Source organism: Melozone crissalis, unplaced genomic scaffold (genome assembly GCF_028551555.1).
Source record: "Melozone crissalis strain CALT ecotype California unplaced genomic scaffold, PUWL_Pcris_2 ptg000017l_1, whole genome shotgun sequence".
Lineage (NCBI taxonomy): Eukaryota > Metazoa > Chordata > Aves > Passeriformes > Passerellidae > Melozone > Melozone crissalis.
The window spans coordinates 4693660-4975395 of record NW_026535795.1 but is presented as its reverse complement, the minus strand read 5'-3'; the positions used below and the strand labels follow the sequence as shown (position 1 = coordinate 4975395).

At 47.9% G+C, this 281736-nt stretch overlaps 9 protein-coding genes across 11 annotated transcripts in view; 5 read left to right on the top strand and 4 right to left on the bottom strand.

The window, feature by feature from the left end:
• The first annotated feature begins 21561 nt into the window (after positions 1-21561).
• RBBP8NL (RBBP8 N-terminal like) lies at positions 21562-35548 on the top strand. Its single transcript, XM_054274836.1, has 14 exons — positions 21562-21628; positions 22923-22965; positions 23360-23455; positions 23787-23899; positions 25420-25492; positions 26696-26853; positions 27321-27409; positions 28290-28453; positions 29691-30206; positions 31028-31292; positions 31683-31791; positions 33798-33859; positions 34197-34317; positions 35430-35548. The coding sequence occupies exons 1-14, from the start codon at positions 21562-21564 to the stop codon at positions 35546-35548; spliced, it is 1995 nt and encodes a 664-aa protein (XP_054130811.1).
• Positions 35549-44059: 8511 nt separating this feature from the next.
• CABLES2 (Cdk5 and Abl enzyme substrate 2) lies at positions 44060-65388 on the top strand. Of its 2 annotated transcripts, XM_054274495.1 has the most exons (10): positions 44060-44565; positions 56029-56100; positions 56296-56388; positions 57151-57228; positions 58675-58783; positions 59335-59500; positions 60214-60317; positions 60711-60817; positions 62150-62354; positions 62774-65388. In XM_054274495.1, the coding sequence occupies exons 1-10, from the start codon at positions 44060-44062 to the stop codon at positions 62912-62914; spliced, it is 1581 nt and encodes a 526-aa protein (XP_054130470.1). In that variant the 3' UTR covers positions 62915-65388. The 2 variants fall into 2 exon arrangements, with proteins under 2 accessions (XP_054130470.1, XP_054130471.1); XM_054274496.1 differs by lacking the exon at positions 56029-56100.
• A 1037-nt stretch (positions 65389-66425) lies between these two features.
• RPS21 (ribosomal protein S21) lies at positions 66426-69920 on the top strand. Its single transcript, XM_054274690.1, has 6 exons — positions 66426-66471; positions 67041-67127; positions 67763-67826; positions 68838-68909; positions 69625-69680; positions 69861-69920. Exons 2-6 carry the CDS (start codon positions 67078-67080, stop codon positions 69868-69870), a joined length of 252 nt encoding a protein of 83 aa, XP_054130665.1. The 5' UTR covers positions 66426-66471; positions 67041-67077; the 3' UTR covers positions 69871-69920.
• A 33806-nt stretch (positions 69921-103726) lies between these two features.
• On the top strand, positions 103727-191122 carry LAMA5 (laminin subunit alpha 5). Its single transcript, XM_054274367.1, has 80 exons — positions 103727-104005; positions 109659-109811; positions 139380-139497; positions 142829-142947; positions 143664-143834; positions 144246-144343; positions 149114-149229; positions 150513-150631; positions 151402-151492; positions 151603-151737; positions 152131-152193; positions 153352-153492; positions 153842-153979; positions 154208-154342; positions 154810-154944; positions 156322-156459; positions 156600-156652; positions 156811-156910; positions 157411-157463; positions 157870-157975; positions 158813-158912; positions 159058-159214; positions 160822-160960; positions 163677-163819; positions 163913-164019; positions 164715-164868; positions 165338-165498; positions 165998-166106; positions 166646-166743; positions 167245-167446; positions 167849-167975; positions 168555-168694; positions 169445-169560; positions 170041-170252; positions 170365-170569; positions 170701-170845; positions 171330-171470; positions 171823-171984; positions 172148-172249; positions 172336-172419; positions 173068-173298; positions 173741-173854; positions 174124-174251; positions 174454-174534; positions 174909-175123; positions 175828-175928; positions 176786-176966; positions 177638-177781; positions 177860-178011; positions 178110-178220; positions 179079-179190; positions 179678-179848; positions 180648-180844; positions 180933-181049; positions 181125-181279; positions 181477-181618; positions 181828-181930; positions 182008-182121; positions 182238-182417; positions 182780-182922; positions 183099-183275; positions 183509-183645; positions 183724-183877; positions 183959-184092; positions 184431-184593; positions 185012-185140; positions 185334-185485; positions 185871-186003; positions 186274-186414; positions 186597-186727; positions 186808-186975; positions 187067-187199; positions 187308-187465; positions 187583-187769; positions 188009-188161; positions 188277-188436; positions 188524-188654; positions 188753-188843; positions 189541-189660; positions 189784-191122. Exons 1-80 carry the CDS (start codon positions 103727-103729, stop codon positions 189936-189938), a joined length of 11064 nt encoding a protein of 3687 aa, XP_054130342.1. The 3' UTR covers positions 189939-191122.
• A 92-nt stretch (positions 191123-191214) lies between these two features.
• ADRM1 (ADRM1 26S proteasome ubiquitin receptor) lies at positions 191215-197892 on the bottom strand. 2 transcript variants are annotated; one of them, XM_054274365.1, is made up of 10 exons: positions 197831-197892; positions 196902-197112; positions 196537-196653; positions 196334-196457; positions 195823-195909; positions 193723-193804; positions 193282-193511; positions 192814-192971; positions 192047-192149; positions 191215-191440 (listed from the first exon to the last, which is right to left on the bottom strand). In XM_054274365.1, exons 2-10 carry the CDS (start codon positions 197109-197111, stop codon positions 191334-191336), a joined length of 1218 nt encoding a protein of 405 aa, XP_054130340.1. In that variant the 5' UTR covers position 197112; positions 197831-197892; the 3' UTR covers positions 191215-191333. The 2 variants fall into 2 exon arrangements, with proteins under 2 accessions (XP_054130340.1, XP_054130341.1); XM_054274366.1 differs by lacking the exon at positions 195823-195909.
• Positions 197893-198821: 929 nt separating this feature from the next.
• Positions 198822-232118, bottom strand: OSBPL2 (oxysterol binding protein like 2). The gene is made up of 15 exons (XM_054274686.1): positions 232044-232118; positions 230951-231039; positions 219916-220073; positions 214148-214295; positions 213826-213901; positions 212506-212640; positions 211393-211490; positions 210541-210723; positions 207924-208031; positions 206934-207023; positions 206237-206357; positions 204284-204412; positions 203436-203559; positions 202700-202790; positions 198822-201526 (listed from the first exon to the last, which is right to left on the bottom strand). The coding sequence occupies exons 3-15, from the start codon at positions 219950-219952 to the stop codon at positions 201424-201426; spliced, it is 1443 nt and encodes a 480-aa protein (XP_054130661.1). The 5' UTR covers positions 219953-220073; positions 230951-231039; positions 232044-232118; the 3' UTR covers positions 198822-201423.
• A 20393-nt stretch (positions 232119-252511) lies between these two features.
• On the top strand, positions 252512-256431 carry HRH3 (histamine receptor H3). The gene is made up of 3 exons (XM_054274604.1): positions 252512-252725; positions 253008-253174; positions 254010-256431. The coding sequence occupies exons 1-3, from the start codon at positions 252512-252514 to the stop codon at positions 254886-254888; spliced, it is 1260 nt and encodes a 419-aa protein (XP_054130579.1). The 3' UTR covers positions 254889-256431.
• Positions 256432-267579: 11148 nt separating this feature from the next.
• MTG2 (mitochondrial ribosome associated GTPase 2) lies at positions 267580-272196 on the bottom strand. The gene is made up of 6 exons (XM_054274614.1): positions 271994-272196; positions 270747-270894; positions 270031-270146; positions 269547-269765; positions 268773-268911; positions 267580-268389 (listed from the first exon to the last, which is right to left on the bottom strand). Exons 1-6 carry the CDS (start codon positions 272177-272179, stop codon positions 267995-267997), a joined length of 1203 nt encoding a protein of 400 aa, XP_054130589.1. The 5' UTR covers positions 272180-272196; the 3' UTR covers positions 267580-267994.
• A 2371-nt stretch (positions 272197-274567) lies between these two features.
• Positions 274568-281736, bottom strand: part of SS18L1 (SS18L1 subunit of BAF chromatin remodeling complex) — a 12321-nt gene continuing 5152 nt past the window's right edge. Inside the window, exons 5-11 of the mRNA XM_054274497.1 lie at positions 279597-279794; positions 278446-278610; positions 277479-277580; positions 276978-277070; positions 276233-276352; positions 275368-275495; positions 274568-275163 (exon numbers count right to left, since the gene is read on the bottom strand). Coding sequence (XP_054130472.1) covers positions 275137-275163; positions 275368-275495; positions 276233-276352; positions 276978-277070; positions 277479-277580; positions 278446-278610; positions 279597-279794 — 833 coding nt within the window. The 3' untranslated portion in view covers positions 274568-275136. The remainder of the gene's footprint in view (positions 275164-275367; positions 275496-276232; positions 276353-276977; positions 277071-277478; positions 277581-278445; positions 278611-279596; positions 279795-281736) is intronic.

Below are 281736 nucleotides of genomic sequence, written 5' to 3'. Positions count from 1 at the left end.
TCAGGTGGGAGTTTCACCCTCCCACCCCAACAGCCTCTCCTTCCCAGAACTTGCTGCTATCCCCAGCTATTTGCTGACTCACTGGGTTTTCATCCTCCTCATCACTCCCCAAAATGTTTGCTTTGACTTTTTGTAGAGTTGACCCAGCCCTCCTGCAATATTTGGAGAAAAAAATATTTTTCTGCTACATTTTTTCCCCAGAAATTATCAGCAGGGCTGAAATTCTCTTAATATGAAATACTTGGATTGAGGGATTCTGGGAGGTGAATGTGTCAGACTGTGAAGGATTTGCAAAGTTTCACCATCGCAGCAGCACAGCCATGAGTCCTTTCTGGGACACTGCTGAGGGACAGCAAGCCTGGAGATATTTGAAGATTTTTGTCCAAACTCTTTGCACTGGTTTCCACTAAATCTGTTAGAACATGCATTGATTTTTCTTTTCCCTAAAAACTCTGGAAATTAAAATAGAGAAGAGGCTACATGGGAGCATTGGGTTGTATTGAATGATACCACTGAAGTGTCACAGCAGAGTGACATCTGAGCATCTTCTTTTCCTTTCTTTCTTCTTATTTTATTATTTTGCCCATTGGAGTGACCAACACAACATCACAATATCATTGTGCACGTGGAGATTTGCACTTTCCAGCAGATAATCCCCAGATGAAGTCCATGAATGTTTTCACACACAGGATCCTTCCAGCAGCCCCTTCCCCCAGCAATATCCTGCACCCCCATCCCAAACTGCAGCTCCTGAGACAACCAAAACCCCTGCCAGAGGAAATTGGCCATTTCCTTATTTTTTCCATTTTGTTTTTTCAGGTTGGACTCTTGGTGTCCTTGGAGAGGTGCAGTGGGAGGGGCTCAGGTGGGCAGCCAGGCAGGGAGGGAATTCTGGAGAGCAGGGAGGAGCAGGACACATCTCACCCCAGACACTGGAAGGGAAAAGCAGCAAAGCCCTGGACAACAAATGAATCCAGCTTTTCACTTTTGTGATTTTGCAGTAAACCCAAGATCAGTAAATTGATTTTTGTAGTAATAAAAGCTGAACACTCATAACCCCCAAAGCGATAAACATTTTACTGCTGTTTAGAATTTATATTTTTATTTCCAGTCTTTTCCTTGGAAATGCCCTGAGGGGAAGGATTTTATGTGCAGCTCTATAAATGAACTGAGTGCAAATATTTTTATTTTCTGCTAAACATCAAAATTTTGATGCATCCTCATGAGGCCAAATGCATTTCTTAAAAGTACAGTGAGCCAGCAGAGTAACTTGGCTGGGCTTTTTATCTGAAGGAAAAGCATTATCAGTAAAAAACCTGGGCAATAGGCCCTGGGCAAAACAGAATGGCCACAATAATCACCAATTTCTGATTTTGAGCCTTTTGTTTCTTGAATTTGAGTTAGAATTAATCAGGTTACTTTCTGTGTTTATGAGTCGAGGAGATATGGAAGTCTCGGGGAGAATTATTCCTTTTCCTCTGGTTCTTGGATCAGTGTTTCCTTGTCTGGATCTCAGATCTAATCTTCTGCTGCTGTACAATGGCAAGGCTTGATGGCTTGGAGTATTCTGGGCTTATTTACACCCATGAGGAGCTGGTCCTCCTTCTTCATTGTGGTTAATAATTTTTAGGAAGCTGTGACAAGAGTACATGCAATGCTCACTTGGAGCCTTGGCATGTCCCAGGGTTTTGAAGCTTAAAATAACAGTGCAGTGATGGAGGAGATGGTCTCTGAGGAGACCATTACAGGTGCATTTTAGAGATTTCTGAAATGTTTGGGCTTTAACTCTTCTCTCTTCACAGTCCCGTGTGCCCAAAATTCATGGCAAAAAAAAAAGTACACCTGGCTTTTTATGCAAAGGGATAAAAGGAGCAGTACATATCAAGGATATCAATGCTCTCTAAAACACCCTGTAAATATTCCTTCTGTAAAAAAAAAAATATATATATGTATATGTGTATATATATGTATATGTATATATATGTATGTGTGTATATATATATATATATATATATATATATATATATATAAAAATTATATATCTATATATATAAAATACATATCAATGGCATCTCATAAGGTGGCCCAGGTGATTCAGCACTTGGCTGCACATGAGTGATGTGGTCATGGCTCTGCCCATGCCAGTGACCTCTTTGTGCCAGGGAATGACATCCAGGAGAAGATGTGCAGTGCTTTGTACGGGCATAAATGAAGGCTGGGAACCCAAAAGCCAGATTTTGGTGAGCTCTCTTACCCATGGCCATGTCTCAGAAAACTTGGTGTGGGCAGGAGCTTTGTTTGTGCATTTCTGTGGCCATTCTCAAGTGCTTCAACTCTTGCCTTGTGCCCCCAAACTTTCCCATTTACAGTCTCTTTTTATTTCCACTTAAGCTTAAGATCCACTTCTATCCTTCACCAGCACTAGAAGGGGAGAATGGGAGATGAGGAAACTTCTCCTGCTTGGCACCAGCCCCTAAATTGCCTTCTCATCCATGAATCCCCACCACGAGCCAAGCTTAATGAATCAAAATGTTAATTAACACACACATAAATTCAGCAGCCCTGCATGGATGATGCCTGGCCCCCTCTGCTACTCTGAATTCCTCCCCCTCATCATCATCACATCTTCAAGCTGTCTCCTTCATTAGTTTTTATTTGATGATTTAACACCACTGTTACTCAAAAATTATCGGCTCTGGCGTGCATGCACAGCAAATCAAGGCTGTAAAACATGAGGCAATTCATGCTGCAAAGATGTCACACAACTAAAGAAATCTGTCCTTCATTTCCACTGAGCACTGATGGACACAGAGATCCAAAATCCTGGATAACACTTGGCTCTCAGAGGAAGGAAAGCATATAAAGAAAATGGAATAAAAAGTAGCTTCTTTGCAATGAAACTGGGTGAAACTTTCTTTCTGGCCTGAAAGAAAAGCAAAAATAAGAGGAGTGGCATTTTAATGGCCTTTCTTCTCATGAGTGGACAGATCCAGAAGGAATGGTGGACTGCCCTGGTGGAACCCACTCCCAGCCATGGGCTGAGGAGCTCTGGGCTGAAAATGAAGCCCAGGGTTGATTTGTCCCCTCCAGGTGCCTCCTCCTGCCCATCAGCATCCCCTCAACAGGCTCCTATCAGTCTGAGTTTTGGGGACCCAGCATCAATCACATCAATCACCACGGGGAGAAGTGTTTGACACTGCAGCCTCTGGGTGGGCTCAGAGCAGTTGCTTTTCTTTGGTAATTAAGGGAGATTACACAAATGATTAAGCCTTTATTTACCATTAATGGCTGAGTTTACTGTGCTGTGGCACTGACCTGTCAACCCCACAGGCTGGGGACTCATCCTGAGCACCAGGAGCCAGAGGAGCCCTTGAGCAAGCACAGAATTAGGATTCCAAAAGGGACTTTTGGAGAAGGATGGGTGCTCACAGCCCTGGCCAAAGCTCTTGAGCTGCCAATGGTGCTGCCAAAAGGCAGCCAGTGCCTTTTCTGGGACTGCCCTGGGATGCTGAGCAGCAGGGAATATGTGAAGTGTCCCAGGCACTGAGAGCTAACACACACACACAGCCTGGATGGCTTGTGCAGCAGATAAAGGAGAGAAAACACCTCCTGGAGAGAAAACGCAGGATTTCTCCTCTGCCATCCCTCATCTCTGCTGGCTCCTGATGGCAATCTCCCTGCGCCAGGGAGGGGATGGCTCCCAGCTGCCATCCCTTGGTGTCTGGGATGACAGAGACACTTTCTGCAGGGAGGAGCAGCCTTCCCTGCAAACCACGTCCTCAGCAGGGTTCCCTACAGACTGGGGGGGTTTTAGGGGGGAAAACTGCTGGTTTTTTGGGGTCCTAGTTGTAGATGCAAGGTCCCAGGGATGTGGCACACCCTGGGCCACCCCTCATCCCTGCTCTCTCTTTTCTGCACTGTGCAGTGCGAAAAAACAATTGCAAATGCCTTTCCTTTGGCTTTGAGTGAGTGAAGTGTTTCTGGATCAAACCCAAGCATTCAAAGTCTTGCTTTCTGACATCCAAAGAAATCCAGAGGGTTTCCTTTTGGGAGAAAGGAGAGAACTGAAAAGTGGTTTGACAGGTTAAAGAAAGGTGAATGTGGGGGGTTAAAGAAGAAAACACCTCCAGAAATTAATTAAGTATTTAAGACTAAATTCACTGAATGATACACTGGAAAATTTTTGTCCATGAGAGGAGGGTTTGGATCAGTTTGTTCTGCCTTTGCACCACCATTGATTTCCACTCCTGGGCCATTAGTGCTGCCAGGGATGTGCCTGTGTGTGGGGGCTAGAAGCTCTGCTGGAAAACTTCTCATCTCCCCTCTTCACACAGGAAAAGCCCTCAGAGCTGTGCAGCCATTCAGAAGCAAATCCCTCTGCCTGGTTCCTATGTGCCCCTGGTCACTGATGGGTGTGGGACCCCTGGCAGATCCCCCATCCTGAGCTGCAGGAAAACTGCTGAGCCTGAGTCAAGGATGGCTTGGGTGAATAGGCACAAAATCTTCCATTAATGGCCAAATCCTGCTGCCAGCCCGGACAGCTGGAGGGCTGCACATGTGCCAGCGTGCGTGGACTCACTTCCTAAAATAGCTCTGGGATTGATGCTCCCAGGGCTCAACATTTTCTGAGGTGTCAGGGCAATGCTTTGTTCTGATGTGCTGCCTTCCCTGATAACCAGTGCAGGCACCAAACAAGGGAAATTAATTAATTAATTGGAAAACTCTCTCAGTCCCCCCCAGACTCTCAGCCCAATGTGAACACATACCCACAGTAAAAGAAAAGCGAGATTTCATGGATTTCCCACACTCCTGCCCCAGGCAGGGCCAAGGCTCTCTGGAATTGTGTTAGTGGGAGTCGTTTTCATTTGATCAATGTGTTGGGAAGGATTTAAATTCAGGCTGCTTCTGTGCTGTCTTTCTGATTTTATTTCTTTAATACACCTGAAATGGAATATTTGTACCCCACAGTCCTTGGGTGTCAGGAATCTCTACTAGAATTTTTATAATGCTGAAATATCATAGAATGACAGAAGGGTTTGAGTTGGAAGACACCTTAAAGGCCATCTCATTCCAACTCCCTGCCATGACCATGGACACCTTCCACTATTCCAGGTTGCTCCAAGCCCCATCCAACCTGGCCTTGGACACTTCCAGGGATGGGGCAGTTGTGGTTTCTATGAGCAGCCTGAGACTCACCACCCTCAGAGGAGGGAATTTCTTGTTAATCCCTAATCTAAACCTACATAAATATGGCCCTAATCTAAATCCCTAATCTAAACCTATGTAAATATGACCCCTGCAGTCCATCCTTTGGGGCAGGGAGACATCACAGTCCTGATCCACCAACAGCAGAGAAAAAGGGATCAACCACTTCCAAACCACTGGGACCAGCATCACCAATTAAGTGACAATTGCTTTTTGTTATTTCCCCACAGCCTTGGGGTTTTTGTTAATCTTCAGGAGTGGGGTGAAGCTGCAGGGACAGGGTTTCTATATCAACCCAGAGACAAAATCCTGCTGGGATTCACACCCAGAGCAAGCTCCTGCCAGAGCAGCAAAGTGGCCAGCACACAGAGATGGGGGAGAAAGATTATGGAGAAAGGAAAGGGCTCCACTGCACCCAGATACAGATTAATAAGTGAACCATTCATCTGATAGGGACACGAGGGAAGTTTGCAGGTATTGAGCCCCACTACAATTCAGTAATACCACTTGGCTTTATCTCTTGCCCCAGTAACACAAACATTTATGGAATTACATTTTAAGGCTCTTAAAGGTGTGTTTAGAACGTGTTTCCTTTGAAGTGTTATCTTTGCAAGCTCTCATACGCTGATAAAAGCCGTGTTCAGCCGCCTCACGAGGAGCGCTCGAAAACCGGCGCTCGGGAGATTTTTCTCTCTCCTTGGGCAGGACAGGGCAGCCTTCCCAGGGGCTGTGCTCTGCCTCATGCTGCTGGCATCTGCCACAGCCCTTTCCCAGCAGAGCCACGGTGTTTGCAGGAAAGAAGCAGGGGGAGGTCCCCTGTGGTGGGACCGAGGGTGTGGGGCAATATTTGGAGCTGGGTGACGTCCTTGGAGGCGGTGAAGCTTTAACACAACGAAACAACAGCCCTGGGGTTTGCAGCCATCACTGCCTGCGAGCTCCACTTCCCTCCCTGGGAAACTTGAGGAGAAGGGAAACAGCGTGGCGAAACAAATGACTTCATTGCAGGCTGGTTCCAGTTAGCATCCCCATCCCTCCTCCCAGCCCTGCCCAGGGATGAAGACATTGTTCAACAGCTCATCACTCACCGGCAGGCTCCGCGCAGGCAGCCAGCACACAGACCCCAAGCCTCATCCCACAGGCAGAAGACTTGACCCAAAGCTCCTTGAGACCCATGGAAAGGCTCCAGTGGATTTCTGTGGGTCTTGGATCTCAGCAGATGTTGGCAAACTCCACCAAAGCTAATGGGAGCGTTGCTGGCAACACAGACTGACGGGTCAAGCAAAGGGAGAAAATTAATTTATCAACCAAGAGGATTTGTCTTCGCTTGAAGTTTCCAAGGAGTTTCTTAACAGGATGCTCATTAACATACCTCTGAGGGAGGAGGCACGCCTCTCTACGTGCCATTTTAAATACCAACAGCTCCAGGTTGGCAGTGGCCACATGGCAAGCAGCTCGAGGGGGTGGAAACAGCTCTCCCCATTCCCTCTGACCCTTTTCTGCTCCTCCCCAGCTCCATGCAGACTGTCTTGCTCCTGACCTCCACCCTCAACTGGAGTAGAAATCTTGGTGCTGGAGCTGGGCCACCATCACTCCAGCCCTGCTCAACTGCCTTTTTGGAGTTGCTTTCATTCATTTTCTTCACCCCAAGCACCCCCCAGCTCCAAAATCACCATGCTCAACTTGTCTGAACGTGCGCCGAACCCGATAAGCTTTTGGCAACCGCCAGAATAAATTGCTTTAATAAAAATGAAAGCCATTTTGAGGGGGGAGCAGGGAGGCAAGGGAAGTAAAAGCAAACACAAAAATAACGTGCAGGCAAGGGCCCATGTGATCACCTGGCAGGAAGAGGCATTCCCAAATCAAAGCATAAATCATGGGAGCAGCCAGGCCAGCGTGGGGGCAGGCAGCAGAGCCCTTCACTCCTAGGTTCACTTTCAGTGCTGCAAAGAGCATGGAGTGGGTGTTGCTTTCACCAGGTGATGGAGAGGAATGTGCTGAACTAATTCCCCAAAGGAGCTGTGCAATGAGGAGTTGCATGCTCCTGGGGGGCACCCAGGAGCGTGTGGCTGCAGTGGTTTCATGGGGTGGGTGTGCTCTGAGCCCTCCAGGCAGGATGGGCAGATGCAGGGCAGAGGGAAGGTTTGCAGGATCCATTCTCCAGCCACCCCCGTGTGCCAAGCTCCATCCCACCCACAGCAAGGCAATAGGAGCCTGCAATAACCCATCCTGGAAGGCTCTGAATTGGACACAGCCCTTGTGGAGGAGAAGTTGGCCCAAATCTAGCACATTCCACCAAAGGGTTTTCACACTTGGAGAAGGATTTTGCAGAGGTTCTTTAAAATACTTGTGATGGTGTTGTCTTTGTCTGTGCTCAGGAGGAAGGGACATAAATCCCAGGCATGGCACAGCCGTGTGCACCTCGCTGACAGTGCCACACTTGGTGGAGAGCTGCTGTAGATTGCCTAAAAGTTGATCATCCACTGCAAACCAAAGAATTAGGTTTTCTAGGGATTTTTTATTTAAAAAAATTATTAATAATTAGAGATTGGTGAGAAACCAGTGATGGATCAGTGGATTAGATGCTCCACAGCTGGTTTGACATTTGCTCTTTCCACTTCAACTGGACTCAGGCAGATCATCTCATTCCTGCTTTATATTGTGGCATGAGCACTTTGCTGCTGGTTTTCCATCATGGGAAAGAGGAGATGGAAACAGAAAAATGACCCAACTTTGGCACATTCAGGGTTGCTATGTTGGGTATCCAGGTGCTGCCACACTGGAGATAACACATCAGGGGGAGCCAAGGAGAGCTAGGGAGCTTCTTTCTTTCCAAGGATCTCTGCCAGAAATGAAGTTCAAAATAAGTTTTCTTGTCTTTAATGCTGATATATATTGATTAATTAATTACAGAGGGATAAATGACACAGTTGTGTGTTATGGGTAAACCATTTAATGCCTGAGAGCTGTCATCCTTCCCCAGCTCTTGAGAGCAGGAGCCTTTCCAGTGAAAAGCTTTGCTAACGAAGCAGTTGAGAAAAATATTTACTGCCAGAGTTTCTTCAATTGACATTTGCATCTTCTGTAATTTGCAAACTCCGTGCAATTTGAGCCATTTTCACAGGACTGTAATTTATGGGAAGGGTTTTGCCTTCACTTCTCAGTGTCTCTGCAAAAAAAAAAAAAACAAAAACAAAAACTAAAGCATCTTTTGCTCTGAAATTCACACTTAATTTTTTACTTCTTTTTGGCCAGGGGAGGAGGGAGGGGCAAGGGAAAATGGATATTGCAGGAGACAGAGCAGAGATGGAGGAGTAAGAGACAGGAAGGACTGTTAAGTGCAGAGTTTCTCAAACTATGGGTCATGACTGCTTAAAAGAGAGCCAGGATGTGTCAGAGGACAGCAGGGTCCTCCTTGGTTTAGTCAAGTGGGAGCCAGCTGGAAAAAGACCTGGCTCCCTTCTACCCATAGAAAAAAAAGAAAAAAAAGAGAGGAATTTTGGGCAAGATTTGCCAAGATTGGCATCCTGGTGCAGCCTGGATGGGAATGCAAGTTGGAAGAGGGGCTGCCTGGCTGTCCTCCATCCCTGGGCAGTGGGAGCCAGCTGTGAACTCCCCCTACGTGTTTTCATGGGAGAGGAAATGGTTACAAAACCCCAATTGCATTAATCTCCTCCTTGCAGAGGGAGGGGAAGGCAGAGGTGAAGAGAGGAACCCCAACAGTTCAGCTCATTTGTGAGCCCCCAGCTTGGGCTGAGCCTCTGCTGGCTGAGAGCTGGCATCAAGATGGATGAGTCGAAAAAAAGAACATTTTTGTAAAGTTTAAAAGTGTTTGTTTCAAGTTTTGGCACAGCCCACCCAGCCCTCAGCATCCTCAGCAGGGAGCCAGGCACCCTGAGCTCTGCAAGCCACACCATCCACACAAACAGACAATTTTTTTCAGGGTATAAAATATTTTAACTTTTGTTTATTGGCAAAATGTGACCAAGAGGAACAGGAACAGGTGAATTTAGGTGGGATCACAAAAATCTACAAGGTGTTTCCTGACCAGACAGGTTGTGCCAAAGGCTGGCATGGACAGCTACCTTCCCAGCACCCCTTTGCAGCTCGTTGGGAACAGCTGCCACCCAGGCTGATGGTGCTTTGTACTCTGCTGCACATTGCCAGCACCTTGGAAGGCAAGAGCTGCACACCCAGGGATGTGCAGCCCAGATGGTGGAGGCTGGAGAAGGTGAAGGAAAGCCCAGACAGAGTCGAAAGGGCTCATCTGCTGCTCCTTCCAGCTGAGAGCAAACCCTCACATCCGGCTGCCCTTTTCCCAGCTGATCTGGGTTTGTGTCTTTTAGGAATGGAAATTCAAGGTGGCTTTCTCTGTGCATGTTTCTGAGATGTGTGGTCACCTCCAGGGTTAAGCATCTCTTGTTCACCTGCACCCTGTGTCAGCCAATGTCACTCCATGCAAATCCAGGGAGAAGTGGCACAACCAGAGCCCACAAAGGCTGCCTTTGTTATTTAGTGTAATTTAAATGCTCAGAACACCAGAAAACTACCGGCTTATCTAAGCCTCTCCTTGTCTCACTCTTACAGAGCCTCTCTACCTTTTCAAGGTGAGAACAGCAGCCAGCACCTCCTTGCCCTGATGCTGCAGGTAAGGATGCTCCATCCCTCGGGTGCTGCCCGGGGTGATGGGAGCCCTCCGGGCTTGTGGCTCCCGAATCCCGTCCCGGGCCGTGTCCCGGGGCTGTGTGCTGGGCAGGCAGCTGCAGGCAGAGATGTTTCGAAGCCATCGAGCAGCCTCTGGTGGAAGCTGCTGCTATGTGCGTGCTGTGTCTGCCGGAGCCGCTCGGGATTCCTGCCCATGGAAATCCAGGGGATTTTTCCTTCCCTCCCTGCAGCACCCGGCTGGTGACCTTGATCTATCTCCTCTTTACATGTTTGCCTTTGTTCCTGTGTCTGCCGTGTGCAGTGTCTGCCCAGCGATGCTGTTCCCATGCGCTTGCTCTTGCGGCAGGAACTCTTTTGGGTTTGCTCCTATGGGATTTGATGAAAAGCCCCAGAGGATCAGGCTGTGAAGTGCCCTCAGGCTGACGAGTGAAGGACCAGAGGGAAGGCTCCAAACTGGCAGACGGTGGGTTAGGTTAAATATCAGGGAGAAATCCTCCGGGTGCTGGCACATGCTGCCCAGAGGAGCTCTTTGCCTGATCTCTCATGCCAATGATGAGGGGATGGTTTTGTCAGCACCCTGAAGGGCTTTAACAGATCCTCACCTGGGGCCTCCATGCACATCCATGGCCCAGGAGCCCATTCCAGCCCAGCACAAGGCTGTCAGCTCCTGTCCCAGGGATGCTGCAGGATGCTGGTCCCCAGCTCTGGCCATGTCACCATGAAATCACCTGGTGCTTGGGCTCCTGGGTGTGCCAGTATCTGATCAGAGCTCTGCTCTGTGCTCAGGTAGCCCAGCCCATAGGGAACACCTCCCCTGGGTGTCTTTAGTGCCCTGTGGTGTCCCCTTCAATGGGAACAAACCATGTTTTCTTTCCAGAAACAGGTTTTATCCATCCTATTGATCCTGTGCAGTGAAGGATAAGCTGCATCCATAACAGATGTTAAATTTGTTGACCAGCTTTTCCTGAAAGCCCAACTTGCTCTAATTCTTTGCCTTTGGGTGGGGGTCAGTATGACTCAGCTCTGGGGATGAGTTCTGTCACTATCAGAGCAGTTTCCCCACTACATATCCAGAAAGCAGGTTGGAACCTACTGAATATAAAGCAGGTTGGAACCTACTGAATATCCTTCTCATCTTGCCCAGTAAAGGTGCTCTGTCATCTCCCTGGCTTTCCAGTTGCACCCACCTGTCTGAGTCTCAATCAAATACCTTCACATTGCATCAGTGGATTTGTGTCCCTTATTTTTTTTATTGTTTTCCTTCTAGAAAAAGGGCTTGATTTTTTTTCCCCAACTCCCTAGATGTAAAGAAATCTCTTCCTGCCCAGACCTGCCAGGAAACACAGACCTTGGTTTCTGTGAGCAATCTGTGTGATCATCAGTAGACACCTGCGAGACAAGAGGAGGTAACATGGAGATGATTCCCAGAAATGTCCATTCTGCTTTCTTGTGCACCAGCGCAACACTTCCAGACAGCTGCTCTGCCCAAGCCTGCCCAGACCCACGAGCAGCTGCTCCCTTAAACCTTTCTTTCGGTGTTTCTCTCCTTGATGCTCCAGGCAGAGGCAGGTGTGGGATGGTGTCAGTGCCCCCATGGCTCGGTGCCCCGGGTCCCCGTGTCACTGCTCAGAGCTCTGGCTGCTGCAGGGGATCTCCCCAAGCCCCACAGTTCCCCCACTGCCCCTCCCACGGTGTCACCAGGCTGGTCTGAGCAGGGATCTCTCTTCCATGTGGTTGCCATTAATTCCACCACCGCAAGCACCAGCCTGAGGTGCCAGCCCACATCAAGCAGTCGATCCCTAATTGTCATTTCCGACAATAAAACAAAGGCATCAAAAGGAAAGAGGGAATATTAAAGCCAAGAGCTTCCCTCTGCCCATTGCAGGTGGCTCATAAAAAGGCTTGGGTGGAAAACACCCCCTTAACCTTGTGCTGGGTCCCTCTTGCAGAGGAATGAGTCAGGAATTTCATGCACGTAGAGCAATCACCAAACAGCCCCTACCGGTCTGCCCAGGACCACGGCTGGCCGAGCAGCTGCTTGTTTACTGGCACCCATTTCCATGGGATGGGTGTGCAGCCACATTCCTGGGAGCCCCAGCTGCTCCCGCCTGCCCAACCTGTCCATGAGCAGGAGCAAAGCCCCAAGCCACCCTTTGAGATGTGATTGCCACAGGGAAACACTGCCAAGGATGCTCAGAGCTCTGCTGGGCTGGCTGAGTGTCAGCACCCAGGACATCCCCATGGCTGTCCTGAGCAGCCAAGACCCCTGCCAGGGGGGCACAGAGGGGCACAGAGCCCAAAATGCCCCTGTGGTTTTGATTATGACCCCTGGAGCAAGTTACCAACCTTATATGAAGATCTGCAAGCCACGACAAATTCAGTAAAATGATAGCGAATTTATCACAAGATGAAAAAGTAGATTTTGGGGTTTTTTAGAATGGGGATTCAGGGGGGCAAGATGGAGGGATGAGGGCATGTCCAGCCTTTCACCTTCCTCTTGGCCTCCATCTTCTGGGTGATGTTGGCACTTTTAGATTGGTTTAGAGTAGAAGCTCACTGTCTAACATAGGTGATAGGTATTGGGAAGTAATTGTAAACATTGTATACGTCATTTTTAGTATAAAGACAATTTTAGTATAAAGACACCACCCTGGGGGCAGGCAGAGTGCCTCTGACTGTCCTGCTGAGCAGACCTCGGCAGGACAGGAGAAAGAATTTTATAGATAAGATACAATGAACAACCTTGACACCGAGAAATGAAGAGCTCTGACTCCTTTGACCGCCAGGCTGGGAAAAGAAACTTTCTAACTTTTCTTGGGGTCACTCTGACCAGTCAGAGACCGCAAGGGCTGAGGAGGGAGCTCAGCACTGGGGTGTGAGGCAGCGTGGTGGCACCACTGCTGGGGGATGGAGGGGATTTGGAGCAGCAGAGGCTCTGAGATGTTGGTGGGCACCGAGCTCTGGGGATGCCATGGGATGGATGGATCTGAGCTCTGGGGATGCCATGGGATGGATGGCACTGAGCTCTGGGGATGCCATGGGATGGATGGATCTGAGCTCTGGGGATGCCATGGGATGGATGGCACCGAGATCTGGGGTGCCATGGGATGGATGGCACTGAGCTCTGGGGATGCCATGGGATGGATGGCTCCGAGGAGGAGCAGCTCAGCCTCCCTGCTCCAAATGCCCTTCCCCAGGAGCTCTCCCTCTCTGCTGGAAATGTCACAGGGAAGCCACCCTGCTCGGGTTACGTGTCCTATTAGGCAAGAGGGACGCTCAGAGTGGCTGTGCCAGCTCAGCAGGGCCCTGCTCCTCGCAGGGCAGCTTTGGGCAGAGCAGGATGTGCTGCCTGGGCCCCACAGACGTGGGCAACAACTTTCCATTCCTTTTTATCGCTGCCAGGCTGATGGGGAACGAGAGCATCTCCTGCTGTGTGCAGCACTGCGGGGGAAGGCTGTCCCTGCCCATCCTGGCCAGGGGAATCCGTGCCAGCGTTTTCCCCAGGGGATGCTGAAGTGGCTGCACTTCAAAGGCTCAGGAAGTGTCCATTTAGCCTTGGGCTCCACCAGCCCACGGTTTAGGGTGAAAGCTGCTTGTGTCAGCAGCTGGAGCTGGGAGGAAACCCGGGCTAAGCCAGGGCTGGCCAGGATCGGAGCCCAAGTCACCCAACCCTTCCTCACTGGTCCCTAAAGCATCCTCAGCCACTGCAAAGTGCCCCCAGAAGAAAATCCAGGATGATCATGGGCTTTCATGCTGCACTTGAAGCACAATTTGTGACAATTTGGGCACATCCATTTCCATCTCCTGAGTTTTGGGGCTGGAGGTTGCTGTGTGCCCTGGGCTGAGCCACTCTAGTTTAGTCAGATGCTGCTGCTGTCACATTTCTTTTTTCTTTTTTCTTTTTTCTTTTTTCTTTTTTCTTTTTTCTTTTTTCTTTTTTTCTTTTTTTCTTTTTTTTCTCTTCTCAAAAAGCACCAAGTTGTATAAAACTCGTACAAAAAGAGCTTCCCATCTTAATGCTGGATGAATTATTTAAAAGGGTCTGTTTGCTAATGTGATTGACTTCAACCAACAGCACAGGCTGAGCTGTAATTATGGGAAAACAATCAAATCTCTATCTGGGTTCACACCATACTGGTCTTGCCGCTTTTAGTGTTGCAGCAGAACCTGTTGGGCAGCTTTAGCCAAGCTGAGCCTCCTTTCTGCTGCTGGGGCAAAGAAACGCAAACCAGCAGAACCAGTCAGGCTGCAAGGAAAAAATTAGGGCTTATTGTCTGTGCAAGTTCACCCACACTGCTCACTCCTGCCTCCCGTGTCCCAGATGACCGACTCCTGATCGGGACCCAAACCTCTCCGGCAGCCGAGGGAGAGACACAGGCACAGGGCTCACAGTGAGTATCGTGCTTGCACTGGTTTTATCTGTCCCCCAGCATCCTGGCAGTGCTGTGTAGCTGGGAAGGGAGCTGGCATGAAGGGAGCTGGCATGAAGGGAGCCAGGCATGGGGAGCTGCCCAAAATGGGCTCAGCAGAGCTGCGGCAGAGCTGTCACTCGGTGCCGGCACACGGAGCCTGCTCCAGTTCCCATCTGATGGGCACAGGTTGGTGTGCCACAGGTTTGCTTGCTTGTCTGTCCCCTCTGAGAGCTCAAGGAGGACATTTGGGTTTGTGTAGCCGGTGTTTTTGGGCAGTGGCAGCTCTGGGGGTCGGTGGGGAGCAGACCTGAGCCTACCTGGGCTGTGCAGCACTGCCCAGCCACGACCCCAGGCTCTCCTCTTAAAAACTTCTCCTCTGGCGTCTTCCACCTCAGCATGAAAGGTAATGGGATATCCCTGCGACCCTAAATGCTGAGAAACAGCATCCAGCTCCACTGAGATGGAGTGAAACAGCTGTGGAGGGTCAGAGCAGTTTGTGGGTGTCAGGGTTTGTGTGGGTACCAGGGAGCCCCAGCTGTGTTTGCATCTGGCGAGGGGGGAGCAGAGGCAGGAACAGAAAAATTCTGAGCAAACATCCAGCAGTGTGGGGAGCAGAGCTGGGGCCATATGGGATGGACTGTGGGGCTGTGTGGGATCCAGGACGTGCCATCCTGGGCAGGCAGCACTGGGTGTGAGTGCTGGGGGCATCACCCCCTTCACACCTGATCCACCTCCAGGCAGCACCTCAGGCAGCCCTGGCCTGCACCAAGCCATGCACATGCTGGGCAGTAAATACTTTAAATGGAGTGGGGGGTCTCCCTACCCACCCCATTTCACACCTTGAGCTCATCTCTGTTGCCAAAGCTGAGGAAAAATTTGCTGCTTTTTCTCTCAGTGTCAGCTGTTAGCTGGGTTGTGGTGACCCCTGCTAGCTGGGCCAGGTCCCTTGTGGGACATCCTGACAGGGCCCTCCTGGGCTGTCCAGGTCTGCTCCTTCAGGCAGCGCAAACACTCAGAGGCTGCAGCTCCCTGGGCTTGCAGCAGCCCCAGGCAGGAGCTGCAGCGCTACCAGGGCTGGCATCCTCCTTCCCTCTTTCCAGCCCAGCAGGAAGGAAGTGGTGGTGGGATTGCTGCAGGGCAGAGATGTGCCCACACACTGCATGGGGGTGTGCTGCTGTGGGTTGAGCTGTCCCCACAGCCCCCTCCTTGTCCCTTCTGCTGGGACAGTGCCACGATGGGCCATGTGCTGAGAGGGCCACAGATCCTCTTCTGGAGGATGCAGGACACTGATGCATTGATTCCAAGCCCAGCCTAGGTAGCCATGTGTGTCACCAGGCATTTGGGACATGCAGAGATGCCTCCGTCTGTGAAAATGCCCAGCTCTGTCTGCCCCAGCTGCTGGACAGCACAACATGGAGCTGAGCTGCCAAGATTCATCCTTGGTGCTGCAGCAGGGCTGATCACCAGGAGGGGTTTGCAGGGCCAGCTCTCCCTAACATATTTCTCCTTTTTTAAATGGTGCTGAAGAGAAAAATGGTGCTGATCTTCCCTAAGACTCCATCCTCTGGGGATATCCAGGGCTATCTCCATACCCAGGGCAGAGAGCTCTGGTTTTTCCATTTCCATGCCATTATCTTGGCTCAGGGTGCCCATGCACCCTCACACAGCAGCAGCTGAGGTGCCAATTTATGGAAGCGTGGTTGGGAGGAATCTTTGTGCCCACACAGGATCTGCTTTCCCCTGCAGGACCAGGAATGGTGAATTCCCCATGTCAGGAGCAGCGTGGGCTCTGAGCCATGCTGCTGGGGAGGAGAGGGCAGAGGGACCAAGATGCTCTCCAGGCACCACGAGCAGTGTGAGAGGATTACAAGCAGAGGCTGGGGTGATTTCCACCATCCCTCAGAGATTCCCTGGGTATTTCCCTGCCCCTTTGCCCAGCCAGGGCTCTGGGGGTGGCAGTGGAAGGGTTTGGGATGGGCAGTGCCCACATGCCTCCAATCCCAACAGGGCCCTGAGCTACTCCTGAGCCTCACCACTCCTCAATTAAAGCGCCCAAAAAACGCGATAATGCCCCACTAGCCACTTCCCAGAGCGTTTTGAGGTGTCAATTGAGGAATGTTTATAGAAGCTGTGGTTACCCCAGATGCACAGGCAGATAAGTGAATACTTTTAATCATCTTCTGGATCCTCCTGTGGGCACACAGGGCTGCCCACAGATCTGCCCAAAGCCCACCAGGCTCTGGGGAGCATCATGGCAGGGTTGGTGGCTCCAAATGTCATTGGTCCTCAAGTGGGGAGGAGAACAAATATTTACTGTCAAACCTCAGCAAAGCAGCAAGAGTGGGAGGACAAAACCTCCCTTCCAGATGAGGCCACTGCAAGGAGAGAGCCCGCAGACTGCCCACCCTGCTGTGTGAAAGCCAGTCAGACCCATGGGTGTGTACAGGCATTGCAGAGGACCAACAGCTCTGGTTTTAGTGACCCTGCAAGGCCAGGGCAGCCAAGGCTCTGCTGGGAGGAGGGATGAGCCTATGGCAAGGGATAACAAGGGGAGGGATGAACCTATGGCAAGGAGTAACAAGGACTCTTGAGAGGAATAAGGGCTCTTAGCAGAAATGAGGAAATGGAAGAAAACTCAAACTGGGGGGTTGGTGATTGCCACAGAAGCTGGAAAAGCACAGGGCCAGGGTGGTGGGGAGAAATGGAGCTCCTGAGTTTGTGATTTTTCTCTGTATTATGGCAACAGAGACTTTCTGGGCTAGAAGCAAATCAGAGCCCCAGAGGGTGCAGGTTGGCACTTGAGGCTGGAGCTGCATCGTTTGCTGCTGCTCAGCTCTCCCTGCATGGGACCGGTCTGTGAGCAGCGCCAGCATCTCCTGTGCTGCTGATCCTGCTGGGCCGGCTCAGGGGGCTGTGCCACAAACCCAAAGGGCCATTGGGGCAGGTCAGAGCAGTGCTCAGCCCCACATCAGCCCAGTGGGACCCCCCTGCAGCAGCCAGCAAACGGGTCCTGGGCTGGTGGAACATCATGGAGCAGCTGCTCTGCCCTGCTCTGCCCTGCTCTGCCCTGCTCTGCTCTGCTCTGCTCTGCCCTGCTCTGCTCTGGGGAGGATTTTCAGGTTGTGCCAGGTAGAGGAAGGCAGCAAATCCTCCCCCCTGGAGAGGCAAGAGCCAAGGCTGCTCCTCCTGTCTCACCTGTTGGGAGGTAATTTTGCAATCTGGCACCCACAGCAAACCCAGCACAGTGGAGAGAAGGCACTGGGCTCCATTTCAGGGCAGTCTGTGCCATGTTAAGTCATGCAAATAAATAAATGCCCAGCAAAAAAAAAAAAAAAGAATCCCCCAATGTACCAAAAAAGCCTTCTCTAAGCTGCCAAGTGAAGTACATCAGCAAAGAGCATCAACTCCACACTGGCCTGTGAAATACTCCTGGACTGCAGATTTTCCATGAGTGACCAGGCAGTTTTTCTGAGTACAAACTTGTTTTGTAACTCTAAAATTAGACCAGGAACATGGCAGGGTAGCCAAGGAGAGAAAGTTTGGCTGGTCAGAGCAGCTCTGCCCAGCATTGCCCAGAGAAAGGTGTGTGCCATCAATCCAGCCTGGAGCTGAGCAGCTCCAGCACTGCTGATGGAAATACCTGGTGGCAAATCCATTAAGCTTCACTGATCCCACAGTATCAGAATGTCACTGTCATGCCTTTTTCTTTTCTGCCTTTTTCTTTTTAATGACTTAAGCTCGTTTAGCTAATGAGCTGCTTCATCCTGCTGAAAGGAGACAGGGCTCAGGGTGGGATGTCACACTGTGAGTGTGACAGGCAGTGCTGGGGATGCCATTGAAGGACCAGGAACTCCCTGGGGACCAAGGAATGAGGGTTGGCTGTGCTGTCAGGGCCAGCTGCCCAAGCCCATCCCTTCCCCAGCCCCCTCAATGGGACAGAAATAACCTCCCTGCTGCTTTCCCTTCACAACAGGAGCACCCTGTCACTGGTACCCAGGAGATGCTGGGGGCTGCTCCAGCCCTGTGCATGAGAGGAGACACCCAGGGACCCAAACTGGAGCCCTGTCCCACCCTGAGTGAGCATCGAGGGATGCAGAGAGCAGCAAAGCCACAGCAGGTAACAGCAGCTCCCCCCATCTTGGGCTTCCCAAACCCTCCAGGTTTAGGGTTGGATGAGGAGTTTGCCTTTGGTCCCTGGCACTGGGGCTCTGTTTGCAGGGGGCACTGTCACTGTGAAATACTGCCAGCCCTGCTGGGGTGCCCAAGGGCTGCTCCAGCCCTGCCACGGGGCTGCATGCAGCACCAGCAGCTCTACATCACAGTGACAGCTCTGCAAAGGGCTCCAAATGAAACCCCTGTCTCAGGGAGCCAGCTCCACACTCAGCAGCTCTGTGCTCTGGGCTGCAGCAGTAAATCTCCCTCAATAAATCCTCCGGAGCAGGGCAGAGGAGCAGGAGCTGCAGCTTCACAGCTTCACCCATCCACAGCGTGAGAGGGAGCAAAGCTGAGCCCTCAGGGAGCCTGGGCTGTCCCTGGGGCTGTTCTGCTGCAGGAAAAGGCTGAATCCTGGCAAAAGACACATGGGGAGCCATGCTCATGAAGGATCTCTCAGCACAGAGACAGCTGAGGTCCTCACCAGGTTTGCCGCAGAGTGGCTGTTCCATCTGCAGGCAGAGATGGGCTCTGGCATCTCAAAATGCACCAAAACTGGCAGGATTTCCCTGCTGATTGAATCTGCAGCAGGTCCCCACTGTGGCATCTCAAAAAGCACCAAAACTGGCAGGATTTCCCTGCTGATTGGATCTGCAGCAGGCCCCCACTCACCTGAGGGCTCCAAGGAACAGAAAATCAGGGTAAACCCCAACCCTGGTGGCACCACAGCCTCAGCTGTGCATGGCAGTGAAGCAGCTGCCACAGCCCAGCCCCAAACCCTGATCTGCGGGCTCTGCACTGAGTCACAGCTGCAGGGATCCAGCTCCAGCAGCGACACCTGGGCTGCCCCCACACCTCCCTGCACACACCAGCCCAGCCCCACTCCCTGAGCAGAGGCTGGCACAGTCCCAGCCAGGGTGTCACCTTCCCGGGATGGCTGAGCTGGACTCCTGTGCCTCAGAATGATGGGTTCAGCCCAAGGAGATGCCAGCCCTGGGGAAGGGGCTGAACCCTTGGTACAAGGTGGGCAGGAGCTGGTCCAGCAGCAGCAAGGGCAACAGGAGCACATTCAGCCACCAGCTCCTCTGCTCCCAGTTGTAATCCCTTCCCAGCTTACAGCACTGGGGAATGCAGTGGGAATCAGTGCCTGCAGAGCCTTCCCAGCTGGCACCTGGGGTGTCAGCCCTGTGATGGTTTGATCTCACAAGCTCCCCTCAGCCCTGGGGAGGTGCTTTGCCCAGGGCAGAGCCTCATTTAGCACTCAGTGATCCTGGGAAGTGCATCCCTGTGACGGTGTTCAGAGGGGTTCTTGGATGAGGGAAGAGATGAGGATCTGACTCCATGTTTCAGAAGGCTGATTTATTATTTTATGATATATATTACATTAAAACTGTACTAAAAGAATAGAAGAAAAGGTTTCATCAGAAGGCTAGGTAAGCTAAGAATAGAATAGAAAAGAATGATAACAAAGAGTTATGATCAAAGTTATGCCAAAGAATGATCTTCTGTCTCGGACAGAGAGTCCAAGCCAGCTGACTGTGATTGGCCATTAATTACAAACAAACTAACATGAGCTAATCACAGATCTACTTGTTGCATTCCACAGCAGCAGATAACCATTGTTTACATTTTGTTTTTGAGGCTTCTCAGCTTCTCAGGAGGAAAAATCTTAAGGAAAGGATTTTTCATGAAAAGATGTCTGCGACACATCCCATTAACACCAGGAGGGGGTTTGCTGTTAGAGCTGCACGTTATTTCCCCTGGCTGCTTCTTCACTGTGGCTCTTGGGGCTGAGATCAGCTCCCAGTCCCATTTCACAGATCCCAAGCTGGACAAGCCACACTGTGCTTTTATTTGCTGGCTTCGATCACCCAGCCCTGGCAATGGCTGAGTTATGCCCAGGGAGGCAGGAGTGATGAATATTTTCAGTTGTTTCCCCAGAGAATGAGATCTGCACTCAGTTTGCAGCAGATTTGCTCCAAGCCAGGCAGGGTGGCTCGGGAGGGTTCGTGTTCAGGCGCCGCTCCCGACCCGAGCGTGCCGAGCTCGCTGCTGCTGCTTGCTGCCACGTGCCTCATTTCTTTTGAAAATCAGATGCTTTAGGGGAAACTTTCTTCTTCCAGCTCTGCATGCCCACATGTTGCATATGCAGGCGATCTGGCACGTCCCTGCTGCACATGCAGATAAAGGCACGGGCGGGAGCCGGGCTGGGAGAGCTCTGGAACCCAGCACAACCTTTCTGTGGGGATACAGAGCCTGGGTGCCAGCCCACCCTTCACTGCCCAGCTCCAGGGGGATCTCTTTGGGGTTGAAGGCACCTAACAGGTGCTCTGTTATGATCAGAATTACTCACCATGACTCATTAACCCAGAATGATCTGGGGAGAGAAGTTCCCATGAGGAGATGCTAAACATCTTCCTGTGGAAGTTCCCCTTTCCCAGTGTGGTGTTGGTGGTTCCAGAGGACTCCATGGATGTGCCCACGACAGCTTCCTGAAGCTCTCGGCTCTGGGCACCGCCTCTCCTGGTTTCTCTGTAAAATTGGGTGGAAAAGCTCTGTTTGGTGTCTCCCAAGGGATGGAAGAGGCTGCAGCCAGTGAGGCCATGCAGGAAGCCTGGGTGATGGTGCTGGGATGGCTGAGTGCTGTGTGCTGCCTCTGTAAAAGCTGTGCCTGGTGCCACAGGGATGAGGGATGCAAGGGAACATCCAGCAGGAGATGAGCCCATCAGGCTCAAGCACCAAATCTGCTGTGAATTTCCCCATCATCAGTCCCCATGTGATCCCAGCACGAGTTCTGCAGTCCCCTTTATGCTCAAGAAGATGCCCTGCCCCACCTCATCCCAGAGAAATGCAATTTAAACAGCTCAACAAGTAGAGGAAAAGCCTGATTTTCCAGCTGGGCTTCTCCCAGTATCTAAGAAATGCTCTTTGCTATGCTCAGCACTGAGGCTGCATCCCATAGTTTAGCAAACAATTTCCCTTCCCAGCTTTGGGCTTTGTCTTTTCCAGAACACCACATGCACCAGGCACATCTCTTTTTTTGGACTTTCTTTTCTATTTTAGGCTGAAATTTGAAGCAGAAGGACACCCTCACACTGGCCACAGCCTGGTGTGTGGCTCAGCCCTGACCATGACCACAGAGAGTTTTGCAGAGTTCCTGAACAAGCTCAAGGAAATCCACGAGAAGGAGGTCCAAGGTAAGGAGACAAAATTTTCATACCAAAACCTGGCCAAGATCCATTTCTTTGTAAAACCACCTTGATCCCTTTGGTGTCAAATAACCTGAAGGGAGGAGGAGCAGGTGTGGATTAGGGAGATTTGGGGATTAGTGCTGAGCAAGCAGCACCCTTGGGGATGGCTTGGGACATGAGGTCACAGCCTGCCCCTCAGGGGACAACACCCACTGGTGGCACATTTGCACCTCTCGTTGGCATACTGAGGAAAAAGTGACTTTTTGAATGAAGAAGTAACTTGTTCTCTCAGAAGAGAGAGGACATTCCTGCTCTCCATGAGGTGGAAAGGAGGCCATGGAGGTGCTCAGCCCCTGCAGGAATCCCAGGTGCTCCCAGCATTAACCAGGGGGGATTTGGCTCCTCCTGCCCCTGCTGTCCTGGTCTGTGGTTTGGGAGTTTGCAGGGGAGACACTCACACCTGCTGGCCTTCTGCTCCATCAGTGAGGATTGCAGTGTGTTTGGATACTGAAGCATCAAAGGGACAGCACAGAGATGCAATAATCTATAAGACAGAAGCAGCAGGAGATGAAGCTCCGTTAAAGAAAACGTTTGAGTCAGGTTGGATAGCTTATTCCTCTGGGGAATAAATTATTTCTCAGGCCATACATTATTAAAATAAAACCCATTAGGTTAAGCAACCAAGTGCCAAGCCCAATTGTTTTCCTATTAGAATAATTCCCAGTATCAATATTATGAACAAAACTTCAGCACTTTTGGATGATTCTGGCTTATGAATTCATTCTTCTCTTGTGTAATTTCAAGCTGTGTGAGAGTTAGAGGAAACTGTTGAGCAATTTAAACCACATGTTTACATCTACTTTGCATAAAATGGATTTGACAGGATACAATGTCTGCAGATCCATCAAGGAAAGCCGTTCAGCTGTAAATATTCTCCAAGATGCTTTCCAACCATGAAAGCTATAAAATACTGCCCACCTGGGACATGCAGGCTGTAGAGAGAAATAAGTAGAAACAAAACTAAACCAGACTTTTTGGGTCTGCAAAGGAGATGCAGACTCATTAAATAGCGGGGATACAAAAGGAGCTCACATTTTGTACAACTTTTCCCAGTTACATTAAACTGTGGCTGTGTCTGACTCGTGCAATGTGTTATTCCTTATCGGAGCTCAGGCTTGTGGATGGGTGAGATTTCTGCAAAGCCTCGCACCTTCCTGAAATTCCTTCAGTGCTGTTTGCTTCTGAGTGCTGGGGCATTGTCCACAAACACCCATGTCTGTGTGTCTGTCCATTATTCCAGGTCTGCACAGCAAGGTGACGGAGCTGACCACAGAGAAGTGCCGGTGAGCGATGCTGGGGCACAGGGGTGGTTACACCACTGCAATTTCAGACTTCTGACTTATTCTCCAACACTGCTGCATTACAGACCACTATTTGCCTTCCTGGCACTGCCAAATTCAAGGTTTTTGGCTCCAGGCAGGGTTGGGGTGATCCAGCTCCAGTTTGCCTTCCCACTGGCAGGTGATGCTTGTGCCACTCAGTGCTTTCCCCTTTGGAAAACAATTAGTAGGAGGAATTAAACTGCTAACTCCATGGAGGGTGTCATAGGCAGCATCCAGGCTCCAATACATTCATTCCCCCCCTGCCACACAAGAAAAAGGGCACTGTGGATGAAGGCACGGGTTTTGGGAAGTAATCTAACAACCCTGCTTTTTTTTGTTGTATTTCTTCAACTAGCGATGCTCAGAGAATTGAAGAGCTGTTTGCTAAAAATCACCAATTAAGGGAACAACAGAAGGTCCTGAAAGAAAATGTAAAGGTGTTAGAAAACAGGTAGGATTTGTTTTTAAGTAGGGTGCTGCTGAGTGGCAGTGACTGCACAGTCCTGGGGGGAGAATTTGGGGTTTGCTGTCTCCCCAGGACTGGGATATAGCACATGAACCTCTATTTTTCCTATGCTCAGCTGCTGGGAGAGCTGGAGGAGTCTGGGCAGGTGCATAGCAACTTTCCTAGGCTGGTGTGGTGGGGCTGGGGCTGGCAAAGGCCAGTGCTGGGCTGTGGGGGTGATTCTCAGTGATGGTCTGGGTGTTCACACTTCCCCATGGGCAGGGCAGGAACTTATTTCTCTCATGTGGTAACAAGCTGTGGGGTTTCCTTCCCCCAGGCTGCGAGCTGGCCTTTGTGACAGATGCATGGTCACCCAGGAGCTGGCCAAAAAGAAGCAGAATGAGTATGAGACCTCTCATTTCCAGAGCCTGCAGCACATCTTCATCCTCTGTACGTACTGACACCCGCTGTGAGCTTGGCTTTGGCAGGCTGAGTCTTTGCCAGTTAATCCCTCTCCCAGATATTTGCACCTGGTGAGCAGGAATCTGGGAAGGGTTTGGGGATGGGGAGAAGGGAGGGAGCAAGGAGACATAACCCTTCACGCAAATCATCAGAGCTGGGGGGTCACAGCCCCCCACACCTCCAGAAAAATGAGAGATTCCAGGCTGTGTCAGCTGCCTGGGGAAAGGATGCATTTGGCACGGCAGAAGCAACACTCTGGCAAAGACAGGAAAGTCACAGCAGCAGCTCAGCACGGGTAAATGAAATCAAGCAACACGTGTGATGGATCTTCTCCTGAGCCCCTGGCACAGCTCCCAGCACTGGGTGTTTTTCCCTGGGGATCTGACCAGCCCGGGGAGGGTCATGGGGTGAAGGAGATAAGGCATTTAGGAGGGATGGAGAGGTGCCAAGAGCCCGTGGTTTATCTCCCCTGCTATGGCACTGCTCCCTGAGTGCTGCTTTCGAGCAGGAGCAAGGCAGGGCACCATGCCTGGGAGCCCAGCCATGCTCTCTGTGGCCAGGGCTGGGTGCTCACATCTCCCTCTGGCCTCTGTGTGACCCCCCTGAGACCCCCAGGTCTGCCCCTAACACAGCACCCACTCACCACCCTGCCCTGGTGTTCACAGGGGTTCTGGGATGAGGGAAGAGATGAGAATTTTGACTCTATGTTTCAGAAGGTTGATATTTTATTTTATTTTATTTTATTTTATTTTATTTTATTTTTATATGATTATATATATTATATATATATATTATATATACATTATACATTATACATTATATATTATACATTATACATTATATATGTTATATATTATATTATATTATATTATATTATATTATATTATATATATATTATATATTATATATATTATATATTATATTAAGAGAAAATTATATATTAGAACTATGCTAAAAGAATAGAAGAAAGAATTTAATCAGAAGCTTTGCAAAAAAAGGAATGATAAAATTTTGTGACTGCTTGCAGCTTCAACATAGGTGGCTGTCATTGGTCATCAAGTAAAAACAATTTCACATGCTGGATAAACAATTCTCTAAATCCCATTCTAAAGCAGCAAAACATGGAGGAGCTGAATCTTCCCAGCTTCCCAGGAGAAAAGATCTTAGCAAAAAGGTTTTTCATGAAATATGTCTGTTAGAGATGTTCACTGGGCCCAACCCACCACTGCCTCCTCTGGCTCTGGGTATGGGTCTGGCTCTGGGTCTGGATTTGGGTCTGGCTCTTCTCTGGAGCTGGGGATCTGCAAGCAGACCCAATCCTGATGAAACCTGAGTCAGAAAGTTGCTCCCCTTTGTCCCTTAACCCCAGCACTTTTACAAAGAGGGAAGGAAATTCAGCATCCCTCCCAAAGCCGGTGCCATTCCCTCATCCCCCTCCATCACCCCAGCGAGCTGTGAGCAGCATCCTTGCAGCACCTGAACTCACAGCCCCTCCTCTGTGCCTGCAGCAAACGAGACCAATCGCCTGAGGGAGGAGAACAAAACTCTCAAGGAGGAACTGAAGAGGCTCCAGAGCCTGGAGTAAGCACTTTCCTGGTTTCATTCTCTACAAGGGACATTGGCAAGGGCATCCCCAGAGCTGGGCAAGGCAAGGTCCACACTGGGGCACCCTCAGGGGTATTTTAGCACCTAATTCCCATGGGTTCCTGTGTATGTAAGACATGGAAAAACCCCTAATAGTCTCAAAATCCTTGTTAATATTTGCTCACTGCCCTGTTCACCAGCATCCAGTGATTAATTTTTGGGGAACAAGGATATTTAACCCCCTGGGAACAAAGCCCTGGGCGGCTTGCATGGAGCTCAGCCTGGGATTCCATGGCTTTTCCATGGCAGCAGCTTCCCTCCTGCAGCAGCCAGAGAGGGTCTGCAGGAAGCAGGTGGCTCTGGGGGAAGGACAGTGACACCCAAGGGACAGGGATGGGGTTAAAGAGGGAGAAGGGATCTGCACAAACAGGTCACAGCCCCGCAGAGAGCTGTGCTGGAAGCCAAGTAACCTGCCAGGCTGGCCAATATATACAAATCAGCTCATTCCTCAAGGGTTTAAAGTCCAGAGGAATTAGCACTGAGGGATTAGTTTAGAAATGTGTTTTCTTTGGAGCACAGGAGCACCATCTGCTTAAAGAGAAACTCTGGCTTTTCCTCCCCAGTGCTTCCAGAGCTGTGGGCTGGGCTGGGCCTGCTGAGCACTGAGTGATTCTGCTCTGCTCTTCTCTCCCCTGAGATGCTGGAGAGGAGGATTTCCAGCCAAACATCCACATCTCAGCACCAGAATCCACCCAGGGCTCTGTGTGTGTCCCCAAGGCTCAGGCACTCCTTTGTGGCACTGAGCATCACCCTCTCCATCCTGGTTTGGTGACAGGGGCAGACGCCACATCCCTGTGCTGAACCCACCCCTCCATCAGGCTGAAAGCCCAGGCAGGGCCAGGTTCCCACAGAGCTTTTGCAACAGCCACAGCTGGGTCCTGCCTTACCCAACCCGACGTTACCCACAACCAAGTGGGGCAATCACACCTCCAAGTGGGGCTGGCATGCTGTCCATGCTCCAGACTGCAGCTGGGCTGCTGATAAGCTGCAGTGGAAGGAGGTGAGGCTGAGGATCTGGAATATTCACATACACACATAGATAAATACGTGTATTGTGTATCAGACTCGGAGCTCTCAGTACAGTGGCTCCAAACTCTTCCTTCTCCTCCATTCATGTTCTTTTCCTTCCAACAGGGACAGGACAAAGACCCCAGGAGTGTCCTCCAGAGAAAGCTGCTCCACACCCGGCTCCCCTTTGACTCTGCTGTCCCCAGTGAGCAGGAATGCCAGCACAGAGAAGGCAGAGCCCAGGGAAGCAGCAGCCCAGCAGGACGTGCCAGAGCTGGAGCTCAGTGAAGGTGGGTGCTGCTGCTCCTGCCACCCTTGAGGGACCTGGGGATGTGAAAAATAACTGAGCCATGCTGTAAACTGCCCTGGGAAAGGGTCTGGAGAGCAAGGACCAAGCTGTTGGCAGCTCAGATGGGCATTGCCACGGGCAGGAAAGATGATGGGAGGAAATGCAGGTCAGAGGAGAAACACCCTGCTCTGCATTAGAGCTAAAGAGTGCTGGGTGCCCCCACTGAAAGAAAATTCATGCAGAGACCATGGCATTGCCTTCCTGCCACCCACACATGCAACAAAAGCACGTTCAGCCAGGTGCAGGCTTGAGCCAAAAGGTAATTTTGACTCAAAACCTTCACTGAGAGTGGTTGGTAGCAGCCAGTGGCATCCCTGGGAGGCTGCATGGCTCCAGCCCACTCAGGGCAGGGCTGCAGCAGCTCTGGGGGACTATTACAGCAGCTGGTTCTGTCTTCTTTTTTTGCAGAAAAGCCTCCAGAGAAGCTCCAGAGAAGCTCTCCAAGCAGCAGGACTTCTCCAGGCACTCTCCTCCAAGAAGTCAGCCTTGCAGAAATAGTGAGTTGTCAGAGGTAGCCTGATGGCCTCAGGCCCTCTCCCCACTGCTATGGCCATCTGAACTGGATCAGACTGGGATAGGGACAGAGCAGGAGGCACTTGGAGGGTGGAACAATCAGCCAGACTTGGGCAGTTTGTCATTTCCAGAGCCTGGCACTCAGTGGTTGCAAGGACAAACACAGAGAGGGTGTCAGCCCAGGGCTGCTGAGTGACACGGTGACACTGGGCACTGGAGATGAGACTGCAGGACCTGGACCTGCTCCTGGGAACACAGGCCCACACACACACACCCACACAGATACCTCTGTTTTGGCACAGGTTTTGCTTACTCGACCTCCACAAAAAAACTTGAAAGAGCAGGTGAAAAAGGGTTTTGGTAAGGCTGCAGGCAGGCTGTGGGGATAATTAATAGGGATCACAGGAAGGCTTGGTGACATCTCCAGGTGGGCAGGGGAAAGTCAAGTCAGAACATGTGGGGAGCCTTTCATGACAGCTGATGGAGACAGCGATGTCCTGGCCCAGCAGAAATACACCCACCAGAGCAGTGTGTGCCAGGAGCTTGCAGGAATAAAGCCTTGCATGAGTAAAAAGGCCTGACTATGGGACAAGGAATTTGCAGGGTCTTATCTTGGTTAAGCCTCTGAATCATGACTTGAGATGCAAAACTTCCTGTGCTACAAATCAGTGCAGCCAGAAAATGGAGAGTACATGAAGGGAAAATTTCCTGGAAAAATGAATAAAAAACTTGATAGAGCTGTTGACCAGAACCATATCAAGCAGAGCACTCAGGAGCTGTCTGTTTCGTTGTCACTGGTGAGGAGATGTGTCCCAGTTCAGGCAGGCTCCCTGCAGAATGGCTCACCTGGACTCTCTGCCACAGGCATCCCAGAGGATTTCCAACCAGCTGCACGGAACCATTGCCCTGGTGAGAGCTGGCTCCAGGCCCTGCCTGCTGGAAAGGAGTCCCTCAGAGGCAGCAGTGTCTCCCCCAGCCAGGAAAGCTCCTCTCCCTCCAGAACGAGAGCACAGCCCCAGCCTGGAGGCGTGAGTACCTGGGAGCCATGGGCTGACCCACTGCAGCTGCCCCATTCACTGTGCCTGCCCTCCTCCCTCCCCAAACTTCCCCCACAGCCTCGGGAAGGGGGGGATACCCCAGTTTACAGCAGTGAGAAATGACTGGAATCCAGCCCAACGAGGTCAGGCTCTCGTTATTCCAGCTCCTCAGACAGACCCACAAAGTGAACCAGGTGTCCCCACATCCAGGCAGGACCGTCCCAGGCAGGCAGCAATTCCTGCTCCTCCTCCTTATCTATTCTAATGGGCTTTCCTGCAGGGCTCAGCACTTCCCAGGCTTATCCTCCCCATGGTTTCAGGAGCACAGAGGGCTGAGCAAGGCCAGGGAGTTCACCTGCAGACAGAGAGTTTCCCAGAGTGTGAGTAGCTCTGCAGAGCATGCCTGGGAACAGCTTGCACTCATGGAGAGCAGCAGCAGGGACTGGGTTTGCAGGGCAGGTTCTTGCACTGCACCAACCTTCCTAGGATGGCTGTAAGAGTTTCCCATTGAGTGGGATTAGGGGAGGGTGGGCTGTCCCTCTGCCCTGGGGGTCTTCAGGCACTAAGAAAGCCCAGGGGGGCAGTAAGGATGTTGCTGGCTGTAAGACTTTATTCAAAAAGTGACTTCTGAGCAGCAGTGCTGATGAGAGATGTCACTTACCTTACCCTCACTCAACCCCCTGCCTTGACCTGCCACGGCCTGGGGATGGGGGATTGCTGCTGGATGGTGAGATGGGGATGGCTTCCTACACTGTGTGGGATGGGAATGGCTTCCTACACTGTGCGGGATGGGGATGGCTTCCCATGCTGTGCGGGATGGGGATGGCTTCCTACACTGTGTGGGGTGGGAATGGCTTCCCATGCTGTGTGGGATGGGAATGGCTTCCTACACTATGCGGGATGGGAATGGCTTCCCATGCTGTGCGGGATGGGGATGGCTTCCCATGCTGTGTGGGATGGGAATGGCTTCCTACACTGTGTGGGGTGGGAATGGCTTCCTACTGCTGACTGCCTGATGCCCCTGGCCACCAGGACCCTTCTCCCCAGCACAGACCCCAAACACAAACACGGTGTACTGACCAAGAGCTGCAGCAGGGCATGGAAAGAGCAGGAGAGACCACACACATCCCTGCACAGCTGGGAAACCACGGGAAAGCTCTGTTGCTAATGTGTGGGGGTTTTTCCTGACGTGATCTGTAATGTAAATCTTTTTCCACACTTTTTTTAGTTACTTAACAGCGAGCAACCCGGACTCGCCCAAGGTCTCTCCATCCTACGAAAACCTGAAACTGAGTGCCCGGAGAGAGCAGCTGTGCCTGCTGCACAAGCACCTGTCCCTGCACCAGCTGGGGCTGGCGGCTCCCTGCACCCCGGGCGAGCGGGACAGCGGCACCTTCCCCGTGCACCCGCTCAGGAGCAAGGCTGCCGAGGGCAGGACGCGCTGCCGGGACCCCTGGGACGAGCAGGCTGCCCTGCTGAAGCTCCCTGCCACCATGGTGTACGTCAGGGACCAGCAGCTGGAGGAGAAGCTGCAGCTGCTGAAGCAGCGGGAGCGGCTGCAGCATCTCCTGCTGCGGCAGTGCCAGCCGGGCCAGCGGGCACACGGTGACACCGAGACACGGCCGGGCCAGCGGGCACACGGTGACACCGAGACACGGCCGCTGTCCCCGTGGCTGGGCATGGCCACGGGCTGCAAGGAGGAGAGGGTGTTCCTGGAGGATGCTGCGGATGGGAAGGAAGAGGGGTGAGGATTGTTGTTTGATGCTGGCAGGGGGGTTATTTACAGACATGAACGAGACGGGGCTACTATAGAAAGTGTCTCGAGTTGTTTATTTTTCAGCATCAGTCTCATTACATGATTATGATAATGCTTGCAGCTCACAATCCAGGCAGCAGGCCAGAAAACTTAATGTTACAACATACTTTATAAGCTTCTTGACCAATCACACAAAGCAAAAGCATATTGACAGTAGTTCTATCCAATCACCATAAGCACAGGTACCTTTGGTTAAAACAATGCTTGCTTATTTCAAATACAATACCCACTCGCAAGCCTCAACGCACAGAGCTCCATTCTTAAGCTTTAACCTTCCTAATATCTTGCTAGATAAATTTTCTGCAGCTTAGAGAGCTATTCAGACAAGCATTAATACACAGGCTATTGTTCTATTTGCCCTTGCTTTTCCTACAGTTTAAATAATTTTTCTGCTGGCCTACCTCATGACTGTTGCTTTAGCTCTGCTCACAATTCTTGCTGTATCTGAGGCCTGCCTTCTGCAGCTTTCCCAAAACCCTCTGATTTTATGGATTCCCACATTGTTGACTCTGTTTGTGGTGTTGGAGCTCGTGCAGGGGTTGTCTCGGGGGCGATTGGGGCTGTTTAATAGTGGAAGTGGTTTAGTTAAAACTGCCAGCTTTGGGAGCTGGAGATGAGGGTTTGAATCCTTTCTTCCTGAGCTAGGATGGTGGGGTAACTCTACAAGGGGGTTTAGTCTTCAATCTTTGGCTTACAATGTTTTTATCAATTATCAGAGTTAATCAGAGTTTGAGCAGTTTGTTCTCCAGGCAGCTGTGGCGGGGCAGGGAGCGCCCCGAGCCGCGAGCCAGGGTGAAGGAGGCGAGGGACGAGGATGGGGACGCGCCGCTGGACCTGTCCGACCCCAGGCACAGACAGACGGACGGCAGCCCGAGGGACAGCCCCGGGGACAGCCCGGCCGTGCCCGCAGGGGGACACGGGGCACAGCGGGACCGCCTGCGCTGCCCCTACCGCTGGGCACTGCCCGCGGCTGCCAAGGAGGAGGAGGAGGAGGAGGAAGAGGATGATGCAGCTGTGGTGAGTACAGCTCTTGCTGGCATCCCCTGCACCGCTGCTGGGAGCACTGTGAGCAGCACTGCGGGAGGATGGGTTTGGTGTGTGAAGCCAGTTTGTGTGTGTGAAGCCAGTTTGCACATGGCAGAGCCGTGGTTGCTCAGCCCTGGCTTCACTCCACACCTTCCTCCAGCGCCCATCCAGGGTTCCATCCATGCCCAAGGGCAGGCAGAGCCTGTGCCCCCTCCCACAGGCTGCTGCAGGGGGTGCTGGGCCCCCTGCAAACACACTACAGGAACAGGAGCATCTCTGCGATGCTCGTCCCTGTGGGTGTCACTGTCACCAAGTAAGGGCTGGGGACAGTCCTCTCCTGCCTGGCGACAGCAGTGTTTGTGTCCCTCTGTCCCACAGCTCAGGCTTTCACGGGCGTATCTGACAAACAGCTCCACCCCGAGTGACCCAGAGGCCCCTCCTGAGGCCGGGCTGAGGCGGGATGTCGGCGCGAAGAAGGGAGATGCAGGTAAGAAGCCCCAGGCAAATGTGACATTTGAGAAGGCAGGAGTGAAAGGTGAAGGCATTTCCCAGCCCAGAGCTCTCTGCTGGGCTCTGCACGCACCTGCAATCCCACCCTCCAGGCACCAAGGGCTCCCAGCTCTTCTGGGCCTTTGGGGAAATTCAGGTTTCACATTTCTGTCCTTGAGAGCTCAGTTTTCTACCCTAGGTATGTCCAAAATTCATTCTCAGTGTAAATGGGGAGAAAGTAATCCTGGTTTTTCTGGAGAAAGGCCCAGTGTCTGTGTCCAACACCCCTGGGGTGTCCTTGGACACTCAGCAGAGCATCTGCATGGAAATCTCCAGGAGCTGAGGAGTCAGCATTGGAAAAACGCTCTTAGAAAAACCCACTCCAGAATGAGCAGGAATAGGACAATGTTGCTCCAGCAAAAAACCCATTTTACAATGAGCAGCAACAGGATAATGCTGCTTCACCATTTCCCACTCCTCTCAGGGAAGAAGCAGCTCAGAATGCCCCAGCAGAGATGGGGAAAATGCAAGAAGTTTGCAGGACTAGCACTGGAAAACCAGCCCTGTCTGTCCCCTTGCTCCAAAGCGTGTCCTGTGATGACACAGCACAGAGGGCTGAGCACAGAGCCAGGGATGCTGTACCTGCAGCAGGCAGATCAGGATGGTTTCCTTCCTTCCTTCCTTCCTTCCTTCCTTCCTTCCTTCCTTCCTTCCTTCCTCCCTCCCTTCCTCCACCCTCCACAAGAGCCCTCCCAAGGCTCTCTCCCTGCCTGACCCCCAGGGCCACAGGTGCCAGGTCTGTCCAGGCAGGTGGGAGGCAGCAGCCATGGGGATCAAGGTGGGAAGCACGTCTGCTGCTCAGTACCAGCCTTACTGGCTCGGCCAGAAAGTTGAGCTCGCCTGGATTAGTTGGTCTGGGCGTGTCGGAGTGGTTTGGGAACACTCTCCAGAGCAGGATTTTTCACAGTGGAGAGAAAAAAAAAAAAAAAAAAAAAAGAGTCCTGTGTGATTTACATGCTAAGGAGATATCATCATGGCAGAAGAATTTCAGCTGATTACATTCTGGGTGTGGGAATACAGGACTTTCTTCAGTTCTCACCTTAAGGTTGACACAAAGCCCGGGAAACAATACACAAATACTTCTGCACTTTCTAGTGAACCTTAACCTGCAGGAGGATGAGGTGAGGATGGGATCAGGCTACAGGGAATCCAGGAGTGCCTGGAAGCAGCATCGCCTGCTCTCCCACCTCTGCAGGGCCAGCAGGAGGGGGCTGCCCTGCTGAGCTCCATCCTGGCTAGAGCTGGGTGTGATGAGCAACAAGAATTGAGCTTTGGGGGTGCCCCTGCCCCTCAGAACGGGGCACAGTCCTTTGTGCCCACCATGGGCAGCTGAGGTGTGTGTGTGTTACACCACCAGCAAGGCTTGGCCCCAGCCCCTGGGATCAGTGTGAGCAGAGTGGGGTGTGTGCAGGCACATGTCTGGGGCTGTGCAGCCCCAGGGGCTGTGCACACTGAAATGCTTTTCCTGGGCAGCATCTCCCCTGCCTTTCCTTCCTCTGCTCCTCAGCACACATTCCCTGCCAAGGCTGCTGACTGAACCAGCAGCAGAGATGGGATTGTCCCTTTTGGCTTCTTCACCCCAAGATGCTTCTCCCCACCTGGGGCTCAAACAGGAAAGTGCAATCTGGGGCTTAAATACCCTCCAGTTTCCCTCCTGTGTGTAGCCACAGGTGTTGGGACAGCTCTTAGTGACCTTGGTGTAGCAAAGTCCAGTGGACACAGCTTTCCTGGGAGCTGCTTTCCCAACAGAATCGTGTTGGATCACTCTTAAACATTCATTCCAGGCCACGTAGCTTGCAGTGCCTCTGCTCCACACCACAGTGTATTGCTGAAGCTGCTTTCTGCCTCAGTGGCTCTGTGAGCCTGGGCCAGTGGCTCTGCATCTGCTCATGAGCTTGTCAAGCCTGCCACCAGCCAAAAAAACTTCCTTTTGTGTTTCTTTAGATGACAATGATGCCGAGTCTGGGAAGCAAGAATCCGATGAGCCAGACACAACGGACAGTGAGGTTGGTTGGTTGGTTGGTTGGTTGGTTGGTTGATTTGTTTGTTTGGTTTGTTCTCAGCCATCAGCTCAGGCTGGTGGCTCCCAGAGATATCAGACAGGCTGTCCCAGAAGGTGATGGCTCTTCCTGCACCAGGTGCCAAACCTCATTCCCACCCTGTTGCACAACTTGCACTTCTGCTGAGGGGCAGAAGTGCCACTCTTTCCAGCCAGTCAAGTCTTTATGAGCACTGCATTTGTCATCACTCATAGCAATGGTCACAAAGGTCCCTGGCAAAGCCACCAGCTCCCTGGGAAAGCCAGGCTGGTTTGTAGACTGACTGTTCTTCTCCTTGGTGTAGGAGAAGAATGAAGATGAGATCCTACAAGAAGCTGAGGCTGACGGGAAATACTTTTGCACCAAAGACAAAGTTCATGCACAGCAGAGGAAGAGAAAAAGAGGGCAGGATCCCTGGATAAAAGGTAGGGAGAAGAAGCTCCTTGGGGCATCAGCTCAAGGCTACAACTTCTGCTGCTTCCAGAGGGACTCCTGTGAGAAATGCCCAAGGACAGGGCAGAGGAGGGTTCTTGTCTGAGTCGTGTTTTTGCAGCACTCATAGCTGCAGGCAGAGGAGCCCCAGCTAATGGTTAGCCAGGACAGCCTGGGCAGGGTGGCCAGGAGAGCACCCCAAGCACCTAAACTAACAGAGCTTAGTCCCTTGTGTTTGCTGATCTGGTCAGGGAGGTGGTGACTGGGGAAGGCCAAATTCCCAGGGGCGAGTTATTGACAGTCAGAGAAAGGTTCCTGCCAGCTCTGTTGATCCTCCAGTGTGGTGTGGAGGTTTCCCTGCTGACAGAGGAATGTGTTGTACCCATGTTCCCTCCAGGTGAGCAAGCAGAAAACTGCTCCTGATAAGGGCAGGGATAAGACAGTTTGTCTGTCAGAAAACCCTGCAGCTCACCACTCTGTCCGGTGGTAAAAACAGCCAAGTGTTGGCCCAACCATAAATGTACAGAGGGCTGTTTCTTGAGCTTGAAGGGAGCTTTTTACCAGCCTGGCCTTGAGAGGGCCCTGCTGGCTCAGGGGACAGCAGCACAGCTGGTGACAAGAGGGTTTGCTGTACAAAACCAAACACTTGGAGCAATGGGGAGGAGCACAGCAGTGCTGTGCAGCCCAGGGCAGGCACATATAACCCTCCAGGACGGGATGGGGATGTCCCAAGTGAGGGGTGGGTGCAGCTGGGGCAGGAATGGGGTGATGGAGGGGCATAGCATCTCTCTCAGCATGTAGTGTGGGCCATGAGCCACACTGGAACAGAGAGAACTCCACAGAATGCATCTTGCTGCTCTGGGATGCTTCTGCACCAGGTCAGTTCTCTGCCTGTTTCTGCTTCACATTGTTTTGTGTCCAGGAGCACAACAGCCTCCCCTGGATACCCACACATCTCACATGTGGGGGGTTTCTCTCCATCTTTCCTGCGCTGAGCTTTGCTTCCTCCTGTGCTGTCCCTGTTTTGGGATGAGGCCATGCTGACTCCAGAAGTGTAAATCCATTTCTCTGGGGCTAACTCCTGCTGTCATCTGGCTGTTTACAGGATCTAAGAAGTCAATGAGAGGAAAAAAGAAAATCAAAGTGGAGCAATGCCCAGTGGGGATCACAAAGGAGCTGGAGAATTGCTCTGCTTCCCACAATGATCCCTCCAAGGACAGTTAACAGCAGGGCAGGATGGAGCAGCTGCAGACCAAAGGACAGAGCTCAGAGCCCTCAGAATCCCACCCATGCTGGGGGAGTGAATCCTGTCATGCTGAGCCAGGCAGTGGGGAATTCATAAGGATTCATTTGTGAGCAGAGCACCCTGAAAGTCCTCACAATGCCACAGGAGAGGCTGGGCAAGGAGGTGACACCTGGAGCAGCCAGGTGCTGCTGGTGGAGCCCACAGTCAGTGATGCCAGCCCTGTGCCAGAGCAGACCCTCAGGCTGGAGCTGGGAAGAGGAGATGTCTCTTTGGAACTCTCACCCTGCACCAGAACCGTGTTATCCCTGGGATTTCACACTTGGAGAATGGACCTCCAGAGCTCTCTCCTCATGAAGGATGTCCCAGTGGCTGAGGGGTGGTGACCAAACCAAGCACTGCACAGCCCCATGCACAACCTGCTTCAATTAAATCCCTACCAGGTTTCATACTCACGTGGGTATTGTCTGACCTGGGGAAAGTCCACGGTTTTCTCTTCTAGTTAAATGAGGAGCAAGGGCAGACAGGGGGATGTGTCCTGCAGAGGGCAGGGAGGAGGGCGTGGGAAGGGAGGCTTTGGGTGCTCCCTCTCCCCAGTGTGTCCTGGAAAAGGTCAGTGAGTGACACCCAGCTGCAGCTCACAGCAGAGCACCAGCTCAGCAGCTCACACTGACCTTGGAGCATTGCTGGGAGCTATTGTTCACGTGGATAAATTGCTTTTTGTAATCTTTCTCTGATGGGATGAGATGGGAAGGACTGCAGCGAGCATCCCTGCTCACAACATCGATGCAGGAGCCAGGCTGGGCTGTTCCTGGCACACAGGTGGAGGGAACAGGGACAAAACAGAAACCAGCAGAGAAGTGCCAGAGCCAATTCCTGTTATGGCACACTCCCACTCCCTTTACCTGCAGTTATTTCTATTTAATCGTGGTTGTTTTGCCCGTTCAAAAGAACGAAGGCAAAGCACAGCCAGCCACGAGCAGCACCTTTTCCTCATAGCATCTTCCCATCTCCACAGCCCTAAAATCCCCCTCAGAGAGCGCCGGCTGCTGGGGAGGGTCCAGCTCTGCCCGGGGCAGCCTCGCATCACCCAGCGGGCGGGAGCGGGACCGGGACCGGCAGTGGTGTGGGCTGTGTGGGCTGTGCGGGACCGGGAATGGTGTGGAACTGGGACCGAGGGCGGTGCGGGCGATGCGGAACCGGGACCTGGGGCGGTGCGGGACCGGGAGCGGAGCCGGTGCGAACGGTCCGGGAGCGGGACCGGGAGCAGTACGGGACCGGGAACAGGGGCGGTGCGGGACCGGGACGAGGAGCGGGGGCGGTACGGATGGTCCGGGAGCGGTGCGGGACCGGGAGCGGGACCGGGAGCGGTGGAGGACCAGGACCAGGACTGGGAGCGGGAGCGATGCGGGCGGTGCGGGAGCGGAGGGGTGCGGGCGGTGCGGGACCAGGACCAGGACCGAGACCAGGACCAGGACCAGGACCGGGACCGGGACCGGGAGCGGGAGCGGGAGCGGAGCGGTGCGGGGCCGTGCGGCGGGCGGGCAGTGCCGCCTGCTGGGCAGTGCCGGGCCGGGCCGGGGCCGCTCTCCGAACGCGGGGGATGCGGTTCAGCCTCGCCAGACACAGCAGCTCTGCCTCCGGTGGCTGTGGAGCCGAGGGAAGGCAGCGGGGACGGCCGGCAGCGCCAGCAGCGGGGATGGAGCGCGGGGGTCCCGCGGGGCTGACGGAACTTCGCAGGAGCGAAACTGAAAAATAACTGAGCCAGCTGTCATCTTCCTCCTGTCCTCACGGCTTGGAAGAGCTCCTCGGAGGATGAGGAAGGGTCTGGAGCGCGGATCTCCTGAGGGAAATGGGGGAGCTCATCCTGGAGAAAAGGAGGCTCGGGGGACCTTTTCCCTCTCGGGAGCTCCCTGGAAGGAGGATGCAGCCTGGCGGGGCTTGGTGTCTTCTCCCAGGTGACAAGACAAGAGGAAAACGGCCTCAAGTTGCACCAGGGGAGGTTTGGATTGGATGTTATGTAAAAAAATGTTCACTGAAAGGGTTATCAGGCACTGGAACAAGCTGCCCAGGGCAGTGGGGGGGTCACCAGGGTGGCAGGGCTGATTTATCCCAGCTCGAAGCGTTCATTGGATCATGGCCATGGGAAATGGATCAGGGCCATCACTGATGCTTTCCCCTCAGCACAACCTCCGTCCCTTCTCGGAGCAGCTTGGAGGGGAGAGCAATAACCCACTGATCACGGTGGTGAATTGGATAAATCTGACTTTTAAAAATACCACAGCAAGGAAAAGGGAAAAAAGAAGAGAAGTAGAAATGCAATCCCATAAAGAGGCCCCTCAAACTGTAGGGAGGTTGCTTGGGATGGGGAGAAATGAAGGAGAGAGGGAACTTTCATGGACTATAAAATAATCACCTCCCTATGACAATCCTTTGATAAGCAAAATGTGCAGAAGTCCTGCCAAAAATAATGAAGTCCTCAGTTCCTTTTCTTCCCACAAAGATTTTTTTTCCCCTCACATTGCATGACACCACCACAGAATCCTTGGTTAATTACCTTTAATTAGTGGGCTTTTAATACTTTTAACATTAGAAGTTTTCATCCATATCTTGTGCTGGGTGTGTTTGAGGGGCTGGCAAGGACACATTTCACACTTAGGGCAATCCCATATCAAAAAATCCAAAAAATAGTTTTGTCAGCTCTGAGCAAGTTGTTGTAGTAAATTAAACTTTATATGCTGATCCACTTGATCCAGCCCTGGAATTCCTCTGCTCCTACCATCCCCTGGCTTGCTGTTACCTCCCCACCATGCTACAGAAAGATGGAAAATTGCTCAGGTCCATTAACTCTCAAAATTATGCTTGTCAGTCTTTTGTTCAAGTCATTCTTGACAGGTAAATGCATGTATTGATCTGGTGATATGCAGGCAGCCTCTGACTTGAATTATTCTGCTGTAAGGAAGAAATCTGAGCCCTGCAAGCAGCTCTGGAGCTCTGCAGAGGTTTCCATGTGACGGTTCAGCCCAGCCTGAGGTGCTGTTTGCAGGAACACACGTGGCAGCGTTCAGCACAGCAGCCTTTTCATAACTCCACAGGAGTTTGGTTTATGGCTCCAAATGGCATTTGTGTACCAGACCCAGCAGTCTCTGCTTTTTGCAGAGTTAATCTCTTTTGTTGCCACACTTCTGTTCAGTGTGAGAAGGAGGTTTCACACAATAACCTTCAAAAATGCACTGAAATTGCCCTCAGAGTGCATGAGTTACATCCCACAGAGCCGAAGGGAAGCTGTCCCAAGAGCAGATCAGTTCTCCTGGGAGGCTGGCAGCTCACACTTGTTTTGTTCAGACAGATTTCAGCTCTGATGTCCATGATGCAGGCAGGGCACGTGGGCCAGTGCAGAGGTTGCCCAGAGGAAGGGGTTGGGTTCACCCAGGTCAGGGGCTGGATTTGAAATTGCACAGAAATCCGGGGGAGAGATGATGTCACCATTTCTGCTCACTTTTAGTCCATCAGAAACAGCAATGAATGGTTCCCTTATTGCCTGTCAAACCAAACAATTCTGGTAAGAGACCACTGCAACTCCTTTGCTTCCCGATGCTGAAGGATCTGCACATGCTGAATCATCCTCACAGCACAGAACATCCCAGCTCTCAGACCCTCCAGGCCTCCCTGTGCATCAGCCTCCCACCAAACTCACCAGCAAAATGACATTTCTGTTTCTCCCTAAGCTTATTTTGTAAAATGTTGTGAGAAGTAAATTTGTGCAAGCCGAGCTGTGAGTATAAATCTCCATCTCAGGGGGGAAAATCTCTCACACACAAATTTCCTTACACATTCCTTTCCTTACAACAGTTCCTCTGTTGCATGTGTGAGGAAAGGTAGGAAGTTCCACAAGCTCAAAGCAAGAGGGAACTGAGCTGGGAACTCAGCTGGCTGCAATGCAGGCTCCAAAAGCTCCAGAAATAGAGATATGCACATCACATTCTTCCTCCTCCCAACCTTCTGCTGTGGCATTGCCTTCTTGGCAGTAGAAAATCTGAAGGTGATTTAACCCATGCCCTTTTCGTAAGCCTGACACCACCTTCTGTGCAGTGAAATGCTTTTAGCTGCAATCTGCTCTGTGAGCAGTGCCCATTTACAGTGGAAACAGCTTCACTCCTCAGTCCACCACAGCAAAACTCACTCCAAGCATTGCTCAAGTCTTGCTTCAATCCTGTTTTGGGGATTTAAGTGGGATGGGCATTTTGTGTAGGGTCAGATGTGCCCTGAATGTGTGAAAAAAGGCAGAAGAAGGATCCTGGCAGTCTCCTGCAGCTCTGCAGTTCACAGCCAGGAGCTCAGAGGGAACAGGGACAGCTTGGGTGTTCAGAACACAGCAGAGGGACAAGCCTTCACACTTTTGCAAGGAGGCTGTGAAGTTGTGGATAGATTTAGCAAATCCAGCAAGCAGCAGCAGTTCTTGGAAGAGATTTGGGGAGTTCCTTGACTCCTTTATCTCAAGCAAAGTTTACTGTAGGAATTTTGGAGCCAAAATGCAAGTTCCTCTTGCATCCCTTGGGTATCAATCACAGCTTTCTGCTCTGCCTTGAATATCATCTCCAACACTTCAGGAGTTCCCTAGGCTGTGCTGCACACCCTGCTCATACCAAACTTGCTGCTGGATGTGCTGAACTCCAGTGGGACCTCTCCAGAAAGCACATTTTCCAAGATTCTCCCATGAAAATGATTGATTTATTAATAACAGCATTTTAGTGCAGCACCATGTGCTTCAGGGAAGAGAGTTTGATCCATTCATTCACAAATCCTCCTGTAAACAGCACACAACATTTTCCTGAATCACAGGGCCCTTCAGAGTGCAGAGAAATAGGATTAAATCAATCAGCTCTGTGTGTTTTAGATGCTCTGTGTCATGCAGGAGACCCTGAGTGATTCCCCAAGGCACACAGGGCTGCTGGCAATGTTCTCCTGAGGAGCAGCAGCTGATTTTGCAGTGACTGTGACACACAGCAACAGCAGAGGGTTGTGGCACCCACCAGGGTGAGCCCATGGCAACCCAGGGAATGAATTCTGCTACTCTGCTCCAGCAGCAGCAGCCAGGGGACACCAGGACCCCCAGCTGGAACCCACTGGAGGCAGATTAAAGAGGCAGATTAAAACCATCCCAGGCTGCAGAGCTGGTGGCACTGAGAGCTTGAGTCAAACCTGCCTCACAGGTTTGGGATGCAGGAGGAGAGCAGTGGGGATGGATGTGCCAGCAGGGAGCAGGAGTGGTCCAGCATGTGAATGTGGCTGGGAAGGGTTTCACCATTCCCTGCACATGGAACAGAAACAGGGAATGGCACCTGCCATTCCTGAGACAGATCAAAGAGGAGGGAGAAGGTGAGTTTAGGGGAATGTGTACTCCTAAAAACTTCTTTATATGGATGTGGTGAGTGTGAGGCTGAGCTCCAAAGAGTGCTGGGGTCCCCAGGTGTGCTGATTTCAGGAGAGAATTTTAACCGGGTAAACTATGAAATGGGAAAACGGGGAAACAGAGTAAACTATGATAGGAAATTTGGGACAAGGATTAGAGCTTGTTCAGCAGAGAAGGGACAGTAAGTTCTGGATGCACATTGCACTTCTGTGTCATCCTCCCAGACTTCCAGAGATTATTCTGGTCCCTGTGAGGTCTCTTGGACCCCCATTCCCATCCTGCTTAGGCTGGAAAAATGTCTACAGCAATTTTTGGTGCCTTATCTTAATACCAGCCGTTCCTCCAACTGGAAGCTGCACTTCTGGTTCCCAGCCTAAATATACTTATGACCTGTTTATCTTTGCTTGATTCAGGGCCATGATTTTGCAAAAAATATAACAGCCAGCCCACATAAGTACTTTAAAATGCTGTCTCATATCAGATGCTTAGACCAGATCCTGCAGTTCTTGCATGGAGAAAAGTCCTTGTGACCTTGGTGACTCTGCTCCAAAAAGAGTATTTGAATAAGTATTTGCAGGCTTGTCCTGTTTCACACCAACTCCTGATTCCAGCAGCCCCTGACTGTCCAGACATGTATCCAAACAACCCAGAGAATCCTTTAAGGTAGAGCAGAAACTCCAGGAGCAAAATGAGTGTGAGTATTGGTGATTCAGAGTAACATTTCACATCTGTGCAATGATGTTGTTGTAGATGCAGAACTGCCTGACTTTGTCCAGGATTTTGTGGTGGTTCAGGTTGGAAAAGGCTTCAACCAGGACTTGAAGCTGCTGTGCAGCAGCAGGGAGCAGAGTCCAGCCCTTCTCCAAACAGCATCCCTGTGCGTGAAGGAGAGAACATCCCTGAGCTTGGGCTTCCTTCATTCCCCACTCAGGGATTCCCTCATTGCAGAAGACAGCGAGAGGAGGTTGCTCAGGGTTGTACCCAGCCTCTGCCTTTTGTGGGAGGGATGCTGATGTGCCACTCGTCTGTTTTAGCATCAGAATCTCTGAAACACAGCGCTGTGCTCGCTGCACTCAAACACTGCGAGTTGTCAGACACAGATAAAAGCTCCCCAACATTAACAGCAGCAACACTGCAACCGCTAAATTCAGCTTTGAAGTTTGCAACCCACTAAGCCAGGGAGGCTGCTCCTCTCTGCGCTGACTCAGTGGGACCATTTACATCCCACAGCTATTTTTACAGGCAAAGAATGAGAAAAAAGCCACACATTTATTTTTCAAAATCCAGTCTTGGGTTCTAAAGAATTGTTTGCAGCAAGCCTAGATAGGTTTCCATGCCTATTCATCCCCTGGCTTATTTGATGAGCTTGCCAGCAGGAAGGATTTTAATTCCTTTTTATCCCAAACTATTTTTTCCACAGCTGTGATATGAAGTGGTTCTGCCAAATAATTTAGGCTCAAAATCTGACCTATATTGAATAGTATAAGATGCTGAGCATGTTCTTGGGATTTTAGGGGCAGAGTCTGTATTTCACTGTAGAGTTTTTAATGGAAGCCTACAAGTAAGCATTGTCTTACATCTCCTATCTTAATCCTATTATTATAATTATTATTATTATTATTATTATTATTATTATTATTTACTAATACTGTCAGACGTGTTCATGGCCCACTTGCAGCAGCATACAAAAAAGGATCTTGTGAAACAGCCATATGAAAAGACACAGAACCTGTTTGTGTTTTATAGGACAGTTTCAAAACCTATCGTCTTTTACTCAGTGCCCATATTTCAGGCCATATCATCAGACATCAGTTTGATTGTTGGTGTAGACTGCCAGTGATATTAAGAGTTGCCACGTGGCTTCTTTAAATCTATTTGGCAAAAGCATTCACCACTCCAAGGATCCAGTGTTGCAAATACAGAAATTGTAATTTTCAATGGTAAACATCTCAAATGGCAGATTTGGTCTGTACTTTAAAATATGTTCTGTGTGGGCAAAATCCTGCCTGGGAGCACAAGCTGCTTCGGGGCATGAGAGGTGGGAAGCTTGGGAAGGCTTCATTTCGGTTTCAGAGGAACACAGAGGCCACCAGCACCCACACACTGCTGTTCTCAGCTCCGAAGGCTCCATCACTCCCAGCACAGCTCCCAAACCTCCCCTTCCAATGGCATGGACATTGTCAATGCATATCAACGTCCTCCGAGGAAAGGAAAGGGCAGAGCATCTTCCCGGGATGTGACAGACTGGGGTTGAAGTGCCTGAGGGGAATGTTTATCCCGTGCAGTACAAACACACCAGTCCGGGAAACAACGTATTGCGCAGAGATGCCTCGAGTCACTTTGTGGAGATAAATACTGAGTTTGTGTGCTCCCAGCCCCGGGTCTGCCTAGCCCATATACGGCCCCGGATCAGCCCAGCCTCGGCTTTGCTTCAGGAGCCGGCAGCGTGCGGATCCATCCCTGGGCGCAGCTCCGGGTGAGTCTCGGGGCTGTGCGCGGGGTCTGAGCCCGGGGCCGACGGGTCGGGGTCTGTTCCAGCCCCACCAGCCACAACTCGGCTCCGAGCCCGCCGGGATGGAGCAAGAGCATCTCCATCCTCTTTGCAGCAGCGCTTGGACGTGCTCAGCGCCCGCGATGGGTTTAGCAGATGTGACCCCTGCCTCCAGGAAAGCCGGGACCTCTTGGGAACAAGGGGCCACCAGCGCTACTGATGGTTTGGGTGGGGACACCAGGGAGGAGAAGTTTTTTGAAAGTAGCACAAAGGGACACGGTGGGTGGTCGTGCGGGGACGCGGGGGCACGGTGGGCCCGTGTCTGCGGCAGGGAGGGAGCGGAGGGAGAGGCCGGGCAGGGTCAGGGGTGCCGGGGCCGCTCCGTCCCCGCGGGGCTCCGGGCGCTGACCCCGCCGGCGGCGCCAGCACCGGCGGGCTGGGGGCGGGGCGTGCAGCGGGCAGCCAATGGCCGCGGGGAAACCGCCGGGCTCATTTGCATTCGGGCGCGACGCAGCCAATGGGCGCGCGAGGCGCCGGCCGCGCTGCGTTCCAGGCGCCCCGCCCGGGCGGCCGCGGCTCATTCGGAGAATGGCTGCGGCCACGGCGTGCGGCTCCCCGCCTCCCCGCCCGCCCCGCGAGCAGCCGCCGCCGCGCAAGCGGGGCGACTCGCGGCGGCGGCAGGCCGCCCTCTTCTTCCTCAACAACATCTCCCTGGACGGGCGGCCGCCCTGCCCGCCCGCCGAGAAGCCGCCGCTGCCCGCCGGCCCGGGCGACGGGGAAGAGGCGGCGGCGGAGCCGGCCGGAGCCCCCCCGCGCCTGCTGCCCCCGCCGCCCGTATGCCAGCCGCCGCCCGCCCTGCTCCTGCCCGGCGTGCCCGCGCTCGCCGCCGCCGGAGCCAAGGGGGATGCGGACCCCGCCCGCGGGGGCATCTTCCTGCCGCAGCTGCTGCTGGGCGGCCCGCTGTGCCCGCCGCCCCCGGCGCCGCCCGCCCTGCCGGGGATGCTGGCGGCGCCCAAGCCGGGCGCCCCGGGGCTGCTGAGCCCCACGCAGAGCGCGGCGGGCGGCGGCTTCGCTCTGGAGGCGCAGCGGCAGAGGTGAGTGAGGGGCCGGGGCTCGCCGGGCCAGCCCACACGCCCGCCCCCGGCGCGCTGACCCCGCGGGCCGTGGGAAGCGCCGGGACCCCCCGCGGGCCTGGGAAGAGCCGGACTTTCCCAGGGCCCTGGGCCGGCCGGGGCTCCGGGAGGGGGAGCAGGGCATGGGAAACGGGCGCCCCCGGGGACAGCGGTCGCGGGAGGCGGCGCCGGCCCCGCGGTGGCCCCGGCAGGCAGCACCTGCCCCGGCGGCCCGGCCCGAGGTGCGCGGGATCCGGCCGGGGAGCGCTGCCCGGCCCGCGCTGCCGCCGCCGCCTCGGCAACGCCGCTCGGGCCCGGGGACGCCGAGGATGCCCCGGCCGGGGACGCGGCGGATGGTGAGGGGGATCTGCGCAGGGGATCCCTCGCTGAGGCTCTGTCTGCAGGTTTGCGGTACCCTGAACCCTCCTTCTGCTTTTCCCCAGCCCGGTTTCTGCGTTTCTCTGTTTCCAGATGAAGCTGGCAGGGTCACTGTTAGGCAGAGCGCTTCCTGCACTGCTGGTGTGCCTTCTCCTGCTCTTGTGCTGCTTGTCTCTGCAACTGTGTATTAATGAATGCTTGTGCACAGGGAACTTGTCAGTCTCGGGGGAGGATGCTCTGGCCTTCAGAGCAGGATTACCATTGCAATTCCAAGGGACTTCTGTCAGGCTGAAAGTGTTGCTTTTCTAATCGACTGGAAGGCAGGCTCTTGCTCAGATCTTGGGGATTTGAGCTCTGAAAGAACTCTTTTCAGGCCGTTTCTTGCATAAACAGCTCTGTAAAGTGAGCTGGCCCTCTGAGCCTGCAGATAGGCAGCAGTATCAAAGGCTTTAAGTCTCTGTGGTCTTTACAGTGGCTTCGAGAGCTTTGTCAGTGAGCTGAAATAGAGATGTTGTCAGTGCTTTAAAGCCAGAGAGTTTGCTAATGCAGTTAATGGGTATCCCCTTTCAGTGTGCATCTCACAGTGGAGATGTCCTGTGTATCCCCAACTTGGGGGTTCAGGTGAATTTGAGAAGTAGCTGTTTGTCAGTAATGTGGGGTGTCCTCATGTGTTATCCCTCCTGGGGTGTTTTCCTCTTGAAACGTTATTTACCACTCATTGCTTTTTTTTTCTTGTGGTGGAATAGACCTTTCCCTCCTTGTTTGTTGGAGAAATTGAAGCTGTGGCTCCAGCTGGGTGCCCTGTATTCTGTAGCTGTGTGCCGCTTGTTGAGCAGGAAAGCCTGGAGTGAGGGTGTTGCTGTGGAACAGTTCCTACCCAGCGCTCCTGGTCCATAAAAGCCAGCACAGGAGGTGCTGTGTGGTTTAATTTCATTGCTTTTGCATTGTAGACAAAGCTCTTGAGGGCAAGTTTTGCATCAAGAGTTCCAAAGCACAGTTCCCTTTGTGGATGTGGCTTTCGCTGTGCCTGTGCGTGCAGAGTTCTGGAGAGATGATCCTTCCCCTTCCCATGCCAAGTCAATAGGACACTAAGAAAATATTCCTAGGATCTTCTCACTTGATGTCCTTCCTGCCTCTTTCTTTGGCATCAGGTTTGAGCTGTTCCACTATGGTAATTCTAATCAATCTGGCTGGAAAGAATGATGAGTCAGAAATAAAAGGTAGAGAGAAGTGCAAGAGGCAACCAAGGGAATCAAAAGGCTTCTGTCTGAGTAATGACAAAATAAACCATGGAAGATCTGCTGGAAGGGAATATTGTATTGATCACTTTGCATACTACTTTTGAGGGTTTAGAGTGAGAATTCATCTGGTTTTCATCTTGAAAGAAACAGGGCATCTGCTGAAACCATCAGACAGGAGATTCACATCTTCACATGGACACAAGCATCTCCTGACAAAAGGACAGTTTTGTGCTGCCTGTGGAGATGTGTTAGAGCCAATGTACCTCACCCCAGTCACACTGGGCACAGCAGTGGGTGAAATGGACCGTCCCTCTGTAATGACAATTTCACTGTCAACTTACAGAGTGACTGACTTACCTCTTTATTTTTCACTGGACAGTTTCATGCTTTGATCTGTGACAGAATATCTCCCATCCCCCCTGAGCAGAGGCATCTCTTCATATTGGAAATACACGAGGAATAATTCAGGGAATCACAGGAGGAATGTCCTTCAGGACAGTGGTGCTTTTACTCCGTCCCCTTCTGTGTTGGGTGAGCTGTTTGCAAACTAAGATTCCAAAGTCAGCAATTACAAAATGGATCATCTTATCAGGACTTGGGAATCTGAGAATTGTTTTGCCATACAGTGATGTTGCCATTCCAGATCATTAACTGCATCATGCAGAGGTACAGGCCAGTGAAGTTGTTGGAGGGAAGGGGAAGTTGAATCTGCTCTGCCATCCTGGACTTTTCATCCTTGGTGCCCACTTCAGGCAGCTGTTCTCTTCAGAGTGCTTTTTGAGTCACTGTCAAGAGCTGCTTTGAACTTTCCTCAGGTGCAGGAGGATCACTGGCTGCAGGGTCCCCAGGCTCACTCTGCCTGTGTTCAGTGACCAGTCTTGTGCCATGTCTGGGAATTTCATCCTGCTGGGGCTTGCCCTGATCCATGGAGATCTGTATCTACTATCAGCATCTCTATCTACTGACAGTATCATTGGGCAGAGTTTTATTACAAAACTTGACCTTGTTTGACTTGACTGAGAGGTTGCAAGAAGCTGATGAGAGCGGCCAGCGTGGCTCAGGGCAGGGTGTGACAGCTCTGCTCCAGCTGGGGCCTGGTTATTGGTAACAGGCAGGATCTGCACCACAGATCTGCTCACCTGATGTAACCTGGAGCTCCTCCATAGCTCTCAGGCCCTTTAGGATGGAAACTTAGAGGAGGCACCATTCAAAGCTGGATGCTCGGTTTCGTTGTGCTGCTGGCTGAGCGTTACAAACTGAATGACTTTAACCTTCCACTTTGATTTTCCTAAGGAATCTTCTGTTTACAGGATCTTAAATTACAATGCTGTGTTATACCAGCTTGCCTGATCTGCTTGCCTCACTCTTCCCTTCTCCTTTTCCATCTTGCTCTGTTCTTTTGTTCTTTCAGAGAACGAGCCTCACAGAAAGCAGTGCAAGGAGCAGCAAACAGGGAACAAATCTGCATTCACAGATTTCTAATGAATTTCTGCAGCTGGGTCTGAAACTGGCAGAGCTTTCTGGGGAAACACAGATAGCAGAGAGCCCTGGAAATAGCCAGGTTATGAAAGCATGAAAAATGGAAACAACAGCCCTGGATGTCAATGCTTGTTGTGCTTCTGATGTTTCATTATAGCATAATGTAAAAGCAGCTGGTTTTGCCATAATTTGCTGCGTTTTGCTGGGCCTGAGAATAAACACAGAGACTAAATTATTTGTGACTGATGCTTTAATGTCCTTGGAGTTCAGTGGTCAGGGAGCTGAACTGAGTGTTTGTGATAGCTCAGTCATTTCTGATTTATCAGCAAATTTAGGTCATTTTGAAAGTGGGAGTTTAAACAGTAGTTGATAACAGCAACACTCTGGACCTACTCTGCTTTTGAGTGTTAATTGGATGCCAGATTGCTGACATAGGTGTGATCAGATTAGTTCTGTGGGTGGAACACCAAAAATGCTTCATCAGGATTTTATACTTATGGTGGCTAATGTGTTGTTTTGTCCTACTGTCAGCTTAGCTGCTGTTGTCACTTCAAGGAATATAAATATTTTTATAAAAACCCCTCTGCTAATAAACAGAAATTGTTGAGATGGATGAAATAAAAAGTCTCAGCTTAAATTTTGAACCTAATTTGGAACAAGCTGGGCACATGGTGCCTTTCAGGAAGCAGTGAGCTCTGTCAAAGATGACAAGCTTTGACCTTTCAGAGGTGAACAGCAGACTGGGATGTGCTGCTGGAGGCTCAAAATGAGCATATTCTAAGCCTGAACTTCATTTAAAAGTCAGCTGGAATGTTAAGGCTGCAGTCTCCTCCCTGGGTTGCTTCAGCAGATTTCTCTCAAATTCTTGACTGCAGGTGAATTACATGTGTCCACTATTAAGTGTTTTATAGCTGCCTGTGGACATTCCTAGGCAGATAAATTAAGCAGAAGAAGTAAGCTGTATGCCTGGCAGGAAACTTGGAGATCAGAACATCCAAGTCCTTGTATCCTGTGCATTCCTGTGAGCGGGTCTGGGTCAGGCAATCCGAGACACTTCCAACACCAAGGTCATTTGACCTCTTCAATTTAGACAGTCCAGAGGCTTTAAAGAGATCTTTGCTCTCCAGGCAGGAGTAATCTGTGCACAATTATCTGCACTTGCAGCTGATTTTACCCGTGGATGGATTCTGCAGCTTTTCAGTGTGATGCAGGAGGCCTGGCAGTGGGTTTTGGGATGCTGCAGGTTTGGGGATTCCAGCTCAGAGCTCCTTTCTGCAGGGTGTAATGAGGGTGGTCAGAATGATGTTGTCTTGCTTCAAGTGAAGGACTCATCAGCCAAGAATGAAAACACTACCAAATTAAATATAAAAACCAGAATAACTTAATTTTGGGAATCCCATTCAGACCTCCAGTGAGCAAGTCCTGTAGGAGTGTTACAGTATAGTATATTAAAAGTAATTATTTAGTTATATACAGTACATTAGATACATAATATATTAAATAATGTGTTCTCCTGTTTTCCATCTGTCAGCCAGTTAAAGCTGTGAGGCTGTCAGGCTGAGTGAGCTTGAAGATATTTTTGAGCTTTCTTTTGAAGGTTATTCTGAAGGTGTCTGGCTCTGTAGTTGGAGTTTTAAAAATGCACAATGAAATTTAGGCTCTTTAATGAGCACAAGGTATTGCTGATAAAGCAGGTGACTGCAGGTGGAGGGTGCTCAGCTAAAGCCACTCTGTCAGCCCAGTTCTTCAGACAGAGCTCCAAACTCCTGACCTTTGGTTTACAGCTGTGTATTTAACCTACTGTAACTGGAATTCACCTGGAATTACTGTAACCTACTCTAAGAGGAATTTACCTATTTCCTGAAAAGGTGTTAAAGGAAGAACTTTCAGCTGGCCCTCTGTTTCACAGCACATTCCAAGCCCTTAAAACTCAAAGCTGAGGCTGTGATCCTGGAGCTCTTCTCCAGGGAATGCTCCTCGTGTGCCAGCTCCTGCTCAGGTGGAGGTCCCCAGGTGCAGACGTGCCTCAGAGCTGGGCACCTGGCTCATTTTGGAGTCCCCACAGCATGGGCTGAACTGCTGCTGCTCAGGGCTGCTTGCTCAACAGCAAGGACAGATTTGCCCTTGCTCTGTTCTGGTTGCTGCAGTTTAAGCATAAAATTTTGCCCTAGTAAAGCTACAACCTCTTGACTGTGCATTGAAAGGGATGGCTGATGAAATGGGAAAAACCAGGTGCCCATAAAAACACTGTGGGACCTCTGTAAACTTTCTTTGATTTGGTTTCCTCCAGTCACCAGTTTTCATTTTCTCCTTCCCACTTAAGAGCTTTTCTCTTTCTCTTTTTTTTTCTTCTTCCTTTTTTTTTTTCAGCTTGGGAGTTTATTGTGCTGAAGGCTTTTATTTAGCAAGGCACGTGATGAAATGACAGCATCATCTCTCAGTGAAGTGCATGAATATTTCTAGCATAATGCCCAGAGTGTCATCAAGGACACTCTCTGCATTTCAGTGCCTGTTGTTTTGGTCAGCAGTTCAGTGCTGAGTAAGCAGAGCACAAAGCACAGGGGGCAGCCAGCTTGGTGAGCTATGAACACCTCCAGAAACTGGGAGAAATTTGGAGAAATTTCTCCAAATTTCTGGTGGTGAATGCTTTGTGAGAGCAGCAGGGATTTTAGGAGTGAGCTTTAGGAGAGGGCTGTGGGCACAGCAAACTTCACATCTGGTTTGGTGGTTCTGTTGCAACAGCTGGGCTTTCACAATCCTTACTGGAAGGCATTATTTTCTCCTTGCATTGTCTAAACACTCTGAGCACCAAAACAATGTGATTTATGAAACTCAATGAGTATAAAGCTCATTCTCTATTAGGTCTTAATCATATGTGGTTGTGAATCAGCAATGAAGTAGCAGCTGCTGTGAAGATTATCTAATTTCTTTCCTTGTTAGTATTTAAAACTCTCCAGGCTTAGTGAGCTTCCCACTTACTCGGCCTCCACCTTCATTCAAATTATCCTTCATTTCTGTTCATTCTCATCTGTTCCACAGGCTGTGTGACACATTCTTCCCTTTACTGGTGGAGGAGTGCAGGATTTTCTCCTGGCTGTTTGGGACCAGCAGGAAAGCCCCCGGTGCCCTTTCAATTTTGCAAACAAACCTTGAGTAGGAGCACAAAGCTGAAGCAATTAGGCCTCCTCCTCCTTCATCCTGGGCTCTCACGCAGGGACCTGCTCTGTAGCCTAAAAGTATTTTTCATACTCATGTGGCTGATTTCAGTTTACCCTTTAAAATGAAGATTAAAATGAATAAGTTAAACTAGCCCTGCTGTGAGATTTGTATTAATTCTCTGGCAAGCTGGTACTTAAATATCAGAAAGCTCCTGGGACAGGCCTGCAATCCAAAAGCATGTTTGTGGTGCCATAAAACAGCAAGAGCTGGCTTTGTGAGGAAGGAGCACTGAGCTGTACACTTACTCTTGGTCATGCAAAGTCTCTTTCTTCTCTGCCTCTCAAGGAGCATCTGAGCTGCAACCATCCAGCCATGAAAATGGCCTGCTCAGTGCTGGGCTCTTCATGACACACATCCTTTGTGAAGTCATTTGTTTTACCAAAGACATGGTTTTGATGTGATTCAGTGTAAATGCAGCCTGGGCTTCTTTTGGCTTTAATTACTGAGAACTTGTTGCTCCCAGTGAGCTGTGCTCAATCTGCTTTTGAGCAGGAAACTCATTAGTGTGAGCGCCGAGGGTGGTGAGGCACAGGGCACTGATAGCAGAACAGGGATGCTCCCACTCACACACTCTGAGATCTCTGGATGTCTCCTGGGCTGCAGGAGAAATGGAAGCTGCTAAAAAGTAAGCTTAAATACAAGGAGTAGTTTTCTTAATCCCTCAGTGCTTGCATTTAACCTAGTGAAGCCCAAGCACAGTTCATATCTGTTTGTTGTCTTGCCTTAAGGAATGAAAACAATACAGCTTTAAAATATGTCTTGGAAAAACAAAGCTGACAGGTATGGCTTCCTGTTGTAAACAGGATTTGGGATCTGGATTTCTTGTGCAAATTACCTTTGACAGTTGTTTTTAAGCCAGTGCTTCCAAAAACCAATAAATGATTTTTTTGTCCTTGTTATATTAATAACTCAACCTCTTGACAAATGTGGTCATACTGAGGCCTGCAAAGGACATTAGAAAGGGACATCATATTAAAATAAAATTTGAGTGAGCAATAGGGAAACCGAATTCTATTAGGCACTAATTTTACACCGTAATTAAAAATCCTTGACCTCCCCCATCCCACTCATCTGCTGGCAGTGTGGATGGCTAAAGAGCAGCAGAGGGCATCAGCCCTGCTGCTAATTTTAGCCCAGTGCCTGGGGTGTGTGCCTGTGCGTGCATGCAGCATCTGCAGGGCCATGGATGCAGCAATAGGAACAAATCCACACTGCTGGGCCCCTTGGAGGAGGAGGAGCTTTGGCAGCACCTTTGAACAGTGCTGAAGCAGGGCTTGGTGATCCTGGAGGTGATGAGAACAAGAGATCACAGTGTAAGATGAACTCAGGGTGCTGTGTTGGAAACATCTGGATGTTGGTTGAACTCTGGCTGTGTGGGGGGCTCAGAGTGCAGCCCTGTCCCTGAGAGGGATGGGGGAGAAACACTCTGAGATTTTAGAAGCTTTCAGTTTCACCCTTCAGGAGGCCAGCTGGTCAGTTCACCTGCTGTGAGCAGGAACCAGAATGGAAAAATAGAGAGGAGCTTCCAAGTGACCAAATGGCAGCTGCCCCACTGGCCACTGGCAGGCCCTGTATGGGGGGTTAAAGCCCAACTTTAAGGGATTAAAAGAAGATTTGTGAGGGCTGTTTGTTGCAGAATCTATGAGTGCAGAGTGGGGCCATGGGTGCCCAAGGGAGTGCCTTAGAGGGCTGTTAGTGGCCCAGCAGCAGGAGTGGATGAGGCTGATCTGTGCCTGAAGCCACATCTGACAGCACAAGGCCAGCATCCCTTGCATTCAGTACCTGCTAAAGAACTTGCACCCTTCCAGCTGCAGGAACGTCTTTGTCCTCCTGGGTGTCTGCAGGTAGCCCAGTGCAGGTGGGAGGAGGGGGAAAACTCTTGGCAAGCCAGCAGAAAGGTCAGTGTTCTCTAATCTGGAGCTGTGACTTAACAAGCTTTCTTCTTTCCATTCATAAGACAGGACGTGTAGGGATTACCATTGCTATACATAGATTGCTCTTAGCTGTGCCCTGTCCTGTTGGGAGCACTGCAGAGCTGTGTCACCCTCAGGGCTGTGGATCCCACTGCTGCTTATCCAGTGCCCAGCCTCTGCAGAATTTCAGCAGGCAGGACCAGAAGAGGACAGCTCTGAAGCTGGAAGCACTCAAACATTGGGTTTCCTCAGTGGGAGGAAGAATAAATGTGTGGGCTGGCTACTGCTTCCCAGGGCAGGAGTCAAAATGTAGCTCTGAAGATAATTTCTTGGGTATTTTCCTGAACACAAGGGGTTTTTGTGGGCTTTTTCAAGTGCATGTTCAGCTGGTCAGGGATTTGGCAGCAGTGTTGGATTGTGTGAGCCCATGTGTGCACACGGAGATAAGGAGCCAAGGCGTAATCCAGAATTCCTCTGCTTGATAGCCCCTTATCTCTGGGCATGAGCCCTGTGTGTTTTTGCTCTTGATGGGTCCCCTCGAGGTTCTGGCTCTGTAAACACAGTTGCTGTTTTTAATGATCTGGGAGTGTTCTGCTTTGGCTTTATTGGTTCCTGAAATAAAAAACTGGGAAGCACCCAAAAATGAGCTCCTGGTCAGGCACCCAAATCTTCTATAGCTTGTCACAGCAGTGGCTGGTGCTGGCAAACAGGCATGTTTGGACTTTCTGTTGGAATTACAGCCAGCTCCATGGAACCCATGAACATTTTAATCGTGGGTATTTCAATTGCAAATTGCCAGGTCACATATGGGTAAAGCTGCATAGCATAACTCAGCCTCTGTAGAGATGTTGGTATTCTTAGTATTTAGGTTGCTTTCAGCAAGAAACACACTGTGTAAACCACTTAAAATCCTTTGAATTCCATGGAGCAAAGCAAGAAGTGTATCCTGGGTGAAGCTGCTTAGCACAGCAGAGGTGACTTGACATTTTTTGCCATCAAAGTTAGCAGTCACTGGAGTGACCCAGTGCAGCCTGTTGTGCAAGTGTGAGTTGGCTGCATGAGAAGAGCCCTCAAACTAAAGCAAATACATGTTTGTGCATATTTATAAGTGCAGACTGCTCGAAGTGTCAAATTTTGCTGCATTCTCCAAGTATTGCACTAGTGACTCTCAGAACATGCTGAGGGTGCTGTGTTGCTGTGAAATGTTAGGTTGGGCCTCCAAACTGTTTCAGGTACTGTGGGTTAGTGAGAATTCTTTCCATACACCCCGTTTTGGGATTTGAGGGAGAGTGTCTGGCTCAGCGTCAGGGATTCCTCCAAGGTGACAGCTCCGCTGAGGGCAGAAATTATTTACAAGTGTAGCTAAAAATGAAGTTTCCTGTTGGCAGAGTGGGGATGAGTCATTGTGGTTCTGAGTCAAGGGGAGGGATCTTCCCCTCGCTGCAGCAGGGTTTTACTTCCAGATCTGCTCTCTGTTCAGGTGTTTGGCACTCCTGTTCTGTTCCTGAGAAAACAAGGGGATATTGAGAAGGTGTGACAACCTCACTGAGTCTCCACCATGGAGTTGGGAGTTAGGATCTAGCCATGGCTGTCCCAATCCATCCTGTTACTCACACCAAGCATCCTTTAACACAACTATGTGCTTTTTTTGTACCAGTGCCCACTGGCATGAGCTGTGTTTTCCCTCTGTGTGCCATACACGGCGTCTCTCTGTCTCCATCCAGCCAGGTCTCCCCTGGGAGGGGAGGAGGGTTGTGGATGTTACCAACTGCTTTAGAGCCAGGAGGTTTGCAGTTACTTCCTCATTTCATGAAGGGTTTTTTATTGAATTTTAGATGCTAGATTAGACTGGAGAGCTGTGTAAATGTGAAAGTGTTAAACGTTCCTGTGCTATTCTTGCTGAAAAGCAACAAACCAGTAATAATTTTAAAACTGAAGTGCTGGTGGAGGGTGTTGAAGCTGTGCCAGGAAAGTTCTCCAGTTGCACCTTAATGGCTGTGGATTTGTAGGAGGCAGTCTCTAGCAATGCTGAAGGTGTTAGTCCTGTGGGAGTGCTTGCCTCCCTTGTGTTTGCAGAAAGGGACACTAATTTTCCATCCTCCTACCTGTTTGAGTTCTGAGCTTTTCTTCCTTTTAAGAGTGCCTGAACAGTGCAGCAGAGAGTCTGCTTTGCTGCAGCTTGAGGTTTGATTTTTGTTTTTTTTTTTTTATTTTTGCCAGAAACTGGTCTTGTCAAACCAGAGTCCTGTAACTTTGGTCTTGTTGTGCTGTTTCTACATTGACTTCCATGGCAGCACTGCCCATTAGTTGAGTTCCTGTCTCACTTGGGAAGAAAGCCTTGGGCTTGAGCACACATGGCTTGTGCTAAAAGTGTAGCATAATGCATGCTCAAACAAAGGCAGAAAATACAGACTCTAATAGTTGTAGTGTCAGCTTTTTGCTGGTGGAGTGCATTGTTCCTATAGAAATTGCAGTCAGAGTTGCACAATTCATTTGTAAATCTCTATCAACAAAGACTTGACTTGGACAATAGCAATGCATCTTACTTTGGCAAAGTCTGGTTTTTTTTGCCTGAATGTAGTATCCTATTACTGTTACACTAACTCACATGAGCCCTACTGTTATTCTTGCATCTTCCATTCTGGGACTTCACATGGGTGCCAAATACTTTTTGCTTCCTCTAATAACCCTCTCTATTGTTTCTCAGAGAGATCTGTCAGTTTTATTGAGCTGCAGCCACAGACTCTCAGTCTGCTGACTCCTGGAGCTGGAGACAGCTGTTCTGAATGGAGAATGCACACAGATGTTTGGTCATCATACAGATGTACCTGTATCCAAGCTTAAATTGAGATAAAATGATTTATTCCCCTGCCTTGATGGGAGGATCTTTTTGTGACATTCTTGTCAGATTTTAAATGAGTATTTGGAAGCTTTTTAGGTGTTTAACTTATAGGTAGGTGTTCTTCTGTGTGGCAGATAATGAATGGTCTTGTTGATGAAGTTGGTAAAAATAAGTATGTCAAGGGTCCTAGAGGGGGAGACAAGTTCTTGGCCTTTTAAGAAACTTTAAACTCTTAATTAAGCACTCTTGCAACAAAACAGAAATCCAGAAAGCCTGCCATGCATCCTAAGAGCTCATAGATCTGTTGCAGTTCATAAACTCGGAGGCCATGAACTAATGCTGTTCACTCTTCATGGTGTTGTGCATTTTGCAGAAGGCGTTTTATCTCCCAGCGCTGCTCTCTAGACTTTTTAGAAGACATAGTGGAGTATGCCAGTGTCCGAAGGTACTTGTTTTCAAAAGCAGCATTAACCTCAGCTCGTTGCATGCCCTCCTCTCCTCCCTCCACCCTCTTCCACGCCAATATCTGAGGTCCTGCATGCTGGTGCTGCCATCTGATCATACAACTGGCATGAGTTTTTCTCAGAACACTTAACAGATTTGGCTTTTTTTTGTTTGTTTTTCTTTTTTATCGTTGCAGAACCAAGCATATTTCTGGGTCTCCAAGACACAAAAGTTTGAAGAAGATGCACTTCATCAAGAACATGAGGCAGTATGACACCAAGAACAGCAGGTAACGTGTGGAGATCGAGGTTCCCCCCGTACTTGTGTGCAGTAGGAAGCAGCCTCCAGTGCCATGCAGTGAGACATTTAACATTGGTGAGAATTAGGGGATGCCCCTGGGGCCTTGTTAGCTTTATCCAGACTTCTGTCAAAGGTGGTAGGTGCTCATATCTGCTACATTTGCAGCAATACACTGACAATTCTTCCGTCCTGCTCTGAGGAGGTTAAATCATTCTCTCCTTTCTTCTCTCACTTTTCTTATTTCTCTCACTTTCCTTATCTCTGGATGTCTGGCACAGAGAGGTCAGAGCTGAGAATGGAGAAACAATGGAGAAGCCATTAAGGAGAATGGCTTGATTTAGGCAAATTCTTGGCTCTTGGATGCTGAGCAGAAGAGAAAGGGAGGCTGCATTTATGTTTATTATTAATAGAAGTGTGAGGTTTCATCTGAATGTAAAATATTATCTACTTTTTTCACAAGGTTTATGTAAAAATTACATAGATATATATTTAAGGACTGGGATCTCCTTTGAGTTGCTCCCAAGGTGATGGCAGGTCCTAAACACTGAGATTTGATAGAGAGCCCCAAGGACCTGCAGGGTCAATGTTAAACCCCTGCTCTTCTGCTGCTTTCTGAAAATGTTAAATCCGTAGCAGTATCTATGACTTGCAGAGCAAGATAAGAAGAGCCTTGTGTTAATACCCCATAAAAAGCTGCTTTGTAACTTCTGGATCTGAATGGATATCCTGATCTTTCCCCATCTGCTTACAGGATAGTGCTGATCTGTGCCAAACGAACCCTGTGTGTGGCATTTTCCATCCTGCCTTACGGGGAGGGGCTGCGGATCAGGTGAGTCTCCCCAGCTGCTCTGGGAAATGTCTGCTCTGCTGTTTCAAGGGATCTCCTGCAATGAGTCTGTGTGGTGTCTCCTGTTCTGGGGCAAGTGAGCCTATTCAACCTGCCATTCATGTGTAAGGACATGACCTGCTGTCAGAGCAGGAAAACCAGAGGCTGCCACAGTGTCAAAGTGTTTGTTCCAACTCCAAGAGAAAAATATTGGAAAAGGCAGACTTTTCTTCCAGTGTTTATTCACATTTTAAAGCACTCCAGTCCTTTAAAATCTCTGAAATCAGCTTTGAACAGATAATGTGATTGGCTGCTGTGTAGGCTTTCTATACTCCTGAAGTGGTCAGAAATCAATTGTCTTTAGAGCCACAAACAGTGATGTCAGCAAAAAAAGCACAGGGAGTTTCAGGGAAGGGTGGTGTTGCCTTCAGTGGAAATTCTCAAGGTTTTATAGTGAATTTACACCTAAATAAGTTAAAGATGATCTTCTGTTTCTCAGTTTTAAGCCATGAATGTCACTATTCATCCTAAAAAAAGCAGAAACAGTTTGGACTGATTCACACTGCTTTTAGTGTTTGGACTACATTTCTGTTTACAACTGTCAGTATGATCATTTATGGGAAACAAAACCCACAAACTGGATTTCCCTGCATCTTTCTTCAGTCCCTTGTGAAGTTTAAGTCCATTCTGTGAAGGTCTGTTATCTACAAATATACCATACAAAACACTAATTCTGTTCTGGCAAAACAATTGTGTTGTCACTTCTGTCCTGTCGGTAACTTATGGACAAAGGAAACGGATGCTTAGTCGTGGGAATTGTATTGTATGCAAATACCTGCCATAAAAATAGTTGACGGGAAAATATTCTCCCACATAATAGAAAGGCAGCAAGGTCACTGGAGCTATTTCAGAGCGGTTCTGAGCACTGTGCTGTTCTGCTTGCAAGCTGGCAAGGCAGTTCTTCACCTGAAAACTGGATTTCATGGAATATTGGTGACAAAGCCACATGCTGCCATTGCTGGCACAGGGATCTGCAGCTTCATTCTGAACTTGAGCTTGTGTGCACAGGGGTTGCAAATTTCCTCTTGAAAGGCAGGTTTCTAATCCTGGAAAACAAGTAATGTAAATCAAGTTTGCTGTTACATGTTTGAGCATTTGAGTGTTGGGAATGGTGTGGTCTTGTGCAGAAAGATCATATTAAAAACAGTTTACCTTCAACAGGTAGATTGGTAGATTTGTGTTAAACTGAAGTGAAATCTGATTCTTTGGTTAATGAACATCTCCACATTTTGAAAAGAGTAGTTAAAAACTAATGCTGTCCTGGAGGTGGCATTGAGGGGTTGGCTTGTTTCCACACAGGAGAACTGTGACCTGGTGCTGTTGGTTGGTGTTTACCATGGGAAGCTGGGCTTGCATTCTGTAATTGTGCTCATTCTTACCTGCATTTAGTGATCTGAAAATGGAAGGACAGAAACAGCGACATCCTTCTGGAGGAGTTTCAGTATCTACTGAGATGGTGCTTGGACTGGAAGGAGTAGAGCTGGGTGCCGATGGCAAGGTAAGGACATTTATTTTTTCACCCCAGGACCATTTCATGCTGGGACAAATCAATTTGTGCAGTGCTTTGCTGTCCATTATGTGAGAGCTGTGGCTTTTCAGAGCCCTGGAAGTTTTAGACCTCTAGTTTGAAATTGTGGCTTGTGATAATGCTACCTCTGAAAAAGCTGCTGAAGTTTGTTATCACTTCTGCTTCCGTTTCTGGAGAATTGAGTTGGCTTTGCTATCTGAGGCAACATGTGAGTGAAGTTCTGATAGAAATATGGATGAAACTCATACTGCTTGAGTTAAATTTATAATGCCAGAATTTTACTTGTGATTCTCTCCTTTTCTTTGCCATCCCACCAAATCTTCTACAACTCTTCATTTTAAAGTTGTGAAAACAAGGCAAACCTCATCCAACTTTTCCCTTCCTCCTGTCTCACAGTTCCAAGCTCCCCACTCCCAAATCCAGACTCTAGGGGACTCTGATTTGGAAAATCCTAGGTGTCTGGGAATAAGCTTTTCAATAAATTTCCCCTCCATAACCACTACAACTTCCTCTTCTTTCAGGTTGTGTCCTATGCAAAATTCCTGTACCCAACCAACGCTCTGGTTGTGCGCAAAGCCGACGCCTACGGTGCTGTTCCCCCCTGTCGAGCCAGTGCTCCCCGCAGTCTTCCTGGGTCCAGATACAAACCTGTGACAGCAAAAACAATACCAGCAGGGACAGACATTGGTAAGGACAGAGCCAGCTCTGCCATCACTGGTGCACGCAGCAGAAAAGGCAGAGATTTGTCTGAGATAACTGCAGGTGGTCAGTGTTGTAGGGATGGAGATGCTGCAGCTCGTTAGTGCAGTGCAAATGATGAGCCTTAGGACTGAGGCTTCCACAAACTCCTTACAGCCTCCATATATCTGGCCTAGTTCTGTTTATGCCATTCAGGAGGCACAAAGCTTTTCCTTGGGAATGTAAAGTTTTATATTTCTCACCAAGAAACATCTGGTGTACGTGAATCCAGGTGGTTCTCCTTGCCTTCTAGCACAGTAACAATGCATAAGCCAGAGTTTGTGCCAAGAATCCATTCTCTTGTGTAAAAGAGCAAACCTGACAACAGCTCTGCTGTCTCTTAGACTACAGGCAAAAAAATTCAGTCTTGGGTAATTGTTTTCTGGGTATATTTGTAGATGCAAACTCAGTTTGCACTAAATCTAAAATGGTGTGTCAGGCATGATGTGTGTGTGGTGGAGAAAGAGTTTGTGTGGTTTATTTAATTGTTCTAATTTGTGACTGGTGCATTTATGAAATGCATGCATGTGCCTGTAGCTGCAGTTTGTACTGTGAGATCTGCCAACACTTAACATTTGCTATTTGAAAACTTTCTTAAGGAGGAAACAGGGAATTTAAAGCTCTTTTTCTGGTGACCCAATGTGCTTTCCTCATTCCCTCAGGAAGTGAAGCTGGAGAAGCTGCAGAGTATGATCCAAATCTTCTGGATGATCCTCAGTGGCCCTGTGGAAAACATAAACGTGTTCTCATCTTTGCCTCCTACATGGTGAGTGACTGGTATACTGAAAGAGGAGAGACTCCCTGACAGATCCTCTTATAAAGCGTTTTTTTTGAGGAAGAAAAATTCTTGTAGGAAGAAAAAGTGTTTTTTCTGATAATTGATTAGGAAAAATACAAACAGTTGAGTTTGTACAGTGAACTTGTCAAAGGCCAACCTGACACTTGTCTTCATATTGTAATTTACTTCTTGTAACCATTTGCTTACTATTTTTTTAAAGACTTTGTCTATAGTTGGGATTCATCTTTGGGACATTTCAGAAATGTTAAATTGTGATGAATACAAGTCAAGTTTGCCTTTGCATTAGAGTTTTTGGAAGAGTTGTTTGGCTGTCAGTCCCGTTCACAAGACAAATGATAAATTTTGCTTCTTGCATTTCAGACTACAGTCATAGAGTATGTGAAACCCTCAGACCTTAAAAAGGATATGAATGAAACCTTTAGAGAGAAGTTTCCTCATATCAAGTTGACACTGAGCAAAATTAGGAGGTAAGAAATAAGCCTTGAGTAACAAGGACATCATCCACACTGTCTGAGGCTGCACTTGTATGCAGCAAATACTGAACCTATTAATAGCATATATGATTAAACACTAATCTCCTGTTGTCAGTTGAGCTGACTTGTAGGATGACAGCCCTGTACTGGAATCTTTAGGATGCTGAGAAAGGGTAACAGTTGGTTTTCAAAGTTCCACCCCAAGGGTTTTGTTTCACCAACTGTGGTGTACTAACACCAGGAGCCAATTAACAGTGGAGTAGCATTAGCTTTGAAACAAACCCTTGTAACCTGATTGCTTGGCTGCAGTGCAGTCCCACTCCAACTGGATTGGCTTTCTGGGCCCTCTGGCTATTTTTGCCTTTCAATTACCAGACTTACTGATGACTACAGACTCTAACAAGGTTGTGGATAAAGAGTGTTAGATCTGTGGAGACTTTGTAAAGAAAAGCTTTTTGTGGAGGCTACACAGAATTTCTCATCCTTGAGTAAATGCATCTGGTTGCTCCTCACCAATATGTACTGTTGCACCTTCAGAGAGCTGTAATCTTGCTGGTGTTACAGGGAGATTGATGCAATCAGAGCCTGTTGAAATAGCCAGCTTAAACGTGATTCTGCTGAGTCACCAGGGCCAGGTGTAGCTCAGCTCCAGGGGAAGGTTTGCTTGGGCAGTGTGTCCTGCCTGAGTCCTGCATGCTCCTCTTTGCAGCAGTTCAGAGCAGTGTGTTCCTGCAGGGATCATGCAGCTGCAGTGTGGATGGCAGCCCTGGGAGGAGCCATCCACCTCCAAGCCTGCTGAATGCTGAGGTGAAGGGCTGGCTGTGTGGGGAGTGTGGAAAGCAGGCTGCCATCCCCTCACACCTGGCTGTGTGGGGAGTGTGGAAAGCAGGCTGCCATCCCCTCACACCTGGCTCTTACACAAGGTGTCCACCAGACAGGTCTCTGTGCAGCACTGCTGTCATCTGCAGGGCTCTGCTGTGGTTTTCTGTAGGTCAGAGTGGTTCAGTCTTATCATCTGAATCACAAACCAGTTTGGGAACCCAGAAGAAATCCTACAGCAGTAGCCTGTGTGTCAGTGAGGCCGCTAAGCTCTGGTGTTTATGGGCAGCTGAGGAATTGTTCTACCACAGTGGATGTTGTCAGCCAGGTGAAATCAGTTTGTGCATCAGCACCAGCTGGGCTTTTCCACTCTAGGATAATACTTGTCATGGTTTTCCAAAGAAGAGTCTTGCCCATATGCTCCTCTGAGCTGCTGTGCTGCAGTATTTCTATAGCATTTAATAAAATCTGTCGTGTTTGGGGGGGTGTCTTTTCTCCTATTCCCAGTTTAAAGAGAGAGATGAGAAACCTGAGTGAGGAGTGCAGTCTGGAGCCAGTGACTGTCTCCATGGCTTACGTTTACTTTGAGAAGCTTGTGCTCCAAGGCAAGCTCAACAAACAGAACCGCAAACTGTGCGCTGGTGCTTGTGTTCTGCTCGCAGCCAAGATCAGCAGTGACCTCAGGAAACACGAAGTGAAACACCTAATAGATGTAAGTGCTGTGAGCCTTGTTCCAGCTGCTCTCAGAACCCCTCCCTAGCTCATAGGCAAAGATTAAATGCAAAGTTTTCAGTGCCACGTGCTTGCATGGAAGACCAGCTCTTTCAGTCAGTTTTATGTCTCATTAGGGCTCCTCCTTGCTTTGTTTTTTTTAATTCATTAAAACTATCTGCCTGGTGCAGGCTAGTGTCTTACTGATCCTCCAGTAAAGTTATTTTTGCACTAGTATATGTTTGCCAGAGAAGCAGTAACAGTTGTGTGGGTGTCACAGCTGAGCTGATAAGCTGGTTTGATGCTGAAAATACAGCTCAGGCTGTGCATCACAGACTTAATCTAACAATGCCTTGAAATCACCTGGATTAACTGATTCTTTCTCCCCTCCTTTGTTTTGTTTTGTTACCACCGTGATAGAAACTAGAAGAGAGATTCAGATTCAACAGAAGGGATCTCATTGGTTTCGAATTCACCGTCCTCGTGGCTTTGGAACTGGCTCTGTATCTCCCTGAGAACCAAGTTTTACCTCATTACAGACGGCTCACACAACAATCTTAACCAAAGCTCCATCCCAGCCAGCATCCAGCTGTGCTGGGATCCCACCCCAGGATGCTGCCTGTGGAGCTGCCACTGGCTCAGCTCGTTGGGAAGGCTGCAGGGTGATGGGAACTGCCGAGGTCTGTGGACACAGATGCCAAATCTGGGGCATGGTACGAGAAGAGTTACTGAACTTTTGTTTTCTTTCGGACATTTAAAGCACAAATATTCACCAGTCAGCTGTCATGGCTGCTTATTATTCCTTATTTATCTTCCTGGTTTTACTAAAACTGTTCTTCCCTGTGAAGAATACTATGGTATTGGTTCTTTTTATTTTGTTTTGTTTTAAGCCTTTATTTTATTCCTTGAAACTGAAGGAACATCACTTCCATTCCAGTGCACCATAAACTTCAGATGTTTCTAAGAACCTTCTCACATTTTTACATTAATGAAATGCATACTTTATTTTTTTAAAGATGTGCCTAAAACTGGCTGGTCTGGTACCAGTGCTTTTTAAGTTAGTTCTGTTATTTAGTGGGGAATCCTGAATTTGTATAGCCATTTATTCTTTACCTGCATTGGCCTTGCATACAAGGAAAACAATTCCAGTTATATCTGCACTAATAATATACAGGGTATCTATTCTATGATCTATAAGTAGCAAGACTGAAATTACTCCATTTCAATTTATTTACTATAAATAACTTTAAAATATACATTTTGCTTTAGAAGGAAAATTGGTTTGAAAACCTGTCATGAAGTACCACACATTGAGTGAGGTAGCTGGGAAGTGATTGCTGTCCTAATTCACTCTTGAGTGGAAGATGAGCACTTGACTAAGAGCAATTTGCTGTCAAATGTATAATTTAGGGGTTTTATTTGTTTCTCTGTTCTGTAGCCTGAAATAAGCACCTTTTTTTAGGATTGACTGTATTATAGATGGTCTTGTCTGAGCAAATATGAAGCCAGTAGAGTTACTGCTGCCATCTGAGGCCAGTGAAACAAAGCATGCTCGGTATTTAAAATGCTACATTTTTTACTCTCTGTTCTTCCAAGCGTTGCATCACTGTGATGGTCCTCATAAAACTGGCATTTCTTGCACATCTGAGCAGCCACTACTGGCTGGTGCCCAGCAGCTCTCTAGAGTTCAAATAACTTCCCATTGGCTTATTCCTTCCTTTGTTTTTACAGTATCCAGGTTGGGAATGAATTCTTGATTACACGTGGAACCTTCTGTGGTGTTGGCTCTTGGGTTTATTTTCTGAAGCAATATTATTGATACAAGTTACTGGGTCCCTTTGCAAGGAACAAAACTGATACTTGGTTATTCCAATGAGAAAGTTGTAATTTAAGTTTGACTCATAAACTGGCAGACCTCGTGCTGAGGTCAGGGACTTGCTATCCAATATGTAAGTAATGTAAATTCCTGTTCCTTGTATTAAATATTGGTTGTAGCCAAAACCAAAGCTGAATCCTTGCTCTTCAGCTGTGTTTTGTCTGAAGCTAATTTGGCTTCATTAGAATTGCAGCAAACTTTACTGGAGCCCCTTCCTGTCTGAGTGGGGCCCAAAGTGTATTTTTCATATATAATAATTACAGTGACTATCAAACCTTTTGTAACTGTGTTCAGCTGTATGTAGCTTCAAATTATTTGTGTAAAATTTAATATGCTTGTGATTTCTCTAACACAGAAGGACTTTCCAGTCTCCAGAAGTAAGATGTAGCTAATAGCTTAGACAATAAGCTTGCCAGATATCTTCCAAAAGGTTTTAAAAATTGCCTACTAGTTAAACTTTCTACTGAATATAACTGTCCTTGCATGCAGAAATAGTGATGTACTAAACATCTAGTGTGTAATGAGCCTCCAAATTAGCAAACAAGTGGTGCAGACAGCTGAGGTGCTCCACCACTTCCCAAGGCATTGTGGAGGGGCCAGAGGTACAACAGAGCAAAGAAATTTCTCACAGAACAGCTTGATTGGTATGAATGAAATCTGAACGTCTCTTTCTCTGGGAACTTCTTTATTTAGTGTATAAAGAGTTTTCTGTAACAAAATTAACCTTCTGAGGGAACAAAATGCACTTTGGTTTGCAACACTTTGCAGTCTGTATTCAGTGGAAGTTTGTCTAGTTCAAGTGGCCATTTGGGCTGAAATTACACTCCCAGAACCCGTGGGTTTACGTCATAAAACCGGCAAGCTTTTGTTTTCTTCCAGGAGAACAAATTGGGATAAAGGAGCATTAAATTACAGAAAGCTGAATGTTGTCTGACAGTTATTCTAGCCCTTGGCTCGGGCACGCACTCGAGTTGGGAAGCCAAGGATGACGCAGGGCAGCGAGGGCTGTGCCAGCTGTGTCTGGCAGAGCTGGGGCTTGGGGCGATGCTGCCCAGAGCCTGGGGCTTGTGCAGGAACCTGTGTGTGTGTGCAGGAACGTGTGTGTGTGCAGGGACAGCAGGGACAGCCAGCCCTTCCACAGGGATCCTCCCGCAGCTCCGCCCGCTCTGCCCGCCGGGCTCGCCCTTCCCAGAGCGCAGCTCGCAGCCCTGGGCTGGAATCTCTCTTTTTTCACCTAAAAGCTGCCACCATGTGGCAAAGGACTCTCAGTAACGTTGTGTTCACAAATCCAGCGCGGAACCCAGAGCCAGACCTGCCGGTTCACGTTTACACAGCCAAGCTCCTCCTGCTCTGAAAAGGAACAGCTTCACACCGAGAGAGGCTCGGTGCTTTGTGAAGGTGCTGCTGGGATGGCTCAGCACGGAGAACTCTCTTGAGAAGAGCGTGTACATTTCCTGTAAACAAAAACCCTTCTAGTTTTGTCATATTCCATTATTTAAAAGTCTCAGTTGTAGCCTGTTTGTTTTATTTTGGGGTTTTTTTGTTTGTTTTTTCCTTCTGTGAAATTAAGATGCTGTGAAATAAAACCTGTTTTTGGTACATGGTTTGTAACCAAATGTCTCATTTTGGAGTAACAGAATGGGTGGTGTTGGAAGGATGGGATCCCACCTGCCCCAGGTGACCCTGCTGCTGAGGCAGGTCACCTGGGGCAGGTGACACAGGAATGTGGCCAGGTGGGTCTGAAATGTCTCCAGAGACAGAGACTGCCCGATCTCCCTGGGCAGCTGTTCAGTGATCTGCCACCCTTAATGGAATTCATCAAGTTCAGGTGCGATTTTTTGTGGTTTTGTTTATGGCCATTTCTCCTTGTCCAGTTGCTGGGCACCGCTACAGAGTCTGACATTTTCTGCCAGCCCTTGGGGACATCTGTAAGGAATGAGGAACCTCTCAGGCCCAGTTCCTTCAGAGTCCCTTCTGAGATATCTGTACGGACTGAGGAGCCTCTCTCAGGCCCAGCTCCTCCAGAGTTCTCCTGAGAGAGAAGCCCCAGAGCCCTCATCCTCGCTGGGTCCCCACGGACCCTCCGCAGTAGCTCCGAGCGCTCCCTTGGTTTCCGCTCCCCGACCCCGGCGGGGCTGGGCAGAGCCGTGACGTCACGCGGCCGTGCAGGAAGAGCTCGCGGCGCTGTGACGTAATTCCGCGTCCGGCCCCGCCCCTTCCTTTCCGCCCGGCCGCGCGCGAGGTGGGAGCGATGGCGGCGGGGCCGGGGAAGGCGGCGGGGCTGGAGGGAGCCATGGGGGTCAGGGCACAGGGAGCCATGGGAGCGGGAGCGATGGGGCCGGGGCACCGGGAGGGATGGGAACGGGGCAGCGGGAGCGATGGCAGCGGGAGGGATGGAGGCCGGGGCACCGGGAGCGATGGGAGCGGGAGCGACAGGGGCCAGGGCAGCGGGGCCGGAGCCCCCGGAGCGATGCTGAGGGCGGGGACGGTTCTGCCCGAGAGGTTCGGCTGCAGCCCGTGGGTCCGACCAGGGTCCGGCATCACCTCACGGCTCTGGTCGCTGTGGTCACCGAGGAGACTCAAGGGAAAGGCTGGAGCTGAGTCAGGGAGGGTGAGGGTGGATTTTGGGAAAAGGTTTTCCCCCAGAACCAGGCACTGCCCCGGGGAATGGGCGCGGCCCCAGAGCTCCAGGGGCGTTTGGGCAGGGGTGCCCAGGGTGGGATTGGTGGGGGGTCTGTGCAGGGCCAGCACTTGGGACTCGATGATCCTTGTGGGTCCCTTCCAAATCATTATATTCCGTGATTCTGGCAGGTGTCTCTGCTCAGTGCCTCAGCAGGAACAGGCCGAGATGCAGAACGACGCCGGGGAGTTCGTGGATCTTTATGTCCCTCGGAAATGGTGAGCAGGGAGCCAGGGCTGGAGGGGCCCCCAAAATCCATCCCTAAAACATCCCTGGAGCCCTAACCTGTGCAGCGTGTGCAAAAGGGCTTTTTATAGCAGTGAATATCTGTTGGGAGAGAAAAAAAATCAGTTTGGTGTCAGTTTAAAAAGTCACTAAAAATAAGCTACTTGTATGAATTTTATTCAATTGAATCAAATATGTTTTACAGCCTGTGATTCCTGAGTATCCCAGCTTGAGTGTCTTTGGCAGCTGTAGTGCCTCTCAGCAAAAAAGGCATAGGAACTAAACTTAATAATTACCTCGACTGCATTTTTGCAATTTAGAAAAGAAAATAACATTTTGTGTGTTTTGAAGGCCTGCACTGCCCTGTACACTGCATGAAGGTGAACTGGGCACATAGAAACCAAAGTGAAGGGAAAATAGGCTAATAAGTGTGGTGCTACAAGTAAAAATATAATTTAAATGTACTTAAAACTGCATTTTAATCTTCTAAGTAATGAAAGCTTGAACTGTTACTGTCTAAATTTCTTGTGCAGTTTTGATTTGCCTGCAGAGTTGGCTCTAGTAGCTTTCTTTGTCATTGTCACTGCCTGTTTCCTTTTGTTTAAATCTGTCCTGCTTTATCCCTCAGCTCTGCCAGCAACCGAATCATTGGTGCTAAGGATCATGCTTCCATTCAGATTAACATTTCTGAGGTAAGTTTATCCACAGAGTATGTGATGAAAGAGCTAAACCTTTACACTTTGGATAAAAGTTACAGAATTAAACAGCTTGTGATGTATTTTCAGTAATTCAGTAAAGTCACAATAGACCTTGACTCCTGCAGGTTCCCAGTTAATACGTGTGGGTTCCAATTAATTTAAGCTCCTTGTAGCATGGTTTGGGGTTTTTCCCCAATTGTTTATTAACTTCAGCTTTCAGTAATTTTTTGGACACAATGTTCCTGTAGCTTATGAGGTAGAGAGCTTGGTTTGGTTCTTGAATGGGAGACCACATCCCCACATCTTTTAAAAATCTGAGTCTCCTGAATTATCTCACCAAAAAAAAAAAAAGAAACCTTTAAAAAACCACCCTGATTCTGATTTTCTGTAGTTGTTAAGGCAAGTACTCTTCTTGTTCACCATGTTTCATTCCTTCAGTGATCCCTTTTCCTTGTTTTCAAGGATCAGAGATTAGCAGAACATGGAAATGAGCCCACCTGGTATTACAGGGTTCACTACACTGTTCTAATCAATGATTTATATATTGTAGTCTTTTTCCTGCTAAATGTCTCAGCAGTTTGAGAAGGTGAGACAATTTCTGTCTCTCAGCTTGGACATTTTCCTACCCATGTAACAACTCTGTCCCTTTCCCCTTCAGTTCAATTTTCCATTATATGACCTCAGTTAAGAGAAACAAAAAAAAAAAGAGTAAAGGTAGGAAAATCTACTTTACACAGAGCTTCTCCATTTGTTCAGAACTCAAATATTTTTTTTCTTTTGGCTACCAATTCTTGTCAATCTGTGTGACCCACTAAATTTAATGGCTGCACTGTGTAGCTACACATTTGCCGTGCAAAGATCATTGTAGTTGACTTTCTAACTCACTGTTTGCCTTGAGGTTTTCTGGTTAATTTTCTCAACACTTCAAGTATTTTTCTGCAGTTTTTAACTTTGGGGTGCTTGTCCTGTGTGCTGTGAGAGTGTAAAACCTTGCTGTGGTTGCAGGTGGACAAGGTGACAGGCAGGGTGAATGGCCAGTTCAAGACTTACGCCATCTGCGGCCCCATCCGGAGAATGGTGAGTGCCTTGCTGACCTGCAGAATGCTGTGCTGCTGCTGATGATGATTAGTTATTAATTAGCTGTGTGTCTGCCCTGAAAACACTGTGGGCAGTGTGTTTCCACAGGGGTTTTTGGGGCAGAATGAAGATGTGAACAAATTCACAGAATCACAAAAGGTTTGGTTTGGAAGGACATTAAACAACATCTCGTTCCACCCCTCCCATGGGCAGGGACACCTTCCACCATCCCAGGCTGCTCCAAGCCCTGTCCAGCCTGGCCTGGGACACTGCCAGGGATCCAGGGGCAGCCACAGCTGCTCTGGGCACCCTGTGCCAGGGCCTTGGATTGCTTGGAATAATCAACTTCTTCTGGAGTTGTTTGTTGGTTTTTTTTACTTTTTTTAAAGTAAAATATGTAAGTGATTTTCTTTTAAGAATGTGTATCAAGGTACTAATTCTAGCTTTTATCTGTTGTTTATAATTACTGGAGATGATATCACTTAACTTTAAAATGAGGAATTCATCACAAGTCCACTTACCCATAAATACATGTTGCTCATGCAGATGCATATTTTTATGCATCTGTACCCTTAAGGATGACAAAAAAGCAACAGTTTATTTTGAAACTGTTATCTGCACTAACTGCTGCAGCTGCCTCTCTTCCACATGTGTCAGCAATTATCTGGACATTTGAGAATATTTCCTTTGAGAATATTTCCTTTTCTCTTTACAGGGTGAATCAGATGACTCCATTTTGCGTCTGGCAAAAAATGATGGAATTGTGTCCAAGTACGTATGTTTATCTTACCCTCTCACTCCTGCAGGGGGAACTTCCATTCCCAAGTCCAGCTTTTAGGAGGACAATCTGTACATTGTATTTATGGGATGATTACACAGTTGGTCAAAGATATTTACTTGAGCTGTTGGAGCAAACTCATTTGTAACAATGTTTATTTCATTTTCTTGTAGGAATTTTTAACTGAAGAAACTCCAGGATGGAACATGTGAAATAAACAGTTCAAAATTAAATTGTGCTATGTCTTTTGTTCAAGTCATAAACACAAGTGGGTTTATTGTAGTTAGTGTTGAAAGACTTGGAAATGTGTCTTTAAAATATACAGATTCTCACTGTGAATTTTTAAAACAAACCAGCTTATGAAGCAGTGCCAGAGTCAAGGATTTCCACTTTGTTCTTGGCTTCACTGTTCTTTTCCAGATTTAATAAGTTTTGCATCTGTAATGGAACACTTGCAGTGTAGCAATCTAACTGAGCTTGCTGCTTTTTCACTGGAAAAACTGAGGGAATTCTTGTTAGGATTCAAGAAAGGGTCTGTCCTATTTCCAGGTGCTGCTTTTGTGTTGGTAGATTTTGTTTGCACACAGCAGGTTTGTGATTATCACTAACATAAATGTCATATATGGGTTTGTGTTATAAAGTAAGGTAAGAGGGTATGAGTTGTATGGAAAATTTCCCATGTCAGCTGCATTTTAGCAGTTCCACAATACCCACAACCACACAGGGCCTGTCCTGGTGGTGTATCCTGATCTGCACATTGCTCAGAGGTTAATCCAGATTACACTTCGCTGCCTGTGGTCATCTCTGGGTTAACATCTGCAGTTTCCACCCTCACATCTCTGCCCAGGCCCTCCCAGAGCTGTTCCAAGTGACAGAGGCTGTTTGGTGATGCTTTCCTGTTTATGCTGCAGGCTGTCACCGTTTTTAGGGGTTTCCATGTGCTTTATTTCTGATTTGTTTGCCAGTTACTGTGGCTGCACGTGGGAAATGAGGCTCAGGACAGCCTGGAGCAGGGATGCTGCTCCCTCTGCACTGAGGAGAATGGCTGAGCTACCCACGTGTGGTATCTTTCTCCTTATCTGTGTTTTTTTCCCCAGACATGACAATTGCAGCGTATTTGTTTGGAAGGTTCTGTTTTGGCACCATGGATACCTGCTGAATATTGGCAGTGAAAATCAGGCCATGTCAATGTGGAGTTACAGATTTTTTTTTAGTAATTTGAATAAGTTGGGGTTTTATTGCAAATCATGAATTAGGATTGAGAGTGTAAGCTACTGTACATATGAAGTATATAACTAATGAAGTCCATAACTAAACCTTTATTTTTTCTGCAAATCATGAATTAGGATTTAGAATGTAAGCTATTGTATAGATACAATGAAGTCCATAGCTAAACCTTTATTCCAGGAGCAGTTGCAGCAGAGAATCAGAACTCAACAGGCTGAGAACCCTTTTTATCAGAGCCATAACCTGAAACTTTTTGGCTGCACAGTCTCCCTTCCCACTGATAACACTTGGATTTACTACTACTCTGAGCTGACAGAACTTTTAAAGCATGAACTCCTGGGTGTTGCAAGTAGGGAGGAACTCAAGCCAAAAAAAAGGCAAAAAAAAATTGGTTAATGTTGAATTAGTATTGATCTTAATACACAAAGCACATGAGAGAAACCTTTTAAATACTAAAACAAGGGGGAAATTAATTCATACTTTATTTTTGAGCTATTTTCTTCTGACATCTAAGTCAACCATGAAAGATGCATTAAAAAAAAGGGGAGGAGGGATGACAATGTTGTGATTCTCCTAGAAATAATTCATTTTTCCAGGAGATAAATCTGTGAAAACATTTTTCTGGAAAGACTGATACAGTTTTCAAACTGGAAAGATTTCAGCTTGGCTTATGTCCAATCCTTATTACTTTCCTTTGTACACAGTAAGAGGAGATAACTTTTAATTGGACTTGATATTTTTTTCTGACATATCTTAAATTAGCTGCTTCTGCCTTGGCATTAGGGTAGAACTTTAAATAAAACCCTTAACTGTTTGCTGCTGATAAATGCCTGGTTTACCAAAGAGTTTAAATATTGTTGACTTGTTCCTAATCCCCTGAGACTCTGTTCATCCGTGTGGATTTCAGTGGAATTCCTCCATAAGGCAGAGTGAACTGACAGCTTAAAAGTTCAAGATGAACTTGAGGTCTCTCAGATGTCTTTTTAAGCAGTACAACCCCATTAGTATACAGCTGACCCAAAATTACACTTCTGGTTTGAGTATTTAGGGATTATGTTGTAATTTAAAATGTTCTGTGCTTTGTAACACTGATTGTTGCCATTTGGGTTTTGGAGTTTTAGAAAAAATTGAAGCAAATTATTCTCTCATTAATTTTTTTTGTTGTCAAAATACGAAATGTTAATGGTGCCATATGCTGAAGCAGTTCAGTTGGGAATGGATTAGTGCTGTGCCAGAGGCTTCCTGAAGTTCACACCATCATCCCCAGCACCACTGCATGTGAGTCCTACCAAAAATCCCTGCAGAATCCTGTCAGGGGAGGACATGTGTCCCTTTAAAAATCCACTTTCAGTTGCATTTTCTAGTATTGTGATGTAAAACGTTCTTTGTTTTCCTGGAACAGGAATAGTTCAGATGCTTGAGGGCCATGAAAGGGAATGAACTGTACTCTACTGTACAAGATGGACAGAGTTGCCCTTACATGGTTACACTGCACCAAGTCGTGAAATTCTTTGCTGTTACTTACGAGGACTTGGCAGTGGCATCCTAAAGACATCTGGTTTAACTGGGGCTATTTTAGTGTCTTCAGCCAAAATTCTGCTGCTCAGACAAGAGCCTGAAACTCCGGAAAACACCTGGGGGCTTGGTAGGAGCTGTCAATGTCTCATAATACTGATTTTTCTTTTTCAGCCTTGACATTCTTCCAATGAACTCCACAGTGCTAAAAGCTGTTTCAGTGGTCTCAGCTGTGAGCCTGCTGTGATCAGAGCCTGGGTTAGGAGGTCACTGCTGCTGCTGTCACCCTGGCACAGAGGTCACAGCTCTGACAGCATCAGCCCTGCCAGAAATGCTGCCCTGGCACTGCTCGTGGGTCTCTGCACAGAGGACACTGAGACTCAGGGGAGGAGCAAAAAAAGGCCAAAAAAAGGCTGTGCCTTTGCTCCATGTGTGTCCAAACACCCAAAGAGCTTTTGGAGCAGAGGGAACCTGGGACAGCTCTGTGGGATGGTGTTTATTTCCCCAAAGCACGTGCTGGTGCTGGAGGCTGCTGGAAGCCCACCTAGAGCTCTGAGATAATCTGGTTCCACTGGGTTTGGCAGCAGTTCTGTTTTCCAGTTGGATGTTATGGAGAGCTGTCTATTCCCAGCTCCTGTTTTGTTCAATTGCTGTCACTCTGAGTAAAACACAGAGATAAATACACCTCTGCTGCAAATGTTGCTTTGAGCAGGTATGGGGAGGCTTTGATTTTAGTTAATTCATTTATGGCTGTTTGTGTTGAGGCATCCCTAGGGAGGCAGCTTCCCTCCATGTATGTTGGACTAATCAACCATAGAAAAAAACAAAAGAAAATTAATTAGGCATTTTTTTCCTGCTAGGAAACACACTTTAGTTTAACATCAGACAGGAGTTCTGCTTGGCTAAATCCTCAGCAGGAACTGCAGGTACTGAGATTTTAAGAATTAAGAGCAATTGATAAGGTCCATGTGGGATTTATTTTTTTTTAATAAATGATGATGAAAAAGGTATTATTTTAACATCTATTTTCAGATAGCTGATAATGAATGAAACTACTGTGACCAGACTGATCCAAGTGTATTTTGCAATGTACACACCTGAGCATGTTAACAAATGAACAAACTTAACAAATTTGTTAACAAACCCTGTTCATGGCTTGTTTCTACAGGACTGGGACCATGGATAAAAGCAGGTTGTGCCTGTTCTGCTGTTCTGGGGTCCCTTTGGCTGCTGTTTGCACTCCTGGGCTGACCATGGCCAGCTGCCAGTGCCCACCCAGCTGCTCCCCTCTCCCCCTCCACAGCAGGGCAGAAAACAGGGTGGGAAAACACATGGGCGACAGCAGGGGGGTCACTTACCCATTACCATCATGAGCAAAACAGGAAAATCCATTTATTGCTTATTAAAACAGGGCTGGATTGATAGCACCAGGATTAGGCTGCAGATGGTGGGAGCTCCAGAGCTGTACATATATTTTCTGTTCATTCAGGTGCCTTTACCAGAGGATGGAGGGCAATCCTTGTGCAGGGAGCCAGAGCTTATGGGGCATTGACTGGGAGTTCCTGCAGGGGTGGAAGTGAGAGTCACACTGTATTTTGGTGAGCTGTAAGCTGTGTGCTGGGACACAAAACATCCATCAAAATTAAGGTGCTGCTTATCTGGCTCTAAGCTCAATAATTTTTTTGCTGTTCTCAGGGCACCAGAGCCCAGACAAGCACCTTGATCCATCCATCCATCCATCCATCCATCCACCCATCCATCCATCCATCCATCCATCCATCCATCCATCCATCCATCCATCCATCCACCAAAACCAAAGCACAATGCACTGCTGCCCTGATGTGAAGTCACTCAGGCTGTCTCCCTCTCATGACCTGCAGTGCCTGGCAGGTAAGTCAGTTTATTTTTTAGGAAAAATGCTAAAATACCATTTTATCTCACAGAACAGCGTTTTCATAAAGTGTTTAGCACAACTCTAAGGTTGCTTACCGAGCTGGGAAACGTGATATTTCCTGCTCCAGGCAAAATGTTTCAAATGTCTGAGGCTGAACAAAATTATCACTTCAAAATAAATTGGGAAGTGCACAGGGGAGGTGGCAGCGATCATTACTTGCTGCTTGTCCCTGCTTCATTCAGCTTCTTTCCCCTATAAGGGCTAGAAAGGCTGGGGATTTAATTGTCCCTTTGACCACTTTGAGGCTAAAAGAAAGAGATTTACACGCCTGATTTCTCCTGTGGCCAGTGGAGCCATGCTCGCAGCAAACTCCCCCTGCATTCCTGGGAAAATGGGGTCATTTGTGCTGGATCACTCAGCCAAGCATGGATGTGTGACAGAGCAGCCCCCAAGCCAGCTGTGCTGAGAAAATAACCTTAAAAAGTGGATGCTGCAGCTGAGTTCAGTGTGTGCTGATGGGTCACTCGTGTTCCTGTCTTGTGTCTGCTCTCAAGTGCCTGGAACCCCATCCCAGTCCCCAGTCATGAGCTGGTAATCCCAAACTTTGAAGAGTTTCCAGGCAGGCTGACCAAAATCTGAGGATCTAAGACAGCCTGTACCCAAAAATAAGTAAATAAAAGGAAGCTAATCCCAGATGGTGCTGATTAAAACACGGACTACAAAGGGAGGTGGAGGAAGCAGCTTTCAGGCTGGGATGTATATTACCTGAGAGGGAGCTTGATCACTGTGCACAGAGCTCATCTGACTGGGAGCCCAGCACGTGGTGACACAGCTCTGCCTTTGGAGAGCATCCTGCAGGACACAACAGAGCCAAACTTTGGGGATTTTTTGCATTAAATAGGGAATTAACATCCCAGCAGCCTTCTTGGAGAGTGTGACCGCAGTAGGGATAAACCCCTTTCAGGTTAAAGAGAGACAATTGTACAGGTTTTTTCTGACCTTCTCCCAAATGCTGTAGTTATCTAGGAAACAGGAGGCTTTGCAGGTGTGGGACAGGCGGAAGGGACCTGCCTGCCACTGCTCACTTCTGATCTTGGCTGAATGCTTGATAAGGATCTGCTTTGGTCTAAAGGCCCCAGGTGCTGATCTTTTGTTTGTCACCTATCTCTGTGGTTTTGCTTTTTCAAGCTTGTTTAAGACTGTCCTGACAGGAAGGTTAATGCTTGCCTCATTGAAACAGTGCTGACTCACTGCTGCAAGTCATAATTCCCTGAAAACTGAATATCCAGGGAAGTTTCATGCACACATCACAGCTTTCCATGTGGTTACATAAAAATCTCGAACTATGCCATTTCATCAGACACCTCGAGGCTCATGCCTGCTCTGTTACTCAGCCTTCACTGCTTTCAGTGCCTTTAAAAAGAAAGGAAAAGAAGTTCTGTTTGTTTCTGCAGAGCAGGGAACTGTTCCTGGTGTGCTTCCCACTGAGTGTGCATCCCAGGCATTCCACAAAACTGCAGCACCGGGACCAAGGCTCAGGAGACTCATTTCTGCTTCCAGCAGTGGTGTTGGTTTTGAGCAAAACCTGTCAACCGCTACATCCTATACCAGAATTTACCCACCTCTCAAATGAATGTGATTTTAAAAAGTAGGAAGCTTTAAATCAATATAAAGAGTGCTCAAAAAATGTTCTCTAAATAACTTATACAAGGAGGATAAACTTTAAAGATCTGCAATGAACTCAGTAGAGTTGAGCCAGAGGAAAGTGTGTCAATTTGCTTTTTAAGCCCTGGTTTTATCCTCTATCCTGCAGGGGAATTTTACACCACCAATTTTCCGGGCATGCAAATAAAATCATGTCATTTTTGGCTTTTTGAATCCAGGAACTTTTATGGGGGTAGGACCCTTAGAGTGTTCTTTCTTCCTTTGGGGAGTGGGTAATGAGAGGGAGGGCCATATCAAAGCTGACTGCTGGAAAGAATTAACTCTGATTTACAATGCTCTGCAGCCTGAGATAATGCCTCTGGTATTTGGAGACTCTGAAATGCAAAATGCAGTGCAGTGGGGAGCCTGCTCCCAGTCAGCCCTGGCTGGTATCAGCTGCTGGCACCCAGGAGTGCAAATCCCACCAGGGGCTGGTCCCTGTCAGCCCAGCCCAGGGCACAAAGCTGGAGCTGCCAGGCTGCTCCTGCTGCTCCTGCCCGGCCTGAAGAGCTCCTGCATCCCTAAGGTCACAGCAGCCTTAATGCAAACCCACAGGACACCATCAGCCTTAGATTGCCATCTTTGTGAATTTGCAACAGACGAGGTGGACACTCTCCAGAAGCGCTCGGAGTTGGGAACAGAACAAACCAAGAGAAATTCCAGCAAAGGGGGCAGGGTCTGATTCCAGCCCCAGATAACAGCTCTTATCAGAAAAGCTCATAAATCCACCCAATTCAAATAGAGTGTCAGCAGCATCCCGCGCTGCTCTGTGTGTCCCCCTCAAGGGAGCTCCAGCTCCTTGTTCCGATCAGCAATTTCCATTCTATCCTTCAGCTTCCCAGCAGCAACCCCTTCCTGGAAAACCGTGTGGGAATGCTAATTCTGAATATCTGTGTGGCCTCACAAGGAGCAGAACATGGGGCTGCTCTAATGAACAGCCCAAATTGCTGCTTGGCTGTCACTTGTGATTAAAGCAGCAAATATTGGCAAGCATAACATGCCAGAAGCAGGGAGCTTGTTTGAGTGTTGGCTTTTGGGTCTGAGCTTTAAGTCTGTGGTGGAATATGAAGTCTTTGTGAAGACACAAGGTCAGTGTCTCTCCTGGGAGCTGTAAATAGACACCTGAGAGCCCTGCCCTTTCTGAAGCACAAACACATGGATGATACCACCTCCTCTGGTCACTGTCACCCTCTGGTGCCATCCCTGTCCCTGCAGAGGGAGATTATTTGAGGAGAAGGACACAAGACCACACCATGGTGTGACAGTGTTCACAGGGGTTCTTGGATGAGGGAAGAGATGAGGATCTGACTCCATGTTTCAGAAGGTTTGATTTATTATTTTATAATATATATTATATTAATTATATTGTATTATTATATTATGATATATATTACATTAAAACGATACTAAAAGAATAGAAGAAAGGATTTCATCAGAAGGCTAGCTAAGAATAGAATAGCAAAGAATGATAACAAAGGTTTGTGGCTCGGATAAGAGAGTCTGAGCCAGCTGGGCTGTGATTGGCCATTAATTAGAAACAATTAACATGGACTAATTAAAGATCTACCTGCTGCATTTTACAGCAGCAGATAACCATTGTTTACATTTTGTTCCTGAGGCCTCTCAGCTTCTCAGGAGGAAAAATCCTTAAAAAAAGATTTTTCATAAAAGATGTCTGCGACACCATGGTCTGGACTCTTAATTCTAGTTTTACCTCAAGCATTAGTTTGGGGTTTTTAGGTGCTACTTCCTAATACAAACAAGGCAGAAAATACACATTTACTGTTTGGAAAAAACCCCACAGCTCCTTCAGGGAAAGGTGTGGATTTGGTGTTAAATGATGTAGATATGAGAAAATAAGTATCCTGTTAAAGAGCTAGTCCCAAGTAAAATATCAGGCTGACATTCACATGCTCAAAGAGATTTCTCAACAACTCCTTCCTGCTACATGAAAAAAATATCTGTACTGTGGTCAGCCACCCCTTTAGGGCTGTGCTGCAGTAATTATGAGGAGTGAGGGGGAGTCATGATCTTGATATTATTCTAGCAACTCTGTTAGGGGAAAATCTGTGGATTTATTTCAGCCACATTTGGTCTCTTCCAGCAAACATTCTGGTAGTTTCCAATACACCCAAATGAGCATGAGGGGATTTTGACTCCAGTGCTGTGACTTTTGAATGACCTCGTGGAACAGAGACCAGAGGATGAAGTGACCTTACAAAATGGTCTTTTAAGGAAACACCATGTCATGTCACACACTGCTGGGACGAATTGTCCAGAACAGGACACTGGGAACAGCTCTGATGCTTTAGAGGAACCTATAAAACAAAACTCTGGATTTACCCCATTGGAGAGATAGAGCATGGAATGGGGAAGGTTGTTTCTTTTGCCATGGGAAAAAATTCAGCATCTTGGCCAGCTTCACAAGAGTGTAACAGCCCTTTCTGACTGCTGTGGTGAGGAAACTTGGGTCACAAAAGCTGTGTCCTTCTATTTATCAGGTAACTTCTGAACATGCTGTTTGTGCCCAAGCAGAAGGGCTGTTGTGTGCTAACACCCAGTGCTGCAACAGCTCTGAATCCCCAGTGCAAGGTGGGATTCCCAAAGAACAGCCCTGGGAAGCAGCATTTAGGGGAAGAAAATTGATAAAATGAGCAAAAAGCGCCACAATTTTTTTTTTTCTTTACTCTTGTAAAAAGCCACTGGAATATAAGTACAGATGCAAACGTTTGGTGGTTAGTGAAGGGTGAATAGAGCAGCAAGCTCTTGTTGCTGTCCTGAAAGGAGCTGCTCACGTGAATGCTGACACCACGAGCCTGTGTGTGATCCTGCTGCAGGTCTGGGAGGTGCAGGAGATGCACAGGGACCCCACAGAGCACCAGAGCTGAGCTGTGAGGACAGGCAGAGTGGCTGGGCAGTCAGATAAAGAGCAGAGAAATGTGGGACTGGAGTTAATGCCACCAGCATCACCATGACATTTTCTGAAAAATCCCTTCACCAGGATTTGTCTCCTGAGAAGCCTCAGAAGAGAAATGTAAATGATAATTATCTGATTGCCTGCAATGTGGTCTGGAGGTTGCTCACCAACAGGGTATCTTTGATTGGTTCCATGTGAATTGTTTTAACTTAATGACCAATCCCAGTCCAGCTGTGCTGGGACTCTGGTCAGTCATGGGTTTTTATTATTCATTCTTGTTTGGCCTTCTGATGTCTCCTTTCTCTTTCTTTAGTACAGTTTTAATATATCATTTATAATTAATGTAATGTAATGTAATATAGTATGATTTAATGTAATGTGATATAATGTGATATGATATAATATCATATCATATCATATGATATATGATATGATATGATATTATATGATATGATATAATGTAATGTAATGTGATGTGATATGATGCAATATAATATAATATAATATAATATAATATAATATAATATAATATAATAATATAATATAATGATATAATATATAGTAATATATAATATAATAATATATAATGGAATATAATAATATATAATATAATAATATGTAATGAAATATAATAATATATAATAATATATCAGCCTTCTGAGAATTTGGAGTCAAATCCTCACCTCTCACCTCATCCTGGGGACCCTCCCAACACCACACACCAGAGCAGGACATTCCTGAGCACTGGGGGTGAGTCTGTTTGTGAGGAGGGATAAAGCATGTCCCAAGACATGGGACAGCTTCCTACAAACTGCCGCAGGGGCAGACCTGCTGCCTGACTCCATTGTAGGGACATCCCAGAACAATTTTATTTGTTCCTGTCAGCTTTAATTGAACATCTGGGTTAATAACAGGGAGATTCCCAGGGCTGGCATCAGAGCTGGGAAGGAAAAGGAGTAATTTTGGAGCCCTTCCTTAACCCCAGCTCCTTTGTTAGAAGTGTTGGTGTAATTTAATTGACTGTTAAATCCCAGTCACATGAGCACCCTCGAGTGTAATCTCCTGTGATGAATTGCCCAGCACTCCTGTCAGAGGCACATTCTGCACCCCAGCCCGTGCAAGACTCAGTGTCCTGTGATTACAGCTGCCTTTTGCATAGGGAACAAGGGAGGAATGGATCTTATTTCAGTTTAAATTGATTTAAGGAGACAGTGGACTCCAGATCTGGATAAAGACACTGTTCTCTACCCTGCTTGAGGTTGTTGTAGATGCAGTTATTTTTTCCAGGCTTTTCAGCAAATGTTTACAGGGTCCAGGTCTTATCTGACAAAGGCAGACAGCCCTTGGGGGGCAAAACCCAGACAATTGCACAAGGTCTCATCTCAGGGTGGGACAGAAGGGAGGGAAAGGGCTCAGTGTTAGGGGGGAGCTGGTTATCTGTTGGAAACAGCCTGCACACAGTCAGATCTGTATGATCAGGAAAGAGAATTTGAAGGTGGAAATGGAAACTAAATATGAACAAGGAACTGAGATAACAGGAGGATGGCAAGGAAAATCTGTAAGATGTTAAAAAAATCTTTTTTTGTCCTACAATGCTCTAATATTTCCCCATTTTATTCTGTTCATTCTCCCCCATTAGAGATTTCAGCCTGCATTTTGTGGTCTGAGACCCAGCAGAGGCAGAGAGGGCAGAGGCAGAGCAAGTGCTGGCACCCCTGAGGGGCACAGAGCATGCAGGGGACACTCAGTGACTTCTGAGATGCTCCTGACCCCAAGCCTTGTGAATTGGGAAGGTGGCAGCACCTGTGAGCTGCTGAAAGCTCTCTGCTCTCCATGCCTGGATTCACTGTCAGAACTCACTGTCTCTCGGATGCAGATTTTCACCCCTTCCTGAAGCCACTTTTGCCCAGCTGAGAGAGGGCAGCTGTAGCTTTGCTCAGCCAATCTCCACTGAGAGACTCCTCACCCGATGCTCCCTTCTTCCTCAGGGCGTCAGCAAAACCTCCCAGGGCTCCTGCCTGCCCTGGGGAACTGCTGGTGTGCAGAGCAGCACCTGGGAACAAAGCCCAGAGCCAGGGATGGGCAACAGGAGAGAGAGGAGCAGCCTTGGGAAGCAGCCTGGGAGCAGAACCAAAATCCAGGGATGTGCAGCAGGAGAGACAGGAGCAGCCCTGGGAGCAGGGATGTGCAGAAGGGAGAGGAGCAGCCCTGGGCAGCACAGCCTGCACCACAGACACCTGCAATAGGACAGGAGCAGCCTGGGAGCTCGCTGGGAGCTCTCTGGGAACAAGGATGTGCAGGAGGGAGAGAAGCAGCTCTGGGAAGCAGCCCGGAAGCTCTTTAGGAGTAGGGATGTGCAGGAGGAGAGAAAGGAGCAGCCCTAGGAACTCTCTGGGAACAGGGATGTGCAGAAGAGAGAGGAGCAGCCCTGGGCAGCACAGCCTGCAGCACAGACACCTGCAGTAGCACAGCAGCTCTGCCCTGGCTGCAGGCGCAGTGTCACACCTGGCAGAGCTCTGGGGAACTGTGTGTCCATCCCTGAATGCAAGCTTTGCACTCAGAGCAGCCCCTGGGAGCTGCTTTCCTGCAGTTTTTGAGGTGTGGCACTGAGGGCAGGGGTGCTGTGGTGGGCTCAGGGACAGGAGCCTGTCCCACCCCACACAGCACATCCTGCTGATAACAGCCTGTCCCTCAGCCCTCCTCAGGCACATCACAGCCCATCTCATTCCACCCAAATTTCCCTCCTCCCCAGCCCTGAATTATATCAGCGGGCTGATATCAGAGCCCCTGTGTCAGTACCAAAGGAATGCCTGATAATATCCTGGTTTTCTCCTCAGCTTTTCCCAGCTCACTTCCAATCCAAAATAATTTGTGCTTCCTGATGACCCCAAAGGCACCACACAACAAATGTATCAGCATGAATGTAAGCTCTTCAATCAGTAAAATGCAAGATTTAAAATAATAATAATAATAATAATAATAATAATAATAATAATAATAATAATAGCAGTACCCTGCAGGGAGAGAGACTGAGAAAAGAGGAGCAAATAAAAAGAAATGCTCTGCTCTGCTCTGTATGTTCTGGCTGGGAGCCAAAGGCCCTCTGGGCCAGGTTTGGATAAAATAGGGCTTAATTTCTGGTGTGAGAAACCGCTAGAGTGAACCTGCAGCAAACAAAGGGCAATTCACAAAGGGACACAGGCCAGGCTGGAGGAGGAGAGGGCAGCCTGCCAGCTCTGCCAGCTCCCCTGATTTTATCATGTCTTGCAGTATCAGATGTTTCACTGCTAGCTTCTTTTTCCTCTTGCATTTGTTTAAAAAGCAGCACTTCTTCTCATGAAATCTGTAGGGAAAAACTTAGATACACTCCACAGGCAGTCCAGAAAGTGAAGATAACAAACACTACAAACACTAAAGTTTATTATCTTAATGGAAATTAAATTGAGGTCCTTAAACAAGACTCGGGGAGAGGAGGGTTTTTATTAAACTGTTTGGGCTGGGCAGTGTGAAATGCTTTTTTGGGCCATGAAGCAGCGTTTACATTTGAAAGGAAATGCTGTGTCAGCAGTGCCAGCGGGCTCATCACCCAGTGTCAGCATCATCTCCCTGCAGGGCTCCCAGAGCGTGACCTCCCCAGAGCTCCCAGGGCTCTGCCCCCTCCACACCACCAAACCCTCTGCCCTGCCCACCCCAGGCTCAGGGAACGACAGAAAGCCAGCTGTGGTCACAGGGCAGCACAAACCTACCCAGGGAATTCTCTCCACCATGGGAATCTTGCCCAGTTCTTCAAAGTCCACCCTTTCCCCTGGGAGCAGAGCACAGAGCTTGTACCCAGAGCAGTGGCATTTCCATCCCAGCCCACAGCAGGGCTGGTGCTGCTGGGAATGAGTGGTGATCCTGTTATTTCTCAGATTCTTTCCAACAAGCAGAGCAGGGAGAAAGGCTTGTCCTGAAAACCCAAAGCTTTGCTGTTAGCTGCATGCTGTGCTTAATGCCCTCGGTAATTAAGCAGTTGGCTGGTGGAATATACTTCTTTTCCTCTCTAATTGCTCAGATCCAGGCAGTTTGTTTGGGATTCAGCTCTCCAACAATTCAGCATCTGCTGCGGCCACAGAAGCCCAGGGGCATTACGTGCAGGGGTGACAGCTCCAGAGCCACTCTCAGGAGGCTGTTGGGGACACAGGATTGCTTCCCAGGGGTCGTCCCTGCATTTTCCCATGGTGTTATCTGATTTTTGAGGCCAGTTGTGGATGCAGGAATTCTGCCCACGCACATTTCTCCGGGCTGCTGTAGCTCCTGGGATCACAGTGGGTCGGCCCATGCAGGGCAGCCTGTGGTCAGTCCCCGGCCCACCCCAACACAACCTCAGTCCCCATCTCTGGGTTTGAAATCACCATTCTGGGAGTGTACACAGCTCTGGTGTCACCATGCCCGCTGTGGCTTCACCTCAGGCCACCATGGCTTGGGCTTTCCTTAGGATTTGTGATTGAACACAAGAAATGTGGGGAGCGTTTGAGGAGTGGTTTGGGCTGTTCTGAGGTTCAGCCCCAAAGGAGGCACTTCTAGAAGCTGTTGCTTGAGATACTGCACTTTAGCAGGCAAAATAATTCAGTTTTCAATAAGATATTGAGCTAAGGAGCTGTCATGGTGCAGTTGGTTGAGAAGAGGCTGATGGGGCTCACATCAAACCCCACTCTGTTAATGAAGGATTTGTGCCTCACCCCAAAACAAGGGAGGCCACGTCTGCAGTGGGGAGGCAAGGGATGAAAGAACACTGCAGTTTTCAATACAGCAATCCAAAAATTTGGAAAATCCAAATTGCTCCATCCCCTCTGAGCCTGAGGGATGCTGCCAGGCACATGTGGATGCAGATTTTTATACACCCAGTGACAAGCAGAGGTTCAGTGACAGCCAGGCTTGTGGTGTGATGGTGTTCACAGGGGTCTGAGGATGAGGAAAGAGACGAGAATGCTGACTCGATGTTTCAGAAGGCTTGATTTATTATTTTATGATATATATTATATTAAAACTATGCTAAAAGAATAGAAGAAAGGATTCCATCAGAAGGCTAGGTAAGAATAGAATAGCAAAGAATGATAACAAAGGTTTGTGGCTCGGACAGAGCTGTGCTGTGATTGACCATTAATTAGAAATATCCAACATGAGGCCAGTCACAGATGCACCTGTTGCATTCCACAGCAGCAGATAACCATTGTTTACATTTTGTTCCTGAGGCCTTTCAGCTTCTCAGGAGGAAAAATCCTAAGGAAAGGATTATTCATAAAAGATGTCTGTGACATTGTGACAGTGTAGCATTGCTGACATGCATTTCCCTCCACCTCCAGAGCTCTGGGAGCCTCTGCCAGTGCTCTGTGCCATGCCCAGGTGTCGCTGGCTGGGGCAGGCAGCCAGAGGCACAGAGTCCTTGGCCTCATGCCGCCCATTCCAGCCTGTCCACGGTGGGCAGGGTCCCCTCTGTGGGCACCCTGCTCCAGATGCAGCTTTTCCACAGCGCTGCACAGGCTCAATGGGACTAATGGAAGGGAAACAAGCAGTGTTTGACCCTCGTTAGTGTCATAATTCCAAGTGATGCCCACCCCTTCCCTGGGGAGCTGGGGAGCCCTTCACACCCGCGGGCTCTGACAAAGAGGGCTGTGTTCCTGCTGTGGATGATTAACCAGACCCTGCGCTGGGTGTCCCGGGCTGGATGGGGACTGGGACCCTGTCTGCACACATACAGGACGTGCAGCAGCCCTGGCACAGGCAGGGCCCTGCAGGAGTGGGTCTGGACAGCACACAGAGCCTGGGGCCTCCTTTCATCTTGTTTGCGGCCGTGGCACTTCCAGTACATGAAATGTGAAAAATCCCTTTGTTTGGCCGCCCTCAGGCTTCCCACGTGGAAAAAGGGTGTGTGGGGATGGGAGTGCTCAGGCTGAGAACACTGTGTGCTCTGGAGGGGAGGAGAAGCCATTCCCCCGTGTAATGGGAATTGTTTGGTTTACCATCACACAGGAGAGGCTCTGCAGGTCGCCCATCAGTGACTCTCCCAGGGCTCTGAACCCATTCTCCTCCCTGTTTCACACTGTTCAGACACCACATTTTTCCTGCTGCTCCCACTTGCCTCTGTTCTTCCAAACCACGACCACACAAAATATTTTGAGATATATATAAAAATATTCCAAGGGACAGCTGCTTGGAATATATATATATATTTTAAATATATATAATATATATTTTTATATTTTATATAAATACATATATATTTATAGGATAATATATAATATATAATATATAATATATATTATTATATTATATATTATACAATATATATTACATATTATATATTATACAATATATATTATATATTATATATTATATATTATATGTTATATGTTATATATTATATGTTATATGTTATATATTTCAAATATTTTTATATATATATCAAAATTTGTATATTTTGATATATATAGAGAGGAGGTACAGAGAAGTCACCAAGACTTCCTATGCCAATCCATTTCAGCATCACCTGTCCCCTCTGCTCCTCACTTAACACTTATGAGTTTTTTATTACTCATAAATTTCCAAATGGAGCAGAGAAGTTTGGGCAGCTCAATGTGACTGCAAATGCTTTTGGAGATTGACAGGAACAGCACTTAAATTGTCACATTCCAGCATAAGCATACTTTTCACTTCAGATATTGGGATAAAAGTGATATATTATGATGGTTTTCCAGGTTTAGTTTCACCTAGAGCCTCTTGCATGGCAGCAGCTATGAGAAATGAATGATGCCAGAACCAGACAGAGCCTGTGCTTTTAATTGCAGGGGCCATTTGCGCTGTGCTGATGACAGACAGGGTCTGCCTGTGTGCTCTGACCTCACCTGCTCATGTGTTTCATGTTTTGCTGCACTGTTGGGAATGGAGGCAGCTGAAAATATCCTTTCTGTACCATCTGTGGTGTGGTTTTTTCCCCCAAGTGTTCTGAAAGATCAGCCTGTACTCAGACAAGTGTGATGTCCTTGAGTGAATGGAAAGATGTTCCCTTCAGGAACTGGTCCAGGAGACAGAATCAGAAATTAATATTAGAGTCAGAAATTAATATGAGAGTCCTGTTGTGGCTGTGTCCTGGCTGGGACTGCACAATTCCCGGCAAATTCACCCAAGGAGGAGCAGGTGTGGAGGCGAATGTGAGACAACAGCCTGAGCACTTCACTGCCCCAGCAGGAGCCCTGGGCATGTGGAAGCAGCTCAGCCACGGTGTGGTGTTCATCAGCACACTGGGCACCATTTTATGGCTTCATATTGAGGTAAATATTCATGGATTCGGGTAACCAGTGGGACTGGGACAAGTGGGAGATCTGTACTAGGTCCTTTTCTAAAGTGACATCAGGACAGTCTATTCTGTCTTGTTTATTTCTGTTTGCAAATATTTTCACGTCTGTGTCTGCACAGGGTGAGTTTCCTATGTAATGACTCCTGACCTGTTTGCTAATTGCTGCAAGGCAAAGCCCTGCTGCATTTGGCACCTGGCTCCCTATGAACACCTTCACTTCTGGATATCACTTTGATAATCCAGACAAAACCTGCCTGACAGCTCTGGCTGATTGTCCCCATTCATAAAACTGCATCTTAATACCTAATCCTCCCCACCACTGCCAGGCAGGCAGCTCCATTGTTGAAAAGATTAAACTATTATCCCATGCAAACACCAATCTCGAATTTTTAAATGTTAGGCTGGAGTCCTCCAATGATGGAAAATGCCAGGATGGATGGAACACTGTATTCCCTGGAGTTTCATGGCCAATATGTTTAAAACTCATTAAATATTAGTCACTGCCTCATTCATTCCTGCTGTAGGTGAATTAATGTTCCCTCCCCCAGTCCAGTCTCAGCTGCTCTGTAACTCAGAAATGAAAGTGAAGCATCTTTTGTTTTGCTTTTAAAATATTTTTGTGGTGGTTTTGTTTTGCTTTATTTTTTTTTAATTCTGCTTAAGTCACAGGCTAAAATTATAGTTGATTTTGGACTATTTACAGCACAAGGATTTTAATAGTAGGCACTCACTGAATACTCAAAGAACCGTCCCCAGACTTGGACAAGTTCAACTCTTTGCTGCTGGGCCTTGCTAATACCAACTGTTTCCCATGGACTGGTATCAGACATGATCTCAGTGAGCAGCATTTTGAGTCAGATTCCCTCTCTCCCAGAAGAGCACACTGCTTGGCTGACTCAGGCACCTTCCTGAAAACTCATTTTTACCACATTGGGTCTTGGAGCACTGTGGGCTTTATCAAATCTGCAGTGAAAGCTGTGATAACACCCCAGCACAAGTTTTAAATTAACCCTCTGTGGCTTAGGGGAATCTAATGTGGAACAGATTTAAGCAGCTTGAGCTACAATCAGAGAGCCCCACGAGGTTGTGTTTGGCCAGCTAAACCCTTGCTAAAGAATGACCCATTTAATCTTTGTCATCATGGGAGATGGGGCATGGTGAGCCACACAGAGCCTGTGTGGAACAGTGGGGCTTTGTGCAGGCAGTGGGGCACTGCTGTGAGCCCTGAGCAGGAGCACGGGGTGGGTGCAGATGTTCTGCTGTGTGAGCAGGGGCAGCAGCAGCCCGAGCTTGGGGTGGGACATGGGGCCATGGGGTGGATCATGGAGTGGTACATGGAGCCCTGGACTGGGACATGGGGTCATGGGATGGGTGACAGGGTGATATGTGGGGCCCTGGGGTGGATCATGGGGTCCTGGAGTGGTACATGGGGTGATTAACAGGGTGGTACATGAGGTCCTGGGGTGGTTCATGGGGTGATATGTGGGAACATGGGGTGGATCATGGGATCCTGGGGTGGATTATGGAGTGGTACATGGAGCCCTGGACTGGGACATGGGGCCATGGGGTGGTTCTTGGGGTGGTTCATGGGGTCCTGGGGTGGATCTTGGGGTGGTACATGGGGTCCTGAACTGGGATGTGGAGCCATGGGGATGGTTCATAGGGTGATATGTGGGGCCATGAGGTGGTTCATGGATTGGGACATGGGGCCCTGGACTGGTTCATGGGGCCCTGGGATGGTTCATGGGGTCATCATTCATTCCTGTCCCTTGCTGGAACTGCTGAGCTATCGCATGCAAGACCTGGGAAGTCAGCCTGGCCTAGAGACAGAGATTAAACAAAGATACAGGGCCTAAGGAAATGCCCTGCTTAGCTGAGATTTATAGCCATGGTCAGATGTCACTTGAAGCTGCCAGAACAGAGGGGGGTGGGCACTGGGCCTCCTGGATGTGCTGGAGAGTTGCAGGCTGTCCTCTCCCATGCATGTGTGTCCCTGCTGCAGGCTGTCCTTGCCCATGCATGTGTGCCCCTGCTGCAGACTGTCCTCTCCTCTCCCATGCATGTGTGTCCCTGCTGCAGGCTGTGTATCCCATGCATGTGTGTCCCTGCTGCAGCACAGCTGCCTGAGTGATGCCTGCAGCCTCAGGTGCCAGGCTTTCCCTTGGTGCTCCTTGTTTTGGCTTTTTTCCACTGGTAAAAAGAATTCTGTAATTTTGCTTATTTCACATCTTCAATTTCAAAGAGGAAATAGTGGTTTTCTGTGTGCACTTGGCTTTTTCTGTACATTTGTTACTGAGCTGAGGAACTGAGGCTGCATGGTGGGGCTGTGCAGAGCCCTGGTTTGATCCAAAGCTGCCTGGGGGGGCTCTTGCTGACAGAATGCCTCTCCTCTATAGCAGGGAAGGACTCTGAGTGAAACTCTCAGGTTTGCATAAGGCAGGATCTCTCTGCTCTGCCTGGAGTATGAATGGGACTGGAGTTAATGGCTTGTCCAGCTGTGATTCCTGCTCCCACCTGTTCTGGAAGTGAAGGGTAATGTCCTTCACTTCTCCTCACTAGGTCCTCTACAGAGCTGAAAAGAGCCAAACTCTTCCCAGTATCCAAACTGGGATGAAGATAAAGCAGATATGCACAGATTACAGTGCTTTGATTAACCAGGAGTGACCTGTGGGACGAGGGTCTGTCCTCTCTCTCCTATTTCTCCCAAAGAAAGGTGCAGGAAGTGCCAGGTCACCAGGGCCAGGAGGTGACTGGGAAAACAGCCAGCCATGGAGTATGGAAATCCCTGGAATGCTGACTGTCTTCATCTCAAGGAGGGGATCTTCTCCTGGTACATTTTATCCTGAAAACATTTCATTAAGGGGAAAAAACCCGAGCTGCAGGGGCTAGAAATGGCAGGCAGGCAGGCAGGGAGATGATTTCAGAGGAGAAAAATGCTCCTGCACCTCCCTGCTCCTCCCAGGCAAGGGAGCTGCCAGCCTTCCTGTGGCATGCCATCCATCAAGCTGTCACCCCGGGCTCACACCTGTAACCTTTGCTCAGAGCTGTCTGAGGCTGTCCCGGGGCTGTTTCTGCCTGAAAATGCCCCCGTGAGCTGAGGGGGAGGTGGGGAGGGGCTGGGGCTGCTCAGACCTGCAGGGCTGGCAGTGGGGAGCGTGGGGAGGGTGCCCTGGGAGGGCTCAGCTCTGCCTGGCAGGGTGTGACACAGCCTGGGGACACCTGTGCCCTTCCAGCACAGCTCCTCTCTGCAATGGGAGTGCTGACACTGCCCCCAGACACACTGAAAATCTGGTTTTCGGAGGGGATTCCTAGGGCTGGATTTACTCAGGGCTGTTTCAGAAGATTTCTGCTCACCTTTGTGGGATGCAGAGACCTCCCAGAGCTGCAAGCATCTCCTTCCTGAATGCTGGGGCTCAAGTTCTGCTTTGAAATAATATATTATATAAGTATATATATATAAAATAAAGATATTTATATTTATAATATATATTATTATATAATATAATAATATTTTATATATCATTATTATTTTATAAATAATTATATATTTATATTACGTATAAATATTATATTATATTATATATTACATTATGTATAGTATAATATATTATTATATTTATAATATATATTTTTATATAATTATAATTAATATAATTAATAATTATATTTATTATAGTATTAATATAATATCTTTATTATATATAAATGTTATATTAATATATAATTATAATTATATAATAAATAATATTATATATATTATATATTATATATTATATAAATGTATTATATAAATATATTGTATTATATTATATTATATTATATTATATTATATATATTATAAAAATATATTCCTCTCCCCATCAACTCAAGATGTTCAGATCTTCTATTTAATGCTGCACAGCAGCTTATTCTCGTGGTTTATCCTAGAGCAGAGCACATCAGAAGGGCCTCGTGCCCATTCCAAGGCTGCAATCCCACCCTGCTGCAGTGGCTGGTGCCTGCTGAGGCTCTGAGATAAAAAACACACCTGGAGGAGAAAGGAGTGGGTGCCAGCTGCCTTTGAAGTGAGTGTGAGTATTCCTGTGAGTATCTGCATACAGGGAGTGCTCTTTAAATTAGGGGAAAGTGCTCACTGCAAGGACTCACTATCAGGCCAGCAAGTCCCACTCTTCGTCGTTATTGGATCATTTATATAACACTTCAGAGGTATCAGGGCTCTTTGCAAGAAAATGCTGGGGGAAATCACTCCTCAGAAAGTCTGCACTATGACCTGACAAGCATTAAATCCCCACCTCTCCCTTCTTGCTGTAACCTGGACCCCCCTTCTCTTCCAAAAAGTCTCCTGAGGTCCCTTTTCCTTCCCTCATCAGCTGCTTTATTCTCATTACGTGTAAATTTATGGATTAAAGCTCTCCCTGATATTTAAGAGGATGCTGCTGTGCATCAGGGAATAAATTGCATTTCTTAGCCACCAAATATTTACAGATATTTTATTTTTAAAAAACATTCTTGCTCCTCTTCTTGTTGTTGTTTTGTTTAGCTTGTTGGCGTTTGTTTTCTTTTAATTTTTCCTTTTTCCTTTTAACCTCTCAGCTTCACGGGAAGTGGGATCTGGGTGGCTCAAGCATTTCTGCTATCAGGGGCTGTAGCGTTTGCTGAAGATCAAAGGAACCTTTTCAAACATCATTGTTACCTTTAAGAGGTGGCAGCCGCATTTTAAGTAAGCAACCTTTTCATCCGAGGCACGGGCGATCGAGACACACCAAATCCAGCGGAGGGGGCTGGATTTCTGTTCCTTTCTGGTCGGTTTGGGCAGCCGGAGCCCCCAAGGGATGATCTGACCTTTAGTACGAATTTAGATCTGCGCTGTGACTTCTCTAAATTGTGGCTGCCAGAGGTCCTGGGGTCACAGCTCTCCATCATCAGAGCATACCCAGCTCCCAGCACACTCCCAGTGTGGGAGAAGGGATGCAATTATTGATGTTGATTTAAAAAAAAAAAAAAAGGAAAAAAGAAAGAAAGAAAAGCTGGATGTGAACTGAATGTAAAAACGACAATCTGCTGGGGCTTGTCCTTGTTTCAACTGCTTCTGACAAAATAGAAATGGCACCACCTAAATTTCTGGTGTAGGACAAAAAATTAGCTCTGAACATGTCCCACATGGTGTTTCTGCCACGTTATAAATGGTTAAAGTAGAAGAGCTGCTCTCTTTGCTTGGATAAACAGGGTCTCTGTGTGAATAGCTTGCAACCCCCAGCCATAATCCCTCTCTGATCTCTGGTTATAAAAATGATAGATGGAATGTAAACTCCATAAAGATTAGTAATCACCAAAAGAGTAGAAAAAATATTGGGATGAGTTGTACGGTTTTTCTGCATTCCTGAGGAATTCTGCAGGGATTCCTTTTCCTTGGTGGGGCCTGTGCTGTTCCCCAGCTCATCTCCTTTCAAACTTGCTGTCTGGAGATGCTCATGGAGGATTTTCAAGTATTTCTAAAGAAGTCTGGCATGGATTCAGTGTAACCTCGTGTAAATGACTGCTGCTCACCCCTTGTGAAGCAGGGCAACAGGATGTGTGTGCTTGTCAAAGAATTTGGGGCTTTTCTGCTGGCTCAGGTCGTGTTTGGTGTTCTCAGGGAAGGAGCTCTGACTCCAAAGCATCTCTGTTCTCTGGCAGAACAGCAACTCTCTGTCATGCTATACATTTCAGAGTGTTCATGTGGAATCCTTTTTTTTCCCCAGTCTTTTGCACAGCAGGCAGAACTGCCAAACACAACCATTGATCTTGTGTCTCGTGCTGCACTTCTGATTTTCAGGAGTTCAAAACAATAGTTTCCCTTAAAATGTGACCATTTTACAGTGTCACATCTCTTTCAAAAAAAGCCCCCCAAGCTCAGTCCTTCAGTACAGTTTGTGAAATATTCTGGGGTTAAAAAGTGTGAAGGTGGATCTCCCCAAAAATGGGATAGTTAGGAACTGGGTTATGACAGCTGCAGCTTTTGAAAAACCCAGGCCGCTGCATAAGTGGAATATTTGCTGGTTTTGAAATTAAGTTTCTGCTGGTTGGTAACAGTAAGGCAGTTTGGGCAAGGGGAAAATGCACCCAACAAGAGATGCCCCCATCCTTTGGGGTCTGGGGGTGAAGGTCCCAATTCCAGCCGGTGCAGGTGCTTTGGTGGACAGGGAATATCTGCAGGGAACAAAGCATCAGGGACTGGTGGGGAGGCTGAGCAGCAGTGCAGGAGCCATGCCTGGGCTGTGAGTGAGGGATTTGGGGGAAATGAGGAGGTTGTTCCACCTACACCTGTGCAGGGTTTTCCCAGGTACCTCCCAGCTCTGCAGGGCCCTTGGACCGTGTTCAGAGCAGCTGTGTCAGGTTGAACAGCTCCAGGGACAGAGTCAGGCTTTCATTTAGGAGGAAGATGTTTGAGGTATGCTGCCAAGATGGTGTTTTATTGCAAATTATCAATGTAAGCTGCAGCAGAGACCACCCAGACTCTTCCCTGAGAACATGGCTGTGCTTTGAAACTCCAGTGGGATTCTGCTGCCATCCTGCCCCTGCAGTGGGTACAAGCTGCTGCCATGTGCTGTTGGTGAGTCTTTTTCCTGCTCTCCTACAAGAATGTTTTACTTCAATATTTTAGTTTACAGTCTGATTGTGTCTGCTTTCCAGCTGGGAAACTGGGGTGCAGGCAAGCAATCCTTCCAGGACGACGTAGGGAACTCATGAAAATCAAGGACTTAATCCAGACTCCAGATAAACACTTAAAATATTTTGGTTTTTTTTTCTTTTTTGCTGCTGATTACTGCAGCTCATTTATCTTTCCTGACAAACTCAGCCATCCCCATTGAAAATCTGGATTTGGCTGGAGACTACTCCAGCAAAACATTTGGGATTTTGCCCTGACAAGATCTGTAAGGCTGGCTGAAACAGCACAGCTTATGCATGCTCTAAGAATTAAAAACTCTGCTTTAAGTGCATTGACCTGTCTTTCTCTCCTACAAAACAGATGGATCACTTTCAGTTCTGGCCTAATGACACTCCACTTGGCTATACATCATTACTCCTCATATTAGGAGCTCCTGCCTTGAATCAGCAAGAGCTGGATGTGCCTTTCAGCAGCCTGCAGTGCTTACCTGCGTTCACAGCCTCACACAGAAATAGCTGTGCTTCCACATGGAGGGCTATTCCTTAAATGGGTTAGGAGAGCTTAGAAAAACAAACTGCAAAAGAATTGTTTACACCCCTTTTTATAGCTGGGTCAGTTCACAACCTGGTTCCACAAAGGGCTCGGCAGAGGGTGAGCACTGATGGTGCCAGTGCTGCTGCCAAGCACAACACGTTGTGAAGGCACAGCCTCAGCCCCTCCTGTGTGGGGAGCAGGTCCCCTGCACTCCCTGCAGCCCCAAACACATCCACAAACACCAGAGGGGCTCTGACACTTCCTCTCCCAAAGCCAGCCTGAAATAATAAGGGTTTGATAAACACCCCAAAGCACTTTGCTTTTTCAGGGAGCTGCAGCCAGAGAGACATGAAAGAGCAGAAGCAGAATGGAGTGTAATTAACTTTAAACCCTCTGAAACTCCTGCTGCTGTGTGTGGCGGGCTCACTTTGGAACACAGTTGGGTTTGGGGCAACTTCTGATCTTGGTGTCAAGTCAAGGCTCGTCCAGAGAAAGTGTGCATGCCTTTATTAGCATGCAAATCACATATCCTCCCTATTGCACTGTCTCTGCATCCCTCCCTCTAGAGCTGTTTAAAGCAGGCAAGGACTAATTAAATTGCTTTATTCAGCCTCGGAGTGCAGAGCCCAAGGCAGGAATGCCAACGGGCACAGCCCATGCCCTCTGTGCTGCCACAAGGAGCGTGGCAGGCCTGGCCTTCACCTCATCAGGCAAGGAATAAATCCCCTGCCATGAGGATGAGGATGTCAGGCACCATATGCATAAATCACATGAGGCACTATATGCATAAATCACATGAGGAGTTTCCAAGTGGCTTTCATCTTGGGAGTCCTTACGGGTTCAGAGCTATGGATCAATCCACAGTGGATACCTTTCAGCAGTGATTCCACATCTGAAGTTCTTTAATGATGTGGCTCCTTTAAATGAGATTCTAAAAGCCCAAGCCAGCTGAAATGGTAGCACACAATCAAGTTAATTACTTTAATTACTATGAAATTATCAGGCAGTGTATTTGTAATTTTAATCTCCTAATCCGCAAAGTACCTTTTTCCCTTTAGTGCTCCCAAAGAAAGTAAAATAGCTTTTGGTTTCCTTGCCAGCTTTTCAAGGATCTTTGAAAACTGAGAAGAAACCTCCCACAAATAGCCTGGCTGTGATTATGAGGTTTCTTTTTTCGTTATTTAAAATATCATCCTCTATATGAATGCAAAGCATTTAAAAGCAGTAATAGGATCTATCCCAGCAACCAGGCATTTGAGTTTGAGATTTCTTGGGTTACTTGAGCTGTACAAAGGTAATGCACAGCATAAACCTTCCCTAAAGTGCTGAGGAAATTGGAGCTTATGGCAAGGGAAAACCAGTAGCCAGAGAAGGAGCCCAGGGCTGTTTCCAGCTGCCTTTTTTGAAGTGTTATGGCTGCAAAACTGCACTCAAAGTTCTGCACTGAAGGACCTCAAAGTGCTTCCCCCTGGTATGAAAAAGGGTCCCTGACCTCCAGGCCTGCAGCCACTCTGCACTTCAGCTCATCCTCTGGGACTATCCCAGATTCTCCAGTGTATCAAGGCTGTTTGTAGGGAAACATCCCTCCTGATGTCTGCAAGCTCCTGAACTGCCAGCCTGGAGAGCCCCTCAGCTGCCCTGAGCTGAGAGCTGGCCATGGCCCTTCCATTCACCAGCCCCTGGAGCTGAGTTTAGAGTTCATTGTGTTTTTCTGAGTGTAAACCCTGACACACCAGCAGTTCTTGTGCTTGCTGTTTGACCTCCTGGAAGGGGAAGAGGCAGGGCAGAATATGTGGGATTTTCACTATTGGACCTGTATTGGGATCTATTGGGGTCTAAGCAGGGTTTAGCTGTTTAATCCATTTTTTACAAACTTCAAAATGCCCCTACATTGAATGGTTGAGCATCTTACAGCTTTTATTCTTATCATTCCCCTATGACTGCTACTCCTCCTCATTTTGAGTTGATGTAAAGAGGGAAAGAAAAAGTTCAGTGATGTGTCCATGTCATGCAGGAAACAGTAGTGAAGGGACTTGAGCCTCAGAAATAATTTAAGTTCTTGGCTGTGGCACCATCTCTCTCTGTGATATCTGAAACAGGCTCATTGCTCTTTTATTGTGGAGAAAGCACCTATTTTCCTATTTGCTACCTCTTCCTACAGCAGGGAATTATTTTTAAGCACAAAACATCTGGCTGTTCCTATTAAGCTACTGTAGGAATAATCTGCATGGAAAAAAAAAACGTCAGATGCTTTCCCAAATAGGAAGTCATTTAGATTTCAGATTAATGGCTGTGACAATGGAAATAAATAAAATCTTTTCCTGATGTGGAGCCCAAACCATGGGTTGTTCTTATCGATGGTGGACACAGGTGTGAAATGTGTCTTGTGCTGCACATGGGGAGCACACACGAAAGAAAGGCACAAATATCCATTTTATGCAGACCTCCCAGCCTGTGGTATGCTTTTAGTGCGGGAGTCAGCTGGTGAATGATGACAACTCCTGCTCTTGCAAGCCTTCCTCTCTTGCAGGCACCCTGCCCTGATCCCACTCGGGGAAATGAATCCTTTTCCCAGAAACGAGAGCAAGAGTGAGAGGCAGGGAGGATCAGGGCACTCACTGAGCTGTTCTCTCTGGGACCTGTAAATCCTCAATCCTGGCTGTGAAAGGAGCTGCACAAAATGGAAATTAAGGTTTGGGCTGGACAGGGGGGATGGAGGGAGCCAGCACAGGGAGCAAGCCCAGGTCTGGGGCAGGGATGGCACTCCAGGCTCTCAGGTGCAGGGAACTGAAGCTGAAGTTTCTCCTGCTGTCAATGCCCTGTGGGTGAGATGGGGACAGCCTTTGTGGGGACAGCAGGGCTGGAATCCAGGGCTTTCTTCACAGGCATCTGCTCAAACAGAGAATTTCTGCTTTGTGCAAGCCTTGAGCTGCACAGGGTCAGCAGCACGACCTGAACACCTCAGATTGCACTCAGCAGATGGGGAGCAGTGTGCCTGCAGTGCCAGGCAGGGACAGGAGGGGAGAGGCTTGCTCAGATCTGGATTTTGTGGCAGAAGGGCAGCTGGGATGTGTGCATGGAGCGTTTCTCACTTTGCATTGCATGAAGGCCCTCAGCATTCCCCACGTGTTCTGCTCTCTGATAAGGTTAACAGGATAAAGAAAATGTTACCAAATGCACTCTAACAGATGACTGCAATTTGCACTCAGCTGTTAAGCTGCTGGCTTTTCTCTCTTAGGAACTGGAGAATGGGAAAGCCTGGCCTGTGTTATCAAGAGGGGTGAGATGAAAGTGCAGAGGGAAGCTCCACAAATTTCTCTTGCACTTGGTCAAACTACAAATAATCAGATTAAGCCATAACTGTATAAATGGGGCTTGAGTGTGTTTGCTCTGCTGACTTGGTCATGCATTCAGGACGTTCAGGCTGGTGTAACTGCAGCCCAGGAGGTATTAGTCACGCTGGGAGGACTTCAGTGAATATAAGAGGGCTTCATCTGGGCAGTTTCCAAGGCAACTCTTGCTAATATTTCATTACAATGCTCCTGCCCTCTGCAAGTCCCATGGATTAGGACTGGGAATCTCAGAAAGAAGAGCTGATTGTCAATATTGTGCTTGGATTGAATGTACCCCAGAGGGGGGAAAAATAAAAGGTAAAGCATTTCCCTTAGGCAGAGCCACAACGCACAGCTGGAGCTAAACTCTGTCTGTCATCCAGCACTGCCTTGTGCCCTGAGGAGAGGCTTGGGGAGCAAATAACCTTCCCCTAACTGTGTTCCTTGTCACTGACTGAGGAGCTGTTGCTGATTCCCTTGGGGAGCTACAGCCTCTGTGTGCTGCACTGGGCATCCTCTTCCTCTGGGAAAACGTGAAAATAACAGGGCATCTTCTGGTGTGGGATATTGCTCGAGATGTTCTCCCTCTGGGCCAGCAGCAGGGATCTGTTGCTTGTTCCTAGTTACACTTTTCATTAGCTGTGTATTATTTATTATTATTTATATTATGTATTATTTCTTGTTAATAAAACAGGATTTAATAGGAAAATGGCAATACAACTATCCTGTATGAAGGAGATATAAAATGCTACTGGGTTTTTATCTGCTACCAGTAATTTCCAACTGGATATGATGTTGGTGGAAGCCAACCAGGGTATGTCAAGACCCCATGCCTGAAGAGTATTTATATGCACATAGCCACAGGGCACAGAATCAACCCCGGGTGAAGTAATCTGTGGGAGGATGAACTTCCAGGCATTCAAAGAAGTTACAATGACATAGCAGGAGAAGTCCTATTCTCTGAGTCAGGCTTGAGTCAGTTTCCCATTTGCAGTGCTGGATGTGTCCCACCTTTCAGACAAGGAGCAAAAGGATGTTCTGTCTGTCTGTGTGTCTGTGTGTCTGCAGTTTGCCCCCAGTGCTCTGTCACACTCAGGGGAGTGTGTAACCGCACTGTCGCAGACATCTTTTTGTGAGAATCCTTTCCTTAGGATTTTTCCTCCTGAGAAGCTGAGAAGCCTCAGGAGCGAAATGTAAACATTGATTATCTGCTGCTGTGGAATGCAACAGGTGCATCTGTGATTGGTCTCATGTGGTTGTTTGTAATTAATGGCCAATCACAGTCAGCTGGCTCGGACAGACAGTCTGGGACAGTTGCCTTTGTTATCACTCTTTTCTTTCTATTCTTAGCTTAGCCAGCCTTCTGAGATGAAACCTTTTCTTCTATTCTTTAGTCATAATGTAATATATATAATAAAATAATAAATCAAGCCTTCTGAAACATGGAGTCAGATCCTCATCTCTTCCCTCATCCTCAGACCCCTATGACCACTGTCACACCCCAGCGTTGCTCTGGTTTTCACCCTGAGCACACTCACTCACCCCCTGCCTCCTCCATGGATTCAGCTTGACACAGAGCTCTTGGTCCTCCTGCAGTGCTGAGCAAGAACCAAAGCTCACCCCAGGAGTAGCTGCACTTTTCTGCTGGGTGAACTGATCTCTGTTGACATGTCAGCTCGTTAAATCTGCAGGGCCCTTCTGGCTGGAGGCAGGGCTGTGTGGCACATTTAGAGCATGATTTAGTTATTAACAGAAAAGCAGCTGTGCTCCTGTTTGAGCTGTGCAAGGAAAAACACACAGCCAGTGATGCCCCAGCCCCGAGCGTGCCTGGGAGACAGCACTTAGGTGTGTTTTCCATGTGCCCCAGAATAATACAGAGTTCAGGCTTTAAAAGAAAGTATTTGGGACCTCGCCAGGTAGACAGACAGCATGAATGAAACACCTGTTCTGGCTTTGGGAGGGTTTTGGAACCATTTGATTACCGGGAAGGTACGGGCTGACCTTAAAGGGAACTGAATTCTCTGGTGTAGAGTAACATGTCCTGCTGCATTTTGAATCTTCTTGATCTCTTGGTGAAAATGTCCACAGCAGACAAAACACAGATGTCTGCTGCTTTTGGTTTTAACTAAAAGGTGATGCTTGGGCATGGCAAATTGACCAGCTCTGTCTCAAAACAGTCTTTTTCAATTTTGAATAAATGTTAAAGGAGGGACACTATAAAGGAAACAAAGATAAAGCACATTAAAGTAATTCTACTGAGAGAGGAAAAACAACTGCTCGTTCCAGATCCCAATCTGGTTCTTGCCAATCCTCCTTGGTACTTGGCAGTTTTAGGGGGCTGCATTTTCACATGGTGTAATTCAATTCCAAAAAAGATATAAAGAATTATGTCTTTCCTAGAGTTGCTTCCCATTGAATCTCCTTATCACTCTGGTCTGGTTTGTCCAGGCTTAACTATTTCTGTCAATGTGGCAAAACCAGCACCGGGAATTCTTTCATGAAAACAGACTACAGCAGATGGTAGTGTGATGAGTTTGGTCATCCCCTCTGGCTTTTGGCTTTATGTGTTCCTAAGAACCAGTCTGAGAAACCGAGGCAGATCCTGGTAAATTCCTCATGCCTTCAACAAAACCCTCCAGCCCTTTCCCACTGCAGATTCAAGCTGTGCCCCAGCTCCCCCGATGCAGAAGGGTTTAAAAAGCTGTAATTGAGCTGTCAGTTTGAAGAACAAACAGGGGAAATGTACTTTAGGTCTCTGTTTGGGGCTGTTTGCCGAGCTGTCTGTATGTGCATGCGTGGGGGGCTGTGTGAACAGGAGGAGAGCTCCTTTGAGACTCTGTGAGCTCAGCAAACCCCTGCAAACCTCACATGAGACCTGCTGATGCCTTTTGTGGGTTTGTTTTACAACCTTTTCAGGTAGAGCCTGTGGAGACAGTAAAATTATAAAGCTGGAGATGTGCTTGAAGGATATTGATTGCACTTCTGGATTGTGTTAGTCAACTCCAGCTCATGCAGAATTAGTTCTCAGCTCCTGGTAGCTGCTCCTGACACACCTGAGCCAAGGCACAACACCCTTATAAATGGTGTGGAGTTCTGGGGTCAGCCCAGAGCTCAGCTCAGGAAACACCTTCCTCCACACAGCCTGCTGCAGGGCAGCAGGAAAGTGATTAAATCTTCCCTGAGATAACGTGTTCCTGACCCTACACCATACAAAAACCATGTGCTCACTCATTTCTCTTGGCTCAGGCCCTGCTCTCAGTGATGGCTCTGGCTGTGGTGGTGCCTTGGTAGGAAATATCGCAAGGAAATGGGTATTTCTCCATTGGCCATATGTTGCTTTTCCTGGAGTGAAAGAACTCCTTACATTTCTCAGTGTAATAGACAAGATAAAACCAGAGAATTTATTCACAGGAAGCAGAGTGTGTCTGTGTCACTGCTGAATTACTCTCTCCTGGCTGTGGGATGCTTCCCTGTGCTCCTGCTGTAGGTTAAAGGCTCTGTATAGACAGGAAAACTCCCACTTGTAACTTGCAGAATCTTTGTTCAGATTCAGGAACTGAGTTCCCTCATTGAGATAAGTTGTTTGGAGCCCATACATTGAATTTGTTCTCATATTTCTTTTAAGCTCTTCCTGTCCCTCCACGCCCCCAAACCCCTTCTGCCACTCTACAGCTTGCTTGAAGAAAGAGCTTGTGGTTTCTGGTGGCAGCTTTGGGCAAGCTCCTCATAGCCCTGCAGTTTTTAGGGAGGCAAAAGCAAAACCCTCAGTGGAACTGGGATGCCTGTAGCGGGTGCAGATGGATAACAGCATGGCTGAGGTCGTGTTACTACATGCAGGCTCACAGAAGATTGGAGCAGGAATGCTACAGGCTGGATTATTTTTTTTCCCAGTTTTCTCTGCATTCACTGGTCGTGGTTTAGATTTAAAATAAAAAGTGTCTCTTCTGCTTCAACACCTCTTATTTGAGAGCATGTCACTGTGACCAGCTTTGTGAGGCCGAGCCAAGAAGCACCAGTGCGAGGCTCAAAAACCAGTAAAATTCAAAGAGGGATCAGAGCAGTAAAGGAATGGCAAATGTCCAGGGATGTTGAAATTTATGCTCAGAAAAAGCTCTTAAATGGAAGAAAGGCTTCACTACTCAAGCTCAGTTCTAGCTGTTATAAATCTTTTCTGGGAGCAGAGTATTCCTCAGCCACCCGTGGGGGTTTTCACTGGAAATGTTTGCTCTGGTGACTCTCAGGTGAGGTGTTAGGCCAGATGGGACTCGTGTCCAGTTCAAATTAGTAAATATGATTTTTTTTGTCCTAAGTGTGGCTGAAAAGAGATGGTATCAGGGAAGGAGTTTAAGCTGTTTACCTCAACTTTTTGGTTAACCTCTAAATTGAACATTTAGCAATGTTAGAAACCCTCTGTCTTTTTCTTCCTGTGCTGGATAAAAACTTCAAAATGCTCTGTCTTTAAACTATTTCCATTGCTTCTTGGAAAACTTCAGATCCCCTCAGTTACAGGTAGCCTAAGTATGATTTCAGTCTTCAAACTCTCTTTGACTGCACAATCAACAGGAGGCCAGTTCAGACTGCAGAAGGGTCATTTTTTCTGCGTGGTGCTCTTGAGTCTGTGCCACAAAACCCACGTGCTAACTGTGATTTCACTTTCCTTAATTGCATTTTGGAAGGGAGATTAATTATATTGCCACTAGAGGGATTACAGATATTAGACTGGCCCAAGTGTTTTGCCCTGAAACTCTTGTGGGGGTGGGAGAAAGTTATTTTCCTAATCTGTGCCCTGCTTTCCTTGTTAACTCTTTTTACGTATTTACAGGTGCCATGGGGTGTAAGTAGCTAATTAAATATGGCATTTGATAAAGTTGAAGGAAGTTTTAATTCCTGTCCTGTGGAGTATTGGTCTCCCCCACATAAACATGTTAGTTAACGATTACTGCAGAGCAGAAATATTTTCAAAGGTGGCTGTTCCCAGCGGAACCTACTCATTTTCAAGCACGGTTTAAAGGGCAAAGACTGTCTGTTCTCTTGATAAGAATTTGTTTTTAAAGGTTCTATTTAGCTTTTAAAGGCTACATTCATCCGCTCGGAGATAAGATCTTGCATTAAGTGGGGAAACCGGGGGGAAAGGTCTCCAAAGAGACGGGCGAGCAGGAAGGGGTTAAAAGATGTCTGAAAGCGCTTTAGGAAATCTTTCTGACTGAATGGGTTTGGCGGCCGTGCTTCAGTGCTGCCTCACCATGTGGAACCGGGCACCTCTCACCGCCCTGGCTCTCAAACCCTGATGTCATGACAATGTGATCCCCGGGAAACAGCTGGCACTGGGTGCTCCCGATGGCGTGGGGCAGGAAAGGAATGGCAGAAATGGCAAATCCTCCCCTTCCCGATGCTCGGAGCCAGCAGAATTCCCGAGCAGCACCTGGCTGGAGGGCTGCCAGTGCCCCACTGCCTGCAGAACCCTGTGGAAACCTGACAATAAATCCATATATACACTTATATCCATTTATACACTTAAATCCATATGTGCACTTATATCTATGGTGGATATAAGTGGATATATATAAATAAATAAAAAATATATAAACATAAATATATGAATATATAAATATATATAAAATTATATAAATCCATATATACACTTATATCCATGGTTCTCCACATACAGCAAGAGGGATCATTCAAAAGGCCCCAGAAGTGCTGAAATCAGTGTAATTGCAGAGCCTGGCTGGTACATACCATGTGGAAATTCACTTTGTGGAGCTATATATTTGAGCCACACTCATCACATTTTTTTTTTTGATTGTTTGTTTGTTTTCTTTTTAAAGCTTTTCATACTTAAGACAGCAGCTTTTCCGAGAGGACTGGTACCTCCTAGGCTGTCCACAGAAAATAGGAAACCAAGAGGATGATATGATGCAAGGAGCAAATGCCCAGCAGCATCCTGTGAAGATCTGGACATGCTTTAGAGCTTGTTTTGCTTCCTGTGGGGTTCAAATACCGCAGCAATCCAACTGTTTGGAATCCAGACCTGGTCTCTTGGTATGTCCTGCTTTAAAGATGCAGGCTTGTCCAGTTCAGGCACAACGTTTTGTGTGTATTATTTAATTATTGGATTTTAAAACAGTCTGTATTTGCCAGAAAATCAAAGCAGTGGTCTGATGAGTTAATTTATATATTGGTCTGTATTCATGTTCAGGGTTTTGTCTGTAAAATGTCTTCCCCCCAGCAGCATATAAAGAGCTGGCAGTGCATGTGTCACATCACGGAGGGAGTGTCCATGGGCGGCCAGGGGATGGCAGAAAGTTGGGTTATCGCTGAGCTGCTTCCTTCCCCCTTAGGTGAGCAGCTAAAGTCATTTCCCCACAGCCATCCTTTCCGGGAAAAGTGGAAGTAAAATTTTCACTGCCCAAATTAAATGAGAACCCACAGCGCACCTCGAGGAGCGCGAAGTGGGTTCGGTCAAGCCCAGTTCCCCTGTTGTGTTAATTAGTAATCGAGTTCTTCCTGCAGATAACCCGATCTATCGGTTAATGGAGTTTACCGTGCTAAAACCCCAGCGAGCCGCCGCGGGCAGCGCAGCCCCGCAGACACAATGGGCACATTGTTCCCTGGGGAGGGGGCGCCATCATTCACCCCACTCCTCCGGGGCCGGGGGTTTGCAAAGGGTTAACCGGGGCCGGGGGGTTCCCGTGAGGGGTTAACCGGGACGCGGGGCCGGGGGTTCCCGGGATGGTGAAGGGTTAAGCGGGGCGGCGGGGCCGGGGGTTCCCGTGAAGGGTTAACCGGGGCGGCAGGGCTGCCCGGCCCCTCCCCGCAGCCGGGGCTGAAGTAGCGCGGCGGCGGCGGAGAGGGGCAGAGCCGAGCGGAGCGGGGCCAGCGGAGCCAGCGGAGCCGGTGCCGCAGCGCTGCCCGGCCCCGCCGAGCGAAGATGGCGAAGGCGGCGGAGCGGGGCGGTGTGTGGCTCCTGTCCCTGCTGTCCTTGCTGCCCGCCGCCGCCGCCCGGCCGCCCGCCTCCTTCCCCAGCGATGTGAACGGGCACAGCCTCCACCCGCCCTACTTCAACCTGGCCGAGGGCACCCGCATCTCCGCCACCGCCACCTGCGGCGAGGAGCCGGCGGGCGCCGGCAGCCGGCGCGCCGTGGAGGATCTGTACTGCAAGCTGGTGGGGGGCCCGGTGGCCGGGGGGGACCCCAACCAGACCATCCAGGTACGGCCGGGCCGGGGATGAGGGCACGGAGCCCCCCTTTGTGCGCCGCTGAGGGCAGCGGGGCCGGCGGGCAGGGCCCCGCTCCCCGCGGGTGCTCGCCCGCATCCCCCGGGCGGAGCGGCCGCGGCTGGGTCGGTGCTGGGGGCTCTGGTTGTGGGGCCAGCAGGGAGGGCTGGTGCCGGGGCATCGGTGCTGGGGGCTCTGGTTGTGGGACAGGCAGGGAGGGCTGGTGCCGGGCATCCCCCGGAGCAGCGGGGCTGGGGGCACGCACGTGTTCGGGCTCTCTCCCAGCCCTGCCTGGAGTTGCTCGAATGGAGCGCGTCTCGTTCTTTTTAAAGTTGTGGGTTCTTTGTGTTTATAAAATCGCGGGCAAACCAGCACCTACATTCCCTTTGGTAGTCAGGGAATCGTTATGGTAACTGTAGTAGGTATTACTTTGATGCGTCTCGAACTGATAATATTTACATTGATGTGTTTTAACTCGGTGCGTTCGGTGGGGCATTGGGATGAGCAGAGGGGAAAGTTACAAGAGTGGATTTTACAAGCCAGTGTCAGGTGATTTATCTCAGGGGTCCCATTTTAAGCTGCCCAGAGGGAGCTTGCAGCCAGGAATGCGGACGGTAAAAGCTGCAGTGCAGTGAAACAGCCATGGCTCCCTTGAAGGGAGGAAAGAACAGTTGTAAAGGGGCTTGTAAAACACCGCGTTTAGTTGCAGGAACTCCAGACCCAGTGTCCCCCCTGAGGGCAGCCCAAGCCGGGAAGAGCAGCTCTGATTTGAAATGCTCCCGCAGCCTGAAGCCAGCCATGGAGCCACCGGCTGCTGCTCGGTGTTTTCTGCTTGTGAGAATTGTGAGAGCCGTGGTGCCACTCACCTGTTGCAGTGGTGTTATCCCTGTTGTATTAATAACAAGGACGAGCAAAGGAAAACTGTCAGTTTCTCGGACCAAGCCTTTCTCAGCCTTTCGGTGGGGGTGGCTTTGTTACAAGATCATCTCTGAAGCATTTTTCTCATTCTGGCCCACATTCTCCCGAGTTAGTGCTGCACTAGGAATTTTCCAGCCATTGTGTGGTTGTGACACGGAATTTTGCTGTGTGTGTGGTATAAATGGCTGAAGATGTCACTGGATGGCAAAAACCTGACGTATCCTCCTGCGAGCTCTGCCACCTTTTAAAGCCATGGCTCACTTCCCTGCACTGTAAAATAGAAGAAGTTTTTCCTGAAGTCCCAGTAGCAGAAGGTTTATAGGGACCTCCATGTAGTAATTGTGCCTCCAGTGAGGCAGAGGAGTAAAGCAAGGTGAAGAAGTACTGCTGTTCCGTGCACTTGCAAACAAATATGTGAACGACGTGCCAAGGAAAACGGGGAGGGTAAGGCTGCTTGGAAAAGCTGGCAAACGTGGGTGTGCATTTATCACTCCACGTGTGTCCATCTGTGCTCTGGCCACCCTGCTAGCTCAGCATGACACGCAGCACTAAGGATGCTGCTGACTGAAATAACCCCTTGAGGCTGTCCCAGCTCTGGGAGCAGCCCCAGCATCTCCCCAGTGCCAAACACAGCTCCTGAGCTCTGGAATTCTGCAGGGACCCCCTCCTGTCCCCTGCGCAGCTCTGGCACAGGGGGGCTTTGATCTGAGCACCGCTTCCCAGGCCAGCGGGCTTCGCTCAGTCTGAAAGCTTTAGAAAATTCCTTTTGTAGTGTCTCCTTTCCATGACCGCAGGCAGCACCTAAAAGGGAGGGGAGGAAACAGGAGGCATCAGAGCAGAGGTCAGAGTTCCCAATTCATCCCCTTCAGGGGTCCTGGCACCACCCGGTGACTGAAGCAAGGAGGGAGGTGGGAGGGAAGTGTTCAATTTGAGCGGGCTGAAACAACAATAATGAGCTCCACATGCATGTCCTCGCTGCCTGATGTCCCACCAGCCCAGAGCCCCTGCCCCCCTCCATTCACCTGCTCATTGCTGTGTGATGTGCTCTGGCATAAGGAGTTGTCATCAGGAATACTGGAAAAATGCCACTTGGGACCTTCCAAGAGACATCCATGTGCTGTGGTGGTGAAGGGATGTTTGCTTGGTTGAAGACCTGGGCTAAACATTAATTTAGTTGTCTAATAAATTAGTTGAGTCAGTTCTCTATTTTCTGCTGGTTTAATTTGACGTTATAGAAGGCTTCAGAAAAAGGGAGTTCACTGACTTCTAAACATGATGGTCTTAAAATGTCAATAATCATTAAGTTTTCTGAAGCAAACTGCCTTAAAGACACTTGCAGTGGTTTTGGCACGGCTTGTGGGAAGGCTGTAAACCTTTTCAAGGAGTTTCCTTTGCTTTATTCAGGGCTTTTTGGCAGGAGGCTGCATTTCCAACTGTGGGGGGCTTTTCAGTCTGGAAGGATGTGAGGCACAGCAAGGCTGAGGTGTGCTGAAAGGGACTTGCCCTGGAGGTTTGCTTCCCTTGTCACATTCACTCCTCATGTGGGCCAGCCCTGCTTTAATGATAATGTCTGGAGGATAAGGCAGAAGAGAGATCACAGATTTCTTTTTTTGTTTTAAGCTTTACTGGAGGTGCTGTCTTCCAAGGCAGACAAGCCTGCAAAGGCAGAGCTGTGTGCTCGTGTTGCCCATCCCACCCTGTGCCTGGGCGCTGTTCCAGAGCCAGCAGGGATGGTGCACTGCTCCTCAGGGTGGGGCAGGGCTGCAGATTATTGTTGCAGATTATGATTGCAGCAGTAAGGCTGGTTACTGGCATTAATTACCGCAATTACAGACCTCAGAATTTAAGAATGTACAATAAATTTGACTGATTTCAAGGCAGTGTTGTTTGTGCTTTCCTCAGATGCCTGTTCACAGCACTGAGCTGCAGCCCTGAGCTGTCCTTGCCAGTGTGGGCACTGACCAGAGCTCTGGCCCTCTCACGCTCCCAGGTGTTGATAACAAATGGAATATGGAGATGTTTCATCCCTGAGTGTCTCAGAATTAAGTGTCACTCTTTTGATACACTGTGGTGTCAATGATCATCTGTGCTGGTGCCTCTGTATCCCATGGCCTGTCTGGTGTGTGGCAGAAGGAATCTGGCTCAGCCTTCAGTGCTCCAGGTGACCATTGGTGCTGAACCTCTCTGTAGGTGTCTCTTGTGGGTTTGCACCTATGATAGTGTTGGATTTCCGTGGTTTGGCTGAAAACACAGGTTTGGAACAAGTTGTTGCCCATGGTGAGCCAGCCCCTGCCTAACTCTGTGTGAGCAGCTGATCTGCAGGGACAGCCCTGGGAGCAGCTTGCAACAGGCACTTTGTCTCAAACAGAACTTTTTACACCCCATTTCCTGCCCTTGCTAACTCATCCCCAGCAGCCCTGTGCTCCCTGTGACTTTCTGATAAATCAGGTGAGGGGAGCTGCTGTTGGGTCACGGCAGGGCCAGATAAACTGGGACAAAGCCACCTGTGTCCCCTGAGAGAGGGGCCAGCAGGGTGCCCAGTTGGTCTGTATGCTCAGGGGAAGCTTCAGAGCTCCCAGTGCCCTGGGCAGGATCAGGCCCTGCAGGTCTCTGGAAGCTGCCCCTCATTCAAACCTCCTCCTTATCTCTCTGCAGCTTGCTCTGATAGTGGCAGTTTTATGTTCTCTGAGCTGCCCTGGAGCTCCCTGTATTGCTGAAGTTCTTCCTTTGGCCATACCTGTGTAGTGTCCACCCCTGAACTGCTCTGGCTACCTGCAATCTCTGCTAAGCCTGCTGCTCACAATTGCATTTTAATTAAAATCCTCTTGCTGATGTCAGAACTTCCCTGTAGAGAACCTGACCCAATGTGCAGGACCCTGAGCTGCTCTAAAACACAAATAGCTGGAAATGATTCCGGTCAGGTTTAGGTTTGGCTCTAATGAAACAACTAATGGGCACCTGGTGCATCAGAGAGGATAATCCCACTTTGAACAGCAAACCTGCTTCAGCTGTGGATGTGTTCCTAGCCCAGCAGGGACAACAGCAGCATTATAAATGTGGAGCAGCTGATCCTCATTTTTACTCCTCTCTTACTCAGCTTGAGGTGACTGTCTCCCATCAATGTGAAGTCTGGGTTCAAAATGGTTTTTACATCTGTGGCAAGAATTTAAAGTATGAAAGTACTTTATTATTTTTTTTTTGTTATTTATCCCTGTTTTGTAACCTTGCCTCACTTCCCCCCCCACCTCAGTGTTGTGCTGAAATTTCCACACAACCTGTTGCACCGGTTCCCATTAAAGGTTTGAGCTTTGAGAGTTGGGTCAGTTCTATCTGGTCTGCTCTCCCTCCTGGCTCAAAGCATGTCCAAACCAGCCTTGCGACCTCTCTGTACACTGAGCGTTCCCTGCATCCATGTCAGCCTTACCTGGATGGTTTCAGCTCCCCTTTTCTTTGGCCTTGTGCTTACCCCCATTTTTGGAGGAATTAGTTTAAAAGTGTTATTGTTCAGGATAACTTGTATTGCATTTTTGTCTGTAAGTAACAAAGCACGTGTAGTGGGGAATAATGCTGTGAAATCTTTCATTTGCACTGAGATTGCTCCAGAGTTTGGAGGATCTGGAAAATCCCATGCTCTGTAGTGGCCCTGCCTTGCCTCAGCCCTGGCAGGGGCAGGAACGGGATTGTCTGTCTTGAGATCTTGTACCTGGTGCGATATTAACACTGGCTGCAGCTGGGGCAGGCAAGGGCAGCATTCCTGCCTGGGGATAACTGTGCCTTTAAAAGGAAAACTGCCTCTAACACAGCTCCCTTCCAGGCTGTTTGTAGCAGCGATTCAAGTGACACAACAGTGGCTCCACACAGCAATTTGCCAGTTTTCAGGGGGCTTTGCAGGTTTCTTTAAGCGTGGGTCAGATTCATTTGTCCATTAATGAGAGAGAAAGAATTGCCCCTAACAGCTCAGGGCTTTGTCTGATCCTGCTCAGGAGGTGCTGTTGAAGTTGTGGGGTTGTTTTCTCTGGCAGCGTGTCCATGGAGCTGACAAAGCCACCCCAGGCCACAAAAGCAAGGCAGAGAAGTGGTGGCAGTCCCTGGCCAGCTGACAGCTGGGGCTGTCCCTTTCTGGCCTTGCGTTGCAGCATCAGCAGCAAAAGGAACTTGGCTGCGAGACTGAGCTTGAAAATGCAGCTGAAAGAGCTATAATGCAGCTGAAAGAGCTATATTGTGAGATAATAGGTGGGCAAGAAACACACTGCAGGGAGCTGGGCAGAGGAGCTGCCAGTCTGAGACCATGGAAATGACTGAATGGTGCTGGGCAGGGGTATGTGAGAGTGGCAGCCCCAGCACAGGAGCTGCTGGCCATGGAGTCTGAGCCTCTGCTCTCCATTGCAGTGCAGCTTCTCCCTCAGACACTCCTGCCTCTGGTAACCTTTGAGTCTGGGATCCTTTGTCCACGTTCACTACATATCTGAAATTCAGGAAGGACGCTGCTCTGAGCAGCTCGGATTCTACGCTGGGTGATTGTGGGGGTTTTTAGCCTTTTCATGTGCCTTTTTGCATCCACACTTTAAATTGGTGCGAACAAACTTTTCTGTGTCTTGATTGGCATTAGCAGGCTGCATTTTCTGAATTGAATGAAACCCTCTATTTTCTGAATTGCTGGGATACCTGACTGCTCTGTACCACATTTTTCTGGCCAGAATTAAATGTTGTTTTTTGTACTTTCTGCCAGGGCCAGTACTGTGACATCTGCTCCTCTGCAAACAGCAACAAGGCCCACCCCATCACAAATGCCATCGATGGGACCGAGCGCTGGTGGCAGAGCCCCCCTCTGTCCCGGGGGCTGGAGTTCAACCAGGTCAACGTCACCCTGGACCTTGGACAGGTAACACAAATCCTTTCTTCTCTGTGTTGGTGAGGAACTGCTTTTCTGCTTCTAAAATCCTTTAGTGGACCTCGCTGGAAGTGTGGAACAAAATCCACTCGTTTAATGACAGGGTTAAGTTTGGTTAAAATAGAGAAGGGAAAACTTCTTGTCTGTCATATTAACTACATTGTGCTCTTTGTTGTTATTATTTAGATCTTCCCTAAAAGCTGAGTCTCCTGTGGAAACTCATTAGGTTATGCAGGTACCATTCCCCTTAGAGGGTACCTGCCTCTAAAACGGGGACACTTAGCAAGGCCTCACCCCAAAATGGGAGAACGCAGCCCTGAGAAGTTCAAGGCTCTGAAACTTTTAACTGGTGTGTTTACAAGTTTTCGAAAAACAGCAAGTCCTGGCTGAAGGTCTTCCTATAAAAGACAAAGGGTGACAATGGATGTTTGCTCTCTAATGGTGGCAAGTCACAGGAGTCTGCGGATGGGGAAGTTTTGGAGCTCGCCTCTCCCCAGCAGACCCGTTTGTTGTGGTTGCTCAGCAGCCTTTTGGGGGCTGAGTCACAGCCCCTTTGGGAGTTTGCTTTGTTCTGTAGATATTTGGAGATCTTTCAGATACCAAAATGACTTTACAGTGACTTCTCAGGTGGATCTTTCACTCTCTCTGCTAGAGTAAAGGCTCATTTGTTAGTGCAATTTGCACGATGCCTGACTCCAAATTTACATCCAGAGATGGCCAGTCGGTATTGATGATGTACCCTTCAGTTGGGTGCCTCAAACACACACTTGAGTCCCCAGGACTGGCTCTGCTCTGCTCCCTGCCTTGCTGTAGCACTCGTTTGGAGTCTGCAAACTATGGAGCCAAAGACCCTTCATAAATTTGGTCTCTCCATGAGTGCCAGCTGCCTCAAGCTGTGCTGTACCAGCAGCAGTGAAATCTCTGCTGCTGACCATGGAGTTTGAGCCTCTGCTCTCCATTGCAGTGCAGCTTCTCCCTCAGACACTCCTGCCTCTGGTAACCAGTCCTTTGAGTCTGGATCCTCTGTCAGTGTTCACTGCATATCTGAAATTCAGAAGGGATGCTGCTCTGAGCATTCTACACAGGATGGCTGTGGGGGTTTTGAGCCTTTTCTGCATCCACACTTTAAATTGGTGCAAACAACACATTCTGTAGCTTGATTGGCATTAGCAGGCTGTATTTTCTAAAATGAATGAAACCCTCTATTTTCTGAATTGCTTGATACCTGACTGCTCTGTACCATGTTTTTCTGGCCAGAATTAAATGGTTTTTTATAACCTCCATTGCAGTGCAGCTTTGTGTGGGCAAAGCCTGCTGGAGCTGAGCCCTCCCTAGCAGAGGTGGCATCTGCTGTGTCTGTCTTTTAGAAGCATCCCAGCTGGCAGGGATGTGCATGGCTGTGCACTCACTCCCCTGTGACCAAGGGCCAGCCCGCAATGGAGCTTCTCCTCCTCTTGTCCCTGTCCCTGGCAGCTCTCTGGCTTTGGGCCAGAGCTAACCCAGCTGCCCAGTGTGCCTGCAAGCTGCTGGGCTTGGCTCACCTGGGGGTTTGCAGCCTTCAGAGCTGCTGTGCTGGGAGCCAGAACCTGGAATAATATGGGAGGACTTGAGTGCTGTTAAAACTGAGCTGGTCTACGTTGACATTCTCTCTCCTGAGTCTGTTTGCACCATCATTTCTGCAGGACTGATATCAGAATTTGCATGTGTGGTGCTGGCGGCAGATGCTTCACCTGGTGTGAAATGTTTCTGCCATTTTCTCTGGGCTCACACAGACCCTCTGCTTCTCTGTCACCTTTGCAATACGTGATAAACCCAGCTGGTGCCAAAAGCAGCACAAGCCTAACAGCTGGTTTTAGTGGCTTCCCCTTCATATGTGCCCTCATTGCATGTAATTGCTATAATCACCTGTTTATGCTCCTGGTGAGAGTTCTTTGCTTTTAACTGCTTTGTTTTGGTAGGTCAGGCAATGGAAACAGAATAAATGTGAGAGAATCGCCAATTTCCTCCTTTTGAAGTTGACTCTGGTTTGAAAGGATAGAGGAGAAGGAAGTTCTGGGGCCCTAGTGTGGTCAGCAGGGCAGGTGCAGGATCAGGCCATGTACCTGGCAGCCAGGCTTCCCAAATTCCTGGGATTCCAGTGAGAGCTGCACAGGTAGCAACGCCCTCCTAGGCATGTCTGACAGCAGGGCATTTTTTGGCTGGCAAACAAAGCCTCTCCTTGCTCTGTGTATCAATCCAGAGAGCTCCTGGACCAAGTAATGTTTAATTTAAGGGGCTCACAGCCACTAAAAGCCTTTGTCCCTGTGGGGGCTTATGAGTGCCTGGGGTGCTGATGGCACTGGGGGCACCCAGGGCTGGCACAGGGGTTGTGGTGCCTGCCCCTTCCTTTGCTGCTCTGCTTCCCTGCTGCCTCCATACCTCTGCAGCCATAATTACCAGCTGGAATTGGCTTTCTCCAGCCTTTGGCAAGGCTGTGGCAATTGGGAGAGGGGCGGTTCATTAAGCAGCCTGTTGCTCTTTGCTTTTTGCTGGCTGGGAGCTCACTCTCCTCACAGGGGTGTTAAAATCCTGAGGGAAGGAGAGAAGGAGGAATATTCACAGCCAGCAAATGAGCTCCAGGATGGCTGGGGCTGGCCACCCAGCTGGTGTGAGGATATTGAGCACTCTCCTCACAGCCTAAGCTTAATGGCTTCATCTGCGAGGTGGGTCAGGGCTCCCACCATGGCTGGGGAAGGGGCTGTGTCCAGGTATCTGCTGGGGGTTGGATGGAATTGCTCCTGCTGGTACCTTGTCTGTTCCTGCCTCCTTGGGGAGGAGTGATTCTTCTTGTCAGAATTGGTGGGGGAGAAAGGAGGAAAAGTCACTTGAAGGTTTCCATGTCTGAGTGCCAGAAATATGACAGCTCCAGGGAGGAAAGTCAAATGGATTTTAGGAGATGCTGAAGAGTGTGGAGAGGGAATTTTTCTTGCTTTTAATCATGACCTTGTGCTTGGTATACTTAGGATAAATGGCTGGGCCACTGCATGAATTTGGTGTAAAATACATCATGGCACCATGTGAAGCACAGCTCAGGGTTTGGAGTAGAACTGACAGGACACTGCTGTCACTGGACTGTCTGGATTTGTCAAAATCCCAAAAAGTGGCTGTCCTGCCTGGCTTCTAGGGCAGAGGTCCACGTTGTGGTGGAGGCTCCTAAAGCTGCTGTGCTGCTGCTCAGCTCCAGGCTCTTTCTGTCCTGCCTGGGTTCTCCAGCCAGCTGAAATGGGAATGTGCCTGTGCTGCAGAGGGACAGGACACCATGACTCACAGCCACCATGGGAACTGTCCCCTGTGATCCTGCTGTGATTAAATGCCACAGTGGGTGGAGGGGGAGGAAGGGGTGTGATGGAAGATTCTTTTTTTTCCTTTCCCCCTCACCAAAAAGGTCGTTTGAGTCAGAGCTGACAAGGTTTAGGGAAACATGAATGGCTGGCTCCCTGCCAGAGCCTGACATCTTCCTTGCATGAAGGTGAAGCCAGGCCAGCCCTTCCTTGAGATGTTTGTGGATAGTTGGTGCTTTATGATAAACTCTGGGGGAGGAATGCTTGCAGTCGTGCAAGAGCAGGAGCTTCGTGCCAGTGCTTGCTTGGGGTTAATTCCTGCAGTGGGAGCGTGGCTGGGCAGCAGCCCCCATCTCCCCTGCCTCCTCTGCTGGCCCTGGGGACCCCAGAGAGCAGCAGGATTCCAGACTGAAGCTGTGCAGAGAGTTTTGGGTGATACCCCAGAGGTATTTAGTTGCCTGACAGAAACACTGGCATCCATTCACTTCTGCTGAGGAGAGAGAAGAAGCCTCCTCCTTTGGAGACCTCCGGAGCTCCTTGAATGCAGCTCCCTTTGGGCTTAGAAGGAGGAAAAGGAGTTGCATTTATTGGTGATTCACAGAGACGGAAAGGAAATGAATTGTGAGCCACGCTCCAGGGCCAGTGCCAAGATGGGGTTTGTAGTCACTGGGATGTGTCACAGCAGGGGAGTAATTGATAACTTTTGGGGCGCTTTGAGAAGCACCTCTTGAGTGTTCTAGTGATTGCAATGGCATCTGCCAAAGCTGCTGCATTTTCTGGCCTCTGAACAGGTTAACCTGTGCTTGCCAGGCTCTCCCAGCTCCAGAGTGAAGGTGTTGATCCACAAAACACACCAGGTGCTTCAGCCCTTGGCAGCAGGCTGCTGGTCTCTCAGTGTGAGGCTTGGCTCTAGAGGAGCTGGGTGTTTTTCTTGTAGTGGATTTTCAGGACATAAACCTGCTTCCTTTCCCTTTGGTACTGCAAATGCGGCCCCTCAGGACCAGCTTTGCACAGTGGTTTGATGTGCAGGATGCCTACAGATGTGCAGGTGTGTGCCTGACTTGCATGAACAGCTCAAACCTTGCTGTGTGAGCTGTGCTCTTGTTAATGAGTATTAAATTCTTGCTTATCTTTGGGAGATCTGGACTGAGTTAGATGTGGCCTAATGCTAAAGCAACCCCACTGATGCAGAGCATAGTGCCTTGTGTGTAAAAACACTGAAATTTTCTTTCACCTCAGTTTCTCACCTCCCATTTAGTTGAAATAGTGGTGGGAGCTGCTGGTGGAGGTATCAGGAGCCTCTGTGGAAGGCAGCTGAAGGAAATCCCTGCAGACTGATGGGCTTGAGGCTCACCTCCCTGTTCCCAGAAAAGCTTTCAATGTGAGGATCAATGTGATGTTCATTCTCTGGCTTAATTAATTGAAAAACCCCTCTTGAGGGAGTTAACTCATGAAATCCCAAGAGAGCACTCAGGGTTCTTCATGAATAAAGATGATGTCCTAGAGGCTGCTTGGTGTGGGATAGGGGTGATGGTCATCCAGGCATTTCCAGCTGAAAACTGTTTAAATTTCTCCCTTTTTTTCACCTTGTTCCTTTTGCAGCTTCATTTCTGTAGCTGTGGGAGCCCTTACAGCCTCTGGGTGATGAAGCTGCTGCTCACATTTCCCTCAAGGGCACTCTTGTTCATTCTTGCTGTGCGCAGGGGGAAAGTTGAAGTCTTTTCTTTTCCTTCCCCTTCCTGGGGATGTCTCCTGCAGCATTTTCCCCAGCACACATCCCTGGAAAATGCACAATGTCCATTTCTCTCAGGCTTTACCTGCCTGGTGTTTTCCATGGAACATTGCAAGAATGGGTCAGGATTCCAGATTTTTTTTTTTTTGTACATGTTTTTTACTTTTCTTAATTTCTCTTACTGCTGAGAAGTAACTATTTGGTATTTACTCCTCCTTGGTCCTCACTGTGCTGGGGCACCACTGTGGGAAAGGAGTAGGAGAGCTTAGTGACATTTATTGTGAGCTTTTGCACCTTAAATAAAGGGCTGGGGCGTAAAATCTCTAACAAAGACCTTCTTTCTCCAAATTGTTCTCTGGCTGTTGCAGCAAAAGCAGCATTAAAAATAAAGCACATTAAGTAGGCTGAGCAGAAATCTTTTTTACTTTCAGCAGCTGAGCCTGTGGTCTCTTCTCCTGTCTAGAGTCCTCTCCAATTGCCATAAAATCCTTCAAAAGTAGCTCAGGATCTTTGTTTGTAGGTTTCAGAACTGTAGCTCCCTGATCTGAGATGGTCTGTGGCTCACATTTAACTGCAGAGAGTGTTCAGTGCTGGATGTAGAATAGAAGCAGGCTGTACATTTGTAATTCTTCTGGGCAACAAAAGGTGTGACTGGGAGAGCGTGCAGCACTGGGAGCTGGCCCCCAGCCCAAGTGGATGGATCTTCTCTCCCAATTTATTTCACACTTTATTGTTTAAATTAACTTAGCTGTGAAGTCTCTTCTGTTTCTTCAAAGCTGCGGTTCCCCTGAGCTGGACCAGCAGCTATTGATTTTTTTTTTTTTTTTTTGTTTTTTTTTTTTTGTTTGTTTCTGGTGCTGATTTTTGCTTTCAGTTAGCACAGAAAGGTCGAGAAGGGCGGTGTGCCAGCTCCCCCCAGATTCCTGGCTCCAGGGGCTGTGTGGGAGCCGCTCAGGTGAGCGGGAAGGGAGAGGCTGGTTGTTAATCAAGTGGGGATCTGTCTCCTCTGGCAGCCAGAGCAGAGCCATCCTCTCCTTTTCAAACAGCCCTGCCAAGTTGGATGCCAAGCTCCAGAGCAGCCAGCGCTGGAACTTCTTTCCTCTTTGTTGCTTACTGTTAAAGGAAAAGATGTGCAGAATACTGTTGTGGGGTAAATCACTGGTGACAAATGAATTTTAATTGTATGTTATGTTTGTGCAAGTCATGAACCAAACCAGTGCTGCTTAAAATCAGTCTTGCAGGGCTGCAGTGAGTAGGATTTCCCTTGTAGCATGTGAATCCCCAAAGACCTGCCTTGGCTCACGTGTGCCAGGCTGAGCACGGGGAGGCTCTGGGCAGGTCACTCAGCATTGTGGCACCTTCTGTGGCCTCAGGAGGTTGTTTCTGCCTGTTCTTTGCATCTCATACAAATGACCCTTGTGCTTCAACAGCTTAATCTTCCCAGAGGCTGTGCTTGCTCTGCCCAGACCTGAACCAGGTGTTAAAATAAGCCTCAGCCTCTCCCCCACCCCCAGAGCAGCTCCAGGTAATGACTGATGAAAGGATAATTGCTGGTTCTGAGAAATGCATGCAAGATTTCCATTCTAGTTTCTCCCGAGGTGTTGTTGCCTATTTATAACCTTGATGTGATGAGAAACAAAGAGGCTGACAGTGAACTCTCCTGCCGTGGAGCTTCTCATTTCCTCCAGCCTGTCCCTTCTTCTGGGCTCCCTGGGATTCCTCAAAGCTGAGGAGAGAGCCCCGGGGGGAGAGGTCAGGCTGGAGCAGGGCAGGCTTCAGTTTGTAATGAATAGCTGGAAGGCAAGCCTGGTAATTCCTTGCTGTTCTCCTGGAAAGTGTCTGCTTGGCTGGGCTGGGAAACAAGAGCGTGCCTTGACTGGGATGTGTGTGTGGCTCCACGTGCTCGGGGTCAGCCCTGCCTGGCTGTGCCAGGGGAGGTAAATCAGAGCAGGGCTGCCTGGGTCAGCCCCTCTTGGTGCTGTTTTACTGCCTCAGGGAGATGGTACAGGATGATGGTACAGGGAGCTTCTTGGGGAGGTCTCTATAGCCGGAGAGGTGACAGCTCTGACACGCAGCATGCTGGCATCTCATCAAGTGGTTTAACATTTTCTGTGCTTTGGCTTGCCCCACCTGCAGGATAGGATTACTGCATTTTATCTCCATCATTTTCTGTGCAGGAGCCTGTGTAGCACCAGCTCAATCACTGATTCCTTGAGTCAGGCTCTTGGCTTGGCTCTGTGCAGCCCTTCCCTGTCTGTCACTTTTTGAGCAAGTGAGAGCCTCCCTCAGCCCTGTGGGTGCTGTCTGTCCATGAACTCGTGTCCTGCACACACCAGTCACTGCCAGCCCTGCTTTTTGTGACAGCCAGCCTCATCCTGTGGCATTGCTCAGCCAGCTCAGTTCTTGGTGCCTGTCCTGGTTGGGATGAGAAGCCCCTCAAGAGCTTTTCCTGCTTCCTGGGGCTCGGTTCCAGGAGCTGTCCTTGCCCTCCACAGCTCCAGCACTGCTATGTCCTGGCTCACATCCACAGGGCTGGCAGGGAGGATGCTAAATACACTCTTGATCATCTGCCTACTCAGCTTTCTGCTCTTTCAAGCCTGTTCTAGCCCCCTGCACCTTTCTTTTGATGCTTTACCAAGCCTGGCTCAGCCCTGCATTCATCTCTGCCTTATCCTTTTATTACAGTCATAAACGTGGCCCTTCAGGCTGTGCCCAGCCTTGATCCTCAGTTGTTTCCTGTTTTCTGGAATCAGTGCTCTTCAAATTCCAGACTTCCCCTCCCATGTGTAATGCCAAGCAGTGCAATAAATACTTCACTGCTTCCTGTTTGATAGGATGAAAATGGAGATTAGTGGGAAGGCACATGCCTGGTGTGCTGGGGAAGAATCTTCCAAATGGTTTAAGAGCAGGCTCCAGATCAGTTGATGAGGGAAATGTGGCCTCTTCCCACAGACCTGGGAACTGAGGTTTTGTTTCTTGGGGCATCCTGGAGAGGAGAGATGGGAGCAGGGATGAGTCATACTGGGAGATGCAGGGACAAAGCCTTGGGAGTGACACATGGATGACTCTGCACAAGGCAAGGGCTGAGCTCTGGTTTGGGGCTTCTTTGGTCACTGACAAGAACAAGAGGAATGACGTTTTGTTCCCCACAGGAGGACTTGCCAAGCATAACTATAAAAACACCTTTGTTAACATGAGGTCAGTGCTAATGGAAGGTGGGTGTGGAGGGTGCCAGCTCCTGTTTGTGTAGTGCAGGAAGCCACATTCCTGTTTCCTCCAGGCACCCCAGCCTGGCCCCAGGGCTTTGGCAAGGCAGGCAGACAGAGGCAGGGAGAGGATGAGCAGGCACTGGGGCAGCAATTGCTGTGCACCAGGTCCTGCCAGGACTTGTCAGTCAGAGCTCCTGGAGAGCACTGCTAGGATGGTAGTCTGACATTCTTGTCCTTCCCTCTGTCAAACAACAAAACTTTCATGGGAGGTGATGTGCAGAAAGCACCGTGCCTCTTGTTCCCAGCCATGTGCACCTACCTGGGTTCAGCAGCGGGGTTAAACCAGCTGGGCTCCTGTTGCGTGGTTATCTGGAAGTTAAAGCAGTTTCCCTTAGAGGAACTTGCCTTTATCCTAAAGATCTGCATATCGCTGATGGCTTTTTCCATGAAGCTGTGTGCTGTAAACTGTGCCTTTGATGGAGCAGATTTCCTGGCAAAGCTTGTGTGTATATCTTGCTCTAGTTGTTGTGCCCTGCCTGAGAATCACTTTGCATCTTCTGCTTGGCATCCTGAGTCTTGCCAGTGGTTGTTTGTGTAACCCATGCAGGGACAAGCAAACAGCCAAACTGAGAATGCCACAATTTAATTTTTAGTTTCTCTTTCCCATTTCTCTCTCTGCCTGCTTTGATACAGAGCTCTCCCTCACACACACACTCTCAGCTGAGCTCTATTTACAGCTTCCTGCAAGTTCCCATCACTGTGGGCTGGAGCCCTGTGCCCAAATCCAGCTGGCATGCTGCTGTAGGCATCTCTTGGATCTGGTTAGATGTGCCTAATGCCAAGCCCCAATGGGAAGAGGAAAAGAATGGCTTTCTGGTATTTGCACATAGCTGCAAACTGTAAACACAGGCTCATGACTGCAAACAGAAATCCGTAATGCTGGTTTCACCGTGACTTCACTGTTGTTGTCCTGGCTGTTTGCTAAAGCTGTTCCTTAATCCTATTCCAGGCTTTGGCAAAGTCTGCATCCACCCAAACTCAGTGGGCACAAAGATTTTGGCTGGACTCCAGGAAGGGGTTTCATTATTTCTTTCTCTTCCAGTTGCTGTTTTCTGCCTTGGAGCGGGCTTGCTTCAAGTTTCTGCAAACAGGGCTGGAAATACAAGGGGGTCCTGGGGGCAAACCCTGTGTTCTTGTGATCCTTGTAGGTCTGGCCAGCAGCAAGAGCTCCACAGAAGCCCTGTGGCTGCAGATCTGTGCTGGTGTTAGCAGTGCTGTAGGGAATGTTAATCCTGCTGTGACCCTGCTGTGTGCTGCTGTTGGGTCAGCTGTGTCACAGTGGGGATGGAAACCTGCTGACGAATGCCAACGTGCTGCACGGCTGGGATGCAGATTTTTAGAAGAATAAACCTGCTTGCATGTGTGGAGTTTGGCTTTGTTGAAATCTGCTAACGACCAGGCTTTAAAGCCAGCGCTGTCAAGGCTTGCAGGAATTCCAGGAAGGCAGAGGAATTCCAGAAAGGCAGAAAGTGCTGCTGGAAGCTGGGGGTGCTGGGGTTTGGTGCAGGGACCTCATACAAGATACACTTTTCCTGTTGGAAATGAGTCATCTTGGTACACGTGGGATCTGGAGCCTGACAGTGATCCAGAGAGGGGCTTTCCAAACCCATTTGGCCCTGGAAATGGTGAACTGAGAAATACAAGGGAAGACAGGCATTTGTCAACTCCGAGAGCTGGGTTCAGAACCAGACACACATCAGGTGTCAGAGCTCCAGCATCCATGTGCCCTCCCAAATCCAGTGGAGGGAGGATTTAAATATTCTCCTTTTGGATGCTGTAGAGTTGGGCTTCCTGAGGCTCCTGTGAGTCATTCCTCATTGGCACTTGGCCATTTAAAATGAAAAGCCTTTCAGGGGCTTTGGTGGCAAGCAGAGAGCTCTCACGTTGTGCCAGTTTTTAGCTAATTCGTCCTCTTGTTTCCTTCCTCTCCTCACCCTTCCTATGCATGCAGGTTTGGGACAGGATATCCACTCCATCCCAGGAATTGGGGGAAATACTTGTAGCATGGCCTGCTGCCAAGATTTTGTTCTTCTGGTTGCTGAGAGAACAGCCCAAGGAAACCCTTGGAGCTGGAGCTGGCATGCAACTCAGAGTGGATTTCCTGCAGCTCTGGAAGTGAAATGTATGACATGTGTTATTTTTTTTAATCCCATAAATGCAAGGAAAAAGAGGACTTGGGTAGGTGACAGGCTGGGTCTGAAATCCTCTCTTTGATGGGAAATTGCTGTGTCACAGATGTACAAGTTGTGCCTTGTCAAGGTTGAAATAGGTCTTGGGGGTTTTTTAGTTGAATTAAGAGCTGAGATGCAACAGGCCTGGGGTTTTTAGTGTAATTCAGTGGTGAAGTATAATTTAGTGGTGAAAATGCTGGGTGACCATGCAACATTCAGTATGTTGTAGCTGGAGGCTCTGCTTAGTCATGCCTGAGTGTTCCAAGAAGGCATAAGTAATTTTTGTCACAAGCTCAGAGCTGTATTGATAATGGCAAGAAAAATAGTGAATTGAAGTGTCTGGAGCTTAACTCCTTGCTGTGGCCAAAGCAGTGATGTCCTGGGGAGTTGTGTAGAGGGGGTGAGACAGCTCTGCCTACTGTGCCCTGTGGGACACAAGATTTGGCTCATGTTTGTCATAGATCAGATGGCATTTATCTGTGCACATGCTGTGTTTTAGTGAGACCCTGACATCCCTGCCCAGGACCTGCAGAAAACTGGGAATGTCACAGAGATGTTATTCACTGCTGGCCACAGAAGCAGCAGATGCTGTTTCAAGTCTCATGCAAAGCACAAAATCCTGTTTGTATCCTATGGAAGGGTATTGAGTGTTTCTTTTTTCAGCCTGTGATTTAGCCAAACTTAGCAAATCAACAAGGCTTTGGCAGCGCTGAAAAGGGTCTTACTATAGCTCTTTTATAGTATTTTTTAAATTTTATTTTTAGTACTGCAGAGCCTGGGATGTCTGGATGGAGCAGGTCCCAGATCTGTGCAGCTCCTAGCATGCTCTGGAGAGCCTGTCCTGACTGATGGAGCTGTGCTTGTAAAACTGGGTGTAAAAACCAGCCTGCAAGCTGTCTAAATCACAGACAAGTATTCTTTTGTCTGGCTTCTCCCATTTAATTCCAAACTGGCCCAGGAACTCCTCTAAGAATATTTAAGTACCTTGTGCAGTGAACCTGTATTGATCTTTCTTGCTGCAACTCAAACAACCCCACAGAACATACAGTTGGGAACATTTGTTTGCTCTGGACGGTAGGAATGTCCTCTTGAAAATGTGCTGTGCTGAGAATGAATGGAGGGTTTTTCCACCCCCTCTGCAGGTTTCTGAAGGCCAAAGTCTGGAAACGGCTTCGAGAGGCTGAGGCTGCTGATAAGATACGCAGCAAAAGTGCTGGTGTAGGAACAGAAATGTCTGAGCTGTTTGCTTTGCCCTTAACAGTGTGAAAAATTAGTGTGTCTCATTAAGGAGCCTGGGGAATTGTGTGCTCAGGGTAAGGGCTGTGCTGAGCTGGCTTGTGCTGTCCCTGGGGCTGGCAGCTTGGTGTCACTGGGTACAGAGTGGAGCCCATTTAGACCCTGCAGAGCCCCAGGTGTTGCAGTTTTGTTTTTAGCAGGCTCCCTCTGCCTCTGAGCTTGCTGCAGACATGGGATTGCCTCTTGATAGAGCAAGCTGTTAAAGTAGCTAAGAATTAGAAAAGTACAAGGCTGTAGCTAATTCTAAGTCACTTGCAAGATAGCGTGTCTTTGAGCTTAGCTGTAGTATGATAACAAACAGTGAAAGAGACATGAGAAAAGAGAGATGTAACTTTTAAAGAATGAAGAAGAGGTGGTGTTGTGGTGTGGCCAATAGACAGCGTAAATTACAGAATATTCATGAGCTTATTACTTGCTGTATAAGTGTCTGATGCTCTCTTCAATAAACGGAGCTTGCTGATCTCATATTGAGCGTCCCAAGTTTACACTGCACCTGACAAATAGCTCATTCTGCAACAGCAAGCCCTGTGTTTGGAGATGTGATTTTTCTGTCCAGTTTATCCTTTATTTTCTTCCCCCACCACCCTGTTGTTCATGTGTCTCATTGCTGGAAGCTCCCCAGCAGTTTTGCTAGCAGGTCTGTGCCCCTGCTATAGAAGGGTGTGCTGGGGGCTTTTAGTGAGCCTGTGCTCACACATCATCAGCCAGGGCAGGGCTGGATGCTGCTCTGCACTGTGTATTCTATACCAGGGCTGCTTTCTGCCTGGAATGTGTGTGTGCCCACTCTGGGCTGTCTGGCATCCATGAGGCATCTACAGAGAGCCCCTTCCATGAAGGCCAGTTGGGCATGTTTCATCAGGATGAGTTGCCATGAGAATAACAACATAGAAATTGCTTAAAAACTTTGTTTTTTAACCTCTGAAGTCAGACACACCTGTGCTGTGCCCCCACCCTGGACATGTGCCATCCCATATGCCTGCCCTTCTTTCAGCAGTGGTCTTTATTTCAGTGGTGTGTGTTTACCCACCCAGACCTCTTATCTGCACTAAATCAGAGCTTTCTTAAGCCCTTGTGTTTTCTGTAGCACTCCCCTTATCTCTGTTCCTTCCCAGGGCTGGGCAGTGGGAGCAGGGAGCCTGGAGGGACTGTAAATGCCTGTTTGCCCTGCAGTGATGCTGTGGGGCTTAACAGCAGCAGGCAAAGCTCAGAGCACCTGTAGGACAGTCGGGTTTTCTCGAATTGCTGGGCACTTGGGAGTTCTGCAAGGTGATTTTATGTTTTAGGGTCTGAGGCAGTGGGATTTGTAGTGTGCTGATGCAGTCCAGAATTGCAGTTTCTTGTGTGGTTTGCAGGTGACAGAAAAAGACTGAAAACTATCTTGCAGCTTGCTGTCAGGTCTTGTCACTGCTCTCTGTCCTCTTTATTCACAACCAGAATAAGGATATTGTGAAATCCTGTGGAATTTGCCATCCCCAGGGAAGGGCAGCAGCTCCACAGCTCTCCCCACCCTTACCCCAGGGTGTAGGCAGAGGTGAGGTGCAGGGTTTGGGCCATGCCCAGGGGTGGTGCAGGGTTTGGGCCATGCCCAGAGGTGCAGCTTTGGGCTGTGACAGCAGGTGCTGCACCTGCAGGTGCTGTTTTGGGGGAGCCCTGTGCACTGTGAGCACACCTGGATGAGGTGTGAGCGCCTGCTGTGGTGCAGGCAGCTGTGGGGATGTGCATATCCTTGGAATCATGTCTGGACACTTGTACAGCTCTGTCAGTTCTGTGTTTGTAAGGCATCTGACCTTGCTTTTGCTAAGGCTTTCACCGAGTCAATTCACAGTCTTGGAAGGGACCACCCAGAGCAGGGTTTTGTGGCTGGGGAGAAGGAAGGGAGGGAATTCTTCAGAGAGTGGAGGAGACACGATGACTCCCATGGCGTGTGTATTGATTTCCTGAGCCGTGAGGCTCCAGGGCAGATGCCAGTGTGCTCTGCTGTGATCCTGGCACACACAGAGTGTGCCCCTGTCCCTGAGCAGCAGGGAATGGAGCTGATCACGTTTCCCCAGGCAGATCGGATTGCTGGGGGCTGTCAGGGTGATGTGCCCTGTGCTGGAACAGGGCTGGGAGCACTGCAGGGCAGGGTCTGGCACATCTAGTGCCAGCACCCACCTCAGCAGCCCTGGAGGGCAGTGCCAAACTGCAGGGCTTGTACTGTGCTGTCTGCATGAATGGCTTCCCCTCCCTGCCTTTGAAGATGATGATTCTCTTTTGAAGACACGACATCAGGAATCTGCTCTCAAGACGTGTTGAAAGACACTATTTACAAATGCTCATCCTGGAAAATATTTATAAAGCTCCCCTTGGGAGCAGATGCTTACAGTACAGTGGCCTCCTGTGGACTGAAGTGCGGCTGTCTGGCTGCTCAGGTTGGTGTCCTGCTGAATCCCCCTTGGTCCCAATTGCCACTTACTGCAGACCCCGTGGTGTTCATGTCACTGTTACACATGGGGCTGTGTTCGATGCTGAATTGCACTCAAAGGGCTCTGCCTCCTAAAGAATTGGTAGTGTTTAAGGGTAGAATTATTTTATTGTTATTATTATTTGGCTGCTCTAAAGGGATTTTGGGACATTCACATCAATAAAAGCTTCTTGTTCATCTCCTAGTGGCATGATGTGCTGCAGCAATGCTGCTGCCATCTGCAGAGTACCAGTCTTGTGTCCTTGGTTGTTGCTCCAAGGAGCAGCACAGATCCCAGATTTCAGCAGCACTGTGGGGTGATGTGCACTGTCCCTGCCTGAACCAGAGCAAATCCCAGAGCCTGATCAAGATGAACTCCCATGCCTGGGGTGCTGATGGCTGCACACATGTCCAGTGAGGACATGCACTGGGTGTTCCAGGCGTGCTGAGCTTGTAATCAATCCCCTGTTCATGCTGTGTCCATAACTGATGTGTGAGCTCTGCTCCTTTTTTTTCCTTGTGTTGAGGGATAGTGAATCGCCCCTGGTGATGTTATTTTCTGGGCAGGGAGTGGAGATAAGGACTTGGATTTCTGCAGTGAGGGACTGATCAGTTACCATGTCCCTACACTGCCAGGAAGGAGGAAACATGAGATGACTGGGGTGGTGTCTTTGGTGCTGGTGTTGGAAAGGCTTTGGGGTTTGTCTCCCCCATCCCAGTGTCAGCAGTGAGTCGTGGTGCAGCTCAGCATTGCTGCCCTGCGTGCCTCAGTGTCCCCAGGGCTGGGACAGGATGTCAGCGTGTCCATGGCGTGGTGGCCCTGGCTCAGGTTGCTGAAAGGGAGGGAGGGGGGTGACAGGTGCATGGCTGGTGCTGCAGCTCCCTGTGCTCTGCAAATAAACCCCCTGGGTTTGGAACTGGGTCAGGAGCCTGACCTGGAACGCACCCATGGATGGGCTGGAGGAGTGCTGGGCTGTGCCACTTCCTCCCGTCCCTGGCTGCTGCCTGGGCCAGGAATTCTGTGAGGAATGTGAGCAGGTGGGTCTGTGCTGCCCTGGCTGGGGCTGGCTGAGCAGCAGCACACCAGGGATGAGCTTTGCAGCTCCTCTGTGTGCCAAACCCTGTGTGAGCAGCGTGGCTGGAGCTGTGCTGAAAGCACCAGTCCTCAGCAGAGTGAACCTGCTGCAGCTGGGCTGGGCTTCCCTGTCAGCAGCAAGCCTGCTTGGGGCAGGTCAGAGGGGCCTGGGGCCTACAGGGAGCACAGTGAGGCTGCTGGGGATGTCTGGAGAGCAGGGTGCCCGCACGTGTGCGCAGCGTGCGCCGTGTTCGTTGTTGTTTATTCGCTGTGCTGTTTGTTCTGGCACAGCCCTGGCCCATGCTGGGGTGGATAATGCTGGGGAACAGCGTGAGCTAACCCTGCTTCTCTAAGAGGAGTCCTGAATTTGCCAGCAGCATCTTTTCTCCCGGTGGCTGGTGTGTGCAGCCAGGGATTGAGGAGGGGAGGGGATGTGGCACACTTTGTTTTTGGAAGTGCCTTTGGTGTTCAGCGTAGCTGCAACAAACCTGGACAAAGGCTTCAGGCTCCATTTTCCCCACAGCTACAGGATGTATGGGATGGGGCATCTGGAAAGGCTTTGGCTCTGGATTCTGCCTTCCCTCTCCTCAGTGTTTGGTCCTTTCTGCATTCTCTGCTGCACAGGCAGCCCTGACAGCCAGCCCACAGGATATGGCCATGCTGGGGACACTGAGCAGCCTGCCTGCCCCAGGGGGACTGCCCTGTGTCCCACCACATTGCAAGCTATCAATTTCCTGTTATTGGTTACAGCAACACAGCCCCTGTTTAAAAACAACCCGCGTTAGCCCTCCCTCTGAAAGAATTTGAACCTGTCATGAAAGTTAGAGGAGAAACATTTTCCCAGGCGTCTCATCCAAAGTTTCTGAGCGTTTCTGTTCTCGTCAGCTGCTTGTGCTTCTGGGGAGAGCCCTCAGTGTGTGCTGAGCTGTGGGGGCAAGGAGCACTGGCCTGGGCAGTGCCCATCCAGCAGCACCTTCTGCAGCCTGGGCAGAGGCAGATTTGGGCAGCCTGGCATTGGCTTCAGGTGGTGAACCAGCCATGGCACAGGGCTTCCTTGGCAGATAATTTCCCTGCAGTTATCATCAGTGATTGCTTCTGGATCTCAAAGTGTGCTCAGGATGTGAGGATTAATGGTGTTAACATGCAAGGAGAGGAATAGGGACCCTCTTATCCTTTGGAAGGGTTGGCGTGAGGCTCTGCTGGGCAGAGCAGTGTTTTGCTTGCAAGAATACGTGCCAGTTGTTATTCCCTGTGTTCGTGCTGGAGGAGCTGGTCCCAGGGACAGTTTGGGGCTGAGGGAGTGGAGGCACCTCTCTTGTCATCCCAAGGGGTTGGGGACATGTCAGCATCACCCAGAGTGTGTCAGCTGCAGTGATATGGGGTGGAGATTTAAAAACTCACTGATATTTCAGTGGATGATCAAAACCATACTCAAAATCTCTGCCAGTGTGAGTTGCTGCATTTGATTAAATAAAAACAGCCTTTCCTCATCCCCATGGAGTCAAGCTGACGGGGCAGACAAAAACCATGTTGTTGATATCACACTCACAATATGATCTTATCAGCCCCTGCCTGTAAATTGTGACCAAGTTTGACTCTTTCCTTGGATTGATTTAGGAAGGTTCCTCTTCCTCAGAAATTACAGAAATTAGCTTTCCAGATGCTTACTTTAAAGGGGAAAAAAAAAATAGTTAGGGATTTTCTTTGGCCACCTTTCCAGCTTCCAGCTGTTAAGTGCTGGAAATGTGTTCTTCATTATGTCCCAGAGAGAAATGTTTCTTTCTTCCCATCGGGGAGGCAATAAATATTCCACAGGATAATCTGCTGTGGACAAGTGAGTTAGTGTGGTTTGTTCTCTGGGCAGCAGAGATGGCTGCTGAGGGGAGCCAGCACCAGTGTGATGGACAGGGCAGGGACTCAGCTGTCCCCAGGCTGTGCACAGTCACTTTATTGGATTTTGGTGTCTGGTTCTGCCTGCAGGACCAAGCCCCACAGCAGAGACCAGCAGCAATCCTCAGCAGCCCCTGCACATTCACTTCCCAGCCCTGCCACTTAGAGCTGCCTCCTACGATTCCTTTCTCCTTATCTGACCCCAAAGCAGTTGAGCTCTGGGCTGAGCCTGGTGAGCCAGCAATGGGGCTATTTTGGATTAAGAGGAGGAGGGGTGAATTCCAGCTCTGTGGATTACTCCATCCTCTGCCAGCATTGGCTTTGGTCCTAGCAAGGATGCTCCAGCTTGCTTCTAGTGCTCCTGGCCAGCATGGCCTGGGCACTTCCACAGATTAGAGAATTCCAGGATATCATCCAGCACTCATTCCAGCTCATGTTGGGTGGTTGAGCTGCCGAAGTTTGGCACTTACTTTCCTCTTTGGTCAAGAAGGTGTGTGGGGTTAGAACAGATAAATTTGGGCATCTGCAAGAGTTTGTAGTCACTGCATCCAGCTTGGAGATGCCAGGGGATGGTGATGCCAGGGACGGCTGTGACAGTGCCCAGATGTGAGGGGATTTTCCTGGGTAAGGTGGAAATGGGAGCTGTCATTGATGGTAACAGCATGACCTAAATTATGGCAGTGGTGCTGTAACCAGGGTGCATCCATCAAGGACTCCTGGGGACAGAACAGCAGCAGTTGATGCTGTAGATGATAATTTGTAGCGTGAAAGGAAAAAACATCAAAAATGCTGTGGGCTGATTAAAATTTGAAGGAGTATGAGCCAGAATGAGCCCCAAAAGGGAAAGAGCCAAGCTGGACAGTAGACCTGCAGTGTTTCTGACAGGAAATGCAGGAGCAGCCCAGCGGCTGGGGGAAGGTGGTTGATTCCCAGGGCTGGGAATTCTCCAGGTCTCTGCTGTGGTCCCTCTTCTGCCCCTGGGATGGGCAGCTCACATGCAGCCCATGTGGCCTCTGGGGAGTGTGAGGAGGCACAGGTATCCAAATGGGAATGTTGGGCAAGGTACCCCTGTAACACAATTTAGTGTTGTACTTGCCATCTCTACAAAGCCCAGCCTGGATTCTAAATCACCTGTTGTGCTCTATCCTGCCTGTGTACCTTTAAAAATGATTCCGTTCTTTTTGCTTCTCACATTTTCTGTGGCAACAGCTCAAAAGTGATGGGAAAGGCAAGATGGGACTTTTCAGATGTTCTGGAGCTTTATTCCCAATATGGGAAATGCTTTAAAATATCTACTTTGACCACAAAAACTACAGCATATTTTCACATTAAAATAATGTTTAATGAGGGTTTTTTTTAACTAATTAACATACCAGTAGAAGCAGGAGGGTATAAGCCAAGCATTAAGAGAAAACCCTTGAGGATAAAATGAGTTTGTGAGCAATTTAGTCTTGAACTCTGTGGGAATGGGACTAAATCTGTGAATTCTTCCCGGATATCCCGACATCATTTGGAGCCCTAAAAATAACCCAAAATGTGAATATAGCCTGGATGACCTCAAAGCTGCTTTTCAAGAGACTTTTTAGTGTAGTCAGAGTAGGTGAACACCCTGCAGGATACGGGAGCTCCTGATGAGTCAGCTGGGGGATTGCTAGTTGCTGTGTGCTCTTGGTTAGCATCAGCCTTTGATGGATGGGGCTCCGGGTTTGCTCCCTCAATGAGCAAACAGTGCTGGGGCACAGTGGCCTCTCTGGAAATGTGAAGTGAGTCTGAAGGGCCCAATTAAGCAGGTCCCAGGGAGGCTCTCACAGCAGAGCCCAGCCCAGGATTTATTGCTGGGCTCCAGCGCTGGGAGGAGAGGCAGGCTGTGCGCAAAGGTGCTCGCCAGGGAGCTCTGCTTTGAAACACAGCAGCCAATTTCCTTTCACCGCAGCCAGGCCTTATCTGGGGAGATTGTGCTGGTCTCCAGTCTCCTCTGGTGTCATAACTCTGCTCTTCCTGGGCAGATAGGTTTGTGCAAAAATCCCACAGCAGCAGCCTGGGATCTGATGGGGCTGTGACTCACAAGCCCTGGACTGTGTGGGAGCTGCTGGGACCAGGCAGTTTGGGGCTTTTTGGTTGGTTTTTGTGTTTCATTTTTTGGTATTATTTTTTTTTTAATCTGTCCCGACCTGTTGTTCTGGACATTGTAGAGAGGCTCAGCTCAGGTGTGTTTTGAGGCATCTCCTGGATTCCTGATTGCTGTTCTGGCTCTGTGCAGATACGTGGATCCTGCTGGGCCATCCTGAAAGAGCTGCCCACCACCTGGGGTGTGTCCTGCTGCTCTGACATGCGTGGGGATTTCTCCCAGCAGTCATGCTTGGGTGTTGTCCAAGGAAAAGGTCTTCTCTGGGACGTGTTCCCCTCAGCCAGACAGAGAAGGCTGTTTTCTCCAGCTCCTGGGAAGCCCTTCTCAGGGCACTCTCACAAACACAACTGCAGGAACCCGCTGCTTACAGGGTCGTTATCCAGAAAGTTTGCGCTGAGAGTTGTGGATAAGCTGCTTAGTCCATCATACCCAAGAATGGACCATAGTTTATATTGCTGGCACAAACATAACTGAGATGTGTTTGTCTTTTTCCCTGCTCCCTGCCTAGCTTGACATTACTGATGGGCTGCAAATAGGTTGATCTGGGGGAATTTTGTAGTTACCCTGTCCTCATCAGCCAGGAGAGATTATTTCTTTTCATCTCTTCATGCAAAGCCCCCTCCTGCCTCTCCAAGTGTGCCTGGCTGACAAAGATTTTGGGCTGGTGTATATATATATATATTTATATAATTTTTTTTTAGCTCATTCATATTGTTCTGTGATGCTCTATGTTCTTTTTGAAGCTGGGGCAGGAAGAGGCTGGAGATAAGACAACAATGAAAGGCTGGAGTAAGCCATGCAAGCAGAGATAATGTACTTCAGAGAATATGAGAGCTGGCAGAGTGGAAAGTTCAAGGAAATTTGAACTTTTGGCCACTCAGGATGATTACTTTTCCCACCAGCTGCTCTGCACAGCATTGGCTTGTGAGGTACCTGAGACAGCATTTAGTTTTAGTTTAACTGGGACCACCTGTTAGATACAAGTACATTATGTTCAAAGTTGTTTGACATCATATCTATTACTTCACTAATTTTTATTTTAATATTGGTCCATTTAAAGGATTTTTCTCTTAATACCTGGCTAAAATCAAAAGGTTTCTCATGTACCCTCCTCAGCTTTTCCTCCCCTGCATTCTTGTTCCACGAATCCATCTTGTGATATCTGACAGTTCCACAACGAGGAGAAATTAATCACTGTGCATTTTGTCTTGATTTTGCACCCTCCCACCCCAGCTTGTTGGGAAGCTGGTGTTAGATCATTAGGGCTCTGCTGACCCTGCGGAGAGAGGTCTCCTTCCTGTGTGCATTGCATTTCTCTCTCTGAGTGCCTGGGTTTGGGAGGTGTTGAAGGCAGGGTGGTGATGGGGAGATACAGCGAGCTGCAGGAACTGATTACAGGGTTACACTGGCTCCAGGGGCTTTCAGGCATGTCCAAACAAAAATCCTTTCTTGAAAGATGGTTTTGAAAATTGCTGAGTGTTACATCTCTCAGGAACTCAGTTTGACTCAGGTTGAACCCAAACTGAGAACCAGGCAGACTCCTTTCTTAATCTGCCAGTTTCTTTGCTTGGCTTGAAATGCCTGCAGGGGTTCTGTATTTGTAGGCTCCCCATCTTTATTGGGGTGTGATTTACCCACAGACAGGGTTTGGTAAGTTCAGATATCAGCAGTACAGTGTAGGTACCACATAATCTGCCACACAAATCTGCCTCAGTACTCCCAAATCCTCAGCAGCCCACGCTGCTTCCACACAGAAATGGTGCAAAAATCGATGTACTGGCTGTGCCACTTTTTGATTGCAGAGCAGAAGTGAAGTGGTACAAAAGGGCAGACCAGATTTTTTAGTGAGTAGCTGTTTGGAGGAAATTGAGGAATTTTGGCCCTTGCAGGCTGAAATTCCTGCTGGGTTGTGTGGGAGCTTCAGCTTGGGGGAGGCAGATCCATGGAGGCTTCACCCAGACTTTTATTTATGAGGGCACGAGTGGCTTGCACCTTGCAGGCTGTGCTGTGGGAGGTGTGAGAAGAGCCCTGTGCCTCCGTTCAGACCTGAGCACAGCAGAGGCTCTGGGCTGTGCCCTGTCACAGCTGTGCCTGTACATCTGGCTCTGGAATGTGCCCTGGTTCCATGGCTGGGTTCCATCACCCTCGCTGCCAGAGCCACGGATTCCTCCTATATGTTTTAAAAGCAAACAATCCGTGCCTGTGGACACAGCTCCCTGTGTGCCAGCACGCAGGCAGCTGGGGGAACACTGCAACCACATTAACCCAGAGCTGGTCAGCCATTCTCTGAGGAAATGGGAAAGATGAGCAGCAGAGACTGGTGAACTCTGGGTGAAATCCTGTCACGGTGGTGGTGTCATTGGCAGGTAGAGGAGTGAACGTGGGTTTTTAATGGAATTCTTTTCCTTGTGCTCAAGGTCATCGTTTCTACCCTGTCAGACATTGGTAACAGGAGGTACCAGGCAGGGCTGTGATTGCTCACAGTATTACAACTCTTGACTTGGAGCCCATTGCTGTCTGTCCCAGCAGCAGATGCCCAGAGGGGCCTCACAGACAATACCCACAGCTGCTTGCAGACAATACCCACAGCTGCTGGGACAGCTTGGCAGTAAGGAAGGGGCTGGGCTGGGCTCTCCCCCAGCTGTGCTGGCTGTGCAGCCATGGCCAGGCACTGGGGAAGAGAAGAGGGACAGGTTTGTCTCTAAATCTGCACTTCCTCCCCAAGAATTAATGGATGGATCAGGTTTTTTTAGCCACGTTGTGAGAGGTTGTGGCAGTGCCATCCTCTTCTTCATGTCTCCTCTCTGTTGTTCGAGTCACAAATCTCACAGGTGTGAGATTGTTCCCTGAGCAAGGGCAGCACTGGGATCAGCCACTCTTGAGGAGAGTTGTCCATGTGAACACAGGAGGATGACCCAGATGGAATTAAAAGGTTCATTCCCAGTTCAGTGCCATGCTGGAGCTCACTGTGAGGTACTGAGCCCTTCATCCTGGGCACAGGGATTGCTCCTCTCCTTCCAGGGCAGAGCTGTGCTCCTTGTGTAGAATTTGCTATGGCAGAATGGGGCACTCCAAGGAGATTTGTTTATTTCCTTTCAAAGCCTATCTGGCATTAAAAGCTGAGTCAGTTCTTTCCCATTAGTCACAAAATCCCCACTCTGCTGCTGTGTGGAGTGACAGCTCCCTGAAGAGACTCTGCTTCTCACAGTCTCAAATAACTGCAGGCAGATGACATCCCTCAAGTCAGCCTTTTTCTTAGCAATTTCAGACTGAGGCTGCAAGCACACCAGTTAGTGTTAGCAAGCTGGAATTCCCCACTTTTTCTATTTATAGGAAGGCACTTTTTTCCTGTATGTTCTGGGATTACTAGAATTTCTGCCATGGTGTAGTTTTCATTTTGCTAAAATTAGTCTCAAACTGCTGTTGGTTTAAGGGAGGATAATTAAGGCAGTGGACCCAAGGCCCCTCAAAAATCAGCCTGGAGAACCATGTGGGATTTTTTCTCTCTCATGAAGTAGGTGGCTGGATTTATTTAGCTATCTGGTTTTGAGTGGCTTCCAGTTAAATTCCTCTAGAATACCAAATTTTCCTGGGACAGCTGCTTATTGCTCACCTGTCTGCATGAAGCTCTTGCAGGAACTTTGGCTTTTTCATTTCTGCACATTGCAGAGCACAGCTCAAGCACAGGGCTCCTCACAGTGAGGGCCATCAGGGCACTTTGTAAAGGAGGTTTTTTTTTCCTTTGAGTCACTTTTTTCCTTATCCCTCTTCTCATGTAATACTGTATTTTACTGGGAGGAAGACCCTGGTATGAACTGCTGCTAATCCTGCCAGCTAATTATTAATTCACACATTTTCCCAGAACACACCACTCCTAAAAAAAACCAACCAAACATTCCCAGAAGCTTCCTAGAAGCATTTAAGCATCAAGGACAATTGACACCTCAAGGTAAACAGAGAACCTGAAATCCTGAATGCAGTTACAGTGTCTTATCTCTGCAGCACCAGGAAGTTTTAGGGGCCTCTTTACAGCCACCCCTGTGCTGGGTTTCTGATGGTGTTTGCAGGAGGATTAAAGCAGCTGGAGAGGGTGGGAGTCCTGATGGAGGCACCTGTCCCTCTGCCCATTGTCGGGGCTCAGTCAGCTCCTGGCTGAGCTGGCCTTGCAGAGCAGTGCTTGCATCCCTTACAAGGTGCCCAAGGACAGGGGAGTCCATGTAGCCATTCCCTGAGGGTGTTGCAGCTCAGGTTTGGGCTAAAAGACAAATATTTAAGTCTTGTCTTTAATGGGTTACTTAACATTTTGCCCAGCAATCGAGAAAGTTGCAAAGTTCCATATAGTGCAGGAATCTCCTACTGGGCAGTGAGAGCTGCTGTGGGCAAAGTCCTTCTCTGGCAGGGACTGAAGCCTCATCCCAAGGAATTCCAGCCATCCCCCTCTGGCCTGACCAGTTTTGCTCTGCTGTGATGCCTCTGGTTACTGGGGTGACCTTTGTGGGCTGTTGGGCACACACAAAGGGCTGATGAACCCACCTGCTGGGGTTTTAGACTTGTGTTTGACCACGTCCAGGTTGGTGTGTCAGCATCCCTGGGTGCTGCACCTCTAGCTGTGTGGCATTTGCTGTTTGCAGCTCCAGCTGGGCAGGGGTTTAACAGGATATTCCTCTGTGCCTCTCCTGGGTGCCAGCTGGCTGAACCTGCTGCCAGTCAGGCTCTTGCTGCTGCCCTGTTGGAGGTCACTTCTAAAACTTGGCTGTCCAGATCGTGAGCACTGTGCAGGCCACAAGGGATGGCACTGCTCTGCCCTGCCATGTGCCAAGTGCTGCAGATTTAGTGCCCCAGGGATCTTTGGCAGGAGGTGTGTGTGGCACTGGCAGGGGAAGCACAACTTGCACAGGAGGATGCTGTGGAGATAAAGCAGTGCTGTGTGTGAAATGGGTGGGCGAGCCAAATCCTTCTCAGAAGTGGTGTTTAAAGAAAAAATCCTTTGTGGAAAATGCTCCATCAGCTGTTCATCTAAGCCAAGCTGCTTAGGAAGGGAACAGGCACTGTTTAGAAAATAACAGCATAAAGTATTGGGTTGCTGCTGCTGCTTGTTGTGGCACGGAGCAGGTTTCATGCTGGCTGGTAGCTCTGAATTTGTGGCTCCATAGAGAGTGTTTTCTTTGATCTCTCTCAATAAAACCCCAGAGTTTTGAGAGAAAAACTTAAAAAAGGGTTAGTGCAAAATGGATTCTCAGTGCTCACGGCTCTCCCCTGCCCTACTGAGGTGTTTAATAGCTGCCACTTTGCACCTTTGTCCTTCCCCGTTGTGAGAGGGATGGCTGCTTGTTTCTAAAGCCTGGCTGTCAGAATATTGAGATACAAGCACAGGGAACCTTCTCATTCAGAACCTTGTAATCCTCCATTAATAATCTCGAAAAACATAATTTTTAGGATTGAGGATTTGAGACACAGACATACAAGAGCAAGCCAGGAGCTGCTGTGAGAAAAAGAGCAAAATGGGGGCAAAGCATATTTCAGTGCACACCCCTCTTTCAAACACAGACTTTTGTGCTTTTATGTGTGGGGTTTGTTTGCTCTCAGGCACTTGAGTATTTTATAGAAAAATGACTGGATAAAGAGCCGTGCCCACTTGGAGGGGAAGCACCTTTGTTTGCTGCCTGAGAGGGCTGAAGCAGTTCTTGTATGATTGAAAATAAAAAGTAGGCACACACTAAATGTGAGAGATTTTATTAAAGGATTTTGATGGATGAGCTGGGGAGAAATAAATCTGCTCTAGGACTGCAGAAGCTCAGCAGGGGGACAGTCAAGTTGTTAATGAGTAAATTCACTGCTTCCATGAGAATAAATGATTACAGGCAGAGGATGCAAAGGGAGCAGGTCACTGACCTAGGGAAATTCAAAGTGAGACAGAAGCTCTCTGCCTTTCCAGGGCTTTTCCACCTCCTGCAGATTTGTTTGTGGGGATAAAAGGTGCCCAGAAAGGCACCTTATGAGCTGTAACTGCTGCCAGTGGTGTGGTGCCAGCGCTGCCAGGCGTTTCCAGGGCTGTGGGCAGAGGTGACCTGTGCTCCCTGAGAGCTGCTTTTCCCTGTGGATTGATAACCCCATCCAGGCTCTGACATCTCCACATTTTCCAGCTTGTGGCTGCAGGGATGGACCAGGCAGTGCCTGGGGGGATGCATGGGCTTGAGAGGGAGTAAAATAATTTGATTTTTAAAAGAGGGGAAAATTAAATTATCACTTCCCCACACTTTACATAGCAGTTCTTTTTATGCTTTCCCTGCTGCTAGTTTTTGCGTGTGCCCCACAACAGTAGGAGTTGTTATTGCCCATAGCCTGGCGTGGCTCAGCAGGTCCTTCCTTCCCTGGAGGGAAATGCCCAGCAGGGATGAGCAGTGCTGGTGATGCTCTGCACACACACACCCCACAGGGGGCTGGAGCAGTGGTCAGGAGAGATGAACTGCTTTGTTTTCACATGCTGCTGCTTTCATAAGTCAATGCCAAAGGTAATAAATCTGTCCTGTGGAAAACTAGCAAGTGGTTTGCTGTGTAAACTCCTCATGCAGGGTCTGGGAGCAGAGCTGGGTCTGGCTACCAACCAACACAGCCTCAGACCTTCTAATCCCACAACCAAAAAGAGCTGGTGGAAATGTAGTTCCACCTCTTGCTGCTGGTGGAAATGTAATTGTCAATATTACAGCAATGTGAGGATTTATTTTGGTTATTGAATATTTCCAAGGCTTGGAGGTGCCTTGGAGAGTATCAGTGAGACTTCCCCAGAACTCCCTCACCAAAGCAACACAGGGTACAAACCTGGTCCAGCCAGCTTTCTTCTTCCCACATGGACCTTCCAGAGCTGGAAAAGTGAAATCAGTGTCTTGAGGGAAGGAATAGAGGAGAAATGTGAGAGTTTTCCATCATGTGGTGCTTACACAGAAGGATGGATGAACAATGGACACAGAAGGTGCTGCTCCAAAAGCAGCTGAGTTTCTCTCAACTATCTGAGATGTGGTTTTGCTTATTAAGTCTTTGCACTGTCACACTGGGCAGTAATCAGGATTACATTTTAATGGTATTTATTATATTTTAATGGTATTTTGGTGCTGGATGAAGCTGCCCACTATCTAAAGGCACAAATGGATGGAGTGTGGGACACAGAGGAAATGCCCTCACCTCCATCCTTCCAGGCACTGGGGCAGCTGCAGGAGATTGTTGCTAAGGAAACTTGCTTCCAAACCACTAACAGCAACATCAGCTCCATGTGGAGATGTTACTATTTTCAAAGAAATCTGGTTGCTAATTAAAGCAGTGTCAGAATTTCCTGGCTGGAAGGTCGTTTTATGGAATTCCAGAGCCTGGTCAAAGGTTGAGCTGTACCTGGCATGTTTTCAGAGGTAGGGAAAATAAGGGATCTGCGTGCCTGGAGATAAGTGTGGGCATCAAGGCTGGTGTTTCACCTCTTTTCTCTGTGAAAAAGGGAAGAAAATGTCTGAAGTGGCTGAGAGCATAGAGGTTTTTATTCATCTGACTGATAATAGGAGCTAAATAAAGGCTTTGGAAAAAAAAAAACCCCAACCATTTCTCTTGCAATATTGGTTGGGCAGAACTGTACTGGAACTAAACATGGAATGAAAAGTCTGGCTTTTCTGCCAGCTCTATTTTTAGAGCCACTGCTCCATCTCTGCATCTGAGTTTTCTCAGCAGATGCACTGGAAACAGGCAATTTGCTGTAATTTTTTCTGGCCAGGCTGTGATCATCTGCAAGATAAGGATGTTGGATAGAAGGGCAGGGAACTCACCAGACTGGACAAAAATCCCCCAGAATACCAGGACATGGGTCTTGCTCCAGGTTTGGGGTCACTGTGGTCACAGACTCCTGAATATTTTCTGTGCTCCATTAGGAATGACCCTTCCATGCTGGAAGGGGAGTGGTTGGACAGTGCTGGCTGCTTTATTTGTGTCCCAAGACTGTGGTCACAACTGGAATAAAATTCAGCATCAGTAACAGCAGTGCTGGAGATAAAATTGAAGAAGAAAGAGAACCCCCTAGAAATTCTCTGGGATTTACTGGCAGTCAGTTCATTATTGACTTTGCAAAAAGAAAGGCAGAAGAGAGGGATGCACCTCACATTTCTGAATTTGTGTTTGTGGTTGCTGTTCATTCAGAGCAGAGAACCCCCTGTGCCTGTACAGGTATTTTTTGAGCCACAGGGAATTTTGTGCAGCTACAGGCAGTGCTAGATTCCAGCAGGAGCATTCATTTATTCCCTGTGGAATAAAGCTGGAGGGGGGTTTAGAGCAGAGAGAAGGTGTCACTTCACAGGCTGGTTGGTGTTCAGCCCTGTTCCCATGCCAAGAGGCAGATGTTGGGCTGTGAGAACTGATCCTGCAGAGAAAGCAGCTGCCTGGGCTGAAGCCTCTTGGGCTTCCCTATCAAATACCAGCTCTCAGGCAGAAAAAGCTGCTCCTCAAAAAAGCCTGGTCTTGTGTGCCTTGACAGCACGTATGTGGCAGAGGGGAACCAGGGCAGCACTGAGGTCTGTTTTCTCTCAGTTTTTTGAAAAGGATGCTTGTTTCCCCTTGGCTGGGCTTGAAAGTCTTTTGGCAGCAGAGAACTGAGTTGGGTGACTGCTTTGGTTTCTTTATTCTGGATGGCACCAGTCCTTAGCAGTGCAAACCCTGAGAGGGGTGACAGTCCCACCGTCCTGCCCATTCCCAGCTGGAGAGCAGCCTCTGACCCCCTGTGCTTTATCCTCATGTGGATTCCCCAGCTGGATCTGGCTCACTCCTCCCTGAGCATCCCCCTCAAGCCCCCTTAGCCTGCACACAGGTGTGTTCCCAGGTGTCACCACCCTGCAGTGGGAACCACCCCAATCCTCCTGGTGAGTGGGGGAGAGGCTGCCCCAGAGCCAGCGGAGCATTTGGGAATCTCCTGAGGTGGTTTTTGCCTGAATGTCCTGCTGAGGGGGGACTGAGCTGGTGCCAGTCCTCAGGGCTGCCCACATCCCCTTGCTCCATATCTGCACACCAGCACTCAGACCCCTTGTCTGACTGAGCCCAGCAAGATCTGTGCTTTATAGATGGCTTGGTAGATTTAAATACCTATTTATTGTTTCTTCTGTTCTTGCCCAATCTGTGAATTGTCAGAGCTGTTTTGGAGGCACGTTATTATTAATGAGTGTCCTCTGGCTCTGTGATGTGTGTGGCCAAGGCAGGGCTGGGGTGTGCTGGCTGCTGTTCTGGCTCCTGCATGGCTGAGATGGGCACGGAGCCGTTCCTCCTCCTCCCCTTGCAGAAATGTCCCTCTGGATGCTTGTCACTCTTCAGGGGGCTGTATGCTCATACAGCCCCAGCTCTGCATGAGGAGGGACTCCTGGGCTATAAATCTCTGCCTTTCAAGCACTAAACTCCCTTTTGGGTTGTTTTTGACATTAGGAATTTCCTCTGATAAGAGAACTTTATTTGCCTTTAAATATCGCTTTGTGACAGGATGATGGAGTGGGGCTTCTTGGAGCGAGCCCGTGCCAGCCGGGGAAGGGAAATTCTGCTGGGGCTTTTGTTTCTCTCTAGCACTGACATTGGAGCTCTTTAAAGACTGGGTTTGTTTTATCCTTGGCAGGAGTGTGTGTGCACATGTCAGTGTCCAGACAAATGGGAGCAGCCCTGTGTCGGAGCAGTGCTGGAGCCAAGTGTGTCTCCTGCTCTCCCCTCCCTGTGGCACCTGAGGGAGAGGAGCTGTGCTGGGCTTTTTCTGGAACAGGCTTCCAAACACAGCTTGTGTTGGTGAAGCAGGGGTGGTATGTGGAATACCTTAAAAAAACAAAAAGAAGGAATTTGTGGTGCTGTCTGCAAGGTACAGTTGGGTGTTCCCTGGCTGGCAGGGCACTGTGTCACCTGTTACCCCGCAAAGATCCCAAATCCAAGTCCTCAGGGCAGCATTGTAGCTGGCTTGTAATGCAGCCTGCTCAGGCACAACCTGAGCTCAGGCTGTAGCCACAAAGTCTGAGCTGTGTTTGCTTTCAGGGGGAGCTGAGCTCCCTAATCTGGCTCTGCAGCAGCCGTGTTGTATCACCATCCCTTTAGATACGGAGGATTTCGCTCCACAGGCTGCCTGTGAGCAGCAGGAGCTGCAAAGTGCCAGCTCATTTATTCCACTTGGATCCCAAGGAGTCCTCTCTGCTTTTCAGGATGCCTCAAGCAGCCAGCTAACTCTGTGTTCTTTCTTTCAGCTCTTCCACGTAGCATATGTCCTGATCAAGTTTGCCAACTCCCCTCGTCCTGACCTCTGGGTGCTGGAGAGATCGACTGATTTTGGCCTCACCTATGAGCCCTGGCAGTATTTTGCCTGTGAGTATGACCGGGGGCTGCAGCTCAGTGCCAGGGAGTGAGGCTGTGCTGAGGATAACTCTGTGCAAATACAGGGGTGGGTTTGGAGCTGTATCATTGCTGTGATGCAGTGCACGTCTTCTGTTTGATCTGCTCAGTAAGGCTGCAAGAGTTGAAGATTGAATGCTCCTCAGGAGAAGAGAGCTATTTTACTCTCTGGTATTTTTAATAAATGCATTTAAAAATAAATGTATTTTTAAAAATACTGTCATGACATATGGGGAGTGCCAAAGTTGGCACCGGTGTCTGCAGTTGGGTGCTGTTGCTCTAGGTCTGAAGGTGAGATTTGTTATCTCTTCCCTGCCCTCCTCTTTCAGTCTCTTCCCTCTACCATCCCAGGCTGTGTTTCAGCTCCTCCAGAAGCCAAGGAGCAGCTCACTTCCAAGTGGCTGCTATCACAGAAAAGCCTGGATGCAGCAAACATTCCCTTGTGCTTATCAGTACCGGAGATTGGATCCAGCCTGTGCAGGGCAGGGAGCTGCTGTCCTGCTGCTGTGCAAGGTGGGATCAGAGACAGCTGGCTGGAAGGGAGATCCAGCCTGTGCATTTGGCTTCCCAATTCTCTGATTAAAACCTTAAGAAACAGCTGGTTCTGCAAAACTCCTCTCCCAGAGGGTCTGTGGGGTAGCCGGATGCAAGGAACTTGTTAACCAGCAGCTCCTCCCAGAAGCAGCAGCAGTAATTGGGAGAAGATGTGAGTTAAGATCTACAGCCAGAGCTTAAAACCTGGCAAGAAAGGACTTGGGAGCACTCAGAGGCCTTGCCCTGGGCTGTCCCTAAAGGCTCATATTTCTGGCTTACCTGTCAGGCTGTGCTTTGGATTTCTGGTCTCTCCTTGTGCAAGAAGGACCTGCAGATGTATTACCCTGTGTTGCCTTAGTGTGGTAGCTGCTCTCTGGGGTGGATGTTTTTCTCTCTGCTGTGTGCTAGTGGGGAATTACTGCTGTCCAATTCCTGCTTTGCTTTTTTCTGTCATCTCTGAGAATTTCTCTGCCAGCACTGAAGCCTCTCCTGGGGCCCATTACACTCGTGTTCCCGCATGGTCTGGAGCTGCGCTGGTGTGTTCCTGCGTGTAGTGGCAGTGCTGCAACACCTGGAGTCCCCTTCCCTCCCTGTCACCCCTCCCTGGAGAAGGGAGATGCAGTGACACAGCCCAGTGGAAAATTCCCATGGAAATCAAGAGGTGGCTGCTCCAAAACCTGCCAGATTCGCAAGCACAAGAAGTCCTCTGCAGAGGTTTATTTTTGTCATGGGGAGTTCTGTAGGTGGTCTAATGAAAACACTGCCAGGTCAGTACCAGGGTTAAAAGCAGCTGGCAGAAATGCAGGGTTTCTTCAGAGCAGGCAGTGAGCCTTGCCAGGGGTGGCACTGGCACTGCCACCCACTGTCCCTGGAGCTGCCCATCACAGGGGGTGCCAGGCTGCTTTTGGGCTTAGCTCTATGGGAGGAGAGAGAAATGCCTGCTTGGTGAGGTTCTGTCCTTGTCTGTTTCCTTAAAGCACTGCTGGAGTTTGAGGCCAATGGGTTGCTCTGTTTTAGCTCAGAATGCCCAGATTCTGGCTCATGTGGTTGTGCAGATTTTGCAATAACTGGAGGAGTTCTTTGGCTTTCCTGAGTAGCTCCCTGGGCTGAGCATCCTGTCTGCATGCAGCCGTGGCAGTGCTCTGGAAATCAATCATCTCCAGCCAGTGGTGACAGGTTCCTTGCCTGGGGCTTTAAAAATAAATTGCCTTTAAAAAAGCACCTGGTGAAGCAAACCTCGGCCAGAGACCTGATGTTAAATATTTCCACATCTTCCTGTGGATGCAACTGAGCTCTTGCTGTTGCCAGAACAGTGTTTCCCAGAGCAAGGCCACTTTCTGGAGACAAGGTGTGGATGGGTGCAAGCCAGAGGTGAAGGCAGGGAGGCAGAAATTCTCTGCTCCATTTCTGCTGTTCCTTCTGCCTGGCTCAGCCTACCCATGCAGCACATGGAGTGAGAACCTGCCTTCTGCAGGCACATTGAGATTAGATTTAGGGGGATTATTCCCATGAATTGGGGGATTATTCCCATGAATTATTCCTATGATTTTGGAGGCTTATTTCCATGGGTTGTGTTAACATTTCCCCTTCAGTTTCCTGTGTAAGCTGAGCAGCTCTGGCAGGAACAGGAGATTGTGTTGGCTGCCTTTTCTTCCTTTTTCTCCCCTTGGAAGCACCCTCAGGAGCACTGCAGTGACATTCACTTCAGCACACTCTGCTGTGAGCTCCTGGCACAGGTGAAAAGGGAGTGGGAAGGAGCAGCAGCTCCTGTCCAGGCTCTTCCTGAGGGAACATCCCTGAGAGTGGCAGGTTTCTGCATGGGTAGATGCAGGTACTCACTGCCTTATACAGTCAGGCTCTGAGCTGCCCCAGCAGTGCTTTGGTTGGCTCTGCCAGCACAGGGATGTCTCACATCTGGGCACAGGGGTGCTGGACTTGCAGGAGCAGTCATGCTGGGAAGCCAGGAAGCTGCAAGGAGAGCCTTGGCATTCAGTGTGTCCCCAGAGCAGGTCACCAGGCCAACAGAGTGGCTGCCTGGTGATGCCAGCTCCCTGGCTTTATCCAGCCTTGCATTGCCACTCAGTGGCAGGAGCCCTGGTTTGCTGTCCCCAAGGAGTGCTGCTGGGTGGCTTTGGCATTTCTGCTTTGCGGCAGTGGTTTAAGAGCAGAGTTCAGAGAGAGGTGTGAGGAGGGACCTGCAGCATTTGGGAGAGGCAGAGCAATGGCTTGCAGGATGTCTGCTTGTCCACCCTGCCTGGGGGCAGATGTCCCAGCAATGACTGTGCTTGCTCCTGTTGTGGGTTCTGTGCTGCCTTCAGGGCTGACCCAGGAGGTTTAGGAGCCACGTGAAATGATGGTGCAGCTCCCACACCCTGGCAGCAAAGTGGAAGCAGTGTAGCAAATCCACTGCCAGCAAGGCAGCAGATTGAGACCAGAGCAAGATCTCAGGCTGGTTAAACTGTGAGCTTAGTGCCAAAATTGAGGGGTGGCTTTCTCTGCAGGTGGTGGCAGTAGGTGCTATTCTGACCTTCCTCATTTACTGCAGGGAGGTGATTTGGGGAGTTTCCTGCCTGTTACTGTCAGAGTGACACCCTCCCTAAGTGGAGGACATGGAGCCGTGACAGAGTTAATGCCACAAAGCAATCTCTGTGTGGTAAATGCTTAACAGAGATTGTACACCCATCTCTCCTGTGCTCAGCGTGGGAAAATCCAGAGAGGGCTGGGAATTGTTCCTTTCCTCTTACTGCTCTCATCTCTGGTTGGTGAACAGCTTCCAGGAGGGACTGCATTGAGAAGTTTGGCCAGCACACCGTGGACCGTATCACCAGGGATGACCACGCCATCTGCACCACGGAGTACTCCAGGATTGTGCCTTTGGAGAATGGGGAGGTGAGCCTGGAAATGTGTCTGTTTCCATCCCCTGGAGTGTGCAGGGTCACTCAGGGGCTGTTGGTGCTCCTGTTAATGGGCTCCCTCTCAATTTTTGGATACCGCTTTTAAGTATTCAGTTCAACCAAATGAGATTGACAGAGAGCTGATCCAGTCGTCTGGGGAGAGCTTGGTTGTAGGGATGTGCTCCTTGTTGATGGAGTGACAAAACTATCTTTTGTCTTCTTATAAAGAAAAAAAAGCCCAAAAGTTTCTTTCCTCAATTAGTGAAAAAGACACTTTATAGGACTTGGGGGACTTCAGGAGCCAAAAAGTCTCACCTGAGCAATTTACTAGAAAAAGAAGAGAACAAAGAAACTAATGGCTTTTGTGAGGTGTTTTACCAGGAGCAAGAAGGTCTTGCACCTGGCTCAGTTTTTCTCTGTAAAGAGTTTTGTTATTTTGTCTTTTATTAAGACCTTTTTGTTTCCAGCACTACCACAAAAGCCATCCTGCTGATTTTATGCTTTCTAAGGTAGCTGAGCTATCTCGGGTGTGAAATAGATCTCCAAGATCTTGAAGATCTCCAGATCTCCAAGAGACCTGGTTCAAGGAGACCCTGTTTCAATTGATCTCCTCCCACCCCACCTGGTTACACAAATTTGTTCTCACACATTCACACAATAGTGCTCTAGCAGTGAAAGTCCAACCTGGTCTTTTCCCTCCTCCATGCACAGATTGTTGTCTCTCTGGTGAACGGGCGCCCAGGAGCCATGAACTTCTCCTACTCCCCTCTGCTGCGGAACTTCACCAAAGCCACCAACATCCGCCTGCGCTTCCTGCAGACCAACACTCTGCTGGGCCACCTGATGGGCAAGGCTCTGAGGGACCCCACGGTCACCAGGAGGGTAAGGCAGGCCTTGGTACTCCTGCTGGGGAGGTGGAGCTGTTGGAGGGCTGTGCAAGCCACCTCTGGGAGGGGACACCCTGGGGGGAATTTCTCTTGCTCTTGCACCCCCTAAAGCTGAAGGCATCTGCAGCAGGTGCTGCTGTGGCTGGAGATGGAGAAGACACCAACAATGTGAACTGGGAAACACCTCTTGGTGTCACATGTGGCTTTCTGGCTGTGCTGGGAGCCCCCACTCACAGCTGATGGGCTCTGTTGGAGGTGGTGATCATACCACAGCCTGCAAGGTCACTGTAAGGGAAATATCCCAGCACATCATTTTACTCGGCAAAGTTCTGCTGAATCTTGACTAGAATGGTTATGAATCTGGTTTGTAAAAATAGTAATGGCCAACTTCTCCTGTGCTTTGCAGTACTACTACAGCATTAAGGATATCAGCATTGGAGGGCGCTGCGTGTGCCACGGCCACGCCGACGTCTGCGATGCCAAAGATCCCAACGACCCTTACAGGTAAAAATCCCAGAAGCATTTGAAAAGGAAAGCATTTGAACTGCTGTTATGTGAATGAAAGATGATAACAGAGTTAGTTGTGTCCTGTTCTGAGCTTGTGATGGTGCCATAACTGCTGCTTGTGGCTCTGCCTCGAGAAAGCAGCAGAAACTGCTCCAGACAAAGTAGAAAAACACCACCTTTTGTCAGACTGTTTTTCAGTCAGATCAGCTCCCTGGTTGAGTTTTCCCTGTCCACAACTTTGCCATCCCACTGGAGCAGAGTGGGAGGATGCTGATGGAGGGATACTGATGTAGAACTGGGAGATTTTCCATCAAAGTCCTGAATTCAATTCAGGAATTCAGAAAGTTCAATTTCTGAACTTGTGCAGAGGAGTCTCCTGCTTCCCATGTGGCTTCTTAAGCATTTGGACAATGCTCTCATAAATAGATGGTCTCCCATGAAACCAGAGACTGCTTCCCATTTCTGCTCATAAGAACCGTAGATTGGTTGTGTACATATCTGAACAACTCTTTGCAAAAGAGCAAGAGTGTGTAAAGAAGTTTCATTTTGGCTAATGGAACTTCCCATCTGCCTTGGCAACTTGGAATGCCAAAGAGCTGCTTCAGCCCATGGAAGTGTTGCATTTAGCCATCTGTTTGCAGCTTGAATGTTGCCTTTATGAAAGGGCTGGGTAGATTCAGCTGGATGAGGGGAGCTTGTATTTCTTTCTCATCAGGATCATGTAGAACTTTTGGATCATCTAAAATAAAATTCCAGTGAGTCCCAGCCAAGGTTAAAGCTGTTAAGTATTAAAACAAAGATGTATTGGTAAGCAAGCCTGCCTGAGTGTGCCAAACTCTCTGACAAAAGGAAGTTCATAAATATTTGAATGTACAGTTCTTGTTTTTTAGACATTGGTGTTGCTGGATGCAAAGTGCACCTGTGTGCTGGGGCAAAAGGCTTCATGGGGACAAGGGATTCTTTAACATGGAAATGCCAGGACCTTTCTTGGGTGTATCAGTGGCTTGGGGCTCTCCAAGAAGGGAGGGAAGGTTGAACAAGGAGAGATATGTTGGATATCCTTGTTCAGTGCCACTTCTGCTTGCAACCATCTCTGTCTCCCGAAATTCCTCTCCTCCACTCTCATTTGGATGCATTTGGCATCTTCACTGTTGGCCCCAGCCTGTGGTCTGATGTTGCAGCACATGTTGGTAAGCAGCTGTTGCATTTCACCCAGAGCAGATCACGCTGGCCTGAGGGAGGAAACATTTCCTACTTGTGTGCTTTGTACAGTCAGAGCACAACAGCTGTAAGTCCTTTGGGATACAGCAGGAAAAAGTGCTGGATAAATAGATCTTCTCATGGCATTGCTGTGCCCTTTAGCAAGCCCAGGAGCACAGGCAAGTCAGCAGAAATGTGATCCTTTCAGTTGAGAAGATGAGTAATTGATGAAATGGTGCAATTTCCAGGCTGTGGGAGCAGCTGTGTCCAGCCATCTCTTTGGGCACTGCTGGTTGGGATCCCAGCCCTCCTGCCCTGGCACAGCACAGAGCCAGCCTGGGGATGTCTGTAGTGCCACATCAGCTGGGGCTCAGACACACTGACCCCTTGAGACACAGGCCCAGCTACCAGAAACTCATCCTGTCTTCAGCAGTCTGTGTGGTGTGCCCCTGCACATGTCCTGCCTCTTCAGAGTCTGATGTGTGACAGCAGCTGGGCAAGGAAATGCAGATAAAGGGATGTGGATTGGCCTGACCCTATTAAAAACCCCCCAGTCTCAGCTTGGGGGGAGCTCTCTGCTGTTCATTTTAGCTTCCCTCTTCTGCACATCCCCATGTTTCTCATGCCTGTTACTCAGAAAGGCAGGATGAGCACTTTGATAGAGGTGAGGTGAGATAGGAATCTTGGCAAATACTTCAGGACGTGATGAAGCATGTCCATGAGCTGACTTCCTGGCCATCAGTGATAGCATTCGTGCAAGTTTGGAGAGTTTGTGTGAAGTGTCAGGCTACAGAGGCTGCACATGCAGCTGTTGAGCTGGTAGCACATCTGGGCCCTGTTTGCAAGGACCTGTGGACAGGTACAGCCTCCTCAAGGCTCCCTGCACTTCTCAGAGCTTTCTGTCTTTGCCCTGAGTTGGAATGGGCTGAGTGAAGCAGAGGGCAGGAATGTTCTCCTGCTTAAACGTGAACACCAGCAGGGTGAGGCACAACCCTTTCTCCTGGCAAACCCTTGGAGCAGTGAGATCAGAATCATCAGGGACCTGCCTTGGAGAGCCCAAACAGGAGTTGTGTGCTGACAGACTGAGTGAGCTCAGGAGAGCCCTACAAGGATTCTGCATCTGCCTGATAAGAGCAGCTGTTCCTGTGGCTTCACTGCCCTGTCACAGGTGCCACAAGCAGGAGAGGAGACACGCAGAGAGTCCAGCTGCTCCTGGACTGCTGGACTGAAGGTAACCACCAAGGCAGCAGCAGCCTGGCTGGTCAGAAGCACATCCACAGATGAAAGATGCTTTCCCACTGCTGCACCCTGAACTCCAGCTTCCCCTTTCCCATTTGGAAGGCAAAGCACCATGTGCGCCAGCAATTTGTGCCATCCATCAGTCTCTTTTTGCAGGTGGTTTTTTCTCAGTACAGTCAGAAACAGAGGAAGGGGCTTTTTTTTTCCTTGATTGTGCTCAGATGTCCCAGCCAAATCCTGATGCTGTGGTGTTTGTGCTGCTCTCAGTTCTGCCACAGCTGCTCACTGGAAACTGTTTAGTCTCTGCTGTTGAGCATCAATTCCAGCGGGAGGACTGCGGTTTCATTTCTTACAGAGGATGACCAGGAAATATGTGCTGTGTGCACACAGCCGCTCCCTCTTCTCCCTTGTATATACTCAGTCAATGAAACATGTAAATATTGTGGTTTATGCACATTGGCCTGTAATTCATTAGCAGCACAGACTCGGCACAAGGTGCAGTGAAGCTGCAATAGCTGAGCTCTCTGAGAGGTCATTGCTAACTCTGGACAGCAGAGACTAAATAAATACCTCCTTCTCCTCTGAAATGAGCAGCTTTACTCATGCAGTGCCATCTTCTTGCATTCTGGGAACTGAACCAGTTCTTTTCAAACATCTTGAGCCTTAAGGAGCCCGGGGTGTGTGGCTGGAGCCACGTCCTCCAGTCAGGGATATTAACACTGCTCTGCAGGTTTATAAGTTTCCTGACTCAGTGTCCATCTTTCTCCACACGCATGTGTATGGATCTTAATCTTGATCTCCAGCTGCTGCTGTGGAAAAAACAATAAAATTTCGTTTCCTTGGAAGTGCTGAGTGCTGGTCAGCCAGGTGAGAGGTCTGTGGGTGGTTGCATTCCGGGTACATGGCCAAGGTTTGCCTCTCATTGAGACTCCCCCTTGGGTCTGCAAAACATGTGAAGAACAAAGTTCCTAGTGGATGTTTCAGGGCTGTTTTCAGCCACTTAAGCTCCAGCCAGAGGTTCAGTTTCATGCCTGGACTCTGCCAGCTACAGCCCAGCCTGTGAATGTGGGCAGGGATGGGGCATGGTGAGTGCTGGAGAACTGATGGCAGCCAAGTGTCCCATGGTATCTGCAAGGGAAGGGCTGGGAGCAGCATTGGCACCTTCTGCCTCTCAACCGCTCATGCTGAGTGTGGATCCTGCTTGCATTCCCCCCAAACTTTCAGATCATCCCATTATTTTCATTAAAATGAGGTCACTTGTGCTGCTGCCTCTGTCTGGCAATTCACTATATGTAGACTTTCAGGTCCCACATCTTAAAATTACATGTAGGTGGAAGCTGTGGCACTCGGCTCGCTGCAGAGTGTCTGCACTCCTACACTTCACCCTGAATGACTGCTCCTTTTGTTTCTAACGTTTTAAAAGAATTACATTTATTTTTAAACACACTGCTTTTGAATGGAAAAGCATAGGAGGGAGGGAGAGATGGGAGTGGCAGACTGGCCCTGAGGGGAAATGAGTAATTGCACAGATAAAAGCTGGAACATGCTGTATTAACCATAAGTCTAACACAACAGAAAGCATTTGTGTTGGATGGGAATGGCCCTGTGCTAAGTGGAGGCTTTGGGGCTGATGTCACTGACGTTATTGAATCACCCTGGTGGTGGGGCAGGGATGAGATCCATCGGGTGCCTGTCGAGATTCCTTTGCCCAGCACAGCCCTGCCTGGAAAGCAGGAATGCAGTGCACAGGGACTGTGGGGCCAGCATCTACTGAAATTTTTAATTCAAATTTCATGCCCCTTCCCTGCAGCACAGGTGTGCCTGGAGGAGCAGACAGCACCTCTGTGGTCCCATCCCTCTCCAAGCTCTGGGCTATCATTTTTTCCTTTCATGCTGCCCCTGCACAGTGGTGGGGACATCTTTGTGTCCCTGCACCACGCTGTACTCTCTCAAATAATCAGCTTCAGCTCAGTTTCTACCACTGCCACCTCCAACCATCTCACATTTTATTCTCTGCAGAGCTGGCTAGACAGCAGCAGATTTTTCTCTTATCCTTGTCTCCCCGTGAAGTAAAAGAAGGATGGTGGAGGAGAAGAAAGGGAGAGAATGCAGCTGGAATAGCAAAGTTTGGCTCAGAAAAAAACAAATAAATCAATTAAAAAGTTGGGGGGAATAGCCTTAGAAGCCCATTTTATAGAATATTTGGATTAGCAAATACCACTTGTTCGTGTACCAGATCAGCGACAGTGATGCACTACACGGTCACACAGCAGCTCCACATCCCTATAATCACCCCAACCTTGTCTGTGCCCTTTCCTGTCCCCACAGGCTGCAGTGTGACTGCCAGCACAACACCTGTGGTGGCTCCTGTGACCGCTGCTGCCCTGGCTACAACCAGTTCCCCTGGAAGCCTGCCACCGCCGACAGTGCCAACGAGTGCCAGCGTGAGTGGGGCTGCGTCAGCCTGAGACAGCCCTGATGAGGGGAGACATGAGGGAATCTGGCTCCATGCTCTTAGAAGGCTAATTTATTATTTTATGGTGTTGTGTTATATTAAAGAATGCTACACTAAAGCTATACTAAAGAATACAGAAAGGGTACAGACAGAAAGTTAACAAGAATGATAATGAAAACTCGTGACTCTCTCTGCCAGAGTCCTGACACAGCTGGCTGTGATTGGTTATTAAGTAAAAACAATTCTCATGAAACCAATCCAGCAACCACTTGTTGGATAAGCAATCTCCAGACTACATTCCAAAGCAGCAAAACACAGGAGAAGCAATCAAATAATTATTGTTTTCGTTTTTCTCTGAGGCTTCTCAGCTTCCCAGGAGAAGAAATCCTGGCAAAGGGATTTTTCAGAACATATGATGGTGACAGGGCTGGGTTTTCCCTTCCTGCCAGGCACTGCCCCGTGCCCTGCTGCAGAGCAGCTGCTCTCTGCACTGCTGGGGTGATGCTGAGTGGGACTGGGTGAGCTGGGGGCAGTGACACAGCAGGGAGGACCCTGCACAGCCAGTGTTGGTGCTCAGGTGAGGCTCACACAGGGCGGTCTCTGAGATCCATGTGGGAATTTGGCTCTGCTTGCCTTCCAGTTCCTCCAGTGTGTCCAAGGGTTCGTGCAGGCAAGTCTCATTGCTCAATTCTGTCTGCAAGATGAGTTAGGTTTGGGTGTGTTTACATACAGGACATCTTTATTTGTCCAGAGGAACCTTTGGTCAGTGCCAACAGCGGAATTTCTGCTGCACTGGGAGCACAGAGCTGCACCACACGGTGTCTTAGAAACACAGGGTGGCAAAGGATCTTAAATCCTGGGAGTTTCTAAAGCCCCCTCAGCTGGTGCTGGGTTTTACAGCTCACCTCTATCCAGGGTGGGATAAAAGAGGCAGGAATGTTGCTCTCCAATCCAGGCTAGTCGAGGCCCCACAGTGTGGTGATTTTTCTTTCTCGTCCATACACGCCTGCACATATTTTACTTGTGATTTTGTGCCCACTGCACTCTCCTGGTTGCAGACGAGACTTTGTGAAGCAGTTGCTGCTTCTGTGCTTTTGACCTGCAAGAGTTCAGAGAGCTTGGGAGATCCTGTAATCCCCCAGATGCATTCAGGCATCTTTCCTCATGGAAAACCAACCCATCAAACCCAGGAGGGAGAGGTGACACCTGGAGATGCAGGTGCTGACTGAAGAACCTCTGAGGTGGTTTAGCTCCCTTCTCTCTGTGTTCCAGCCTGCAATTGCAATGGCCATGCTTACGACTGCTACTACGACCCGGAGGTGGATCGACACAAAGCCAGCAGGAGCCGTGAGGACAAATTTGAAGGGGGAGGTGTTTGTATTGACTGCCAGGTAGGCCCAAAGAGCTTCTCTGAAAAAGGCTTTTGCAAATGTTTGTGTTTGTTTCTGCTGTCAGCCTGGAGTTCAGCCTCCTGGACCTCTCCACCAAGCCCCTCTGTTATCTAAATTAGGTCTCTGCCTCGAAATTTAGTCTCTTTGCTGTGGATTAAAGGAGTGTGCCCCAGTAATGAGAACAGCACTTGGGTTTCCAGCTGGTAGTACCCTGGTAGTACCACTAACTCCTAAAGCTTTAGTTTGCTGAGACACCAGAATTGGGAGGCACAGGTTGCTGCTGTAGGGATTACACTGTGTAATCCCTACCTAGTTAACAGTGCTCTGGCATCTCCCTGGATGTCTCTCTGCCCACCAAAGCGCCAGTCTTCAGTCTCTGTGAAAGTGGGAAAGTAGCTCTTCCCTTCCCAAGGTGACAGTGACATGATTAATTCATGCACTGGCACGAAACTTCTGACTGTGCTTCCTTGCTGGAAGGAAAGAGGTTGCTCCCATCCTTGGAGCACAAAATGGTCAGGGCATTTTACCATCTGAAAGAAGCGAAATGGGCTCAAGGTCAGGTATGAACCTGAAACTCACACTGTATTTATGGGAGGATGCAGCTGGCATGAAGTGCTTTGTTCCCAAGTCAGTGTATGTGAAATTTTGAGCAGATTTGGGTCTTTGGTGTGCTGCTTTCTCTGTAACCTGGAGCTGCTAGTAAATCTGGCAGATGAATGTGAATCCTGCAGGCAGAGGAACTGATGCCTCTCCAACCCACTGTCTTTCAGCACCACACCACTGGCATTAACTGTGAGAGGTGCATCCCTGGCTACTATCGCTCTCCCGACCACCCCATCGACTCTCCTTATGTTTGCTACCGTGAGTGTGACCTCCTGCTGGCCTGGGTGACACTGGGCAGGGCTGGGCTGGGAGGTTTCCTGCTGCAGGCAGTGCGAGGCTCACTCAGTGCCACCTGTCCCTGTCTGCAGGCTGTAACTGTGAGTCTGACTTCACCGATGGCACCTGCGAGGACCTGACCGGGCGCTGCTACTGCAAACCCAACTACACCGGGGAGCACTGCCACGCCTGTGCCGAGGGCTACCTCAACTTCCCCCACTGCTACCGTGAGTGCGGGGGCTCAGCTGGCAGCACACACACCCAGCAGCTCTGGGAAGGGCCAGCAGCTCCAGCTGTGGCTCTTGGGATGTGCTCTCCTGTCCCACCAGGAGTTCTTTCACATTTGGTTTGGGTGGGAGCTGCAGCAGAGCTGAGCTGCTCTGAACACAGAGTCAACAGGAGCTTCCCATGTGGCTGGAGTTTCTTCTCCCACTATCTTGTGAAAGACAGGCTAAAAAGGGCTGTAATGGTTTGTTGTTTGGTGGGACATCTGTGCTTTGTTTCGTCTTCCACATTTTATTCAGCCTGATCAGCTTTGGGACTGTCAAGTCCCTGATATTCCATCAGGATTTCTCTGAGTGTGTGTGCTGACGTGTCCAATGTGTCTTTTCTCTGCACAGCCATTCCAGCTTTCTCTCACAACAGTACTGGAGAACAAGTGCTTCCTGCAGGACAGATAATAAGTAAGCAGTGCAATTTTCTGTGATGCTTGGGCAATGCTGTCATTTCTGTTATACCTCCCATCCAATGCAAGATCAGGTCTTCAGCTTACTGAGCACATACGTTGTATGGGACAGCCCTGAGTGGTTTTAGGACAGTACAACCATCAGCTGACTTGGGTGGAAAGGAAGTTTCATGATTCCCTTTATACTGATGTGGAAGCTCTAGGCTGGAGTGACAGTGTGATTTTTTTCCTGGGGTCCAGGCCATGTGGGGATGTCCCTTCTGCCCTCCCTGTGAGGAGCCTCCCCCAAAGGTCACAGAGGGGCTGTGGCTGAGCTGGGAGCTCTGCTGTGGGCACCTCTGAAGGGTGGTGCACAGGCAGCCACTCGCTCTGTGTCGCTCCCTCTGTTGTTTAGAGAGCTCATCCATGCACTCATCCCTGCTCCCCACACCTCCCTCCTCTCTCATGCTCACTCCTCTTGGTTCATCTACTCCCTTGTGCTTTATTCTGTCTCTTTTCCCACCAAATCCTCCCCTGTCTCATGCTCCCCAGCACACTCCAGATAACCTTTTCCTTCCTTCTGAGATTTTGAAGTCTGTATTTTCCAGACAGGTTTTTTCTTTCCTGAGCTGGAATTTTTCACTTCCCTTCTCATTTCCTCGCCTCCCCCTCCCTCTGCTTTTTGGATGATGTTTGTCCTTGCCTCTCCCAGCCCAGCACCCCACACCACTGCTGTTGGTGACAGCAGGGCTGGCCCAGAGCCTTGGCACTGCCTGCCTGGCACACCCTGCCCTGGAAGTGGGAAGGTCTGGGGTGCAGCTGAGCATGGAGTGACCAGAGAGAAACTGCCTGATTAGCCCAAGGCTGTGGTTATTCCCACACAACACTGACTCAGCTCTGCCTGGGCTTGTGGAAGCAGCATTTGCCTGCCCTGTGTGCTGCCCTGCTGCCCACCCTGCACCTCCACACCGTCGTGGTGCTGAGCCCTGCCAGCCACCCCGAGAGCCAGGCGTGGGTGGCTAAAGCATTCTTATCTGATAGGAAGGGTATGGAAGCAAATGCCTGAGCATTTGAGCTGCCTCAGGGCAGCTCCTCTGTGTCCTTGTGGGACCTCAGGGCTGGGCTGGCAGAGCTGGGCTGACATCCCTGTGTGGTGTCTGTTGTTGTCCCCTTGCAGACTGTGACTGCTACGCGGGAGGGACAGAAGGCAACGCCTGTCGCAAGGACCCCCGGGTGGGGATGTGTGTGTGCAAACCCAACTTCCAGGGCACACACTGTGACCAGTGTGCCCCAGGCCACTACGGGCCCAGCTGCCAGCGTGAGTACCCAGCGGGCAGTGTCCCCAGGCTGGCCCTGCTGGCCTTCTCCTTGTTCTTCACCCGTGCTGGGGAGGAGGAATTCCACAGCTTTGCTTCCAAGTGATAAATTCCCATGACTTCTGCACTTCTGCTGTTGTTTTCCACCCAGCTCTGACCCTCCAGCATCCTCCCAAGCTGTGGGGGACTCTGGAGGAATTCGCTATGGGCCAGGCATGCTTGCTGTCAGCTCTGCTCCCCATGCTTTCTGTAGCAACTGCTCTTCTACCCCAGATGCTCTGGTTCCTTTCCTGGGAAGGCTAAAGACAAAAAAAACCCTGCTGATTTACTGATGGCCTTGTTGCTTTGCAGCCTGCCAGTGCTCTGGCCCTGGTCAGTACGATGGCACCTGTGACAGTGACACAGGGCAGTGTCTGTGCCGGACGGGCTTTGAAGGGCACTCGTGTGACCAGTGTGCTCCAGGCTACTTCAACTACCCTCTGTGCCAGTGTGAGTACCTGTCCTTCATGGGCCTGGGTGGGGACACAGCCAGAATCCTCTGGCAGGGGACTGAGGGGCTGGAAAGTGGTTTTGGAAATTATGTGCCATGGGCAGAGACTGATGGTGTGAACGCTTAAAAGCAGCACCTGATGCCTGTCTGAGAAGCCCAGGAAAAAGGTATTCTGCCATGATCTCTGCCCCGTGCTCCCAGCTCAGGGGGTGTTCTGTGTGTTGCAGTGTGTGGCTGCAGTGCTGTGGGGACGCTGCCAGGAGGCTGTGACTCTGCTGGGAATTGTTTCTGCAGAGCTGAGTTTGCAGGGCCACGCTGTGAGCAGTGCAGCCCTGGCTACCACTCCTACCCCCACTGCTATGGTAAGCACCTGAACCTTCAGCTCCTGCTGCTCTAAAGAACATGGCTGTTCTTGCAAGACTTTGGTGTTTCTCAGTATCAAATCTGTGTGGTTTGCACTGTGAATTTGGCAGGCTTGTTTTGGGGGTCATGGATCATAGCAAAGCCTGGAAGACAAAGCAGTTTTTTATCAGTCACACTTCCTCATCACAGCCCTGCTGTGACCTGGTGTCTCAGTTTATGCCCTTTTTGTGTGTGTGTGGTTTTAGTGCATTAGCCTACTAAACTGCTGGGGAACACTGAATGGGCTGTAAAGACCCCTGAGTGCATTTTCCTGGTATGACTATGAAAATACTGCACCATTTGCCAAGGGATTAAGAAATTAATATTCTCTGATAGAAGTGGCTGATTCCTGGGGGACTGAATGATGGTTCAGAGCAGCAGTGCTCGGTCACAGATCTCAGGGATGATCAGAGTCCTGCTCTTGCAGCTTGCTCCTGCGATCCCCGGGGTGCAGTGGACAACACCTGCAGCCCAGCGGGGCAGTGCCGATGCCACGGGAACTTTGCAGGGCACACCTGCAGCCAGTGTGCCCTGGGCTTCTATGGATTCCCCAGCTGCACACGTGAGTAACTCCTTGCTGCTCTCTGCAAACACTGAGGGGAGGGTGTAGCCACACTGAGGTTGGTCTCTTCTGCCAAGTAACCAGACAAAAGGAGATGGCCCCATGTTGCACTCTGGTTTAGGTTGGGTATTAAGAAAAATTTCTTCACCAAAAAAGTTGTCAAGTATTGGCACAGGCTACCCAGGGCAGTGGTGGGGCCACCATCATTGGAGGATTTAAAAATCATGTAGATGTGGCAGCTGGGGACATGGTTTGATGGTGGGTTTGGAACTGCTGGGGGAACAGTTGGGTGATGATCTGAGAGGTCTTTTCCAACCTTAATGTTTCTCTGCTCCCATCCATTTCTCTGGGCACTGCATCACTCCTGGACTATTGCTGCTGGTGCCTGTGTCAGGTGCCTGCAGCCCCAAATCCTGTGAGCAGAGTGTCCCCACCTCCCTCCCTGTCAGCAGCCCCGACCAGAAGCCAGATGTACTCTCATGTCTCCCAGCAAGAATTTACTGCTCATTAAAAAGTAATCCGTGATACAATTTCCGTGAGGCAACAAAAGAGCATCATCACCCTCTTGCACAGCCCTAAATGTGGACTCTGAGCCCTGCCAGCTGGCAGAGCTCTGCTCCCAAATGCTGATGCCGGCAGAATGCCTTTGAAGAGGCTGGAGGCAGAGATGAAATGCTCTCACAGGACTTCAGTAGTCACTTTTTTTTTTGGTCTCATAAAGCCATAGCCAGATTGCAGAGCTGGAGAAGACCCACAGCAAGGAAAGAAGAGAACCACCTGATTTTTATATTTTTTTTTAAGTCTGTGGTTTCCTGAGCAGTCTTTATCTGTTAGCCAGCGTGGGGGTGTCAGCCTGGAATGTCTCCTTTGGCAGGGTTTGAGGTGTCCTGGCTGGGCAGGGAAGGCTTGGGCAGCTCCTGGCAGCTTGCTGACCTTTCCTGTGATAGGGCAGTGGGATCTCTGTGCATTCATGGGCAGCAGGTCCTGCAGAAGCTGTGGAACCATTGCCCTATCCTTGCCCAGCATCCACAGGGCAGACTCTGATAGCCAAATGCTGCTCTGGAGTGTTTGGGGTTTTATAGGGTCTGATACATCACTGGCAACTGACTTTTAGGAGATGAGATCACACCCCTTCTCCTCAACCAAAACTCTTCCTTGCCTCTGAAATACACAAAAAGCCTCTGAAATACACATAAGTGTATGTGAATGGCTGTGATAAACACTGAGACTTCTATTGTTTTTCTTAAAAGATGGGGCGTTTTTTAACCAAAAGCAAAGAATGAGAATTTTATTTATAATCCTGATTTCGGTGAAGGTCAGGCAGACAAAGGAGGGCTGACAGCCCTGAATGCAGCAGCTCTCTCCCCTCTCTTGCAGCGTGCCAGTGCTCCCGGGAGGGGTCCCTGCACGGCTCCTGTGAGCAGGACACGGGGCAGTGCAGCTGCCGGCCCGGGGTGACGGGGCTGCGCTGTGACAGCTGTGAGCCCGGCGCCTACGGCTTCCCCCACTGCCAAGGTACCCCCTTCCCTCATCTCTGCCACAGCCCAGCCTCTTGGGTGTGGTAAATGCATTCAGCATCCCCCAAAAGCTTTGCAAGGGGAGAAATAACCCCAGTTCTAGCGCTGTAAATCTGTTCTTTTACCCCTCTTTTCTAGTGGGCTCCTGTAACCCAGCAGGGTTGGAGACTGCAGATCCCTCGCTGGCCCCGGTGAGTATGAAATGAACCTACCACAACCCCTGCGGGTCATTCTGTATGATCTACTTTATCTCTTCTTGGACCAAGTCCTTTCTTAGGCTCAGCCAGAGCAGCAGACCCCATGTTCAACCTGGGCTCACTTGCTCTTTTCTCCCCCTGCCTTTCCCCAGGGCTCCTGTGCTTGTCGGGCATACGTGGAAGGCCCAGCTTGTGACAGATGCAAGCCTGGATACTGGAACCTGACTCCAGAGAACCCCTATGGCTGCCTGAGTAAGGAAATGGCATTTGCACAGCCCACAAAAGTCCCCTCCATCGTGCAGGAGCCAAACCCAAGCCAGTGAGCACCATCACTGGAGGATTGGAAGTGATGGCCTTCCTTCCATCTTCACCCAGAAGTGATGTGTCAGAGCTGGAGTCCTCTGGGTGGCCCTCATGTGGAAAGGGGAAAGACTGGAGCCTGGAGCTTTTTGCTTGGGATGAAGCATAGGGCTCATGCAATGGGTTATGCCATTCTCAGCCCTCCCTACAGACACTTAATTTTTCATGGCCAAATATGCAGAAAAGGCAAATATCTTGGGTAGCTGTGTCCTCAACAGTAGCTGTCCAAAATGAAACTTGAGCCTTTGTGCAGGGCTACCCTCTACTTGAGCAGTTCCTGGCTCCTCTTACCCCAATCACTGTCCTCTGGTGTGGTGGGTGCTGACCCCATCAGGCTTCTCCTCAGAGGCTGATTGACCTTCTGGCTTTCTTGTTCATGTCCCTCTCCTCAGGCTGCAAGTGTGACACCAAGGGCACCATCAGTGGGATCACAGAGTGCCGGCAGGTGGGTTTGTTCTCTGCTTCCAGGCTCCCCTGAGTGTGCTGTGTTGGGAGTGTTCAGCTCTGTCTGTCCCAGCAGCTGCTGGAGAGGCCCCAGCACTGAGCTCTCAGCTCTTGCACCACAATCTGGGCTCGCATGAGAATGTGGGATTAAGACCTGTCATAAATTAGGCACCTAAATATTTCTGTGTCTGTCCCAGGATGCCTGGATTTTTGTTTGCCTGCATTGTTGGGTAATTTAAGTTATCTGGCCCTTATCTGGCCCACCCACGCGCAGGAAGCACTGTGAAGCATGAATATCAGTCTGCTGCTTCTGCAGTGTCTCAGACCAGAACCCAAATAACTGAGGAACAGCTTAGCCATGACAAGCAACAGGAGGGAATGAGTTTCCATGCCTGCTTCTCTCCCAGGGCGATGGGCAGTGTTTCTGCAAAGCCAACGTGTGTGGGAAGCTCTGCTCGGCCTGCAAGGATGGCTACTTCAACATGGAGAATGCCAATTACTTTGGTTGCCAAGGTGAGCCCCTTCTCTGAGGTGTTTGGTGAGTGAGGGGCCCCAAGAACTGACCCCACTGCACAGACTGACTGGTGGTGACCTTGGAGAAAAGGGGCAAGAGATGTCCCACCTTCTCTTTTGGGGTGATGCAGTTAAGTGCTTTAACAGTGGTAGTGCTGGGTTGATGGTTGGAATTCAGTGATCTTAAAAGTCTCTTCCAACCTTGGTTCTTTGATTCTATACCACATCCCAGAGCATGGACTGTGGCTCTGGAGACCTGAGGTTGTGCTTTTCCACTATTGGACAGAGGTCTGTCAGGCTGGGGAGCAAACAGCCAGGTGAGGTACCCCTTTGGGTACCAGAAACTGGTGTGTTTGAACCACTGGACACATCCTTGCTGCAATGCCCCTTCCTCCTGCTGGGAGAGGGTGGGCACGGATACGTGGGGTTGGCCACTCTTTACCATGTCCATGGGAAGAGGTAAAGGAGGAGATCCCACTCTCCATCGTGCCCATGGGAAGAGGTAAAGGAGGAGATCCCGCTCTCCCCTCTGTCCGTGGGAAGAGGTGAAGGAGGAGATGGGCTGTTCTGAGCCATGCCATGCAGCACTGGCAGGGCTGCAGCTCGTGGCCACCGTGAGGGTTTGCAGACCTTGTTCCATCATCCGCCTGGAAATAGCTCCGCGCTGAGGTGGAAGGAGAGTGTCCATCCAAGTGGGGCCGGGGCCAGATATGAAAACGGATACAATGGAATAAAAATAGTGGCCGCAGGCTCCGGGCCCGCTGGGGATGTGCCTTTGATGAGTGAGCAGGAGCTCGTTAGCACGGCGGGAATGTAAACAGGCGCTTCCTCCCGCAGGCTGCCGGTGCGACGTCGGCGGCGCGCTGGGGCCGTCCTGCGAGGCGCGGAGCGGAGCCTGTCGCTGCCGGCAGGGCACGCGGGGTCCCACCTGCACACAGTAAGCTGCACCGGGGCATGCTCTGCCTCCCACGGTGCCCTCTGCCACCACGGGCATGGGGACCCTGTCACATCAGCCTGGCGGAGGTGACCTCTGCTGCTCCCTCTGATAGCCCACAGGTGATGGTGTTCTCTCTGTTCCCCAGACCAGCACGGGATCATTATTTCCCTGACCTTCACCACTTGAAATTCGAGCTGGAGGAAGGCACCACGCCGTCGGGCCGGGCTGTGCGCTTTGGCTACAACCCCTTGGAGTTTGAGGGCTTCAGTTGGCGAGGCTATGCACAGATGTCCTCCATCCAGGTACGCTGCTGGCTGCAGCCCAGCCCGGCTCCCCACGGGGAGGATGTGGCCAGTGGAGCACTGATGTGCTTTTGGCACACATCTTTGACCCCAAGTGCTCCTGAAACCCCCCCAAGTGACAGGATGGCCAACATAAACAGCACAGTGTATATATAGCCTGTTTGTGCAGATACTTCCTGTAGTGCTGGGGGTGGCATAGACTGATGAGGGGAAAGATCCTAAACTGGGAATCCCATGACATCCTAATCTATTTAGACAAAGGTGGCAGCATGGTGATTACTTACAGGGATGTCTATAAACACTGTCTCTCCGTTTCCTTGTTCCTCTTTCAACTGACTCTGCTCTTTCCTATAACTCTCCATAACCTTTCCTCCCCTTTCCAAAAATAAGTATCTCCTCCTCAGCTCCCGTGTTCGGCTTGCACCTCTTGTTACCCTTCAGCCTTTGCCCTTGCTGTTAGCTGGTTTGCTGTAACAATGGTTTATGCTAACCTGGAGTTGTGTAAGCCCTGGAAGTGAAGCTGTTTCTTCTGTTGACTCTTTTTCTCTCTCCTTGGTGGTTTCTTCTGCATGGCCTCTGTGAAGTGTGTGCACATTTGGGGATGGAGTACAGGGCAGTGATTCTCTGACAGTCTTGTTCCATGTAAGATGCTCCTTACTCTGGTGCATGTACTTTCAGTTTTTCTCACGTTTTTGTGCTTAGGTGAAATCACAGAGGGGCTGTTTCCCACTGAATTTTAGGTAGGAGCTAAGCATGAAACCCCAGTGGGGCTCCCTTGGGAAAATCCCAGCCTTAAAGCTTAAGGATGGAGCTCAAGCTCATAACTGCAGTGTTGCATTGGTGTTTTAGCTAGAAAGGGACCTTGATAGAAGTGCTGACATGTGGCTTTTGGCTGGCAGGTCTCACCTGTAATTTGTTATCATCAAAACCCTCCCAGTGTGCTCTCCATGGGAAGATGGTGTGTAAGTGAAGCTTTGCAGAGCACAGCCCTCATTACAAGTCTCCCTGGGCAGGAAGTTATTTAAGCCCAGGATCTCTTTGAAATGGGTCAAACCTGAGCATCTCCTTAGCCAGAGTCTTGTCCAGGCAGGGAGAGAGCAGATGTGCTGTGAGTTGTATGGTCCATTGGCCCTGCTGGTCCTTAGCACTGCACATTGCTGAGGATGAGGCACAAGCTCAATTCCCAGCCTGTTCTGCAGGCAGCTGGGCAGAGCCCCATAGATACAAGGGCAGGGTTTGGTACCTGGTGGCTGGTTGCAGCGCACTGACAACAAAAGCAACAACTTCCCATAACCTTTCCTATGTAATTGTGTGTGCCCCAGAACAGGTGAGCCACCCTGCTGTGCCACAGCATCCTCCAGGTGTGATCACAGCCTTCCCACCCTCTTCCACAGGCAGGCTGCTCCCTCAGTGGCTGTCCCCAAGTGTCCCCAGAGCAGGGACAGTGTCAGGAGGTGCCATGAGCAGTAGGGTCCGTGTGCTTGTCTCCTCCTCGCGCTGTGGCATGTTGCTTTGGGAGCAGTGAGGGCTGTGCTTGGGCTGGCAGTGAGGGTGGTGGAGGTAACTGAAGGTGTGCTCTGCTTCTCTCCCCTTTCTCTCTCCACCAGCCCAAGGTAGTGGTGACTGTCAATGTGACCTCCCCCGACCTCTTCCGCCTCGTCTTCCGCTACGTCAGCCGGGGGCCCGCCAGTGTGCAAGGGAGGGTCTCGGTCCTTGAGGAAGGAAAGTTTAATGTTTGTGCCAACTGTAAGTGCATTTTTCACTTCTGGACTAACTCAGAGCATCCCACGCTGCGACACTGCTCCTGTGCCCCTTCTCCTGCCCCCAGGTGTGTCCGTCCCCAGCGTGCCCCCGTCAGGCGTCCGGCCAGAGCCGTGCCTGGGCTGGAAGGGAGGGGGAGCAGAGGCAGGCAGGCAGGCAGGTAGGGCAGGCGGGCCAGGCCCTCCCCAGAGCGGGTGGGCACTCAGGAGCTGCCCCCCCAGTGATGTGTGCCCCGTGTGCTCTTTTGCTTTTTGCAGAATAAGATCAGAGTCACTGTAGACGTGAAGGAGGCAGAGCTCTATCTGTTCCATGTCATCCTGAGGTATATTAATTCAGGAGGGGCCACTGTGTATGGCACAATTACAGCTTATCAGCCACGAAGGAGAGGTAAGGATCCCAGACTGCTCTGCTTCCCTGTGCCATCGCCACCTCCTCCCCATCCCAGGCAGCCTCCTGCATCATCCTTTCCAGAAGACGCTTCCATATGGCTTTACCCATTAGTCCTGCTCTCCCAGCTGAAAGGCTGATTTGAGTTTGCAGCCCCCTTTATTTACCAAAGCTGCAGCAAGGTGGGCCCAGCCCTGGGGCTGCACACTGAGGACTGACACCAGCCAGGCTGGTGGGAGATAAAGCTGTTGTACAATTCCGTACAACCTTCCCAGCACAGGACGAGATCGCCCCAGTGCCCCAGGCAAAGCTGAGCTGACTTTCCACAAAAGCAGAATGGTTCCAGGTTTTATTTACCAGATGCCCTGACATGGCAGTCCTGCCTTTCCCGTGTGCTTCTCCCAAACCAGCTGCTGGCTTCACATGTGGTGTGAGGCTTGGAGTTACACCATGTGCCATGGAATTACATATCTTACACAGGCATTGCAGTCTGCTGCAGTGTCCTCTCATCAAACCATGAGCTGATGGAGAAGAGCCACCAAAAGATGTCTGAACAAGCCTAGAAATCTGGACAGCAAGTTTTCTGGGAAACAATCTGAGCAAGACAACATTGAGAACACACCTGAGGCCATGGTGGGTGGTTGGCTGGCTGGTTTTACCCCTTGGGATGCCACAGCCACAGTCCTGCTGAAACTCTTCCTCCAGACCACGCATCCACAGCACAAGGCTGTCAACACTGACTACCTAATTTATCAGTGTGTGAAGTTCTCTCCTCTGTCTTGAGCTGACACAGGTTCTGCCTTTGATGTGATATGCAAGGTTTGAAATGCCAAAATATTATTTTTCTGCTGCCTTTTTTTTTTTCTTTTTGAGAGGAAAAATGGCTTATTTTTTATGTCCAGTCGTATTACACAGCAGAAGAACAAGAAGAGCAGGAGCCATGGTCATGTTTTGGGATCCCACCAAAGGTCAGGAAGTATTTAACCTGTCCTGTCCAAGCAGCAGAGCTCATTTGCCTTAAAAAGTGCTTCACTTCTTGTACAGAAGCAACATTATTTTTTTAGTGCTGAAGGCAAGCAGCCAAACTGGTGCCCCAACAACAGGACAGCAGCATCCTTGGGAGGCTTCAGGGGTGCTGAGCCACCTCATGTCTGGATGGAAAGGGCTTCACATGACAAAGAACAAACAGCCTGGAAAGAAGCTGGAAGATGTGACTTCCAAAAGGGAAAGCCTTTTCCAAGTGTGGGATTTTCAGCCTGGCTTCTTCCACTCTGCCTCCAGAAGCCATCTCAGTTGGAGCTGTGTGTTGCCTCAAAGGGATCTGAAACTTCAGTCAATAAATCTACCCCAGTGCCAGTTCAGGGGAATGTCTTCACTCCTTGAATCCTCACCTCTGCTTCCCATCTGGAAAAGTGAGGTCCCAGCCTCAGCTGTTGCCAGCCATGTCACAGAGCTGCCACACATGGACAGGGGTTATTGACCATCCCAGCAGCAGCACAAGCCCTTGCTGTAGCTTCTGGCCCTGTGTGTTGTGCCTTGATGTCCATGTAGCACAGCAGGACAGTCAGTGTGCCACATTCTCCACTTTCTTCATCTCGTCCACTCGCCGTGCAGCCATTCCCGATGAATCCCTCTCACTGTGCTCTTCAAAACCTGCTGGCAGGCACACAGTCTGCTTCTAGGGGCTGTATGGTGACTCCATCCATTAATGAAGAGGTTGTGGGACTGTCAGATGAGCCAAGGAGCTGCTCAGCAGCAGCAGGATCAGCATTGCACCCGTTCTGTTCTGTCAGTTTGAAATAATGTCTGAATCTCGAGTGCAGAGTCTGTGGTTGGCAGGAAGAAAGGCAGGAGCACACCTTGGGGGCCTGAAGGTTTGCCAGAAGACAGGTGTCTTGCCTGTGGAGCTGGGGTCAGAATTTCCCTGAGGAAGAAAATGTATCTGGGCAATTCTTTTTGTCTGTCTCACAATTAACTCTTCACAGATGAGTTCTTTCCTTTTCTAGCTGGCAAAACGCTCCTTGGCTTACAACACTCTGTGCTTTGCAGCCTGGGGATGCAGAGCACACTGAGAGCTCTGGATTTGCATTAAGGATTGCAGTGATTTATATTTATTTCTCCCATTAGGCTGTTGAGCAGATTGAGAGTGGATGTCTCTGTTCCAGGACAGTGTGGGACTGTGGTGCACCGAGAGAGTGGGAACCTGTCACTGCCCACTGCACCACAGAGCTGCTTCCCTGAGCATTCCCTGCCATGTCCAGCCCCAGTTTTCCATTCCAGTCCCTTCACAGCCTCTCATCCCCTCCTGTTCCAGGTACAGAGCAGACCAAGCAGATTGTCTTTGCCCCCAGCACGGAGCCAGCCTTTGTCACTGTGCCCCAGAACAGCTTCGGGGAGCCCTTCGTGCTCAACCCCAGCACCTGGTCCCTGGTTGTGGAAGCACAGGGGGTGCTGCTGGTAAGGCCCTGTGCTCCACCCACCGTGGGGGCTTCAGCAGCCCCCTGGGGACACATGTGCCAAGCATAACACCTCTCCCATCTCTCCTCCCAGGACTACCTGGTTTTGCTGCCCAGCTCATACTACGAAGCACCAATCCTGCAGCTGAAGGTCACGGAGCCTTGTGTCTACCAGCCAGCCCCTGAACAAGCCACTCAGAAGTAAGGATCTGCACATCTCTGTGCTGTGTGGGGCTTGCTCAGCTCCTCTTGGCCTGGGCTTAAGGAGTATACATAGTCCATACTAAGTGATGCAGTAAAACTGATCATAGAGCACTTGGCTGTGGCAAATAAGGCTTGTGGAACCTACACCAGCCCAGAAAGCCAGCCCACAGATCTCCTCATCCGTGGCACAGCCAGTCTGTGTTTTGTCATGGACCCTGGAGGGCCAGCTCACCCAGTGACACCACAGCCCCCCTCTCTGCTGGGCTGGGCTCCCAGTGCCAGGTTGTGTGTGTCCTCAGAAACAGCTGCCATGAGTGGGTTTTGCTGGACTATTCAAAGTGAGCAGTCTGGTAGTGTTTGGAGCATCTCAATGTATCTGCTTACCCAGAACCTCTCTGTCCATGTTGGCAGGAAGGCTGGCTGGGCGTTGAACACTGGTTGTCCCATCCACCATAGCAGTGGTCCCCAGGATAAAGCCCCCTGCAAGGGGAGAAGATTTTTGTTGTTTCTGCTCTTCCTGGTCCTGTAATGCCCAGTCCCTTCCTCTTCACTGCCCACAGCTCCTCCTTGGCCCTCCTGATAGACCAAAGCCTTTTGCAGACTTGGCTGGGCTCAGGTTGTGTGTGTGCTCTCTACTTTTAAAACCATGCTGTAACTGTTGTACTTCACCATTTATTTCTGTGTGTTTCCAGCTGCCTCTTGTACAAGTACCTGTCTGTGGAGGGCTTCCCTGCTGTGCCAGGGGTGGATGCAGTGTGCAGGATGGACAACAGGCTCCCCAGGCTGTGTCCCACGGAGCAGCTCACCCCCTCCCACCCGCCCATGGCCACCTGCAGTGGCACTGATGTGAGTGCCACTTCTGTTTTGTCCCCTCCGGCCACCCTGCCCCTCCTGTCTGGGGCTTTACTTTTTTAAGTATCCATGCCATGTCTCTCATATCTTCCCCTCCAAGTTGTGTCTTCCTCCTTGATTTTTCCCCCTGCTTTTGCAGCATCTGTGAGGTCAGTTTTGGCATGTTTTGGTCCTTTGCACTGCACCTCATTCCTCCCAGACCATTTTCTTGTAGGCACTAAATCTCCCAATTTTCTGATTTTTTTGGCTTTTTTTTTTCAATTGCATTTCATTTGATCATATCTTTACCTATACCAGAAAGGCTTTGCACCCCTGCTGCAGTTCAGGGCCCCCAAACCCAGAGTCTCACCTGTAAAGGTTTGCAAGGATTTTATGACATTTGGTGCATTGTCCCCTGAGCTGCAGAGGAGGCTGCCTTGTAGCACCCTGCACACCCTCCCTCAGCGCTCCCTCTGTGCTGCAGGTGGAAGTGCAGCTGTCCCTGGCCGTGGCCCAGCCTGGGAAGCACGTGCTGCTGGTGGAATATGCCAACACCAACGCCCTGCAGAGCGTGGCCATCGCCGTCAGCTCACCGCACTCACCAACGCAGCAGGGCACCTTCACCTTCTACCCCTGTGCCTACAGGTAAGGGCACCTCGGGGCAGAAAGGGTCCAGCTCTCTGCCTTGGCAAGGACAACCTCCCCTCCACTTGGAAGTTTTTTGGGTTTATAAACAAAGCAAGCTCCAGTGTTGTCCATTAAGCTCTGTCCCGACTCGTTCCAGCTGGACACAGATTTTAGTCCCCCATCTCAGGGCAATATGTACCTGCCTCTGCCAGGAGATAATCTTGGGCATCTGTTTACAGCTGAATTGTTGGTGGGGACCTTGACTTAGGGCATGGCCTCCAGGCAGGTTTATTGGAGACAGGTCAAACCCTGTCTGGCTTCAGATTGCGACCTTTGCGGTAGGAAACAAATATTTGGGGTGTCCTTGGAAAACTTCGCTCTTGCGAGCAGCCAGAAAAAACATCAAAAGATTTCCAGGGACTTTGTGTAAATCCCCTCAGGACACAGAGCTGGCAGGACAAGAAATGGCTCATGACCCTGTGCAAGGCTGATTTCAAAATGTGTGTTTCTCTTACAGTTTCCTTTGTCGAGGGATTGCTGTGGATTCCCAGAGTCGAATGGCAACTTTTGAACTCACCTCAGAGGCCACTGTTCGGTTCACCTCTGATCTGGCTGATTTCTTCCTGGTGAGGCTTCCTCTGAGGGAACAGGTCACAGGGAGAAAGGCTGGACTGGGACCCAGCCTGTAGGAGGGTTTTTTAGTCCTGTTTGGACTGGATCTCGGATCTTAGTCTGGGTTTTCTAGTCCTGTTTGAATTGTATCTCTGATTTTAGTCTGGGTTTTCTAGTCCTGTTTGGACTGGATACTGGATGGTAGTCTATGTCACAACCAATCCAAGTGGAGAGTGTGGTCACTGGGGTGTTTTGAAGTAAATCATGGGGCTGGGAGTGGGAGGAGATGGGGAGAAGCAGCTGCTCGTGCAGAGGGAGCTCTGTAGCAATGGGGCAGTTCCTTTATCTTCAAGACATTCCTAGTTTAGCCAAGGATGGAAGAATCCCGTCCATATGTAGAGTTTCCAAATGCCATAATGCTTGTGCCAAGGACTAAGCAGAGGTGTGGCTGCCATGCACTGGCTGAAGTGTCAGCTGGCTGGTGGGCACAGGGCCAGCTGTGGCTCCAGGGCACAGGCTGTCACATAACCAGGTGTCTCTCTCCCTTGTGCAGCACAAAGTGTACCTGATCCCTGCTGCACAGTTCACCATGGAGCTCATCGAGCCGAAGGTGCACTGCATCAGTGTCCATGGCACCTTCTCATCCAACAGGTGAGGCTCTTAGGTCCCCCTTGGCTTTAGCATCAATGGGATTATTTCCAAAAACATTTGCATGTCCTGGTTCCCTCAGACTCAGAGACTTTTTAAAGTTTCTTGATGAAGAAATCTGCAGCTGAGGTGAAGCTCCTTGCTTGTGTCCTGTGAGCACAGACTGGGATGACACTGATGGTCCTGTGCCTGAGCCCCACTCTGCCTCCTGGGGCAGGCATCAAGTGTAGTCCCAAACAGGCATTCTGTGCTTGCTCACATACAGCAAGACCCTTGTTGTAGCCAAATTTTTGACACTGCTTCAGATAAATATTTGCAGAGGAATTGGCCTGTGCCAGGCTCCTGTTCTTCCTGCAGAGCCCCTGTCCCAGAGCCCCAGGGGTGCTGGCAGTGAGCTCTCCCTCAGAAGGTACACCTTGTAATCCACCAGCAGTTACAGGGGGTGCTCCCCTCCTCTCTTTCTCTCTGGAGATACTCACATCCTGTTCACTCCTTGTTTTCCAGCAGCTCCTGTGTCCCCTCAAGGTTCCTGAAGCTTTCTCAGTCGATCATTTTGGAGGGGGCCCAGGCTCTGCCCATTCCCCCCGAGGTGCCCCTGGCTCAGGCTGTCCATGTGGCTCCATCTGGGGTGCCAGTGGAGCCTGCTCCTCGTCCTCCCACAGCCATGGACCCCTCTGCAGAGCTCATCCTGCTGCAGTCCCCACAGGTAGGGGCACAGGCAAGGCTTGGGCTGGTTTGCTGGTGTGTGACACTGAACCACTCAGGCAGGGAGAAATTTTCCTTACCTGTTGATTAATGCTTTATCAGTTAGCATTTTCAGAATTTAATCTGAGCTTTAAACTTCTCCCTGAACCTGTAATTCCTGTGGACTCACCAGTCTTGGTTTTATCCAACCTTGTTTGGTTCTCTGGGATGCCAGGAAAAGCTTTCCAGGTGGCAGCATTAGAGGGGAGAGTGTGGAGGCACGGGGGGCTGGATTCACTGAATTCTCCACACCTGGCAGCTGGGCAATAGGAGCACAAATCTGTGCAGTAATTCAGGAACATGCCAGCTGTGTGTGCAGGTGTCTCACATGGGTTTGTGTCTGCGTTCTCCCGTGCTGGGGCAGGCTGCAGTGGTGTTCAGCAGCAGGATCCAGAGCCTGGGACGCTACGCCTTCATCCTGCACCTGTACCAGCCCAGCCACCCCAGCTTCCCCGTGGAGGTGCTCATCAATGGAGGGCGCATCTGGCAAGGTGAGAGCAGCAGGGACCTGGGGAAGTGCTGGGTGCCAGGAGCCCTGGGGGTTTGCCATGCCAGGGGATGACTGTGGGCTCTTTAGGGATTGCAAAAATGAAGGAAGGCTGATTTACCCCTTCCAAAGTGGGAGGATGGGATGGGTGTCACAGACATCTTTTATGAAAAATCCTTTCTTTAGGATTTTTTCTCCTGAGAAGCTGAGAGGCCTCAGGAACAAGATGTAAACATTGATTATCTGCTGCTGTGGAATGCAACAGGTGGATCTGTGATTGGCCCATGTTGGTTGTTTCTAATTAATGGCCAATCACAGTGAGCTGGCTCAGACTCTGTCCGAGCCACAAACCTTTGTAATCATTCCTTCTTTTTCTATTCTGAGCTAGCCTTCTGATGAAACCTTTTCTTCTATTCTTTTAGTATAGTTTTGATGTAATATATACCATAAAATAATAAATCAAGCCTTCTGAAACATGGAGTCAGATCCTCGTCTCTTCCCTCATCCTCAAACCCCTGTGAACACGGTCACAGGATGGGGACTCAAGGGACAGGTGGGACAAACACATTTGTTGTCTTTTCAGGTCAGACCAATGCCAGTTTCTGCCCTCATGGCTACGGGTGTCGGAGCCTGGTGGTTTCTGAGGACCAAACCATCCTGGATGTTACTGACAATGATCTGACTGTGGTGGTTCGGGTGCCAGAGGGCAAGCAGCTGTGGCTGGTGAGCCTCTCTCCAGGAACCTCCCAGAGCAGGCTGGGCAGAGGGCTTTGCATTGGATTTTTGACACTGTGTGACCTCAGGAATGTTCCCCACCATCACTCATCTCTGAACTACCCAAGAACTTGCAGTCTCCAGCCTTAGTGGAGGAGATTATGCCCTTGGGGGCAGAATTTACAGGGGCAGCTTCTGCATATGACAATGTCCATCCTTGTCTGGTTCTGATATCAAAACCAGGCAGAAATTGAAGCCGTTACTTTGCGTACATGGTTTGTCACAATCCAGAATAAGCCTTATTCCTGCTCTAGCAGTATTTTAAACCTGTGTAATATTGTTTGTTCAGGCAGGCCTCATCATGAGGTTAGGTAGCCCTTGTTATTCTCAGGCAGCAGGACTAGAAGGTTGACCAAAATTTGGATAAATGGAAAGACAGAATTGTAACCCTGGTGCCTTCATGTGTAGAAATTTCAGATTATAAAGACTGCCTCCCTGCTGAGGCACAGCCAGGGCTGTGCTCTGGGGCTATTCTGCCTGGTTTTAGTCCATTGAATTTGTGCTGTTCCTCGTGTGGAGCTTTAGGTTAAGTAGACCCTGAGGGACAGACCTCAGTGGAGAGGAGACTCCTGGCCTTTGGTGCGTTATGTTCTGTTCCAGCAAGGCATGGAAGGTTAAAGGTGCATTTGCACTTTGGAGTAATTTTGGATGGTGCTTGTCTGTCTGATCTGGCTCACCCAGCTTGCCCTTGCTTTGCAGGATTACATCCTGGTGGTGCCTGAGGACAGCTACAGCCCCCAGTACCTGCAGGAGGAACCCCTGGACAAGTCCTATGATTTCATCAGCAGCTGTGGCATCAACAGCTTCTACATCAAGTGAGATGCTTGGCTTTGGGTGCCCAAAGGCTGCACACTCCTCAGGGAGCAGCAGCCCTTCCCTTCTGTGTGGCAGGCAGGGAGTGGTTGAGGTTTTCCTTCTGTTCACCAAACGTGGCTATTCAGGAGCTCTCAGTGTCACAGGGCTCGCCCTCCCCTAAGCCCCCATGGCTGCAGGAGATGCTGGATTGGGGTGGTGTGGAGGCTGTGGGTCCCACTAAGCCCCTGTGGCTGCAGGAGATGCTGGATTTGGGGTGGTGGGGAGGATATGGGTCCCACTAAGTCCCCTTGACTTCAGGAGATGCTGGATTTGGGATTTGGGGTGGTGGGTCCCACTAAGCTCCCATGGCTGCAGGAGATGCTGCATTTGGGGTGGTGTGGAGGCTGTGGGTCCCACAAAGTCCCCATGGCTGCTGGATTTGGGGTGGTGTGGAGGCTGTGGGGACATGCAGCACTGACCCCTCCTGCCTCCCCCTGCAGCCCCAGCACGTCCTCGAGGTTCTGCCGTGACTCTGCCATCTCCCTGTCCCTCTTCTACAACGATGGGGCACAGCCGTGTGCCTGCCACGAGGCGGGGGCACGGGGCAGCCAGTGCCAGCCCCTCGGGGGACAGTGTCCCTGCAGGCCCAACGTCATCGGCCGCCAGTGCTCCCGCTGTGCCACCGGATACTGGGGCTTCCCCAACTGCAGGCGTGAGTTCCCCTGGCTGCCCTCTGCCTCCCCTGCTCTGTGTCCATTCCCCACGCCTGCCCTGCGTTCCTGGGTCTGGCTCACCCAAACCCAGCCTTTTTCTGCCCCTTGCAGCCTGTGACTGCGGGACACGTCTGTGCGATGAGGTGACAGGGCAGTGCATCTGCCCTCCCCACACCCTGAAGCCCGAGTGTGTCGTGTGTGAGCCCCAGACGTTCGGGTGCCACCCCCTGATCGGCTGTGAGGACTGCAACTGCTCCCGGCCCGGCGTGCAGGAGCTGGCAGAGCCAGGCTGCGATATGCACAGCGGCCAGTGCAGGTGGGGCAGCCTCGTTCTGCCACTCGGGACATCTGGGCTCCCTGCTAGAGTCCCCTGCTGGGACACCTTGTGCAGAAATGTGCAGCATGGGGAAAGCTCTGAAAGCTCTTGTGGCTCTTGTGTCCCCCCAGGTGCAAGCCCAACATCATCGGGCGGCAGTGTGACCTCTGTGCCCCTGGCTACTACCACTACCCTGAGTGCAGGCGCTGTGACTGCCACCAGGCTGGCACCCAGGCCAGCGTGTGTGACCCGGTCACGGGGCAGTGTCACTGCAAGGTCAGTCCCCAGTGCCTCCATTGGTGCCTTTGTCCTTGGCTTGACTCTCCTGCTCTGGCAGAGGCTGTGCGTGCCCAGCCTGCCCCGTGGGGTGTGGGTTCAGAGCACCTGAAAAGCTCTTCTCTCCTCATCCTTCCTGGCCAGGATGTTTCACTCCTTGGGCTGTCTCTGAGGGAGATGGCCAGTCTGAGTCCAGCCCTGTGTCCGAGCTGGTTGCAGGGGGAGCTGTCAGCCCTATTGGCTCCATGGCAGCAGAGTAACTCAAGCACCTTCTGAGCTGCCCTGCTCCAGACTCTTTGTAGGGCTTGCAAGTGCTTTCTCTAGGTGAATTTAACATTGGTGGTGCTGTTCAAGCAAACCTGTTCGGGGAACTGCTTTAACATCTTCCAGCACCACAGCACTTTGATTACTCAGCCAGCCATCCCTGTCCTCCACTGAGGCCTTGAGAGAAACTGCTGACACTTGAGCTTTGCTTATCTTTCAGGAAAATGTGGAGGGCCCGAGGTGTGACCAGTGCCGCCTGGGGACGTTTTCTTTGGATGCCACCAACCCCAAGGGCTGCACCAAGTGTTTCTGCTTCGGTGCCACCGACCGCTGCCGCAGCGCCGAGAAGCACCGGGCTGAGGTGAGAGGGGCTGGGGCCCCCAGAGCCTGCAGGTCAGGTGTGTCCCATCCACCTGGCTCCCTGCTGCCCTCGGGTCTCTGTGCTGCGTTAACCCTGCTGAAGATACCATGAGGAGGGTTGTCTTTGACTCCCTGTGCCCATCTCCTGCTTTCAGCCCCTTTTCCTGGTCTCTGGGGTCTCATGTGCTGGGCGGGGGTGATGATCAGCTTTCCTGTGGCTTCATCAGGATGCGTGTGATGTGTGAGCCTGTTACTCCCCTTTCTGCTGCTCTGGGACCTGTTCTTCTGGAGCATGAACACACAAATACTTTCTGTAACTCCACCAGAAGACCCAGCGTTCTCTTCCTCTCCAGTTTGTCGACATGAACGGGTGGCTCTTGCTGAGCAGCGACCGCCACGAGGTGCCAACAGCTCTGAGCCCACGGGAGCAGCTCGTCACTGCTGACCTCAAAAACCTCCCAGATGCCTACCAGGAGCTCTATTGGATTGCACCCAGCTCCTACCTTGGGGACCAGGTAAGAGAATGGAGAACACACTGACCTCACCTGCAGGCACTGCTCACACTCTGGTTGAGCACAGTTGATGGCACTGCAGTTGATGGTCAGTTGAGCACGGCCACCTCTGAGTTGTCTCAGTGCTGTGAACTTGTATCAATGATGAGATTTGTGTCTCCCTCAGGTTTCCTCCTATGGAGGGCACCTTCGCTACGAGCTGCACTCCAACCCTCGCAGGGGTGACGTGTTCATTCCCATGGAGTCCCGGCCCGATGTGATCCTCAAGGTGCAGCCCAAGAAACGCCCTGGTGCCCCCTGCTAGTGCCAGGAGCAGGGTGAGGTGATGTCTGACACCTTCCTTGCTTTTCCCAGGGAAATCAGATGAGCATCATGTTTCTGGAAGGTGCCTACCCGTCCCCAGGGGAGGCACATCAAGGCCAGCTGCAGCTGGTGGAGGTGAGTTTGCACACACAGGTGAAGTGCTCAGATAATTCAGGAAATGACAAGACTGTCACAGTCATATTTTCTGAACAATCCCTTTGCCCAGGGGTTTTTTCCTGGGAAGCTGAGAAGCCTCAGAGAAAAAGGAAAACAAATTCTTATCTCATTTGCTTCTCCTGTGATGTGCTCACATGTGGAATGTGGTTGGAGATTGTTTATCCAACAGGTGGTTGTTTCACTGGTTTCATGTGAATTGTTTTGACTTATTGGCCAGTCAAGGTCAGGCTGTGTCGAGGCTCTGGAAAGAGTCACGAGTTTTCATTATTATCTTTTTAGCCTTCTGTAAGTATCCTTTCTGTATTCTTTAGTATAGTTTAGTATAGCATTCTTTTATATACGATAGTATCATCAAATAATAAATTAGCCTTTTAAGAACATGGAGTCAGATTCATCATTCCTTCCCTCATATGGGGAACCCAGCAAATAGAATACAAGACCTCATGCAGGTAGAGGGACAGGTGCTTGGAGCTCAGAATTTTAGGTGCTGCAGGGCTCTTTCACCCATGCAAAGGGGAAAGATTCCAGCAGCAGGGATGTGGAGGCTGGGCTGCGCGTTCAGATGCTTGTGCTTCCTGCCAGTAATGCCAGGTTTTCTCCCCCCAGGATAACTTCAGGCACACAGAGACTCACAACCCTGTGTCCAGAGAGGAGCTGATGATGGTGCTGGCAAACCTGGAGCAGCTGCAGATCCGGGCACTGTTCTCCCAGCTCTCTTCCTCCGTGTCCCTGCGCCGTGTGGTGCTGGAGATGGCCACAGACACAGCCACGGGCGTCCGTGCCAGCAACGTGGAGCTGTGCCTGTGCCCAGCCAACTACCAGGGGGACTCCTGCCAGGTGAGGGGGAGTGGACAGGCTGTTCCAGTCAGAGGGGTCAGATAATAATGTTTTGGGTGCCAGCTGCCTCCAAGCTGGCTCTTGAGGGCTTCAGTTGAAGTGACAGCTGGGGCTTGTTCCAAAGGAAGGAACATTTCCCCATCACAACACCGTTCACTTGTGAGATATGCAGATGTTTCATCTGCCTTCTTGGAAGGGACATGATGGGGAAATCATTCAGGTGTTGCAGTACCTTGGAATGGGTCCTTCTCTCTGGCCAATTCTGTCCTGGTTAAAAGGAGCAGGAAGGAGCTGCACTGAAAAATCTTCATCTCTGCTTATAATCTTTTCTCCATCAGTACAACCCAGTGGGAATTCTGTCATGGAAAGTAATTTAGTTTCTTTGCTTTTCCCAAAAGTATCAGGCTGTTTTTAAGATCTCTGCCTTTTTCTGTCTCCTCAGGAATGTGCTCCAGGTTACTACAGGGACACCAAGGGGCTCTTCCTGGGAAAATGCATCCCCTGCCATTGCAATGGCCACTCAGATCAGTGCCTGCCAGGCTCTGGGATATGCCTTGTAAGTAAACAGTGGAGCAGTGTGATATTTTGGAGTTAGGAGGTCCGTAGCATGTGATTCAAAAGCTCTTTACAAACTGAGCTGGCAGAACCATGCCTGAGTTGGGGCATTGGCTTCACTGCTTCAGTGGTGACCCTGCTCAGGGTCAGCTTAGGGGGCAAGGCAGCTCTGGCAGAGAGGAAGGACTGAGGCATTCTGATGGGGAGTTTTTAGTGCACCCACCATTCTTGTTGTCAGTGCTGAACCCAGGGTTTGCCTTTTCCTTGCAGAACTGCCAGCACAACACAGAAGGAGACCACTGTGAGCGATGCAAGGACGGCTACATGGGCAGCCCCTCTGCCCAGGAACCCCTGCAGTGTGTTGGGTGCCCATGCCCTCTTTCAGTTGCCTCCAACAAGTAAGCACCCCAGGATGGGGTTGCCTGTTTGGCCTCACTGTGTCCCACCAGGGCAGGTGTCCCAGTGCCAGCCTTGTCCTTGTCCCCAAACCATGTGCATGGCCTCTTACCCAAGGCCCCAGCAGCCCACAATGAGTGACCAGCTCCCCTGGCACCACATCAGGAGTAACTGCTCCTCCCTGTGTCCCCATTCTCATTTCAGTTTTGCTGTTGGCTGTGTCCACAAGGGCTCCAACATGCAGTGCCTCTGCAAGCCAGGCTACGCTGGACCAAACTGTGAGCGGTAAGGGGGTGGCACCTGTGTTTGGGGGGGCTCACTAACCCTGTGCAGCCACTGCTGGGGCAGAGAAGTTTTCTCATTAAGGACTGCAGGAGAAACAGCTGCTTTGTTTTGGCAGCATTTCCTTCAGTCCTTTTCAACCTGCAAATGCCCAACTGCTGAAATTCTGTTACTGTGGGTGTATGACTTAGGTGTGCTTTGCCTTGACTTGCAGCCTGTGATGCAGGCACCTTTCTGAGGTATCCTGAGGCAAAACACAGAGTGCTTTGAGATCCCTGAGGGCTCCAGCAGTTACAAGTGCTGGATGCTCACACTGTTCCAGTTGTGCAACTCCAGGCTGCAGGATCCTCACTGTGCTGTGACTTGTGTTTCTCCAGGTGTGCCCCGGGATACTTTGGCAACCCGCTGGTGATCGGCAGCTCGTGCCAGCCGTGTGACTGCAGCGGGAACACGGATCCCAACATGCTGTTCAGCAGCTGTGACCCGCTGACGGGCGCCTGCTCGGGCTGCATGCACCACACGGCCGGCGCGCGCTGCGAGCTCTGCGCGCCCGGCTACCACGGGGACGCCGTGCTGGCCAAGAACTGCACCCGTGAGTGGACAGACAGACAGACAGGGGAAAGGGGAAAGGGGAGGGTGCCCATTCCCAGCACTCATCTCCCTCTGGGGAACAGCAGCCCAAATGCAGCGTGTGAAAGGGGTTGTGTGTCGCTGACATATTTTATGAAAATCCTTTCGCTAGGATTTTTCTCCTGAGAAGCCTCAGAACAGAAATGTAAACGATAACTATCTGATGGCTGTGGAATGGGGTCTGGAGGTGGTTTACCAGCAGGGCATCTTTGGTTGCATGTGAATTGTTTTTAATTAATGGCCAATCACAGCCAGCTGTGTCAGAGTCTCTGAGTCCATCACGAGATTTTATTATTCAATCCTTTCTAACTTTCTGGTGTCAGCTTTCTCTTTCTTTAGTTTAGTTTTAATATATAATATAACATAATATAACATAATATAACATAATATAACATAATATAGCATAATATAATATATATAATAAAATAATAAATCAGCCTTTGGAAACCTGGGGTCAAGATTTTCGTCTCTTCCCTCATCCTGGGACTCTCAAACACCACCACAGTCATGGGCATAAGTTGTTGCGAGAAGCAAATCCAAGAGGAGAGAGGTTCTGCCTTAACTGTGATAGATAAGGGGGAAAGAGCAGTTTTGCTGTTAGCAGTAGGTGTTATGAGTGGCTGACAGGCTCTTCAGTGTAATACTGGATGTATTTTTCCCTGGCAGAGTGCAACTGTTCACCTTGTGGGACTGACTCCTGCCATCCACAAACTGGGCAGTGCTTCTGCAAGCCTGGAGTGACGGGCCAGCACTGTGACCGCTGCGAGGTGAGGCTCACCTGGGCCCTGGGGTGGCACCTGTCCTTGCCATGGGTCTGGGGACAGCCCTGGTGTGCCATCCCCCAGGCCTGTGAGCCCAGCAGGGCTGGTGCCAGCTGGTGAGGGCTGAATTTGCATGAGTACATGGCAAAAGCCTATTAAAGATCTGGCAGCAAGCCATGCAGGCAGCATTCCAGTGAAGTGGCATCATTTGTGAAACTGCAGTAAACCCCATTTTCCTGAGTGCATCCAGCTTGGGCAAAGGCAGGTTCACAGAGCAGTGCTGTGGCGTGCCTGTGCTCTCACTGCAGCTCCGCATCTTTACCATGCTGCTTTGAATTTTGTGGTGCTCAAAACAGACCTGGAAAGGAAAGGGGGGTCCCCCATCACTTAACCTGGGGAGAGGCACACTTGCTCACCTGTCAAGTTTAAGAGGTTCATATGACCTGACCTTGTTCATACAAGTCAAGGAGAGAGCAGGAGTTCCCTCTAAATCCCACGGCATCAGTAGTCTTTGTATTCCAATAACAAACCAACTAAGTCCACACAGTATAAAACTTAACCTTAGTCTTATGTTTATTTCCTGATGTTTTCCTGTAAATCAACCAGAAATTAAGAATGAGCTTGCCTTTAGATTTTCTTAAATAAAAACAGAAATAAACTAAACCAGAATAAATTAAAAACTAACAAAAAATTCTCACCCTCCCTTAAACAAGATAATTAAAAACATATATATACATATATATATATGTACCTAGGCTTACACCTAGAATATGAGGAGGACCTTTATTTTCTCCGCGTTGTCCTTTAGATGGAAAAAAACCCACCAAAACCCAAGGTCATCCTTATTCTGCTTTTTTCCCTAGGAGGGGTACTACGGCTTTGAGGGCTGCTCGGGCTGCCGGAGGTGTGACTGCGACGTGGGCGCCGTGGGGAGCAGCTGCCACCTGCAGAGCGGGCAGTGCCGCTGCCTGCCCGGGGTCAGCGGCTCCCGCTGCCACCAGTGTGCCCCGGGCTACTGGGGCTTGGGCCAGGGCGGCTGCACAAGTGAGTGAGTGTGTGTGTGGGGATGCGTTTTGTGTTAATGGAGTGACAAAACTGTCTTTTGTTTCTTTAAAAAGGAAAGAAGCGTAGAAGTTTTTCTTGGCAATTAAATAAAAAAAGGCATCTCACAGGCGTAAAAGGCTTCACTTTAAACTTAAGGATGGCTAATCAGACAAAAGCCAAAAAGTCTTGCTTGGGCAATTTGCTAGAAAAAGAAGAGAGCAAAGAAACTAATTGCTTTTGTGAGGTGTTTGTTTTACTAGGAGCAAGAACTTCTTGCGCCTAAATCGGTTTTTATCTGTAAGGAGTTTGTTATTTTGCCTTTTTTTAAACCTTTTTGTTTCCAGCACTGCAGCAAAAGCCGTTCTGGTAATTTTATGCCTCCAAAGGTAGCTGAGCTGTCTTAAGTGAAAAATAGACTTCCAAAAGATTATAATACCTAGCTCGAAGAAGCTGCTATTACTAGTGTGGGGTCCCAGCCAGGGGCACTGGGACAGGGCTGTGCTGCTGGTCCAGTTGTTGGAGGTAGAAAACAGCTGGCAGCTGTCTGAGGGACACTGCTTTGCACAGGGAACCCCCAGCAGCAGGACACAGCTGGGGTAATAAAACCTTTCCTTCCCCTCTCTCCAGAGTGGTAAAAGCCCAAAATGATTCTGTGTTTCTCATCCCTGCAGAGTGTGAGTGCAGAGGGGGCTCCTGTGACCCCCGCACTGGGGAGTGTACGTGTCCCAGCGGGCTCACGGGGAAGCAGTGCGACGTCTGCCTGCGCCAGCACGAGGTCCTGGTGGCCAACGGCCCCGACAGCATCAAGTGTGAAGGTCTGTGTGCCTCTGTCCTGGGGAAGGAGGGGAGGACAGCCCTGGAGAGGGCCTGTGCTGACTGCTGCGTCCCTGCAGTGTGTGACAGCTGTGTCCTGCTCCTGCTGGAGGACCTGCAGAGCATCGAGATGTCCTTCCCGTCCATCCGCGGCCAGCTGGTCACCCTCAACGCCAGCTCCATCGCCTGGGCTCGCCTGCACGGCCTCAACAGCACCATTCTGGCCATTGCTGTATGTGGAACGCTTCACATCACCTTCTGCCCGTGTTTCCTGGCCTGTTGGCCTGATTTAGCCTCTTGTAATTTTTATTTTTCTTTTTTTTCCCCTAGAACCAGCTCCGTGAGTACCACAGAGCCATGAGCAGGGCCAGGCAAAGGGCTGATGAGCTGGAGGGTGAGAACATGGATCTCACACAGGACCTGAATGCTCTGCAGCACAAAGTAGGGTATTTCTCCATCATTCTTTGCCAGAGCACAAATCCCCCTTTTATCAAAATGAGGGCTTTGAAGGCTGTGAGGAGCCTTGTTCAGGCAGGTTGGGTCTCCAGCTCGACCAGAACCAAATTGCACTGTTAAGTGGTCAAGCTGGATTACCTGCCTTCTTTCCATGGAGACCTGTGAAACATCTCATAATACTGATAGTTTTTCTCGATTTATTGCTTGCTTTTGAGGTGGCTTCAACTTTAAGCAGTAAAAATAAATTCAATCAAATATCATTTATAGAAAGGACATATAAGTAAGGAGACAAAACATCTAGGTCCACCATGGATGCAATCTATATCCAGCCTAAAGCCTAGCAGTCACATCTTCAGAGAATGGATAAACTGAGCAAGATTTGATTTCACTTGATTTGATTTATAAACTGCCTGCACCTAATGTGAGGGAGAGGGACAAGTCTCTACTTGATGACTTATCTCCCCAGACAGCTGCAAAGACAAACTGCCCTGTGTGTACCAGGCAGCCAGACTGCAGCCCCCTGTCTCTTGAGCAGGACCCAGGTGTGCCTGGCTCCAGCTTTGGGGCTTTCCCTGTGTTAAGAGCACAGAGCAGTGCTGAACTCTGTGGTGTTGGGATTGTTCCAGCATCCAGAGCCTGTTGCATTGGAGCTGTATTTAATGCTCGTGCTTCTCTGAAGGTGCTAAATAATCATCCTTCAGTACATTGTGGGACAGGCTCCTTCAAGGACCTCACAAGTGACACATTCCCAGGCTTTTTGTGCCTTTTGGGAGCAACAGTCCCACTGACAAATGACATAAAATACCATCTCTTACTTGAACTAAGCCATTGTTTTTGTGGTAGATGACTATGACTCACAGAGAAGCAGTTCGAGTTGAGCAGCACACGAGGGACATGTACCAGAGGGGGGAACAGCTCCTGCTGCACATCCAGAGCATCCAGAGGGGCATTGCAGGTATGTCAAGAAGGGTCTTCACTTTGGGGTTTTTCCCTGTGTGATATGTCAAGTACTGCAGTGCTCAGAGAAAGCCATGGAGGAACAAAGAAAACAAAAAACCAAAGGAAGATCCCTGCAGAATCCCAGCTTTTACTCTGACCAGCCTTATTGTGAGTCTCAGCTGCTTGGCTAAACACAAGTCTGGGGAAAAAACATATTAAACTTCCACAAATGTTACTAAAATGCATAAAATGGGGGCAGTCTGCACTGCAGCTTCAGGAGAGATTGAGCAAAGCAGAGTGGCTGGATCTTGGACAAGAGGCAGAGCCACAGAAAGATGCTCAGGATGTGTTCAGCCAAGGAGGCTGAAACACGGGGCAGTGCCTCTGGGTGATCTCAAGCAGTTTGTTGTCCTGAAAGCTGTCAGTGGTTTGTGAGGAGAGCCTCGGGGAGCTGTGAGGCCCCGGTTTGCTCAGTCTGATGGGGGCTGGGGGTTTCCCTGCAGAGCTGGTGCGGCAGATGGCCAGGATTGGGGCAGAGAACGCCAGCACCACGTCCGCAGAGGAGTTCCGGCAGAAGCTGGCCGAGGTGGAGAGGATGCTGAGGGAGATGAAGGAGAGGAGCCTGGGAGCCCAGGAGGAGCTGGCAAGGCATGAGCACGAGGAGGCTAAGAAATGTGAGTCCTTGGTGGCACAGGGCTGCCCAGGTCCTGCTGGCTCTGGCTTGGAGCCCACTGCACGTCATGGTCCTTTAGAGAGTGCTATTAAGAACCAGGCATCCCCAGCCATTTTTATAGGAGTTACAAAGTCCCCTGTGACACTCCAACAGGATAATTTGTGCTTCCTTTTCCCTTAAGGCAGATTTTAGAGCAGAACTAAGTGGGTAGTTCTGTTTGATGAACAAAAATGACAAATTTAGAACCAGGAATCACTGTTATTATGTGATGCATTCACATCACACATGGATGGGAGTAAATTCACACCATGTTCTTCCTATTTGCTTGTCCCCATAGAGTAACAACAGCAGCCAGCAGCTCCCACAGTAGCTCTGCTGTCCTGAGGGCATCCTTGCAGGAATGAGAGCAGTGAGCCCAGCCAGGGATGCTGGCACTGCAGGAAGAGACCACTTCTGATTAACAAGCCTTGGCAAAGCATAACTCAGTAGCTGAAAGCTGGAATTATAAACTGGCTTTTGTTGGAAATAAGTAATTTTTCACAATGAAAGTAATCAAGGCCTCAGGTCCATCATCTGGATCTTTTCAGGCATGGCTGTGTGTCTTTGAAAGAGATCCCATCTCTCTGAGGGTTTGTAGACAGTCATGGACAAGATCCTGTGCCATCTAGGAGGAAGAGAGGCGTGGAAGATGGTCACTTCTGGCCTTGATATCTGCCAAGACCAGAGGCAAGCTTTGAGGCAGCCAGGACAGAAAGTGTTTAACAGAGGAATTAGCAAGAGTTCTCCTCCCCCCTGTGCAGTGCTGCATCGTGTGAGGAGCGAGCTGCACGCCCGCTGGCAGTCCAACCAGGACCTGCTGAGCAGCATCCAGGAGAGGCTGGCCCAGCACAGCTCCCAGCTCATGGATCTGAGAGATGCCCTCAACGAGGCCGTGAACAAAACCAGGCAGACAGAGGAGCTCAACAGCCTGAACCGAAACAACCTGGAGGAGACTCAGGTACACCTTCACCATGGTGTCCTGATTTATGGAGGGAGGGGGGCTGTCCCAGCCCTGCTGCTCCCTAACCCTGGGTCTTTGTGTCCAGCAAAAGAGCCAGGAGCTCCAGAAGCAGCATGCACTGGTGCAGGAGACCCTGCAGATGGCCAGGGATGCCCTTGCCCAGGTCTCTGACTTCCTGCAGATGATGGAGCGTGCCAAGGAGGTGAGTGGCAGAGGCACTCTGGCATGGGCAGAGGAGAGGTGAGGCAGCCCTCAGCAGTGACAGGTGTCCTTGCAGGCGTACGAGAAGCTGGCAGCACTGCTGGATGGGGCCAAGCTGCCCCTGACGGAGCGGGTGAAGAAGTTCTCCCCGGCCAGCAGCAAGATCCCCGTGGTGGAGCAGGCAGAGGAGCACGCCCGGCTCCTGGATGAGCTCGCACGGAACCTGTCTGGGTGAGGCACTGTCCTGAGCCCCGCTGCTCAGGCTGTCTGCTGCCAGGGCTGGGGATGGGAACTGCAGCCCCACCGTGGCAGGGAACAGTGGGGTGTCACCTCCACAGTTGTGCTGAGCAGCGCAGAGGGGTTTGTCTGTGAGGGCATGGGCAAGAGCCTGTTCTCCATGGACTTGATGGCTTCGTGTTCCAACACAGCATTATCCAGGACACAAACCAGGATGGCTTCATCCAGAGGGCAGTCAATGCCTCCAACGCCTACGCCAGCATCATTGAAGCTGTGAGGAAAGCAGAGCAGGCAGCCCACGATGCTGACAAGGCAGCCAGCGAGGCCCTGATGGTACGTGCTGTGGGGAGCCCTGTGAGATGGGCAAAACCCAAACTCCCTTCCCTCTGACACCAGGGCACTGTGCTCTGTGCCTGAGAGCCGAGTCTGCCACAGCTGGGGCCACACTCAGTGTTTGGGTCTCCCTTTTCTGAACAAGCATTTCTGTGTGCAGTCAGAGCCAGAACCTTGAATTCCTCCTCAGTCCCATGTTTGTTTCACAGAATGTCATATCAGAAAACCTTGGGGCCACCTCCAGAACACTGAAGAGGAACAGCAGCAGCCTGGAGGAGGCTGCAAGGAGACAGCAGAGCAAACTCAGTGGGGGTGAGAGAGGCTCCTGGCAGGATCTGCTGTCCTTTGGGCTGGATTGAGCTCCACAAACAGCATTTCTTTAATTGCAGCTATTAAAGGCACTCTGCAGACAGCAAAGGACAAGCTGGCTGGTCTCCGTGTGAAGAAGGAGCAGCTCCTGAGCCAGCTGCAGTCTGTGCAGGACATGCTGGGCAGGGAGCAAGGTTTGTTCTGGGGTGGCTGGGCTGATTCTCTCTGCTCCCTTCTTTGTGCACTGACTGTGATCCAAGGTGCTTCCTCCCTGCTCCTGGACACCTCAGAGATATTCCTTTCTTTGCAGAGGACACAAAGGACACAATCCAGAATGCCAAAGCAGCTGCTGCTGAGGCCAACGAAACAGCTGCCAGAGTGGAGGATGCCCTGAGCACCATGAAGAAGAACCTGGATGAGTGGAAAGATCAGTATGGAGGGCTCCGAAATGAAGACCTGAACCAGGCAGTCCAGGATGCCAGGAAATCTGGTGAGTGCTGAGCCTGGTGTGCCACAGGGTGAGTCTGATACGAGCCACTGCATGCACAGAGTGTTTTTGAAAGCTGTGCTTTGCAGCTCCAGGTCAACAGCAGAGGGAGGTAGCCAATCCTGGATGCTTTAAGACCCGTTTTTTTCCCTCTCTTGCATTGTCTATATCACCTGTAGGTTTACTGCAGGAGGTTGCATGCACTGGAGCATTCTCAGACCCCCTCAGGATGATGGGTTTAGGGGGATTTCTCTGTGACTGCTCCCAGCTACCACTGCTTTGACTCACATTTCTCAAACTGCCTGAACTTTGCATTTCCCTTCCTTGCTAACCTCCAAACCTCCTGGCTCCTCTTCCAACCCCAGTGTCCAGCCTGGAGAGCACCATTCCCCTGCTGCTGGAGAAGCTGAGCAGCCTGGAGAACAGGAGGAACAAAAATGCCACCGTGTCAGAGAACATCGTGAGGATCCGGCAGCTCATCACGCAGGCGAGGAATGCTGCCAGCAAGGTGAGCTCAGGGGAGGCTGGGGGCTGGAGGAGGGCTTCCCTGAGGGTGGCATGCAAAGGGGAGGGTGTTTGGGGCCACCAGGAAAGGTCCCTTTCTTTTGGGGTTTGGTAGAACTGGCAGTGACCAGGCAGTGGCAGTGGCTTCAGTGCCACAGGGCTGGATTTGTCTCCCTACAGGTGAAAGTGCCCATGAAATTCAATGGCAGCTCAGGGGTGCAGGTCCGGATGCCCAGCAATCTGCAGGATTTAGCTGCCTACACATCCCTCAAATTCTACATCCAAAACCCCGAGCCCAGGGGCCAGCAGGACGAGGCAGAGGAGGGGCGGTTCGTGTTGTACCTGGGCAGCCAAGAGGTGAGATGGGGCCAGAGGGTGATGGAGCCCTTGTTGCATCAGTGATGCCCATGCCTGGACATGAGCCCCTCACCTGGTCCCTGAATATCTTTGTGGGGAACACAAAGCCCCTGGATGCAGCCATCAGCCTGGTGGAATAGGGGCTGTTTGTCCAGTGCAGCCCTGGGAGCATCAGGGAGAGCTCCTACCTGTCCCAAATGCTGACATGTGGCCCTGTCTCTCCCTGAGTTCAGGCCACTGGAGACTACCTGGGCATTGTGCTCAAGGACCGCAGGGTGCATTGGATCTACAAGCTGGGAGATGAGGAACCAACCTCCCTGAGTGTCGACGAGGATATTGGAGAGCAGTTTGTCACCATCAGCATCAACAGGTGGGGCCTTTCCTCAGGGGAGGGCAGGGTTTGCTCCTTTGGGGTGTCCCTTAATCTTGACCATGGCTCCTGCTGCAGGATCCTGCAGTACGGGCACATGTCGGTGATCGTGGAGAGGCAGAGGGTGCACGAGATCAAGGGAGACAGCGTGGCCAGGGGAGAGCAGGGGCTGCTCAACCTGGACCCCCGCAGCGTGGTCTTCTACGTGGGGGGATACCCCTCCAGCTTCACGGTGAGCATCCAGCAGGGAGGGGGCTTCAGGAGGTTCCTACAGGAGAGGAAACCCTGTGTGAGTGTTGCGTTTAACCCCCAGCCTCCTCCTGCCTTGCGCTATCCCAACTACCGCGGGTGCCTGGAGCTGGACACGCTGAACGAGGAGGTGGTGAGCCTGTACAACTTCCAGCACACCTTCGAGCTGGACACGGCTGCTGAGAAACCCTGCGCCAGGTGGGCACCACAGCAGGCAGCCAACCAGCAGAACACCCATTCATCATCACTGGCCAACTAGCCTCATTCACCTATGTCACAGTCCATCCTAGTTTTATTCCCCCTTGAGGCTGCCCTAGTGAATAAACTACTCAAACTCTAATTAACTCTAATAGTTTATAAAAACATTGGTCTTGTAAGCCAAAGATTGAAGACTAAACCCCTTCTTAGAGTTACCCCACCATCCTAGCTCAGGAAGAAAGGATTCTCATGGCTGCTGAGAAACCCTGCCCCAGGACACTTAGCTCAGCCCTGCTCGCTCCATGCCTTGGAGTGATGCCTCTTGCTGTGTGTGCCAGGTCCAAGTCCACGGGAGACCCCTGGCTGACTGATGGCTCCTACTTCGACGGCAGCGGCTACGCCGAGATCAGGTTCGAGAGCCAGTTCGGCACCACCAAGCGCTTCGAGCAGGAGATCCGCGTGGTCTCCTACAACGGCATCATCTTCTTCCTGGAGAACCAGGCAGGTGCTTGCTGACCTGGGGAGCCTTCATCCCTCAGGGGACAGTCCCAGTTCATAGGTGTTCCCAGTTCAGGACACATGGGAGAGGAGGGCTTTGGAGATTTCAGGGCTGCCTGGAGCAGGATTTCAGCACTGCTGTTAAAAGCTGTGAGAGAACTGGACCCAAACCTCACAGCAGTCACTTGGCTGGTGCTGGAGGGGCCAGGATTCACAGGCAGCCAGTGCTGCAAGGAGGATTTCCAGCTTGCAGTGTTATCCCTGCGCCCCAACGCAGGGCTGCTGTTTGAAATTAAATCCCAGATAAGTGTGACCAGGGCACTGGAAGTGGGACCTGCTCCCAGCAGTGCTAAAGGGCAGGTGGGCTCAGTGCCACAGCTGCATCCTGGGCACCTGCTGAGTGTCTATCCTGCCTCCCCAGGGTCAATTCCTGTGTCTGGCCATCCGGGATGGGAAGCTGGCTCTTTACTATGATTTCAGCTCTGGCCTGGAGATGGCAAAACCGAGCAACTCCTCGTCCCTCACCATCAGCAGCGCCACAAACAAAGCGGTAAGAGGTAACGGGGCTCTCTTGGAGGGAGGCTCCTCATCCAGTGTGGGGAGGCACTTGGACCCTTGTTTTTGACGGGGGAAGAGCTGCAAGAGGTTTTCTGACTTGAGCTGTTAACTTGACACTTTGTCTGCCCTCTGTGATGGACCTAACTGCCCCAGACTGACGGATCATTTCTCTGTTTTGTCTCCAGATCCAAATTTTCCTCCTCAAAATGAATAACAAGAAGCGCATCCTGGTGCGGGTGGAGCGCCTCACCATCTTTGTGGTGGAGCAGGAGAACTCCCTGGAGAACGCTGTCTCCTACTACCTGGGGGGTGTGCCCCCAGCTGTGCTGCCCCCCAGGTGGGTCCAGCCTGCACTGGGGTGGGACAGTCAGCACATTCCCCTCCAGTCCCTGGTGGTGGCCCTGGCCCTTTCTGAGCCACATCCAGGGCTGGTGGAACCCTGCTGAAACTGGGGGGGAGGGTTTCCTCTCCCCGTCCATCATCCTGAGCTCTTAAGGATGGTAACTTCTCCATCTCTGGTGAGGGATGAGGTGCTGGTGGGTGTCACCAAGTCCTCCTTTGCCATGCTGAGTGCTCTGGAGCAGCCTTGGCACTGGAGATACCCGTGACCATCACAATCCATTCCCAGGCCCTTTGCCTGAAAGAGCTGCGGGGCCGGATCCTGCCCAGGGCTGTGTCCTGCCTGGGGCTGTCCTTGTTAACACTGTCTGCTTTTCCTGCAGTTTGAAGTCTCTGTTCCCCACGGGTGGGCCCATCCGGGGCTGCATGAAGGGCTTGAAGGCCCTTGGCAAGTACGTGGACCTGAAGCGCATGAACACCGTGGGCGTCAGCTACGGGTGCACCTCGGACCTTCTGGTGAGCACAGGGCCCTGGCAGCCTGGCCAGCATGCTGGGGAAGGGTCTGCAGGGAAAGGGAGCAGGACAGGCCCCATCTCCCCTCATTCACACAGAAACAAGCATAAACCTCCCACGTCCTCAGTGCAGAGGGGTCGTGGTGAGGTGCTTGCCATGGTTGGCCATAGCAACAGCCAGAGCCAGAAGCAACACAGAGCTGCTCGTTCATATCCCAGCACCCCAGCAAGGCCAGGCCAGGCTCCCACCTTGCCTCTGTGCTGTCTCTCACAGGTTGCTCGCTCAGTGAGTGTCCATGGCCACGGGTACCTGACCCTGGCTCTGACGGATGTGCCGGGGCTGAGGGACTTCTACAGCGGCTTCAGCTTCCAGACAAGCCAGCCTGAGGGGCTGCTCTACCACCACTCCACCCAGGTGGGCACCTGCAGGCCCCCAGATATCCCAGCAGTGGGGCTGCTGGGGAGGGTGCTGCTTCACCTTGGGAAAGAGGGGATTTTGATGGGGCCAGGATGTGGATCTGCAGTGAGAGCTGCACCCTGAGCTCCTGGAGGGCAATGGGGTTCAGCTGCTGAGCTGCTGCGTGATGCTTTCTGCAGGAGGGGACGTGCCAGGTGTCCCTCCAGAGGGGCCAGCTGGCTTTGAACGTGTTGGGAAGTGAAGTCATCACTGACAGTGCCTATGCAGATGGCAGGGCCCACTACGTGGCCTTCTACAGCGATGCCCGTGGGTACGTGTCCTGCTGTGGGTGCCACGGGGCTGGGGTGCCCACAGCCTCAGGGTCCTGCTGAGCCCCTGCTGCCCCCCCAGGCTCAGGCTGTACGTGGATGACGAGCTGCAGGACAGCAGGACGGGCCCCGGGCGCAGCCGGCGGCAGCGGCGCCAGGAGCAGCGTCAACTCTTCCACCTCGGGGGCTCCCCGGAGCCAGGGGCCCTCAGCAACATCAGCGGCTGCATCGGGAACGTCTTTGTCAAGAGGTGAGTGACGCCCTGCCCCTTCCACACTGCAGGGCTCAGCCCCTCCCACCTCCCAGCTGCTGTGACAGGGACCTTTTCTCCCCGTGAGCAGGATGTCAGAGCCACAGATGGTGGTGGACCTGCAGCAGAACGTGGAGAGCATCAATGTCACCATGAGCTGTCCCATGGGCGAGCCATCACAGCAACTCAGAGTCACTCCAAAGAAGGACAGGCGGAAACCCAAGGTACCAGCTGCTGCCACAACTCCCCACATCCTCCTCCTCAGGTGCTCTCAGCTCTGCTGGCAGGGCAGGATGCTCCCCTCACTCCATTCCCTGGTGTGCATTGTGTAGGTGCCAGGCAAGCCAGCGCCCAAGGGCCGCCGCCACGACCAGGACGGGCTGTGCCAGCTGCACCCCCAGCCCCGCACAGCCAGGGGCTCCTCCCGCTTCGGGGGGACCCCGAGCAGCCGCTGGGAGTTTGATGAGATCCCAGCCTCCTTTGGGTGGAGGTGAGCCTGGCCCCGTGCCCACCCTGTGCAATCCTGGCCCTGGCATCATGGCCTGGAAGCGCATGAGCCGTGCAGCTGCAGGAGAGCCGGTGCTCCCATCACTCCCTGTCCCTGCAGGTCCCATTTCTCCCTGGAGGTGAAGCTGAACTCCTCCAGTGGGCTGCTGTTCTACGTGGCGGGCGAGCGGGGCTCCTCCATGGCTCTCTTTGTGTCCCACGGGCGCTTTGTTTTCCTGCTGGAGCTCGGCGGGCGCCGGCTGCGCATCCACAGCAGGGACAAGTACCGCGACCGCCGGTGGCACACGGTGAGCGGGACACGGGCTCAGCAGCACATGAACCCCATCAGTGTCCCTGCAGGGACTGGCCCTGCTCTGGGTGCTGCTTCTCAATTGCACATCCCTACAGTTCCCTTGCTGTTCTCTGCAGTCCCAGGGGAGCAAAGGGGACAGCGAAATCACAGCTGGAGCTGAACCTCTGAGCTGAGGCCTCCCTTTGCTGGGGCTCCTCCAAACCCAGTCTTGGCACTGACCTTTGCTCCTTACAGGTTTTCTTCAGCAGAGACCAGAGCCGGGCCCAGCTGGTCATCGATGGGCTGCGAGCCCAGGGTGCTGCAGTGGCCACCACAGGGCTCTTCGTGGCCCAGAGCCCCTTGTATGTGGGGGGGCTTCCAGCTGGAAAAGCCAAGGCTCACATACCGGTAAGGGCTTGGCGGCCCCATGGCATCGCCCTCTCTCAGCCTGTTCCCCATCCCATGGCATCACCTGGTGCCTCCCAGTTTTTGCCCCACTGTGCTCAGTGGCCTCTCTCCACAGGCTGCATCAGCCTCCAGCTTTGATGGCTGCCTGAGGAACCCCCAGCTGGACGGGAGGCCCCTGGGTCCCCCCTCACGCACTTTTGGGGTGACGCCGTGCTATGAGGGCGCGCTGGAGAGCGGCGTCTTCTTCACCATGGATGGCGGCTCCATCACCTTAGGTACCCCCGTGTGGGCTGGGACTAGGAGGGACACATTCCATGGGAATGCCCCTGGTCCTCTCCTCACCAATGGCATTTCTGTTTCAGCTGATGCAGTGGTGACTGAGCAGGACTTGGAGGTGACACTGGAGGTGCGTCCCCGCAGTGCCTCTGGCCTCATCTTCCACATCGGCACGAGGAGGAGCCACCATCTCCTGCTCTACATGGAGGACACCCAGGTACTGGGAGGGGGCTTCCCCACGGGTTCCAGAGGGAGTGGGTGTCTGCTGCCTGTCCCTCTCAGCTGTCCAGCTCTGATGGGTTTCTCTCACCCCAGGTCACTGTGAGAGCAGGCGTTGGGGCTGATGAGTTCTCAGCGTCGGTGACGAGCCCAGCTCTCTGTGACGGGCAGTGGCACACCATTGCAGGTGAGGTGACAGCTCCCCTGCTTCTGTGGCTCTGCTCAGCCCACATCTCCTGGGGGAGCTCAGGACAAGCCCAGGCTTGGCAATTTAAACCCTGTCTCCCTGCTGTATGCACTTAATTTGGGAGTTTGTATCTGTCATGAGGTCCATTTTCTAATTAACAAGAACTCCTGCCTGATCTTAGCACTGTCAGCTCTGGTAGTCAGGTAAGGCAGGTTGTTTTTCCACTTCATGGAACTGCTGGCGAGGCCAAGGATGTGCCACAGGACTTGATCCATCCTGGACTGTGTCCAGCTTGAAGTGAAAGCCCAATTTGCTTTGATGTCGAGTGTGTCCAAAGGGCTCCAAGCCCATAGCTGGGAGTGGGGATTGCAGGATTCATACCTGTACAGGAAATTCAGCCTTTAATGTAGCTGCCATTGAGTAGGTGCTGTTTTTTATCAAGCCCTTTTTGGGGTGAGGGCACAGCTGCAGCCCCATCTCAGCACAGTTCTATTTCAAACCTTCATCTTGTTCAGCCAGCGCTGGGTGAGGTTTGGGGGGAGATTGTCCCCATTCTGGGCATTTCCCAGAGCTGGGCCAGGCCCTTTGACCCTCAGTAGTTTTGCTCTTGCACCAGCACTGGTCTAGGCTCTGGAGAGCAGAGGTGGGCTTGCTCCTTGGGTAAGGAAGCAGCACTGACTGTTGTTTTCTTTTGAAGTTACCAAATGGAAAAACATAATCCAGGTGGATGTGGACGCAGAAGGCAACCACACAGTGGGGCCCAGCCAGCCCCCTGCACCCAGCACAAGGGCAACCTTCTCCCTGGGAGGGCTGCCAGGTGAGTCAGGAAAGATGAGCTCCAGGGTGAAATACCCAAGGACAATGGAGATGATATTCCTGGTGCGAGGGAGGGGTTAAGCCTTTGCCAGACTAATGCCTGCTTTTCCTGTTTATTCTGCAGAGACAGACAAGGCCAGCACAGGGCTGCTGTTACCTCCCCTCCCTCACTACGTGGGTTGTGTCAGGAACCTGCAGATCAACCAGAGGCACGTGGACCTGCCTCGAGCTGGGACTGCCCGGGGCTCTGTCAGCCTGCAGGGCTGCCCTGTGCTCTGAGTGCCACATCAGGGACAGCCCGAGGGACAGAACGCTGCTGCAGCCCCGGTGTCACCACCAGAGCACTGCCCGTGCTCGGACACACTTATCTCCAGTGACTGCAGGCACAGGTCTGGGCCAAACCAGAGGGGCCACAAATCCCAGGGGAAGGAGAGCAGGGGAGGAGGGGGCACTCTGGGGATGTTTCACAAATAGAACCAAAAAGTTGGAGCGGGATGTGGTGACAGGCGAGTCCTCCTGGGTGTCAGGGATCTGCAGCGCAGGGCTCGTGCTGCCCTGTGGCTCGTGCTGGGAGCATGGGCTGGAGCTCAGAGCAGCCCTGCAGCTCGTCCTCAATCCTGTTCCCTTCACCCCACACGTACCAGGCATGTAGATTTAGTTCACCCAACACTTGAGGCTGTTAATAAATGTCACAGACTGTCTGCTGATAAAGGCTGCAGGCAGTTTCTGGTTTATAATAAATGCAATTAGGACAAACTGGATTAATTCTGTCGGTTTTGGGGTTTTATAAGCAAGGGCACATTTAACCTCCCCCCAAGGGCAGTCTCAGCTCACCTGCTACTGCTACAGAGTTCTGCAAGGGGGAACTTGGACAAAATTCTGTTCACAGAATTAGCATCTTATCAGAATAATTTATAAGAATCAAAAAAAGAACAGAATAGGCTGGGAGAACTGAGGTGAAGCAGAAAGGCACAACCGCCACTGGCTCTGCACTTGCATTCAGCACTGGTAGTACACTGACAAAAGTCCTGTTGTGTGAAGCAAGAAACCACTGCTTTAAAGGGAAGAAATAGAAAACTTACCTCCACACCTGGCCCTCACCCTCCCTGGCTCCTGCTCAGCCTCCCTCAGCCCTGCTGTAGTGCAGTCTGCACTTGAAGCAGCTTTTTCCTCCCAAGACACCCAGTTCACTGTGCACTTACACGTCATATATATATTTGTGTGTGTATATATATCTCTGGCCACTTGGGGACAAAATCTTGCTTCTGAAATGGACTTGTAACTTATATCATTATATTGTGGGGTTTTTTTTATGAGGGGTAAATATTGTAAAATGGGTTTTTAACATGTCCATCTTAAATGTAATTATGACCTGTTTTTAAAGTTGTAGTATTAAAGATGGTCTTTGTAAATCACTGGTACATACTTTGGAGTCAAATAAAGTTTCATGTTACTCTCTTTCACTTTACCTGGGGAAGAGTAAGCATCAGGCTGATGAGCTGGAGAAGAGATAATCAGCACTGTAGGGATACTGTACAGATTGGAAGGAACAGTATGGCAGATAAGGAAAATTGCTTTATTTTTAGATTTATATAAGCATAATATGAAGTTAGTAATCCTACTGCAGTTGCTTAAGTTAGTATCTAGGAGTATCTGTAAGGAAGAGCAAATAACTTAATCTAAACTCATATCTTCCTCTTCATCTTTCTTGTCCTTAGAGTCTCCTTCCTTTTGGTCTGACTTGACACTGTTCTGCATGGCTTTGGCAAAGGCTTCTACATCTAGAAGTTAAACACACGAGTTACTGCATTTCCTGGCTGGAGCTCATTGTCCACACAAGGTTAAAGCTTCATTACTTAGAAAGCAAACAGTTGCTTCAGTATGAATTAGCAGGGAGGAAAATTTTGAACAATAGTAACACACATGCAGATCTCTCTGACACAGCATTTTATGCACTTTAATTGTGCACGAGCATCCTGAGACCAGAATTCTTGCAGTAATGGGAGAGATGCCAAAAGCTCATTAGGGAAAAGGGATTGCCTCACTGCCAGAGCTGGCCCTGACTGTGATCACTGATTTCATGTGAATCACTAAAGGCTCCCACAAGAAAGGCATTGCTGAGCAAGGTGACTGTGACATCTCCAGTCTTTTGCATCTCTAGCAAGGAAACAACACCAATACACATAACACCTCGCTCTGTGCTGGAACACCTGTCCCACCCCCCTTTTCCTTGTAAACATCAGTGCAAGAGTCACCTTGCAGACTCACAACTCTCAGAGAGGGAAGAGTTAGAAGCTGATCCTTACACCCCACATTCAGTGGCCATGTGCAGTGCCAACACCCCCAACACCCCCCTCTCTCCTGCTCCCACCAGCACCAGCACTCACCGCCTTTATTTGCTGCATCTACTGCCTCTGCAGGTAGCCCAAACTGGCTCATGAGTGGGCCCAGCTGTCCTGAAGCTAAGGCAGCACTGAACATGCTCAAAGCCTGTGGATTGGAGTCAACAGCATCAAAATAAAGTTTACATCAGATTCCTGCAGCAGTAACCCCAGGAGGAGAGCAGTCCTGTCAGGGCAGGGCTTGGGAACAGATATGCAATAAAATAATCATCAATTACATGTCCCTCACTTCCTTTTGCACAGAAGTTTCTACAGTTTAATCTAAACCAGTCATTTAAGCTCCTGAAATACTGCAAATGGACACATTTCAATCAATTGGTGTAAATTACTTATTCAGACTGGTCTGTTAAGACACCAACTTTTATCACACACAGTGTCCTGCAATTAAGGACTGGTGTTTCAAGGGATGTAATGTAGTAACCATGAGCATCTCCTCCTTTCAGTCTGAAATTAAGGAGCCATTTGGTGAAAGGGAATAATGAATTTCCTACTACTCCTGTCATCTGCCAGAGCACATTTATAGTAAAGAGAAAGGTAAAGCCCAATTCCAAAAGAAAAAGTAAAAACCATTCCCCTCTGCCCTTGAGTGACTGCAGGAAGAACTAATGCTCCATTAAACCATGTCCCTCCTCCTTTCCACTTCTACTGAGCAACTTCCTACTCTGAACAGTGCCAGGAACCTGGAAAAGCAGAGCAATGTGAATCAGGACGATGGGGAAGGGGATGCTCTTCCCCCCAGAGCCAGCATCTACCTGCTGGAACTGAGGAGACGTCAGGGTGTTCTGGATCTCTTCAGCAGTCTGGGGCAGGGATTCCCCTGAGGGAAGGTAAGGCATCAATCGCTCCTGAACCTCAGCGTTGGCCAGGATGGGAGCCATGATCTCAGGAGTCAGAACAGCTGCCAGGTCCACTAGGAGAAAACAAAGGGTTGGCCGTGAGACTACACCCAAAACCCTGTGTTTTTGTCATGTAAATCAAATTATCTAGTCAGGGTCTGAGTATTAAAATTATTACACTGCCATCATCTTTTTACCTCTCATTTTTGGAATGAGAATAAGTCTCCTCAAGCAGTCAAAACCAGTATTGAAATTAAAAAAAAATCAAAAAACAGGAACAAAAAAATTAAGAGACCTTTCAAACCAATGTGGAACAGGACAGGACAGTAAAACAGCTCCAAAGGACTCCTGGATCCAGCAGCTGCTTGGTCAGAGCACTGTTACCTTGCTGTCCTCCTGCTCCAGATGGCACATTCATAGTAGCTAAAATGTTCTGAAGGTCACTCAATTGAATGGGCTGGGTTGGGCTGGTGGCTGAGCTGGTTCCATTACCCGAGCTGGGGACGGGGCTGGGGCTGGTCACCGAGGCGGCCGCAGGCACGGACGGGGCCGGCGTGACACGGGTGGAAGAAGTGGTGGAAGATGGAGTCACTGCAGCCGACTGGCTGCGAGAGCTGGCCGAGAGAATCAGGGTCATTAATTCCCTGCAGAAACCTCTTCTGTTCTGAAAAGCTTCTTTTCAAACCCTTACAGTATGAAAAACTCCTACCTCATTTTAGAGAGGTAATAAGCAGCCCTGATTCCCACCACATTCCCCATATAATAAGCCATGATTCCTCCCACAAGTTCCCATTGCAACAGCCCAGGGCAGACAAGGCCTCCTACCTTGATGATGAGCTGCTGGTTGGAGGTCCCCCACTCCCGAGCAGACTGGCCAGCCCAGGTCCTGTCAGTGCACCCAGCCCACCTTCCATGAATATAAAAGAACAGGTTTAGACATTTATTTCTTCAGGTTTTCTGCACCTCTCTTCTCTGGAGAGGATGCTCTTGTACCTGAAAGGTTTTATTTGCTAAAATAGAGGCGGGGGTGAAAGAGCCCAACCCACCCTCCTATCCCCTTCTGCAAATTAACAGAATCTTCTTTTCTGATCTTGCATCCCCATTAGAGAGATGAACATCTCAGAAATGACTCAGTTTCTAGGTGTACACAAGGATGAAGTTACTCCGGTTTGTGCTGTACGTACATCATTGTAACACAGCCCTCTCCTTATCTGCTACACCAAAAACCCAACTTTTCTATGAACTTCAAAACCAAGGCCCTCAGCAGAAGATCCCAGAGGCATCTTTGAGTCACCATCACTCTCTCCTCACAGACCAGGGGTTTGCAGCTTCAAACCTAATGCAGAGATGCAGCAACAGAACCAGCCAAGCTCTTAAACACTTCACAGGCAAAGGAAGGACAGCTCCACACACCAAGCGCTCACAGGGGAGCAGCCAGCAGGAAACCAACACCCTTATGCCAAAGAAAGCAGAATCAGCCTCCTCCATCACTTCCCAGCTACCAAGGACTCATGGCAGGGTCAAGAACTGGGAAAAGGCCTGGCTGCTGGCCCCCCTGGAGTTGCCAGGGACTTGTCAACTCCTTTGAGCCACATCAGCCAAACACTCCATTTCCCATCAGCAGCTCCTTGCACCACACCTGATTACACACACAGCACCTGCACTTCTCACCCACCTTTGGGAGCACCTGGGATCAGAGGACAGAAAGCAGCACTCAGTGAGCAAACCCAACTGCAGCTACAGATCCTGCAGGTCACAGTGAGCCCTGCCAGTCCCTCCTTGCACAGGAACAACCCCATGGAACCAACACCTCCTGTCACTTATCCCACAGCTCCCCAGCAGCAGGCATGGCAGGTGGAGCTCACCACACACTGCTCTGCTCCATTTCACAGTAAAAGTGACCCAGGAGAAGAGAGCTCCTTTGGAGCTCTGCAGAGCCCCAAGAGATGCAAACCAGCTGTGACAAAGACAATTCCCAGGGGAAATGATCCCCAGGGATTCACCACAACCACTGTCTGCAGCAGCAAGCAGATGGTTCTCTTTGTTACATGTCAATCGGGCTTATGGCTGAATGTAAAGGCAAGGAAAGAAGAATTGCTGAGGAAAAGTGTGGAAAAAAGGAAGACAGTCTCAGGATTACATGAGGCTTCAAGAGGAAGATCTTTCCCAAACACATCCTAAAAGGCCAGATTTTTCCAACACCACCATGAGATTCGCACCTGAACATCCCACCAATATGCATCTGAAGCTAAAAAGACACCAGCCAGCTCCACAAAAATGGACTTCTGAGCTTAAGCACAGAACCTTTGTCACTGCTGTGTTCCTTCGCCTATTTACACTCGAGGCCCTGACCTGTCAGAAAATGCTCCTGGAGCATGGATGGCATTGAGAACAGACCCCAGCCCCTTCTGGAACCAGTGATTCCAGCTCTCCCCAGGAGAGACAGCCCTGCTCTGAGCCTTGTCCCCCTGACTGGGGAGTGCTGTGGGGTGGGACCACTCCGACCTTCCTCTTGAACTCTTTCTACTTTGCACACAAATATTCACTGAATCAGAGAATATTCCACAAGCAATTCCACTGCTTGGTAACCAGCACATTCACCAGGAGCACATCACTGGCTTTCAGCCCCTGCTCCAGTGAATATTTGGGAAGAAAAAGTGGAATAGAAAAAAACAAGGGGAAAAAAAGCAGAAGATTCAGTGCAGCAAGGAGCAGAACCACAGTTCCACATCCACTGAGATGAGTGCTGTGTAGAATCTGGTACCCTTTTTCTGTCCCTGAGCTCATCTCTGAGGCAGGGCCTTGCCTTCTCACATGAAAGAAGTGCTATTGAGATCAATAGCACTGCTTGAGAACATTGTCAGGTAAGATTTAACCTGGCAGGAGAAAATACCATTTTGGCATAAAGATATTAAAGCATTTTACCAAGTCCTCCTAAGCCCGTTGGTCCGATCAGCTGCATGAGCTGGTTATGGCTCATGTTTCCAAGAAGGCTTTGCAAGCCACCCTCACCTAAAAACAAAAACATTCTGAAACACAACATATTCACATGGTTTTTTCACAGCACTCCAGCTCAAACAGCAGGAGATTAATTGGCATCACATTCTGTATGGAAAAACAGTTTCAAGTGTTTACTGATTCATGATCTTCATAAAAGATAAATGTAACTTGGTTTCATAAAGAGGTAAGACTCCAGAGAATCTACTGGAAACAAAGAGATTTCTCCTGGCAGTCTTAACTTCCAGCCTACACCTATTTAACAGCACAGTTTATTCTGCTAAAAGCACATTTACGCTTCTGGTATTAACATTGTCCCCAGCTCACCCTCCACAGCCATCAGGGATTTCTTCCTAGGGAACTCTAGGGGCTTAGTCTAGACATAAATTTAAAAAGAAAAAAAAGCCTCTGACATGAAGGAGCAGAGAATGGACTGTACCTCCCAGTGCTGAGAGCTCGTGGCCTCCGCTGGCATTGCCACCCAATGCCCCTGGCATGGGGGGGTTGTTGAGATACTCGTTCACCTTACGGCAGTGCTCCTCATCCTTGTCTGTCTTGGGCTCCTGCAAGAGAATTGCTCTTGGTGTGAGTCATGCTGGAGGGATTTTGATCCAAGATCTTTGTCTTTGTCTTCCCACAAACCTGCATCCAGAAGAAGAGTCGTTTGGATCCTGCCTTGAACTTCAATACATACACACGGCCTGTGGTGCACTGTGGGACTCTCTTGAACTCACAGTCATCAGGAAAAATAATCAAATCCTGGAAAGTGTGTCAGGAGAAACAAATGTTTGAGGAAAATACATCAATATTTCTTTTCACCTCCCAAATCCCTCTGCCCTCCTCCACAAACTTTCTTCCATCTGCTCCTCAGAGCAGAGAGCATGTGTAAGTGCAGGTCTGTCAGCGACATTCTCACCCTAATTTGTCCTGGAGGAGCTCTTCCTGCAGTGCCAGCAGATGGGAACATGACAAAGCACCTCAGCACTGAAACACCAGCTCATACTCACATCCTCCACATTGCCTGAAGTCCTGTCCTTCCAGCAGAAGTGAATGAGGGAATCATCAGTTTGCTGGATGTAAACGAGGCCTTTTCTCTTGTCTGGAGTTACGGTGCTGCCTTTCAGGGACATCTTCCCTGCCCGAAATTCCACCAGGTATTTGCTTGAGGAGCCACGAGAGCCTGGCACCAGGCTTGGAAATAATGCACCTGAAGACATCCTGGAAAGAGAGAGCAGCAGGTGTGATAAAAAACCTCCCCATATCCTCTCTTCCCAGTATCAAATTTCAAGCTTTACCAGGTGGCTTCACAAAAGCAATCTGTTCTACAGAATTCTAGGGTGATTCAACTGAGCTAAAGCAGAACCCTGGATGAAGAGAGGAGGCTCTACAGCCCTCCATTGATTAAGGACAGCCTGTGTGCTGAGGCACTCGAAAATGAAGCCACCGTGCCCCGGCGCTTCCTTCTTCAGTTCGAGCCATGTTTCAAAGCAGAAAGCGCTGTTGTACCTTCAGACTGCGGCTCCAGCACACCGCAGACCCCGCAGAGCGCCGGAGGCTGCCCCGTGCTCCACCGACCCTCACGGTGACCCCGGCCCCCCTCCCGCACTGACCGAGCCGCGGGCCTGGCGGCGCTGCCGGGCCCGGCCGGCCCCGCGGGGCAGTGCGGCTGTTCCGGGGCGGCGCTGCGCCCCCAGCCCGGCCAGCCCCGGCCCCGGCCCCGCCGCCGGGCAAACACTCCGAGCCCAGCCGGGACAGGGGGGGCTCGCGGCCCGGCCCGGCGCGGCCACCCCCCGCCCGCCCAGAGGCCGCGATCTTCTGCCGGGCCCCCCGATGCCACTGTGCCGCCTTCCCCGCGGCTTCCCCCCACAGGAGACCCCCAGCCCGGGCTCCGCTGGGCGCGCGGTCCCGGGGGTGCCCGGCGGGTCCCGAGCGGTACCTTCAGCCTTCAGCCTCCTCCTCCTCCGCCGCCGCCTCAGCTCTTCCTGCCCCGCGCGCCGGAACCCCGCCCCGCGCGGGGCGCGCGCCGCCGCGGCTCCGCGCTATTGGCTGGCGCGGCTGTCAATCAAAGGGGGCGGGGCCAGGCGCCCCTGCTGTGTCACGGAACATGGCGGCGCTCCCCCTCACCCCCCCCAGCCCCTCATGACCCCCTCGGCCCCATCCCCTCCCTCAGCCCAGCGCGTCTCCAACAGCACCTCTATTCCTGGGAATGGTTACAAAAATAAATCCTTCCACGAAAGGCACGCCAGGCTCATGGCCAAAGCCAGGGTTGCCTCACAGTATTTCAGCATTGCTTCCCTGACCCAAATCTCAGGTGTTTGCAAAGAGCCAGTGCAGGTGTGTTCCCAACAGCAGCGCTGGGTGAAGAGTCTTGGGTTGGCTTTTTAAAAGCGGTTTTGGGCGAAAAATTTACCGGGAAATTGTTTTAAATTATTAAATGAGAATAAATAGTTCTCATTAGGTCTCTTCTAGGATAGATGTTCCTGTCCTCGTTAATCTAGGTGCCAAGAGTTCTATAAATGCTGGATGTGTGAAAAGCTGCTCCCCATTTACAGCAGGACATCACCTCCAAGATACAAATGCTATCAGCAACTACCAAGTGAGCTTTCATACTGATAACATTTTTTACCAAAGCCCACTCTCTCCTCAGCTCCAGCTCATACCTGGCCTCTCCATCACCATCATCATCCATCATCACACAACGTGAGGTCAGAGCTGGGAGCACTCCCGAGCTCTTCCCGCTGACAATTCCCACCCAGCACCTCCACCCGTGGCTGGAGGTGTCCAAAGCTCCAATTTAAATCATCTTTGTCCAGTGACCATCACAATGAAATCAAGGTACCACCCCAGAGCTGGCTGAGCAAAGCCAAAGTCCTCCTTTCCCCCCACCAGGCTGCTCTGTACGGGTCTCACAAAAATCTGTCACCATCCAGAGGCCCAAAGGATATTTATTTATTAAGTATTTATTATAATTTCTTTCTAGCTGGTTTCTCTATGTAGCTGTATTAACATATACTAACACAGTTATCTTATATACAGTGTTTAATCAAGTTATAAAAGTGACATTCTTTCAAAAGGTGCAAAGTTATTAATGTTTTGACACGTAAACTACTGAGGCGAGATCTGCATCGAAAACAAAAACTTTTGGACTTTGAGAGCATTAGGAATGCCAGGGCTGGCCAAGCAGAGCCGTGTTGGCAGCGCAGGGAAAGGGTTCTGAAAGTGTTGCCAATGAAGAATAATAAATTAAAATAATGGGTTTGGAACTAATCTGAAATTTTTCTGAAAACTTCAGACTAAAGGAAAGGAAGATGGGGGTGAAAGATGTAACTACTGAAGTGTTCTTACACTGGAAATCTTCCCAGTTTCTTTTTATAGCCCATGAAGATTCTATACTGAAGTTTGGATTAAACACATTGGTACAATTGTTTCATGCTTTCACATAATGACAAGGCTTTAGGTCTTTGAATTTAAATCCTGGCTTAGACAAAAGGGATGCTAACCTGTACACCTCCTCTTAGAACATCTGTACAGTTTCTTCCATTCAGGCAATTTCTATTTATATGCATTGTTTTAAAAACATCACTCCAGCATTGAACACACTATGTAATTAAAGTAAGTTTTAAACTCCCACTGGTCTAATATGTGATTCATTTCAATCCTCACCTAACAAAAAAAATTCCCTATGGCACGTGCAGCACGTTTGGAAAGGGGTTAACAGTGCCTGACACTGTCATTAAAGCTCAGGTTTTTATAAAAACTGTTTTTGTGCTGTTCCATGAGAATCAGCAGTGTCTTTTCAGAAGTGTCTGTGCCCATACCAGGAACAAACACAACCCCACTGTGCCACTAAGTCCAGCTCAAATTCTGAGGACTTCCATCGACACAAATTACAATTTTTGGCACCAGAATAGAGTTGCCATGAACAAGAGTCAGATTGTGCCTTTCCTTACTGCCTTGAAGTTTTACAGCTCCTCTTATTTTTCCAATGAAGACAACTAAATTTCCCCCAAATGTAATCCAATTGTTGCACACATGATTTGCTGGAAGAATTTCTCTATGAATACGTTTTCTTTTGCTTTTTAATCCTCGGAGAGAGAAACACTTCAAAAATCCACTTTCTGGATGAAATCACAGATGTTTTGGACACAAATCAGGCCAATTCTTTCTTGAACTGCTCATGTTGCTGGCACTTAACACCTACAATTTCGAAATTACTGTAAACTTCACAGCAGCACAGCCACTCTCCATTTTTTGCCTGGTTACTCAATTAAAAACTTTCATAAAAGAAGCAGCAACATAAGGATAAATTTTAATTACTGGACCAAATTTTTCAAGCCTCTCTCCACACCCTGGCCCCTGAAGTATACCACTTGAAAGAAAATGAATGCATCAGTTCAGTAATTGATTATTTCCAGTATTATATGGCTTTGATGGTTTCATATGGAACAAAAAGAAATTTTTAAAAAATCCCACTTTTTGACATCACGTGCTCACAGGAAACTTGTAATAGGTATAACTCTGCCAAAGCTTTAAATTGATTCTGCTTTTTCACAACATACAAAACAGACATGACCTAATAATGAGAAACATGCAAACCAAAACTTCCCCAAAACATGAACCTGCGTGGACACACACACGGAAGTGCTTCCAAAGGAAAGTTTAGTCTAGAAGCATACACAGTGCCAAAGCTGCCAAAGGTAGTGCACAAGAGTTAAGCCTCCAAGTGGTAGCAAGCAATATATTGTACATTGGAACCACCTTGACATTCCTGCTATTGCTTCCAAAGCTTCTCCTATGGTAAGAACAGCATTTAACAGCATTTGACCTGAGGAAAAGCACATTTGGGGTGTGCCCTTCCCCTCTCCTAAGGTATGCTCTATGGGATTTATCACAGGTATACAGTTTAATGCTCACAGTGTCCCAAAGTTGTGAAGACTCTGTAACAGACAACTACAGGGTGAGAGTCCCAGGCTGGGTTTTGTGTTCCCAAGGCTCTCAGTTATGGAATTGTTGAGAGTGGGGCCAGGAGCTCCTGTCCCCAGGGAGTGCTACATACAGTATGGGAGTGTGACAGGACTGGGATTGATCCTGTTGGTACCATGTTGGCTTTTCATCCCTGCTCCGAGTGCCAAAAACTTCAGCTGCTTCTCTATTGTACTAAATATCAAGGATATTATCTCTAGTTTATTTAAGTTATGTAGTTTTCAAGGATGTTATGTGCTCTACAGATACAGCATATCCTCCTGGCAAAGAAACTAGGGGAGGAAATGGAGAACCAAAGGTCCCTCTGAAAATTAGTGAAAACTTGATGATTTCAGGTGCAGCTTTACGGAATAAGCACAACAGTATTTAAATATTTGGCAATCCAAAGTTAGTGGGAATTAAATCATTGATTGTTGACTTACAGAATTTCTGTTAAAATTTACTTTGAAAAGCTGGTTTTTGCTATCAACAAAACCAGAGTAACTGGCTTGGAATGAAATCTAGTAACTAGATGTCCGGATGAGATGAGCAATTGCTTCTGGAATTTCAGTATATGTCTGGACAGTCTGAGAAATTTCTATCAAAATAGCCACCTGAGTACAGCCAATCTGGAGTCCCAGTGTATGGGTTAGTGCCTTGATGAAACCATCTGTAAAACAAAAAAAGGAGAGAAACAATAAAAGAAAAAAAAGCAAACAGAATGAATAGTTATTAACAGGGGAAAAACCCAGTGTTGCTTCTTTCACAAAACATTCTAAAAATACACTGGTATTTCTTATAAAAAAATTCTTAGGAAATATTCTGAACATGAAAATAATTGAACTTCCTACACAATTATCATCACCTTGTAGAGCACCTTTTATTTTAGCATAAAGTCAAGGAGTATTAAATGGATTTTAAAATTCCTGTCCTATTCCAAGTAAAAAGAACACTGACACTCCAGATTATATATATTAATTTTTACTTTAAAAGAATGCCAAAGCAGTTACACAATCATTTTTGGCAATTTCTCCCAAGGGGAAATAGTTTCTGTTCTATGGAGCTGTGCCCTGCACAGAACATCAACAGCTGCTTACTTTTTAACCACGTTAACCAAAACCAATTTTATATTCTCTGGAAGACATTTTTCAAGGCATTAACTGGAATTAATCTGTAGCTATTCCTCCAGGCTTTGGGAAAATAATGCTTTCTCTTCTGAATTTCATAAAATCATGGAGCATCCCAAAGTTCTTGCCTTTGAACTAAGCAACTGGCCATGAGCACACACTTGAGTGCACAGCACTGGCAGCTGTGAAAAGCACCCTGTGGGAGCAGCAGCCAAATCACACATCACTCCCTGATGCACTCTGTGACTCGGAAATCACTTGAATATGCAATCAAAAAAGCAATTTCTGAAGTATCCAAGCCAAGAAATCCAAAGAGTGTGAAAATAAAAGGTCCTAGAGGGCCACATTGTCTTGCTCAACTACCAAAAGCTGGACAGGAATTGGTTAAAGGAGGATGACAGTCAACATTTTAACGTTCATTCTAACAAAATCATGACCTCTGTAGGTTAAAAAAAAAATAAATTCAGCATTACCACAGTAGTTAATTATGACAGGTTCCAGCATTTCTTGTAAGATATTTTTTCCAGGACAGACTTATCAGCGATTTTGGCTTCCAGCTCCACATTTAATTGTTGACCCAGCAATGCTTTAAGTGACACTACAAATTGTGCTGTCATGGAAGCAATCAGACACATGCTGTCCTGAATAAAAACAATTCAAGCAGTGTACCCAACCTGCTTGAAGGCTTAAACAAATTGCTCCTCCTTGCCCCTTACCGTGTGTGCCACTCCACCTCGTCCTTCGCACGCTCCTTGCGAGCAGCTCTCTGTTTCTCTTCCAGCCTCTCCTTCTCTCTGCTTGCCACATCTAGCCAATGTTTCAAGAGAAATTGGTAATTTAGCAAAAAAGAAACAAAAATACTGAAAACACAGGGAAGACCAGAGAAATGAAATAGAATTCATTTAAGCATGAGAAAGCATTTGCTGTACACAGTCTTTAGCAACAAAACCCTAAAACTCATTTCAGAGAAGCTGCTGCTATGAACTCAGGGTTGAAATGAAATGTTGGTGTTTTATCTCTCAGAAACACTGCACTGAGACAGCAGGGAAGAACTGAGATTAGGCAATAACAGAGAGAGTGATTTTTTTCACTATTTGGCTGTGTGTTTCCTCTGACAAACACCAGAGCAGCAGAGCATGTCTGCTCACCACATGTCTCTCCAGACAAACCCCAGAGCAAGTGGAGCACATCTGCAGCTCCTCCCAAGCTAACAAACATGCAAACACATCACAACACAGGACAGCAGCCCTGGGATGTATCTGCTCTCCCAGGCTCTTCTGGGAGAAAACAGACATCATACACTGTTCAAAAGCACATTCAGTGCACAGGATGAAAAAGAGTTAAGGCTGCTCTGAGAATGAGAAACTGAAGAGTGTTTCCTGCATCAACCTCCCTTCAGCCAGCCCTCCCAAAACTCAGAGCAGTGCCATATTCCCTGCAGCACACACGTACCCATGTTCCCGTTCTCCATGTTCCTGATGTCCGGCCGCAGCCGGCAGTCCGTGGGAGCCAGGATTGCCTCCATGCCCTTCTCCAGCTCATTGAGGCTCACAGCAAAACTGGTGAAATTGTACATCTGAAAAGCAAATGGAAGAGAACACACAAGTTATTCCAGCAAAGCAGTGCTGGGTCCCTGACAATGAATGGATACAAAACTTCCAAGAGAAATTGCTGAGTCAAACCCCCACTGGCTGCCCTGAAGGCAAGGTTAGGTTCATACAACACCAGCTGGATTTTTTGTGGGAGGGGAAGAAAAAGAAAGGGCAGATGGGGATAGAAATCACAGCTTTCATTTTTTAAGCAGTCTTTGCTTGTGAGGATTAAGACAGATTTCCTATGATATTGATATTTAACATCATCATTTTTAGAAAAAAACCAAAACCACCCACACCTAAAAGACCAAAAAGTCTTGCTGAAACTATGGAAATTAATATCCTGCTGCCCAGTTACTGCACCCTGTGGCAGCTTGCCTTGGAACAGCAGGGCCAGCAGAAGGGAATGTGTATCCACATTTCAGCCACTCTCAGTGCAAAGATCTCCCAGACAGGTTAAGCTGAGCCCCCATGTTCCCAGCTGCACTCTGAGCACACATTCCCTGTGCCAGCTCAGGCACAGCAGGGCTGCTCCCAGCACAGGACCAAAGCACAGCTTGCTGGAGTAGAATTTCAGCGCAGCAAGAACTGCCAGAGCCTGCTCCTGTGCCAAGCAGTGACACTCAACAAGTTTCCTTGGACCATTCCTCATGTTCTCCTGGATAAGGTACCACCAAGAGCAAAGCAGGGGCAGATTGAAACAGTTACCTGTGATGAGTTTGGTGGCCTACAGTTTATTCTCCAAAGCAATTTACTGCCTGGTATGAACTGCACTGAGTCTTGAACCTCTGGCATATCATCAGCCTCATCATTTTCAGATTTAAGATCTTCTTCACTCTGAAACAGAGATAACATTTGGCAGAGGAACAAAGGAACATTGGATGGTTTCATCTCAGGTTCTGCAGTGACTGTTGAAGAATCTGTTCACATTTGAGATACTGAACACCCCTGTACTTCTGCCTCATCCCTCCTGTTTGCTTCTCTGTACACAGCCTCTCTCATTTTTATTATGTCTTGCTCCTGATATTCCTGAATAGTCTCCCAACACTTCAATAAAACTTGAATATCTGTTTAAAAAACAGTAAGAGTAATAATAGTAAATGAATGTCTTTCAGAAGTGTTTTCTCCAGCTTCCTTTCTATCCTATGCCATAGCTTAATTTCACCTCACATGACCATTATTTCTACAGGTGCAAATGTGCCAAGACTGAAATTTAAACCAGCTCCCAAGTTAGTTCTTAAGTCATAAATAGGGCACACCTGGTTTTGGATATTGCATCACCATTTGCAAAACATTCAGATGTGTGGTTAAAAAGAGACAGGGCTTCATTTCAGTCTGATCCAATCACAATTATCACAGTTTTCTCACAGTGAAGACTGTGTCCTTAAGTTTATGAATGCAGTGACTTTCCTTCAAAGTTCCTTTGTTACCAGCTGCACTGCTGTGCTGCACATGTAAAACTCCAATGGTTCAGGGGGCTGCTCTCAGAATCTGAGACAATCTGACTGCTGCAGGACACACACAGCAGCACTGTGGAATTTCAGAGGATTTCACCATGAGAACCCATTTAAAACCACAACAACCAGAAGGGAAGTCTGAGGCAATAACATCCTGGAGTGCAGTAACAATTTTCCTCACTCCCACCCCCTTTTTATTTTCTTTCTGCCCTCTTTGACATGGTTCATTTGTTTCAATCACAAATACCCTACTAAGTTCAACAGAGCCTGTTTCATACACCAGAAAACAGCTCCATATGGTTAAGAGTCTAATTTCAATCATTTGGTTTGAGTATTCATTATTTAAAAAGACAGTTCTAGGCTACTTTCCATGTCAACATCTGGTTTACTGTTAGACAGTTCCCCATCTAAAAATAATCTCAACAGGAAGGAAGGAAGGAAAGAAAGAGTTGATTTTCTTAAGATGAACAGAACCTTTTTTTTTTTTTTAAAGAGTCAAAATATAAGCCTGTACCATGATGGAATCCAGAGCCAAAAGCAAGGCCTGTTGTTGCTCTAGATTCTTCTGATGTGAATACTTTTAAAGTTTGAGACTCTTAACATCAAGAGTGATTAGCTTCTGACTCTTAACATCAAGAGTGATTAGCTTCTGTTTAACTTTTCATTTTCAGTGAGTAACTGTTGATATAAGGAAACCCAAAGTCCTCTGCTGCACCATACAACATTTCCCATTTTCCATAAGGAGGTCTTGGCAGCAACTTCCCTGACACTGCTTACATGTGAAGTAAAAATCCTGCATGTTTCCAGACCTATTTTTTGTAAAGACTTTCTACTAAGTTCTGAAAATCTGCATCACCAAAAAGCATATCTGACTTAAACAAAATTGTTATTGTTTTTACTCCCAAATCCTACTATTTTTACTGCTGGAGTTAGCAGTAGAGCCACTTTCCTCACTCAAGAACTGGACAACATCAGCCTGGGGGTTGATATTTGATGATTTCTCTGACCAGTCTCCAGCAGACACCATTCCTATGAGCTCCCTTCCATGCCAGCAGCTCACACTACAAGTGCCAGGTGCCTTCTCACTGCCCTGTCCAACCCTTACCAAATGACAGCTTTTATCCTCCATTCACCTAAATAAGATGTTTTGATTTAATTTCGGACATTTCAGAATCTTTTCTCCCTAAAGAATCCTTCACCTTACCGACTTCTTCTTCGGCTCACTGCCTCTCTTCTCATTCTTCTTGTAGGTCTCGTACGTGGTGGGGTCAGTGCCCCACAGACATTCTGTCCACTTGCCATAGATCACACACAGCTTCTTCCTGCTGCACAGAAAGCAAAGCACACTGAGCTCTTCCTTCTGAGTGAGCGTGCTAAGCCAAGCCTTGCAGATTCTGATCTGCATTAAATACTCTGCTTCCTACTTCGCTGCATTTTATGTTTGTATTTGCAGATTTCACAGAATCACAGAATGGGTGATTCTTAGAAAACACAGATGTTTGATAGGCAAAGAAAAGGTTTCAGCTCATTGCAGCTCTCCAGAACAGATCCTCATGACAGTCACATGCTTTTGCCACTGTTAAATGAATATGGGTACATCAAAGCCAATTATAACACAGAAACTCAGTCACAAAACAGGTCTGGGTTAATTAAAAACTTGTAAACTGAAGACTGGAACTATGACTGTACAATAGTAAATCAGTTGCAGCTACTCTGCATTTCCCCTTTATTTCCAAAACCTGGACTGGAGAGTTTTTCTAATAATGCTTACAAATTATCATCCTGGAATCAGGGGGTTTAATAATGACACAGAGAACAAAAATGGGTTACAAACTACATTGCCAGCAAAAGAAATGCCCCAGTGTTAAAAACAGAGAGACCAAGAGGCTTTTCTCACTTACTTCTTGTCCTGGATGTATCCCTCTACCCTGTGAAGCTCCTTCCCAAAAAGTCCACATGGTTTAAAATTAAGGACACATTTATCTCCAGTACTGTAGAGGAAATAAGCACATGCTTAGAGAAGCCAGCCCCTAAATACATCAGAAAAATTATTTTACCTTGTTTAGCTTTTTTAATATAGTTACAGTCAGCTGTTGGTTAGTTTTATATATATATAATTATTTTGATTTAACTATGGTTTATTATCTGACCAGGACATGAAAAATGGCACACAAATTCTAAAATTCCACAGAATTAACAAATTTTGTGCAAGTACAGAGACAGGATTACAGATTTGATGCTACGAGAAGTATCAAACAGCTTGTTGGATTGAAGCTCTCATTTACTGACAGAGCAATGTGTGCAGGAGTAATGCTGCTCACAAAATTCTTTCTCTCATCATTTAGAAGGTAATTTATTTTATGTAAGAAAAAAGCTTTGATACAGGCAGTTGGCAGAGCAGTTGACACTCTCCAAGTTCTCCAACTCTGCAGTCATTTTTCTGTGCTGTGCCCTCAGTTTAAGACACTGTCCATTATCTAAACTTTAAAAAGTGACAAATCACAATCAACACAATGGAGGTCCAACCTGCCTCTGACAATTATTCCACTGAATGGCTCTGGAGTTAAATTTAATTTCTGTTCTCTGGCAGTGGTGCTGAATTTGGATGGGTAACTCACAAATGTAAAACCTTTGCTCTCCATAGGCCATCTGGCTTTGTGTCTTTTCATTAATAATATTATGATAATAATCCCAGGTCTAGGGAGAGTTTGCATTTGTCAGAAGAAGAAAAAAAAAACAAAAAACAACTCTACAAAAAGACAAAAAAAGCCCACAAGACTTTGGAGTTACAAAACAAAGCTTCCTGTGTGTCTGACAAAAACCAAAATCTGCTCTGTACCACAAATGACCACAACAATCCCTACAGCCCCTGGGTTCATGATCAGCATTACCTGTGATTTATGATTTCTACCACTCCATACTGTTCTAACCACAGTTTACCAATAATTACATTATGTACACAACAGGTTGGATTTGTCCATGTGTAAGCTTCATTGTGCCTGTCAAGGAAGTAAGAGAAAGAAATCATTTTCTTGAGCTTGAGATGGAAGCCAGCTTTCAATTCCGTTCATGGCAAGGCAAAATATTTAGCACTCCTCTAAGAGCACTCAGCTTCAAAACAGAAGAGAAACAGACTTTTCTTTACAAGCCAACCATGTGTTGGATCCAAGCATTAGTTCAAGTTAAAGAAGTGATATTGTCCTTATTCTTCTCCCTTCTCACGTGAGTTTTACAGTTGCTGTGCTTTGGGTTACAAACTTCAGCCCAACATAAAGAGCAGTGCAGGAATTCATCTTTTTCATTTGCATTTTTAAGTTTTAAGTGATAAAATACAGTATTTGCAGGAAACCAGACTAACAAACTAATGCCTAACAGTGCTTTCTATTCAATTGCTGCAGCAGCAGTAAATTGCATAAATGGTTTCCACAAACATGCCACAAAAGTTTTCTCATCTGTATTTGAGGCCTGTTCCAGTGCCACTGAAGGTAATTTTGGAGGTGTGAGTGGTTTTGGCTTCTTTTTATTTGCTTGTTTAACAACAGAACTATTGCAAGCTCCACAAACGTGACATTTTAAAATTCAGTTCACAACTCAATTCCACCCTTTCCCCAAAGATTTACTGAGAAGAAAGAAAAATTCTAGAATTGATTTTCCACTTGGTTTTATTTTTGGTTTGTTGTTTTGTGAAAAGCTTTAAAAGTGAGTTTACAGATTCTAAATCCTTAAAAGACATTATTCTACAATTGATCAAAAAGTTAAACAACAGGATTCCTATTATCACTAGCAGAGTCAAAGCCATCTATTCACACTCATCTTTCCATGCTGGTAAGGGAAATACTGAAGTTACCTGGTAGGCAATCAGTCTATCTTAAAAAAGTTTGTAAACTTTGTTTTAACAGAAAATAGAGAAAAAGCAGTGTTTGTAAAAAGTGCCTTGTACTTCTACTTCCAGTGAGTGTGGAGAGAACACTCCCATGTCACATTTCCAACCCATCTGTCATTTTCCAGTACAGAGAAATAACAGATCATTGAATTCTCACTATTTCCCACAGCTCCTTTTCTTCAAGGAGTCTTTAGAACAATAATTACTCTTCAGCTGGGGGAAAGAAAACCAGAATCCCTCCAATTTATCCCCCAGCCTTTATTTAAACATGGTTTTATTCCTGAACTATTCTGACACCACAAGCTTTACAGCATAAACCAAAACACAACACAAAGCACTTGTGGTCAGGGCTGATGAATTGAAGCACTTTTTGTGCTGGAGAAGTGAGAGAAAAGTGTCTTCTAATGCTCTGAAAAAACAGTCATGGTTAATAGAAAGGCACAATTTAATACTGACTCACAGCTTTGCTTCCCAAACAGCTCCTTGTTCACTTAGGCTTTGAGCAACTCAGACTCCTCAAAGCAACAGAATGGTCTGAATCACAACACTGAGAGGTTCAAAATTTGATTTCAACTTCTGCTGCTAACTTGAAGCAATTATTTAAAATAAATGTTTTAACTGTTTATATTCCAGTTTAAATCTCAGCCTTGATTAGGCTCAGCAAGAATTTTAATAGTCCTCTAAAGAAAGGCTCTTGGGGAACAAACACTATTTTGGTAACAATTGCATTTTGCACTAACATTCACAGTTCCTTCTATATTCAGAAGAAATGGCCTTTATTTCCATCACCATTTTTCTCCAAGACCAGTTCATACTTTTATGAACTTTGGAATATTAGATGCCAACAGCTGAAAAATTAAACTACCTCCAAAACAAAGCACAGGAAAAGTCAGTCTGCTATGCAAGGCAAGTTGGTTTTTTATTGAAACCAAATGTCTAGAATGTTCTAAAGTCAACATTTCAAAACCACCTCAGAGTTAGGCCTCAGAAAGGCTTTTCTAAAAGCACCAAATGCAGAATAGTTTATTTGCAACTGTTCTAGTGTATTCTCATGTCCCACTTGGGAAAGCTGCAGAGTCTTTGTGCCACCAGGACACAAAACAACTCGTGGGACATCATGTAATTCCTGAGGGACAGGCCTGGAGCAGGCTGGAGAGGCATTCCTGATTTCAGCAGGAACCTGATCCTGCTCTGGAAGTGGCAATCCTGACAAGTTCCTCCTGTTCCCTGACCACACAGAACAGTTACTGTGAGATGCAGATCTTTCCACACAAACCACCAAAACCAACAGCAATACTGAAAATTGAGATGAGCGTGAACAGCCCAGTAAGAGAATTTTATCTCTATATTTAAATTTTAAATGCCTTCAGAGAAGTAGCTTTCAGTAGCAACCAATATGTAAGAAATGCTAATTTTCATGATGGAAAAACTGGGTCAAATTGCTACAGCTATGGAAACATAACACAAAAAAAAACCCAGCTCTGAAATTAAGCAGTGAAAATTAACTTGTAAATCAATTCTTCCAACCTCTTCAGCAAGGGGTTTTTAGGTAATCACCTCTGAAAAGCCAACAGGGTTATTACAAAAAGTAAAAAAAAAAAAAGTTATTTACTTCTCATACTCACTTCAGAAGCTCCAAGGTAATTGTTCCCCGAGGCTCTGCTTCTATACTCTTTCCCCAGAATTTTAGTTTGGGATAGATTGATCCATGAAATATGAAATCCTTATTGAGGCCTTCAGAATAAAATGCACTAATAGGTGGGTGGTGGCTGACTTGCTCAGATATAAACCTAAATCCTAAGTCCTCCCTGGCAACAACAAAAAAAGAGCATTAAACAGTAAGCACATTTTTAATATTGCAAGAGGAAAGAGGTGATACTTAAAAAAAGTGAAGTATTTTTAGATTAATCTGAAGGTGAGACTTTTCCTTTTCTAGTTCTGTGACACATTTACAATTAATGAAATGAAAGGATTTCTTCTCTGAACATTTTTTTTATACTCCAAACCAGATTTCTACCCAGAAAAGCCTCTGAAGAAGTTTCACTGAAATAACTCATGAAAATACAGAAACCCTTTGGGCAACATGAAAAGGTCTGACTGAAAATTTTTTACTGCAGACATCACCCATTTCTTTGAGGAAGCTCAAAGTCCTTCAGACTAATTTCTCTATCTGACATGATCAACAAAACAATATTTAAATTAATTAATAGAGTCTGCTCAGGAAGCATCTTTGGTAGAAGAACATGAACCAATTTTTCTCTAAATAATTCAAAGAATATTCTGCCTAGACTTAGAAATAAAATTATTTGCTTTTATAGCAACTTCTCAGAAATTCTGACATAGTTTGAGGAAAAGAATTTTACCTATACTCAGGAATCTACTTTAGTGGTATTTTACTACAACCAGACCAGTGTGAGAGTCTGCTAACTCAACAGAAACACAAACAGCCCCAGCTCCCAAATTAAAGTAATTACTACCTGGTTAATTCATAAGTTTCTCCTAACAGTGGGTTAAAGGGTTTGCCAGTTCTCTCCCACTGAGAAGCTACAGCAGAAACTGCAAAAGCAGCTACAGCCTGTAAGCAAATTAAGAACACGTTGTTATGAGAATAGTGCATTAAAACTCTAAGTTTATTGTACTTTATTTGTTGCACATTACATTATTTATTATTCCAAAAAGGAATTGCTTTATATTTATTTCTTAAGGCAAAACCATTTGTAAGCCATAGAATAAATGACAGAGAAATGGGGAAATATAAACACTTTTTAAGAATCTCATTTCCAACAGGAATTATTGTCTGTGGTAAATTCTGCCAGATTATACTTTGCCTCACCTACTTCTAGAAGATCAACCTGTTTTTTTAAATCTGCTTTCCCCCCAACTTTGACTGCCCCCATCCTCAGCTCACTGGGAACAGAACTCTCCTAGTGCCAGGTAAGAACCATTTCTAGCACAGATGAGACCTCCTGAGCCAGGCCAGCAGGTTCAGGTGCCACTGAGGAGCTCCTGCAGGCTGGGAAATGGAGGTTTGGAGCACACAAACACAGGAGCCAAGATAAACTCTCCATTACACTCCAAGTAAAACCAGAGCTGTGAGCAACACCAGCACAACCTGAGGCACACAGGTGTCACCATGTTCACTGCCTTGGTGTGAGAGCAAGGCAATAACAACCAGTTTTGGAGAAGAAAATTGTGGTAAATTTGTCTCTGCCACAATTATTTTTCACCCTGGAACTTCAAAATCATGAGGCCACTCAACAAACCGATTTAAAGTGACATGAAGCCAAGATTTCATCCTCACAACACATAAAACCACAAAAAAAGTCACAGTTAAAGAAATGAGTTGAGATCCTTGGGCATGGTCAGTTGTGGCACCTTCCTTTTAAACTCTGTGCATGCATGAAGGGTCAAAGTGTCACAAATATTTGACACAGCCACTATGAAAGAAGAAACTCATCTAGACACACAAACTGGATATTCTTACTGTAGCCCCTGAGAAAGAGATACACTCAAATGAGAAACTGTCTTAAAATCAAACACTGGGAGAAAAAGCACTTGTGAATGACCCAGAAGGTGGTGAGGATTCTTACCTGCATTCTTTCCAGGGGATCTGTGTGACTACAAGCCTTATTGATGAGGTATATATGCTCCATATATTCTGTTATCCTTTGAAGGAAACTCAAGGGCTCGTTGAACACAATAGGCATTGTGATCTTGGACAGCTCCTACATAACCAAAGGGGAGGTTGATTTCACTAAGTAAACAACTGGCAACAACAAGAATTTTGGAAAAATGTTGAGGGTGAGTTTATTTATAGTATTCCTCAAAGGATATTTGGCAAGCCTGATGCAGACCTCCAAGTGCTACAGCTGAAAGAACTGCAGAACCCCACTTGCAATCTGAAATAACAACTTAAAACATTGATCCAGCTAAGCTAATAAATTCACAGAGAATGTTACCTTCTCTGCTGTGCTCTGTGTAAAGCAGAAGAGGTTAAATTTCCCTAGGTAGCAGCAATAATGTGCCAAGCAGCTCCGTGCTGATACTGAAGTGCCACACGCTCCTTGGAAAACCTCACATCCTTATTTGCATAAAATCTATCTATTTCACTGCAGCAACCACAAATTATTTTTTGAAAGGAACATTTACATAAAGAATAGCACTTGAATTGCTCTAACAGATTTTAGTGGTTTATTTAAGCAGCCTGTTATTTGTGTCAGACCATTTCTGGTTCCCCGTGTGGATAAAGACAGACACGAAGTTCATACAGAGATTTCCAACTCCCCAGGTCTTTTACTACACCCAAGCAAATTTGACTGTTTAATTAAAGTTGCACTCATGGGCATTAAAACATCTATGTAAGTGCTTAAAATTTAGCAGAAAGCAGAATGTTACCACATGAAGTTAATGCAACATTTTCCTCACCTTGGCACAAGGAAGGGGAGAAAAATGTTAACCTTAACTAACTGCAACTGATTTGGTCCAAGCAAAAGTTTGAGTAGATAGGTCACTCATCCCACCAAAAGGAGTGTTGAGAGAACAACTGTATCTCCTAGATAACATAAATTCATAAAATAAACTCCTAAAACACCTTTTGCTGAGTAAAGAATAAAAAAAAAGAGCAAGTAAGAGAGCATTGTGTCAATCAAATATATTTGATTATATCTTAATGGCTTTAGTCTAATTCTTAAAGGACAGTCTCAGAAATGCCAATCCACATACTCTAGCACCTAAAGAAGATATGGAAATAGTACTGTTAATAAATAAATGTTGAGATTTTGGGAGTTGTTGTTTCCTAGTAAAAAAGGAAAATGCACCATATGTTATTTTGTGTCTTGATGTTTAAGCAATAAAATTAATCAGCTGACATTAGGAGACCTCACACAGATGCTTCATTCAAGCCAACTTACCAGTCCAATGCATTTTTTTAATATGCTCCACACACTAAAATCACTTCTAGAAAACATTGGGGCAGGTAATGATGTCCTATAATGGGAAAAAAAAATCCAGCTGTCATTATCAGCCCACTAATCAACAAGGCCCTTTTCTTTTCTATTGAAGGTACTTCTAAAGGAAGCAAAGCAACACCCCAGGCTTGGCAGAGGAAGCAGACATGTGAAATGACTTTCCAACCCCAGAGAATCACCCTCTCCCATGAGAACAGCAATGCCCCAGAAGGTGTGAGCCAGCCCATGCTCCACTCCCATCTCCTCTGCAGCTCTCTGTATTTACCTGTGTCTCTTAATCCCATTTTCTTGAATCTCTGTCTCTCCATTATGCTTTTCAGTCTTATTGCTTTGGTGTGGCTCTAGATCAAGCATTTCTGGATATTTATGATTTGCTTCTGAAAACTCTCCTGAAGAATTGTCAGAATCAAAGCCTGTACAAAAACCAAAAGGCAACAGTTTTCTTAGGAGCCTTACCATGCCACAGAGTGCCACTCACATTTTGCAATGTCACACCTGAAGTACACTTAGACTAGGTTAGTTTATTTCAAAGAGTATCAGAGTGAAAACCCTTATTAAGTGACCTAATTTCCAGGAGTATTAAGAGCCAATTATTGCATTAGAATCAAGAATTATCATTTTTCACACTGCTGAATATAATACTAATTTAGAATCTTAAAAGTTCTTGAGTAGCTCCTAATGAGATTAGCTGCATTTTCTCTTTTCCACGGCTGCACTGTAATTACAGTAATCTGTTGCAGTTATGTACTTTTCCTTCCATTTTAAATAGACTAAATGCTGTATCTTCTGTCATTAACTTTTTTACAAAGCAGTACTTCAACTTTCTTTTAACCTCTCCAATGGCTGCTTTTGCTGTATTACAGCAATTCATGCAAGGCACACACTCCAGAAACAAAAAGCTGCACTTTTTTCAGGGATCAAGACCATGGCAATAACATCCAGAACTGCACCAGGAAGTCCCAGTGATATAATCTTACTTGGTAAACAGCAGGTGCAATGGGTGATGTCATGTCTTGCCCTGTCTCCTACATTTTGTGTCACAAGAATGTAATTACACAGCAATAACCACACCTTGGCACTCTTGGTACTCAAGGGAAGCATGACAGTCACATATAGATTCAGGTCATTAAAATGAGGACTGCCCTGAAACACCTGTCTTAAAAAAACCTTCAGTCAACTGACAACAAAATATTTCAGATTTTAAAATAGTATTTTTAACCATATATTAGATTTTTTGCAACCTGTTACAGTACACACAGCAAAATAACTTATCAGCTTAACTATAAGTTGGAAAAAAAAGCTTTTTGGTACAATACCCTCACCCAAAAAACTGATCAAGGTCACACAACAACAAGGAACAGCATCACTTCAATGAGATTAACACACCTAAATGTAAAAGTAAAGCTTCACAACAGGAATAGTCCACTGGCTTATAGAGGAATAGTTCTGAAAAAGATTACAGTAATTTCACTCTTTATACTGCACCTGAAACCCTGCTAATCCTATCAAATGCTCATTGTGTTATCCACATTAGTGTTTGCTTCCTATGATTCAGAATTGTTTTATCCTGTTCCTGTAAAGCACAAGAGGAATTTAGAGTATATATATTTTTATGGACAACAATATGTCATTGGTAAGTAAATAAATGCCAGTTTAAATGAGTGTCTTGGAGGCAAACAACAAAAATTAAATCCCTGCTCCAGAAAAGGAAGTACATCAGAAGGGTAAGTCTGCTTTTATTAGACTGCACTTCCACCTAATTACTTTAAAAAAACACCAAACCAAAACCACTGTGGTACACAGCCAGATAATCACAGACTTGCAGCTGCACTTTCCACCTTGGCATCACATGATTTATCCACTGCAAGCCCATTGAGGAAGCTTAGGAAGATGCTTCTCAATGAAGTTCTAGGTATTATAGCTCTATTAAGAACTATCCAGACACTGTTTTATGCAGAGGAAGTAGATCTGGAGGAAAAACAGAAGTGATTGTTGTAGTTTTTCTAAGTTCCAAAAAGAGCCTTACACCAGCTGCCAATAAAGCTTTGAAGCTGAGAAACCAAGTAGGTTAGAGTTACTTACAGGACAGTTTTCATACTGAAAAGCCACTGGGAGTGAGGATAAAAATGGAGATTTAAAAGGAGGATGGGAACCAGAGACAGAAATACAATTAGCTTAATCAGAAGTCCCACTTACATGTGTTAAGAGTGAAATAAAAGCTTTTAAAAAGTCTTAAACTTTCAAAGTAAAATACTTAAGTTGGGTGCCAACATAAATCTATTTCAAGAGCTTAAAGAAAAGTGACTTGCCAGTAACTTTAGTTCTCTTGGCCTTCCTCTTCCACATCCTGCAAATGAACTGAGTCCACTCAGAGTGTGCTGCCCATGAGCCAAGGCAGCAGAGCCCTGCTTGAGTCATGGGCAGGGACATCACCTCCCCTTGGGACACCCAGCAACTTCCCTGAGCAATAATTATTGTCAGCCAGGGCAGAGAGGGAATCAAAACACCTGGGTATTGAGAGCCCTCAGATATAAAAAAGGAATGGGGATAAACATGCTGGAATGCAGACAGCAAGAGGGATTGTTTTTCTTTGCCAGAAATTAACCATTCTTCACTTTCCAAATTGTCACAAGCTGTAGCTGATGGAGGCAGGTTGGCCTTTCACAACATCTGTAATTCTTACACAGGCATTGATTCAGTCTGATCCAGACAGAAGGAAAATACATCAGTTTGGCAGATAACCTCACTTCCTCCTCCCCACCTGAGAGCAACAACACCCTCACAAATACACCTGGCTGGATGAACCAGCTGGGCCTCATGGGCACAGAACACATTTCTGTGGAACTGCAGGATAATATTTAAAAAAAGCAGAATTAAATTATTTGTGTTCTCAAAAATAAATTACCCTGCTAAACAGCCAGGTATTTTCCTGCTTTGTGGCAACACTTCCACAAAACACTTTGGCAAAAAGATACCTGACAATGTTAATGAAGGATACAGCTCAAAAGAGGTCCCTGCTGGCACACAGTCTTTACAAAGTCTGTAATGGCATTAACACACCCAAGGTGACAGAGAGCAAAGCTATATGCACTTTGTCTCACAGAAAACCTCAAAGAATTTGAAATTAATCTAAGGATTGACCACCTTTATCCTGATCCAGCCTCAGAGAAGGTGGCCACTGGAATCTGAGAAAAAGCAGATTCTTGGCAGCTGTGATGTCTGGAATGAAGTGAGATCACAGGAAACATTCCCTAGGGGAGTACTCATTCACCAGGGAAGGCTGTCAGGTGAATTTAGCTGTCAGCAATGCTAATAACCTCTGACTGCAAAGAAACTTCTCCCCATGAAACTTTGTCACCAACTCATCCATCCCTTGATTCATCAACACCCCAGTCCATGCTGCAGCTCCCCAGGTGCCATCATCACCCAGTCAGGGACAAACCATGTGCCAGGATGATTCCCAAGCACACAGCACACAATGCCCTCCCATGACCACGTCCTTTGGATGAGATGGGGACAGTGTCAGAAACAGGAAACTTCTCAGCCAAGGAGTTAAATCCAGCACTATAAAAATCAGGGGTCTCCTTAGGAGACATTCATATTCTACAAGTGGATGTCATTAATTAATAACTATGGAAAAGCTGTGACTTCCTCAAGGAGTGAGTCCATAATACCTTAAAGGAGGCAGGAAACTACCTGGGCTGCTGCTGAGTGTGCTGCAGAATTCTGGAGTGACTCCCACACAGTTTAAATGCTCTAAGCCTGGTTTACTCCCTACAGGACACAAACCCCAGCACCCAATTCCTAAAACCAGTGAACTTTGGGAACACACTGCAGCTCCTTCTGGGGAAACCAGGAGCAAGAGAAGAGTATGGTGGATATACTGTTTTCATCTCAACACTAAAACACAGCTGGAAAATCTGCTCATTCCTGGCAGACACATCCCAACCCTAGACTTTGAGCAGATTAAGCACATCTGAAGGCAGCTTCTGCCCTTCCACTGATCTGACCTAAAAACAAGGAGAGCATCCTTGGAAAGAGCAGACTGAGGAGCCTGCCAAGGGAATTTCATTTTTTTTTTTTAATCAAAATTTGGAACCTCAGATCCTGAAGTTTTCACTGGGAAACCTGGAAGCTCACCTTGGCTCAGAAAGGATTGTGATTGTGGACTTGATCTCCTAGGAGTATTGCACCTACACCTGCCATGTCCAGACCATTACAAAACTAAGAGACAGACAGGCACTACAGGACGCATTTACACCTAAAAAATTCACTAAAGCATCACGTGAAAGATCCACAGTGCTAACAGGAGCAGAGAATTACCACAGACACCAGCAGCCAGGGAACATGAATGCAGAGAGGCCCATTCACAGTGGTTCTTGGCGTCACATTTCTGAATGACCTGGACAAGACACAGCCACAAAGAACCAGGTCTGACCTCACTAGGTCTGTGCAAATAACTCATCAAACTGCCAGCATCTTCTAAAGCACCCAGCTGGAGAAAGGCATTGAGCACCTGTCCTTAAAGACAGACAGTCCTGAGGGAAAACAAATCTGAAGCAAAGTATTCCAAACCTAGCACTCCTCTTAAACCAAGTACCAGGCTCCAAGAAACACATATAACATATATACATATACATATATATACATATATACACATATATACATATAAACTTATCTCTTGACAGCACATTCACCCTGTGGAGGAATAAGATGAGGATGGAACAAGGAGTGCTCACAGAACTGATACACAACACCCCAGTGGGAAGAAAAAGAGGAAGAAGAGGAAAAAGGACAAAACCAGAGAGTCTAAATACAGATGAGCCAAACACCAAGGGCTGTGCAGTTCTGCAGCAAGGGACAAAGGAATGCATCACCATCAACAACACAGACCTCATGTTTAGAGGTACATTTCTTTTCACATCTTTTTCAGTGGAAAAAAATCTAGCTCATTTATGGCAGTAACCCTGAGCTCACCATTATTAATGACACACAGAAATGGTACAATGGTTTGATTTTACAGATGATTTTGGAGTACTAGTCCCCATCACTCCCAGCTGGCATGAATGCAAACCAAATTTCCTCTCTCCTCTGTGACATAGTTGTGACAAGTCCTGTACAGTCTGCTGTCAGTCACACTGCTTCACCCAGCCCCCTCTGTTTATTCCTCACATGAATTTCCAACCAACCATGTCTAAGTCTACCTTACCCACTTCTATCCACCATGCTGCTGCCATTCCTGCAGCTTTCACACTTACCATTATTCTCTTTTCCTTCCTGTGATTTTATATTAACTACTGTGCACTCAGTATTTCTCATTTCACCTCTGCTACAGGATTTCTTGAGGGACATTTCAGTGGAAATCTTTAAAATTGTTTGAAATCTTTAAGAGGATTTCCTTTTTCTTTATTAAAATACTTCAAGCATTTTATTTCACTACTAAAGCCATCTAAATCTCTTATAAATAACTATTCATTCTCATTAGTTGAAAGCAAAGTACTATTTGATACACTGCTCAAGTGTGAAGTGATTCATGTTTGCTTTTTTAGAGAAAATAGGATTGCAAAGACTTTTGGCTCCCTATCTTGAAAACATACAGCAAATTGTTTCTGACTAGAAAAACATTTTCTACTTCAATTCTTTAGGATAAGTTTTCCATTAAAATAAAAAAATGAATACAATAACAATAAAAACAACCCACGGGAAATACTTCACCTTTCAAAGGGCCCACTAGTCAAGCTGCTATTAAGTTGATTTTCACAGAAAATAAAAGCAAGACCGGGCCACTAAAAGACTGTTATAGTGATGAAATAATAACTGGCATTAAGCTTTAACAAAAACCCCCCTCATTTTCAAGCCTGAACACGAGCTACAATTTTCCTCTTCTACCTTTCAGAAGACAGCACTACAAGTTTTACCAACCCAAGTTCACTTTTGATTTATTATTAACAGCCATACATTACCAGCCCCTCGCCACACAGACAATGCAATTTATGGGGGTTTTATCCCCCTGGCACCGTGCCCACCACTCACCCGTAACGGCATCATAAAACTCCTCTTCACTGTTCATCCTTCAGGGTGAAATCTGGTGCAGCCACTGCAGCTCTCTCTAATGCATCCTTGAACTTGATTTAAAGTATCTGAGTGCTGTCAGGGTCTTCTTTTGCAAATATCCAGCTGCTTCAGATGATCTATTTGACAAGACAGGGAAACAGAATTAGCAGTTTCCACGTTTCTCCTGTGTACAAACGCTCACACTTGACAAACACTAATTTTCCTGTTTCTTCCCATGGCAAAAGATGGATTTCTGCATTCATAAGTAAACAGCTTTCTTTGATAACCGCAGTAATTTTGAAGACAACTATTACCTGCCACAAGAACAGCTGATTTACTGTGTCACACTTCTCTCTGTATAAATACTTCATATACATTACTGCAAAATGTATCTTATTTACAGCAAGTTAAATTTCAGGCAAGTACAGCTAGAAGGAGCAGAGAAGTGACAGAAGAAAAAGCCAGCTGGCAAACCAAAAATTCTCCTTAGCAAGAGGATAAGCCTTACTGCATCCTTAACCAAGAAAGCTGGGAACAAAAAAGAACCTTGGTACCTCAAAAGTCTGACCACTGCATGAAAATGCTGGGCCTGACTGTACATCATGCAATCAATACATAGTGACCCTGAGAGAGGTTTTGCCAGGCTACTGCTATGCACTCTCCAAGAGAAAACTGGAGATTTTTCCCTCCAGAAGGAATGTAAAGAACCAACAAACTCTTCCTCAATAGAACCACGCACTCTGCAAATAACTTACAGATTTATGTAGCATTTCACCTCTACTTTATGGATGGACTAAATTAGATTTTTTCCAGATGGTTGACAATGGTGTAATGCAAATATTTTTACCTCATCCAATTTTAGTTTAAGGAGAAGAATGAGAAAATTTTGTTTTCATGCTTACAAACGTTCACCAGGTTCCAACAATGAGCCAAGTGAACAGCAATAAATGACAGTATGGCAATGCTATCAATATCTCCCCCAAAACAACCTCAATCTGTCACTCTCAATTTTTTCTGATCCTGAAGATTCCACTGCTTTTGTGACAGTTTTTTCTCCAGAGTAATTATAATTGCACAATTCCATTCCAATTAAGAGAAACAAAGGCAGAAGTGCACTCTGCTCCTAGGAGAAGAGTGTACCATGTTTGAAGCCAATTCCTTCTTTTTCTCTGCAAGAAACCAGACTGTGTTTCAAGTCTTTTTCCCCTCACTGCCCAGAACAAAAGCTGTTTGAATGTCTCATACATTCAGTTCTTCTAACTGTTCATTCAGAGGGAGGAGCTAAACCAGCCCATGATGGGACTCATCTAAGTTAATGAATTTATGTTTGCCTTGAAGTGGTTAATGTCTTTCAAGGATAGGTATTTCAGTTTGTCACTTTTCCCTTAGGAACCTCCCATCTCCTTGCTACTATAGGATTTTATATCAATCTCTACACCAGCAATATCATATTTACAAGTCCTCACCCTCCAAGTGTCTTTGAAGATGCAAGAAATTTATGCTTTCAATTGTCTGCAAGCATTGCATCCTTCTAGCAAAACAGCTGCCAATATTTCCAAAAGGAAACTTATATATGTAAAGACACAGCCCTCTCATGATCAGGACTACAACTACATTATTTTCTCCATGTTTTCTTGCATTTTCCCTTTTTCTGTTTAGTCTTGTATAGAAGGCATTAGGAAATAAAAATTATGATTTACAAAACTGTCACATATCATTAAGAGCCTTAGATTAAATAACGTCATACAGATGAATGCCAGTTTCTCCTCTCCCCTCTCCTGCATAATAATAATTGCATTACAAAAGGCCTTGTGAAGTGGAACTACATCCCACAGTGTGCAGTTTCACTGCAGAGACAACAAAGCTTTCTTATAAAAACACTTACCAAGTACAAATGAAGTGACCAGAATCAGAGACAAATGAAAAGCAAAGTTATCTTGTGCTGATATCTACCTGACATCTACCTCACACCACACCTGAAGCTCACTGCTCTTTGAAAATTCAATCATAACCTCTAAGTTATATACAAAATATACACTGAAATCACTTTAAATAATTACAGTTACAAATTTTCCCAAAGTGTTAGGAACATTTTAAAAAAGAAAAAAAAATAATGTATTTTGCTGAGTTACACTAGGAATAACTTCCCACTTGCATCACTTCTTTTACATTCAGCTCTTTTATACAGCAGAGATTAACATGAATTTGCATGTAGCTGAACACACAGTGATAACAGCATTCAGCTTTCATGAGCCAAAAAAATGGGATTAAATCCTGTTCTCTTACTAAGAGCAACAGCAAAAGTTACTTTTAACTAGGCTGAAATACCAGAAGACAAAAACATTCTGGTGGCCTCATATTCAGTATATGCAATCTGTATTTCCTCTTCCATTCCCTGATGTTCCCAGAAGAATTCACCTGCACACCAGCAATGGTGGTGGGCAGCTTTTATCAAAATTGCCATTGAAAGAAGAGTGCACCACTCCTGTGTCAGACAGACCTTCAGGAGCTCAGGCCCAGCTGCTCTCCTGGAAAATATTCCATACAGATAAACATCCTGTCATGGTCTCACCTTTCAGTGCTACAGAGCACAAGGAACGCAAAGCTTGGAAATTTTCCTGCATACACAGTAATCAACAGGAATGTAACAAACAGGCTTCCACACAGATTCCACTTGTTGAGAGAACACTTTCAGCAGCTGAGGTTTGCTGCTTTACAGGCTAAAATTATCTCAGTGGGCTTCACCTTCCAGGCAGGGCCAAGGGGCTGGGCCTGGGTGCCCAAGACAGAGACACCCAGAAATGTGGTTTTCTTTAGGGGATCTCAGCCCAGCTGAGAGACACAGATACCCAAAAATGTGCTTTTCTTTAGGGGATCTCAGCCCAGCTGAGAGACAGACACCCAAAAATGTGCTTTTCTTTAGGGGATCTCTGCCCTCAGCCCAGCTGAGAGACACAGATACCCAAAAATGTGCTTTTCTTTAGGGGATCTCAGCCCTCAGCCCAGCTGAGAGACACAGATACCCAAAAATGTGCTCTTCTTTAGGGGATCTCAGCCCACCTGCACTCACCAAACCATCTTATCAATAACAGGGAAAAGCTGCAAGTACAGGCACCTTAAGAGAACTGGAAAATCCTCATTTAATGATGCCAACACACCCCTGGCCACAACCAGGATGGTTAACAGGATAAGCAACAAAGCTTATCTACTTCCTCATATTTTATGGCTAACGGATTGGTACGAATTAATTTATTATGTTCCATGGCAGGAGATGGAATGAGATGAGCTTTAAGGCCCTTTCCAACCTAAACCATCCTATGACTCTGTGATAATATTAAAACCCTTTTAAATTCTCACAGTTCATCACACATTCCTGACTGATGACCATGGACAGCCCCTTTTTTAAAGGAGATGAGGATTTTGCAAATGCAAAGGACAAAACAAAGTATGCAGCTGAAGTAAAAACTGCAGGAACACATCCACAGCACACCTTGAAATAGGTTCTGCACAGGGGAGGGATGACTCAGAATTTCAGAATTCCTGCCTTCCAGAACTTGATCTGTCACAGGAGAGGGGACAAACAGAAAGGGCAGTTCCCAAACACCAGCCAGGTCCCAGGAGGAGCTCAGGAGCAAACTCCCTTCTCCACAGCCTGGATGCAGAGCATGTAACAAACCATTCCCACCAGCCACAGTCCCAGGCAGGGCCCACGAGCAAGGAAGAACAAAGTGGTGGTGAATAGTGTCCCACAAAGTGCTCTGTCAAAGAGCTGAGCCTGTCACTCGGCAGTGACAAGCCCCAGCTGATGTGGCTGCCAATAACGCTCTGCATGCAAAGCTCTCTGCAGGTCACAGTGTCCCCTACAAGGTCACAGTCCCCAGCAGTAGAAGGCACACAAATTCCCTTCCAGAAATACACCAGTCCCAGACTCTGCACAACTCCTATTTTAAACCATTTCCTCCCACTTGAACTTATTTTTAAAACCAGGACAACAAAAGTGCAAGACTTTGCAAATCACTTTATAAATCACTTGATAAACTGGTGCATGTGAGCATCTCTCTGAGAGGAGATGCACATTCCACCTTCAGGGCTGCTTCCAAAACCAGTGTGTGGGAACACACTGCCTTTATCTTGGGAAATTAGTAATCCCTCAAATTTGTCACTTCGTAGGCTTGTTCCCTGTCAAATTTCATTTTTCAGGAGAAAAGTAACAAAAACAACCAACTTATTTCAACCATGTTCCTGGATCCTAGGAACTTATACATCAATTAAAGAACGCCAAAAATTTGTATCCCTGTAAGTATTTCAACCTGTAACTACCCTAAGTTAATTCGACTGACTAGTTCCTCTATCCTAACTTGTTCTTCCAGGTTAATCCTCAACAAAGACCCAGCTGGATAAGCAAAAGTTACTCCTCCTTAAAGAAACATTTACATTTCTATAGAAAGAGCAGCATTTACAATGAGTGGCTCACAGGGCTGGAATGTGGCTCAGCAAGCTCAGGTTTGAAGCTGGCTGGGGACAGCTGCAGTGCCTTTTTGCTCCAGACCTCAAGCTGAAATTTCTCATCATGCAGCAGTTCTGGAAAGCTTTGCTGACATCACCCTGCTAAATTAAAAATCCTTTTTTTTTTTTTGCTTTGAAATCACATGTTCTAGCTCTACATGATATATTAAAACACTTGGTTCTGCTCATTACACAGATATTGAATCTACTTGTGAAATCCAGAAGCATTTAAGTAAAAGCAAGTAGAGAATCAATAAGCAGTCATTAAAATAACCCCAGAGGTTCACCAGCACAAGCAGGTAGGGTGATAGGAGTTCAATTCCCTGGAATTGAGAGTGCCACCAAAGAATTCATGAGCTAGCACATTCATCAGCTTTTTCACATGCCTAACAAGGTTTCGTTGGGTGTGCATTTCCACAGCAAATTTTAAAATCATTTGAGTTTCTTAACATAAAAAGAGAAAAATCACAAGTAATTTAAAAAAAAAAGGAAGAAGGAAAAAAAAGTCATTTGGGACCTTCCTCATGAAAGACACTTTCATTACTTTGATATGAAAAGGACAAGGGAGAATGTGAATTTTCAAACCGACAGAGGGCAGGTTTACATTTTATATTAGAATGAAATTCTTCCATGTGAGGGTGGGCAGGCCCTGGCACAGGGAAGCTGTGGCTGCCCCTGGATCCCTGGAAGTGCCCAAGGCCAGGCTGGACAGGGCTTGGAGCACCTGGGACAGTGGAAGGTGTCCCTGCCCATGGCAGGAGATGGAATGAGATGAGCTTTAAGGTCCCTCCCAACCCAAATAATTCTGTGATTCTGTGACATCCTCAGTTCAGGATGTACCTTCTGTCCAGAAAGAGATTCCCAAAGAGCCAAAAGAAGATCAAACATCCACATCCTTCATAACAACAGCAAAAATAAGAAATGGGGAAAAAAAAAGAACAAAATCCCCCAGTGTACAACATGACTGGTGGAATAAGAGCCAACCCCATCATCTCTTGAGTTGCCAGCTGAAATAAAACATAGCTGTAGTACTTCAAGAGACAGGAATAAATAACTTGAACTAACAGATAAATATTCATGTGTGTTTAATTCATACACATCTCCTGAAAACATCAAACTGCAGTGTTTCATCTCTGAATGAAAGCTTCAGCAAAGATGAATCTTAATTGACTCATGAAATTAGGTTACCAGCAACACTGGATCTAAAACATCCACAAAAATTAGCTAAGAAGCAAATTTAATTGGCAATTTAGATGAACTGTTACATACTTCAATTCTCTTCAGCCAGAGAACAGCCACACAGACAGCAGAACCCAGGAGAGGATTTTCTTTACCAAGTGAGATTTGTTTTAGTCCAAAGTTTGAATGCAATACCATCTGCCAGATGTCTTGGCAGGACAAAGTTCTCTGCAAGACAAGGGCAACTTCCTTCTCAACTCTGTTAAATAAAGCGCAGAGAGGCTGAGTGAGGAGGATCAGCTGAACACTCAGGCCACTGCCACTTTTCCATTTCTTGGGAGATTGCAGCTGTCCCCACCACAGGCTTTTATGTAGTTGGGAGTTATTAAATGGCCTGGGGGCACTTCAGTGCCAGCATTTGAAACAATGATGACAACAAACTGAACATCTGAAAGGTTAGCTTTGAACAAATGAGCTGAGCCATTTATGACAGGCAGAATCACGTTCTGTTCTCTCAGAAATACCAATTTTTGGTGATGCTTCACAGGAATTAAGAGACAACTGGAACACTGCAAGTCTGCCTTTCAAAGGAGCAAATGCCACAAAACCTGTTTCTGCATCAGAACAAATGACAGCAACTGTCCCACACACCAATCACTGTCCCAGCCCAAAGCTCCAGTGCTGCTACCAGAAACATTATTTATTTAGCATAAAAATTGTAAAGATGGATCTGGACAGAAAAAATCCTCCCAGAATAATCTCAATTACCTATGGAATCAATGGCTATTCCCCACTTTCACTTCAGCCAGGAATTCTGTTCTTTAGCCAAGGATATTGGCTTGCAGAACTTCCCTCAGTGTAACAAACAGATCAAAGAAACTTGATTCCAGCAGATTAATATGTTTTGATACAAAACACTTCATTGAAATTCATACAGAATTCTGTATGTTCTCCTTTCTTAACACTACTTCAATATCAGAGACATTTTTCCACCTGAGAGCATCTGATACAGCATTTTTCAGACTCTGTGACCTTCCCCTGGAAACTATTTCACGGCCCATGACTGTAAAAAATGACAGAATTCTGTTCTGCACACCTCTAGCATTATGATGCATAATGCTAGGTTTGATCAGGAGTGATAAATCAGCTCATTTCTAGCCACACTGTTATAAAATAAATCATTCAATACTGTATTGTACAACTAGTTATTTCTTAGTTGTTTCCTGGGGATCTGTTTTATCTTCCTTGTAAGAGAGAAGGTGGGAAGTAATCAATAACTCCAAGCATAGTGGCTTTGCACACAAGTGTCAGTGGATACATAATTAATCATTTAGGAACACTTCTTTGAAGATTAAATTAAGGATGCTTGGGTATTTCTCATCATAATGCAACCATCCCTGCAAATTGATCACTGAAGCTTATGAACATGAAGAGAGTTTCAGCATAAAATATCACTGGAGAAAACCCCTAGAACAGCAAAAATAGTTCTATGTGTAAGTTCATAGATCTTCCTCCTCAAAGGCAGCTTTGTCTCTGTGGACTCATTCTCTCCAGGCAGATGCAGGTTTACATTCACTCTGCACAAGGTACTTTGTAAATAATTTTCACAGAAACTCTTAGACAATTATGGCAGCAATTATATTGCAAATAAAGCAGGAGGATGATGGTGACTAACCCAGTGCAAAGCCCTAGAGTAGAAGAAACCATATTTTTATGCCTACCACCAACTCCTCACACACACAGATTCCACAGCATGAGCACCTGCACACAGCTACCAGACAATTTCTGAAGGGGGTTTCAAGGTGATACCACAAATTTGCAAAAGCTTTAGGAAGTCACATTTTATGCTATGATTGAATTTCCTTTAAAGCTGCATTTACGGTAAATACCTACTGGATTCCAGTATAAGGTTGCCATTCTCTTTGCTTAAAAATTAAACAAAATTAACTTTGACTCCTCAAGACAGGACAAACATCTCCATTTAGGGCCCAGTTTTAATAAAGAACCCACCCAGCTATCTGCTCAGTAACATTAACCCAGCTGGGTAACAAGTACAGCACTTTGTTTAAAACAAAATGAGAGCATGTAAACAAAGTTATTTACACCTCTGAAGATGGGCAACATTTCTGTTCCACTACTCAACAACCACTCAGCAGTTTCCTTGTTCAAGTGCACAGCCCAGAAAGAATCCATGCACGGGGCAGTTCTGCTCTCCTGGAAAAGTATTCCTTTCAGCCAGCACAGGCTGCTGAAGGGCCCCTGAGGTACAGGAGGGAGAGGGAATTTCTCTACAGCCTTAACACACACAAGATTCATCACTGAGAGCTACTAAAGGGATTCTGATCCTCACCTGGCTGCCCTGACACGCTGTAGGGAGCAGAGGAGCTGGTTGGTGATTTACTGAGCTGAACAGGGATGTGAACCACAGACACCTCAGAATTCTCACACTTCACCCACCTTCAAACTCTACTGCCTGTAACTATCACTAGAATCAAAACACTGTGAGATCTACTAACAGATTCTTTTGGGAGCTCTAAAATAAATTTACTCAGAAGTGTAAAAATAACGCTAGTAAAAACATAATGAAGTTATTTATCCAGTCATGAAAACACATTTCCTGACAAATACCCTAAGCACAGAAACTTTACAACACCCCAGAGGTTCAGAGCATCCCAAGAGCCTTTATCTCATCCAAAACTGGCCAGCACAGCAAAGGAACTGGAGTGGAGCAGGAACAGCAGAGAGCACTTTGGTCTAACACCAAGCACAGCCACTACGTGTCCAACAGAGCACAGACAGCTCAAGTTTGGGACTGCAAAACCAAGAGGGCCAAGACTGAAAAGTCCAGCCCTGCTCCTGCAGCTGCAGGGACAATTCACCTTTTGTGAACCCTCCCTCCCAGCAGATGGATAAACAAGGCCAGGAACACAACACTCTGCAGCCTCTGCATTTTCTGAATGGAGAGCTGCTGCAATCTACTACAAACCTGTCTCATTAAATTATGTGCATAATAAAATAAACTGAATTAATCTAAATGATCTGTCTAGCCCAGCAAATGAATTTCCAATTGTAACTGTATTTAAGGAAAGAAAAAAAAATCAAGTTTAAGTAAGCTTAGTCTATTCTTGTAACTTATTGATCCTGAAAATTAAGACATTATCTTTGTGCACTGAATCAAGCACACATTTTTAAAGAGTATAACTGAAAGTTATGGTAAGCCACATTTGACACAATCTAATTGCTTGTTACTCTCTCCTGCAACTTGCTTTTACAAGCCTTTAAGGATACAAAGTAAATAATTACATCATCATACGTTTGTCTGCACAGTAATTATTAAGATGCAAGGATTGAGATAATGAATTCTTGAATTCCAAGTTATGTGGTGGTCTATTCCATAAAATAATAAAACTCATTAAAGATTTGCCATAAAGCATAACCTCTATTTTTTTTTTTTTGCAACAGAAAGAACATCAAAGTCCCCTATCTGTAAAGTGGCAGACACAGTGACCAATTTGTTCCTTGCTCCCACTTTCCAATTTATTCAGCTTGGAGAAGATATCCATATGATCAGCTGCACATCTGCAAGCTCAGCAACAACATTCCAGTTCTTGAGCACTCCTAATTTAACACATATTCTTTGCATGCCTCATTTTGTGCATTTCTTCCAAGAATTGTAAGAACCAAACATTTTAGTTACTTCACAAAGAAGAGACTAAACACTAAGCATTTTACAACATCATGTCAGTGTCAAATACAGACATTTCTTATATTTCCATGAGACAGGTGACAAAACTGATGCTGAGTGAAGGACTAGAAAAATGGCACCTCATAAACAGAAGGCCTAGATATGAACAGCATGATGTAACATTGTATTTGTTCAAGGACAAGCTACTTCAAATATCAAAGGTAATAAATTAACTGCTTAAAAATTCAGCGTAGTTGCAGGCTAATCTTGCTTTCAAACAACAGCAAAAAAAAAAAAAAGAAATCATCTGACTGGCACTACAAACAGTGATTTAAAAATATAGCCTTATCAAAGCAAAAAAAGCCTGATTGGGACGTCTTCCAGCCAACACTGAGATAACAGAAAGCAAAGCTTTCCACCTTTGTTCTAGGTCAGCATATGTGAAGTTCACACAGCAGAATGCACAAGAAGAGAGACTGAAAGAAATACCAGTTCCAGTCATAAGATCTGCCAGCAAGTACCTATCGTGGAAAGCAGTAACAGTACTGAAAGTGACTTAAAAACCATCCAAGGGTGGAAACAATCTTCTGTGATCAGTTACCAAAATGTCAGCAAACAAATAACCACACTGCTTTTCAATATTGCATCAACTGAAACCTTTAGCCCATCTAGTCGTTAACTGCCTGTAGGGTTTGTTGGCTTATCACCATTTTCTATCTCCAAATTTTGCCTTCTGTTTCTCAGATAATTTTGGCATGGCTGAAGAGCCAGTTCTGGATGAAAAATGCCATGTTTTTTCCTGGACAGCAGACATCTCAGCATTTCCTTTTGAGGACTTCCTCAAGTTACAAGTTCGTCATGAGGTGCTGTTGGTTCAGGAAAGCAACAATGAGAATCACTGCTGGTCCTCTCCCCGACTGCCCTCAGCTCTCTGTCATGTGGTCTAACATGTGCATGGCTTCACAACTATTTTAAGAAAAAGCTGTGTTTACTGTAACTGAAAACCCAAGGGGTTATTCAGGGGAAAATCAGCACTTGGAATTTCTTGCTTCCATGCTAGTTTAGCCAGTTCTCCTGGTCCCATCCCACGGCACAGCACCTCATGTTTGGAAGTGACCCAAGTCACTGCTTCCAGAAACTGCCCTGAGGTTTCAGAAGTCCCTGAGCACGCTGGTGTAAAGTTTGTTAAGCTGATAACACATGTGGTTGCCCCCAGATGGCAAAATGAATGTGGATTTATAGAACTTCGGAAGGTTAAGCTGGAATGATCAAATGTATTTTCCCTTGCACGTAAAGTTTTAGAAAAGGAAACACTATGGGAAGAGTGGTGCAAATCAACACTGCAGATCTACCATGCTTCCTTTTTACTTTCCTGGAATCTCAAATGAAGGCTATGTAATACTGAGAAAATTCACAGTAAATTGAAGAAGTATCTGATTGCACTCAACACGCTTTGGCAGCTACTTCTGAGGGGAAACACAAAGTTATTGCACACATAAAAGCCAGGAGGTGATTTTGAAACTACATTTGAAATTCTGCAAGTGCTGCACAGTAACAAACTGCTTCCAAAAGAAGTCCTGAACTCAAACATACAGAGAGCACAAACATGATCAATAACCAAATTAAACAAATGGCATCTTATACCTTTATTACCATGCAGAAGTTCTGGTGGCATGTTATTTAAAAAAAAGCCTTTTTTCCTCCTATCTTTCCCATCTTGCTTTTCTTGTTCTCTGTAAGAGAAACATCGAGTAGGTAACTGAAAAACAAAATTAAAAATAAAAAACCAACCCCAAATGAACCCCAACTGCTTCAGCAGTGACCTAAAAGGCCCCTTGAGGCTCTGCACTGTGCTGAAAGCGAGCCCAGCACATTCCTCTGGGGAGCGGGGCGCCGGAGCCTCTTTTGCTCAACACCCAGCTGCGAAAGCGATCGGAAAAATCCGGGAAAATCAGAAATATCCCAAGGCTGGGGCTACCAGAGCGGCACTGACGGCGGCCTCTGCACGGTCCCGGCATGGGGGCACGGGGGGAATCACGGTACCGGGGGGAATCACGGTACTGGATTAAATCACGGTACCGGGCATGGCTCTGCACTGGGCAGGATTCACAGCACCGGGCACGGCTCGGCCGGGACGGGATCGCGGCAGCGGGCACGGCTCAGGACCGGGCACGGCTCAGGACCAGGCAGGATTCGCAGCACCGAGAGAAACCACAGCACCGTGCAGGATTCGCAGCACCGGGCAGCATTCACAGCACCGGGCAGGATTCGCAGCACCGGGCAGCATTCACAGCACCGGGCAGCATTCACAGCACCGGGCAGGATTCGCAGCACCGGGCAGGATTCGCAGCACCGCGCACGGCTCTGCACGGGCACGGCTCTGCACGGGCACGGCTCAGCACCGGGCAGGATTCGCAGCACCGGGCAGGACTCAGCACCTCAGCCCAGCGCTGCCCACGCTGCAGGTGGGGCCTGCGGCCCGCAGCGCCCCGAGACACCCCGGCAGATCAAGGCCCCCCGGCCGCCGGGATGGGAGAGAAGCGTTGAGGCGGCCGCTCCACCGCCCGCCCCCGCCGCACTTGACAGCGCGGCCCGCGGCCCGCTGAGGACGGGACGGGACCCCCGAGCCGGGCCCGAGGGGGGCTGTGGGGGCGCTGGGGCCGGCGAGGGGAGCGAAGCCGGGGTAGCGGAACACGGAGCGCAGCGCGGCGGCCCCGGGCCCGGCCCGCGGCATTACCTGCACCGGCTCCAGCGACGGCACCGCGGACACCGAGGCGGAAGTGCGGCCCTGACCGCGGTGGATTGACAGGCGCCTTCGCCAATCGCAGAGCGCGGCCGCGCCCCGCCGTTGCCAAGACGACGAATCAGCTCCCCGTCCCTCCGCTGGGAGGCGGGGCGAATGCTAATGAGGCGTCGAGCCTGACCGCCCCGGGCCGCGCCACCGCTGGGGAGACCGCTGGCCAATGGCGCAGGGAATATGCAGATGAGGGCGTGGCTATGCAGATGAGGCAGTACCGGCAGCCCCCGCGGCCGGGGGCGCCTCCCCGAGCGAGTTCCCAGAGGATTTTTGGGTCCCCCCGGGAAGAATGAACACCTTGTCGCTCCTCTTACCTGTGGGATTTGTAAGACATTTTAACTAGAAGGTGATTCCACAGTACAGGTTTGGCTCGCCATAACCTTGTAGGAAAATATGGCATTCTCAAACACAGAATTAAAAATCCTCCTCCTTCTTCAGTGTCTGGATGGTTTATCAGGACAGGGATCGCCAGCTGCAAATTTACCTGTAGATGCTGTAACTAGATAAGGGCTAACAAGGAATGAAGCAGATTTATGGGGTTCTATAATCACAGACCAGCATCCTTGTGGTTGTCAATTCCTTCATCCCATCAACCTCCTCCATGTCCTGTCTCTCACAGCAGCTCAATGACACCTCAAAACCCCAGAGAAATGGTCCACGGAGCCATGTATGAGTATGAAAGAGTAGGAGTGAAGCAGGGAGATGAGACACAAATACTTATCCTCAAAATTATCTTCCCTTACCGTTGATTCAGCTCTCAGTGCAAAGCAAGCAGAGGGATGAGCAGGTTAACTCTGCAGCTCGCTCATCAGAGGTGGATACAGATGTTCTCTAACAAGGGAATGGCTGCAAGGGCAGCGGGGGAAATCTGAACGAAAAATCATCACAAAATCTGAACCAAAAATTATCAGGACATCTGAACCAAAATTCATCAGGAAATCTGAACCGCCCCTTTGCTGCAGAGCTCCCTCCAGCCATCCCCAAATACTTCTGCTGTTGATTCTGGAGTGTTGCTCACCCCTAAACGGGCTGGCAGCTCCTGGCCATCAGCCACGTGCTGACAATGTAGGAGACACAAATTACCTGTGATAATGCTCCTTGCTCTGGCACAGGTGTAAACATTCAGTGAGATCCCCAGCGGGATTTCTCACACACCCTGGGACTGAGGAGTGTTTTGAGTGGGCACAACTGCCTCCAAGGATGTCTCTTGGTCCTTCTCAGCCCAGTCTTGCCATACCCACATGTTATTTCACCCCTTTATTTACCCATCTTTAGGGAGTACAAACCTTGGGAACTAAAGGATAATTTGGATCACTCCAAATATGTTCATAATGTTTTCCTGATTTGCCCAGAAATACATTTTTTCCCCATAAGCTCCAATTCAGCCAACCCTCTTGGACTGCTCAACCTTATGAGTCCCAACATGAAGCACAGAAATATTTCTGCTGCAGCTTTTAAGCAAAGCCCCACAAACAGAAAGTAATCAGGAATTTAAATTATTATTATTATTATTTTCTGACAGTGCAGGCCTTTGTCATGACTGAGTAGCTGATCTGGAAGAGTTCTCCAAAAGGACCACAGCAAGACAAATCCACTGATTAGATAACCAAGATATACTGAATTTTTGTAGCTTTTTCTGGTTCTTAATTGAAGGCATGGGCATCCTTCTCCAGGCAAGTTTGTAAGCATTTCAGCTAGATTTCCATGCTTAGCAAAAATGAGGATAATTGACAATTTCTTCCTTTGTTAAATATTCATGGGCTATTCTCTAGCAATCTAACTCCATAAAACCCCAAAACTGGACAGGGAAAAGGATTTAACTCTGTATTTGTCTCCCTTCTGCATTGGCATCGAGGGAGGAGAGCAGTTACCTCCTAAAGGAGGTGGCAGGGAAATTTTGCCTTGTTGGCAAAGTTTTGCAATGTTAAAGTAATTAAACAGAGGGTTTAGAGGGGAAAGTGTTGGGCAATTGTCTCAGGAATAGATGCAACCATCAGCTCCACCTACAATAATCCCAAGTGCTTCCCTCCTGTGGAGAAACACGGATCCCAGCAAACCTTGTCGCTGCAGCAGATTTGGGAATCCTAAATCGTGATACAAGGGCAGAATGGAAAACCAAAAAACCTAGAGATGTTGCTGCAGAGATATTTCAAGGAAATGTGGCACGTTGCAGCAGAAATGCTGATTGTCAACAGCCCATCCATCACCCATGGACACAAAGGCCTCTTCCCTCCTCCTCCTCCTCCGAACCATCCAGCAGCCAAGGCAGTCACTCAGTCCCAGCATGTTCAGGCAAGTTGTCCAGCTCTGGGAAGCTCCTTTCAGCCCTTGGCTCCTCACCAGGGAGTTTCAAAACCAAACCCATTTGTTCAGTGAGGGCTCCAGCAGCTCCAGCTCGGTGCTCCTGTCCCTGCTCCAGCCTGGAATTCCCAGCCCTGCTCCTGCCCATCAGAGTCCTCACAGCTCTGTCCACATGGAAATGCCCCCAGCCCTCCTGGGCACCCACAGCTCCACCTTAGAGGAGCGAGGGGCTTGTCCACACTTGAAAGATTGTTTGGATTGAGGGACAGCGTGAATTGAAAGCAGAACGGGAATCCCAAAATATCTCTGGGCAGAAAAGCCCCAGGTTATCAAAGCAGTTGATGGAAAGGTTTTCAAGGTCTCTGTCTTCCTGCATCCCCATAGGAGTGAGCCTGACACAGCTCTGCAAAATGGGAAACAAATAAATTTTCCATAATCTGAAAAATAAAGATTTCCTCCTGCAGTCTAGCTCATTTTAAAAGACAGTAATTTTGAGTTCTATTGGCAGTAATAGATTGTTTTGAGCTGCTGGCAATGAAAAAGGGAAGATAGTGTGAAAGAGCTACAGTCACAGAAATTTATTTAATATAAGAAAATATTAAAAAAAAATCAGACATTGGTAAGACTGATAAGGCTGTAATGAAAAACGTGGTAATGCTGAAACCACATGAATTTTAACCAGTACCTTGAAGAAAAGCAATTCAAGAGGAAAAGGAATCTGTAAATAATGAGGAACATGGCAAAAGCTGAATAAGTAGAAATAGCCAGCCTGTTAAAAGGCTGAATAAGCATGTTCTTTGTGGTGGCATGGAAAGGAAAAGGCACAACAGGCTGGATCCTCCGCTTCAGTGATAATTTCCCTGGGAGCTGCACCCATTCAGCTGAGGGCAATTCAGGGGCTGAGCCGCTTCCATTCAATGTAAAATAAAGTTTTGAGAATCTCTGTGGTCAAAGTTGTGAAAGCTTAAAAACCTGAGAGTGCGAGGGACTTTCTGCAGGAAGCCAGAAAGCTTATTAAAAATATCTTTTCTCACAAAGTGCAGACACAGGCACAGAATCACAGCGTTGTTAGGTTGGAAAGGACCTTTAGGTCACAAATCCAACTGTCAGCATTAAAACATTTCCTCAAGTCCCATATCCACAGGGTTTTGGGATATGTGATGCACCCGTCTGCTGAACCCTGAATTCTCCCAGTTCCCTGTGTGACTTCTGGTGCTGGAAAATCCTGGTCCTGGAGCTGAGTAGAGATGAGCAGGAGAATTTTCTCAGGATAAAAATATTTGGGCCAAAGTAGCTCACATTCACACATCATCTTCCCTGGGATGGGAGTCCATGGGTGTTTTGGGAGGGAAGATGGGATAGATGAGATTTAACTCACAACTTCAACCCTTCACACACCTGTGTAGGATTTTGGAAGCTCCTTAGGGAGATGCTGTGGAACTGTTAGGAACCCCCTCCCAGTAAGGGCTGGTACACGTGAGCTGCTCCTGAGCTCCAGGAGCAGATCTGAAGAAATTTGATTTTACCAATGCCTATGCCCCACTGCTGCCAGCTGATCTGCCTTCAGGCAGGGATGCTTTATACACTAATAGGTGTTCATTTGTCAAATTTGGCCACAGAAGCATCTTATTTAGAATTAATTCCCGCATGTGGGTTTAGCTGCACGTGAGGCAAGTGACCCCTGCTCTCTTGGGACACTTTTCCCTCTGTGGTGGCAGAGGATCAATCCAGCAGCTCATGTGAGGCTTCTTTCTGGAAACTCAAGTCAATGGAATTTAATTATACTTATTGATGCAAGGCCAGAAATGACGTGGGAGTAAAATTTAACCTGAGTGCTTCCTTGGTAACTTCCCTGTGCCACCAGGATGTCACTCAGAGGAGGAATGAGCAAGGAGGGTGTGAAGGAAAACTCCTCACAGGCACCAGGGGAAGGGATATTTCCCTTTTAGATATTCCCTTTGCCAGATTCCTACTGCCCAGGTTAGATGTGACTGGTGTTGGCTAATTTAACTTCATTTTTCACTAAATTTTTCAATGCTGTTGTTTCAGTAGCACAGCCTTTCCCTGAGCTCCCTCTCCATTCTGCAGCTTTGTGGATGAAGGCGCAGCAATGAAATGTTCTCTGTGGCATTCACATGCATTTTCCAAGTGTTCCTGGTGACATATCTGCACTGTGCCCCCCTGGCAGAGCTGCCCTGGCACCCAGGGTGCCACCTCCTCACGATGCATATTGACCCCAGGAATGGGCTCAGCACAGTTCTGCCCTGCAATTTTGCAAAAAAATCCCTGGATTTTAACCCTGTGACTTGTGACAACACCTACAAAAAACAAAAAACAAACAAAAAAAAATTAAAAGCAGGAAAAAAAAACCTCTGTGTAAAGCAAACTGTCAGCTGTGTTTACTGTGTTTACTGATACACCATGGATTGGTTTAGCATGTAATTTTTCCTAGCTCAGTAAAATTAGCACCTTTGATCCAGCAAATATTTATATGCACATATTACTTTGCTGGAATGGTCTCCTGTACTTTATAACAAAGTCCTGTCCACTTGTCCCTAGGCAGCCACTAGAACAAATTAATTAGTAATTACAAATTCACACATATGCATCAAAACAAGATCCAGGATAATTTTATGGTGCCTCTGTATTTTCTGTGGTTAAAAATTAAATTATTCTAATCTACAGACTGGTTTTAAAAAGGTCCCATCATGAAATTCCACCAAAAAAATGGTAATGAAGTAAATAAGATATTTGAGCAAGAACAAAAAGGAAAAATCAGATCCTGTCCCAGATCCTGTCCCAGATGGAGCTGGAAGTTTGGCTCTGGATCTGAAGGCTGCTACACAAGAAATCCCCGACAGGCAGACAAACTAATGTGCCTCCCTCGTCAGCTTCTGTGTCAGCTACAGCTGACTCTATTTACTTTTTGCCCAGAGAAGGAACTGGGAGCAGAAGGAAAAGAAGAGAAACCTTCATTGATATTCACAATGCTTTCTTACATGATCAGCATTATTTTTGTCCAGGAAGCCCTTTCAGAAAATGGGAGAAAACAAGTGATGAGGTGGAAGAATGGCTGTCAGAGGGAAAGAAAGGACCCTGTTGTGGAGGAAGGCATTTGTTTTATTCTGTATTAAAGTACCATGAATCATTTTGGTTTCATGTTTGTATATTGGGTATCAGAAGAATGAGGTGGATTCAGTCTGAAAAAATTGACCTTTTTACTAAAGCTAAACTAAATGTAACTAAGCTAAATGTCAAATCAGACATCTCTAACGATGAAGGCAGGTTGTTGGAAATTGCAGCTCACCCTGATGGCACAAATCCCTGCTTGTCCTCATTTCCATGCCAAATAAAGGATGCCCTGAACCCGGAGCACAGCTCTGGAGCAGGGGTGCAGATCCAGGCCCTGAGCTTTGGCAGGGCAGCTCCTGCCGGGCTGGGCTGGCCATGGAGAGCCCCACGGCAGCAGGAAGGAGCCCTGCCAGCTGGCACACTGCTCAGCCTCCCGAGGGAGCCCTGCCCAGGGCCCCTTCCACATCCCCATGGATGCAGGGATGGGAGCCTGGAAGGAGGAGAAGCTGCTCTACCTGTGCACAGCTGCTCTGGAGGCAAAGCACTATTGTATTTTCCAGCCCTGCCATTCTGAAGGGCATTTTGCAGGTCCTCTGTCCTCATTTACACCAAGTGAGGGTTTCTCCCTGGCTGTCAGAGCTCAGTTTTGGCTCCAAGCATGGCATTTACACTGCTGGGTGTTGCAGACATCTTTCATGAAAGATCCTTTCCTTGGGATTTTTCCTCCTGAGAAGCTGAAAGGCCTCAGGAACAAAATGTAAACAATGGTTATCTGCTGCTGTGGAATGCAACAGGTGCATCTGTGATTGGCCTTATGTGGTTGTTTGTAATTAATGGCCAATCGCAGCAGAGCTGGCTCAGACAGAGAGCCGAGCCACCAACCTTTGTTATCATTCTTTGCTATTCTATTCTTAGCCAGCCTTCTGATGAATCCTTTCTTCTATCCTTTTAGTATAGTTTTAATGTAATATATATCATAAAATAATGAATCAGCCTTCTGAAACACGGAGTCAGATCCTCATCTCTTCCCTCATCCAAGAACCCCTGTGAGCACCATCACAGCCAGGAATAATGTCCAAGAGGGCACAGCAGGCAGGAAACTTCTAACTGACCATGGTGTGATTCATTGGGAGGCTCACACTCTCTGAATTAAAACAGCATCACTAAAATAATAAATCACTGAAGCCCCCAGGCTGCCTGGCTGTCAGGTGCCCCCGGAGCCTTGCTGTGCTGCTGTGGGATGGACAGGGCTGCTTGCTGCAGTGCAGCTGGGCTGGAGCTGCTCAGCCCCTCACATGCAGCCCCAGCAGGGTCAGCAAGGGCTCTCCAGATGCTGCCAGCTGTTTTTTTGGAAGTGGCTTTGCACAGGTGAGGAATAGCAGCCCTTCAGTGGGAGCGTGGAGGCAGAGGGAGTGGAGACTGAGGCAGGAAGGAGCGGAGTGAGGGAGGAACCAATGAGCCTCACATTTCCTCAGATTAGTCACAGAATCATAGGATTTCCTCAGATTAGTCATAGAATTATAGGATAGTTTGGGGTAGAAGTTTTGGTCCATTCCCCCTGCAATAGGCAGGGACACCTTGAAGTAGACCAGGCTCAGAGCCCTGTCCAAGCTCACCTTGAACACTTCCAGGGATGGGACATCCATCACTTCTGTTCTGGTATTTTACCACTCTAATTTTTTTGTAATTTTTTTCATTGTAATTTTTTTCCCTAATATCTACACTGAATCTATCTTTATAATTTTTTTCCCCTAATTGTAATTTTTGTAATTTTCTTCCCTAATATCTACACCGAATCAATCCTTTTTTAGTTCCAAAGCATCACCCACCCTTGGCAGTGCTCAGATCAGCCCTGGGAGTTCCTCTAACCTGGAGAGGGATGAGCCTGGAGCAGCCCCGTGCCAAGAGAGGAGACACAAGTGCCCTTTCAGCCAGAGTGAACTTTAACAGGTTTTTAGTGGGAAAAAAACATTATCTGATCACAAGAGCAGCCTTGTGAGGCTTCACGTGCTCTCAGTGCTTCAGGCAAACATAAGTGGAAGGACTTTTTCCTATCTTTTGTGTGTGCAGCCACTATTTGATGTAAATGTACTCACCAGAAATTGAATAACTCCCACACCAGTAATTTTACACCCGTCCAACATTTAAATTGTGAATGCAATAATCTGCAGCACCACGACTCACAAGGCAAGGCTAGAATTCCCCAGGCAAGAAAAGTCTATTTTTAGCTCTTTGCAGCTGAGATTTTTACAAGATGTAGAAATTTGCGCCCTCCCGCTGCCTCGGGGGTTAATTTGCGTGCAAAGTTTCAGGGTTTTGTTTTTCTCTCCTTCAGGGGGTCAAACCTGAAAGCAGCAAAACAAACAAGCTGCTTTGGGGGGAAGGAGGGCAAGAAGAAATCCCCAGCTCTGCCTGGGCGAGGGATTGCCTCACGGGGTTACTCTGAGGCAGAGGAGTGATGAAATTGGTTTTTCCTCTGAGAACATCCCCTGGTTGGGCTGGAACCTGGCTCAGGAGTGGCTGTGTCCTCCCTGAGCAGGGGCTGGGCTGGAATCATTCCATCATTAGTCCGTGGAGCTGGCAGCAGCTTCACAGGAGATGCTCCTGACTCATATTTTCAAGTGGCATTTAAAATCTTGGGTTATTTTCTTCACTATGTTTCTTAAGGGTTTTTTGGTTTTTTTAAATCAATTTCAGGGACCTGGTGTTTTACTTGTTTTCTTCTCTGTGTGGTACCAAGGAGAGACCAAAGCAGTGCAAAATTTGTTTCCCTCTGTGCGTGGCAATAGCAGAGAGAGAGAGAAAAGGATCAGATGCGCCCCAATAATCAGAAGCTCCATTCTGCTGGGCCCCACAAGGGATCTGTGTCACCCGGAGCAGCTCTGGTTCAGGTGAGCAGCTCAGGGTTTCATCACTTTTTGTGTCACATAAAGGCATTTATCAGCAGGGCTCATCATAACTGATGGATGAGATGTGGTGCTCCTTCCAAAGCAGGGCTGTAGGGTAATGCTCTCCATGCCAAGCTCTGTCTGGAGTTACAGCCTGGTGAGAATTCCCAGCCCTGGAATTCTCCTCTCTTGACAAATCTCCCCACTGCCATTTCTTGATCAAAGGCTGCCAAAATGGGAACTCCAACACCACCTTGCCTCCCAAACCCAGCTCCGTGGCTGCTTGGTGGCAGGAATTAAACACAGGAGTTATTTTGCCTCTGAATATCATCTGTGGACCATGTAGAGAAAAAGCTGCTAAACCTCTGCCTCCCATGCCCTGTGAAAGGCTCCAGCAGAGTAGGTGGACATTAATCTCCTCTCCTCTGCAAAGTAATGCATTGCTCTCCCTGATGTCATCAGGCTTTGGTTGTGCTTGAGGGAAAAAAAATATTAAAAAAAATATTGAGGCAAATGGAGATGCAATTCTTTTAAAACATTGTATTTTTGAGAAGTAACAGCAACAAAAATTGCGTGAAGATCAAAGAGAAAAGAGGCTGTGCTCAAGAATAACTCAAAAATAATATGGGGCAGTTGCTGAGCAACTCTCCAATGCAAAGTATTGCTATTTTCTGGTCCCTTCCCCCATCTGCACAGGAGGGATGGTGTCTAGTGCTGGTCAAAGAAAAGGTCTGTGTGATTGCCTGGGTACAATTAGATCTGAGGTCTTTGCAAACAGCTCCTATCAATCAGCCTCGAGCCATTGATCTTACATCTGAAGCACTTACTGAAAAATAAATTATGGGTTTTTTGATCTAATCCACTATTAAGGATTCCTTTCTTCCTTTCTGAGGTTGAGTAAATAAAATTCTTCCATCAGAACTTGCTTAATAATTATGCTGGACACACAGCAGACCAAATCTTGAGGGTGAAGCAAAGCGACGACTCAGAAGCTGAAGGCTGATTTCTTTTTCTCTGGTCTTTTCTTTTTCTGTTGGAAGAGCTATTCTTTAGGCAGGCACTGCACAGTGCTAAATGCATTCCAATAATCAGGGTATTGTCTGTTATCTGCCTGGAGCTGAGCAGCACATGTGCCACAGGGATCTGCCTGCTGCACAGTGGTACCCAGGGCTGCACCTTCCTCCTCCCACTGTGCCTCTGTCCTTGTCCTGCTTTTGTGCAGCTGCTTCCAGATGCAAAAGTGCTTTTGTTCCTCTAGCAGGGATTGTCAGGATCCATCCATGGGGATCCTCCAGCGTGAAGATTGCACTGAGACCATCAGGAGGAGGAGATGCCATGAAAACTCCACAGCAGGGCTGGGACCCAGTTCAGGTGGTCACCATCCCTCTCTCCTGCTGGGGTCTCTGGGGAGGTGTTGAGATCTCTGATAACCATAGAAATACATTGTGCCATCTCATTTTGTGACAGAAAGGAATAAATTCCTGAGATCCAGCCCAGCCTGCACTTTTCCATCTCCCACTTTTCCATCTCCCTCTCCAGCAGGGCAGGATGGAGCTGTGACTCAGCCCCACACTGTGCACCCCACTGGGAAGGTCCCTGTGAGCATCCTGGGACTGGGGTCAGCCACAGCTGAGCCCCTGCTCAAATCTTCTTCCCAAGGGCTGGACCTGAGGCAGGGCAGATGCTTGACCCACAGCAGCAGCAGTGTGACAAGCCTTGCCCTGCTATTTCCCAGTGCGGTTTTTTTTTCCAATATCCCTTTGAAAGCAGTGCAGCCAGCTCAGCTCTGCCTCTTGGGTGCTGGCAGGCTGCCACCCTTTAATTAAGCCTGCTGTTATGTCTGATGCTGGTGGCAGAGTTTCAGGGCACCAGCACAGAGGCTGTGGGAGTGGGAGCAGGAGATGAGGCGGCTGCAGAGCTGTGTGGTGACTTGGATGTTCAGGATAACACGCCAAAGTAGCAGTGTTGATTTTATCCTCTCCACTGGTCAGATCACTCCTGAGCACAGATCCAGCCAGGCCATTGAAAAACTCCTTTTCCTGCAGGGAAGAGGGCAGCTGAGAGCAGAGGGCATTGGTTTGAAATACACCCCTCACTTTGTGGCACAAAAATGGCACAGAGATTTCTCTGGAATCCCTGGTACCCCTACCCGGGGTGGCAAAGAGAGCTCTCTGGGATCCCCTGGTACCCTGCACTTTGTGGCACAGAGAGCTCTCTGAAATCCCTGGAACCCCTCATTTTGTGGCACAGAGAGCTCTCTGGGATCCCTGGTACCCCTCACTCTGTGGCATCTCTGGGATCCCCTGGTACCCAGCCGTGTGCCCCCAGCCTGAGCCAGCTCAGCAGGCTCCACTCACCTGGGTGAACAGGGCCTGAGCTCCCAGCCCAGGTGACAGGGCAGGGACTGAGGGAGGGACAGCTTGAGCATCTCCCCCTGTGCTGCAGGACACACTGAAGGTCAAGTTTGAGAGTTCTCCCTCCACTTCTGACTGCTCCGCTCAGAGCAGCTCAAATTCATCTTGTCCCCCACAAAGTGAGTTGTGGCCAGGTACATCTCACTGCTGCAGAGCCTCTGTGCTGCAAGTCATGGCTTGACTTCAGTGCATCCTTCAGCCTCACTCCTCCTCACACAACTCTGTTCCCTCCTCTCCTCTCCAGGCAGCCGCTGCCCTTGTGCAACCCCAGGGCTGAATTTCAGTGCAATGACTGCACACAGGACAGGATGGTGAGGCACAGCCAGGAGGGTGCAACCCCAAATCCAGGTCCCTGCAGCTCCCTGTCCCCACAGCCAGCCGTGGGTGCTTTGGAGAGTCAGCCTCACACTGGGATGCTGAGTGGGATGTGGGACTCTGCCACCACCCAGTGATCAGAGGAAAGAAGAGAGAGGAAGAGAGAGCAGCCTGCTCATGGCAGCACTTGTACAACCCCAGACTGCAGCCCAGCACCCCTGATTTGTATTCTGCCTCTCCATCTGCAGCAGCTGTGCCCTGCTGCCCCTCCCAGCCCCACCAGGGCCGTTCATCACTGCCGGAGCCCCAGAGGCTGCGCCTCCTGCTCCGCTCGCAGACAGCCACGGACTTCAATTAACACTGTGCTAATGAGGAGCAGCCACAGAATGCACAATGGCAGAGCTACAGGCCAGCAATTACGGACACGATCTTCCCTCTTCCTTGTCCTTGCTCTGTTTTCTCCACTGCTCCACTCTTGCTGAGAGCCTGACACAGCAAGCAGAGCTCTGAAGATGATGAGCAGAGTAATAAAGAAGCTCTTTGAAGCACCATGAGCCCTGATCATCCCTTCATGTTTCTGCAGCCCTGCTGGCCAGGGCAGCGAGCAGGAGGTCCACTTCAGGTGGTCTGAGCTGCTAAAAGTAGTGTCATTAAAAAGCCCCAACTTAATCATGATAATTGAATTAAAGGAATATTGTGGAATATTTCCTGCTTGTTCTCAAGAGGGGTTGTGCTTGTTAAAACCTTTTGAAATCCAGCTGCTGCAAATAGCGACTCATGTGCTTTCCCAATTGCTCACCTTTCTTGCTCAATACCCGGTATCTATTTTGGAACTGTTTTTCAAAACACCCTGCACTTTGCACAATTAATTTGGGGAAGTCTATGGTGTGTCCCAATGCTCAAAAAATGCTGTGACAAGCTGAGGAGACCACATGTATAAAGTCAACCTAGAGAAACAAACAAGCACATTTTTGTACATGCAATCTCTGGCAGGATTGTGAAGAGTTGTAAAACAATGCCATAATATTGTTAAATGCCAGATGTCACATGAAATATTATTCAGAATCACTTCTCTCTCCTTCCCAACCTGCCTGCAAACAAGTGGGATCAGCACAGCCTGGCCGTGTGTGCTGGGAGCAGCATCAGCTGTGAGTGGTGCATTATTAACAACTGGAATTATTAATTCTGTTTCAGGAAGCTCTTCTGTGCCTCTACATGCAGTCGTTTGCAGAATTATTTAGAAAATTAATCTTGCACCTGATCCTTTCCTTTTTTAATGAACCGTGTTGTGCTGTCAGACAAGGCTGATGGACAGCATAAAGCAAGGGAAGGGAAAAGGGAAAATAGCAGCTGCAAAGGGAAATAGCACCTGAAATGACAGGCAGAGCCTTTCCCACAAAGCACCTCACTCACAGAGTTAAAGCAGAGCAGAACAAGGGGAGATGAAAAGAGAAATTGCACCGTGGGAGGGGTGGCAGTGTGGTGAATGCCCCAGTTCCTCACCTTCTGCCAAAACCTTTACCTACCAGGAAGATGCTGATGGTACCTGGCTGCAGTTTGGCCCCCTCCTCTATTCCCAGCTGTTCTGGCTCTGCTTTTCCAGCCACAGCTCCAGGAGAACCTTTCTGCCCATGGGCCATCATTGCTTTTTGTCTCCTTCAACATCTGGTTGCAAAGTAGGAAAACTCCTCTTTGCAGTGACCAGAGACACCCCTGGGCTCCAGTGGAGCTGTGTAACCTCTGGAACCCTTGGCATCCTCACTCCATTCTCAGGTCTGCATCTCATTCCTATTTTTGCTGCTTTTCTCTTTTCCCAAGCAAATTACTGCAGAATCCTCCACCCACCAAGCACCAACCCAGCCTTCATCACATAATACTGCCTGCAAAAGTTTTAAGGCAGGGATTTTTGTGTGGTTGACATTTCCAAGCTTCACAGTGCCTTGTAGGCCCTGGCAAAGAAAGGAAAGAGGTGGGAATGATTTCATGCTTCCCCTCCCTGCTAGGGTGATGTTTCTCAGCCTCCACAGGTAGGATGTGTGTGAAGCAAAGGGGTAAGAGGAGTTTCTATGGCCACTGGAGGAGCAGGTACAGTTTGTCATGCAGCCTAAAAGGAGATCTGGCTTCTACATCCCCCAGATTCTTTCTTCACCATACAGGAAATTCCATGACTGACCATCACCCTCTGGAGGGGTTGGATCTGGGCAGTGACCCTGCTGTGCTGAGGCATGAACAGCCAGGGGGATGGCAGCAAACACGCTTCAGGAGGATGACCCAGCACCTGCACATCTTGTTTTGCTACAGCTCCTGTGTTATTCAGTCCTTTGAATTCCACTGAAAGTGATGAATGTTCCTTGTCCTCACCTTCTCCCTCCAGCACGGCTGCACTCTGGCTAGGCACAGGTCAGAGCCAGCAGCATGATTACTCATTGGAGAGGGAAGGACTTCTTTCAGTTCTTCTTTTTCCCTTTTTTTTTTTTTTGTTCCAGGATGGTCTGAACTCAGATCACAGCAGCTGTGACATCCATGGCAGCTCTGCAGCGTTTGGAGTCACCCAGGGCAGCTTTCACAAGCAGAGCCCTCTCATCATCACAGTCAAAAGAGAATCCTGTTACTTACAGCCACAGCCAACTCCCTCTCTTCAGGCCAGAAGCCTCAGCAAAGCCCAGGGTGGCTGATGAGATGGATTTATTTGCTAAAACCCTGTTTGCTGCAAGCCAGACCAATAAAGAGACCTGCTGGAGGTCTCAGCTCTCCAGACCCAGGGGAGCTCTGTTTCCTTTGCCCTGTGCTATCTTTACACAAATCTGACTCCAAATGATTTTTCTAGAGGTCAAACTAGCTTCAGCAACATGGATTTGGAAGACAGTAGATAACAGAAAGCTGTTACAGAAACACCCTGAGCATCATTGCAGCTTTGCCTGCAGTGAGCTGATGCTTCCTAAATGCTTCACCTTCCCCCTGTCACTGTCCCTTTTCACTCCTCTTCCCCATGCCTTTGTAGTTGGATGCCTGACACACTCTGTTAGTCTCTGTGCCTTGTAATGAACATCAAAAGAATGAAAAGATGATGAATTGGAGATCAGGACCCAGAGCAATCACTAATAGAAGGAAATACATTAGGCACACCACAGCTCAATAGGAAATACATTCTCCATTGCTGCAGATCCAAGGGCAGGCTTGGCATTGTCTCAGCAGACAGAGATGGGGTTGAGACTTGGGGTTTTTTATAAGAAAAGCCAGGAGTTAGGGAAAATCCTTGTACAGATGAAGGTCTTTCTGAATTAGAGGGATCTGGAGGATGTGGGGCAGGCTTTGGAAGGCAATGGGCAGGGGGAGCAGAATCCCCCTGGCAGCAAATTCAAACCAGGGAGCTGAACAGAATCCAGCCCCTGCAGAAATGGAGAAGTGGCCACAGTGGCTGACAGGGGTGAGACAGGGAACTTGGCAGAGGTGGCAGGGGCTGGAAGGACAGAGGGATGGGTTACCCTCTCCCCAGGAAGGGCACCTTTCCCTGGAGAAAATGCACTTGATAACTGACACTTCAGTGCTGGACCTTCAGCCTTGAGAGAGCTTTTAGAGACACAAACACTTGAAATTCCTGCCTGAAATGGCAGCATCTCCAGAGAGAAAACAGAGATGGTGAAGGAGTGCTGCCTGGGCAGATGCTGGTGCATTATTTCACAGGAGCCACTGGAGAGGGGGAGAATAACAACAAGCTTCAGACCCTCTTGGCTAGACACTGTCCCTCTAACACTGCCCAGCACCTGGGGACACCATTTGTCATTTTCGCAGATGCCAAATGCCCAAATAAACAAGATAAAGTCAGCTACACTGCTGATTCTCCTAATCTCAGACACAGAGATTTGTTTGCCCTCTACTCTCCAGAGAAATGTGTTTCTTCTATTCCATGTTGTTTATACAACCACATATGCTTGGGGAAGAAGTGTCATACAGGAAAGACAAGCTTTTGCTTAAATCCCTCAAATACTGTGCCTGAAGGACCCTCCAGCTTGTAAGACACCTGATGGGAGCCTCTGGGGAGAGCTTCTGCTCTCAGCTGCCCTGGCATGACTCAGAAGAAACTCTTTTGGTCCAGTTAAGTTGGGCAGAGACAAAAGGAAAGTTGTCTATGTTTGTGTGTGGAAGGTGTCTGGTGCACCCAGGGCTCCCTCATCCTCCCTGATGCACACAAAGAATTAATGGATTTGCATCTTTGCAAGGGGAAATAGAACTGGGCCCACGCTGAGCAGCGATAATGAATTAAACTGAATTAAATTTTGATACATATTAGAGATATGTTAGTTACTATATAAAGTAATATGCTTAATTAGCCCAGGAAGTGTGTTAAATATTACATGAGGTTACCAATGAGTTCCTGCAGGAAGCGAGCGAGCTGACATTTGTAGTTCTCCTCACATGAGGACCTGGTGGTAGCTCTGGAGATATCCATAGACTCCACAAATGGGCTTAAACCCTCCCTCTCTCATTTCTTAGTGACCTGAAGTTTTGTGAAGCCTGATGGAGTGCAAAGGAGCCCACTGTGCCACAGCTTGCACCACGGCCCAGAGAAAGCCAGCTCATTTCTCTACAGCTGCTCTGCTTCCCATCTGGCTTTGATTAGAAATGTTTTAGTCCCTCCCAAATCTCATTTTCTCACTCCTAACCCACACTGCTTGCTGCCATTAAGAGAATTAGAAACAAAAAGCCAGCCTTGCCTCTTAAACCACTGCCTGATGGAGTACCAAATTTAATGGGTACCTTTTCAACAGAGCTCTAACATTTACTCCTCCATGTGGCAAAATGCTTCCAGCATGGTTGGCAGCAGCTGCACACAGATTTCACATCTTCATATTCAGACCCTGCTGTCTCTCTCTGCAAACATCTATCAGTCTGAGCAGCAGCTGCCAACTCAGTCCAGGCTGACAGATGTAGGATGAGTTCTGGTTCCATTCCCCACCGTGCTCTGAAATTCTCATTTTGAAATACAACACCGAATTGGCCTTGACAAGAGTCAGGTGTTAATTCTGATCGGACACTTGCTTCATTACTAATGGCATTACTCATCCTGCTCTGCTTTGTTTTCTTCCCTCAAACTCAGCATTTTCCTGCTCACAAAAGTGCTGTTGGATTGAACAAGGATAGAAATGTGACTTTTTGTGGTGACAAGGCTATTTGTAATCTTAAGGAGCTCATTCCCAAGAAGCCAAAAGCACTCATGGCAGTTTGAGACAGGTCCAACTATGAAAAGTCTCTCTGTAGTAAATGATGCATTTTTAACACTTAGGGAGTTTGGATTTGCAGGTTGGAGCTGGGAATGGAGAGAAAGAACAAAGGAAGGAGAGGAAAGAAGGAAGGAAATGAAAAAAGTGAAAAGGTTCATGACATGTTTTGAGTGCAGATGAACACACACTGTGCCCAGATGGGGACAATTCCCCTCCAGAATCTGTGATCCTTCTCAGGGACATGGTGACTTTGTGCCATTTAGAGCTCTCAGCAGGTGTTGCTTTGGGAGTGCAGATGTTAGCTTCTCTCACCTCTCTGAAAGCTGGCTCACAGGTTATGTCTTAGCATTTACAAGAATTATTCTGGTCATCATTGTCTTTGTTTGACATCAAACTCAGTCAATTTTGTCCCCTGCAGTAGGGTAAGGAAGGGACCTCCTGCCAGCAGCAGAAGCTGCTCTGACACCAGGCTGAGCTGGATGCAGCACATCCAGTGACCCATTTCATCATTCCCAGCCAGGTCTGGATTGCCATGCTGGTGCTCAGCCCTAATAGCTCCCAAAGCCTTGACAGACAAGTTGTTGTTGGGTTTGTTTTTAAGAGAAATATATATCAAAGAGTAGCATTTCACTGCAAAGGCATCTCCAGCATGTGAAATGCTCCCCTGGTGTTTTCTGTGTCCTACTCATTGGTGCTGTGTGTGAAATATTTATACTGAGGGTTTGTGCTGTGTCTTGCGGGTCTGGCAAAGCAGGGGCTGAAGGGCTCCTTGAAGATTTTGCCCTCAGCCAATTTGGAATCTCTTTTCTCTGCCACACTGCCCTTCTCTTCACCCAAGTGTGCTGGTAACTTGTGAGGGGATCTTTTTAAAAAGGGAATTTTCCAAACAGAATAAACATGTCCCATGATGAAAGGCAGAAGAAAAGGAAATAAAACAAAGGTTTCATAGTCACAGATACTTGTGTGAGTGCCAGAGGACTTTCAACCCTCATCAGACATGAACACAAAGAGATTTTTTAATAATCTCTTTCTTTAAAGTTTGTTTCAGAGACAAACTGGTTCCATGGGACAGAAGTAAACAATGGGAAAACTACAACTTGTGCATATCCTCCTAGTCCTAGGTTTACAGAGAGCTATCTGTGGGCACGATGGGGCACACAAGAGAAGGCTTTTTGGCTGTGAGGGCAGTCTGGAGGGCAGCTGGAACAGCTGGAGGGGTTATGGAGTGACCATTCCTGGAGATGCTCAAACCCCAACCAGACAGAGCCCTGGGCAATCTGCTGTACCTGACCCTGCTTAGGCAGAGGAGTTGGCCTGGAAAAGCTCAAGAGGTCCCTTCCAGCCTGAGCCACCCTGTGATCTGCCACCCCCAGCTGCTGCTGCTGCTCAGGCACAGCCTCAGAACAAACAGAAATGAGGCTCAGGAGAGCCTGCGGCTGAGCTGCAGCGCTGACCATCCAGAAAGGTTCCACTGCAGATCACAGGGATTGAGTCAGGAGCTCACCCTGCCCATGGCCTGATGCAGGGTGCTCAGAACACCCTGTGTGAAATTATATAAGCACTCATGAGCACATGGGGTACCTACACATGGAATGTGTGAGCCAGCTCCAAACGTGAGCTGTCACACCATCTGCTTGCATGTCTGAGTGTGCTCTGCTTGAACTACAGTTGTGTGATTTCCTTTCCTGAAATGTATTAGAAATACATTTGTCCTGTCTGCTGAAGCGAGAGAAACATGAGGATCAGGAAATCTGTAATCTGAGCTCTATCACCTCTTATTTATCCAGCAATCCTAGAAATTTACTCTGGATAAAAAATAACTGTGATTTGTCCACATTGTATTGTATCACTTCATAAATTATCTTAGGTACAAAGTAGGGGGTTTGGTGGTGAAAATTCTGAATAAATGGCTGGCAGCTAACAAACAGCAAACTGCTCCTGGGGATGGGAGCCGCACACACCCCATCGTTTGAAATTTGTAAACATTTCAATGAACACTAATGCTTGACTGAGTGGCTGGAGATTACAAATAACACCAGATCACAAATAGTCACATAGTGAAAGTCGTTTGTGTGTTCATTAAACATCACGGGTGTCAAAAATAATAATAAAAAAAAAAACCTCTTTCTCCATCACGTCTGTGCTGATCAGCATAAAATTCACGTCCTGTCTGCTGGGCTGTGGCGCAGTGTGGGCCCGGGCAGCATGGTTGGGTTGGTGGTTAGGTCTGATCCCCCTCGGGCAGCGCTGGAGCAGCACAAAGCACCCCCAGGGTTGGCTCTGAGCAGTGCTGGAGCAGCACCCAGCCCCTCTAGGGTTAGCTCTGACCCCCTCGGGCAGCACCAAGCACCCCCAGGATTAGCGCTCACCCTCCTCAGGCAGTGCTGAAGCAGCACCAAGCATCCCCAGGGTCAGGTCTGACCCCCTTGGGCAGTGCTGGAGCACACACCAAGCACCCCCAGGGTTGGCTCTGACCCCCTCGGGCAGCACCAAGCCCATCCAGGGGTAGCTCTGACCCCCTCGGGCAGCACCAAGCCCCTCCAGCCGGGAGTTCTGGCCGCCGCATCCCCAGCGCTGCCGCCCGCGGCTCCACGAGCTCACAGTGACATCCTCCGTCGGGATGCGGCAGCAGCCGAGCCTCGGCCATCCGTGGAACACCGGCCTGGGGACACTCGTGTGTCCCCAAGAAGGGAGGGGAACACACGTGCGGGCAGCTGCGGGCTCGCTGCGCGCACAGCTGGAAGGGCAAGCCCGGCTCGGAGCGCGGAGCCAGCGCGATGTCCCCGGGCTGGCACAGGACAGGGTGAGGCTGGCTCCTGCCGAGGCCACCCTCGGTGGGTACCACAAGGGCCACACCCTGCGGGAAAAGCGCTCTCAGTGCTCTCAGTGCTCGGCTCTGCCGGCTGCAAGCGATTCCCAGCGATTGCAGAGCTCTCCCAGCAGGATCTGCCGCCAGCGGCTGTGGCTGCGTGTTTCGAGAGGAATTCGGTGAGGCTGTAGTAGTTCCTGAGGTGAAAATAGCTTTTGGAGCAATCAGAAGGTGGCAGACCCCCTGGGCCTTAACTACAGGCTCGTTTCTGGGTTTGCACAGTTTTCTTGCTTTGCTTACGTTCTCTCTGTTTCTCGAATTCCCCTGACAGAAGGGTGCCTGCTCAGGGTCTGCAGCCTGAGCCCTTCTCTGTGTTTGCAGCTGCTGCTCTGCACATCCCCGTGCTGTTCTCCAGAGGTGGTGACAGCAGAACTGATCCTGCCCCTGTGGCAATACCTGTGGGGATGTTTTCTGTCCTGCCACCTGCAGCAGGCACCAAGGACAGGGCTTGTGCAGTGGTAACTTCATCCTGCAGAATCACCAGTTGAAACAAATCCTCAGACAGAAGTTATTCTCTTTAGAGAATAAGTGGTGGAACAAGTGGTGGAAGAAGGAAGAATTACCTTCCTGGAGCTGGGGCCCCAAGGACTCCCTGGTTTGCAGACCAAGAATTCAGTTTTTCTTACACAGCTTTACCTCTTCCTCCTGCTGCCCACGAGGAGCAGAGGCAAGATCATCCCCCTCTGTGTTCCACCTGCCCAGGGAGCCCTCCTGGCTGATTAAAAGGCAAATGAAGTTCTGGCCTCACTTCTGTTCATTAAGGCACAGATCCCGCAGGAGCAATAAACTCATGGTGGACGCTTTGGAGAGATGCAGGAATGTTGCTGTGCAGCATGCAAAGATGCTCTGGGAGAACACAAGAATGCTTCTGAGTTGAGAGGGGAAAGAGGGATGTAGAGATGTTCTAGGGGGTGGCAAGGATTCTTTGAGGTAGTGCAGTGATTGCTCCAGGGTTGAGAAGGGAAGGGAAATGGGAGAAGACGCTCTGGGGGGGATCAGGGATGCTCCGGGGTAATGCAAGGATGCTCCCAGGTTGAGAGGGGAATGTGTGGATTCTCAGGAATGCCCTGGAGGAATGAAGGGCTGCTCCGGGCAGTACAAAGATGCTCCCGGGCCGAGAAGGTACATGGGATTGTGCAGATGCTCAGGGCTGCTCTCGCGGCACGCAGAGACGCTTGGGCGGATTTAGGGATGCTCTGGGGGTCTCGGGGCTGCTCGGGGGGCACCGAGGGTGCGGGGGGCCGGAGCGGGAGGCGGGAGGCGGGAGCGGGCGGGGCGGGGAGGGGCAGCGGCCCCGCGGCGGCGGCGCGGCGGGAGCGGCGCGGGCATGGAGAGCGCCGGGGCGCTGAACGGCTCCGCCGCCGCCGCCGGGCGCTTCGCGGCCGCGGGCACGGCAGCGCTGGGCGCGCTCATAGCCCTGCTCATCGCCGTCACCGTGGCGGGCAACGCGCTCGTCATGCTGGCCTTCGTGGCGGACTCCAGCCTGCGCACCCAGAACAACTTCTTCCTCCTCAACCTGGCCATCTCGGATTTCCTCGTAGGTAAAGTACCACCGGCACCGGCACGGTCTGGCAGCAACTCGGGCTGCCCGGCTGCTCCCCCTGGCCCCGCTCCTGCCCCCGACACCCTCCCGCAGTCCCGGTCCCCTCCCTCAGTCCCGGTCCCCTCCCGCTGTCCCATTCCCCTCCCGCTGTCCCGCTCCCCTCCCGCTGTCTCAGTCCCCTCCCGCAGTCCCGGTCCCGCACAGGGAAGGCGCCCCCGGCACCCGCGGGTCCCCCCGGGCAGAGCCCGGCTCTCACCGGGACCGACCCCTCCGCTTGCAGGCGCCTTCTGCATCCCCCTGTACGTGCCCTATGTGCTGACGGGGAGATGGATCTTCGGGAGAAGCCTCTGCAAACTCTGGCTGGTGGTTGATTACTTGCTGTGCACATCTTCGGTCTTCAACATCGTCCTAATTAGCTACGACAGATTCCTCTCGGTGACAAGAGCGGTGAGTCCTGTCATGGCAGCTGAGAGGGACATAACTCTCCTCCTGCTTTATTCTCCAGATTGTCTGCAATAGTTAAAAGTTCTTTGAATCCTCCAGAAATTATGAATTTTTCAGCCTGGGAGGCAATAACCATCCACAAATGCAAAATTCAGCTGTGATTTCAGATTAGCATTCCTGGCATAATTAAATCACTTAAGGCTCAGTCCCCGTTGTGCAGGTGTTCCCCTCCCAGGTGACAGGGTAGTAGTGTACAAGCAAGCCAGCCAGGTAAGCAGACTGTAAACTAACTTGCAAGAGCTTATTATCCCCAGGACAAACAAGCAGATTGCAGTCAGACTCGCAGCTTCACGGCAGTAAATAGCACTGCCAGCTGTGGCAGGGAATGTGGAGAGGTCTCTGAGAGTGTGGGAGATCAAAATGTTTGGCCTTTTGCAGGAGGTAACAAGCAGTTCACAGGCAGATCTGACCCACTGCTGTTTGCTCGTTCCCTGATTGCAAATACCACACAGATTTAGCCCAGGAGTTGGTCAAGTCCCTCTCCTTGGGACTGACAGGGAGGAGCTGGTGGGTGCAGACTGCTGCCAGCTCCAACCAAACCAGTACATTTCCACTTAGCAGACACCATATTTTGGAGCTGTAAAACGAGTGTTCTAAATCTTCCCTGTAAGAGTGTGATTTATCTAGCAATTGCTCCTGTTGCCTATGGCATATCAATTTGTTGCACTGCTGGGGGATTGCCTAGCAACTTTACCAGGAATGCTAATAGTCCATTTGTGAGGAGCCTCAGCCAGCTGGGCTGTGGGACTGTGTGTAAGACAAGGCTTTCCTCTTGCAGGTCGCCTACAGAGCCCAGCAAGGCAACACCAGGCAAGCGGTGCTGAAGATGGTGATGGTGTGGGTGTTGGCATTCCTGCTGTACGGACCTGCCATTATCAGCTGGGAGTACATATCAGGCCAAAGCATCATCCCCAGTGGGGAATGCTATGCTGAGTTCTTCTACAACTGGTACTTCCTCATGACAGCCTCCACGCTGGAGTTTTTCACCCCTTTCATCAGCGTGATGTTTTTCAACCTGAGCATTTACCTGAACATCCAGAAGCGCACCAAAATGCGCCTGGATGTTCTACACGAAGTGCACAACCAGTCCTTCACTGAGGAGATGGAAAGGAGCCCAGAGGCAAAGCTGTCTTTGAAATGCTGTAAGTGGGAGCAGAAGGAGTCAGCTGAAACCCTTGACCTCTCCAAGAGCAAAGCTCAAGCAGCAGCCTCCACTTCCAGCCTGGATGCCAAAGACCTGCTGGAAACGGGCTCGGAGAGCTCCAGGAAACCCAAGTGTTGCGACAAAAAGAGCTGCAAAACTTCAGCCTCCGCTCTGTCCTCAGAGAAACGGGTGAAGATCGTGTCCCAGAGCACAACCCAACACTTCAGGCTCTCCAGAGACAAGAAAGTGGCCAAATCACTGGCAATCATTGTGGGCATTTTTGGGGTTTGCTGGGCACCGTACACTCTCCTGATGATCATCCGCGCTGGCTGCCACGGCCAGTGCATCTCCGAGTTCTGGTATGAGACTTCTTTCTGGCTGCTGTGGATCAACTCAGCTGTCAACCCTGTCCTGTACCCTCTCTGCCACTCCAGCTTCAGGAGGGCTTTTATTAAACTCCTTTGTCCCAAGAAGCTGAAGGTTCAGCCTCACTATGCCCTGCAGAACTACTGAGGGTGAAGCCAGCCCAGTGTGAGGATGAGAAAAGCCTTGGTTTCCTTCTGCTGTACTGGTGTGGGACTGGAGCTTGTTTCCTTGGAAGAACCCAGGAGCAGCGGTGTGGGGCAGGTGAGGAAGGCAGGAGAGAGCTCACTATTAACTTATTTTAGTTCATCAACAACAAAATCCCACCGCAGAGAAATATAAAGGGGTTTATTGACATTAACCATGGGTAGTGAAATCTGTGTCCGCCACTTGCAGGTGCCACAAAAGAGCTCTGCTGCCACCTAGTCAGCCTGAGCAGCACCAGCATTTTGCTCCAATAAACTGAAAACTGAAAAGAAAGAGCTAATAAAAATAAGTATCTGGCTTAAACTACTGTGCTGAGCTACAGCTTAGCTGTTGGCAGACTTGATCTTCCTCATAAATGGGAGAGATTTTTCCTCACACCTATTACACAGGGATGATGATACAGAAAGAAAAGAACAAACCTCAGAAGGAAAACGTCTCATTTCTATTTTTGTTACAGCCATAATCTGGATCCCTGTCCATGGGGTGCAATAGATGTCCCTTCCACACCCCAAGAAGGGACAGATCTCTGCCCTGAGGAGTTCACAGCGCCAGCTTCTCCACAGGCTCCATCCTGACAACCCAAAGACATCCTCAAATCTCTCCTGCAGGATCTTAAAGATACTCATCTGGCACTGTGTTAGGGAATGATAAGCTCAGATAGATGCAAATCTTGTGTTGTTTTTGTATGTTCCTTTTTAAAATGTTCCTTTCAGACCGCTTAAATCTTTCAAGTTTCAGAACTATTGCATTCTTTCTTTTAAAATACCTCACTTCATTGGAGACCTGGCTTGAGCTGATTCAGTCAACACAAGCATCAATTCTTTTACTGTTTAATTTGAAATTTTTCTTTAGAGCTGTCAACTAATTAAACAGAGCACGAGATTCAAGAGACCAGGGCTCTAGCCTTGGTCCTACCAAAAAATCCTGGTCATTTTACCTCTGCTTCTCATCTCATGCTTCATCACAGTTGCCCATTTGTTCTGCAGCCTCTTTGGGCACAGAGGCAGTATGACCAAAAAGCAGATTAATTCCACTGCTGGCACTGCTCAGAGATGTAGTAACACAAATAAGTAATTAGTTGCCATGGCAAATGCTTGTATTTAACAGTATTGCACAGGGGAGCTCAAGATCCTAAGTCTGAAAACTCCATTTACAAATAGAAACCCAAATGTGGTAAAGCAGAACCCCAAAGCTTATGATGTTGTGATCACCAATGACATTTTGCTGCTGCGAGCAAACTGCTTTTGGCTGCTGCTAAAAGTAAAAAGAAAATGCCATCAGACTGTATCTCAGTGATATTTGTCAAATAGATCAGTATTGTCACCTGAAGTCAGGTTTTAAATGATGTCTTGTCTTGTGTGTGTGATATTTCAGACTTGTGACATGTTCTGTCAGGCTGTTATATATGGGTTAAAACTCACCCCTCAAAGTATGTGTGCTGTGAATTGACAGGATAAATGTTGAGCCTGCTCGTACCTCTCCCTGTGTCTGCTCCCTTCTGAAAACTCCAATAAAGTATTTTTGTAAGAAGCTTGCTGCATATTTTATGGTGAAAAAGGTGTTGTCAGAAATGATAAAATCCAACTGGAAGCAGAACATCCATGGGTTTACCTGAGGAGGCAGATACACATGACACAGATAAACCAGCTCCTGGAACAGCTGAGTGTCTCTTACCTCTGTGAGCAGGTTCCTGAGAGCCCCCTGAGGGTCTGGTGAGTGCACATCACTCAGTTCTCTCCAGCTTCTGGTCTTTTCCAGAGCGTGTTACATGCAGCTGAGATCTGGAGAGGCTCCATCAGCAATAACTCTTCCTATAACTCACAAACCTCACTGGTTTACTTAAAAATGACAAAGCCATAACGTGCCCAAGGCAGCAGTTTCCAGCTGAAGTTCTCTTCAGTTGTTCAACAGGAGAGGTGGAACTACTAGATCGTTCATTCTGATTAAAAAAAGGTGCCTGGTGTGACACCTTCCTTTCCCAGAGGGAAGAAAAGAGTACATTTCCTTTTGCACAGTATTTTCATGGTCTCTGACCTCCATGTGGGCAGAATTATCTACACATGGCTGAAGGTAATTTTATTCATTGTTGGATTTTGCAGGGAAGATACTTATATTCCTTCCTGAAATAAGAGCTCTTGCTTTGCCAGATAAAAAGGAAAAATAACTATTTATGCTTGGACCTGAGGTCACACCTGAGCCTGGTTTTCGTGCTGAAAATGTTGGGAGATGCTCTGAAGTTTCAGAGTAGCTGATGATTAATTCAAATATGCTTAAAGGAGTATTTGAAATCTGCTGATTGTCAGTGTTCAGAATATAAATGTCTATATGCATTTGGAAGAGGCAGTGAATGGGGAGCTTCTAGGCATAAACCAATATGAATTATGAAAATGCAGAACCTCTGGATAAGGCAGGGGTGCTTGTCATCCAGCCCAGCAAAACACCTGTGTATCATTTGTTTTTACAGGCTAAAAAATTGCCTCTTTCCTATTGCCTTGGCATAAGCTAAGCAGACAGGACCTGTTTACAACAGCCGTGAAGGAGGACTTGCTGCAATAATTAATATGATTCAAATATTTGGGGAAGCACATAGGCTTCATCTTCACAGAGAAAAGAAACCTGGCTAATTCCGGGGAGAAGCATCCAATTTATGCAGGGAATGTTGGTAAACAGCATTCAGGCAGCTGCAAGTCATGCCAGGGAGCTTTTTGGATAAGAGGCTTCCCAGAGGAGCAGAGTGGAGGTGATGCCAGTTCCCCTCTCTTGATACAAATCTCCATTAACTCCAGGACATAAAGGCTGCCCAAAGGAGGTCTGTGGTCTTTTCCTACAGCAGCATCTGCATATCAATAAACTATCAAAAAACATTTTTAATTTTAGCACAGCTACTTTCTTTCTGTCTCTCTAAATGCTTCCTCCCTAATCACCAGTAATGAGAGATCTCTTTGCACAGACAGAGGAACTCTGCTCCTCAGCCTCTCCTCCAGCCCCTCCTCAATTACCATCCCTTATTTTTTCTCTCCAACCTGCAGTTACAGAAATTGCTCCATTGTTCCACAGACATCACTGAAGCTTCATTAGCTCAAGTAGGAGGCTGGGGAAGAAGAGAGAATGCAAGGATCTTTTGTTGAAAAACACCTGTCTGTGATAATTAATGAGATTTGCTGGGAGAGAAGGGCTTTGAAAGTAGCAAGATGTGATGATATTTTGATTTGAAAGAATGCTAATGGTTTGTAAATGACCATTCATTTTCACAGCAGAACTAGGATGGAAAGACCAGGGGTTAATATCCTTGCCAGAAAGAACTTGAACAATGTGATTTCTGTGAGAGGGGGTTGATTTTTCACAACCCCATCTGTGGAGCAGCGACACCAGCACAACTTTGCAGTACAGATCTGGTCCTAAAAGAGACCTCCTGCACTCCGCAGAGCTTGTTCTGCAAATAGATGAGGCACAGTAAGGAGTGTTATCTTTCCTTCTGAAGTGAGAATTGCAGACAAGAATAAAAACTCTGAGAGCTGTCCTGGATGAGTGCCACAAAAGAGAAAAGCTCTCAATTTCTGACACCACAAAGCCAGCCTTTCATGCAAGATTGCACAGATGTTCCTGTGGGCAGTAGGGAATTCACAGCACTTTTCTGTTCCCTTAACCTTTAAGCCTCCTCCTTTCCTCCTTAAAACAATTTTCTGTCAATATAGTTGCATTTGCAGGATTAAGGAATTATGGGGGTTTAGAACAGCAATTAGGAGTTCTGCAGGGTGAAAGGTCTCACCTATAATCCAGCACCACCATTTATTGAGATTTAAAACTATTGTTGGTATTTACTTCAACAAACCCACCACTACCTGAGGGAGGAACACTTTGAGCACCTCAAAGGCAAGAAAACCCAGCTCTGTCCCTGCACCTTCTGTTGCAAGCTCAGAATGTCAATGATTCTTTCAATCAGCACCATTTTTATTGCTAAGGATGCATGAGCATTACTTATTTACAAGCCCCACACTTTTACTCCATCATTTGCAATGTGCTTGCACAGTCTGGGTGCAAAAGGGAGCTAACACTTAATCCAAGTACCAAACATCATAGGTCGAGCTATGTGTGAATTTCTGTGGGGGAAGAACAAGACTATTTTTCCATTTTTAAAATGCTATTACCTGATTTTTATTTTTTTAATGATTTAGAGGCACTAAGCAAGAGCTTTGGTTGGGTTGTAAAGGCTTCGTGGCAAAACTGGACCCACAGCTTAAACATCTGGTTTTTTAAACACAAGAATGTGTTCTTTTAAACACAAAAATGTGTCTGTGGTGTGACACTGGCTTTGGAATTATTTTTAACACAATATCCTAGGATTTAGCAGCACAATTAACACTGAAGGAAAGCTGATTGCAAAGTAGTTAATAATCTCATTCAAGATCTCTCTGAGCATTCACAAACAACAACCTCTCTACCAGGAGGGCAACAAGAGTTCTGGCAAATATTTTAGCTGTTAACTCACAGCTCACACACGACTTTAGCCTTTAGAAGCTGTTTATTGAAGAACAAACAATAATAGGGGTTGCATATAAACCCTTGAACACAAGGCTGCAAGTACACCCTGCAGTGTCCATGAATTGAAAACAGTTTGACAAAGCAATCACCCTCCATAATGAAAATAATTTATACCTTAGATTCTAAGAAGCGCAAATTTAATAGACCACTCTGGTTAAAACACCATTTAATACCTCTGATACAGCTTGTATTCAAAATATACAGGGATAAAATAATATGTGTAGTACTTTTATGAAGCCTATGGTCAGTGCTCTGGGAATTAAGCTGTTATCCAAGAGCTTTCATGAAAGGAAAAAGGTCTTTTGTTGCTGTCATTAAAATTTTTAACCAAAATGAAGGTTGCAAAAACTTTATGGAGCTGTATAGGCAGAGGAATGCTGACACACAGCTAATTCAAGAGTAAGGAAAAGGCTGAAGTCAAATATGGCTGTCATTGGAAGAATACAGCACCAGGGCAATATAAAACCTCAGCAGAGGACCAAAATGCCCAACACATCCCTCCTGAAGCTCTCACTGGGGAGAGCTCATGCAGACAGAAGCCTGCAGAACAGTTCATCTTTATTTCAGAGAGATAAGAGCTGAAACACCTTAGAAATTCCCCCTCACAAGTCCCACATGCTCCTGTCCTCTACTAGGAAGTGACAATCTCAAAAATGAGATAATCCCTGAGAACACAGGGATTATACTGATTTCCCTTGAAAAAACCCAGAAATTCACCTTTCCTTCACTCACCTCCTGAGAGATGCGCCAGCAGTACTGAACAAATGACTGAAAGCTGGGGAAATCAGGAATTTAAGGTCATTACCATTGACTCATGTTAATAACCATGCTTTCACCTCAACCATTATTTCACTGAGAACCAGCACTGTGCACCGCTTCAGAAAAGTGCCTTCCAGTCACCATTTGTAAATAGGAAATATTTGTAATCAATATTAATCACTCCCAACTGTGGCATAACAAGTTATCAAATCAGAATTGCCTCCTTCACAACAAAAGAACACAGAACATAAATTTTAGTCAGCCTAAATGCCATTTTTACAACAGACTCTGAAGAGGTATCTGTGTGCTGACAGAATCCACCAAATTCCCTTTGAAAAAGCAGGTCTATTAACTGAAAGACCAGAATAGGCATAGCACTTTCTGAGAAAATCTGAACAAGTTCTTTCTTTATTCAAGCACATTTGTGGCCCTCTGCAATTATTTTCTCGATTAATGTATGAGCACTTAGGTTTTCCTGGCATGAAAGAGGGAATATAGCTATTTTTCAGCCTGAGTATTAACTAAAAGCAAATCTTCTACTGTGCACCCATTCATCAAGTGCCCTGGTTAGCTAAATGTGATATCAGTTTTATTTCAGGCTAAATACATTAGGAAAATAACTTCTGTAGCACTAATTTAATTTAGTCTTCACATACAATTCTCGAACTGTTCTGTTGATCAGCTTAAGAAGCCACTTCAAGCCATTGAATAACAATTACAAAAATCACTATCTTTAGAACATTTAATTAGTGATAATTATATCAATTAGCAGCACCAGTTAGTAAATTGTACATGTTTCACATGGCAATTGTTGTTGTCCATCTACAGATAAAGTTTTATCTACAGTGAAAGAATTTCTGAATGCTTTATAAAACAAATAAGAGTTGTGTGGGTGAGCTCTCCTAAAGCTCCTGAGCACTGCCATGGACTGCAGTTCCATGAAGAGGGTAAAGTGGATACTGGAGGATAATTTCCCAAATTCCAGGCCATCTCTTTTGCTACAGAATTTCTGTGTGACTCTGCAAGTTGCTAGGGTCCAAATCCAGACAGATATTTTAATATAAAATACTTAAAATTCAGTGGGATATAGGCTTTTCCAAGCCTGGTCAAGATTGGACCTCAGCCTTTCGTGATTCAGTTTCTACCACTGAAATCAGATTTAAAAATCACTCAGAAACATAAGGTACAGTAATTGGAAAAAAAATTTCAAACCCATGAAATTTTCATCCATCAAAACCATTTTCCTAATGGCCATAAATTAGTTAATGAAGGTGGAAATTTTTGGTTGATTTAGAAACAGAGCTGTGTTAGCTCGCCAAAATAAAATACATTTTTTCAGCCTATAGATAGATACAAGGGGCACAAGCACAGCTAATGTGGCACCCAACCCATAGCACAGTGGGGCAAGCTTCAAACCCACAACCCCTGGCTCTGGAGTTTTTAATGTCATCAGATTTGGGTTTTAGATAGACCTCAGCATCCCAATAATTGCCCGTTTGCACCACTGCTTCAAACTTCCATTACACCTCTGCTGTGGGGGTGGGTAAATGAAGAGAAGAAACATTTTGTAAAGCCAAGCAGTAAGAAAATATCGATTTGTTAGGAAAATTAATCTGCAAACACCAGAGGTTTATGTTCAAAAAGGAGACAGAGGAGTCTTTTCTGGCTTTATTCGAATAAAGGGAGAGGCCATGGGGCATTCCCCTGGGATCTCTCAGAGTTTTGGAGGACACAGCCTCCCTTTTTATTCCAATTTCCCTTCTCTCTTTCCCCAATGGCTGAGGTACTTGAGAGGTTCAGACTTCCCAATACACCTGATACCAAAGATTTCCCTCTAATGTACAACTCTCCCTTTTAATTGCTAATTCTTACTGAATTTAGGCGCTTTTCTTCCCCATTGTTTCTTTCATCTTTCAACGTCTAATTTCGTCTATCAGCAAACCTAAAGCTCCAGCCTGCCTCACCCAGGCCACATGGCTTCCCTCTCCTCCTCAGACCTCTTCACCAACCAGAACCAAAAAGAATTCCCCTGGGAGTGCTCTGCTTTTAACCCCCTGTGTTCTGAGGTGTATCCATGTCTTCAGTGCCCACACCAGGTGCCAATATTTAAATCTGACCACTCAATGGCTACAACATCCCAAAAAACTCACTTCCTTGTCAAACCAGCACATTGTGATAAATGTGAGTCCTGTCTGGACAAAGCACTCTGGCTGCCCAAACTCATCGTCCTGATTTATAAGAGAGGAAAACAACAGGAAAAGAAGAGCCACAAACCAGTATGATTTCATGAATAAGATAATCAAAATAGGGATACTTCATCTGTAATATCACAGATGTCTTCTTGACAACCAGTGTTTTAGCAATTACATTGCCTCATGCAAATATTTTTTGTCATAAGCATTTTCCACTTTTAGGGGGAAATTAATTTATCTGGATTTAGAGAGGGAATAGTAACTTCTGACAGCGGCTGAGTAGTGTGTGCACAAAGGAAGCACTGGGTGGGGATTCACAAGTCTTTGGGAAGCAATGATGTTCCAGTCTCAAAGGTAATTAAGCACCAAGAACCCAAATGCCAAGATTCAAATGAGAAATCTTTAAACAATGACGAAGCTTTTCCATGTGCAAAAATTGATCCCTTAACCATCAGATGCTTTCTAAAATATTGACTGTTACCAGCACATTAATTGCCTATCGATTTCTCCAGTTACAAAGACAAAAAGGCCCCACGTATGATTTGGATAACAAAAGATAATTTGTTCAGCAGTTCATTTTCAGCTTTTCAATCAGTCTTAATATGTCTGGATCTAAAGTGTGTTTCTAAACCTGCACTTTAAAAGGTGGTTGTGTCTGTATAAAACATTTTCAGCATATGTGAATAGCACAAGGATGTTTTGTGTCTTGTACTCATCATGACATAAAATAACAGCGTCTGAGTTTGCTGCAGTGCTACAGTCAGGTTAAAAGCCCACCAAACTGAGCCCAGGTCACCACTGCATTATGCCACTCACTCCAATTACATTAATTGAATCTTACCAGAATAAAATGGATTGTAAGAAAGTAACCAACCACAGCCTTAATGAAATGGAACATGCAGACACAAGTGAGTTATTAAACCATAATCATATGGATTTGTAGTATGATTGGTCTTCTCACTCATCAGTCAGGAAATGTCTATAAAATACACAAATACACGTCCTCACCTTGATGGCAGAATATAGCAACATGCAAAGAAGAGAGCTGAGTAAGGAATGCACAGTTCAAGGAGTCAGGGATATATTTTATACACACAAGGGCAGAGAAAAAAACCCCAAACCCTATGGATGACAAATCAGATGCTGTTAAAGCCTCCTTGGACAATTCTACTTCAATCAGAAAAGAGGAGATGAGAAATTACTCTCAGTGGGGAAATGAAGGACAAACATAATCTCAACATTAAAACAAGGTTGATGAAAATCTCCCTGCCTTTGTCCTTCCACCAGCTAGGTTTCATGACTCAGAAAAATGGGCACACACCACATGATTAATTTCAGAACTGCTCAGAGAAAAATCAAGAGTGCAGCCTGAAGGGAGCTTTGTTCTGTTATCAAGAGTTGCAAAATCATCTTTTATCATTATTGGCATACAAATTTAACCTCCCCTCCAAATAATAATACTCCCCTCCAAGCAATAACTGCAGTCTTTCCAGACTTCTGCAGTGCACAAAGTCTGGAAAATTTAATCCCTACTTAAAAAAAACCAGAAAAATTTGTCGCTGGGGAATGGCACTAGGACCTGCAGCATGGAAGACTAGCAGAAAACAGAATGGTTCTTCAAAGGCCAGGCACACATTGACCTTGGGATGAAGTTTAGCAGTGTCAGGGGGTTGTTTCAATTCTCACCAAAGCCCTTCCCACAACAGTGCACTGCCAGTGCAGGTGTTGGAGAGTTTTGTTGGAATCCCATGGAGGACAGGACAGAAAAGCAGTTGGATGGTGGATCCATGTCCAGCAGCCTGTACAAACTATGACCACATCCCACCCCATGTGCATGAGCATCTCTGGTTCACAGCCACTCCTATCAGTCTTTAATTTGAATTAATGAACAGGTAACAGGTTGTTCAAGTCAAGAGTACTTACTCACTTACCACAAGTCTCCTATGATGATCTTAATAAGGACACAGACAATAATGGAAGATCTTTCCCTAATGTAAAAAAAAATAATAAATAGGTAAGTGCTTTAGGAAACAGTAAGTAAAGTAGATTGCAAAACATCTCATGCTTAAACACACAGATTCAAGGCTTTAGTTAATGTACTGCAATAAGACCTCAGTATCCACATGTTTAAAAGTGCAGTCCTTTCTAATCCTTGCTTTTACATTAGCATTTGATTTTCTTTTTCCAGGCAATTGATACCACTTATATTTTCCAAGGACTCACAAAGCGGAAAATAAATAAAATAAAATAAATATAACCCCCCTACAATTAGCACTGAAATAATGTTGTAATTGTGTACTGAAAAAATACAAAAGAGTACTAGAATTGTAAAGTGCTAAACAAAATTATGGTTCAGGCTTCTCCAGGAAATAGAATTGACTGCACTTCAATTCACATTGAATTCCCATGGCTTATTGTCAGAATGAGAAATAAAATCTACCATATCTCTCTCCTCTGGCCAGCTTAAGGAGCAAAGTCACCATCAAAGGGTTCAGCAAAGGAAAGCAAAAGGAAATAATGCAGAAGAAATCCACCAAAACCTAAATCAAAACAAGCCCACCCACCCCAGCCCCTGCCAAAAAAAAGTGGAAAGACATCCTATAGCACACAGCAGTTTCCTGAAACGATTCACCACTAAACTAATGATTTTTTTCCCTCTCTGTTTTTATAGGCAAAATGCATTTCCTTTGCAAATACTTTATTTCCAGCAGAACCAGATGTTCCTCCTCAGTCCTGTGCTCCACTAGAATGAGACCCAAGAGATCTTCATGCAAACTGTGAAGGAGCACCCTGGAGAAATGTGATTTAAGTGGTTAAAGACTACAGGAAGTCCAAGCTTCTCCAAAGAGCTGTTCCAACAACAAAGCTGGAGCTGTTTGGCACTTTTCAGAGAGTACCTGAGGCTGCAAAGCCTCTTTGAAGCCTGTTAGGAACACGGCTTGGGAGCTTGGTGCTGTCACCTCAGCAGAACAAAGAGCCCAGAGCGGGATCAATGGCACATTCTGGGAGGTGTCAGGAAACCTCAGACAGCAGGAACAACGCTGCTCTCCCTGCAGGGACTGGGACACCTGAGCACTGAAGGAAGGCTGGGAGCTCCTCGAGTATCACAGACATCTTTCTGTCGCAGACATTTTTTCACAGAAATCCTTTCTTTCAGATTTCTGTAGCTTCTGGGAAGCAAGGGCCCCCAGAAGAATGTAAACAACGATTATCAGCTGCTGTGAAATGCAATAGGATGCACCTGTGATTGGTTCATGTTCCCATGTTTATAATTAAGGGCCAATCACAGGAGCAAGCTGGGGACAGAGTCCCTGGACACAACTTTGTTATAGATTCTTTCTTTTCTATTCTTAGCTTAGCTAGCAGCCTCTGCAACTTCTGTCTTTATTTCTTTTTAGTATAGTAATAATGTATTATATATCATATATCAATAAATCCAGCCTTCTGATCAAGAAACAAGATTCTCATATTTCTCTCACCACCCCAGCAACCCACTCAGGTTGCTGTAATAATCTTTCCATTAAAATCCTTTCGTTAGGATTTTTCCTGCTGAAGCTGAGAAGGTTCAGCAACAAAGTGTAAACAATGGTTATCTGCTGCTGTGGAATGCAGCAGGTGGACCCGTGGTTGGTCTCGGGTGGATGTTTGGATTTACTGACCACTGGGTCTCACGCTCTGCTGAGACACAGACCTTTGTTATTCTTTCTTTTCTAATCTTAGCTTAGCTAGCCTTCTGAGAACTTTTCCTTCTATTCTTTTTAGTATAGTCATAATGTAATATATATGATAAAATCATAAATCAAGCCTTCTGAACATGAGGTCAACATTCTCGCCTCTCTCTTCATCCTGCAACCCTTGTGACCACTGTCACACTCAAGCACTGAGGCTTTTGGAGCAGCCCTTGGCATTCTCAAACCCAGCCAGAGAGAGTGGAAAGCCTCTGTGGGTATTAAATAATCTGCTAAGAAGCTGCACCAGCTTTGATGTTCAGGCAACCTTCCCCTGGTTTTATTAAAAGTGGTTGAAAAGCATGTAGCAATAGCAGGAAGAGCAGCAGTGAAGCCTAAAAATGCTGCACAAAGCCAAACAGAAGAACAGAACTGAATATTAACTTCTATTTAATTCAACTCAGTAAATCCCAGGGATGAAGGAAAACACAGGAGAGACTTTAGGATTTAATATTAGTTTTGAATTTTTCCTGATGCTATTTATACCAACATCACTGCTTATAATGCAGAGATTACTCCCCACACCTGACCACAAGTAGAAATACTCAGAATGTGAATTTAGGAGAGGTAACTACTGGGTTGGCCATAATTTATTAATCAATTCAGCCTTCCAAACTGACCTGTACTTTTTCAGAATTAAAACCGTGCTTTTAAGGATGTTCCATGCAGAAGCATCAGACTACCAGGGATGAAATCAAAAAAGTGCAGAGAAATAAGCAGAGAGAATTATGACCTTCACTGTGGTGTATTACAAAAAGTGGTTAGAGGCTACAGTTTAGTGTTTTTCATATCCACTCAGTAATTTCCTCTATTTCTGACAGTGTTGTGTCTCAGCACCCCACAAGCCTGTTCAGTTCCCTTATGAAAAAGTTTAATTATATGTTTTGATGAATTTTGACTTTCCATTATTAAGATAATAATCTTTTACAGAAAATATGACCAGAGTATACAGAAGCAGCTCTCCTTTCAGTATGAGGAGAGGGCAAAGATGACTGTTCTAAATTAAGATTCCTGAATTCCTAAAGTTTAAGAACACAGTCCACAAAATTATATAGTTGAAAAAAGGGGACACACACACACAAAGAACTGAATGTTTATTTTATTTGATGTATCTAAGCCTAGGATTTCTCAGAACACTGCCTGAGATTCCTAAATGGGGGAACTCAGATGTGAGTCTCAAATGGTTGGTTCCTGGCCAGTTTATTTAGCTACTTAGCTGCTGCCAGCATTTAAATATAGTAAATTATTTATATTAATGAGAAAATAATTTCAGTCATTAATTGCAGTTCTTCCATGCTCCTCCTCCCTAAAATTATTGAGCTGTGCCTCCCTCTGAGGAGAAAAATCCACACCCAACCACAACAGGAGAAAAGTTTTAAGAAATTTGCCATAATATAAAAAGAGACAAATATGGGGCCACCTGATTTTATTTTAGAACTTTTGATTAGTGAAAATTGAGAAAGTGACTTCAGTACACTTCATAAAATAAACCAACATCTCCTGCAGATCCTGAATTTCAGTCATTTCTACTAGACAGCATTCTCTTCATTCCATAGTATGCCAAACAAGAGCCAGGCTTCCAGTTCACCACCCACCATGATTACAATTTTCAAGCTTTGTTGTAAAACTTCAGAGACACCTCAAAGGTGAATAAACAAACAAAACAATCTTTCCAAAGCAGCAGTCCAGAACAAATCCCCATGCTGTGCCCTTCCATATTAACAACAAAAACAACCCACAGGAAGCCCCAGTCACAGAGAGGCACTCAAATCAAACTGCTATTTTAACTTTGTTCTCCTTCCAGCACAGTTCACAGCACTTGTGGCTTCTACCACTTGACTGGGCTTTGTCCTTGTGACTGTTCTGTCTTCACATAAGTGTCATAGAGTTCTCTCAGATGCAACAGCAGCTCCTCCAAGTTCTCTCCTGTCAGTGCAGACACTGCAATGACCCTCTCAGCTACCTGCTCCCTGAGGAGCGCCAGATTGATCCTGGACTGAGCAAGGTCAACCTTATTCCCAACCACAACACAAGGCCTCTCAGACAAGCCTTTTTCATATGCTTCCAGTTCATATTTCAAGTCCTGCAGCTGGCTCCAGGGCTGGGGCACAGAGAGGTCCAGCACGAACAGGAGGAAGCGGCAGCGCTCGATGTGCTTCAGGAAGGCCGTGCCCAGCCCTCGGTTCTGGTGAGCACCTCGGATTAGGCCAGGAATGTCAGCAACTGCAAGGGAAATTTCACAGTGAATCCAGCAGATCAATAAAAAACCCTCAAAAATCCCCCCCAGTCTTTTACTGGCCAGTGACAGTACTTTTAGAATTATGTCTCAGTGCCTCAATATGAAAGCACAACTCACACGAAGTTAAAATTTGAAACACCTAAATGTAGATTATTCCATTGCACACAAAATACAGACTGACAGTTTGGCACTAAAGGTACCTACAAGTGAAGGTGAAATGGGTTTTCAGCAGAGTTTTCTTTGAAGTTCTTTAGAACTAGCAAGAACACCGCAGAACTCCTGAATCTATTTCTGCAGCATTTTAAAGCATTTACAAAGGTGACACAAATTGCTATCAAGGTACACACAACAAACTTCAAATTCTTACCTGCCACTTGTTCATAGTCTTGATAGTGGACAATGCCAACGTGGGGGTTTAGGGTTGTGAATGGGTAGGCAGCCACAGCTGGCTTTGCCCGGGAGATGGCTCTCAAAAGTGAGGATTTGCCAGCATTGGGAAAGCCCACCTGGAATACAAACACACAAATTTCTCAATCTTTAACAAATCTGCAAAATTCTACTAGACCAGACAGTTATTCTGCAGTTGTTGGATTGCATCAAGAACATTTTGCAGCAAAGCATAACTTTCACAGGTTTGCCAGCTGGTGTTAGAATATTTCCATACTCAAATACAAAAATAGCTTAAGCTCAAAGTTGAGCATTTTTCATTTCAGAGGATGATAAACCTGTCACTAACAAAGTCAAATGTTTAAGATCTGCAAAAAGATAAATACAGGGATGAAACAGATGATTTGAACTTTATAATATAGGGGAAAAAAAACAAACCAAGAAACCAATTTAAAAGAATTCTCTATACTGTAGTGTTCATCTGCAGAACCAGCAGAAAAAGCTGCTGTACATCATCAGCAACCACTGATGAATCTTGTTTCTCTATGTATAATAGGGATTTTAGCAGAAATAGGACAACACCAAGTAGCATGAGAGTGACAGCTCTGTGAATCACTTTGGACACCCTTCTACCAAGTAACAGCAAGAAAGCATCGAGCTGTGTCTCCAAACAAGCAAGCCAGGGGCCAAGAAAATGTTCTCTCACATAATTTCTTCAGTCAGTCAAGTGGAAGCTGAACCAACAGAAACTCACCAGTCCTGCATGAGCTGTTGTCTTGAGCTCCAGATGAAGGACCCTCTCCTGACCTGGCTCTCCCGGAGTGAATAATTTCGGAGCGCGGTTTTCGTTGGACAGAAAGAAGCGATTCCCTCTCCCTCCAGCTCCTCCATGAGCTGCAATGTACTCCTCTCCATGCTGGGTGAGGTCAGCCACAACTTCACCATCCTCCTTCACCAAAGTACCAACAGGGACCTCAAAGGGAAGAGGTGCAAGCATTACACCAAAGCTCAAAGCCTGCAGCAGATCCTCCAGCAGCTGATTTCAGATTTGCTGAAAATCACTCCTGCATATCCTCAAGGTGAGGAGCCCAGAAAGAGAATTGTCTTTCATGAAACTCACTTTCTGAACTCAAACAGCACCGTCAGACATTCACCCTCCATCACACAGGAGATTTGCACACAGTAAGGTTCTCCAGACTGAAAATCAGCCATGTACCAAGCTACCACACAACACTTACTTTGACATACATGTGTGCACCGTTAGCTCCATAGCAGTTTTTGCTTCCTCCTCTCTCTCCGTGAAAGCCCTGATAGAAGCGGAACACTGAAGCAAGTGATTTCATCTGCTGGTCAGCTGAAAAGCAAAATACACACATTTTGAACACATTGCTTTAGTAAAACAGGCACAGAAAAGACAACTCATGACTGTTCTCCCCCTTTTTGAATATTGCATGAGTGCACATCCTATTTACTATTTATTGTCCCTATTTTTTATTTACTGTCTCAACAATAACATATCAGGGAAGACTAAGATCAATCTAAGTTGTGATAAAGTTTAACTGTCTGTACTTAGCTGATTAGGTTTATTAATGTGGTCATCCCAAACCAAAATTAATTTGCTAGATTAGATTTTACAGCAGAGTGGTAGCAAAAGCAGCTTTATTCATCTTAAGAGGAAAATTTAATCAGATCTTAACATAACACAGTCAGGCAACACTCACTAAAGTATCTGCAAAATACCTCAATTTTCAAAATTCTTTCTAAGGCTGTCAGTGTCATTTATGTCCTCCTTACCACAGCACAGGACAAAACTTCAAAAGTGAAGACATCTCATAGAGAAATAACCATTTTAACATTTTTGCCATTTACCATCCGTGCAGCGCTGTTTTTGCTGGGGTGGGGTGTTAAACAAGAAGACAATAATACAAAACAGAACAGATTCAGTGAGGTTTACCTTTAAAAATGACATGACCCCCATCACCTCCATTCCCACCATCAGGACCTCCAAACACTTTTCTGGGCTCACTGTGGAAGGACTGGCCCCCGTCTCCTCCTTGTCCTCCAACCACGCGCACCTTCCGCTGATCCACGAAATAACGTGTCTGCAACAAGGGTGGGGGTTGCTACCTTTAAATACAATTTATCAGACTCAGCTTCCAAGAAGTTTTAGTTATTAGCCAGACCTGCTATTTTTAGCCATGATGAATTTCATTCAACAGTAAAAAAAACTCAGAACTCTGAACCAGAACTCTGCTGGCATTCACAGATCAACTAACTGCAGTGTATTGAGTGCAATAATAAAGAAAATCAGATCTCATCTTTCAAGTGTTTTTAAGAACTTTTTAAAAAGCAAATGCCTATGGCTATGCTATGCTAATATAACTTCATCTATCTCCAGAAAAGAGGCTGCAATTCACAAGGGAAAATATTAGGGAAGTACATTCATTGACAGGTGGAATTGTTTACACAGAGGGATGAAAAGAGAAAGCATGACTGTGATCATGGGAACTTTCTAATTCTCTCAGTTACTAAGGGACTCCATAATGAGAATGGCCTTTAGGGGTCACTTTAAATAAATGGCACAAATAGTACGTGAGGAAGAAAAAGTCTTATTAACGTTATGATACCAAAGATAAGCAACTGAAAAAAACCCCTCCTCTCACCTGAACTTCTGATAAGCAAATTTATATTACTACTAAAAAGCCTCTTTTAGAAAGTATTTGGCACCACCACACGGCGAAAGAATAAACTATGGCTTTTAATGGGGAGTGATTTATGGATCGTTAGAAAACAAGATTTTCCAGAGATGTGTAAATATAAAAATAAGATGAAGAATAAATTCTAGAACCCTGAAGTTTCTCTGATATAAAGTGGTGTTTGTTTGGCAGCTGACTACACCACAAAAAAACTAAAGACTAAAAAACCAGTGAGAAACAAACCAATATTTTAGATTTAAAGCTAAAACACCATTTTAGAACTTTAAAAACCTTTTTAATTTCTAGACTTATAGATACTTCCCGCCCAAGGAGGCCAAAGGGGAAGAGGACTGTCACTACGATCAATGTGAGCACCGAGAATATCGCGGGGCAGACTCATTTCCTCACTATTCTGGAAGTCAATTATATTTTAGCCAGTATTTCCTCACTCCAACAGGGCCAGCGGCGGGAGGAACCCCGAACCCGCGGAGAGCCCAGCACTCACCAGCTGCCGCTCGGAAATGGCTCTCTTCTGCCTCAGCCGCCTGTCCTTGGCGCACCGGGGGCAGCCCGTGGAGAAAGCGGGCGGGCTGAGCAGCACCAGCAGCGGCTTCCAGGGGCTGCGGCCGCTCCCCCCGGCCCCGCAGCGCCAGAGGGACGTGCCCAGCCCGACCCCACACAGCACCGCCATGGAGGGACAGGCACAGCCCCGCCTCGGCCTCCCGGGCGCAGCCGCTGCGGCGAAGCCGCGCCCCCGGCAGCCCCGACCCGCCTCAGGCCCGCCCCAGCCCGGCCTCAGCCCCGCCTCAGCCCCGCCCCGGCCCCTGAGGGCTGAGGGAACCCGCGAGGCACAGAATCTGGAATGGCTTGGGTTGGAAGGGACTTTAAAGATCATCTCGTTCCCCCTTCCACTATCCCAGCTTGTACCAAACCCCTCCAGCCTGGCCTTGAGCGCTTCCAGGGCTGGAGCAGCCACAGCTTCTCTGGGCACCCTCCTGCCCCTCGCAGTCCCGAGCATCCTCCTCAAACCCCATCTAACCCTGCCCTCAAACCCCATCAAACCCTGCCTCTGCCAGCTTGAAGCCATTTCGCCTTGTCTTGTCACTCCAGCCCGTTATAAATAGTCTCTTTCCGTCTTTCTCACAGCTCCCTTCAGGCACGGGAAGGCTGCAATGAAGGCACCCCGAAGTTCCCCTAAGCAGGCTGAACAATCGCGATTCTCTCAGCGTTTCCTCATGGCAGAGCTGCTAAATGTCTCTAATAAGTTTTGTCCATGCCCTTATAGAGGAGCAGAATTCTCCCTCCTTGCTGCCCACGCCGGGATCAGCCCAGCACCCAGGGATTCCTGTGCTGGGGCATGGCCAGCTCTCACCATCAGCCCCCCAAGGAAAGGGTAACCTGTGCTACCCATTCCATCTGCCACAAGGAAAGTACCACCAAATCCACTTTCAGATAATATTTAAACTAAACCATTTTCAAGCATTCTGTATTACAAAACAGAAAATGATACAATTCATGGAAGAAGTCAAAATGCTGGCATCACTTTGTTTCCACATTGATACATAAAAATGGATGACATATTAAATAAACGTTTTGTTATTAACAATTAGAAATATTAACACCAAAAATCATGTATAAATTAGGAAATAAATGTACAAACTATTTTCAAAGTGCTCTTTCAAATACATTATATACACAACATTCACGAAGTTCTTAATGTAAGACATTTCAGATTGATGTAATGTTGCTGTTTCAGTTTAAGTGTTGTTCATATTCTCTCAAAAGCATTTCAGCACTTTCAAAAACCACATAAAAGGCGTATTCCCAAATTGGCAAAGAGCAATATTGCATTCTTCTGGCTACCTGTAATAGTAATTATTATAAAGAAAACAATCTTATTTCCTTTCTGTTCCTTGCTATTTGAGAGTATTTATTTGTATGAAAACACCAGCAGGAAAGATGAGAGAAATGAGGACTGACTGAAAAAAAAAAGTCTTCTATTTTACCAGTAATTGAAATTATTAACATAAGAAGGACAGTGCTTGGACAACATTTAACAGTAAACTTCCCAGTTGTCCAGTTAAAGATTTTCTTCTAAAGGAAAAAAAAGTAATGAATTGAGAGATGTGTTTTCCTTGTGGTCTTTGTTTTTCAAAATATAAAGTACTTGAAATCCTATAACACCAGTTAGACAAAGGAGAAAATCCTACACAGTGTATTTACTTTTGTAAATTTGCAGTTAATCTCATATCAAAAAATGTTTGTGGGCTACACAGCCACCCCAGCTTTTTGCTTCAGAGAAATTTGGACACAGTATTTTGTTTAACACTTATATAAGCACTTTAAAAGTGCCCTTTTTTCACCCCCCCAAGACTTTATAAGAACATATAAAACTGAATAGACTTACATTGTTCATACTGATTTTTACATACCACTAGTTTTTCTCTCTAAATTCTCCCTCTACAGATATTCTCTCAGTGGTTGACCCCATTAATAGCTCCTCTCTCTATATGCATAATAGTGTCTCACAATTAAAGCTGAATTTAATTGCTTGTCTGCAATAAAAATGCATTTTTTTTCTTTTACCTCTGAACTATTTTTCTGTCAAGCTACAATAGGAAAATAACAGCGATGATGAGCTGTGAGAACAACAGACCACCAAATTTGACAATATTAATGGTTATAATGCTTGCTGGGGAATCTGAGCAAGGGCAGCACAAGAATCAGAATAAAGAAGGATGCCAGCCACCTGCTTGCAAAATTTGGCACAAAAATGTATATGCAAGTTATAAAATTTGGAGTAGGATATTCAAGGTGGGACTTTTGCCAGGTGTTTTTCTCAGCTAAGCACGATATGAAGCAATATTGATGCCGAGCAGGCTGACAGTGCAGGTCTCAGAGCTCCCTTCTGGTTTTCCTCCCACGACAGAAATACTTTTGTTTACTTGGACATATAAAAGGTGCCTCTATTTATTAACATTTCTATGATCATAGGTTTGAATCCTCTTTCTGTACCAATACAACAGGAATGTGGATTTATGCAGATTACTGGATTATGGGATTTGGGTGGGTAGGTAGGTATTATAGAAGTTGCAGTTATTTTTTGTCATACAGCATAGAACTGACATTTTATAAGGAATGTATCCATCCCCTTGTTCTGTAGAAGTAAACTGAAGAGCCATGGATTTTGGAGGCTGGCAGGTAATCTTCAATGCATCCAGTTAAAAAAAGATCAACAACTTACCACAGGGAACTTCCCTGGACTGAGATGTGACTGATAGGCTTTGCATTGGGCCAGAGTGCAGAACAACCTGGCTGTTTTCCAGAATGGGGCACAACTGTGATCTAATGATCCTAAAGCTATTCAGAAACATCAAGAATGGGACAAGAGAGGGTAAAATGGAAAACTTCTGTGTTGTATCAACATACAGTACTATACACAGCACCAAATATCAAACCATTAAAGCATTGTCTTGTTACCAGTAGTGCACTGCTTCATATCCAGCATGAAATGAACACTGTTCACATACAGACGCTGCTTTGTGCTAAGGGGTAACCAACATATTACAATTAATCAAAACTGCCTGTACATCCAGTTCAAAAGATTGAGATACTATTGAAAGGAATCTGACACAGTACTGTGTTCTTTTATTGCTGGTAATTTCCATATTGTCCCTGTAAAAAAAAAAAAAAGAAGTAATAGAAATGTTGAAGGATAATATATTGGAGGCTTACTGCAAGTTAGGCAATTTCTTTTGGTCTGTGAATTTTACAAGACCTACTGAAGTATCACCTGTATACCTGCACCATATTATCAGATTTATCGACAGATCTAACAGCCAGATCTGCTCTTTCAGAGCACAGATTTAGACAATTTACCTGCTCATAGCCATAAGGCCTCTGTTGCTGAGCGGATGGGCCTGTTTGGGAAGCTCTGTAACTTCCATATTGCTGCCCCTGTCCCTGTTGGTAGCTGGAATACTGTGAAGAGGCTCCTTGTGCAGGACCTGAGAAGACAGTAAAATCCATTACAGGCTGTAAAATCCATTACAGGCTTGATTTGCTGGAGTTTTTAAGAGCTAACACAATCTAAAATATGATGCTAACAAAGTAAGCTCTGTGAGTAAGAACTGTGAGTAAATTCTGCCCAGACCTCCCCTCTAGGTTTACACTAGGAGGCGTTAATACTAATAATGATGTAGTTGCAGCAGTGTAAACCTCAGATTTTAAACTTTGCTTAAAAAATGTCATAATACTTCTAAGTGAAGCCTCTTTGAAATCTGTATAGGCACAGCTCAGTTTTGATCTCTGTGCAAACTACCTGGCCTTTATTTTAGTAACAACTGCATGTTTAAATTCCTCTCTAATCTGGCTGTGCCACCATAAGCAACAGAGGAGTGATTCTCTGGACTGCTGATGTTCTTTTTCATGTCAGTTCAGAAGGACTAGGTGTGTAGGAGGCCTGGGAACCCAGGCAGTGACCTCCTGATGATGTTTAACACAAAGTCAACATGAAGAAAATGTGTATTTTCTAACTTCTATCAAAAGAGAGAGGGATTCAGGATGGAGTGCAGTGCTACACTTATGTATGTTACTGCCCAGAATCCCTTTACTAGATCTTTGGCTAATTTTGGTACATTGTTAATCCAAGGTTAATCAGGGAAATAGTTTACAGCCTATTTTAGCTTAGGGATGGAGGCATCAAGGTGAAACACTGCAAACATTTGACTGAAAGTTTTCTTACCATATCCTTGCTGCTGTCCTGGGTAACTCTGTTGATTTGGGTATTGCTGCTGGGAATATGTTTGCTGTTGTGCAGCTCCCTGTTGGTATCCTGCCTGCTGCTGGCTGTACTGAGAATTTCCTGGAGAGGGAAATATTGGAATTGTTTGGAGATGAGGCAGATATTTCACTGTACATGTGGATGATGAGGAAAACAAAGGCATAAGGAGCCTCGGTCTAGAACTCATACACAAATACTTTTCTTAGAAACAGATGATTGGATTTTCCCAAGCAAGATGTTTTTTTCTCCAGTGATCTTTAATTCTTTTGAATAGGAGAGTTACTTATTTATACACATCACTAAACAAAGAAACAAACAACTGTGTTTGTTTCTGTTTGAAGTAATTTTTTTATCCCAGAAGGGCTTCAGAAGAAAAAGGAACAAGGATAAGCCTGCCAGGGTAAATAGCTGCTTTCTCAAGAAGCCCTCTCATTTTATTTTCTTCTAGATAATGATGTTTATTCACATATCCCAGAAAGACCACTTATCTAGTTGTTACTGGTATTTTTTTTCAAATACCTACGAAGGAAATTCCATTTGCTGTATCCTGAAACAACAAAATGAACAGAGGCTCTATAGGAGACATCGCTTCTCCTAAATGCACCTTGCTTCATCATAATTCAGTTAATAGTACCAGTTAATTTAGAGTTCAGATATCTCGATAATATATTGAATTTACTGTGAGGATTTTGCTGTGTTTTCCTACCTCCTTCATAGTAGTGCTGTGTAGAGTCATCAAACGACCGGTCGTAGCTCTGTTCAGTGTAGGATGACTGCTGATAGGCATAATCACCATGCCCTGCAAGGAGTCACAAGGATTTGTCAGGTACATTCTTATGGGACCATAGACACAGTGTTGAATGTATATTTAATATATTTTATGAAGCTGCTTATGCACCAAGATGAGGCTAAGAGCAAATACAGACCCCTTAGGGAGAATATCGAATACGAGGCAAGGAAAATCACACCAACAGATAGAACTCTTGTGTTTACTAATCCAAACTGGGCTTTTATAAACTGGACTAGTTTATATAGCAGGGTGCACTGATGTGCATGTTTTGTACCAGGCTCCCATCCCCTGGGATTCTCATTTTCCAGCACTGAAACTGGAAATGAAGCACAGTAGGTTTGCCATGCCCTTGGATGTGGCAGTCGTGGTGCTCTGCACTTGAGCAGTATCACAATGAGCCCAGCACAGAGGAATTACCATCTGGATAGTATTGCTGATTCATAGGTTCTGATGAGCCTTGGCCATGACTGTACTGCTCACTGTAGTATTCCTCCTGACCCATGTACTGCTGTGAGGAACCTGCAAGGCACAAGACAAGGCAGACTCAGCCTGTGCGCTCCTAAGGGATGCGTTTCTCTTATCTAATATTTATTTTAAAGAAAACAGAGTTTATGTATGGAAAAGCAAACAATTGAGAGCAGTTATAAAGATGTTTTTCTCACTAGGAAAAGGAAATAAATTTGTATTTTCAGACAAAGATGGCTGAAATTGAAATCACAAACCAGTCAGTAACACATCCTACAATCACTTCTGCAGCAACACTGAAAATAAGGGCTGCATTTCATCTACTAATCTGAGTTATTAGAAAGCAAGCACAGGAATGGATTCCATGCTCAAGAGCACAGTCAGAATTAAATATATTTTCATTAATACATTAATTTGTTTCTTAGCAAAATTCAGTTTATTTTCGAATCAGTGTAGCAGCTTTATTACCTCTTAGAACTTTATCCAGGGACGACTTAGAGCATGGTAGTTATCCTCTGGTGTTTTCCTTTCCTTGGCCTAATTCTTCATTCTACTTGCTGGCAAAATATATCTTCTTTCCAGAAATGTGTTCCTTGCTAACTGTGCCATGTTAGGGCTGATCCAGCACCATGAGAAAGAATTGAAGAGATTCCCAGTGCCTTGAATGAGCTGTATATCAAATTGTTTATCTTTTCTTTAGAGATTTATGATCCCTTTTAGACAGAATTATTTTTCTAAACACCCAAAATAATCAAACAGATGAATCCTGAAAATAGATTCAAGTTCATCTCATTGTCATGATACTCTCACCATTCAGGATTTCCTGTGCTCCTGGCAGGGATTCTCTGTTTGTAAATGTGACAGACTCAGTGTCATCAGAGTAATGAGAGTTCTATCAATAATCTGATAGCAGTTTTACCTTGCTGTGAAGCTCTGTAAGGGCCCATGGGTCGCTGCCCCATCATGCTGTTGCCTTGGTTGCTCTGGCTCATCATGGCAATGGAGGATTGTCCCTGGTAGTGCTGGCTCCCTCCTTGTGCTGAGTTGTAATGTGACGTTGCTGCTTGCTGGTGCATCATGGAGACTACAATGGACATGGAAAAGATTGTTTTCCAAAGATGAACATGGGGCAGTTCTCTCCTAGTCTCTTTAGAAGCAAGTTAAAACCTTCAGCTAACATGCATCCTGATAATTCTGTGAATTTTCCACAGGGGGAGATGTTTTCCTACTGGATTTATTCTACTCTTCTGCACTGGAATCCAGAAGGGCTCTTATTACATGGTCAGTTCTTGCCATTTGCTTCAGCAGATATTTAAAAATATACCCAGCCCTTGATTATTATTAGCTTACTTAAAATAATGTAAACCTTATTGCAGTGCAGTAGGGTTAAAGCAAGAAACAAAAAATGATGTTTGTTCCTGTCTACCTCCTGACTATTTCATTGCTGCATTTCTTTTCTAATGTCTTCTTTCCTCTGCTTCCTTCTTCTCATACACTTGATGATTATAGAGTTTAAATGAACTGATATTCTAGGATTTATTTGATTCTTAAATGTCATGCTGCTGTAAAGAATTCTAAAGCATCAGACATCCCATTCAACGTGATTCAACTAGAAAACTTTTTTTGAATTGTCTACTAGTCTCTTAATGCCCTGCAAACAATGTGAAGTACCAATAAAATAACAAAATTAACTAGTAATGTACAAACAGTGAATGTGTTACACCCTGGTAGGTTCTTTGTGCTTGGGCAAAGGTGCTGCTCAGATCCCTCCCATGGCTGTGGGATTTGCTGCCAGGGCTATCAGACTATGCTGCTGCACCTCTACCTGACCCTCTTTTCCCCAGCTCAGCCTCACCATGGTGAGTCAGCCAAAGTTAAAGCAAGTGTGAAACTGCTCTGAATTACACTGGCCCCTGACACCTGGAAATTCAGAGATGTCTGAAAGCTCCCTGTCCCTCAGGTATGTTTGCAGCTGTCTACAGGAAATATTTACAGAACAAAGTCAAGTGTGGCAAACCCTGTGAGGTCATAGGGAAGCCAAGGTGGGCCAGGAGCAGGCAGAGGGGTTACCTGGGTTGGACTGCATGTTGATGTTTGTCCGGGAGACGTAATTGCCGATGGAGCCCTGGCCCTGCATGGGCACGTTCTGAGACGCAGGCACTGTGTGGCTGTAGCCAGGGCCAGTCCCGTGGCTGCTCACTGTCATGCTCAGAGAGGTCGTGGGCATGGTGTTCTGGCCTGACTGCTGCATAGACACGTGGTTAGGACCTACAGAAATCAGAGAGAGCAACAGGAAAATCTCAGCTGTTACTGGCAAAGCACAGTGAGCACGAGGCCCTTCTGAAATACCTTATGATAAGGCAAAACAAAAAACCAAAATCTTCATTATTAGCACTCCCTGTTATGTACGGACAAATAAAAACTGCTGCACAGTTAGAGCAAACCTCCTCTTCCTGGCAGCCAAATCCAGGCTGTACAGGGTTGCAGATGGGAAGAACAAAACCAGCAGCAATGCCCTACAACCACTTCCTTGCAGGCAGCAGAATTAAAAAATGCCACTAATTTCAGGTACTTCAGAAAATACATGGACTCTGGGAACATCCCAGCCTTTGGATATCTGTCCTTTCCTTCCTCTTGTCCTGCAGTTGATCCCTTTTCCCCCTTCACACAGGCAGTGACAATGGGAAGGCACAGCAGTGCCTCACAGACACTGCACATTGCTGCAGGCACTATTCCTATATAGTGGATATAACTATATATAACTGGTACTATATAACTGGTATATATAACTATCTATAACTATATAGTTCCTCTATAACCAGCTCACCTTCTTAGCTGGGGCTTCTGAAGTTCTCTGCTCAGAGAACAAGCCTATCTCTCCCTTTCCTGAAGTTTGACTAAAAGTACCTCAGGAAGAGGAAGATAAATTTTCCAAGTCACCATTGCAATCCCAGTTGTTCCTCCCTTTCCAACATCAGAATGTAATCATCAGACTGCTCCAGATACATCCTGGATTTGTATCATCCTGCTTTTCTGGCAGTGTGCTTATTTTTCAAAATTCTGTTGCAGTTGGGTGGCTAATATTGGGGGAAATGGGGTTCTTATTTGTTCTTTATTGCTGGAAGTAGTTTTATGAATGAGTTTTACGAAGTTGTTTTCACTGTATATTGTTACTATCCAAGCTGTGATGGTGCATATTGTTGTCTATCTAAATTCAGCCCTGTTGTTGTCAATCTCAATTAATTTAGGTAGAATGCAGAATCCTTAGAAGAGGCAGAATTATGTTGCAATGTTTAAATAATGATATTTTAATTCAGGGTTATTAAGTGTATCTGCAGCCTCTGAAAAACACCTAACTCATTTAGTACAAACCTCATTCATTAACCTTAATGGTTTTCATAGACATCAAAATTGGAACATTTGCTGTAAATTATGATATTTTCCTCTGATGAAGAGATGCAAGCAGCAGTTTCAACAAGAGATAAAGAGAGACAGTTCTGAAATCAATGGAGATGGGTCAAAGTGCTGCTACAGAAAATTATCTCTGTGTTTTGCTCTGGTTTGTTTAAGTTGTAAAGCTGATCCTGGTGCAACACAAGGCCACACAGTGTGTGAATGGAGATAGAGTTGCCTTGAGTGAGAGGTGGAGTGAAGCAAATGTTGGTAAACCTTGCCTTATTTGCATGGGAAAAATTAGAGATTCTTGGCCCTCTTTAAAATAAGAAAAAAAAAGGTTGGCTAATTTGTGATTGTAAGGGAAAATATGTGGATGAGTCCAGTTCTCATGGCTTTCAATCAGCAGCAATTACTCCAGAGATCTGGAGGAGGCTGGGGAGCAAATCAGAAAACCAACAACAGTAGCACTGAAAATTTCTATTCTTAATAACACAAAACAATGTTTTGACTGAGTTAATATATTACTCATACTCAGTATTAAATCTTTCAAAACAAAGGCCCTGAAAAATGTAGTAAGTTCACTTTATAGGTCCCTTATCCAATTGCGTAAAAGGTACAATAGGCTTGACCACAAAGGGATTTTCAAAAACTCAGAAGTAATTTCATGGCTTGTGTCTGCTCTTGAGTCCCCCTGCCAAGGTCTGTGATTTTACAATCAGATATTTCTATTTATAGAAACTGGTTTTGGTCTCTGTTACTCTGGGAGACACCCACAGAAACAACTGACTAAATAACTATGATCTACAACACAAAC

Excerpts from the sequence above, each read along its gene's own strand:
- RBBP8NL (XM_054274836.1), top strand. The coding sequence starts at position 21,562 with ATGACCACAGAGAGTTTTGCAGAGTTCCTGAACAAGCTCAAGGAAATC. Across the intron at positions 25,493-26,695 it reads AAGAGGCTCCAGAGCCTGGA|GACAAAGACCCCAGGAGTGT; the intron begins GTAAGCACTTTC and ends CAACAGGGACAG. Across the intron at positions 26,854-27,320 it reads AGAGCTGGAGCTCAGTGAAG|AAAAGCCTCCAGAGAAGCTC; the intron begins GTGGGTGCTGCT and ends CTTTTTTTGCAG.
- CABLES2 (XM_054274495.1), top strand. The coding sequence starts at position 44,060 with ATGGCTGCGGCCACGGCGTGCGGCTCCCCGCCTCCCCGCCCGCCCCGC. Across the intron at positions 44,566-56,028 it reads CTGGAGGCGCAGCGGCAGAG|AAGGCGTTTTATCTCCCAGC; the intron begins GTGAGTGAGGGG and ends TGCATTTTGCAG. Across the intron at positions 56,389-57,150 it reads TATGACACCAAGAACAGCAG|GATAGTGCTGATCTGTGCCA; the intron begins GTAACGTGTGGA and ends ATCTGCTTACAG.
- RPS21 (XM_054274690.1), top strand. The coding sequence starts at position 67,078 with ATGCAGAACGACGCCGGGGAGTTCGTGGATCTTTATGTCCCTCGGAAA. Across the intron at positions 67,128-67,762 it reads CTTTATGTCCCTCGGAAATG|CTCTGCCAGCAACCGAATCA; the intron begins GTGAGCAGGGAG and ends TTTATCCCTCAG. Across the intron at positions 68,910-69,624 it reads GCGGCCCCATCCGGAGAATG|GGTGAATCAGATGACTCCAT; the intron begins GTGAGTGCCTTG and ends TTCTCTTTACAG.
- LAMA5 (XM_054274367.1), top strand. The coding sequence starts at position 103,727 with ATGGCGAAGGCGGCGGAGCGGGGCGGTGTGTGGCTCCTGTCCCTGCTG. Across the intron at positions 165,499-165,997 it reads TTCTACCCCTGTGCCTACAG|TTTCCTTTGTCGAGGGATTG; the intron begins GTAAGGGCACCT and ends TTTCTCTTACAG. Across the intron at positions 181,619-181,827 it reads CAGCCAGCGAGGCCCTGATG|AATGTCATATCAGAAAACCT; the intron begins GTACGTGCTGTG and ends TTTGTTTCACAG.
- ADRM1 (XM_054274365.1), bottom strand. The coding sequence starts at position 197,111 with ATGTCTTCAGGTGCATTATTTCCAAGCCTGGTGCCAGGCTCTCGTGGC. Across the intron at positions 193,805-195,822 it reads AACGGGCTTAGGAGGACTTG|GTGGGCTGGGTGCACTGACA; the intron begins GTAAAATGCTTT and ends TATTCATGGAAG. Across the intron at positions 191,441-192,046 it reads AGATGCAGCAAATAAAGGCG|ATGTAGAAGCCTTTGCCAAA; the intron begins GTGAGTGCTGGT and ends TTTAACTTCTAG.
- OSBPL2 (XM_054274686.1), bottom strand. The coding sequence starts at position 219,952 with ATGAACAGTGAAGAGGAGTTTTATGATGCCGTTACGG. Across the intron at positions 212,641-213,825 it reads TAAAAAAATGCATTGGACTG|GAGCTGTCCAAGATCACAAT; the intron begins GTAAGTTGGCTT and ends TTGGTTATGTAG. Across the intron at positions 206,358-206,933 it reads GGATACATCCAGGACAAGAA|CAGGAAGAAGCTGTGTGTGA; the intron begins GTAAGTGAGAAA and ends CTTTCTGTGCAG.
- HRH3 (XM_054274604.1), top strand. The coding sequence starts at position 252,512 with ATGGAGAGCGCCGGGGCGCTGAACGGCTCCGCCGCCGCCGCCGGGCGC. Across the intron at positions 252,726-253,007 it reads CATCTCGGATTTCCTCGTAG|GCGCCTTCTGCATCCCCCTG; the intron begins GTAAAGTACCAC and ends CTCCGCTTGCAG. Across the intron at positions 253,175-254,009 it reads TCCTCTCGGTGACAAGAGCG|GTCGCCTACAGAGCCCAGCA; the intron begins GTGAGTCCTGTC and ends TTCCTCTTGCAG.
- MTG2 (XM_054274614.1), bottom strand. The coding sequence starts at position 272,179 with ATGGCGGTGCTGTGTGGGGTCGGGCTGGGCACGTCCCTCTGGCGCTGC. Across the intron at positions 270,895-271,993 it reads CCATTTCCGAGCGGCAGCTG|ACACGTTATTTCGTGGATCA; the intron begins GTGAGTGCTGGG and ends CCCTTGTTGCAG. Across the intron at positions 269,766-270,030 it reads GTGCACACATGTATGTCAAA|GTCCCTGTTGGTACTTTGGT; the intron begins GTAAGTGTTGTG and ends CTTCCCTTTGAG.